The 288,358-nt window shown below is 42.1% G+C and overlaps 2 protein-coding genes across 11 annotated transcripts; one reads left to right on the forward strand and one right to left on the reverse strand.

Annotated features, from left to right (window-relative positions):
• Nucleotides 1–1,820: 1,820 nt before the first annotated feature.
• WRNIP1 (WRN helicase interacting protein 1) lies at nt 1,821–95,784 on the reverse strand. Its single transcript, XM_056521037.1, has 7 exons — nt 94,891–95,784; nt 70,820–71,011; nt 53,006–53,238; nt 44,593–44,798; nt 25,877–26,032; nt 22,836–22,915; nt 1,821–6,884 (listed from the first exon to the last, which is right to left on the reverse strand). The coding sequence occupies exons 1-7, from the start codon at nt 95,491–95,493 to the stop codon at nt 6,624–6,626; spliced, it is 1,731 nt and encodes a 576-aa protein (XP_056377012.1). The 5' UTR covers nt 95,494–95,784; the 3' UTR covers nt 1,821–6,623.
• On the forward strand, nt 53,105–240,086 carry MYLK4 (myosin light chain kinase family member 4). Of its 10 annotated transcripts, none has more exons than XM_056521032.1 (16): nt 53,149–53,282; nt 70,045–70,178; nt 113,431–113,677; nt 191,769–191,865; nt 193,843–194,422; nt 196,056–196,453; nt 199,361–199,466; nt 199,652–199,745; nt 215,230–215,339; nt 216,124–216,265; nt 216,498–216,568; nt 217,651–217,779; nt 220,252–220,404; nt 220,510–220,588; nt 232,432–232,504; nt 238,710–240,086. In XM_056521032.1, exons 3-15 carry the CDS (start codon nt 113,480–113,482, stop codon nt 232,477–232,479), a joined length of 2,205 nt encoding a protein of 734 aa, XP_056377007.1. In that variant the 5' UTR covers nt 53,149–53,282; nt 70,045–70,178; nt 113,431–113,479; the 3' UTR covers nt 232,480–232,504; nt 238,710–240,086. The 10 variants fall into 10 exon arrangements, with proteins under 10 accessions (XP_056377003.1, XP_056377007.1, XP_056377010.1 ...); XM_056521035.1 differs by having other exon boundaries at nt 70,045–70,164; XM_056521028.1 differs by lacking the exon at nt 70,045–70,178 and having other exon boundaries at nt 53,105–53,282.
• The last annotated feature ends 48,272 nt before the right edge of the window (nt 240,087–288,358 follow it).

Consider the following 288,358-nt stretch of genomic DNA (forward strand, 5'->3'; position numbering starts at 1 on the left):
AATTTGAAAATTCATTTTGCACCACTTTTTTTTTTGTGACAAAATTGTCGATTTTTGCGCCAACTTTTAAACCCAAGAAAATTCTGGTGGAAAAATCTCACAAAATATTCCATGGTTACTAGTGCCCAGACAAGCGATAACTGTATCAATAAAACATTTCTGAGCTTAAATGTGAGTATAGGTGCAGTGAGCAACAAAAAAAAAGTATATTTTATAACATTTTTCAATAATAATTCTATTTTTTTTTTTTTTTATAATTACTTACATAACAACTTTTCCCCCCCAAAAAACAGAAGAAAAAACAAAACAATAAAACTACAACCATTTCTGTAAGTTCTACACTTTCAAAAAGCTGGTGTGAAATTTTTGATGTAAACTGGACTCTCACCACACGTATAAATATCATATAAAGCAGAAAATGTATGTGAACACGCCCACTTTTACAAAACTGATGTAAACAGTGTAAACCGCGGCACAAAGCTTTTTGAAAATGTGGTCGATACTTTTCGCGCAGAAAATTTATTTTTGGGAGCAAAATTCTTTGAGAATCTGCCCCTCTGTGTACTTTATACAGATTCATGATTTTACTATTATGCAGAGTTTTGTTCGTCGCACACTGCTGCTCCAACACTTCTAGCTATGAGCAGTGTACCGTGTGAGGTAGAGGAGTGCACGGTAGAGCGAGGGGGGTGTTTCTATATTTGCACAAAACTTATCAAAGGACGTGCACAACTTTAGTAAATCTTGAGCAAGGGTGTAAATTAGACAAGCAGTGTAAAGGGGTAGATCGGTGTCTACATTAGACACATAATGATACATGTCCCCCTGTGTGTGGAGAAAAAGAGGCACAGCACACCAAAATCAAAACCTCATCCCAACTGTGAAGTATGGTGGTGGGGGCATCATGGTTTGGGGCTGCTTTGCTGCGTCAGGGCCTGGACGGATTGCTATCGTTGAAGGAAAAATGAATTCCCAAGTTTATCAAGATATTTTGCAGAAGAACTTAAGGCCATCTGTCCACCAGCTGAAGCTCAACAGAAGATGGGTGTTGCAACAGGACAATGACCCAAAGCATAGAAGTAAATCAACAACAGAATGGCTTAAACAGAAGAAAATATGCCTTCTGGATTGGCCCAGTCCTGACCTCAACCCGATTGAGATGCTGAGGCATGACCTCAAGAAAGCGATTCACACCAGCCATCCCAAGAATATTGCTGAACTGAAACTGTTCTGTATAGAGGAATGGTCAAGAATTACTCTTGACCGTCTGATCTGCAATAGTGTTGAGCGGCATAGCCATATTCGAATTCGCGAATATATGGATGAATATTCGTCATATATTCGCGAATATTCGCATATTCGTAATATTCTCGATTTATTTTCGTGTATGCAAAAATTAGCATATACGGAAATTAACATAAGCGAAAGTTCGCATATGCGAAAATGTGCATATGCAAATTTTCACATATGCGAAAATTCCCACAACGGTCTGACACAGTAGTATTAGAGCCTTCTTTACACCACTCAAGCTGGAAGCAGAAAGGGATGATCACTGTGATGTGTAAGAAAAAAAAAAAACAATATTCGTAATTACGAATACATAGTGCTATATTCGCGAATATGCGATATTCGCGAATAAAATTCCCATTGCGAATATTCGCGAGCAACACTAATCTGCAACTACAGGAAACGTTTGGTTGAAGTTATTGCTGCCAAAGGAGGTTCAACCAGTTATTAAATCCAAAGGGTCACATTTTTTTTCCACCTGCACTGTGAATGTTTACATGGTGTGTTCAATAAAAACCATGGCAATATTTAATTCTTTGTGTGTTTATTAGTTTAAGCAGACTGTGATTGTCTATTGTTGTGACTTTGATGAAGATCAGATCACATTTTATGACCAATTCATATAATTCTTGCAACTGTAACTCCAAAGAAGCAGTGGCACTCCAAATTGTGAACAAAAAAATTATCTTTATTCACTCCCAAGCAGTGCTTGTGAGTGAATATAGAGTATTTTTCTGTTCACAATTTGGAGTGCCACTGCTTCTTCTTTGGATATACTACAGAATCCCTGACCCGGATCAACAGCAGCACCCAGTTACATCTCTTTCTGGTGTGCTGCTTTCCTCGATTCACAATACAGTATACATATACATACACATAAACAGGGAAAACATTTTAATGTAATAACTATATAGATTCTTCTCCATTTCAGCACAGTTTCTAAGACAGGAGATGACTCAATAGTGCAAATGACATACCACACACAAAAAGGAAGCAGGTAGTAAAAGTTGGTGGTGCATGAACATGGTACTTGACTTTTTACAACAAATATACTACAATGTTTTTCCTATTTTGGTGCCAGAAGAAAAGTACACAGATTAGACCTGAAGGTGCTAGGTGTTAGTTTGTCTGCATATACAGATTAAGACAACATCATTCTATACAAAGAAATCATAACTTAGATACCGGACATTACCACAACAAGATTCCTGTCTATTAAGTATCCAATGCACTTTTAAATTCCTGGCATTATTTATTTCATTTTCTGTGCTAAAATGACCTGCTGGTTGGTAATTGTAATGTCCTCAGTGCTAAGGCAGAGGCAAAGAAAACATTTCCTATGATGCTACCTTTCACAGATATGGTCGAGATTCTGAAACTTTCTAAACAACAGCCCTACAAGCAAAATCAGCAGTTTTAATGTAATAAATATCAGGTCAGTAAAATGGATGTTCTATTTGTAATGGTGATTTTACAATCTTCTGTAATTTAGTGTGCATGCTCTACCAAGAGGGAAAAGGTTTCTTTATAAGCATTAACAGAGGCAATAAATTGGTTAAATTGGCAGGGTCATAAAATTTTTTTTGCTATTGCACTCCTTATGGTAAATAAAAAATCTTTCTAATGTACCGGTACTTTGTTTTAAAAAAAATTAGTTTTCTATGTTTTATTTCTGTTTAAAGCTGTCACTAGGTGACCGCTGGGACCCAGTAATCTCCTGTACGAGGCCCCAGCTCTCCCCGGGAGTGGCGCGCCACAGCTCCTGCACGAACCCCCAGTACAAGAGATTTCGGGGGGTCCCAGCAATCAGACCCCCTACGATTCAAAATGTTTACCCCTATCCTTTGTATCTCTCAAATAATGTGTATAGGGGATAACTTTTCCCCCATGATACTTCTCCTTTAGCTCTATGGAAAATTTGTAATTGGTACCAAACCTCACAAAAGATCAGCCCAAAAATAAGAAAAGAAAAATGAAGATTAAAGAAAAATAACCAGATAACTAATACAGATAAAGCCAATCCTTACAAATAAAAGAAAGCTGCTGAATGCTACAAAACTCTTAGGCTAGGTTCACATCACGATTGTGCCTCTGAGTCATGGATACATCGGGAAAATGTCAAAATGACATGTCAACAGGCATAGGCCCTATTCATTTCAATAGCCAGATCGTAGTCAGCTGCATTTGGTTAATTTCAAATTTTGACTCAGACTGAGAAACGCAGCTTGCAGCGGTTTTCAGTCAGAGACAAAACTCGGCAATATGACCCGAACAGTCACTAGCCAACACAGGCCATTGAAATAAATGGGGCCTGTATCTCTTCGGGCACTGATACGTTCGCATGTCATTTTGACATTTTCCCAATGTATCTGTTTATCGGAGGCATTAAATATGATGTGAATGAGGCCTTATACATATATTTCAGGGTTATGTACAGAACAGAAAGTATCCAAGAAAAATACAATGAAGCATCCCTTACCCAGTGTCGAAAGCACAGCTAGTCCTGACACAGGAAAAAAGCAGTACATAACATGAAATGCTACACTGTACTGTAGAGAGGCGCTAGTAGACACCTAATCAGCATAAGCAATAATATAAGTAATATAGGTGTTTTACTAGTTAGAGACTTACTTGTTTGGATCATCTAGCTATTATATGTGCAGTGGATCCGGACTGACTGTTGCAATTTACAATGATTTAGAAGAGACCACTATACGTTTAAAATGTTGTTATTTTCTCTGCTTTTATACTGTATACAATTACCTAATACAATATACATATGTCTTTTTAACATTCTTTATTTATCCTTTAGAATAGTAAGAAAACACAAATCACAGATTAACACATATTGAGATGCAAAGCAGGCCATTTTCTAATGACAAGAGTACAAATGTGAAAGCCGCCATTTCTGTGGACATTGTTAAAGAAACATTAATAACATTTGTATTCTGTTGATATTAAGTGCAAGTGAGTTGACACCATATAAACCATATTATTTATTTTTCACAAGGGAGATCTTATAGTTGTTAGAATCACTACATGTAATATTTGTATATAATGGAGTTAGTAAGTAACTAATTGGAAATACTCAGCATGCTGGAAGCACAAAATAACCACACATTTTCTGTGATAAAATGAAGCATTACCATTTGCTTTATTGGGCTCTGTCCTTTGGATCAACAACTATAATACTTGAGGAAACTCATGCTGTTACCGCAACCCTACTAACAGGACATTGTGCAAATGGCTCACAACTCAATATTGCATTTCATTTTTTTACTACAGCTGTGCAAGAAAATTTGAGCCATAAAATGGAGGTGAATGATACAACATATAGAAAGTATGTTGAATATATTTAATGACAGTTTAGGAATTAAAAATGAGGAAGATCTAATAGAAGTTCCAAGCATGCTTGTCATCACATTCACAAACAAATCTGGAGCAGGAACACACTCATCTGAATTATGTGTGGAATGTTAGAAAAACAAGCAGTGTATACAGTATCACTAACCAAACAAAGCCTAAAAGAAGCAGGCAATTTGAAAAAATATCAGCATTCAGGGGACAGACAGTACAAATCAGTTATACCTTTTCTATGTCACTGAAGAATCAAAATAACAATAAAAATAGGTATCAGCATTCTGTTCACTTCAGTGGAAGCTGAGCTGTAGAAGCCTGGCACAGCCACTACACATTGTACAGAGCCATGTGCTCCAGACTCTGTTCAATGTGTGCATCAAGGAGCAGCTGATCACAAGGGATGCCGGAGTTGGCCCCACTTATCAGATATTGATGGCCTATCATGAGGGTAGGCAGCAATCACAATAATAGTCACTCCATTTTAAAAACAAATTAAGAAAACAGAACACACAGAACTGAAATTGGGTCTGAAATTCTGACTTGAACACAGATTTGCCAGTCTACTAAATAATGAATAAAGAAATAGAACATTACGACTAATAATTACAGAGTTTATATGGCCATGAAGACGAATGTATAGAGTTGCATACATTGAGGGGGAGATTTATCAAAACCTGTCCAGAGGAAAAATTGCCCAGTTGTCCATAGCAACCAATCAGCTTGCTTCTTTCATTTTGCAGAGGCCTTGTTAGAAATGAAAGCAGCGAGCTGATTGGTTGCTATGGGCAACTGTTCCTCTGGACAGGTTTTAATTAATCACCCCAATAGTTTTTGAAGAGTACTTTTATACACAAAAACCCTTTTTACGGAAATATCTAAGATTCCCTTTCCTTTGAATGGGCTATACTACGATCCACTTCACTCAAGCTAAGATGTATTAAAATTTATGATTTCTGGGCGACCTGCTGATTACTAGAATAGAGGTTGAGAGGCTTCTATTTCAAAAGAGTTTAAATGGAGCAGTGGCCAAGCTTGTGGCCTGGTGCATCATCTAATGTCCACAAAACCGACAGGTCCCAGCAATCAGACACTTATTGACTATCTTGAATATGTGATAAATGTTTTTGTGAAATAATCTAATAAAATAAAACTGATTTATGTTACTACAGTGACCCCCCCCCCCCCCGACCTACGATAATTTCAACATGCCATGGCCTCTCAGAGGCCATCACATGTTGAAGGCAGCATCAACATATGATCCTTTTGTATGTCAGGGCCATCGCATAAACGGCTATCCGGCACCCCGTGTGCTCCGGTGATGGTCTCCTACCTGTCCTCGGGGCTCCGGAGCGTCCTCTTCGGGATCCCCTCCATCGCCGGTGCTCTTCATCGTCGTCATCACGTCGCCACGCGCGCCGTCCCGTCATGCAACAGGAGCGTGCGTAGTGACGTGATGACTGCGACGTGAGAGCGACATTCCCGGCCAGCAGAGACGTTCCGGAGCGGCGAGGACATCACCGGGACGCGACGACAGCGATGGAGGGCGATATCCAGGGCAGCGGTGACGGGTCCGGAGCAGCGGGGACAGGTGAGTACAACTTCCTATACTTTACATTGCACGGATCCCTCAACATACGATGGTTCATTTGGAACGGATTACCATCGTATGTTGACGGACCACTGTATATTAATATATATTTTTTTTAGGTTTTCAGTCTTTTTGAAGTTATATACATCTTTGCAATTAAGGCCAAATATGTGTGTAAATGTACAGTATGAAATTGACATTACAACATCTGTTTTTATAAAGAAACTTTCATTAAAACAACATAAGGCGCACTGACTCTGAACTGGTTGTCTTATAACCAGAGTCTTTTTCTTAGTTAGAAAATGTATGGCACAAGTATAGGTCTGACAAACAAAATAAAAAGCACTTGTTCACAGAACAAATATACAGTAGAATTGAGAGATTTATCTCAAACAAATTTAATTCCTTTTAATTCTGGAGGCAGATAGTCTTGATTGACAGGCTCCCTGTACATGGGGTTATACTTGTAGTCTTTTCCATAACCCAAATTCTTCATTAGCTTTGTTGGTGCATTCCGCAAGTGGAGGGGAACTGGTGGTAAAGGCCCCTTATAGTTTTTTAGGTGCTCCTTTACCTTGTTGTATGCACTATATGCTGCAATTGATTTTGGGGCACGTGCCAAATACATGACACATTGAGCCAGTATTACCTATAAGTTAAACACATAAAACAGAATTATTTAGGTACACAGTACGGTAAAGAAATATTTTACTATACGCTAAAAACTTTATTTTTTATTCTATCCTATAACCTTAGTTTTAAGTACAAAAACATATGCTGCAGTACGTACAATAAAACTTTAAGGGCAGGGGCACAACGGGCGCATCTGCAATGTATTTCACATTGCAGATGTGCCGACGGCAGTCACAGAGGAACTGGAGAGCAAGCTCTTGGCTGCGGCCGGGTAGCTCAGTGTGTCTGCTCGGAGTGGTGGATTTCCCGCTGTAGAATTCCACTGCTACGAGCGGACACACAGAGCTACCCAGCCGCAACCAGAAGCTCGCTAAGTAGTCCCTCTTCGACTGCAGTCGGCGCGTACGCTGCAGATGCCCCCCTGTTTCACCCTGTCCTAAATGGGTTTTCTGGGCTAATAGAATTGATGGCTCATCTAAATAAAAGCCATCAGTCATTGATCAGAACAATAGTAGAAGACGACAGGTGATTCAGCATATGGATAAATCTTCAGCATTTATTTCAATGTCTTAGAAACACAGAATCACACCAAAGTGCATACAGATAACGGCACCTGAACACCTTTTGAGTAAAATCCTCCTCTTTATCACAGATAACTACACCGGTGACGTCACTTCCTTAAGTACATACACACTGGTCAAGAGTTAGTATGTCATCAGAAACATGTGTGAATTAAATTAGTAATTAAAAGCAAAACATTACTAACATGCAGTTGCTGCAGGGATACCAGCAGTTTAAACTGCACTAGTTAGGTTTCATTATTAATCTTAACAATGCAAGATGATGTTCACTTAAAGCTAAGCTGCAGGCCACCACTACACAGTGAACTGAGCCATCTGCTCCAGATCACCAATGACACTAGCATCAGCAACAGCATAGCATTACTCAAGGTAAGCAATTTGACTAATGCATGTAAAAGTTCCTATGGGGATTTAAAAAGTTAGTGATATATATGTTTTTAACCCCTTAAGGACGCAGCCCATTTTGACCTTAAGGACGCAGCCGTTTTTTGCAAATCTGACCACTGTCACCTTAAGCATTAATAACTCTGGGATGCTTTAACTTATGAATTTGAATCGGAGATAGTTTTTTCGTGACATATCCTATTTTATGTTAGTGGTAAATTTTTGTCGACACTTGCATAATTTCTTGGTGAAAAAATCTAAAATTTCATGAAAAATTTGAAAATTTTGCATTTTTCGAATTATGAAGCTCTGCTTGTAAGGAAAGTGGACATTCCAAATAAATGATATGTTGATTCACATACACAATATGTCTAGTTTGTGTTTGCATCATAAAGTTGACATGTTTTTACTTTTTGAAGACATCATAGGGCTTTTTAGTTTAGCAGCAATTTTTCATGAAAATTTCAAAATCTGAATTTTTCAGGGACCAGTTCTGTTTCGAAGTGAATTTGAGGATCTTTATGTTAGAAATACTTTATAATGGACCCCATTATGAAAACTGCACCCCTTAACCCCTTAAGGACTCAGCCCATTTTGGCCTTAAGGACTCAGACAATTTAATTTTTACGTTTTCATTTTTTCCTCCTCGCCTTCTAAAAATCATAACTCTTTTATATTTTCATCCACAGACTAGTATGAGGGCTTGTTTTTTGCGCGACCAGTTGTCCTTTGTAATGACATCACTCATTATATCATAAAATGTATGGCGCAACCAAAAAACACTATTTTTGTGGGGAAATTAAAACGAAAAACGCAATTTTGCTAATTTTGGAAGGTTTTGTTTTCACGCCGTACAATTTCTGGTAAAAATGACGTGTGTTCTTTATTCTGAGGGTCAATACGATTAAAATGATACCCATTATTATATACTTTTATATTATTGTTGCGCTTAAAAAAAATCACAAACTTTTTAACCAAATTAGTACGTTTATAATCCCTTTATTTTGATGACCTATAACTTTTTTATTTTTCCGTATAAGCGGCGGTATGGGGGCTCATTTTTTGCGCCATGATCTGTACTTTTTTTTGATACCACATTTGTATATAAAAAACTTTTAATACATTTTTTATAATTTTTTTTTTATAATTTTTTTTAGGAATTTTGGACTTTTTAAATTTTTTTTCGTTCACGCCGTTCACCGTACGGGATCATTAACATTTTATTTTAATAGTTCGGACATTTACGCACGCGGCGATACCAAATATGTCTATAAAAAATGTTTTTTACGCTTTTTGGGGGTAAAATAGGAAAAAACGGACGTTTTACTTTTTTATTGGGGGAGGGGATTTTTCACTTTTTTTTTACTTTTACATTTTTTTTTACACTTGAATAGTCCCCATAGGGGACTATTCATAGCAATACCATGATTGCTAATACTGATCTGTTCTATGTATAGGACATAGAACAGATCAGTATTATCGGTCATCTTCTGCTCTGGTCTGCTCGATCACAGACCAGAGCAGGAGACGCCGGGAGCCGCATGGAGGAAGGTGAGGGGACCTCCGTGCGGCGTTATGAATGATCGGATCCCCGCAGCAGCGCTGCGGGCGATCCGATCGTTCATTTTAATCGCGAACTGCCGCAGATGCCGGGATCTGTATTGATCCCGGCACCTGAGGGGTTAATGGCGGACGCCCGCGAGATCGCGGGCGTCGGCCATTGCCGGCGGGTCCCTGGCTGCGATCAGCAGCCGGGATCAGCCGCGCATGACACGGGCATCGCTCCGATGCCCGCGGTTATGCTTAGGACGTAAATGTACGTCCTGGTGCGTTAAGTACCACCTCACCAGGACGTACATTTACGTCCTGCGTCCTTAAGGGGTTAAAGTATTCAAAATGACATTCAGAAAGTTTGTTAACCCTTTAGGGGTTTCACAGGAATAGCAGCAAAGTGGAGGAGAAAATTCAAAATCTTTATTTTTTACACTAACATGTTCTTTTTTTTCATTTTACAAAGGGTAATAGGTAAAAATGTCCCCCAAAATTTTTAACCCTATTTCTCTCGAGTAAGGAAATACCTCATATGTGGATGTAAAGTGTTCTGTGGGCGCAGTAGAGGGCTCAGAAGGGAAGGAGCGACAATGGGATTTTGGAGAGCGAATTTTGCTGAAATGGTTTTTGGGGGGCATGTCTCATTTAGGAAGCTCCCATGGTGCCAGAACAGAAAAAAAAAAAAACACATGGCACACTATTTGGGAAACTACACTCCTCAAGGAACGTAACAAGGAGTATGGTGAGCCGTAACATCCCACAGGCGTCTGATGAATTTTCACTATAGCTGGAAGTTTTTTCACTAAAATGCTGGTGCAACCCCAAATTTTTCTTTTTTACAAGAGGGGAAAGGAGAAAAAGACCCCCAAAATTTGTAACACAATTTCTTCTGAGTATGGAAATACCCCATATGTGGATGTAAAGTGCTCTGCAGGCGAACTACAATGCTCAGAAGAGAAGGAGCGCCATTGAGCTTTTGGAAAGAGAATTTGGTTGGAATGGAAGCCAGGGGCCATGTGCGTTTACAAAGCCCCTGTGCTACCAGAACAATGGACCCATGTGACCCCATTTTGGAAACTACACCCCTCACAATTTAATAAGGGGTGCAGTTGGCATTTACACCCCACTGGCGTTTGACAGATTTTTTGAACAGTGGGCTGTGCAAATGAATAATTACATTTGTCATTTTCAAGGACCACTGTTCCAAAAATCTGTCAGACACCTGTGGGGCGTAAATGTCACTGCACCCCTCATTACATTACATGAGGGGTTTAGTTTCCAAAATGAGGTCACATGTGGGGGGGGTCCATTGTAAACACACGTGGCCTGCAATTCCGGACAAATTTTCTCTTCAAAAGCCCAATGGCGCTCCCTCTCTTCTGAGCATTGTAGTGCGTCCGCAGAGCACTTTACATCCACATATGGGGTATGTTCTCACTCAGAAGAAATGGGGTTACAAATTTTGGGGGGCTCTTTCCTATTTTCCCTTGTGAAAATGAAAAATTTAGGGTAACAGTTAAATGTTTTTTTTTTTTCATTTTCCAATCCAACTTTAATGAAAATTCTTCAAACATCTGTGGGGTGTTAAGGCTCACTATACCCCTTGTTACATTCCGTGAGGGGTGTAGTTTCCAAAATGGGGTCACACGTGGGTATTTTTTTGCGTTTATTTAAGAACCGCTGTAAAATCAGCCACCCCTGTGCAAATCACCAATTTAGGCCTCAAATGTACACATATGGCGCTCTCACTCCTGAGCCTTGTTGTGCATCCGCAGAGCATTTTACGCCCACATAGTGGACAGAGCTGTCAGCAGAGAGCACTGTACTCGGGATGTCAGCAGAGAGCTCTGTGTTCCAAAAAAGAAAATAATTTCCTCTGTAGTATTCAGCAGCTAATAAGTACTGGAAGGATTAAGATTTTTTAATAGAAGTAATTTACAAATCTGTTTTACTTTCTGGCACCAGTTGATTAAAAAAAAAAAAAAAGTTTCTCACCGGAGTACCCTTTAACGACCACGGACATAAATGTACGTCCTGGTTTGGCGGTACTTCACGCACCAGGACAAGGCAGGGACCCGCCGGTAATGGCTGACATCCGTGATCGCGCGGATTTCTGCCATTAACCCCTCAGATGCCATGATCAGTACAGATCACGGCATCTGCGGCAATGCGCAAGTTAAAATAGATGATCGGATCGTCCCGCAGCGCTGCCGCGGCGATCCGGTCATCTGTAATGGCGGACGGAGGTCCCCTTACCTGCCTCCGTCCGTCTCCCGGCGTCTTCTGCTCTGGTCTGAGATCAAGCAGACTAGAGCAGAAGATCACCGATAATACTGATCAGTGCTATGACCTATGCATAGCACTGAACAGTATTAGCAATAAAATGATTGCTATAGATAGTCCCGTATGGGGACATAAAAAGTGTAAAAAAAAAAAAGTTGAAAAATGTAAAAAGAAAAAAAGTCAGTTTTCCCATTTTACCCCCAAAAAGCATACATTTTTTTTTATAAACATATTTGGTATCGCCGCGTGCGTAAATGTCCAAACTATCAAACTGAAATGTTAATGATCCTGTACAGTGAACGACGTAACAAATAAAAAAAAAAGTCCAAAAATGTAAAAAAGCTTTTTTTGTCCCATTTTATAAAAAAAAAAATAATTTATAAAAATGATCTAAAAGTTTTATATATGCAAATGTGGTATTGTTAAAAAAGTACAGATGACGGGGCAAAAAATGAGCCCTCATACCGCCCTATATACGTAAAAATTCAAAAGTTATAGGTGGTCAAAATAGGGCGATTTTAGATTACTGATTTTGTACAAAAAGATTTAGAATTTTTTTAAGTGGTCCAAAAATATAAAAAGTTTCTAGCCATGGGTATCATTTTAATTGTAAAATCAAAAGGGACGAAGAGGCGTCATGCACTCACCGCATAGAACCTGGTTAATCAGCTCCCATCTCGGGCTGCTCTTCCAGCAGGGACTTCAAAACGTTGTGGGGCGCTCAGAGGCGACTGCCGGCGGTTTCACGCATATGGATGCGCTTCATTCGGCCTAGTTTTACGTCATAGCGCTTGTGCGAATGAAATAGTGCAGCTGAAAGTCATGTGACCAACAGGTGAGCTCGCACCGGAACAAGTGATAGACAGAAAACATGGAAATTAAAAGTAGTGAGACATATAGAACATGAGAAATACTCTTTGAGGCTCATATCTGGTAAATATATCTATACTATAAACTACCTTAACAAGACCCACTTGTTTTATCTTTATAAGAAGGGGGATAGATCTAGCCGGTAATTTAACCCTAACGGGCCCTGTGCGTCTAAGCACAATATCCAGCGGACCTCCGCTTGTAATAGCGCCCGACGTCTATCACCACCATCCAGGTTACTAGGGGTTAAATCCAAACCTCCAAACTTGATACAAGAACAGTCACCATTATGAATCGTTTGCATATGAAGAAAAAACCTTGGAGAACATCCTCCTTTTCGTACCGAGTATAGACGTTCCCTTATTCTGAGCCTTAACTGTCTTTCCATCTTCCCTATATAAAATAGTTGACAGCTACATAACATGAAGCACACTACAAAAGTGCTGCGACAGGTAATCACATTTTTTATCATGTAGTTAAACCCTCCTATCCTACCTGATGCAGTATTAATATTAAGGGGACACTGAGGGCAGAACCCACTTTTCTTATTTCCTTTAGGACTAGCGGAACTGAGCCAAGTCTCTCTAGAATTATTCATCTTTAGATTTTTTCGTTTTTTCAAGTAGTCAGCTATGGTGTTATTCTTCTTGAAAGTCACTATCGGTCTAATTATCGCAATAGATGTAATATCGGGGTCAGCCATTAATAGCAACTGTTCCTTTCTTCTTGTATAGAAGACTTTCTTTATTCTTGACAGAAGCACGTGAATAGGCTTTAGGGAGGACCTGCTTCGGATATTGTCGTTGTCTAAACCTGTCTAATAATTCATCAGCTTGTCTAACATAGTCGGACTCTTTGCTGTTATTCCTCTTAAGACGAAGCAGTTGACTATAAGGAATTGCATTCTTTACATTCACAGGATGGGAACTCCTATAGTGTAGCAAAGCATTCTTAGCCACTGTCTTTCTAAATCCTTGGGCTTTTAATTGATTATTTTCCATGAACAATCGTAAATCTAGAAATTCTAAACTCTCTCCTCCAAAAACACTTGTGAATGCCATGTTCATAGTGTTCACATTTAAATAGGACACAAAGTCATTGAACCTCTCTTGTGCTCCATCCCAGACGATCAAAATGTCGACCATATACCTCCAAAACACTCTGGACTTGTGTGCCTTAGGTGACAAATACCAATTGGGGCCTTTGGGAGATGATGTATCAACCGCTCAGCCAATTTTAGATTTAATGTACCTAATTCCACATAGTATCTAAGGAATGATCTCAATTTATCTTTGATGCGTGCAGTGGGATTCATCTTTTTTATTTATTTATTTATTTATTTAAGTTTTACTATCTGCAAGATGTCGTTCTGCCTCCAGATCATACTGTAATTTTGACCACACTATAACACCCCACCCTTATCTGCTCTAGACACTACAAGATCTTCCCTGAAACGCAACCATTCTAACCCTTTAATATCCTCACTGGTTGAATTTCTAGACACTTGGGGGTAAATGAGAGCCTTCATATCCTTTTTAACAGCTTTAACAAATAAATTGGTGGGGCCCCCTGATGCTAGAGGGGGATTAAATGTAGATGGAGCTCCACCTGTGAAGCGTTCAGCACCCGGGACATTGGAACTCTCTTGGGGTAATTCACCAGCAGCTAATTCTGCTAAATGTCTGGCGAAACCCATGTCCTCGGTGCTTAAGCCTCCACCAGGAATAAAGCCCATAGGGCCAATAAGACAGGGACTCTCACTTTCATTTAAAGCTACAGGGTTCTTATTCGTACTGTGAGCAAATAATTTTGTTAAATTGATCTTACATACTGCCTTAAACAAATCTACCTCAAAAGACACAAGATCAAAACTATTCATAATGCCAAAATTGAGACCTTTCGCAAGCACGTTGATGGAGCTCTGGAGAACCACATTGGTCAGATTCTCCACCAGAGCCACACCTTCTACTCTCTACAGGTGACCCCTTTCTGTTTCGGAGGCCACCTTCCTCGAGGGGTATCTCTTTCTCCCCCCTCCTCGTCGTCCTTCTAAAGGAGGTGCCTAGATGTTACTACTACTAGGAGATGCCTCTTTGTTACCCCCATGAGGCACTTGTGTCGGACTCAGTCGTCCAAAAGTCCTGACTCCTCCTTCCTTTATTATTTCTTCTCCTAAAATTCCTGCCAGAATTTCTGTGTTTCGGTGTTTCTGTGTGTACTCCCATGCAAATACATTGGGGGAGATTTATCATTGCTTTTAGAGCATTTTTTTAGGTCAATGTTTAGGTGCAGTTCAGGAGCAAGCAGCATATTTTGAGACTTTTATGCGCCTTTTGATATATACAGTTTTACTCTGTCTGCCTACCCGTAGAACTTTTTCTTTCTGACCATGCAGTGGTCCCGTATTTATCATTTGCGACTTTTGTCAAAAATCGCTATTTTGTGCACAACGGTAAATTTTTAGGCGCAAAGCTACACATCTACCAGTAGGCGTGAGAATAATTTCTACCTTTCGCAATTCAACCTTTAACCCCTTCCCGCAGAATCCCCTCTATAGACGGCAAATTCTTTAGCGCATTCCACCATCTATAGACGGCATTCAGTTAACACTGGCGATGCGCGGCATGGCACGGGTTAACTGGCAGAAGTCCCGCTGTTACCAGCCCGATAGCCGATAATTGATACCGATATTCTGGTATAAAAGTTATTGTCTATTTCTCCCCCCCTCCGAAGCCGCTGCAGATCAAAGCGGGCGCTTTAAATCAATGAACTGCAGGGGCTTTAGCGGGGCCAGAGACCACCGCCGCCCGCTTCTCTCCCCCTGCCTGTCCTGGGGTCCTCCCAGTCCAACCACCACCGCCGCCGCCCCATTGCCTCCCCCATCCCCGGTTTTATAATTACCTGTTCCTGAGGCCCGGGGTTCCGCACTACTTCGCGCTCCGGTGGCGTCCTGAGGTGTCACTGTGCGCACTGACGGTGACGTCGCATTGAGGACGTCACTCGTCATTGCACTGCGCAGCGCGCAGGATGTCACAGGAGCCAAAAGTAGCGCGGACCCCGGGAACAGGTAATTATAAAACCGGGGATGGGGAGGTAATGGGGCAGCGGCAGCGGCATCAGGGGCAGTCACTAATCTTCGCTGCTGCTTCTAGGAGTTTCAAAACTACAAATTCCAGCATGCCCAGACAGCCTTTGGTGGTCTGGTCATGCTGGGAGTTGTAGTCTTGCAACATCTGGAGGGCCACAGTTTGGAGACCACTGTGCAGTGGTTTCCAATCTGTGCTCTTCCAGATGTTGCAAAATTAGAACTCTCAGCATACCCAGACAGTCCAGGCATGCTTGGAGTTGTAGTTCTGTAACATCTGGCCCTGCAGATGTTGCCAAACTACAACTTTCAGTATGCCTAGGCAGTCTGGGCATGCTTGGAGTTGAAGTTTTGCAACATCTGGAGGGCCACAGTTTGGAGACCACTACACAGTGTTCCCCAATCTGTTCCCCTCCAATTGTTGCAAAACTACAACTCCCAGCATGCCCTTCGGCTGTCTGGGCATGCTGGGAGTTGTAGTTTTGCAACAACTGGAGGCACACTGTCTGGGAAACATCTGTTTTCTAACTCAGTGTTTTCCAACCCGTGTGCCTCCAGCTGTTGTAAAACTATAACTCCCAGGATGCACTGACAGACCATGCATGCTGGGAGTTTTAGTTTTGCAACAGCTGGAGGCACAGGGGTTGGGAAACACTGAGTCATGTAACAAACTCTTTGTTTTGCAACCAGTGTGTCTCCAGCTGTTGCATAACTACAAGTCCCAGCATGCCCTTCTGTCACTGCATGCTGAGAATTGTAGTTTTGCAACAGCTGTAGGTTTGCCCGGCTATGCGCTGAGAAGTACTTGCTAGTGCATGGCCAGTATTTGTTGCCGCTTTTGCATACCAATGCTCAACCCATGGCGTACCCCTATGGGTACGTGTACCACGGGTTGAGAACCCAGGCCTCTGGCTGTTGGTCTGGCTCTTTTTTAGAAAAGGTTTAAGTTAGACAACTTCTCACACTAAAGGAGAGCTGCAACTTATTCATCATTACGCTGCGCATTATTTATGAATAAGGCGCACGCTAGTCAAAGTATAGACAAAAAAAATAAAAGGTGGAAATTTGATCTAACAGACATTTCTTGATAAAGCTCCTCCATTATCCGTATCATATTCACGTTTGTCTCTGACAAACTTGTCGCGTTTAATTTCTTTGATCTCAATTTGTAATAGAGCAATTTTTCTCCAGATTTTTGAGAAACTGGGAAGATCTTGTAGTGTCTAGAGCAGATAAGGGTGGGGGTGTTATAGTGTGGTCGAAATTACAGTACGATCTGGAGGCAGAACGACAACTTGCAGATAGTAAAACTTATGAAAAAATCAAGATGAATCCCACCACAGGCATCAAAGATAAACTGAGATCATTCCTAAGACATTATGTGGAATAAGGTACATTAAATCTAAAATTGGCTGAGTGGTTGATACCGTCATCTCCCAAAGACCCCAACTGGTATTTGTTACCTAAGGTACACAAGTCCCGAGCCCACCCCCCCTGGAAGACCTATAGTGGCGGGGGTGGGATCGGTGACCGAGTACTTGTCTGAATATGTCGATTGGGCACTGAGACCACTGCTGGTGTCCATCCCGACTTATTAAAAGGATACGGGTGACGTTCTTAGATTTGTGGAGGAGATTCAGTGGAAAGAGTCATGTTCTTGCCTCCGTTGATGTGGAGGCGCTGTACACCCGCATCCCACACGATGCGGGTGTACAGGCCATCCGCTGGGTACTCTCTCTGACAGATAAATCATTATGTTTTATTGAATTTATATGTGAAGCACTACACTTCATCCTCAACAATAATACCTTCAAGTTTAATAATCAATGGTTTCGACAATGTGAGGGTACAGCAATGGGGAGCCCCACTTCCTGTTCGTATGCAAATTTATTTCTCGCTGTTTTCAAACAGGAATATGTGTTCAGTACCTCCAATATGTTTGTGAGTCACATCCGAGCATTTTGGAGGTATATGGACGACATTTTGATCGTCTGGGAAGGAGCACAAGAGAGGTTCAATGACTTTGTGTCCTATTTAAATGTGAACACTATGAACATGGCATTCACGAGTGTTTTTGGAGGAGAGAGTTTAGAATTTCTAGATTTACGATTGTTTGTGGAAAATAATTAATTAAAAGCCCAAGGATTTAGAAAGACAGTGGCTAAAAATGCTTTGCTACACTATAGGAGTTCCCATCCAGTGAATGTAAAGAATGCATTTCCTTATAGTCAACTGCTTTGTTTTAAGAGGAATAACGGCAAAGAGTCCGACTATGTTAGACAAGCGGATTCATTATTAGACAGGTTAAGACAACGACAATATCCGAAGCAGGTCCTCTCTAAAGCCTATTCACGTGCTTCTGTAAAGAATAGAGAAAGTCTTCTATACAAGAAGAAAGGAACAGTTGCTAAGGACAATGAGTCAGAGAAGATTTGTTTTTGCTTTCAAAAACAGTCCCTTAAATGACACCATCAAGGCATCCATTATAAACAACTGGCATCTATTAATGGCTGACCCCGATATTACATCTATTGCGATAAATAGACCAATAGTGACTTTCAAGAAGAATAACACCATAGCCGACTACTTGAAAAAACGAAAAAATCTAAAGATGAATAATTCTAAAGAGACTTGGCTCAGTTCCTCTAGTCCTAAAGGAAATAAGGAATGTGGGTTCTGCCCTCTTGCCCCCTTAATATTTATACTGCATCAGATAGGATAGGAGGGTTTAACTACATGATAAAAAATTTGATTTCCTGTCGCATCACTTTTGTAGTGTACTTCATGTTATGTAGCTGTCAACTATTTTATATATGGAAGACGGAAAGACAGTTAAAGGGGTACTCCGCCCCTAGACATCTTATCCCCTATCCAAAGGATAGGGGATAAGATGTTAGATCACCGCGGTCCCGCTGATGGGGACCCCGGGGATCGCCGCTGCAGCACCCCACTATCATTACTGCTCAGAGCGAGATCGCTCTGCACGTAATGACGGGCAATACAGGGGCCGGAGCATCGTTACGTCACGGCTCCGCCCCCTCGTGATGTCACAGCCCGCCCCGTCAATACAAGTCTATAGGAGGGGGCGTGGCGGTCATCACGCCCCCTGTCATAGACTTGCATTAAAGGGACGGGTTGTGATGTCATGAGGGGCGGAGCCATGACGTCACACTGCTCCGGCCCCTGTATTGCCCGTCATTACGCACAGAGCGAACTCGCTCTGCGCAGTAATGATGGCGGGTGCCGCAGCGGCGATCCCCGGGGTCCCCAGCAGCGGGACCGCGGTGATCTAACATCTTATCCCCTATCCTTTGGATAGGGGATAAGATGCCAGGGGCGGAGTACCCCTTTAAGGCTCAGAATAAGGGAACGTCTATACTCCGTATGAACAGGAGGAGGTTCTCCAAGATTTGTTCTTCATATGCAAACGATTCATAATGGTGACTGTTCTTGTATCAAGTTTGGAGGTTTGGAATTAACCCCTCGTAACCTGGATGGTAGTGATAGACGTCGGGCGATATTACAAGCGGAGGCCCGCTGGATATTGCGCTTAGACGCACAGGGCCCGTTAGGGTTAAATGACCGTCTAGATCTATCCCCCTTCTTATAAAGACAAAACAAGTGGATCTTGTTAAGGTAGTTTATAATATATATATATATATATATATATATATATATATATATATATATATATATATATATATTTACCAGATATGAGCCTCGAAGAGTATTTCTCATGTTCTATGTCTCACTACTTTTAATTTCCATGTTTTCGGTCTATCACTTGCTCCGGTGTGAGCTCACCTGTTGGTCACATGACTTTCAGCTGCACTTTCATTCGCACAAGTGCCATGACGTAAAAAGAGGCTGGATGAAGCGCATCCATATGCGTGAAACCGCCGGCAGTCGCCTCTGAGCGCCGCACATAGTTTTGAAGTCCCTGCTGGAGGAGCAGCGCGAGATGGGAGCTGATTAACCAGGTTCTATGCGGTGAGTGCAGGACGCCTCTTCTTTTGTTTGGTTTTTCTATTATTGATTGCTGTTTACATTGTCCTAGCAACACCGCTACTGGAAACGGCTGGTTATCCTACCTGGATTGTTCGTGTCCATCTCGAGTAGCTGTGGGCTGAAGGTATCAGTGCCACTTAGTTTCTTTTTGATTGTATTGACCCACAGAATAAAGAACACGTCATTTTTACTGTAAAATGTACAGTGTGAAAACGAAACCCTCCAAAAATGTGCAAAATTGTGGTTTTCATTTACATTTCCTCCCTAAAAAAAAATTTGGGGGTTCGTCGTACATTTTATGGTAAAATGAGAGGTTTCATGACAAAGTACAATTGGTCACGCAAAAAACAAGCCCTTATATGGGTCTGTAGATGGAAATATAAAAGAGTTATGGATTTTAGAAGGCAAGGAGGAAAAAACGAAAACGCAAAAATAAAATTGGCCTTGTCCATAAGGTTAAAATGGGCTTGGTCCTTATGGGGTTAAGGCCAAAATGGGCTTGGCCCTTAAGGGGTTAAACAAAAAACCCGTCCCTCACAAATGGGGGTAGGTTAGGGTTAAATTAACTATCCTATATTTTTAGTGGACATATAAGTAACATGTGTACCAAGTTTCATGTTAATGTCTTTAGCCGTTTGGAAGTGATGCTGGAACATATATATATATATATATATATATATATATATATATATATATATATTTGTGAATAGTAAGACCGCACCGGGGACCACCCTACGTGCAAGTGGTTACCCAGGCTGCCAGCCCAGGATCAATGAACAGAAATTCCAACAATTCACCGCACAAGTAGGTCTAGGATCAGAATAAGCTGGTGGTTTTATTCCCCAAAAAATACAACGTTTCGGCAATAGCCTTTCTCAAGCATAGTGAATACAAAAACAATGCACCTTTATATATACATAGATCATTTTCTATTGGTTACAGCATAGGTGTTGCATATGTGCAAATTAGAGAGGAGTAAGGAAAATACCGGGTTGTTCCAGGTGCATACCGCAATGATGTGATGTAGTCAGGATGAAGTAAAATTTTCTTTATTTGGAGCCAACATCAGACGCGTTTCGAGGCTGCTGCCTCTTTTTCAATGAACAAAAGCTTCAATTGAAAAAGAGGCAGCAGCCTCGAAACGCGTCTGATGTTGGCTCCAAATAAAGAAAAGTTTACTTCATCCTGACTACATCACATCATTGCGGTATGCGCCTGGAACAACCCGGTATTTTCCTCACTCCTCTCTGAAGTTCCCGAGCTTGATTCCCGGGAGGCTGCTCCGCTGATCTGCTTTAACAAGCGCTGCATGGTGGTTGTGTCTGGCACACAACCCAGCCAGGTGAGCTCACATCTATACATGTGTACCTGCCATATGCTGAAATACCTAGTACAAACAAACTACCCTTAGAGGAAGCTCTGCTCTCCCCCTTTTTTCTACCCTCTACAGCCCATATGTGCAAATTAGTAATAAACCTCTAAAAACCATTCATTGGTGAGAAAACAGGTCAATTCATAAGGCATCCAGTTGGCATGACAACCAACCATGCATAATAAAATTGTTTTGTAAGATGTTTTTGTACACAGAACACTTTTTATATCATTATTTTATTATGCATGGTTGGTTGTAATGCCAACTGGATGCCTTATGGATTGACATGTTTTCTCACCAATGAATGGTTTTTAGAGGTGTGTTTATTACTAATTGCACATATGCAACACCTATGCTGTAACCAATAGAAAATAATCTGTGTATATATAAAGATGCATTGTTTTTGTATTCACTATGCTTGATAAAGGCTATGGCCGAAACGTTGCATTTTTTTGGGAATAAAACTAGAGATGAGCGAACTTACAGTAAATTCGATTCGTCACGAAATTCTCGGCTCGGCAGTTGATGAGGTATCCTGCATAAATTAGTTCAGCTTTCAGGTGCTCCGGTGGGCTGGAAAAGGTGGATACAGTCCTAGGAGACTCTTTCATAGGACTGTATCCACCTTTTCCAGCCCACCGGAGCATCTGAAAGCTGAACTAATTTATGCAGGATACGTCATCCACTGCCGAGCCGAGAAGTTCGTGACGAATCGAATTTACTGTAAGTTCGCTCATCTCTAAATAACACCACCAGCTTATTCTGATCCAAGACCTACTTGTGCGGTGATTTGCTGGAATTGCTATATATGTCCTCAAATATAAGTCCTCATAAATACCCTATACGGAAAAATAAAAAGTTATAAGGGGGTCAGAAGGAGACAATTTTATGCCTACTTTATCAAAAATAATTTTGACTAAAAAAAGCAGTACAATAATAGTAAAGCATGTAAACAATGGTATCGTTTTAAATTTGTATTGACCCACAGAATAAAGAGAATGTAACTTTTACAGCAAAGTATACTGCATAGAAACGAAAACCCACCAGAAGTTGCAAAATCCTGGTTCTATTTTAAATTCCCTCCCTGAAATTTTTTTTCTCTTTTTGCCATACATTTTACTGTAAAATGAAAGGTGTCAATATAAAGTACAACAGGTCGTTAAAAAAACAACCCTTCCTGTAAACTAATCCCGTGGCGTCAACAAGTTAATTTATGACTGTTACTGGCGTATTTTGAAATCTAGAATAATACTCTGACATATTTGATAACTATGCATAAAACTGACATTTTTATAACAGGGTCCAAGCAGGCTAGAGGGAATCTTTATAACTAACTACTGCATAATATGTGACTATGTAGATTGGTATTTTATAATCCATAGTTGCACAAGTACCTATTTATACAAACATAATTATAGCACAAAGGTTTGTAGACACCATGAAATGCACTTTTACTGCTGTGGTATTATTTAATCCTTATTACATCAATGTTCGACACACTTTAAAAATATCTGAAATTATGCCAGAGGAAAGTGGCCAGAGCTTCGTGAAGAGTCATTCGACTTTACCAAGTTATTAGAACATGGACAAAAACAAAAGCATACAATGGTGAGCTAGTTATACTTTTTTTTTTTTTTTTTTTTGAACATTTCTCTTAGGGAGTCTAATTTTGCTAAAAATATGTATTTGTCACTTTTTCTCCTAAGTTCTTATGTTTAAAGAGCTGTCCCCCACATGGAAATGAAAGCACATTCTGTCACTTGGCATTACTTTAACACTTGTGGCCAAAGATAATGAAGAAAGCTCTTGATATGCAAAGGGAAAGGGACTTACATTACATTCCGGCATTCCAATAAAATGGCAGGCTTGGTAAGCAGATACTGCCTGAGGTAAAGCCAGAGGATCTGCAAGTCCTAGACAAAAGCAATATAACATTCAAACAAAAAGTTACACATTAAAACATGTAATTTTTTTTAAAATAAAATACTTTTATTTATTCTTTCTTTTTACAGTTTGCATTAACATGAAAATATTTCCAACTTAAAATATTTGGACAAAGTTATTGGGACACACCTCCTAATGGAATGATCTTTATATATATATATATGATTTTATACAGTCTCATGCCACAGGTGTATAAAGGCAAGCACCTTCCCGTCCAATCTGATTTTACATACATTTGAAAAAGAATGAGTGATTCTAAAGAGTTCACTGAATTTAAGCATGAAGAATGCCCATGCTGCAACAAGTCAGGTAATAAAAATTCTAACATTTACAACTGTGACTGGTGTTTCTAATAAAGTGGAAGTTTTAGACCACGGAAAGTTGCAGAGTTAAGTTGCCGAAAGCTGGGAGTCAAATGTATAAAAGTCATAAAACACTTTGCTAACTCAATACCTGCCGAGTTACAAACCTCATCTAGCATTTAAATTAACACACAAACAGCACCAGAAGGTTTATGGCATGGGCTTCCATGATGTATGTGAGCCTTACATAATCAAGCACATTGTCAAACATCAGATGGAGAAGTGCAAAGCAGGCTGCCATTAAAGGGGTACTCCTGGGAACTAAAACCATAGCCCATCATTTCCCTCTCAACAACCTAGTTATTTGTCTAAATATGATTCATTAGCTATACAGAGCAGTTTCCCTCTTTCAGCTGTCTCTTTCAGCAGTCTCGTCTCTTTGCAAACCCCTCAATGAGACTAGCCCCCACCCTATTGCAAGACAAACACCACATGATTTCTGGCTTCACATCCACACCTTCCCTCCCTGTGTGAGGATTTTGCTGGCAGAGAAGTGTTCTCAGCACATAACGGTGCTCTTTGCCTGCTGTAGATCTTATCACCGACTGCTTAGCATGCATGCAGAGCATAGCATGATTTAATGCTGGGGGGGGAGGATAGTTTGAATGAAAAGACTTCTAAACAGACAGCAGCACACACTGTACAACAACACAGCATACACACAGATAATAAGAGCAATTGGCTGGCAGCTTTCACACAGAGCTGCAATGACTGCTGAGAGTTGTAGTCTGGGCTGCAAACAAGGAAAAAAATATTAACCGGCTGCCGTCTAAGGACGAGCTGGCTCCTGACTCGAGCCCGTGCCATACTGGCCGGCCCCCAGCTGATTCCTGTAGCTGGGGGCCGCAGTTAGTAGCCGCAAACACCACGACCAGCTATTAACCCTTTACATCAAATTTGATAGCAGCATCTAGCGTCTCCCCCACCCCGTAGCACGATTCGAGGGAGCGATCCACTTCTGGAGGTAGCCGGCTCTGTGTCATGGTCATGGCTCTGTGATTGATAGAGCCTGACTGGACCAGGCTTTATTAATCGTTAATAAAATCTTTAAAAAACACCCATTAACCCCTTCCATATAAAAAGTTTGAATCACACCCCCCCCCCACCCTTTTTCCATATTTTATATAAAAAATATGTAAACATAATAAAAATAAACATAAGTGGTATCGCTGCGTGCGCAAATGTCTGAACTATAAAAGTATGTTAATTAAACCATACGGTCAATGGAGTTTGGCATTATTTTTTTTTTTTACATAAAGTCCAAAATTGCATATTTTTGGTCACTTTGTGTACCCAAAATTTTTTTTTTTTATAAAAAGCGATCACAAAAGTCCCATCAAAACAAATATCGTACTGATAAAAAGTTCAGATCACAATGCAAAAATTGAGCCCTCATATAGTCCTATATATGGAAAAATTAAAAAGTTATAGGGGTCAGATGATGACAATTTTAAACATACATATTTTGGTGAATGTAGTTATAAACTTTTTTTAGGTAGTAAAATAAAACCAATCCTATATAAATTAGGTATCCTTGTAACCATATGGACCCACAGAATAAAAATAAAGTGTCATTTTTACCGAAATATTTATTTTCTGGTTTTGCCGTAGATTTTGTGGTGAAATGATTGATGTCATTACAGAGTAAAATTGGTGCCGCGAAAAACAAGCCCTCATATGGGTTTGTAGGAGGAAAGTTAAAAGTGTTATGATTTTTAGAAGGTGAGGAGGAAGAAACAAAAGTGCAAAAATGAAAAATGGCCCAGCCCTGAAGGGGTTAAGGAGACAACAGGGGCCACAAGAGCTGGCAAAATGAAAAGGATAACAACAGTAGACACAGAACAAGTATTGTGGAAGCTTTGGGGCCTTTTTATTTTTCTTAACTTCCCCGGAGCACCCCTTTAAACTCTGGATTACGTGTTTTGTGGAGTAACAAATCACTTTTCTCTATCTGGTCGGATTTGATTTTGTTGGTTGGATGTGGTGAAACCCAGGGGAAGGGAAAAAAATTATATATATATATATATGTATGTATACACACACACACACACACACACTTATGTTGCACATTGTTTGCACAACTGCAACTTTTTAAGTAGAAAAGTTGCTGAGGAAAGAAGGAATCATGTAAAGTGGTGTTCTGAAGGGATTTATTGTTTATTGCTTATGTTCACCAAATTTTTCAACCCCCCCCCCCCCCCCCCTGCGATATGGTGATAAATATGTTGCACATAAGCAAAAAATAAATAAATAAATAAAATAAAAAATATTATATATATATATATATATATATATATATATATATATATATATATATATATATCCTAGCTGATAGGCGAGAACATCTTTTTGAGATGGGGGACTCTGGATAATGCTGCGTGAAATTAATTTTACAAGAGAGATTTGGCCTGCTGATTTATTTAGATTAGAGAAGAACAATTCTATCTTACTGCAGCACAGCTTCCAGGTAAAGAAGGTTTCATTCACTGAGGGCAAACAAATGCTATTTTTTTGTTTCAGTTCCTTACTAGTTTCTATGAACAGAAATATGGTCACACAGTACTGTACCTATATCTTCACTTGCGAACCGGACAAGGCGCCTAGCCACATAAAGCGGGTCCTCTCCACCTTCAAGCATTCGCCCAAGCCAATATAGTGAGGCATTCTGATCTGATCCACGCATTGACTTGTGTAAAGCAGATATACAGTTATAGTGTTCTTCTCCTAAAATGCGAAAAGAGAGAAGAACATGTAAAAATAGGTCACAAACTGACAAAATCAAACAAATAAAATATATATCCTCCACACATATAACCACAACAGCTTAAAGAGGCATTGGAAACTCTGGTTGGCAATCTGCATTTACTATTAACGTAGGTCTGTTGGCACAAAATAGGGACGTCCCAATACTAATACTGACATTTGAACGAGTACTTGTACTCATGCAAATGTCCCCGATACCTAATCTGGTACCTGCTGGCGGGACCCTCGTTGGCAGGTATCTAGGAGGTGCTCTGTGCACGCTACCTATGCAGCCCGCTCAGCAGCTGAGCGTGCATTAAAGCCGGGACCTGAGGCTAATGCCGAACATCACCGATTGGGGTGATGTCTGGCATTAACCTTTTAGATGACTCGATCAAAGGTGATTGTGGCATCTAAAAGCCCTGAAATGAACTTCTGGTTAGCTCAGGAATGCCGGTGAAATCGCACTGTCCTGATCAGCTAAGAGGACGGCCAGAGGTCCCTTACCGTGCTCCGTGCCGTCTGATCACCACTCCTATAATGCAGCCAGCCATAGCGGGTAGTAGTATATGAGCGCCGATAACACTGATGGCATAGCATTGATCAGTGTGTAATAGTCCCCTATCGGAACAAAAAAAATTGTGAAAAAAAAAAAAGTTTAAAAAAAATGAATAATAATAATAAAGTGAATTAATCCCTTCCCTAATGAAAGTTTAAATCACATTCCTTTTCAAAAAGTTTAAAAAATATATAAAACCCTTTTCCCATTAAAAAAACAAACAAAAAAAAACAAACAAACAACAACTTCAAATAATGGTATCGGGACATCCCTAGCACAAAACAAGCAGTTCTGCACCAGAGAAAAATGTGCAAGTACACAGAATCAAAAACTTAAAAGGAGCACTCTGAAAGAAAAAAATTATTTTAAATCAACTGGTGCCAGTAAGTTATACCGATTTGTAAATTACTTTTTATTCCATTTTTATTCCATAAATATAAAGTCTTTCAGTACTTATCACAGATTTGTAGTTTTGTCAGTTACTTCTATTTTAAAATCTTAAAGGGGTATTCCGCCCCTAGACATTTTATCCCCTATCCAAAGGATAGGGGATAAGATGTCAGATCGCCACGGTCCCGCTGCTGGGGACCCCTGGGATCCCCGCTGCGGCACCGCGCTATCATTACAGCACAGAGCGAGTTCGCTCTGCACGTAATGATGGGCGGTACAGGGGCCGGAGCATCGTTACGTCACGGCTCCGCCCCTCGTGATGTCACGGCCCACCCCTTTCAATACAAGTCTATGGGAGGGGGCGTGGTGGTCGTCACGCCCCCTCCCATAGACTTGCATTAAGGGGACGGGCCGTGATGTCACGAGGGGCGGCGCCATGACGTCACGCGGCTCAGTCCCCTGTATCGCCCGTCATTACGCACAGAGCGAACTCTCTCTGTGCTGTAATGATAGCACGGTGCCGCAGCGGGGATCCCAGGGGTTCCCAGCAGCGGGACCGCGGCGATCTGACATCTTATCCCCTATCCTTTGGATAGGGGATAAGATGTCTAGGGGCGGAATACCCCTTTAAGCCTTTCTTTCAGCTGCTGTATTATCCAGAGAAAGTTGCGTAGTTCTTTCTAGTCTGACCACAGTGCTCTCTACAGCTACCTCTGTCCATGTCAGAAACTGCTCGGAGAAGAGATTTGCTATGGGCATTTGCTCCTGCTCTGGACAGTTCTTTACAGGGACAGAGGTGTCAGCAGAGAGCACTGTGGTCAGACTGGAAAGAGCTACACAACTTCCTTTGGATAACACAGCAGCTGATAAGTACTGAAAGGCTTAACATTTTTAAATAGAAGTAAATTACAAATCTGTATAACTTTCTGGCACCAGTTGATTTTTTATTTTAGTCTAGTGTACCCCTTTAAGAACTCCGATATCTAAATACCTATTTACCCAATTAACAGAGAAGGAAAAATCTGTGTTTTATTCAGGGACTAGGTAGTACTCTAGAAAGTATCTAAAAAGTTTTGATCTGTATGGGTCGACATGCTGAGATCCCAACAGACTGCTAAAATTAAAAAGGGCAGAAGCCCTTAGGTGAGCACTGTGCCTATTTATTTCTGCTCAGCTCTTCTCAGAAGTGAGTGATGTATGGATTCAATACAAAAAAAAAATGTGCGACAAAATTTATGAAAAAACACTATTTTGTAAGTTTTAATACATGCAGGAAAATGTATACGTTTAAAATGGCCATCTTCTGACCCCTATAACTTTTTTATTTTTCTGTGTTCAGGGTCCTATGAGGCTGATTTTTTGCGCCGTGATCTGAAGTTTTTAGCGCTATTTTGGACTTTGGAATTTTTTTCCGCGTACGCCATTGAACGTGTGGCTTAAAAAGTGGTATATTTTTATAATTCGGACATTTCCGCACACGGCGATACCACATATGTTTAATTTTATTTACACTGTTTTTTTTATTCTTGGAAATGCCGGGTGATTCAAACTTTATTAGGGGAGGGGATAATTGAAAGGGTTAATGATTTTTTACACTTTTTTTAATGCAATATTATAGCTCCTATAGGGGGCTATAACATTGCATTAACTGATCTTTTACACCGATTGATCCATTCCTATGGAGATGGATCAATCAGTGTTTTCGGCGATTGAATGCTCAAGCCTGGATCTCAGGCTTGAAGCATTCAATCGGCGATCGGGCTGCAGGAAGGAAGGTAAGAGACCTTCCTCCTGTGCTACAGCTGTCCGGGATGCCGCGATTATACCGCAGCGATCCCGAACTGCTCCCTGAGCTAACCGGCAACTTTCACTTTCGTTTTTAGCCGCGCTATGACGCCGGGCCCGCCGCGATATGATGCGGGGTCACCGTGTGACCCCGCGTTATATCGCAGGACCGGGACCCAGGACGTAGCCATACGTCCTGGGTCCTTAAGGGGTTAAGTCAAAAACTTTTCTTTCCCATATTAATCTAACTAATATTATTTCAATTCACACACACCATGCATCCCAAATTCAGATTGGAGATGAATTAAAATAAAAAACAATAACTGAGGCAAAAAGACCATTTAACAAAAGCCAATCTATGTGCCATAGTGATGGGTAATTTGGTCTATATATTCACCTTCTTGTTCAGACGTTGCACAAAGCATCTCAAATTATTCCTAATATATATATCTATTTATATCATTTTTTTAATCTGTTGCAATTTTTATATCTAAATAGTTCAATGTTTCTGTTCCAGAGATATTTTTTGATCTAAAAGGAGCAAACATGACTTCCCCAAATTTATGTCTAATCCAGATATTGTTTAAAATTAACCCCTTAAGGACCGGAGGTTTTTCCGTTTTTGCATTTTCGTTTTTTGCTCCTTGCCTTTAAAAAATCATAACTCTTTCAAATTTACACCTAAAAATCCATATGATGGCTTATTTTTTGCGCCACCAATTCTACTTTGTAATGACGTCAGTTATTTTGCCCAAATATCTATGGTGAAGCGGGAAAAAAAATCATTGTGCGACAAAATTGAAAAAAAAACGCTGTTTTGTAACTTTTGGGGGCTTCCGTTTCTACGTAGTACATTTTTCGGTACAAATGACACCGGATATGTATTCTGTAGGTCCATACGATTAAAATGATACCCTACTTATATAGGTTTGATTTTGTCGGACTTTTGGAAAAAATCATAACTACATGCAGGAAAATTAATACGTTTAAAATTGTCATCTTCTGACCCCTATAACTTTTTTATTTTTCCGTGTATGGGGCGGTATGAGGGCTCATTTTTTGCGCCGTGATCTGAAGTTTTTAACGGTACCATTTTTGCATTGATAGGACTTATTGATCACTTTTTATTCATTTTTAAATGATATAAAAAGTGACCAAAAATGCACTATTTTGGACTTTGGAATTTTTTTGCGCGCACGCCATTGACCGAGCGGTTTAATTAATGATATATTTTTATAATTCGGACATTTCCGCACGCGGTGATACCACATATGTTTATTTTTATTTACACTGTGTTTTTTTTTTTATTGGAAAAGGGGGGTGATTCAAACTTTTAATAGGGGAGGAGTTAAATGATCTTTATTCACTTTTTTTTTTCACTTTTTTTTTGCAGTGTTATAGGTCCCATAGGGACCTATAACACTGCACACACTGATCTTCATCATTGATCACTGGTTTCTCATAAGAAACCAGTGATCAACGATTCTGCCGCATGACTGCTCAGGCCTGGATCTCAGGCACTGAGCAGTCATTCGGCGATCGGACAGCGAGGAGGCAGGAAGGGGCCCTCCCGCTGTCCTGTCAGCTGTTCAGGATGCCGCGATTAGCCGCGGCTATCCCGAACAGCCCGACTGAGCTAGCCGGGAACTTTCACTTTCACTTTTAGCCGCGCGGCTCAGCTTTGAGCGCGCGGCTAAAGGGTTAATAGCGCGCGGCGCCGCGATCGGCGCTGCGCGCTATTAGAGGCGGGTCCCGGCTTCACTATGACGCCGGGCCCGCCATGATATGACGCGGGGTTACTGTGTAACCCCGCGTTATATCAGAAGAGCAGGACCAATGACGTACCGGTACGTCATTGGTCCTTAAGGGGTTAAATCAGTGCCTCCATAATTATGGCAATGGCATGCACTGGATCCTTCAAGAACATTAAAGGGGTATTTCTGGGCAAAAACATTCTATCCCCTATCCAAAGGATAGGGGATAAAATGTCTGATCGCGGGGGGCCCGCTGCTGGGACCCCCGTAATCTCCCTGCTGCTGGGAGATCGCGGGGGGGGGGGGGGGGGGATGGGGGGGGGGCAAATAATAATGGGGATAAGGGACAGCCTTGAAGAGTGCCCCTACTCATAGAGAAGGCTGCTGAAGTGGCACCATTAACATTTACCCTAGTTTCTACAGAGTTATACAGCACCTTGATACAGTTTACAAATCTTTGGCAACCCTGTAGGCTTTTGAGTTTGGTTATTCTGCCCCATAAGAAGGCTTAAGTGGCCCTCAGTGCCAAAATCGCCCTGGGTCCACTTTCTTTAGACAGCATGCTAGGAAAAACTCTATGAATATTGGTATGAAGAGTTCTCCCTTGCATAAAGCCACATTGTTCTCTAACAACAAGGTGCTGCATAACTCTCTTTATTTGATTGGCTAAGACTTGTAATATCAGATCTACCATGGCAAGCACAGAGGCCTGCGGCTGCCATGGTAACAGCTCAGCACTATGCGACTGTATTGCAGGGATGCCAGCTAAAGGTCTGACTGAATGGCACCAGTCAGATAACCTCCTAAAAGTTGCAATCACTTGTAATTGGTATTTAGGGGGTTAAATGATCAGCATCAGCATGATCCCTAATGTCTGTCATTCTGCTACTGAACCCTGTCAGGCATCCTTTCAGGATGTCACCAAGGGGATAACTTAAAATATCTCCAGTTAAAGGGAATGTGTGACTATTTTATTTCTTTAATAAATAAAATTATTCTATCAAGATAAAAGCATTTCATTTATGTATTTAGTTTTAGGACAATGTCGTTTTAATGTTATTTATTAATAAAGCGTGTACTAGGGCGGTCATTACTGTAGCCTCTTTGTGGTGTGTCACTTCACAACACCTACACAGATGCTTTATGGCAGGCACAGAGCATAAGAGAGTTAAGACTGAGAGTGTCTCATGGATAATCAATGACGGCTTACTGCACATGTGCATAGCACAGGCTAGGTGAAATGAAAGGGGAAGCCAGCACCATTTTCTTGAAGTCCCTGAGAAGCAGTGACCTATCAAACATCTAGTCTGTTTTTACTACTCTTCAGACACCAGCAAAATGGTGAATGGAATTGAAAAAAACTACAAAACCCCCTCCCCCCTCTGCTTTTGAACAAAGACAGAGGAGGAAGGTAGACAGGTGAGGTCTAATTTGCAGCAGCCAGACAAGTTGCTTGCTTTCACCAGATTCCTTATGTTAGCTCCCTCTGCTGGTCAACAGTGGGAGATATGACAAGTTATTATTTAATGTTTCATGTTTTGTGACAAGTAAAGGTCCTCTGGCCTTGCATTCATGTTTTCAACTTGTAAATTAAGACTGCAACAATATACCCAGGCAGCTGCATGCATCATACGATCTATTTACTGGATATGCAGAGCTTCTCCAGATGTGGAAAAAAAACTTAAACTTAAAATGGCTTGCTACTACAGTACAAAATGTAAAAAATGAAATTCACATTCATTGGCTACATAAGCAAAACCTCCAATCCTCAAATTACCTAAACAGGTCCTTTAAAAGTCCCACAACAGAAGACATGTTTTTGCTGTTTAAGTTAGTACTATGAGCAGAAAAGTGCTGCAGAAAATCTGCTCCAACTTGGGATAACTCTAAAGGATCAAGTACTTAAAAAGTACCTGTCACCAAATAAACTTTTCTAAACTTACTCAGGAACTTATGTTCCCTAACTACTCCAAAACACCCCTCCAACCCTTAAAAAATAAAAAAATGAAAATAAAAAGTAGGCAGTTCCCAGCAGGCATGACGTCACTGAAGCCTGCTGGGGGACCACTTCTGCCGTCACATGGTTGAAGCACTGTAATGAAAAGCAGAACTTAGGCTCTGTGCAGCTTTCAGTGAGGCTCTGTGCAGCTGTCAATCAAGTTCAGTTAGGAGAAACACTTCCTGAGTTTGGTCTGCCTGGTCGGGAGGAGACCAAACTCACAGTATTAATTGTAGCAGGGAACAGAACAGAGCCCGATAGTGGCCGTTTTCTCTATTACATTTTAAACATATTTATTTTGATAATTTTAAAAGCAAGTGAATGGGAAAGTGTCTGCTAATTAAACAAGGAACACTATATTAAAAGTTTTATTTGGTGACCGGCACGCTAAGTGTATGATTGAGTGGGGAAAATAATAAAAAATCTCCAAGGTGACCATGGGGCAAATATGGAATTACAAGAATCCCACATTTGGGCAAATCATTTATCATCAAATAAATGGAACAAAACATCTTACACATTAGAAATACAGTCAAGCATGTGTTTCTGGAAATGTATGACCGCAAATAAAAGCATATGATTTTAAAATCAAATATTGCAAATCAAATAAATCGTAGTCAGGGGTGAAAAGAGTCATACAATATACTTGGACAAGTAACTCCTATGAAGCAAGTCATCATGAATATATTGTAAATATGGCTATATATAAAACAGTCCAAGAGTTTGTAAAGGCCAGACGCAACATTACAGTCATCAGATGATGAGGGATGTTTTAGTTGGAGACAGTCAATGCAGTCAAGGCAACATCATGAGGATTAACAGGCGATGAGATTGTTGGAGCGAGTATGGACATTAGATCCCAAAGTATAACATTTCTGCAGAGTAGTAATAAACAGAAGCGATGAGAGTCTCACTTATAGGGACATAGTATTTCCAAGGCAATAATATCACTCCTTGGAAAGAGATCATTGTAAAGGAGACCCATATGTAAAACAATGATGGACGACAAAGGAAGGTCACCCATACCAGTTACTATTTAGCAAAGACCACCTGAAGACCCCAAGCCAGTGATATAGACCTAGAAAATAGAAACAACCAGCACATGAAGTTTAAGTTAACACTTGGATACTTTATTTTTACACCATTAAAGAACACAGGAGACAAAAAATGCAGAAGCTAGTGCTCATTTTTTTTTTATGTGTGAAAATTTAAATTCCTAAGCTTAAAAAATAATTTTGGACCAGTACTCAAAAATATGGATTGTTCATTGGGGGGGGGGGGATCATTCTCAGAAAGTAATCAGAATAGAGTAAATCAGAACAGGAAGAGTAACAGGATAATTCTTTTTCACACACTGACATGAAAAAAAGTACGGTAAATAAATAAGAATCATTACCAAAGATTTTTCTTTTTAAATATGTCTAATACCTGGTCTAAAACCTGGTTTAAACAATTGGTCACATTACTTTTAAGCATTTTGAATTGTTCATACATTATAAAATATTACCTCGATATTATTCATCCATTAAATTAAGATCAGAAAACAACTTAATACTATTGGTCAGTCACACTGGGTGGGGGAGGGGGGGGGGCATGGGTCATATCACCAATGACAGAGTAAGCAGTTTCACCACTTTTAGATCATATATCATCCAAGAAGAACAGTGACGGCAATTTCCAGTATAAGTAAAATGGTTTCCATAATGCCAGTACACTCAACTGTTGTATAGTATAGGGAAATTCTTTAAAGGCAGATTTATAGCTAACTCTGCACAGAAAAAGAATCTGTCACTTTTGCAATGTTCATAAGAATTTATAGAAGGTGGTTATAGGAACATAATGAAGACCAGTTTCCAGTAAAAGTGCATCTGTCCTTAGTAGTCCTATGTTCTTTCCAGAATAATATTAACTAGCCCAGGTTAATACTACAAACAAAACAAATGTGCCTGTTGACATTTTTGTCATCTGAATGTCTATATTCTAAGGCTCCTTTCACACTATATGTTGCTCCGTTCTAAAGACCAGTTACAATGTCCCGTTAAGAAAACCCTTAAAAACGTCCGTTAAAAAAATCCCATTCAAGTCTATGGGATTTTTTGATTATCTGTTATCACCTGTTATAGCCCGTTATGAATAACGGACATTAATTGTGATGGGAGAAAAAACGTTACATGCACAAATTTTTCTCCCGTCACATAAAACGTCCGTTATTCATAACAGGTGATAACGGATAATAAAAAAAATCCCATAGACTTGAATGGGATTTTTTAACAGCCGTTTTTAAGGGTTTTCTTAATGGGACATTGTAAAAGGTCTTGAAAACGGAGCAACATATAGTGTGAAAGGAGCCTTACATGTAGTCACCTTTGTTTTTGGCATTGAATGAATGCACATTTGTGTGTCAAGTTACTATAACAGTTATTGTTAAACAAAAATGTGTCCTTTTTGGCTGTTTTTCCTTTATTTTTCTGCCTAAAATAATTTATAATGTGTATGTTTGGCTTTATTAACCCCTAAAGGACTCAGGGTTTTTCCATTTTTGCACTTTCATTTGTTCCTCCTTACCATTTAAAAATCATAACCCTTTCAATTTTGCACCTAAGATTACATATTATGGCTTATTGTTTGCACAACCAATTCTACTTTGCAGTGACATTAGTAATTTTACAAAAAAAATCCACGGCGAAACCAAAAAATTTTTTTTTATTGTGCGACAAAATAGAAGAAAAAATGCCATTTTGTAACTTTTGGGGGCTTTCGTTTCTACGCAGTGCAAAAATAACACCTTTTCTTTTTTCTGTAGGTCCATATGATTAAAATGATAGCCTACTTATGTAGATTTGATTTTGTCTTACGTCTGGAAAAAATCATAACCACATGCAGAAAAATGTATACGTTTAACCCCTTAAGGACCCAGCCAATTTTCAGTGTAGGACCCGGCCATTTTTTGCACATCTGACCACTGTCACTTTAAGCATTAATAACTCTGGGATGGTTTTATCTTTCATTCTGATTCCGAGACTGTTTTTTCGTGACATTGTACTTTATGTTAGTGGTAAAATTTTGTCGATACTTGCATCTTTTCTTGGTGAAAAATTCTAAAATTTTATGAAAAAATTTAGAATTTAGCATTTTCTAACTCTCTGCTTGTAAGGTAAATAGACATCCCAAATAAATTATATATTGATTCACATATACAATATGTCTACTTTATGATAGCATCATAAAGTTGACATGTTTTTATTTTTGAAAGACATCAGAGGGCTTCAAAGTTCAGCAGCAATTTTTAAATTTTTCAAAAAATTTCTAAATTGGAAGTTTTCACAGACCAGTTCAGTTTTGAAGTGGATTTGAAGGGCCTTCTTTTTATAAATACCCCACAAATGACCTAATTATAAAAACTGCAGTCCTCAAAGTAATCAAAATGAAATTCAGTAAGTGTGTTAACCCTTTAGGTGTTTCTCAGGAATAGCAGCAAAGTGAAGGAGAAAATTCAAAATCTTCATTTTTTACACTCGCATGTTCTTGTAGACCCAGTTTTTGAATGAATTTTTACAAGGGGTAATAGGAGAAAAAATCCCCCAAAATTTGTAACACAATTTCTCTCGAGTAAGGAAATACCTCATATGTGTATGTCAAGTGTTTGGCGGAAGCAGTAGAGGGCTCTGAAGAGAAGGAGCAACAATGGGATATTGGAAAGCAAATTTTGCTGAAATGGTTTTTGGGGGGCATGTCGCATTTAGGAAGCCCCTATGGTGCCAGAACAGCAAAGAAAAACCCACATGGCATACTATTTTTGAAACTACACCCCTCAAGGAACGTAACAAGGGATACAGTGAGCCTTAACACCCCACAGGGGTTTCACGACTTTTTGTTAAAGTTGGAAGTGTAAATGAAAAAAAATTATTTTTTCACAAAAATGCAGTTTATAGGGGTAATAGGAGAAAATGACCCCCAACATTTGTAACCCTATTTCTTCTGAGTATGGAAATACCCCATGTGTGGACATCAAGTGCTCTACTGGCGCACTACAATGCTCAGAAGAGGAGGAGCGCCATTGAGCTTCTGGAGAGAGAATTTGTTTGGAATAGAAGCCGGGGGCCATGTGTGTTTACAAAGCCCCCCCATGGTGCCAGAACAGTGGACCCCCCCCCCCACATGTGACCCCATTTTAGAAACTACACCCTTCACATAATGTAATAAGGGGTGAAGTGAGTATTTACTCCCCACTGGCGTTTGATAGATCTTTGGAACAGTGGGCTGTGCAAATGAAAAATTTAATTTTTCATTTTCACGGGCCACTGTACCAAAAATCTGTCAGACACCTGTGGGGCGTAAATGTCACTGCACCCCTCATTACATTACATGAGGGGTGTAGTTTCCAAAATGGGGTCACATGTGGGGGGGGGTCCATTGTTCTGGCACTATTGTGGCTTTGTAAACACACGTGGCCTTCAATTCCAGACAAATTTTCTCTTCAAAAGCCCAATGACGCTCCTCCTCTTCTGAGCATAGTAGTTTGCCCGCAGAGAACTTTACATCCACATATGGGGTATAATCTTACTCAGAAGAAATGGGGTAACAAAATTTTTTTTTTTGGCATATTTTCCCTTGTGAAAGTGAAAAATTTAGAGTAACCCCAGCATTTTAGTGAAATTATTATTATTTTTTTTCATTTTCCCATCCAACGTTAACGGAAATTTACGCAGACATATGGGGTATCTCCGTACTCAGGAGAAATTGCGTTACAAATTTTATTTATTTTTTTTTTTCCTTTTACCGCTTGTAAAAATAACTAACACTAACAGGCTGGTGTAGCCCCCAACTTTTCCTTTTTATAAAGGGTAAAAGGAGAAAAAGCCCCCCAAAATTTGTAGTGCAATTTCTCCCGAGTACGGAAATACCCCATATGTGGCAGTAAACTGTTTCCTTGAAATAGGACAGGGCTCTGAAGTGGGAGAGTGCCATGCGCATTTGAGGACTAAATTAGGCATTGCATAGGGGTGGACATAGGGCTATTCTATGCCAGTGATTCCGAAACAGGGTGCCTCCAGCTGTTGCTAAACTTCCAGCATGCCTGGACAGTCAGTGGCTGTCCGGAAATGCTGGGAGTTGTTGTTTTGCAACAGCTGGAGGCTCCGTTTTGGAAACACTGCCGTAAGATACGTTTTTAATTTTTTTTTTTTTTTGGGGGGGGGGGCAGTGTAAGGGGGTGTATATGTAGTGTTTTACCCTTTATTATGTGTTCGTGTAGTGTAGTGTACATTCGCACTGGCGGGTTACGGCGAATTTCCCGCAGCTCAAACTTGAAGCAGGAAACTCACTATAAACCTACCCGTGTGAATGTACCCTGTACATTCACATGGGGAGGGCAAACCTCCAGCTGTTTCAAAACTATAACTCCCAGCATGTACTGACAGACCGTGCATGCTGGGAGTTGTACTTTTGCAACAGCTGGAGGCACACTGGTTGGAAAACCTTCAGGTTAGGATCTGTTACCTAACAGTATTTTCCAACCAGTGTGCCTCCAGCTGTTGCAAAACTACAACTCCCAGCATGTACTGATCGTCAAAGGGCATGCTGGGAGATGTAGTTATGCAACAGCTGGAGGTACGCAACTACAACTCCCAGCATGCAGACAGCTGTTTGCGCATGCTGGGAGTTGTAGTTTTGCAACATCTGGAGGACTCAAACTGTAACTCAAACTGTAACCCTCCAGATGTTGCTAGGCAACTCACCGGCTTCCGTAGTACCCAGGGAGCTGCTTCGCCATGCTCTGCTGCCGCCACCAATTGGTAGGTGGACTTCGGCGTCTGTCCCTGTCGGTTTCCCCGTTCTGCCCCGCCTATTGTGGGTGGGCAGAACGGGGAAACCGAAAGTTAACCCCCCCCCCCCCGTCCCCGATCTCCTATTGGTCGCTGCTTCTAGATGACCAATAGCAGGGATAGGAGGGGTGGCACCCCTGCCACCTCAGTCCAATCCCGTCAGGGGGATCATGGGTGTCTTTGACAACCCTGATCCCCCTTATTTTCTGGGTCACCATAGACCCGTATGACCCGGAATCTCGGCAAATCGCCAGTGTGAATGGGGGGGTCTAATGACCCCCCCCCTGGGCATTTGCGCAGGGTGCCTACTGATCGATATCAGCTGTCACCACAGTCCGATTCCCGCCTGGCACGCGGCAGGGACCGAAATTCCCACACGCATACCGGTACGTCATGGGTCCTTAACAGGTTAAAATAGTCATTTTCTCACCCCTATAACTTAATTTTTCCGCGTACGGGGCGGTATGAGGGCCCATTTTTTGTGTCCTGATCTAAAGTTTTTAGCGGTACAAAATTGTATTGATCAGATTTTTTGATCGCTTTTTATTTTTTTTTTATGATATAACAAGTGACCAAAAATACGCTATTTTGGACTTTGGAATTTTTTTGCGTGTACACCATTCATAGTACGGTTTAATTAATTTAATTATATTTTTATAGTTCGGACATTTCCGCATGCGGCGATACCACATATGTTTATTTTTATTTAGAGTTTTTTTTTTTATGGGAAAAGGGGGGGGGGTGATTCTTTTATTATGGAAGGGGTTAAATAATCTTTATTAACTTTTTTTTTCACACTTTGTTTGCAGTGTTATAGTCCCCTCTATTGGCTATAACATTGCACACACTGATCTTCTACACAGATCACTGCCATGCATTAAGATGGCAATGATCAGTGTTCTCGGCGGTCGATTGCACAAGCCTGGATTTCAGGCTTAGAGCAATCAATCACCGACCGGATGCACCGGAGGCCGGTAACGGACCCTCCTCTCGCATTCTAGCTGATGAGGACATCGTGATTTCACCGTGATGGTGCCGATCAGCCCATCTGAGCTGCCGGAAGTGTATTTTTGCTACGCCGCCTCTACAGTAGCATGGCACAACGATCGGTGCTGCACGCTATTAGCTGCTGGGACCAACCCGCTATGACCGGGATCGGGCTCAGGGCGTACAGATACGCCCAGCGTCCTTAAGAGGTTAAAGGCTTTATTTTTCATTCATTTATCCTTTGGATGTGCAGTGCATTTTTTACTTTTTAAAAACACAGAAACATGGTTGTTTATTGACAAATGGGGGTAAGGGCTACACACACTGTTTCTCACAACTGGGTAGTGCCTGTTTGGTTCTTGAATAGTACTGCCCAAAGCATATGACATTATGAGTAGTCTACCTAAGTAGTAATTGTGCATATGTAGTACATAGCAAACATCTACTTAAAAGGGCAGTATACACACTTGGGGGAGATTTATCAAAACCTCTCCAGAGGAAAAGTTGCTGAGTTGCCCATAGCAACAAATCAGATCGCTTCTTTCATTCGGAAAAGGGCCTCTGAAAAATAAAAGAAGCAATCTGATTGGTTCCTATAAGCAACTCATCAACTATTTGTCTGGACAGGTTTTGATAAATCTCCCCCTTGGTTTCTCTATATTTAATTTTGGACCATATGGCTTCTGACATTGTACAGTAGCTTAGCAGTTAGAAAGAAATGTTAGTAAAATGGTGTATACATTCTACTTACCACTTTCCAAAACACATTTATTAACTATTAGGAGCTCGGTCAGATTTCATTCATGACCAGAAAAAAACTGAGCTGCCTAACACTAAAACACTATGCTTTATGGAAGCCACACAGACTATCAGAACCTGTATTCAAGAGATGACTTATTGATTTCTATGGGAGAGTGCTCTGTGACTTGTGCAAAGGTTATTGTGCTAGGAAAAGGAGGAGGCCGAGTTCTATCACCTATTGTAAATGGCCTAATCCCATCTTTATAATATCACCTTTCACTGTAATGCTGCCTGTGATCATAATGAGGAGTCTGCTGAAAACTTCTCCCTACAGAACATAAAATGTACTATAAAGGTTTGGTGGCCAGAGTGAAAGCTGCAGGATTTTTTTAGAATAGGTAGTGACATGAGAAACTAAACATATATATATGTCAAAAACAAATTGTCAAAATATAGGATTTACATAAAACTTGATTTAAACAACTGGTAATTCTCTTTAAGATGTAAAGCTAAAGGACATGCTACAGCACATAATGGAGGCTATAAACCATTCCGACATGTTATGATAAATATGAGTTTTAGTTCCAAGAGATTTTGTTGTATGATCAAGGAATTTTGTTGTATATTGTGATATGATCATACGGCAGTGAGTGGCAAAGTGTCAAGTTCTTCAAATAGATCATCACCAAAAAAAAATCCTGTAATGCAATCCATTTTGCAAATAAGCCAGTTACTGCCTCTAAGGTCTTGACTTATCTGTCTACAACGGCCTAACAAAAAGCATCTCAATGTTGAATTGAGTCCAGGATGGAAAAAAAATACAATTATTTTGCTTTAAGAAAAACTAATCTAGTCTAACTTTCTCTCTTGTAATTGCACAAAATTTACACATCTGAGCTAGACATATAATAATACTTGTTTCAAACATTTGTTGTACAAATTAGGATTTAAGGACATGTAGGCACATTAACCCCTTAATGACCACGGACGTAAATGTATATCTTGGTTTGGCTGGACTTCGCGCACCAGGACGTACAATTACGTCCTGTGTATGACCGCGAGCATCGGAACGGTGCTCGCATCATACACGGCAGGTTTCGGCTGCTAGCAGCAGCCGGGGACAGGCCGGTAATGGCTGACATCCGCGATCGCACGGATGTCTGCCATTAACCCCTCAGATGCCGTGATCAATACAGATCATGGCATCTGCGGCAGTGCGGTACTTTGAATGGATGATCGGATCGCCCGCAGCACTGCCGCGGCGATCCGGTCATCCAACATGGCGACCGGAGGTCCCCTCACCTGCCTCCGGCCGTCTCCCGGAGTCTTCTGCTCTGGTCTGAGATTGAGCAGACCAGAGCAGAAGATCATGAGCCCTCATACCACCCTATATACGGAAAAATGGAAAAGTTATAGGTGGTCAAAATAGGGCGATTTTAGATTACTTATTTTGTACAGAAAGTTTTAGATTTTTTTTCTAGCCATGGATATCATTTTAATCGTATTGACCCACAGAATAAAGAACACGTCATTTTTAACGTAAAGTGTACAAACCCTCCAAAATGTGCAAAATTGTGGTTTTCATTTAAATTTCATTAAATTTCCTTGGGTTCGCCGTACATTTTATGGTAAAATGAGAAGTTTCATTACAAAGTACAATTGGTCACGCAAAAAACAAGCCCTTATATGGGTCTGTAGATGGAAATATAAAAGAGTTATGGATTTTAGAAGGCGAGGAGGAAAAAACAAAAATGCAAAAATAAAATTGGCCCGGTCCTTAACCTCTTAAGGACTTAGGGCGAACCTGTACGCCCTAAGCCCGATCCAGGTGTGAAAAACGGGCGCCGTGACCCCGCATCACACCGGGTGGGTCCCAGCTGCTAACGATAGCCGGAACCCTGGGCTAACAGCGTGCGTCACCGATCGTTGTGCCACGCGCTGTTAACCCTTCAGACGCGGTGATCAAAGTTGACCGCCGCGTCTGAAAATGAAAGTAAACGGTTCCCAGCAGCTCAGTTGGGCTGATCGGGACATCGTGATAAAATCACGATGTTCCGATCAGCTGGGGCGCAGGCGGAGGTCTCCGTACCTCTCTCTGCGGTGTCCGATCGGGGATTGATTGCTCCAAGCCTGAGCTACAGGCTTGAGCAATCGAGCCCCTATCTGACTGATCCCTGCAAAGCTATGGCTTTGCAGGGATCAGCATAGGAGATCAGTGTGTGCAGTGTTATAGGTCCCTATGGGAGCTATAACACTGCAAAAAAAAGTGGGAAAAAAAAGTTAACAAAGGTTATTTAACCCCTTTAAAAGTTATTCCTTTTCTTTCTACTCACATTCACAGGATCGGGTGGGCGATATCATCTTACTATACTATGAACTGTAAGACTTGTTACTGATTATATGCATACAAGGAGAACTATATCATCTTATAACTTTATCATTTAGCCATCAATCTTGACTTTGCGTTAGATCTTATGATTTTATTTTTTACTGTGGAAGTTCGGATTTTATTTCATTTTACACATGGACATTTTTTGAATATTTGATCACTGCATTTTTATTTCACTCTCTGACAAGGGCCCTGTCAGTTGAGATAGCATATGCTGTGTCAGTTTTGTTTTGTTAGTCTGTCTGTTCCCTACTGTTCCTTGACCGGAGTCTGAATTATTGTATTTTATTATTTTGACATTTTACGTCCCTCACTTGTCTAGGGAGGGACTGTCACCGTGTTTATGGACCTGTCATCTAGGGCAGTTACGTAAATAGTCAGGGACAGGTGAGAGGTCGAAAATAGTGTGCACTCCTTTCCAGCCCATACGTGAAAGTAGTGAAATCATATGTGATTACTGCTAAAGGAAGATCACTCTTATTCAGTTACCACATTACAGGACTGTTGTTGAAAATAAGGTATTGAATACATTGATACACGTTACCATTGAAATAGCAATTATTTTGTTACCGTATATATCTGACCAGTTTGTGGTGTTTTTTTTATTTTCCCTTCATATTAGTATTACTATCTTTTCTTTCCCCAACAGTTACCTGAAGAAGGTAAATAACCAAGCTGGTTATTCCCTTACCAGCAGATTTATGTTCATGATAGGAGCCCAGTCGGTCTGGCTGTAACATCATGAAACCACACATCAGACTTGCTGAATTTCTCAGCATCAAAACTCACATCAGTCTGATGTGAGGTCATATCGTGCAACATCTGGACCAATAGCTCCTTAAAGCGTATTCAAACTATACTGAAAATCGAACATAACTTGCTTGGCCGATTTTGTTTAGAAACAGATTTGTGGACCATCTGCTGTCTATGCTGCAGCTGCAGGCTGCCCAGAACAATGGTTTAGGAAATCCAAATCTCCAATATTCAGTACGAGATCCAGTGGTAGAGAATGAAATTACATTTTATAGTAGTGGATCCCACACTTGAGACTGGAGCCTAGGAGACAGAACTCTCTCCTAATGCATAGTTATAAGCCCAGGTATTTACCCATATGCACACTCAAATTTATCAATACTGCAAGTAAAAAAAAAAACTGTCTTATTTGCCCATATTGACTAATCAGAGCTTAGCTTTCATTTTTACAAGGCTAATATGAGAAATGAAAGTTGTGTTGTGATTGATTGCTATGGGCAAATCAGACAGTTTTTGTCTCAGGCAGTTTGGATAAAGCGGACATAGTGACTGTCTTCTGATTTTGTGTCTGATTTGGTTTCATGATAAACTACAATCTTTTGGTAGTCTGATCCTGCAGTTATTTATTTCCATCTGTCTTGTACTTAAAAATAACATACAAAATAAATTAGTGTAAATTAGAGAAAAGATGGAAGACTACATTACAGTACCTTACTACACAAAGTTCATTTTAAGTCTCTTACCATGGAGACATATAGGTCTGTAAAATAACTGGAGATACAGTACAACGAAAAATAAGAAAAAAAAAAGTTGCAAGTGAAGTATTTTCTCGTCTCAAGAATTAGCAAAATGCTGTCAATGCTAATTTTATATCCTTACCTATTCTCTCATGTTTGTGCCCGAAAGCTGATCCAGGTAATTTAGTCCACCACCATATAACTACTAGATATCCCTCTTCCTGGCAATTCACTGAACTGTAGAACATCACACACAAGCTATGCTAAGTAGCTGTAATTTCAATAATTAGTTCCACACATGGCTCAAAGTATTATGGTAATACTTAAGCAATGTAATTGCTATAAAAAAAACTACCAATAAATAACTTTCCCCATATTGGTGCATTAGAGATGATACACTTAAACCCAGTGACAAGTAATATGAAAAGCTGAAAAGCATTTTCTATGAAGGTGAAGCTATAACACAGATGCGCCTTTTCATAAACTAGATAAGGACATGTTCAGCTCTTCTTACTTGCTAAGCTTGGTGTCATATCTAAGTTGCTGACATGAACATCAGTAAGAGCAGAACATGCCTAATCACTAACACAACCTTATTAAGAAAAGTAGTTATGAATGCTCACCAGCTCGATCATAGAGAATATGGGAGCGCTGTAAACCTTCTTTAACGTGTTCTTCCTTTATAATCATTCCTTGTATTGGGGAATGTGGTCCTGCAGCAAGTCTAGACTGAACAGACAGCTGCAAACCATTCAGTCCTGTTCTGGCATCGCCGTCACAAAGATGCGCTAAAGTTGTTAAAGCTTTTGCCTCTATGTACATTTGACATCTAAAAGAAAATCACAAAAAATCAAAGTCACATTTGGAATACAAACCCTTAATATCAGCAAAAAACGTCAGTGCAAATTAGATACTGATGAATTGCATAAACAGAAAATCATATGATTTTTCAGTCAAAACAATGGAGGCAAAAAATAACTACAGAATAAATAACCACATTGTAACAATTCTGACATCAATTGCCTTATTGTCCAAATAGTCACACTACTAAATACTGAACCTATAAATGTATATGACACAGCAGAAAATTACAAGGCAGACGCGTACAGAAGACCATGTTTCAGGTCAATGATGCAATCTCTTTATCTCCACAAGAGCAAGTACTCTGTAAACTACCGTAAACTATTGCTTATCAACATGTAGTTTTTACTTAAAGCATACCCGTCAGATCCAACAAACAAAAAATATTTATATATTACTCAGTACCTAATCCTGACCATGTAAATCTACTTTTTAAGTGTCTAGCACCTTAAATTTTTCAATTACACTTTTATTGTAGCTCACTAGCTTAAATTCCTCTCTAAGGGAGGGGGTGTGGCCTCATTGTGCAGGTCTCCACCCCCTCCCTCAGTATGCTGTCTGCTCACATCTCCCCTAGCATTAGCAAAACTACAACTCCCAGCATGTCCTCAATGTCAGGGCATTCTGGGAGTTGTAGTTCTACTAATGCTAGGGGAGATGTGAGCAGGCCCCTGCCCTAGCATTCGCAAAACTACAACTCCCAGAATGTCCAGTCAGGGCATGCTGGGAGTTGTAGTATTGCTAACCCTTGTTAGTATCAGTGCCACACAGGATGAGTAACATGAAGGAGACCTGCACCAGGAAGATGGGGCATATGGGAAGATTGGAAGTATTTGATACGCGGCGGCAGGGGAACATGTGAGTGCAGCAGTGGGTGGCTCTGTGAGCGGCGGCGACGGCGGGCATGTGAGCAACTCAGCGGGCGGCTCTGTGAGTGGCAGCAGGGGGCATGTGAGCAACTGGCGGGCGGACATGTGAGTGGCGGCGGCTGGGGGCAACATGAGCAGTGGCTGGCAGAGAGTGCTGAATAATGTGCGGTGCGAACCCTGGAGCTGCACCAGCCGACATCAGCTTTTCCCCCATGGTGAAAACTCCTGCGTCCCTCATAGCTGACAGAATCTGGAGGGAAGCAGGAGTTTTCACCACACAGGCAGTGCAGGTCTTTACTTACCCTGTCCTCACTCCCGGCTACGCGCTTACACAGGCTGAGTGAGGGGGGAGCGAACATACCTGCAGCCCTGTCAATCAAAACCTGCGCCCATGACGTAGGTGATGACAGCTGGACACGGCCAGACTGGTATGTTTCCAAGCAGGCAGGGGGGGGCAGTTTTTTGACTGGCTTTTTTGGCATGAATTAGTGAAAATTTTCTGATGAAAGCAATTGCAAAACTTATTGTTTTGAAATGCTTTAAAACATATAAAAAGTTTTTGTATCTGACAGTGCCCATTTGAAGGAGAAATGCGGCGCTAAACTTTTGACTCAAATAGTGCCTGGGCTGCAAAAACTAGAAAAATAAACTTTAACTCACCTTCCTAATTTCCTTACTGTTTAAAAAGGAGCTTTTTGGGAATTTTACAATGATAACTTATCTTTAGCTTAGGCTACTGATGTCTGATCAATGGGGACACCTGGCAAATCTACAGATCAGCTGTTTGACATAGCCGTGGCTCTGGCATACACACAATAAATGGGGCCAGAAGCAACTGGCTCTGTTGACTCTGTAGTGATGGGTGCATGGGAGCTAAGCTGCAATAAACTGGTGCCTACAATATACAATAAACGGAGCCAGGACTTCTGCCTCATTCATTGTGTATATGCCTGAGCCGTGACTCTCCCGAATAGCTGATCGGCGGGTTGCCGGTACATTAGCACCCCTTCACTAAGACATTGATAGTCTAAATGGAGGATAGGCCATTAAAGAAAGATGATCTGAAAACTCATTTAACTCCTTAAGGACCACTTCCTTTACTTTAAAGGGCTACTCTGCCCATATACATCTTATCTCCTATCCAAAGGATAGGGAATAAGATGTCTGATCGCAGGGGTCCCACCGCTGGGGACCCCCGTGATCTCTCCTGCTGCACCCCAGTACATCAGCAGCCTGGAGCTATGTTTGCTCTGTGGCCGATGACGGGCGATACAGGGAATGGGGTATCGTGATGTCACGCCCCACCCCCTCAATGCACAGACTTGCATTGAGGGGGCGGGACCGTGACGTCACGGTACCCCGTCCCCTGTATCGCCCGTCAGCCACGGAGCAAGTGGTGGGACCCCCGTGATCAAACATATTATCCTCTATCCTTTGGATAGGGGATAAGATGTCTAGGGGAAGAGTACCCCTTTAAAGGCATGCAGTCCTGGTCCTTACACCTGTGCCAATGTATTTATATAAAGTAGGTTAAGTGACTAAATATGGTTTAAAGTGTCCCGGTCATTTACCAAAACTTTTGACATTTCAATGTCAAAAGTGAAAAGTTCAGATCCCTACAGATCTCTAGAACAATTGGGAACAAGCGTGCATTCAAATCCCCGGGTCATAGTGATCTCTGTTCAGTTGCTCTGGGCAGGCTCCACAGACATACAGTTTTTCACATAAGTAAGTCCACCCCCACATTTTTGTAAATATTTTATTATATGTTTTCATGTGACAACACTGAAGAAATGACATTCTGCTACAATGTAAAGTAGTGAGTACACAGCCTGTATAACAGTTTTTAATATTATGTCCCCTCAATATAACCCAACACACAGCCATTAATGTCTAAACCTTGGCAACAAAAGTGATTACAACTCTAAGTGGAAATGTCCAAATTGGGCCTAAATAGCCATTTTGTCTCCCCGGGGGTTATGTGACTTGTTAGTGTTACAAGTTGTCACACTCAAAACATTTGTGAAGGTGGTGGTTGGGTGTAGTCTTAGAGTCCCCAAAAAAGGTAATTAACACAGTGTAATTCACATGGCATAATAGTAGGTAAAATGAGGGTGATGCCTTGACTGACACCGTGTAAGCTGGTTTGTAGGTTTTGAATGTTTTCATGTTAGCGTTACAAATTTTTCATTCAATTCAACAGAATTTGTTGGGATCTTTAAAAACGGATTAACTCGTAACCTTATTATTAATGGAAGCCATGACACCAGTGCGACCAGAGCTTAACACTCTGGTTTGCAGTGGCTGTAATTCATACTCCCAATAGATGTGCAAGCTAAGCTTGTACTCTAAGGGACTTGAAAAAAAGCTAATTCTGGCTCACTACAATTACATTGTGAAATAGTTTAGTGTTCCAATCTGTAAGATTCCGTATATTTAGGGAAATGTGTCACATAGACAGACTCTTAAAACATAACCACATCTAGACAACTTGTTCATCTTCATGAACCCATTTAATGATGGAAAACAATGAGACTACAAGGTGAGATCAGGATTCACTGATAACATGTCAACTATCAATAAATGCATCTAGTTCTTTTCATAAACACTCTACAAAGTCACAAGAGATTCTTCATTTAAAGGGTTTGATCTTGTATGAGTACTAATGCCAGGTGGCAATCTGCTTTTATGTACATACAATCCCACTATTGGGAAACTGACACAAGTTAAGAGAGGAAACATACTGAAGCAACGTCCTTTCTTAACCGCAACATGAAAAGCATCTAGTGGATGGAAAGTCTCATGTGCGTCACTAGAAAGATTGAAATACCTAATATAACCACAGTCTGTCTTGTTACAGACAGGAGAATCTAAAAGCTTTAGTCAGTAGATGAATTAGGACAAGCCTTAAAGGGGCAGCTAGAAATGGTTCATTATGTGACCTGACTACAACAAACTAAGTGATAGCTTACTCCCCATTCCACATTCCCAAGTAGTTTTTTTAGCCATGATGTAATCAAAGACTGGAGTCGCAGATTAAATAGGGTATGTTCACAATACATTTATTATGCCTATTTTGGTGCACAAGACAAAAACTGCACCCCCTGATGTAAATGGAACATCTAGCATATATTTTTCACTGCTGATTGAAATCTACTTTGTGTAAAAAACTAAAATATATAGGTGTATGGATATGCTTTATCTGTATAAGCTATCTAAGTGCTTCTAGAAGCTGTGAACAAATTTCTACATAGATCACAGCATAATAAGGTAATCTCACCCTGACAAAAGGCAAAGAGCAGAACAGCACATGTAGTACTGTACTGCCAAAAAGCACTATTAGCCAGCAGTACATGTACCTCAGTAATACTAGGCTTTAACAATACAAAGCCCACTGTGACTCGTGGGATATCCCATTGATTAGCAATCCTACGTAATGAACTAAATGACATTTCCAACTGGATTTTCCTCAGATTTTTGGGATTGCTCTGAAGAATGAACATTACTGTCCATAATGTATGAAGGATAAGCAACCTATAGTATAGTGCACTCCAAAGTAACTATAGGTTGCATATCCTATATACATTATGTACAGAATAACAGCTGGGCTCCTGTGATCCTGGTACAGCAAACCCATGCCAGGCAACTAGATTGCCACTACAAAGAAGCAGCAGCCTAGTCAAAAGCCTTAGCCTCCGTGGCTGCCAATTTCCTACTATTGATAGAGTAGTGCACTGACTGACATACATAGGGACTGCATTGATCTGTATGACCCATCTTATGATGGCTCATACAAGTACCCTATGGGGACTAATAAAGTGTTAAAAAAAAAAAAAAAAAAAAACACACACACACAAACTACAGTTAACCACTATATAAATAAACTCTTTCCACAATAAAATTACCAAAAAAGTTGGTATTGCCACATGCAGGAATGTCGAAACTATAAAAAAATTATTAAAGAAATCACATGGTATATGACCTAAACGTGGAAAATAAAATACTAGACACCAGAATTGCAGTTTTTTGATTACACACATCCCAGAGAATATTTGATAAAAAAAAGTGATTAAAAAAAGTCTGATCAAAACCAAAATGGTACTGGTAAAAACTACAGATCACTGTGTAAAAATATATGAGCCAAACAGACCACTATATGAAAAAATGTAAAAGTTATAGGGGTCAGAAAATGTCAATTCTAAAAAGCATAGTATTTTAGTACTTCTGCAAAGCAGTAAAACATGACCGAAACTATACAAATTGGGTATTGTTTTAATTGTACTGAGCTGAAAAAAAAAAAAAACATTCATTTTTTCCCCCCAATTGTACCTCACAATTTTATTTATTTATTTTTTTCATACCATACTCTTGGAAAAAAAAGGCATTACAATGTATAATTGGTCCTGCAAAAAAACAAGCCATCATATGGGTATGTAAATGAATAATTAGTTATGGCTATTAAAAGGCAAGGAGGAAAAAACAAAAGTTCACTGAACTGAAGTGGTAAGGCTACAGATAAAACCTACAGATACACAGACATTATAAAGTAATCTGCCAAAGTTTTCACCTCTTACAGGTGCATAATTAGTCCAAGAATAAAAAAAGCCCGAAGCCTTGAGCCAGATGGTCTCACAGACATAACGCTGGGGTCAGCTGGACTACCAAGATAAGCAGAAGGTCAGACACTTAAACAAGTGTTAAAAATCTTTACAGCACCGCTTACAAGTCACCAACTCACATCACCATATAGATGTGACTGGCAGCTGTCATGATACACTAATAATGTGAACAGGTCTTTAGATTGCATTAGCCAAAAATATTCCACGTTAAAGGGGTTTTACAGGACTTTAAAATCAACAGTCCTCCGGTCTGCACACTATTTTAGAGAGAGAAAAAAACAGAAAAATAAACAAAACAAAAAAACAAAGCCCTAAGATGTATTTAAATGATATGTGTTTTTGATTTTTTTGCATCATGGTGTCTAACATGCAGATTTTGACATGGGTTTGCCACAGATTTTACTCTATGTACTGCAAAGGGAAAAGAAAAAAAACTGCAGCAATCCTGCAACACAATGAAAATTCAGCAACATTTTCGATACGTGTATTTTACGGTTATTGGTTATGAAGTTTAGAATCTGTACCAAAAATCTACTGGAATTCGGTCACATCTGAACATGCCTTTAAGGTTTGAGAGATATGTACATAGAAAATAGGTGCATTAACATATAGAAGTCTGTCTTTGTCACAAAGTGAAACTGTTTTATATCGAACGATTTTTATTAAATGAATTAGGAATGTATCTGTATATTGTGTACTGCAGGTGGCAATTGTTACCAAGGTCACAGTAGCTGCACTATAAACAATCATTGTTGCTTGTGTATCACATTTTGTGCCGTGCAGTTAAAAGGATAGTCTCTTAACAGGCTAAAATGATTGATACGCTAAGCACTAACTTGGGCAACGTGACGGGAATGAAATTCAAAGGGCTGAGGGAATCCCTTCTTGTACACACAGTAATGTGATACTTTTGCATTCAATAACATTCTGTGCTTCCCAAAGTTTCCACAGACACAGGCACAATATTTCTGTTTGCACATACTGTACACGGTCATATATTATACAGAAACTGCTATAGCTACAGAAAAAAACTATTCTTGCAAAAAATCTGTAGCATGAATTGATGAAACCATTTCATAAATAATAATTCTCTAAGGTCACATTCACATGAAACAGCCGTGTTGGGATTTTTACAGCAATGTTATGTTGTAGTAAATAGAACTTCATGGATCTTGGTCACAAGGTTCTGTTGAGCACTGAAGGTTTTTTCAAGTCATTAGGTTTGATTTTCCTTTGCAGTTTTGTTGAAATATTAATTGCAACAGAAAACCATAGTACTGAATACTAGAATTGTTCAGTTTTTTTACACATTTGGGGGAGGGATTTATTAATGTTTTTTGTTAGAAATGGTTGCAAACTTTTGCGCAAACATTGATAGCGCTGAGCTAAATGTGCACTTTTTTGTGTTTTCTGGTGAAAGCAATGATAAATTCCGTCCATTGTATTTTGGTCAGTGTTTGGTCCTCACTTTGGACCTATATATATAGCCCATAGATTTAAGACCTCAGCGATTCCCAATTAACTCATTCCTGAATGTCCTTAAAGAGTCTACAGTGGACTGTCGGCTATCAGCCTTCCCGATTGCTGTATACACAACACTAAAAGAGTCATAAAGGCTTCCTTCTCTTAGTACTGGCAATTATGTGATCAATGGAAATAGGGTAGCTACAGCAGCTACTGGGTCTTAGGGTATGTACAAGCTACTGAATGTCTGCTCAGAGACATTTTGTGTGTAACAGGCACTGCTGTAACGAGTTAGCGCTGTGATCACATAGCCATGTGCTGTCCCCATTAATGGCAATACAGTTCCGCATGGTATTCTGCCATAAGAATGAACATGTTTATTCAGCAGAGTCCAGAACTTGAATTTCTGCAGTGAAATTCAGCAGTATGCACAGTGCAGCAGAATAAAATCCTGTTGAAGACAATGGGACGCTGCTGCACTGGAAATCAGCAATGGAAAAATGTTGTGTAATCGTAAAATGCCCTTCAAAGTTCTTTTTGACCTTATAGGGGGGGGCACAATATGTAAAATAAAAACAAATGAATCTGTGCTTGTGGCAATAAAATAATAAATAAATTAATTAATTAATTAATACAGCACAAACAGCTTCTGGCCCTGCTCCCTATATACATCTTCTTTATAAACAACTGTAATGGAAAAGGGGGCACAATTTAAAAAGGCTATTTAACTGAACTTTATGCTATAAATAAAAAAATAAATACATTGAAAAAAATATGTTTTTTTACATTTTGCCCAATATCACATAAAATAAAAAATGTAATGATAAAAAAAAATCACAAAAAAATATGCTCTATGTGCAATAGAAAACATTTAACAAAATGACAGAAAACTTCATAGATTTCAATTTAGAAAGTACCAAGTTAAAAAAAAAATCTCTGTGTTCCTTCGATAACAGGTAAATTTTGTTTGTGAAACACATTTAAATTATAGAAAGTAAAAATTGCACATATCGCAAAACTTCAGAAAACCTAATAAACTAGTCTGATGTATTAATAAATTACAGTAGCACAAGGGACTCTAATGTGTGTACACTTTTAGTTTGCTGCCACAAGTCACTGCTCGACATCTACCCCCCCTTGCATCCTCCCCTTTCTTGGCCACTTGACAAACTAGACCCTTCTTTTTTTGTGTACCAATGGGCATCTGTTGCTCTATCACTTACTCGGAGGTATCACTGCTACTGAACTCAGCCTGTTCATTCTCTTGCAGAACCTGGATTCCCAAAGAGTGCACAGCTCTCCCCAAGATAGCCTCCATTGCTTCAACAGAAAGCTTCTCCAGAACAATAACTCTGCAACGGCTTAACAGCGCTGTGTTCACCTGGAAAGAGGGATTCTCTGTTGTTGCTCCAATAAGAGTGATTGTTCCACACTCAACGTGTGGTAGAAAAGTGTCCTGGACATGGGAGGAAAGCAGAAAGAACATCTTAAGTATCCTGAGTAAGTATTTACATCTTAACATATGTACTGCACAGAATGTCAGGATTATAAAACATTGGGCTAATGACATGCATTTGTGAAGTGGTAGATTGGTTACATTTGGAATTCTTTTAGTCAATGGGAATGTACATGGGTTTAGGTAAATAGTTAAGGAGCAATGAGATGCTGCACACTGCACCCAATCTATGAGGGATTTAAAACATGCTAAAAATGTCTTCCCCTTCAGAATGCAGTAACAATCCTAAGTGCTTGTGCGATAGTCACTATCCTTATCGTCTAATGTGCCATAACAGCTTGTGTATCCAAACAGCATACAGGCACTTCTTTAACCCTATGATAATCTTCCAGTCTATTTCAGTAAATTTGATAGTGTGTCACAATTATGTTCTTCTTGTTTGGAGTAGACCACAGCCTAGGTTATCATTCCTTTTATTTATTTGCTTCCACATCTGTTAAATTGTTGCACATAACCAAGAAAAAGATCGAGATACTAAATGTTTGGAATAGATTTCCATATGAACTTGGTAATAATTTGTATTGGACTTTTAAAGAAAAAAAACTGAGCATTTACTTGTATTTTAACACAAGAAAAGGGAAATGGTGGAAGAAAGTCACATTTTTAAATATTTCCTTAGGGAAAAAAAAGGGACTGTTACATAACCAGAAAAAAAAAAAGACAGTAAAAAGTACAATTTAAGTGTGTTAAAGTCTCTCTCATCTGGGATTAATGAGAATATTTGGTGAGGGTTAGGCTCCTTTCACACTATGAGCATTCATCCATTATTAAACGTTCGTTTTCTGTGTGAAAACTGATGTATAATCATGGCTGAAATAACGGATGCTAACGGCTAAATAAATATTCATCCGTTAAGACCCGTTATAACATCCCTCATGTATGGCCTTTTAAAACCTCTGCTACAGACTCCCACAGCCGGGACCACTACTACTCCCATCATGGAACAGACTTGTTTCCATGATGGCAGTAGTAATTCCCTGGCTGCGGGAGTCTGCAGACAGCTGGGGAGGCTACATTAGTGTTTGTACTACTACCCCCATCATAAAACAGAGTCTGTTCCATGATGGGGGTTGTAGTACAGGGGCTGAGGGATTGATCGCAGTGGGTTTCACTTCTGAGACCTGAAGCGATCAGAAGTTATTAAGCGAGGGAGCGGGCGGCAAGCTCCGCAACCCTGCAATGTATAGCGTGTTTTAACTTTCATTTTTAAATCCCCCGCCGGGAGCCCTGAATGGCCGGTACTGAGGAGCCAATCAAAGCTCTCAGCGGGAGATTTAAATATGAACATTGTGAGTAGCAGGGGGGCCATATCTATATTAAAAGCACTGTGGGGGAAAGATATATAGCACTGCAAGGGGGGGCGCAGACATATAGCCTATATATCTAGCCCCCCAGCACATTTATAATATGCCCCCTGCAGCGCATTTATATATCTCCCCCGCCGGCACACTAATAAACATATACCCCCCACCGGCACACTAATAAATGTATACCCCCCCCCCCCCCCCATCGACACATTAATAAATGTATACCCCCGTCGGCACATTAATAAATATATACCCCCCGCCGACGCATTAATAAATATATACCCTCCGCCACGCATGTACAATGTGCCCTCGCAGCACAGCCATCTATATTTATATGTCACATACGAAAAGTATTTCTATTAGCAGTGCTAAGTGCCAGCAGACGTCTGCCGCGGCTGGCTGGGTTCAGTCAGCAGTCAGAGCTGCCGGAGGAAGCCAGGGGACCAACCCCCCCCCCCCCCCCCCCCCCCTGCCGAGATCAGAGCCCCCTCAGGAGATAAGAAGCCCCCATAGAACAGGGAAAGAATACAGCCCAGGGAAAGGTAGGGTAAAAAAAAAAAAAAAATTTCTCCCTCCCTGGCCCCTAATAGGTCCCCAAAGGTCCTCTGCAGTTTTTTCAGTATGACCTGGGCCCTATTATGGGTTCTGGGCGCTGCAATTTGCCCCCCCCCCCCCCACCCTTTTTTTTTGGGCCGCAGCGTTTTTTTTTACCCCATATAACGGTGTGTGATTTTTAATCACACACCGTTATATAATAGTCACACCAAACACACACTACATACTTAAGGGGAGTCTCATCTTCCGCCAGTATATTCCCTCGAAGCGGACGCGGTATGGCGTGAAGCTCTATAAACTTTGTGAGAGTACCTCCGGGTACACTTACAAGTTTAGAGTGTATGAGGGACGAGATTCCCGTATTGAACCCCAAGATTGTTCCTCCACTCTGGGTGTTAGCGGGAAAATAGTTTGGGACCTTGTGCACCCATTGCTGGAAAAGGGTTACCATGTGTACTTGGACTTCCTTTATACCAGCATCCCTCTGTTCACATCCCTTGCCGCCAGATCCACGTCCGCTTGTGGGACCGTATGGAAAAACCAGAGAGGCCTCCCTCTAAATTTTCTGCAGACACCTATGCCCAAGGGTGAGTCCCGTGCCCTTACCCATGAAAACCTGTTGCTGTTCAGGTATAAGGATAAGAGGGATGTCCTTATGTTGACCACTATTCATGGTAACGGCAGCTCACCTGTCCCAGTGCGAGGTACCACAACAACGGTCCTCAAGCCCGATTGTATTCTGGACTGCAATCGGTATATGGGGGGGGGGGGGAGTTGATCTTTCTGATCAAGTCCTCAAGCCATACATGGCCATGCGGAAAACACGGGTATGGTACAAAAAAGTTGTGGTCTACTTGGTACAGGTTGCCATGTACAACTCTTTTGTACTTACCAGAACGCTGGCAACACAGGGACATACCTTCAGTTCCAAGAATAAGTCCTAAAGGTCCTGATCTTTGGCGACCGGGAAACAGCAGGCCGGAGTTCCCATGGAACTGAAGTAATAGGTGCCAGGATTGTCCCAGGCCAACACTTTCCAGGTGAAGTCCCCCACACTGGAAAGAAGGGACGAACCCAGAAAAGATGCAGAGTGTGTTACAAGAGGGGGATTCGGAAGGATACCACCACTCAATGTGACACTTGCCCCGATCATCCGGGCCTCTGCATTAAGGATTGCTTCAGGGAGTATCACACTTCCATGGAGTACTAAATTTTCCCTTTTCATTTAAATTTCTCCACTAAATTAGTTATTTAGTGTAGGGCTGGGCGGTATGACCAAATACGTGTATCACAGTATTTTTTTTTTTACTTACGGCGGTTCCACGGTATATAACAGTATTTTCACCTCCCCCAAATCATGTGACCCGCCAGCGCTGTTCTGCCCCCCCCCCCCCCCCAAATGATGTTTCCCGCCAGCACTGTTCTGCTCCCCCAAAATGAATGATCAGCCCAGCGGGGTACTAGTCACATATGTCACCTTCAAGCACTGCCCTCCTCCTCTTTGTTGGGGGCCGTCGGCGATGGAACTCACTGTACGCCAGTGGTCTCCAACCTGGAGGTTGGAGACCACTACTGTACGCTGTATACCTATGCCCGGGCTGCAAAAGATGAAGCAAATAAACTGTAACTCACCTACGTTGGCCACACGCTGGGGACGGGAATGTCGGACAGCCGTCAGCCTATCACTGGCCGCAGCGATGTCCCGCCCCAGCCAGTGATAGGCTGAGCACACTGTCATGTAAGAAGCCGGCCAGAGCTCCTTACATGACAGTGGGCTCAGCCTATCACTGGCCAGGGCGGGACATTGCTACGGCCAGTGATAGGCTGACGGCTGTCCGACATTCCCGTCCTCAGCGTGTGGCCGACGTAGGTAAGGTAGAGTTACAGTTTAATTTCTTTATCTTTTGCAGCCCGGGCATACAGCGCACAGCAGTGGTCACAAACCTGCGGACCTCCAGCTGTTGCAACATCTGGAGGTCTGCAGGTTGGAGACCACTGGTGTACAGTATAGAGTTCCAGCGCCCGGCGGCCCCCAACAAAGAGGAGGAGGGCAGTGATTGCGGGTGACATATGTGAGTAGTACCCCGCTGGGCTGATAATTAATTGGGGGGGGGCAAGAACAGTGCTGGCGGGTAACATAGGATTAGTTCCCCGATGTACCGGTATACATCGTATACAAACGGTATACCGCCCAGCCCTAATTTAGTGTACCCATGTAATGCCCCTTGAGGGGGGGTTCCGCTGTTCTGGCTCCATAGGCAGCAATACAAAAGCTCAAGGACCCTGACTGCCCTCCTGCTCCTCCAAAACCTGGTGTGCACCCTCAGAGCTGCTTACATCAAGATATGAGGTATGTCCTTGCTCCAAATAAATGTATCTACAAATTTACGATGACATTTTCTCCTTTACCACTTGGGGTAACACCAGTATTTTAGTGTAAAAAAAAATCTAATTTTGCCTTTTCACATCCCACTTAATGAACCTTTATCAAACACCTGTGGGGTGTTAAGACTCACTGTACCCCTTGTTATATTCCTTGAGGGGTGTAGTTTCCAAAATAGTAGGCCATGTTTTTTTTTTTTGCTGTTCTGGCACTATAGGGGCTTCGTAAATGCGACATGCCCCCTCCCCCCATTTCAGCAAAATTTGCAAATGTGACTCCTTCTCTTCTGAGCATTGTAGTGCGCCCGCAGTGCACTTGACGTCCACACATGGGGTATTTCCATACTCAGAAGAGATGGGGTTACAAATTTTGAAGGGCATTTTCTCCTATTACCCCTTGTAAAAAAAAAAGTAACATTTGGGGGAAAACCAGCATTTTAGTGGAAAAAAAATTTCATTTACACATCCAACTCTAACGAAAAGTCGTCAAACACCTGTGGGGCGTTAAAGCTCACTGTACCCCTTGTTACGTTCCTTAAGGGGTGTAGTTTCCAAAATAGTATGCCATGGTTTTTTTTTTGCGTCCTGCACCATAGGGGCTTTTTAAATGTGACATGCCCCCCAAAAACCATTTCAGCTAAATTTGCTTTCCAAAATCCAAATGTGACTTTTTCTCTTCTGAGCCCTGTAGTGGGCCCGCAGTGCACTTGACGTCCACACATGGGGCATTTCCATACTCCGAAGAGATGGGGTTACACATTTTGGGGTGCATTTTCTCCTATTATCCCTTGTAAAAAAGAAAAATTTGGGGGAACACCAGCATTTTAGTGAAAAAAAAAATTCATTTACACATCAAACTTTAACGTAACGTCGTCAAACACCTGTGGAGTGTTAGGGCTCACTGTACCAAAAGCTTCCAAAATAGCATGCCATGAGGGTTTTTTTTTTTTTGCTGTCCTGGCACCATAGGGGCTTCCTAAATGTGACATGCCCCCCCAAAAACCATTTCAGAAAAACTCACTCTTCAAAATCCTATTGTTGCTCCTTCCCTTCTGAGCCCTCTACTGTGCCCGCCAAGCACTTGACATACACATATGAGGTATTTCCTTACTCGAGAGAAATTGGGTTACAAATTGAGACAATTTTTTTCCTTTTACTCCTTGTAAAAATTCAAAAACTGGGTCTACAAGAATATGCGAGTGTAAAAAATTAAGATTTAGAATTTTCTCCTTCACTTTGCTGTGAAGGGTTAACACACTTACTGAATGTCATTTTGAATACTTTGAGGGGTGCAGTTTTATAAAGGGGTCATTTATGAGGTATTTCTAATAGGAAAGCCCTTCAAATCCACTTCAAACCTGAACTGGTTCCTGAAAAATTCGGATTTTGAAAATTTTGTGAAAAATTTGAAAATTGCTGCTATACTTTGAAGCCCTCTGATGTCTTCCAAAAGTAAAAACATGGCAATTTTAAGATGCAAACATAAAGTAGACATATTGTATTTGTGAATCAAAATATAATTTATTTGGAATGTCTATTTTCCTTACAAGTAGAGAGCTTCGAAGTTAGAAAAATGCAAAATTTTAAATTTTTTCATCAAATTTTGGAATTTTTCACCAAGAAATGATAAAAGTATCGACAAAATTTTACCACTAACATAAAGTAGAATAGGTCACGAAAAAACAATCACGGAATCAGAATGAATGGTCAAAGCATCCCAGAATTATTAATGCTTAAAGTGAAAGTGGTCAGATGTGCAAAAAACGCTCTGGTCCTACAGTGAAAATTGGCTGGATCCTTAAGGGGTTAAAGAGAACATGTGGTCAACCCCCAAAAATTAAGATTTTACCATCATTATAGCTTAGAGTGCCTTGATCAAACACAGTTTTACTGTTTTTTGATAAGCTCTTCTGTTCCTGAGATACAAGGGTTTACTGTATATTTTGACAACTGAGGGAATCTGTTTAAAATGCATTTTACCTGGAAAAAAAACCTGTCTGTGGATTGCTAACCTCCTCCTCCCACCAGTGAAGCCCAGAGTGGTTTTGTATTTTGCCCCGTTTTTGTAAATTACAGCGTTTTTGCCACAATTCTGCACAAATCCTAGCAAAAAGAGTAAAAAGAGTCCTTAAGCAGCTAGAACAGCGATTCCCAGCCGGGTGCCATGGCAACCCCACATTAAAGATATCAACAGAAAAAAATGTGTACCTGCATCTCTCTAGCAGACATGTAACATGCTCGGGAACTTTGCTAGAAGCGCCTCCTATTTCGCAGGACACTTCCTGCCTGGATGGAGCCTGTGGAATTAGCCTTGGTAGGACAAAAAGTTATTTGTTTGCTGCTGCTTGAGCTGATACATATACACAAGAGGATTACTGCTTGGGAGACTCTTGTGACCGAAACGTATTAATGCTGTGGTGTATATACGATGCCTAAGAGTAATTACTGCTTAAAAATGTGGGAAATATTATATTGCTGAAAGCGATCACTGCTGCGGTATAGGAGATACCTGAAAATGTCTACCTATTGTGCAGGGGGGAGTGTGTGTGTGGTTGTTGGGGGTGGATGCGAGATATCTGATTATTGCCTCTGGGAGGGGTGAGGGAAGAAAAAGGTTTCATGAGAAAGTGATAACTGCTATGGGCAGAATGAGATGGTGGCACTGAAAGTGATTACTGCTGGTGGGATGACATGATAACTGATAAGATAGGAGGAGGTGCTCCATATCTGAAACACAGTATCTGGAGGCATCAGGCAGCGCTGTATCTCAAGAAAGGAGGGTACACGGAGCAGTAGTATTAACCTAGCAGGAGGAAAGCGGAATTTAAGGATGGGCAGTTGTGTTGCTGTGGAGGGTAGGAATTGTGAGAGAAGTTGAGGCGGTTGCCTTGTCCAGATGGTAAAAAAAATAAAAAACAAATGAAGAGAAGGTTTACAGAGAAGACCTGCGAGTTACCAGATGTAATTGTTCTATATTCTGGAACTGCATCTGATCAGTACAACATATGGACACTAGAGTGCACACACACACACACACACACAAAAGGGAGGACAATAAATAATTGAAGGCAGGCAAAGAAGGGAGGACAGTGGACACTAAAGGCACCCACAGAATAGGGGTCAGTGGACACTAGAAGGCAGGATAGAGGAAACTAGAGAACATGAACAGAATGAAGATAGTGGACTCTAGAGGGTACATACAGAAAAGAGGGCAGTGGCCACTATGGCATGCATAGAAGGAAGAACAGCAGATAGAGGACTTGAATACTATTTCCTGCTCAGATGAGGATACTGGACTCCTGTCCATACTTACTTTATTATTCTCTACATAACAGTGGGTTTTCCCCATCATTCTACACTTAAAATGAGAACAGAATTTTAGAAATGTTTGCTAATTTATTAGAAGAAAAAGCTAAATTCCCTGAGTATTCAGACATTTGCTTTGACACCTGAAATTTAGCTCTGGGGGCTTTCTATTTCTCGATTATATATGAATCGTTTTAACACCTTGATTGAAGATAATTCAGTTGATTGGGTAGGATTTGGAAAGTCACAGCCCTTTCTATATCTATTTTTATAAGGTCCCAAAACTGACAATGCATATCAGTGCAAAAACAAAGCCATGGGGTGAAAAGGACTGCCTGTAGAGCTCAGAGACAAGCTTGTGTGGAGGTACAAATCTAAAAGAAGGGTATAGAAAATGTCTGCAGCACTGAAAGTTCCCCCAAAGCATCTGACAGAGCTTAAATAGGTACTCCGATGGAAAACAATTTTTTTTAAATCAACTGGTGGCAGAAAGTTAAAGGGGTACTCCGCCCCTAGACATCTTATCCCCTATCCAAAGGATAGGGGATAAGATGTCAAATCGCCGCGGTCCCGCTGCTGGGGAGCCCTGGAATCCCCGCTGCGGTACCCCGCTCTCATTATAGCACAGAGCGAGTTCGCTCTGTGCGTAATGATGGGCGATACGGGGGACGGAGAGGCATGACGTCATGGCTCCGCCCCTCGTGACATCACGGCCAGTCCCCTTAATGCAAGTCTATGGGAGGGGGCGTGAATACCGCCGCGCCCCCTCCCATAGACTTGTATTGAAAGGGGCGGGCCGTGACGTCACGAGGGGCGGAGCCGTGATGTAACGATGCTCCGGCCCAAGTACTGCCCGTCATTACGTGCAGAGCGAACTCAGCGGGACCGCGGCGATCTGACATCTTATCCCCTATCCTTTGGATAGGGGATAAGATGTCTAGGGGCGGAGTACCCCTTTAAACCGATTTGTACATGACTTTTATTTAAAAATCATAATCCTTCCAGTACTTATCAGCTGCTGTATGCTCCAGAGGAAGTTCTTTTCTATTTGAATTTCTTTTCTGTCAGATTACAGTGCTCTCTGCTGACCCCTCTGTCCATGTCAGGAACTGTACAGAGCAGGATAGGTTTGCTATGGGGATTTGCTCCTGCTCTAGACAGTTTCTGAAATGGACAGAGAGTACTTTGGTCAGACTGGAAATAACTGTATACTACAATTTCCTCTGTAGTATACAGCAGCTGAAAAGTACTGGAAGGATTAAGATTTTTTAATAGAAGTAATTTACAAATCTGTTTAACTTTCTTGCACCAGTTGATTTAAAAAAAATTGTTTTCCACCAGAGTACCCCTTCAACACCTTAAGGTTTTTTCACTTTAGTTTTTTCCACCTCACTTCAAAAAAAATTTCCACCTACAGACCTATAAGAGGGTTTGTTTTTTGCAACCATCAATTGTACTTTATAATGCCATCAATCATTTTACCATAAAATCTATGGCGAAACAAACATTTTTTTTAAAAAGTTAGTTATTTGTGGGGTGAAATTGAAAAAAAAACAAAACACTTTTGTAACTTTTTGGGGCACCCAATTCTACACAGTGCACTTTTCGGTAAAATTGACACCTTATCTTTATTCTGTAGGTCCAAACGGTTACAATGATACCTAAATTATATACGTTATATTTTGTTTTACATCTTTTAAAAAATTATAACTTTTTGTACGAAAATTAGCATGTTTAAAAATGTCCTCTTCTGACCCCTATAACTTTTTTATTTTATTGTATACAGTGATGTATAAGGGACATTTTTTGCACCGTGATCTGTAGTTTTTATTGGTACCATTTTTGTTTTGACGGGACTTTTTGATTGCTTTTTGTAAATTTTATTAGGGTATACAAAGTGACCAAAAATACACAATTCTGGACTTTCGTATATATATTTTTTTTACATGGACGCCATTGATTTTGCGGTTTAATTATATTTAATTATATATATTATATTTTTAAAGTTTGGATATTTACGCACGCAGTGATACCATGTTAATTTTTATTTACATTTTTTTTATGGGAAAAGGGGGGTGATTAAAACTTTTATTAGGAAATGGGTTAAATCACGAAAGCAACAAATGGCACTCCAGCAATCCAAATTTAAAAATGTGAGTTTATTCACCCATCCGATCAGTACAAATATGCAACTTTCAACCTGCACAATGAGGTCTTTTTCAAGCAACTTACATAGTGAAAATAATCCATTATATATACCGCCTAAAGTCTACCTGCATGTTATACGCCGATAAGCCGCTGCAGTTCAATGATTTAAAGCGGGCACTTTAAATGAATGAACTGCAGCGGCTTTGCAGGTGCAGAGACAGCCAGCGCTGCCGGCTTCTCTGCCCCTGCCTGTCCTGGAGTCTAGAGCCCTGCTGCCAGCCCTTCTCTCCCCCTGGCTATCGGCACCGCTGCCCGTTCTCTCCCCCTGACTATCGGTGCCGGCGCCCCATTGCCGATAGCCAGTGGGAGAGAAGCGGCATCGGCAATGGGGCAGCGGCGCCGACAGACAGGGGGAGAGAAGGGGCAGCGGCACCCATTGCTGGCTCCACTGCCCCGTTGCCTCTCCCCATCCCCGGTTGCATAATTACCTGTTGCCGGGTCGGGTCCGCGCTGCTTCAGGCCTCCGGCGTGCGTCCCCTGCGTCGTTGCTATGCGCTGCACGGCATGACGTCAGCGCGCCGCGCCGTGCATAGCAACGACGCAGGGGATGCACGCCGGAGGCTTGAAGCAGCGTGGACCCGACCCGGCAACAGGTAATTATGCAACCGGGGATGGGGGGAGGCAACGGGGCAGCAGCGCCGGCAATGGGTGCCGCTGCCCCTTCTCTCCCCCTGTCTGTCGGCGCCGCTGCCCCATTGCCGGCACGATAGTCAGGGGGAGAGAATGGGCAGCGGCGCAGATAGCCAGCAGGAGAGAAACGGCGGCAGCAGGGCTCTAGACCCCAGGAAAGGCAGGGGAGAGAAGCGGGCAGCGACGGCCTCTCTCCCCCTGCCTTTCCTGGGGGTGTATCGGGGTATACACGCGCACACACACGCACCCTCATTTTACCATGGATATTTGTGTAAAAAACTTTTTTTACCCAAATATCCTTGGTAAAATGAGGGTGCGTGTTATAGGCCGGTGTGTGGTATACCCCGATAAATACGGTACATAGAAATCAAGTGTTAAAGGGGTTATCCACCATAAGGTGAGTTTAGTACGTACCTGACAGACAGTAATGGACATGGTCATGAGATTACAATAACACTGTGGATAGCTTTTTGTGAACTGGTATTTCGTGTTTGACTTTTCTTTTTTTGACTACAAATCCCATAATTCCATTTTTCTCCCTCCCACACATCAGCCACCGCACCCATTGAAACATAAATGAGCTGCATCCATTCAAAAGACCTGTGGTTTTCAATCAGGGTGCCTACAGCTGTTGCATTAGTTGCAGATTGATCTCTCTCCCACCAAGCGATCGCTCCACCCATTGAAGCAGACAGGCTCCCTGTCATCAGCTGACTAGTGAGTCAGGTCTCGGCCGCATTGCAACCTGGGAAAAATCTGAGACAACAGTAATTTTGTATGCTGGTAAAAATAAATATTGGGGTTAAAATCACATAAGAATTGTGACAAAACCGTCACACACAGTGTAGTTCATAATATAATGTCTGTACCTAACTTTACAGCCCCTGTAGCATAGTCAAATAAAAAAAAATCCTGGAATACATCTTTAAGTGGTGAACACCTCCCACAAATGGGTGGTTACATCATGACATCACATAGATAAACAATGTCATAAAGTGCATAAAATAGTGCAATCAAAGATAAACAAGCAATCTCAAGTGTCACAATCCACAGTGCAACATTATACAGAATAAATTTCTTACAATACAGATGCATTACAAAAACATACTTCCTCTCAACTAGGTGTATATTCATAATTGATAGGCGTTACCTCCCTCTTAGATGGGCGGACATTCCCCGCAACATGCAGTCCTTCATACCGTTTGTATATAACACCAGTGCGCAGGACCGGAACGATGCAGGTCACATGATGCGTCGTGATGTAGGACATCATCCAACAAGCCGGTCACGGGCGCTACTGCGCTCTGAGGTTATCCAAGCGCAAGGTGGCCATGTTAGCTGTGGGAAACGTCACTTAGGTGAATTAGACAGACGCACCTGCGCAGATCGGCCATGTCAGTCGTGGGAACATGTAAGGTATACAACTACGCATAGAAAAAAGCAGCATATAATATAAGTAATAAGAGATATCCGAGGTGCATTTCATACTGATCATAAGATGACCATAATGAAGTGCCTACAAAGATAATCAATTATACATTAAATTCTTAATGTACAGTGGCTATTAATGTGGGGAATATCTTAGGGTAGTGGTATTATATTATATGCAGCTTTTTTCTATGAGTAGTTGTATACCTTACATGTTCCCACAACTGACGTGGCCGATCTGCGATTATGTGCAGGTGCGTCTATGTTTAATTCACCTAGGTGACATTTCCCACAGCTAACATGGCCGCCTTGCGCTTGGATAACCTCAGAGCGCAGTCGCACCCATGACTGGCGTGTTGGATGATGTCCTGCATTACGTGACGCATCACGTAACCTGCGCCCTTCCCGTCCTGCGCACTGGTGTTATTTACAAACAGTGTGAAGGACAGCATGTTGCGGAGAATGTCTGCCCATCTGAGATGGAGGTATCGCCTATCAACTATGAATATATACCAAGTTGAGAGGAAGTATGTTTTTGTTATGCATCTGTATTGTAAGAAATGTATTATGTATAATGTTGCACTGTGGATTGTGACACTTGAGATTGCTTGTATATCTTTGATTGCACAATTTTATGCACTTTATGACACTTTATAACACTTGATTTCTATGTATATATAATGGATCATTTTCACTATGTAAGTTGCTTGAAAAAGACAGAATTGTGTAGGTTGAAACGTTGAACATTTGTATTGACCGGATGGGTGAATAAACTCACATTTTAACATTTGGATCGCTGGAGTGCCACTTGTTGCTTTCATTGGACATTGGAAATTGGGGGACCAATGGTCAGGTCCTAGACTGGCTGAGCACCTTCACTGGATCCTAAGGTCTGGAACCCGCCACTGTGCCGCTTTCTAAATTTTTTGTGTATGTATGTATATACATTTTTCCTTCTTTTGATTGCATACACTGTAGCATAGCATTGATCAGTGTTATCGGTACTCCATTGCTCCAGCCTGCTGAGGCTGACTGGAGCCTTGGAGAACCGATCGGACAGCGAGGAGGCAGGTAAGCGCCCTCCCGCCATTCTCTCAGCTGATTGGGACATTGCTATTTCCCCACGATGATCCAGATCAGTTCCGCAGTGTATTTTCAGCATTTTAGATGCTGCAATCAACTTTCATCAGAGTGTCTAAAAGGTTAATACCAGCATTGGCCGTTTGCGATGTCCAGCATTAGCCACGGGTCCTCGCTGCTGATAGCAAGAAATATGAAGTGAGCTCACTTCATAGACTTGCCGCATGGCCGCGCTGTATATATATATGTTAGGGATCGACCGATATCGTTTTTTTAGGGCCGATACCGATAATCGGTGAAGGTTAGGGCCGATAGCCGATAACTTATACCGATATTCCAGTATAAGTTATCGGCTATTTATCCCCCCACGACACTGCTGCAGATCATTGATTTAAAGTGGGCGCTTTAAATCAATGCACTGCAGTGGCTTTTGCGGTGCCATAGGCTGCCGTAGCCACCAGATTCTCTCCCCCTGCCTGTCCGGGGGGTCCTAAGACCTATCCGATACCGATAATGCCCAAAATCGTGATTATCGGCTAATAATATCGGCCATTCCCTAATATATATATATATATATATATATATATATATATATATATATATATATATATATAGCGCTTGTCATTAAGGGGTTAAAGGGGAACTCAGGTACAGAACATCTTATCCCCTATGAGCACAATATGGGACAAGCGTCCAACATGCCCCTCCATGTATGTCTATTCCACTGCTTTGTGAAGAAAGTCAGGGTGCCAGGCAGGAGAAGCTAAAGGCTTGTGCACAGATATGGCAAATTAAGTTAATGTGGATAAATGTAAGGTTATGCACTTGTGTCATAAAAACGAAACATACAATTAAGTGCTAAATAATAAAACATTAGGTAAAACTTCTACCGAAAAGGACTTGGGGGTATTGGTGGACAGTAAACTCAACTTTAGTGAACAGTGCCAGGCAGCTGCTGAAAAGGCTAATAAAGTCATGGGATGAGGATGTATTAAGAGAGATAGAGGCTCGTGACAAGGACATCGTTTTGCCTCTGTAAATCTCTAGCCAGACCACAAATGAAGTATTAGGTCCAATTGTGGCAACTGTATATTAGAAGGACATGGCTGAACTGGAGCGGGTACAGAGAAGGGCAATCAAGTTAATAGGGTAGGAGAGGATGATAGTACCAAGACAGGCTATCAAGTTTGAGATGATTTTGTTTGGAAAAAAGTTGTCTTGGGGGAGATTTGATCACAATGTACAAATATATGAATGGACAGTACAGAGATCTTTCTAGTGTTTTTTTTTAGTTTTTGTTTTTTTACACCTAGGATGGTAACCATGACAATGGGCAAGGGGCATTCTCTAGACAAATAAGGTTTCATCGTCATCACAGATGGGATTATTTACTTTAAAGGGGTACTCCGCTGCTCAGCGCGTAGAACAAAATGTTCCAAATGCTTACAGCCGGCACTGGGAGCTCGTGACGTCTTAGCCCCCTATGACGTCACGCCCCGCCCCCACAATGCAAGTCTATGGGAGGGGGCGTGATGGCTGTCACGCTCCCTCCCATAGACTTGCATTGAGGGGTTGGGGTGTGATGTCATGAGGGTGCGGGGCTATGACGTCACAAGCTCCCGGAGGCAGCTCTAAGTGTTCGGAACATTTTATTCCAAACACTGAGCAGCGGAGTACCCCTTTAATAGCAGTGAGACTAAGGAACTGTTTGTCAGATGATGTTGTGATGACTCAATAAACAAGTTCAAGGGGACTTGGATGTTTTTTCTGGAAAAATATAGTATTACAAGTTATGGATACTAGATTTATGGCGACAAAACGTTGATTCAGCGATTTATTCTGATCAACACTGGAGTCAGGAAGGGCTTTTCCTCTGTTATGGGGCAATTGTCATCAGCCTCATCAGGTTTTTTTTTGCCTTCATCTGGATCAACACAGCCGGTTTAAGGTTGCACTTGATGGACTCTTGTCTTTTTCAACCTTATAAACTATGGAAGTATTGAGTAAATGGTTTGAATACTTATATCAATGCAATGTATAGTTTTTCCTTTTTAATAAATTAGCAAAAATTTCGGAAATTCAATGTTCACATTCTCATTAGGAGGTATTGAGTGCAGAATTACGGGGGAAAACTTGAATTTTGTTGGTTTTAGCTCAAGGCTATGACATGTAAAAAAAGTGTAAGGGTCTGAAGACTTTCTGAATGCACTGTATACACAGATACGATTGTCATAGCCTGTCACACAACATATACAAAGATATATATGCTGTGTGCCCATTGCCCATCCTATATCAATATGAATGTCAGCCTATGCTACTTCTGTGAGCCATATGTTAGTAATATCTTTGTATATACAGTTCTTGTCAGGTTTCTAACAAATTTGAAGGGAACACATTGATATATTGAAGGCAAAGTTTAGCACATAGTGAACCATTGGCAAAGGATAGAACACTGCATATGCAAACATAATACGGGCTTGCAGAAGTGCATGGGTACAGTCAACACTGATGTCTGGCACGCAGAATATACAAAGATGCTATTGTTACAGACTGGCACACAATATTTCTAAAAATAATAATAAATGTATTCACTTAATGACCAGGCCTCCTAATTATTTCCATAGTTTATATATTGTAGGGTGTGGTGAGCAGTGTGACCACTGCAAAAGTCAACATAGTGCACTGTTTTTATGGAATTGGTGGTGGGGAGTGGGAGGGGGATACTTTATATTGGCTGGTTTGCGTGCCAGGTCTGCTTTTATTCTCTTCAGCCTAGATGTCTCTCATGATGCATAAACATGAAGCGTAAGTAATCTTTTGGCCTCACTGCACCACGTATTGGTTTAACTATGTTCCCTTTAGCACGATATCTTCTAGATGCCTATAAATAAAGAGCTGTCTATTGACAGACACTTCTTAAAATGGACACCTTCAGATAGAAGGGATTTTGAAGGTTGGAAGGAATCGGATATGCAAAATCCTTATTTGAAAGGTTAAACACAAAAGCTTTTTTTTTTTAAAAGTAAAAAAACAAAAACAAATGTATGATATGATATGAAAATATTTCACTTCTTACCAACAGTTATTACCCTTCAGAAACAGGTCCAAAATACAACTTTTTCTTAGATTCAAGCTACCTTACCCAGGGGCACTATGAAATACCAGCAGTTTCCCTCACTCATTACAAAGAACCAAGTTTTAAAGGGATATTACTATTTGGACAATTATACAAGAGCCCACCTCTGGGACACACCTGTTGCAAGATCGAGGGCTCCCTTGTCTGGTTGCAGGCACCAGAGGTGGTTATGAAGCTAAAACTAGCAAACCAGCTGTTTGACACATTTTAATTAAGTAATTCTTCTTGAAGTTAATAAGAGTTGCAAAAACAGCATTGCATTACAATTCGTGCTAACCTCTCTGGGAAAGACAACCTATCCAACAGTTTTCAGCTTCCTGACACCTTTCACAGTCTCAAGCAGGCCTGAGTGCCCTTGAGATAGATGCAGGTTACTGTGAGATCTTTCAGATATTTATGCCATATTCTGTGAATATACCATAAATGTGTAGATGGGAATAGTTCTTTAAAAGTAACCCGCCTTAAACTTTTATGCTGCCTGAACCACAAGTCATCAAGGCAGCCCCCAGTGTAATCTCCCTGTCCCACCAGCCTTGATTGAGAGTTCCTTTTGCCTCCATTGGATTGCATTATTGGTTAGCACAGATTTAATACGCTATTCAATAGTTAGTAAATGCACTATACTTTTTCTTGCTATTAACCTATTAGAAATTTATCCTTGAGTCAGTGAAGTATGTTAGGAGAACATCTTGATGTATATCTCTGTCACAATAGGTAAATTATATGTGAACAGAGCCTTACTCTCAAGTACTGCAGGGTTCTAAGACAAAACAATCTCAAAGAAAGTCAGACAAGAATTGACCAGTGGGTGGCTCCCCTTCAGCTCAGCTTAGAGTACCTGTCATCAAGTAAAACTTTTACTATGTTATTCCTTATGTAATGTTATGCCTATTTGCCATATATCTCCATAAAAAAAATCTTTCCATCAGTTTATTTTCCTTTGAAAAAAGTGGCCACTGGGGGTCTCTGTTCTGTAGCGTTCAGCAGGCCCTACATAGCCCTTGGACTTGTCTCTCTGTAATTGCATAAAAAGGAGAGACCTGTCAATGATGTTAAACATGAAAGGAGAAGCTAGATTAAGTCACTTGTGTCAGTCTTTTTTATACCACTGGGGAGGAAACTTATTAAAGTCTATTTTTTAACAGGCCGGTCTTAAGAGATAATGGGGGAGATTTATAAAAGCCTGTGCAGAGGAAAAGTTGACCAGCTGCCCACAGAAACAAAGCAGATTGCTTCTTTTACTTTTTGGAGGACTTTAAAAATAAAAGAAGCAATGGGGTTGGTTGCTATGGGCAACTGGTCAACTTTTCCTCTGCACAGGTTTTGATAAATCTCTCCCACTGTGCTGTTGCAGGATTCACCAATTTTATTAAAAAGTGCAGGCATTTGGCTTTGGGTCATTAGGGCTGCATAAATCTGCTTGCAGACTCCTTTTAACATGTGAAATAAATCACTTACAATTAAAGGTCAGATTAACAGAGTGATTTACCTGCTGGGATTTATTGAAGCGATGAATTTCATCCACAAAAAGGATAGTTTTTCTCTTGAAAAGTTTACGCTCATTTTGGGCTTGCTTGATGACTTCACGCACATCGTTTGTGTTGGCGCTTGTTGCAGACAGTGTTACAAAACGTGTGTTGTTCTTGTTGGCATTCTTGGCAATTATGTGGGCCAATGTTGTCTGAAAAGGGCAAAAATAGCTTCATTAAATAAGTTAAAACATGCTTACAAATTAAAATTATTCTATTATCCTATTTTGGTAGTAAAAGTGTCCCAGATGACCCACTTGCCACCTGTTTACAATCAACTGGTAAACTGAGACTGACAGGTTTCCACTTGCTACTTAAAAGTAACACAACTGGCAAGATATCAGATGAGGACTGTCTGTATAATCCTTTATCATGTTTATGGCTCTAACAATCCCTGGTGGGGGCAACTAAAATTAACATTGCTATCAATGTTATTTCCTGGGCTTTATACACAAAATCAACAGTACATAACTTAGGCACCCTACAGTGGGGCTCCAATAGTACTGCTGCCAAGATGAAAGTAATGAAATCTTCACACCTCTGAAGCGGACAGACTTTTCTGTCATTAAAGGTTCAATCTCTCAGTAGTCTGTCCCCTTGACATACTATCTCTCTTCCACAAACGTTTTTTAAAGCAGCAGGCAGGTAACAAAGACAAGGGCTACCAGTTATTTTAAAGCAAAAATAGGTTATCCCACAATCAAGTGTTATCCTCTATTCATAGCTGAGCCTGGCAATAGGAAATGAGTAGAGGATGGTGGCACATGCGCAATGAGCTATGTTCTGGGGGGGAGCATTTGCTTCTTCATCTGCTGATCACTGGCACTATTACAGAAGATGTTATGAACTCGTTCAACTGATAATCGCCCTTAGGGCCCATAGCCTAAAACTAGCCCTGAGGCCAGTGATATGTTGAGTAGGCATTTTCTGTGTGATAAGACATGACCAGGATACTGATCAGCAGGGAGAGCAGACATCATCAGGGCTCACTCGCGGGGGATTCAAAAATGAAAGTTAAAACACACTGATACATTGCAGGGTTGCGGAGCTTGCCGCCTTCCCCCTCTGCTTAATAACTTTTGATCGCATCAGGTCTCAGAAGTGAAACCCGGTGTGATCAATCCCTCAGCCCCTGTACTACAACCCTCATCATGGAACAGAGTCTGTTTCATGATGGGGGTAGTAGTACAAGCACTAATGTAGCCTCCCCAGCTGCCTGCAGACTCCCACAGCCAGGGAATTTCTACTCCCATCATGGAAACAAGTCTGTTCCATGATGGGAGTAGTAGTAGTCCCGGCTGTGGGAGTCTGTAGGCAGAGGCATTTGGCCATGCATGAGGGATAACGGGTCTTAACGGATGAATATTTATAGCACTGTTTTTACACAGAAAACGGACATTTAACAACGGATGAATGCTCATAGTGTGAAAGAAGCCTAAGCCAACTTCAGTATTAAAAGGGGGGTCTGAGTGTTTATATCCTTTTCTTTTCCCTTTTTTTTTACTTTGTTCTTTTTTATTCAAAGATGTTGTTAGTGGGGATTTGCTGAAGCTGGTTTATGGTTTCTGACTTATGTACGCTGAGGGTTGTGGGACATTGGTGGGGAGGGGCTGAGACGGAATGGTTCTGTGTGTGTGGGGGGGGTTGTTGGGGACTGTATGTTATTGTTAAACTGTGTTTAAAAAACTTAATAAAAACTATCTGATTTAAAAAAAAAAAAAAAAAAAAAAAAGGGGGTACTCCGGTGGAAAACATTTTTTGTTTTTTTAAATCAACTGGTGCCAGAGAGTTAAACAGAATTGTAAATCACTTCTATTTAAAAATACCAATCCTTCCAGTACTTATCAGCTGCTGTATAATACACAGGAAGTTTTTTTCTTTTTGAATTTTTTTTTTGTCTGACCACACTGCTCTTTACTGACAACTCTGTCCATGTCAGGAACTGTCCTTGACATGGACAGAGGTGTCAGCAGAGAGCACTGTGGTCAGACAGAAAGGAAATTCAAAAACAAAAGAACTTCCTCTGGAGAACACAGCAGCTGATAAGTACTGGAAGGATTAAGATTTTTAAATAGAAGTGATTTACAAATCTGTTTAATTTTCTGGCACCAGTTGATTTAAAAAAAAATGTTTTCCAGCGGAGTACCCAAAGGATAGGGGATAAGATTTCTGATTGCGGGGGGTCCCGCTGTTGGGATCCTCGTGATTTTCCTACAGCACAAAACACCGGCTGCGGCACCAGAGGATCGAGATGTCACAGCAACGCCTCCTCAATGAAAGTCCATGGGAGGGTGCGTGGCAGCTATCCCATAGACTTGCATTCAGAGGGAGGGATTGACATCATGAGGGGGCATGGCTGTGATGTCAGCGCTGCATCGCTAGTCATCAGGCACGAAGCGAAGTTCGCTCCGTGCACCGAATGACTGCGGTGCTGCAGCAGAGATCGCGGGGGTCCCAGCGGCAGCCCCCCCCCCCCATCAGAGATCTTATCACCTATTCTTTGGATAAGGGATAAGATGTCTAGGGGCAGAGTACTCCTTTAAGGTTAGTATTTAGCATCAGTAAAATGGCTTGTGGAGTTAAAAAGAGGAGTTGTTTGAGTCTGAATCTGTGACTTGGAGTTGCTGAATATAATTTCACCTTTTTCTTGGCAAGCCTTCTAGGCCTTAAAGAGTACCTGTACCTGATGTTATAGCATAAGAGAGGATTTTAGTTCACAACACAGGAGTGCTGGAGGGGGCGTTCCACGGCAGGCGCCACCTTATATGAAGCCCTGCCAGAGAAAACTACCGCCCTCCCTGTTCTATGCTGTACTCGCTCTTGTGTGCATGCATAGAACAGGAAGCCAACCACAGCAGGCTGCTCCTGAATACCCTCCTCAATGTTTTGCAATGAACGAGCAACACAGAGAGGAGGGAGATTAGAACCAACCTGCCGAGCACAGCGCTCACTCTCGCCTGCTTGATTGACAGACAGAAAACAAGTGCTGTGCAGAGCCGCGGTCCCTCCTCTGCCTTCTGTCTCCGCCAGGCCATGCAGCGTCAAGGACACAACAGTCAGAAGGCTCTTTAGTGCTGATTTTAAAACGTAAAACATAATGAAGTACATTAGGAATGTATTATACATTAGTTACCTATAATATATAAAATTTCATTGATGATGACAGGTATTATTTTTTTTGTTTTTTTAATTGTTACCTTCATTTTCCCCCAACAAAGCCATTAGAGGGCTTGTTTTTGGTGGGACAAGTTGTGCATTTTAATGCCACCATTAAGGTTGAGAGTATGATTATGGCATTGTTTTTTGCTATTTAAACTTATGCTGTTCACCATACAGTAAAAATAACATTACAGCTTTAGTTTGTGGGTCAGTACAATTATTGCAATATTGAACTTTGAAGTTTTGTTTTATTTATTTTATATTTTACTACACTGGCACAAAGAAATGTTTATTATTCGTCGAAGGGCGCTAACTTAGTAATCATTTTTTATGGGAAAACGTGTATTTTTAGAATACATATGACTTTTTGGTCATTTTCTTTTCCGCTTTTCGTAAGAAGGTTTAACAAAATATACAATCATGGTGTTTTTTGTATAGTTTTTTTTTTTTACAAAGTTCAACATGAGGGATAAATAAGAAAATACTTTCATTGTTTGGGTCATTACAGACATGAAGATTCCAACTATGTGTAAGGAGGAAATGTAAAAGGAAAATATACACTGCTCAAAAAAATTAAGGGAACACTAAGATAACACATCCTAGATCTGAAAGAATGAACTATTCGTATGAAATACTTTGGTCTTCACAACAATTTTGACAACGAAATCAAACAAAATTATCAACAGAAATCAAATTTATCAACCGATGGAGGTCTGGATATGGAGTCACACTCAAAATCAAAGTGGAAAACCCACTACAGGCTGATCCAACTTTGATGTAATGTCCTTAAAACAAGTCAAAATGAGGCTCAGTAGTGTGTGTGGCCTCCACGTGCCCAAACGACCTCCCTACAATGCCTGGGAATGCTCCTGATGAGGTGGCAGATGGTCTCCTGAAGGATGTCCTTCAAGATCTGGACTAAAGCATCCGCCAACTCCTGGACAGTCCGTGGTGCAATGTGGCGTTGGTGGATGGAGCGAGACATGATGTCCCAGATGAGCTCAATCGGATTCAGGTCTGGGGAATGGGCGGGCCAGTCCATAGCATCAATGCCTTCCTCTTGCATGAACTGCTGACACACTCCAACCACATGAGGTCTAGCGTTGTATTGCATAAGGAGGAAACCGCACCAGCATATGGTCTCACAAGTGGTCTGAGGATCTCATCTCGGTACCTAATGGCAGTCAGGCTACCTCTGGCAAGCACATGGAGGGCTGTGCGGCCCCCCGAAAGAAATGCCACCACACACCATTACTGACCCACCGCCAAACCGGTCATGCTGGAGGATGTTGCAGGCAGCAGAACATTCTCCATGGCGTCTCCAGACTGTCACACATCTGTCACATGTGCTCAGTGTAAACCTGCTTCCATCTGTGAAGAGCACAGGGTGCCACTGGCGAATTTGCTGATCTTGGTGTTCTCTGGCAAATGCCAAACTTTCTGCATGGTGTTGGGCTGTAAGCACAACCCCCACCTGTAGACGTCAGGCCCTCATACCACCCTCATGAAGTCTGTTTTTGACCGTTTGAGTAGACACATGCACATTTCTGGCCTGCTTGAGGTCATTTTGCAGGGCTCTGGCAGTGCTCCTCCTTGCACAAAGGTGGAGGTAGCGCTCCTGCTGCTGGGTTGTTGCCCTCCTACAGCCTCCTCCATGTCTCCTGATGTACTGGCCTGTCTCCTGGTAGAGCATCCATGCTCTGGACACTACGCTGACAGACACAGCAAACCTTCTTGCCACAGATCACATTGATGTGCCATCCTGGATGAGCTGCACGACCTGAGCCACTTGTGTGGGTTGTAGACTCCGTTTCATGCTACCACTAGAGTGAAAAAAACGCCAGCATTCAAAAGTGAGAAAAACATCAGCCAGGAAGCATAGGAACTGGGAAGTGGTCTGAGGTCACCACCTGCAGAACCACTCCTTTATTGAGGGGTGTCTAGCTTATTGCCTATAATTTCCACCTGTTGTCTGCTCCATTTGCACAACAGCATGTGAAATTGATTGTCAATCAGTGTTGCCTCCTGAGTGGACAGTGTGATTTCACAGAAGTGTGATTGACTTGGAGTTACATTGTGTTGTTTAAGTGTTCCCTTTATTTTTTTTTTGAGCAGTGTATTTGTTCTTTTTTGGATCATGTTGCTGGAAAGCAATGAAGAGAGTGGCCGACGGAGACTCTTCACATGTAGTGGACATGGTTTGATTAAAGCAAGTAAAGGGTTAATCTACTAGGAGTGAAGGTTCCTGGTAGTTACAACGGGAGCTTGGCTGTCATGCTGATAGCTGAGCTCCCGCAATCCCTTCATGGAAGGTGCAATGGAATTTCCATTCAGAACTCCACATTATAATTCCGCATTAGATTTCCACAGCAGCAGAGTCCAATTAATATTACTGTGATTCTGCTGCGCTGTGCACATGGCGGAATTTCCACAGCAGGAAATCCTGATTCTCTGGTCCGCAGAAAGAATAGACATGCCTATTCTTTCTGCGGAGCCCGCACGGAAATGCATTGCCATCTAAGAGACAGCACATTTCCAAGCGGTCCTAGCGCTGGCATGTTCTGCCGGCGCTCCACTGTCAGGTGAATGTCCGCACGGAAATTTTCTGTGCGGACATTCGCCCATGTGAACATAGCCTTATAATGCTACAACTGACACAATTTTAGGGTATGGTCCCACGTACCACTTATGCAGCGTATTTCATGCTGCGCAAAATTGTCTGCAGCAGCGGGAAATACGCTGCGTATGCTCAGATGATCATACACACAGGGCTAGCCTGCGGCAGCCCTGAGTTTTCAGTGAGGATTGGAGGCCGTACCCTAAAGTACATTATTTTGCTCTAGTCTGCTCTGCGTCTTAGGAAGTGGTTAATCTCATGTGCTATAAATGAAACTGCAAGACCAAAGCTTGTGTATAGTATGAGTTTGCTCCACTCCTGGTTTTAGCTTACAAACACACTGACCCAATTCTGCGTTTGAAGGTGGCCTTAGCAGAATAATAAATCCATACCAGGTTACAAACAACAGCTACACTGCTTATGTGTGATCATGGTTACAATATGTATGTGTTGAGTGGAATATCTAATGTGAACTCCACCAGTCTGTCTTATTAATATGATCTCTTCCCTGCCCTCAAAACAGACTTTACCACCTGTTTTTATTTATTCTGGGTTACGCGGGGACCCTCTGTTCCTCGTCATCAGAATCCTCTCAACCTTAAAAATTATTTGTTGAACCACAGGAACGTCAGACATTAAAGCAGCAGCTGAGGGTGGACACATTGCAGAGAAAGTGCCAACTAAATAATCATGCTTATCTGCTAAATGGCAAGTGACACTTCTCTCTCACCATGAAAGGCTATCCAGAGAGTCACTTTTCATTTTACATATCAAAAAAGCAACTAACATACTTCACACGTCTAGAGAGCTGCATATATGCAATTTACAGTATACAACAAATCACCTCTCAGCAATCGATACTGGTATTTGTAGATTTTCCACAATAAATGTCTCCACTTTATGAATTAGACTAGAAAATACATTTCTCAGTCGAATTCATAAAGGGGTATTCACATTTAAGTAGGCTATACCCACAGGATTAGGGTTAACAAGTAGATGCAGGGGGGGGGGGGGGATCTGACTGCTGGGACCATATTGATCCCGAAAATGCAGGTAAAATGTGCACCTGGACAAACAGAATGCATCACGCATGCACAGCTGCTAGACCATTCATTTTTTGGGGACTTTTAAACATTGCCAAGCTCGGCGGTCAGATGCCCAACAAACTGCTAGCTATCCCCTATCATTAGAATACCCCTTTAAAGGGATACTCAGGTGGAAAACAATTTTTTTCATATCAACTGGTTCCAGAAAGTTAAACAGATATGTAAATTACTTCTATTAAAAAAAAGTTTAATCCTGCCAGTACTGATCAGCTGCTGTATGCTCCACAGGAAGTTGTATTTCTTTCTGGTATTCTTTTTAGTCTGACCAAAGTGCTCTCTGCTGACACCTTTGTCCGTATCAGGAACTGTCCAGTGTAGGAGGTTTGCTATGGGGATTTGCTTGTACTATGGAAAGTTCCTGACATGGACAGAGATGTCAGCAGAGAGCACTGTGGTCAGACTGGAAAGAAATCCAGAAAGAAATACAACTTCCTGTGGAGAACACAGCAGCTGATAAGTACTGGAAGGCTGAAGATTTTTAAATAGAAGTAATTTACAAATCTTTTTAACCTTCTGGAACCAGTTTTTTTCCACCAGAGTACCCCCTTTAAGATCCCTATAGAAGGTCAACTGTCCCCACTAATTTGACAGGGCGGGCTGATTGTCTAATGTGTATGTGAGAGGAGAGAAGGGTCGGGCATGTTGGATTTCGACTGTCCGGCCCTTCCCTTTGTTTTTCAGGAGATAAGCTGCTGCCAGAGCTGTCGACAATGGCTTACCTCTTCTCACTTCAATGAGAACACATGAACATTTGGCTGAGCCAAACATTCATGTGAGATAAACAAAAGAAAGTGAATAAGCATTAGACAGAGTAAACAGACTAGACAGTATAAAATGTGCCAGCTTTATCGTAGTGGCGAATACTGTTTTATAGACTTCACACATTCTTATGCTGTCTAGCATAGGTTTGGACCATCTATTTGTTGGCTTACCTTATGTCATAACTTTGGCGCACACAAGTCATGTCTCCTTGTGAAACAAGGGCAAAAGTATCTAAACTGAGTCATGTACTACTACTCATAAATATGGTACATTTGCAACTGTAATTCTCAGGTTTAATAGGTGAAATGCACAAGGCTTACTTTGTTACCCAAAAAAATAATGTTCGTGTTTTACACCAGAATATGTGTTGAGCTTTAAAAGAAGTTTTGAAGAGTATTCAATGAGGGGGTGTATCTTAGCGGATTCAGGGATCTGGCATGTGACAAAAGTCTTGGGCTGCAATTATCAATTATTTCCATAACTGATTAGTTGGACGATTTTTGGGGGGCCATTAATCGTATTTCTAAAAAACCTGGACGAGGGAACCAGGGAAGAGTTAATGGGAGAAAGGGAGAGAAGTGGGGACTGCACCGTAAATAGTTGATGGGTTGGGGAGGAGAAAGGACAGTATCAAAAAAATTAAAGGGGTACTCCACCCCTGGACATCTTATCCCCTATCCAAAGGATAAGGGATAAGATGTCTGATCATGGGGGGGTCCAGCTGCTGGAACCCCCCCCCCCCCCCCCGGATCATGGGGGTCCCAGAGCCAGACCACCTACGATCAAACATCTTATCCCCTATCTTTTGTATAAGGGATAAGATGTCCAGGGGCTGAGTACCCCTTTAACCTATGAGCAGGAGCAATTTCCCAGACCTCGAAGAAGACACGGAAGATCTGTCATTGCAGGGGGATGAGAACGGAGCTTCTGGCAGGCAACAAGACTGGGTGGCTCCAGGGAGATCAGGACGGAAGGCTTCTTGTAACTGGGGATGGTGCCGAAGGCAAGCAGGCAGCGCCCACTGATGGCGCTGGCATCGGCTTCTGGACTGCACTTCAAGTCAAGGTCTCTTTGCTGGAGGTACACTGCACGTCACTGGCCAGCAGCACCTTCAAAAAGGTAGTGTGAGAGGGAGGGTGATATGCAGGGGCACACTGAGGGACTAAGTGGCAGGGAAAGAGGAATTGATAAATATATTCTTGGTAGGCTATAACTATTATTTATAATATTAATATTGATTAACCCCTTAAGGACACATCCCGTTTTATTTTTGTATTTTCGTTTTTCCCCCTCAGCTAACAGTCATTATTCTTTTGTATTTCCATCCACAGACCCTATTGAGGGCTTTTTTTGCAAACAATTATATCAGTGCCATCGCTGATGTCCACCATTACCAGTGGGTCCATTACTGATAGGACCTGCCGTGCATAAAGTAAGCGCAGCTCCTGTGCTCTCTACATGTATGGGACATAAATGTACGTCCTGGTGCGCTAAGTACCAGCCCATCAGGACGTACATTTACAGCCAATGTCCTTAAGGGGTTGATCTTTGCAGCCCTACAAGAGTCTCAAATGTAAATAAAGATGTTTCAAACATAGCACGAGCTAATGTGAGAAATTTAGCACATCTTCTGTCTGCATGGTCACTTTTCTCCCTCCCACACATCAGCCACCCACCCATTGAAACACAGGTTTGCGGCTTTCCATGCTTTGCTGTGAACAACAGACCAGTGTTTTCTAACCAGGGTGCCTCCAGCTGTTGCAAAACTACAATTAAATGCAGAATGATCTCCTTCCCACCCAGCAGTTGCTTCACCTATTGAAGCAGAAAGGCTCCTTTGAACACCTGACTAGTAACGTAATGTCTCGGGCTGCACTGCAACCTTTATATGCTGTTAAAAATAAATATTGGGGCAAAGATCACAAAAATTGAGAGACCACCATCAACCAAAAGGTACAGACACTGTATTATGAACTATACTAACTTTATAGCCACTGTAGCATAATCAAATAAAACAAAAAATTCTGGAATTTAACATTGAAGTCAATGGGAAACGGATGAGCCTTTAATGTCATCCGTTTGCATCCATTTTTTCCAATCCATTTTTGATCCGTTATTACTTCTGAGCATGCTCAGAAGAGGTGTGAGCAACCAGGAAGTAGCAAGACAAAAATAATAACATACAATGAAGGATACAAACTAGGGATCGATCGATTATCGGTATGGCCGATAATCACGATTTTGGGCATTATCGGTATCGGCAATTACCTTGCCGATAAGCCGATAATGCACCGCCCCACACACCGCCCCCACCGCACCGCGACCGCCACCCCCCCGACCCGCCGCACCGCGACCGCCCCCATGACCCACCGCGTCGTACCCCCCCGACCGACCGCGTCGCACCCCCACCGTAGTGCTGGGCGGTATACTGGTATGGATTTTTGCCCATACCGCTATACCGGTCGGGCCCCTCCCCCACCCTCCGAGTCAATAAAAAAAAATTATAATAAACTTACCCGTATTGGGGGTGGTCCGGGCCATCCATCCATCCTTCCTTCCTGTAGTGTCCGGGGGCATTCCGGGTGGAGGGTGCACCGGTACGGGCTGTCCTTCTCCGGGGGTCCTCTTCTCCACTTCGGGCAGGCTCCGGCCTAGTACGCTGCATAGACGCCGCTACGCCGTGACGTCAGGTGCGTCGCTGCGCACGGGCGTCACTGCGCAGCGGCGTCTATGCAGCGTACTAGGCCAGAGCCTGCCCGGAGTGGAGAAGAGGACCCCCGGAGAAGGACAGCCCGTACCGGTGCACCCTCCACCCGGAATGCCGCCGGACACTACAGGAAGGAAGGATGGATGGCCCAGACCACCCTGACAGTTAGGGGGAGAGAAGCGGGTGGCGGCGGCGGCCTATGGCACCGCAGAAGACACTGCAGTGCATTGATTTAAAGCACCCGCTTTAAATCAATGACCTACAGCGGTGTCGAGGGGGGATAAATAGCTGATAACTTATACCGGAATATCGGTATAAGTTATCGGCTATCGGCCCTAACCTCCACCGATTATCAGTATCGGTCGATCCCTAATACAAACTAATTAAAAACTGATAGAAAAGGATGCCACTTAAATGGTATGGTCCGTTTAGCAGGAATGATGGGAGAATAGCGTGATAGAAGAGAACAACCATGTGAACATAGCCTTATTCCCCACTACAGTGATCTATATAAAATTTACATATAGCAGATTATTTAGTATACACTGGCACACAATAAAAATCTACTTGTTTGCATATTAGTCCAAGATTAATTTCTGATTTACCAGTATTTGGCACGTTACCCTAAGCAATTCATTAAGTACAATGGGGCAGACCTAAAGAACCATTCTGGTGATCAATTGTGTCATTTTTATATACAGTGATCCCTCAACTTACAATGGCCTCAACATACAATAGTTTCAACATACAATGGTCTTTTCTGGACAATTGTAACTTGAAACCAGACTCAACAAACAATGTTACGGACAGTCCAGATCTGTGAAATGTGTCAATGGCTTGAAGAACCGACTAATCAGAATAGGCATTCACTAGTAAAACCCCTGTATTACTGAAGTGCATGCACTGACTAATGTCTGGTAGCGCCCCCTACAGTACAGGGAGGTATTACATGTTCTGTACTCTTTACCTGTACCAGGGTTAGCTGCTCCTTTGGACACCAGGTGAGGGCGGCACCATGTTACTTTTTTTTTTAGGACACTGTGTACTGTACAGGACCCTGAAGAAGCTCCTGTCCTCCACATAGACCAGTGTTAGTAGATAACTAATATAGATAAAGCAAATCCTTACATATAAAAGTAATAAAGATCTGCTGGGAGCTGTAAATCACTGTCTATGTCAGTGTTTCCCAAGCAGGGTGCCCCCAGCGGTGGCAAAACTACAACTCCCAGCATGCCCGGACAGCCAAAGGCTGTCCGGGCATGATGGGAGTTGTAGTTTTGCAATAGCTGGAGGCTCCCTGCTTGGGAAACACTATATCTATATTCTACCTGCGGCCCACCCTGTTTTAAATATTAAGATTCTTTAGTCTCACTTCACAAGGACGTGAAAGCCGCCGGGAGGTGGTGAGCAGGGGCTGCTGCCTGGCTACACCCAGAAGTGGAGACTCCGCAACATGATTAAAAGGAGTACTGCAGTCTTAGACATTTATCCCCAGCATTGCCCGCAGCTCTGCACGGCTAATGCGCGTGTCTTCGACCTCACTGAGGTCAACGACACGCCCCCTCCATGCAGCTCTATGGGAGAGGCGGGGATGCATGAACGCTGCATCTCAGCCTCTCCCATATAGATACATGGAGGGGGCATGTCATGCTTTGGCCGATACGTTTCCTGAACGGAAGAGCCACGGCCCCCAGCGATCTGACACTTATTCCCTATCCTGCGGATAGGAGATAAGTGTCTATGGCTGCAGATCTCCTTTAAATGCATAAATGTCCCTAACCCTGCACAGAAGCCACAAAAAAAAAAAAAAAACGTAAGTGCCCCATTATTTTACAGCTCTTCACCCATACTATAACCCAAAAGTTTTGAATGGTCGAGGTCTGTTTAGATTGCCAACCAATCACTAGAATAAGTGGAGAGGTAAGCTCACACTGACCAAGACAATTTCGTAGACTTAGTGGTAGGTAGAAGAAATCCCGGCACTCACTAGGTATGCTGAATCATAATGGTTTTATTAATCCATATGCAAGATAATGTAGCGACTCGCAGGACGCGTTTCGGCCAGGTGGCCTTTGTCAACTGATCAGTTGACAAAGGCCACCTGGCCGAAACGCGTCCTGCGAGCACCACCTGCGTGCACCACCACCTAGACGAGTGCCGACTCTCTACTACTTTTGTTTAATTTCATAGACTTACACTGTAAAGGTACTTCACACTGCGGAATGGAATTCCGTGCAGTGAACATTACCATCAGTGTGAATAGGTCTTCCGTGCGACCCGTTCACACTGAAGAATTTCAGCGGCGGAAAATTCCACTGCTGAAATTGTTCCGCACAGAGAATGAACATCTTAATTCTTTGTGGGGAATTCCGCGAGCACTGTATAGCCATCAATGGTGACAGCCCTGTGCGGTCATACCGTTGAAGTATTTTCGTCGGCGGCTGCCAGCTGGAATCTCCACTCGCGGAATTCTACAAGCAGAGATTCCGCAGTTTGACTGTACCCTTAGATAGTCTCACTTAGGCTATATTCACACGGCAGTATTTCCGCATGCGGATTCCGCATCGAATTAAAGCCCAATAGACTTCAATGGGATTCCACACTCCCATTCACACTTCAGAATATCCGCATGTGGATTGCGCACAAGCCAGAAACCACCCAAATGAATGCGGATGTGTGGAAATCAATATAGCCTTTGGGTGCTCTTCTCTTGGCGCATTCTAGCAATTCCCCAGGGTCTGAACACTCAGACCACAACCAATTAAAACTTTTGACATGTCTGTACAAGTCAAAGTTTTTTTAAAGTGTCAGTGCTTATTTGAAAAAAAAAAAAAAAAAGTATGTGCACATTTACTCGTATGTAACAGTATGTTAAAAATGCATCAGATGGTTGCAAGGAGAAAAAAGAAAGAAACCATACTCACAGTGGACATGTATAAATAGCAGGTGTAGCAACAAGTACTTACATCACTGTGTGACCCCCAGAAATAAAGTGCTTATGCTTCTAAAGTGCATAAGGGCATCCAAATTGCAAATGCTAAGTTACAACAACCACCATTCAAAAGGTGGACGATAGATTCCAAATGAGGAGGAATGGTGGGGTACTGGGTATGTCAGGTTACTCTGAATGCACCTTTTTCATTTTGAATATATCTTGCACCTTTTGGATAGTGGTCGTAGCAACTCAGCATTTGCAATTTGTATGCCCTTAATGTACTTTATAAGCAAAGGCTTTTTATTTCTGGGGGTCAGTCAGTGATGTTAGCACACCGGCTATTCAATCATGTCCTGCCATAAATTTGGTTTATTTGCTTTCCTCTGTTTAATGTATTTGGGCATAGAAAGTTTTATACGTGCATATGTAATTGGTATCTCAACCAATTTTTCAAGATTTTTTGTTGTATGGCTTTTTACTTTTATTTTAATGAAAGTATGTATGTATGTATGTATGTATGTGTGTGTATGTACAATAAAGATATATATTTTTCATGTTTGTATCCAGTGGGTTATTTTTGAAGAATAACAATGTTCCAACTCATGCCACATTACTCGATATACATCCATAGAACATTCTTTAACCACTTAAGGTCCAAGGCCGTACAGGTACGCCTTTGCTCCCTGGTAATTAAAGGGGTACTCTGCCCCTTGACATCTTATCCCCTATCCAAAGGATAGGGGATAAGATGTCAGATCGCCGCAGTCCCGCTGCTGGGGACCCCTGGGATTGCCGCTGCGGCATCCCGCTAACATTACTGCACAGAGCGAGTTCAGAGCAGCGTGATGCCATGGCTCCGCCCCTCGTGACATCACGGCCCGTCCCCTCAATGCAAGTCTATGGCAGGGGCGTGACGACCACCACGACCCCTCCCATAGACTCGTATTGGGGGGGGGTGACGTCACGAGGGGCGGAGCCATGACGTAACGATGCTCCGGCCCCTGTATTGCCGGTCATTACGTGCAGAGCGAACTCGCTCTGTGCAGTAATGACAGCGGGGTGCCGCAGCGGTAATCCCGGGGGTCCCCAGCAGCGGGACCGCATCGATCTGACATCTTATCCCCTATCCTTTGGATAGGGGATAAGATGTCTAGGGGCGGAGTACCCCTTTAAGGACCAAGGGCGTACCTGTACGCCCGTGGGAATTTCGGTCCCCGCCGCGCGCCTGGCGGGCATCGGACTGGGTCACTGCTGATATCAATCAGCAGGCACCCCACGCAAATGCCACCCCTCCTATTGGTCGTATATACGCGACGACCAATAGCTGATCGGGGGCGGGGGGGGTTAACTTTCGGTTTACCCGTTCTGCCCACCCACAATAGGCGGGGCAGAACGGCGAAACTGAAGAGGACCGGCGACGAAGTCCACTTACCCTTGGGGCGAGGCTGCAGGCGACGATCGCTGTCTGAGATCGGCGGGCAGCGATGTCGAGCGGCCGGCTCCCTGGATCCTACGGAAGCCGGTGAGTTGCCTAGCAACATCTTGAGGGCTACAGTTTGAGACCACTATACAGTGGTCTCAACTGTAACCCTCCAGATGTTGCAAAACTACAACTCCCAGCATGCCCAGTTATTTGCTGTGTGGGCATGCTGGGATTTGTAGTTTTGCAACATCTGGAGGGCCACAGTTTGGAGATCACTGTGCAGCAAACAGCTGCTGGGAGTTGTAGTTGCGTACCTCCAGCTGTTGCATAACTACATCTCCCAGCATGCACTTTGGCAATCAGTTCATGCTGGGAGTAGGAGTTTTGCAACAGCTGGAGGCACACTTGTTGGAAAATACTGAGTTAGGTAACAGAACCTAACTGAAGGTTTTCCAACCAGTGTGCCTCCAGCTGTTGCAAAAGTACAACTCCCAGCATGCACGGTGTGTCAGTACATGCTGGGAGTTGTAGTTTTGAAACAGCTGGAGGTTTGCTCCTCCCCCCCATGTGAATGTACAGGGTACATTCACAAGGGCCGGTTTACAGTAAGTTTCCTGCTTCAAGTATGAGCTACGGCAAATTTTTCGCCGCAGCGTAAGCTCCTAACGATAAACTCGCTGTAAACCGCCGCCAGTGCGAATGTACCCTAAAAACACTACACAACACTAACACATAATAAAGGGTAAAACACTACATATACATCCCCTTACACAGTCCCTCTCAATAAAAATGAAAAACGTATTGTACGGCAGTGTTTCCAAAACTGAGCCTCCAGCTGTTGCCAAACAACAACTCCCAGCATTTCCGGACAGCCACTGACTGTCCAGGCATGCTGGGAGTTTAGCAACAGCTGAAGGCACCCTGTTTGTGAATCACTGGCGTAGAATACCCCTATGTCCACCCCTATGCAATCCCTAATTTAGTTCTCAAATGCACATGGTGCTCTCTCACTTCGGAGCCCTGTCGTATTTCAAGGAAACCGTTTAGGGCCACATATGGGGTATTTCTGTACTCGGGAGAAATTGCACTACAAATTTTGGGGGGCTTTTTCTCCTTTTACCCCTTATGAAAAGGAAAAGTTGGGGGCTACACCAGCATGTTAGTGTAAAAAAAAAAAAAATTGCACTAACAATTGCACAAATTTTTTTTTACACTAACATGCTGGTGTTGCCCCATACTTTTTTATTTTTACAAGCGGTAAAAGGAAAAAAAAAAGACCCCCAAAATTTGTAACGCAATTGTTCCTGAGTATGGAAATACCCCATATGTGGGCGTAAAAAATGCTCTGCGGGCGCACAACAAGGCACAGGAGTGAGAGCGCACCATGTACATTTGATGCCTAAATTGGTGATTTGCACAGGGGTGGTTGATTTTACAGCGGTTCTGAAAAACACAAAAAAATAAATACCCACATGTGACCCCATTTTGGAAACTACACCCCTCACGGAACATAATGGGTAGAGTGAGACTTAACACCCCACAGGTGTTTGACGAATTTTCATTAAAGTTGGATGGGAAAATAAAAAATGAAAAACATTTTTACTAAAATGCTGGTGTTACCCTAAATTTTTCATTTTCACAAGGGAAAATAGCAAAAAAGCCCCCAATTTGTAGCCCCATTGTGGAGAACATACCCCATATGTGGATGTGAATTGCTCTGTGGGCGAACTACAATGCTACAAGAGAAAATTTGTCCGGAATTGAAGGCCACGTGTGTTTACAAAGCCCCCATAGTGCAAGAACAATGGACCCCTCCCACTCACTGCACCCCTTATTACATTCCGTGAGGGGTAACATCAAAGAAAAACCAAGGTATTCTGGGACACAAATTTCAATCTTTATTGTTTAGAAAAAAAGGGGACATACATTTAAAAACATTTTAAAAAAAGGCACAAAATACCAAGATGGTCCTACAAATACACAAATGGAGGTCCATAGAGCAAGGGGTTAATCCCCAAAAATACCTGTATATGCAAATAGCTAAAAGAGCCTACTTTGTAATAACAAAAGTGTCCCAACTAGTGGCTGCACCCAGTAAGGTAAAAGCCCTATACATTTATACACATAGCAAGAGGTTGTTAACTTCACCTTCTAAGGACACACCAGGACCTCCGTCACCCAACGTTTCGCAATTAAATGCTTCTTCCGGGGCGTGAGGGGTGTAGTTTCCAAAATGGGTGTTACATGTGGGGGGGAGGGGGGTCCACTGTTCTGGCACCACGGGGGGGCTTTTTAAACGCACATCGCCCCTGACTTCCATTCCAAACAAATTCCCTTTCCAAAAGCTCAATGGCACTCCTCCTCTTCTAAGCATTGTAGTGCGCCAGCAGAGCACTTGACGTCCACAGATGGGGTATTTCCATACTCAGAAGAAATGGGGTTACAAATTTTGGTGGTAATTTCCTCCTATGACCCCTTGTAAAAATGAAAAATTTGGGGAAAAACCAGTATTTTAGTGAAAAAAATATTTTTTCATTTACACATCCAAATTTAACAAAAAGTTGTGAAATACTTGTGAGGTGTTAAGGCTCACTATACCTCTTGTTACGTTCCTTGAGGGGTGTAGTTTCCAAAATAGTATGCCATATGGTTACTTTTTTTGCTGTTTTGGCACCATAGGGGCTTCCTAAATGCGACATGCCCCCCAAAAACCATTTCAGCAAAATTTAATTTCCAAAAGCCAAATGTGCCTCCTCTTCTGAGCATTGTACTTCGCCCGCAGAGCATTTTTACGACCTAACATGGGGTATTCCCATACTCCCATAATTTTGGGGGGCATTTTCTCTCATTACCCTTTATAAAAATAGTAAATTTGGGGGGAAAACTGCACTTTAGTGAAAACATTTTTTTTTTATTTACCCATCCAACTTTAACAAAAAGTAATCAAACACCTGTGGGGTGTTAAGGCTCACTATAGGGATGCAAGAAAAAAAAAATCGATTCGCCCGATTATCGCGATTTTTCACTTGCCGATACTGAATCGATTCAAAATATTTTTGAATCGATTCTTTTAGTGATGTGGAATTTGTATCTCCTGACTCCTGCCCGCTCCATACTCTGCAGCCCCCAGCTGTTCTCAGTAACCGATCGGCTGGCTATTAACCCTTTAGATCGCCGCTGTCAAAGCTGACAGCGGCGTCTAAAAGGATCTGTGAATGCTCCCTGGTGGGCTAGTGGGGTGGATCCACTGTGGAGGTAGCGGAGGGCTTACCTCTGCTTCCCTGCTCTCCGTGGCTGTCATTGATAGAGCCTGGCTGGACCAGGCTCTATCAATGGATCGCAGATCAATGGAGTTCAATAGAACTCTATTCATCTGTCTGAGGAATCTAATGATTCCTAAAAGACTAATAAAGTGTATAAAAAAAATAAAAATAAAGTTTTAATAAAAGTGTAAAAGACATTGTTTTTTAGACAGAATCGGGATATATCGCGATGTATCGTCACCTAGACGGTATCGCGATATATCGAGATATATCGAATCGCCCCACTGGTATCGCGAATCGAATCGCCAAATTATTGGCGATTCACACCCCTAGCTCACTGGACCCCTTGCACGTAGCCTTGAGGGATGTAGTTTCCAAAACAGTATGCCATGTGGGTTTTTTTCTGCTGTTCTGGCACCATAAGGGCTTCCTAAATGTGACATGCCCCCCAAAAACCATTTCAGAAAAATTCACTCTCCAAAATTCCATTGTCGCTCCTTCCCTTCTGAGCCCTTTACTACGCCCGCCGAACACTTGACATACACATATCAGGTATTTCCTTACTCAAGAGAAATTGGGTTACAAATTTTGAGAGGCTTTTCTCCTTTTACCTCTTGTAAAAATTCAAAAGCTAGGTCTACAAGAACACGTGAGTGTAAAAAAAGATTTTTAATTTTCTCCTTTATTTTACTGTTATTCCTGTGAAACACCTAAAGGGTTAACACACTTACTGAATGTCATTTTGAATACTTTGAGAGGTGCAGTTTTTATAATTGTGTAATTTATGGGGTATTTCTAATATGAAGGCCCTTCAAATACACTTCAAACCTGAACTAGTCCATGAAAAATTCCGATTTTGAAAATTTTGGGAAAAATTGGAAAATTGCTGCTGAACTTTGAAGCCCTCTGATGTCTTCCAAAAGTAAAAACATGTCAACTTTATGATGCAAACATTTGAGAATCAAAATATAATTTTTTTGGGATGTCTATTTTCCTTACAAGCAGAGAGCTTCAAAGTTAGAAAAATGCTAAATTTTCAATTTTTTCATCAAATTTTGTAATTTTTCACCAAGAAATGATGCAAGTATCGACAAACTTTTACCACTAACATAAAGTAGAATATGTCACGAAAAAACAATCTCAGAATCAGAATGAAAGGTAAAAGCATCCCAGAGTTATTAATGCTTACAGTGAAAGTGGTCAGATGTACAAAAAACGCTCTGGTCCTACAGTGAAAATTGGCCTTAAGGGGTTAAAGGGGTACTTCGCTGGAAAACATTTTCTTTTAAATCAACTGGTGCCAGAAAGTTAAACAGATTTGTAAATTACTTCTAGTAAAAAATCCCAATCCTTCCAGTACTTATTAGCTGTTGAATACTACAGAGGATATTATTTTCTTTTTGGAACACAGTGCTCTCTGCTGACATCACGAGCACACCATTCCTGACTTGGACAGAGGTGTCAGTAGAGAGTACTATGGTCAGACAAAAAAAAAATTCAAAAAGAAAAGAACTTCCTGTGTATTATACAGCATCTGAGAAGTACTGGAAGGATTGGTATTTTTTAATAGAAGTAATTTGCAAATTAACTTCTATTAACTTTCTGGCACCAGTTGATTTAAAAGAAAATGTTTGCCAGTGGAACACCCCTTTAAGTGTCTATTCATACGTATAATATCCTGCAAAGATTTGATGTACAGGATTTGTAAACTGCAGATTAAAAGCGGTGTTCAGTCATTTAGTTTACATTGAGATCTGTGGAAGAAAATTGTGCGCATCAAATCTGCACAGGATACAGTACTGTATGTGTCAATTCACCCTTGCCTGTTGGAGGGAACAGTGCAGATAAGTTAACATCCCCTCGTTCATGGTTGCAGATAGAGATGAGCGAACTTACAGTAAATTCGATTCGTCACGAACTTCTCGGCTCGGCAGTTGATGACTTATCCTGCGTAAATTAGTTCAGCCTTCAGGTGCTCCGGTGGGCTGGAAAAGGTGGATACATTCCTAGGAAAGAGTCTCCTAGGACTGTATCCACCTTTTCCAGCCCATCGGAGCACCTGAAAGCTGAACTAATTTATGCAGGAAAAGTCATCAACTGCCGAGCCGAGAAGTTTGTGACAAATCGAATTTACTGTAAGTTCGCTCATCTCTAGTTGCAGAGTCCACTCATACAGAGTAGATATGTACAAAGACCTTTACAGAATGGCCCATTTCAGTCACCTATAATAAAAATACATAATAGTTGTCACATTACAAATGCAATACAGGTTATAAAAAAAAAATAATAATCAGTAAAATCCATTTGTGATCCAGGTGTTATGTCCTTAATACAAACACTTATACTGCATTCACAAAACAGTTTGAACAGCCCGTGTTAGTCATATGGTTTATGCCAATAATGCAACTGGATCCCCTGCCAGAAACCTGGTGAATAAAGGTCCTGAAATGCATTAAATGGGTTAAGAACAATTTTAATTAAAGGGTTAGAGCGCCCTCTGCTGTCTACACCAAGTATTCCATTTAACAGATCCCAGATTTCGTATATATGCAAAAAACCTGCCACTGTCTATAGAATGACATATCCTGTGTATCTAAACTTAAAAGACACAATAAAATAAAAAATTATCTACAACACTTTCCTTTTCCTTTAGCGTATCTTGCATTCTGGAGGTAAAATAAAGAATGCAGCTAGAGGCAGCTGGCTGACAGGTCTATAACAGTTTCCATTTAAAACTTGAATAGCCAATTAAGTTTTGCATACATACAGGGTCTAAAAAAGCAGAATGTTAGCAAGATCAGATACAGCACGGAAATGACCATAACATATAAGCCACACTAGGAAATACACTACCACGTAATGAAAGGCACACTCCGGCAATGAATGCTTCCTATATTCCTATATTACAGTAGTAAATCTGGGCAATCGTGTATGTGCCAGAGGCTGCTTGAGGTAACACAAAATGTCAGAATTGTATCACTGTCAGGCTGGGTTCACACAGCTTAAAATTTGGCGCATATTTTATTTTACATGCTGATCTTGCTTGGAAAACTAGGGAAAACTAGGCCGTAGTCTGTAAAGATTTGGCTGCAAAATAAAAAATAACATTTTCTCACAGGCAATCTACAAAACCCTCACATGGCATGGCAACCCACTGTTGATGTGCAATTATTTGGTGCCAACTGGGAGCACTCTTCTTTCCTGTCTAGCCACCTTGACATTGTGGTCACTATTGACCACAGCATATGAAGGGTTAACAACCAGGATTGTATTTGACTCTGATTCTTACTTTTGCAACTTAGTTGTCTATTACAACCCCAGTCGTAGATTTACATTTACAGTAGGGATCGACCGATTATCGGTTTGGCCAATATTGTCGGCCGATATTCACGATTTTGGATGTTATCGGTATCAGCAATTACCTTGCCGATAATGCCCCCCGCCCTGCCAACACCCCCCACTGCACCCCACCACCGCCCGGACCAGAGACCACCGCTGTCCCATTGCCTCCCCCATCCCCGGTTTTATAATTACCTGTTCCCGGGGTCTGCGCTACTTCTGGTTCCTGCGGCGTCCTGTGTTACACTGTGCAACGCTCAGCGCGACGTCACCATCAGAGCGCACAGTGATAGCTCAGGACGCCGCCGGAGCCAGAAGTAGCGCGGACCCCAGGAACAGGTAATTATAAAACCGGGAATGGGGGAGGCAATGGGGCAGCAGCGGTGGTTGGACTAAGGACCGGCTGCGATCTCTGGGCAGAGGATAGGTGGGGGGGGGGGGGGGGGGGGGGGTGGGCAGCGGCGGTGGTAGGACTCAGGAGGACCCCAGGACAGGCAGGGGAAGAGAAGTGGCGGCGGTCTCTGGCACCACAAAAGCCACTGCCATTCATTGATTTAAAGCGCCCGCTTTAACCCCTTAAGGACGCAGGACGTAAATGTATGTCCTGGTGAGGTGGTACTTAATGCACCAGGACGTACATTTACGTCCTAAGCATAACCGCGGGCATCGGAGCGATGCCCGTGTCATGCGCGGCTGATCCCGGCTGCTGATCGCAGCCAGGGACCCGCCGGCAATGGCCGACGCCCGCGATCTCGCGGGCGTCCGCCATTAACCCTTCAGGTGCCGGGATCAATACAGATCCCGGCATCTGCGGCAGTTCGCGATTTAAATGAACGATCGGATCGCCCGCAGCGCTGCTGCGGGGATCCGATCATTCATAACGCCGCACGGAGGTCCCTTCTCCTTCCTCCGTGCAGCTCCCAGCGTCTCCTGCTCTGGTCTGTGATCGAGCAGACCAGAGCAGGAGATGACCGATAATACTGATCTGTTCTATGTCCTATACATAGAACAGATCAGTATTAGCAATCATGGTATTGCTATGAATAGTCCCCTATGGGGACTATTCAAGTGTAAAAAAAAAAAAGTAAAAGTAAAAGTAAAAAAAAAGTGAAAAATCCCCTCCCCCAATAAAAAAGTAAAACGTCCATTTTTTCCTATTTTACCCCCAAAAAGCGTAAAAAACATTTTTTATAGACATATTTGGTATCGCCGGGTGCGTAAATGTCCGAACTATTAAAATAAAATGTTAATGATCCCGTACGGTGAACGGCGTGAACGAAAAAAAAAAAAAAAAAAAAGTCCAAAATTCCTACTTTTTTAATACATTTTATTTTTAAAAAAATTATAAAAAATGTATTAAAAGTTTTTTATATGCAAATGTGGTATCAAAAAAAAGTACAGATCATGGCGCAAAAAATGAGCCCCCATACCACCGCTTATACGGAAAAATAAAAAAGTTAGAGGTCATCAAAATAAAGGGATTATAAACGTACTAATTTGGTTAAAAAGTTTGTGATTTTTTTTAAGCCCAACAATAATATAAAAGTATGTAATAATGGGTATCATTTTAATCGTATTGACCCTCAGAATAAAGAACACATGTCATTTTTACCATAAATTGTACGGCGTGAAAACAAAACCTTCCAAAATTAGCAAAATTGCGTTTTTCGTTTTAATTTCCCCACAAAAATAGTGTTTTTTGGTTGCGCCATACATTTTATGATATAATGAGTGATGTCATTACAAAGGACAACTGGTCGCGCAAAAAACAAGCCCTCAAACTAGTCTGTGGATGAAAATATAAAAGAGTTATGATTTTTAGAAGGCGAGGAGGAAAAAATGAAAACGTAAAAATTAAATTGTCTGAGTCCTTAAGGCCAAAATGGGCTGAGTCCTTAAGGGGTTAAATCAGTGATCTGCAGCGGCATCGCGGGGGGGGGGGGGAACGTTGGGGTGTGGCTCTAATAAATAGCCGATAAATTATACCGGAATTTCTGTAAAAGTTATCGGCTATCGGCCTTAACCTCCACAGATTATCGTTATCGGCCCTAAAAAGAAATCGATATCAGTCGATCCCTAATGTAAAGTAATATGGAATTATCTGACTCACAAGACCTTGTCAATATTGCTGGTGACAACTGCACACAGGGTGTCACAGGTGCCTAGTCAGCCTAGACACCCAGTGAGTATTGTGCTTGGGTCATTCTTATTAGTAAGATCCATGTATGATTCTTGCTCATCACTGAAGGGTTGCACCGACAACTGTGTCTCACCGCATGACACTGCATCACTGGATGAGTAAAAGTGAATACACCTTTTTTTTATTTATTCTATCTATAATAAATTAGGCCAAGGGCAGAAAATGGCAGCAAAGGAAAAACAAAGCATGCTCGCTCTAGGCAGTCCATAGTGGTGGCAGTGCTGTATAGGGAATAAGCGGAGGACGAATATGGAGTTTGTCTTCTATAACAGACACAGGCAACCTTCGGCACTGCGGATGTTTTGGACTACATTTCCCATGATGCTTTTACAGCCAAAATGCTGGCAAAGCATCATGGGAGATGTAGTCCAAAACATCTGCAGTGCCGGAGGTTGCCTATTCTATAATATCTACTGCTATTGCCTGCACCTGGCCAAATTGTGGAGGGGGTCGGAAAACCCTTTAACATTTGGTATTTCATAAAGATTACCCCATTTCTACCAGTAGCAAACATACAAACCTTTCCACAGCCGGGAGGCCCCCACAGTATGATGGACGGGATGTCATTGGCTTGGAGTAGGTTTCTGAGCATGGTGTTCTCTCCTAGGACTTTGTCCTGACCCATGTAGTCGTGTAACGTGCACGGTCTCATTTTGTCCGCCAGAGGTTTCCCATCTAGTGCTCCCGCCAGGTTCTGATCTTTGTTGTTGACCCCGGATTGCATCTGATGATTTTGGAAATGTTCTTGCTTTTGGGTCTCACAAGAAGAGGCGCTATTTACATTTTGCTTTGCCTCTGAACTCTTGGATGGTGTTCCAGAAAAAAATGGAGCCTTAGAGGGCGTATCTTGTGATACCCGCTCACCGACCTTGTGTTTATGGAACAAAGAAAAGCTGGACGCTCCCAATCCCGCAAGGGAACCCCCACTACGTGTGCTGCCAGATGTGTCCACCTCCGGAGAGGAAAGACGCCTTTTCTTGGCGGCAGCACCCCCACTTTGCTCTTGTAGGCAGGAGTCAAGATGGGCATTGATGTCAAGAACTGGCACCTCCAGGTTACAAACTGGGCACCGTGCTGTGCTGCCATGCTGGGGTACCCCTAAAGCCTCTGCCACATGCTCCATACTGCAAACACCTATAGTATAAGGGGGCACAGCGAGATAAAGAGGGTCCTTGACAAAATTAAATAACCAGTAAAGTCACCTCAAAAATAATGGACAAAGCCCCCTAGACCCGCCCTTAGCAATAACACACCCCTGGTGTTACCACATATGAGGAGAACGTACAACACACCAGTCCCCACGAGATAACGTGTTTGGACAATGCCCGCAGAAATGCCCGCCTATACCCGTGACAGGACGACACTGGGGCAGCTAGAGGACGATTCCCGCGCCCACACTGTGCCCTGCAGCCGCTCTCCTTCCTCTTCCTCCTCACTGTAGCACTATGGGAGAGGAAGTCCCGGCTCCGCCGCTTGTCTTGGCTTCTCGCCCGTCCTGTGTCTATACACTTTACTGGTATACGCCTCACTAGCGGTTCTGTGAGGTAACATGGAGGAGGTGCAGCTATGGCGGGAGACTGTACCTGTGTACTGTATGTTACGGCTCTTGTTTTACTAGTATCCTGTAACACTTCGGGACAGACTCCACGACACACCCTGTGACTCTCAAGCTGTTGGAGATGTACAGCTCCCATCAGCCGAAGGCATTTGAAGCATGATGGGAGTTGTAGTTTTGCAACGCCACAGGTTGGGGAACAATGCTCTACATATTTGCCCCTTTTGAGGCAGTGTATTCCAACCAGAGTGCCCCCAGCTGTTGCAAAACTACAACTCCCAGCATGCCCGGACAGCCTTTGGCTGTCCGGGCATGCTGGGAGTTGTAGTTTTGTAACAGCTGGAAGAACACTGTGAAACATTTCACCCCCACAAATAATTTTTGTTTCCCTGCAAATTTCGGTATAAAAAAAAAAAAGTGATGTCATTCCAAAGTACAATTGGTGATGCGAAGAAACAAGCCCTTATATGGGTCTGTAGGTGCAAAAGTGAAAGTGTTATATGATTTTTAGGAGGGAAAAAAAACGAATGTGCAAAAACAATTGGCTTGGTCCTTAACCCCTTAAGAACTCGGGGGGACATGTATCAAATATTTTACCCCTGTTTTGTGTGTATTTTTTTGTGCTAAATTTTGCGCACGCCCTTTTTTTGCGCACGTTTTAGTAGAGCGTGTCCTCCAGATGTGGCCGAATCGGGGTACCTTGGAGTGACATCTATAGTACACATGGATTTATTAACTGCGTACCTTTCCTTTACACCAAAAATGTGGCCGCAAGAGCTGTTTTTTTTGCGCAAATATGCGCCATCTTGGACTTAACGTAGCAAGATGCTCTAAATCATTGAGTCTATTTTCCAAAGAGTGGATTGAGGAGATTACTATATTTACCCGCAATTTATGAAACTCATTGCACTTGATTGATAAATTTAGCGCTTCTGCGCATAATTTGGAATTCGGGAAAAGGGGTAAAATGCTTCTACCATACACAAATAATGATACATGTCCCCCTCTGTGTTTTTCTTTTTTTGCACTTTCATTTTCCTCCTTACCTTTTAAGGGTGAGTTCACACTGAGGAATTCACAAGGAATAATTTGGGTCAGGAAATTGTTGCCTTCTCCATCAAGCGGAATTTCCATGCGGAAATGAAGAGGAATGAAGGAAGAGGCTATTTAATCTACTTTTCTGAATTCTGCTTGAATTCCGCTCCAATTCTGCTCGAATTCCGCTCAAATTCCACTTGAATTTCGCTTGAAAACGATGTTGGGCAGATTTTTTATTTTTACCATTGACTTCTATTGGATTCTGCTCACTGATCCCGCTAGAAGAATGAACATGCTCTTTTTTCAAGCCGAAAGGAATTCAGTGTCGGAATTCTGCTAGCAGAATTTCCGCAGTGTGAACAGGACAGCAGAAATAACATTAAAGTCAATGGGCAGAGGAGATGTGCATTAATTTGGAGCAGAGAATTCAAGAGGAATTACTCGAGTAAATTCCTCTTGAATTACTCAGTGTGAACGCACGCTAAAAATCATAACCCTTTCAATTTTGCACCTACAGACCCAATTCTACTCTGTAATGATATCAGTCCTTTTACCAAAAAATCTACGGCGAAACAAACAAATTTTTTGGAAAAAACCACACCATTTTTTAACTTTTGGGGCTTCCGTTTCTACGCAGTGCATTTTATGGTAAAAATGACACCTAATCTTTATTCTGTATTTCCAAACGATTAAAATGATACCCTACTTATATAGGTTTGATTTTGTTTTTCTTCTGGAAAAATCATAACTACCTGCCCAAAAATTAATACGTTTAAAAATGTCCTCTTCTGATCCATATACATTTGTTATTTTTCCGCATACGGTGCGATATGAGGGCTCATTTTTTGCGCCGTGATCTGACGTTTTTATGGGTACCATTTGATTTGATTGGACTTTTTGATCGCTTTTTATTCATTTTTTTTTTATGGTATAAAAAGTGACCAAAAAGTTTTTTGGACTTTGGAATTTTTTTTTTACGTGTACGCCATTAACCGTGCGGTTTAATTAATGATATATTTTTATAGTTCAGACATTTATGGATGCGGCGATACCACATATGTTTATATTTTTTTCATGGGAAAAGGGGGGGTGACTCGAACTTTTATTAGGGAAGGGGTTAAATCACATTTAGTAACCATTTTGTACACTTTTTTTTTTTTGCGCTGTTATAGCCCCCATATGGGACTATAATATGCAATAGTCTGATTGCAGATACTGATCAATGCTATGCCATAGCATTGCATTGATCAGTGTTATCAACGCTCCACTGCTCCTGCCTGGATCTCAGGCACGGAGCAGTGAATCGGCGATCGGACAAAGAGGAGGCAGGTAGGGACCCTCCTTGTGTCCTAACAGATGAACAGGACACCGCGGTTTCACCATGGTGGTCCCGATCAGCCCGACTCAGCTGCCGGGAATGCTTTTTTCTTACTTTCATCGCCGTGTCCAAAGGATTAATTCTGAGCATCACCGTGCCATGGGTCCTGGCTTTCGTTAGCCGCTGGGACCGACCCGCTATGACGTGGGGTCACCACGTGACCCCGCGTTATATCGCAGGCGCAGGGCATACAGGTACGTCCTGCATCCTTAAGAGGGTAAGGGGTTAAGCTTAACTTAAACTGACCTAAGGCCCATGTCAATATCAGATGCAGTAAAGTACCGTATTTATCGGCGTATAACACACACTTTTTAGGCTAAAATGTTTAGCCTAAAGTCTACCTGCGTGCTATACGCCGATAAGCCGCTGCAGTTCAATGATTTAAAGCGGGCGGCTTTGCAGGTGCAGAGACCGCCACCGCTGCCGGCTTCTCTGCCCCTGCCTGCCCTGGGGTCTAGAGCCCTGCTGCCGGCCCTTCTCTCCCCCTGGCTATCGGTGCCGCTGCCCGTTCTCTCCCCCTGACTATTGGTGCCGGCGCCCCATTGCTTTCAATTTTCCACCTAAAAATCCATATGATGGCTTATTTTTTGCGTCACCAATTCTACTTTGCAGTGACATTAGTCATTTTACCCAAAAATTCACGGCGAAACGGAAAAAAAAATCATTGTGCGACAAAATCTAAGAAAAAACGCCATTTTGTAACGTTTGGGGGCTTCCGTTTCCATGCAGTGCATATTTCTGTAAAAATGACACATTACTCTGTAGGTCAATACGGTTAAAATGATACCCTACTTATATAGGTTTGATTTTGTCGTACTTTGGAAAAAAATCATAACTACATGCAGGAAAATGTATACGTTTAAAAATTTCATCTTTTAACCCCTATAACTTTTTTATTTTTCCACGTGCAGGGCGGTATGAGGACTCATTTTTTGCGGCGTGATCGGAAGTTTTTATCGGTACCATTTTTGTTTTGATCAGACTTTTGATCACTTTCTATAAATTTTTTAATGGTATAAAAAGTGAACAAAAATACGCTGTTTTGGACTTTGGAATTTTTTTTACGTGTACGCCATTGACCGTGCGGTTTAATTAACGATATATCTTTATAGTTCGGACATTTACGCACGCGGCAATACCACATATGTTTATTTTTATTTACACTGTTTTATTTTTTTTATGGGAAAAGGGGGTGATTCAAACTTTTATTAGGGAAGGGGTTAAATGACCTTTATTAACACTTTTTTGTTTTTAACTTTTTTTTTTTGCAGTGTTATAGCTCCCAAAGTAGATGAGGGGACCTTCGCTCGCATTCTAGCTGATTCTAGATGGTCCCGATCAGCCCGACTGAGCTGCCGGGAAGCGTTTACTTTCATTTTAGATGCGGCGATCAACATTGAATGCCGTGTCTAAAGGGTTAATAGGGCATGGCACAATGATCAGTGCCGCACGCTATTAGCCCAGGGTCCCGGCTGTCATTAGCCACCAGGACCGACCCAGCATGTCACGGCATGACCCCGCGTTTTATACCGGGACCGGGCGCAGAGCATACAGGTACTCCCTGCGTCCTTAAAGGAGATATCCAGTGGTGAACCCAGTGGTGAACAACTTATCCCCTATCCTAAGGATAGGGGATAAGTTGCAGATCGTGGGGGGTCCGACCGCTGGGGCCCCCCGCGATCTCCTGTATGGAGCCCCGACAGCCCGTGGAAAGGGGGTGTGTCTTTACCCCCGCACGAAGCGACGGCCAACACTGCCCCTCAATACAACTCTATGGCAGAGCCGGAGCGCTGCCTTCGGCAATCTCCTGCTCTGCCATAGAGATGTATTGAGGGGGCGTGTCGGTCGCCGCTTCGTGCGGTGGTCGACACCCGCTATATGGCCGGAGAGCCTGGCCCCCGTACAGAGAGATCGCAGGGGGCCCCAACGGTCGAACCCCCCGTGATCTCAAACTTATCCCCTATCCTTAGGATAGGGGACACATTTTTCACCACCGGACTACCCCTTTAAGAGGTTAAAGTATTTCTCTTTCTATTCTTTAATGTTTATAATTTTTTTAAAGCATTCTAAGTTAGCCCTCAACTCTGTTAGTCTAAGATTAAAAGGATGTGGTAATCGGCCAGAACCGTAGGCTAGGTTCACGATGGAAATTCAGAGAAGGAGTGGTGCAGTGACCATAGCAACCAATCAGATTTCTTTTTCAGTTTTTCGCAATGTCTCAACAAAATTTTAAAAAATTAAAGAAGGAATCGGATTGGTTGCCATGGGAAACTGCACCATGCTTCCACTACACATGATTTCAGAATACTCCAGAGGCTAAATGGCACCAAGCGCATGGTGTAAAATCATATGCTTTCTTTGAATCAGCTGCAAAAGTGAAATTGGAGCACTAAAATATAGAAAACCCCAAAAAAATTAAAATTAGCATCAGACATTTACATGGATAACAAAAATGACCCCAAAAAATAAAAAATGAGGGATCATTGGGATTGACCTGTATTATTTTAGAATTTTATATATTATTAGATTATATTACCCTTCAGATTTAAGATAAAATTTCATTTAATAAGTAAACTGCACTGTGACACATTGACCCTTATTTACTAAGAGTGGAGTGTAGGTTTCTTTGTGGGTTTTAATTCCCCACAATTTTTTTTTTTTTTAAACACATGCTCTGATCTGTGGGTTTTTCCTGAGCTGAAATCCACCACATTTTCTGTGAAAACCTTAGTAAATATGTAGTTTTTTTGTGAAAATGTTGGGAACATGCCACTTTTCTGTGACCATGCCCCCTTTCAACGATGGCCATGCCCCTTTTTCGGATTTTCTTAGCAAAATGGAGAGTTGGTCGGGGGGTTTTTCAATTCTGGTGCAAATTCTGGCGCAGACAGAAATTCTGGCGCAATGCCCAAGAATGTGGCGCAATGCGCAATAATCTGGTGCAAAACCCGACAAAACATTTTGGGTTTGCAATAGGAAATGCAGGCCATTGTATGTCCCAAAAACATTCTCAAACTAAACAGTTTCAACTAAACAGATTGAGACTTTCTGAGAGACAAATATAGACTGTCTAAATTGGTATAAACAGTTTGATAAATCTCCGCCATAATCGTAACAGAATGGACTGCTGAGTTCAGACGTATGTTGTGTGTTAATATTGTCTGTCCCTGATCGTGATATACTTTATCATGTCCCAAAGTGCATCTAGAAAGAACATCAGATCAAGAGATGTTCTTTAGATGTTTCTAGGATTGAATTTCCACGGCCTAGCATCTTTGCACAAGCCTTAGTTCACCATATTAAGTGCCAAGTGTTGGCTGGAGTGGTGTAAAGCACACCATTGGACTCTGAAGCAATGCATTAGCTTTCTTTGAAATGATGAATTATGGTTGACCATATGATCAGACAAATTTAAGGAGAATGTCATTTTATAAGGCTGTATGCTTTAAAGGACAACTGTAGTGGAGCACTTTTATATATGCCCGGGCCTAAAAAATAAACAAAATAAACTCATACATACCTTCCTACGAGCCCCTGTTGGTCCGGCACAGGCCTCATGGTCCGGCATTGCTGACGTCATTCCACTTCCTGGGGACGGGGATGCCGCAGAGCCGTCGGCGTATCACCGGCCATAGCGATGTCTCTCCCCGGCCTGTGATAGGCTGAGCCCACTGTCATGTAAGAAGCCGGCCAGAGCTTCTATAGGAGGAGGCGTGATGGTTGTTTACTAGCCATCATGTCCCCTCCCATAGACATGAATAGAGGGGAGAGGGGGTGTGGTGTGATGTCACGAACATGGAAGCTTCCATGTTCAGAACGTTGCGGTGCCAGCCTGGAGATCATGGGGGGTCCCAGTGGCTGGAACCCACACCATCAGACATCTTATCCCCTAGAAAATAAGATGTCTAGGGCCATAGTATCCCTTTAACCCCTTCAGGACCAAGCCCATTTTGGCCTTAAGAACGGGAGTGGTTTTTGCACATCTGACCACTGTCACTTTAAACATTAATAACTCTGGAATGCTTTTAGTTATCATTCTGATTCCGAGATTTTTTTTTCGTGACATATTGTACTTTAACATAGGGGTAAATTTTTGTCGATACTTGCATCCTTTCTTGGGGAAAAATCCGTAAATTTGATGAAAAATGTGAAAATTTTGCATTTTTCCAACTTTGAAGCTTTCTGCTTGTAAGGAAAATGGATATTACGAATACATTTTTTTTTTGGTTCACATATACAATATGTCTACTTTATGTTTGCATCATAAAATTGACGTGTTTACTTTTGGAAGACACCAGAGGGCTTCAAAGTTCAGCAGCAATTTTCCGATTTTTCACAAAATTTTCAAACTCGGTATTTTTCAGGGACCAGTTCAGGTTTGAAGTAGATTTGAAGGGTCTTCATATTAGAAATACCCCATAAATTACCCCATTATAAATACTACACCCCCCAAAGTAATCAAAATGACACTCAGTCAGCGTTTTAACCCTTTAGGTGTTTCACACGAATAGCAGCAAAGTGAAGGATAAAATTCACAATCTTCATTTTTTACACTCACATGTTCTTGTAGACCCAATTTTTTAATTTTTACAAGGGGTAAAAGGAGAAAATTTTTACTTGTATTTGTAGCCCAATTTCTCTCGAGTAAGGACATACCTCATATGTCTATGTAAAGTGTTCGGCGGGCGCAGTAGAGGGAATGGAAGGAGCGACAAGGGAATTTTGCAGAGTACGTTTTTCTGAAACGGTTTTTGGGGGGCATGTTGCATTTAGGAAGCCCTTATGGTGCCAGAACAGCAAAAAAAAAACACATGGCATACCATTTTGGAAACTAGACCCCTCGGGGAACGTAACAAGGGGTAAAGTGAGCCTTTATACCCCACAGGTGTTTCACGGCTTTTGCAAATGTAAAAAAAAAATTATCATTTTTACCTAAAATGCTTGTTTTCCCAAAAATTTTACATTTTTAAAAAGGGTAATAGCAGAAAATACCCCTAAAAATTTGAAGCCCAATTTCTCCCGATTCAGAAAACACCCCATATGGGGGTGAAAAGTGCTCTGCTGGTGCACTACAGGTCTCGGAAGAGAAGGAGTCACATTTGGCTTTTTGAAAGCAAATTTTGCTCTGGGGGCATGCCGCATTTAGGAAGCCCCTATGGTGCCAGGACAGCAAAAAAAAAAATCACATGGCATACTATTTTGGAAACTAGACCCCTCGGGGAACGTAACAAGGGGTTAAGTGTACCTTTATACCCCACAGGTGTTTCACGACTTTTGCATATGTAAAAAAAAAAAAAAATGTTTTTACCTAAAATGCTTGTTTTCCCAAAAATTTTAAATTTTTAAAAAGGGTAAAAGCAGAAAATACCCCCCAAAATTTGTAACACAATTTCTCCCGAATACGGCGATACCCCATATGTGACCCTAAACTGTTGCCTTGAAATACGACAGGGCTCCAAAGTGAGAGCGCCATGCCCATTTGAGGCCTAAATTAGGGACTTGCATAGGGGTGGACATAGGGGTATTCTACGCCAGTGATTCCCAAACAGGGTGCCTCCAGCTGTTGCAAAACTTCCAGCATGCCTGGACAGTCAACGGCTGTCCGACAATACCGGGAGTTGTTGTTTTGCAACAGCTGGAGGCTCCGTTTTGGAAACAGTGGCGTACCAGACGCTTTCATTTTTATTGGGGAGGGGGGCTGTGTAGGGGTATGTGTATATGTAGTGTTTTTTACTTTTTATTTTATTGTGTGTTAGTGTAGTGTAGTGTTTTTAGGGTACAGTCGCACCGGCTGGGGTTCACAGTAGTTTCTCGCTGGCAGTTTGAGCTGCGACAGAAAATTTGCCGCAGCTCAAACTTGCAGCCAGATACTTGCTTTAAACCTCCGCCCATGTGAGTGTACCCTGTACATTCACATTGGGGGGGGGGGGGGGGGGACATCCAGCTGTTGCAAAACGACAACTCCCAGCATGCGCTGACAGACTGTACATGCTGAGAGTTTTAGTTTTGCAACAGCTGTAGGCACACTGGTTATGTATCACTGAGTTTGTGACCTAACTCGGTGTTTCACAACCAGTGTGCCTCCAGCTGTTGCAAAACTACAACTCCCAGCATGTACGGTGCATGGTGTACATTGACTGCTGAGAGTTGGAGTTTGCAACAGCTGGAGGCACACCGGTCGTGAAACACTGAGTTAGGTAAAAAAAAAAAATAAACTCTAAGTTTCACAACCAGTGTGCCTTCAGCTGTTGCAAAACTACAACTCTCAGCAGTCACCGACAGCCAACGGGCATTATAGGAGTTGTAGTTATGCAACCAGCAGATGCACCACTACAACTCCCAGCATGCACTTTAGCTGTTTGTGCAAGCTGGGAGTTGTAGTTATACAACAGCTGAAGGTACACTTTTCCATAGAAAAAATGTGCCTCCAGCTGTTGCAAAACCATAAGTCCCAGCATGCCCATAAGGGAATGCTGGGAGTTGTGGTGGTCTGCCTCCTGCTGTTGCATAACTACAGCTCCCAGCATGCCCTTTTTGCATGCTGGGAGCTGTTGCTAAGCAACAGCAGGAGTCTGTCACTCACCTCCAACGTTCCACGCCGGAAAGTCAGTCCCTCGTCGCCGCCGCCGCTGCTCCTGGGGCCCCGATCCCAATATTGACGCCGGGGATCAGGGTCCCCAGCTCCCGGGGTGCATGTCCCGCACCCGCTCACGTCCTCCGGAAGAGGGGCGGAGCGGGTTGCGGGAGTGACACCCGCAGCAGGCGCCCTGATTGGTCGGCCGGTAATCCGGCCGACGAATCAGGGCGATCGTGAGGTGGCACCAGTGCCACCTCACCCCTGCAGGCTCTGGCTGTTCGGGGCCGTCAGAGACGGCCCCGAACAGCCAGTAATTCCAGGTCACCGGGTCACTGGAGACCCGATTGACCCGGAATCGCCGCAGATCGCTGGACTGAATTGTCCAGCGATCTGCGGCGATCGCCGACATGGGGGGACATAGTGACCCCCCTGGGCGATATGCCGGGATGCCTGCTGAACGATTTCAGCAGGCATCCGGCTCCGGTCCCCAACCGGCTAGCGGTGGGGGCTGGAATTCCCACGGGCGTATGGATACGCCCTCGGTCCTTAAGGACTCGGTATGCAGGGCGTATTTATACGCCCTATGTCCTGAAGAGGTTAAGGACTGTTGTCATTATTATTATTATTAGGTTATGTCTCATCATAACAATGCTTTTGCACAAAGAATTGCAGCATGGATCTCAGCCCACAAAACACCTATAGGGTAGGGTCACACACAGCACATCCACAGCGTATTTGAGACTGCAAATGCGCTGCCAGCAGTCACAGAGCAACGGCAGAGCGAGCTCCCGGTAGCTCTGTGTGTCCATCTGCATCCTAAAATACGCTGTGGATGTGCTGTGTGTGACCCTAGCCATACAGTATATTACGAGTAGAGTCAATCAACATCAATCAACACAAGTGCCCATCCTTAATAATTCTTTTGTGTATAAATTAAAGTATTCCTAACAGACATTATTTCAAATCTATTAAAGATGGAGAAAATGCTATGTGGATCAGACAATTTATTTTTGTAAGTAGTAAGATGCTCGGTGCTGTATAGGGTGAAACTTATACTTTCAAAGATATTTGCGCTTCCTGTGCTAAATAAAAAAATGTGGACGGGTCTTACGGTGCTGCCAGATTTACTAAAACTAACACAGGCATAAGTTGAAATTTAGAACAGTGCTGAGCTGGTATAGATTTAATGCATAGGGCAGCTAAAGGCAGCTAAAGATGCACCTGGATTTATCAGGGTACTCCGGTGAAAAAACTTTTTTTTCTTAAATCAACTGGTGCCAGAAAGTTAAACAAATTTGTAAATTACTTCTATTAAAAAATCTTAATCCTTCCTGTACTTATTAGCTGCTGAATACTACAGCGGAAATTATTTTCTTTTTGAAACACAGAACTGTCTGCTGACATCATGACCACAGTGCTCTCTGCTGACATCTCTGTCCATTTTAAGAACTGTCCAGAACAGCATATGTTTGCTATGGGGATTTCCTTTTACCCTGGACAGTTCCTAAAATGGACAGAGATGTCAGCAGAGAGCACTGTGCTCATGATGTCAGCAGACAGCTCTGTGTTTCAAACGGAAAATAATTTCCACTGTAGTATTCAGCAGCTAATAAGTACAGGAAGGATTAAGATTTTTTAGTAGAAGTAATTTAAAAATGTGTTTAACTTTCTGGCACCAGTTGATTTAAAAAGAAAAAGTTTTTCACCGGAGTACACCTTTAAGTGGGGCGAAAGACTTATAAGTAGTAGCAGCTGTGTCTCCTTACAGGTTTTCCTGTCAACATAGACTAATAATAAAGTGTACTCTATTCTTTTCGTTGCCCCTTTTAATAAAGGGGCCCCTTGCAGTGCCTCCGGTGGTTTTCAGTGTTCCACTGACCCTCTGTTTATCTGCGCTACCTTCTCTATTCCTGTTTTTCATGTACAAAGGAGTCAACCCTTACCTTCCCAACTGCAGGCTGGTTGCTGTGTTTTCTGTTCTGTGCATAAAGGGAGATAAGGGTTAACAGGGTTTTCCAGGGAGATAAAATATTTTATATTGTCTGGGAGTGGGGTAAAAATATAAAGTCATACACACCTTTCCCCCAAACCTCTGCAGCTCCTAGTCTGATGTAATTCGGTCTCTACTTGTCACTGCTTCTTTCTGCTTCAAACTCCATATTAGCACCTAATATTGCGACACGTTGCACCTATAAATATTATATTGTTACATACTTTACATACTGTGCTCTGAATAATACTGCCACATGCTGTGCCCCCTAAATATAATATGATCTGAATAATAATGCCACTGCACTTCATTCTACAATTAATCATGACACTGAGCTTCTGTCCCGCAATGAACTGTGCCAGGAACACTACAGTGCCATACAAAAGTATTCACCTCCTTGATTTTTTTCGTATTTTGGTGCCTCACAAACTGGAATGAACATGGATTGTTTGAGGATTTAGATAATTTAATTTACAGAACATACCCACAACTTTGAAGATGTTTTTTTTTTATTTATTGTGAAGCAAACACCAAATAGGACAAAATAACAGAAAAAGTTAATGTGCATAACTATTCACCCCCTAAAGTCAATACTTCGTAGAGCCACCTTTTGTGGCAATCACAGCTCCAAGTTGCTTTGGATAAGTCTCTATGAGCTTGCCACATCTTACCACTGGGATTTTTGCCCATTAATCCTTGCAAAACTGCTCCAGCTCCTTCAATTTGGATGGTTTGCGCTTGTGAACAGCGATCTTTAAGTCATGACTAAGAGCAACTGCTTGAAACGCATCGGCGTTTCATCCCCCTTTTGTTTTTAAGTGACATGTCACTTGCCACCTAGTGGCGATTTTCCATGTTTTAATAGTTGCTATTAAAGGCTAAGTTTTATTGGATACTTCTACCCAGGAGCTGGATCCTTTCCACTGATCTTTAAGTCTGACCACAGATTTTCGATTGGATTGAGATCTGGGCTTTGACTAGGCCATTCCAACACATTTACATGTTTCCCCTTAAACCACTCAAGTGTTGCTTTAGCAGTGTGTTTGGGTTCATTGTCCTGCTGAAAGGTGAACCTCCGTCCTAGACTCTAATCATGCACGGAGTGGTACAGGTTTCGCTCAACAATATCCCTGTATTTATCACCATCCATCTTTCCCTCAACTCTGATCAGTTTCCCTGTCCTGGCTGCTGAAAAACTTCCCTACAGTATGATGTTGCCACCACCATGTTTCACTGTAGGGATGATGTTTTTTGGATCATGTGACATGTTGGGTTTGCGCCAGACATAGCGTTTTCTTTGATGGACGAAAAGATTAACTTTAGTCTCATCAGACCAGAGCACCTTCCTCCACTCATTTTGGGAGTCTCCCAAATGCCTTTTCGTAAACTCACAACATGCCTTTTTTTTTTCAGCTGAAAGTAATGGCTTTCTTCTGGCCACTCCGCCATAAAGCCCAATTCTATGGAGCGTACTACTTATTGTCGTCCTATGTACAGATACTCCAGTCTCTGCTGTGGAACTCTGCAGCTCCTCCAAGGTTACCTTAGGTCTCTGTGCTGCCTCTCCGATTAATCCCCTCCTTGCCCGGTCTGTAAGTTTTGGTGGGCGGCCGTCTCTTGGCAGGTTTGCTGTTGTGCCATGTTCTTCCATTTGATTATGATAGATTTGATGGTGCTCCTGGGGATCATCAAAGATTTGGATATTTTTTTATAACCTAACCCTTACTTGTATTTGTCAACAACATTGTCCCTTACTTGTTTGGAGAGTTCCTTGGTCTTTATGGCAGTATTTGGTTACTGATGCCTCTTGCTTAGGTGTTGCAGCCTCTGGGGCCTTTTAAAAAAAAGGTGTGTATATGTAATGACAGATCATGTGACACTTAAATTGCACACAGGTGGACATCATTTCAATAATTATGTGATTTCTGAAGGTAATTATTTGCATCAGACCTTTTTATGGGCTTCCTAAGAAAGGGGTGAATAGGTACGCACATGCCAAATTTCTATTTCTAATCAATAGTTTTATTTATATATTTTTCTCATTTCACTTCACCAACTAAGACTATTGTGCCCATCACATAAAATTCAGATTAACAAAATATTAAACTTAAGTTTGTAATGTACCAAAATACAGAAAAAGGTAAAGGGAGTGAATACTTTTGCAAGACACTGTATATATGTGTGTATATATATATATATATATATTTGCCTGCATATGCTGTTTCTCCACGTATAGGAGACCGCACGGACACTTGATCAGGTAAACAACATTTCTTGATTGACATGTGAAGAAATTTTTAATGAGGAACAACTTGCCTGTGTGAGAATGTGAACATTTGTCACCTTTGATTATGTTGTTGCATTCAGCACAGTTTAAACAGGGAAAGGTGCCACATTTTTTTTTATACCCAAGAATGTTTGGGGCCCAGTCCCACATCAGCACGTACTAGCCTGAGCCATGAGCACCATTTACTACAGTGCAATTACCTTGCAGATTCTTTTGTAGGGCTGGTTAGAGTTAGTCTAAGTTAGTGTGTAAAAAAATGTCATGTGCAACAAATTTGCAACTTTTTCCAAAAAGTCGCACTTGGTAGATCACTAACCACTGCAAAATCTCTTCTAAAGTAGTCCACAATGTGGGTATTATTGTAAAATGCTCTAAATGAATAGATGCAAAATCAAGGAAACTGACTGTGACAATTCATGAGACAAATTTAGACAAAAAAACAGGTTAACAGTTTGATTAATGCCCGCAACCCCCCCCCCCACCACCACCACCACCACCCCCACTGTTGTTTCTTTGTCTGTTTAAATACAAAATACATGCGGCCAGTACAACATTTATTTCTCTTTTACAAAAAAACACTTAAATGGATGGGTTGTCTTCCTTCTAGAGGAGATCCATACTTGTCTGAAAAATGTAAGTAATGTTTTAAGGCTTTTTCATGGTGGTACTAGAGAGACAGATTTGCATATCTTTTTTCCCCAGGATGCATTGTTTGCCCTATATGATTCCCTGTGTCACATCAGGCATAGGGATCAGTGAAGACTAGTACTCTCCCCAACCACTGTCCCTACCTACTTGGACGATCCATCCTAAACGGCAGCCTACAACTGAGCGACTGTCCCTACACTGAACTACATGCAGGGGTGTCAAAGTAGCAACACATGGTCAAACAGTACAAAATCAATAGGTACAGGGTAACCCAGGGACAGGAAAGAAGTCAGTAGCCAAAAGAACTGCAGAGTACAAAATTACAAACCAGAGGCAGAGTCAGGACAAGCAATGGGTCAAACTTAGATAGTGGCAAAGTACAAAATCAGCAAGCAAAGAGTAGTAACATCATAGGCAAAAGTCAAGATACAAAGGTCTGGTCACAGAATCACAGGGAACGAGGACCACTAGAGAGAGGGTAAGAACCTCTAATACAGGTGGGGCACCAGTACAGCTGCTGAGCTTAAATATCCCACTTTGAGGAGATGTCAGCACCAGTGCCGCAGCTGATTGGCTCAGCACTGTCACCTTCTCATTGGCCGGGCACGTCACTTATTGATGAATGGCCCTGCAATTTTCAATGCAGTTGTCAGGACAACAGGAGAAGCTGCTCATGTTCTGAACAGAGGACAGAGACGTTGCTGGAGCCTGGGTGAGGTACGTATGTAATACCCTATGTGAGTTTGGTGACCCCCCTCAGGCAGACACACATCCCTGAAAAACACGTCAAAAAATTTTCATCTACCAACCCATGACCCTGTTCTGTATTTACAAAGGGTAATAAATCGAAAACAGCAGTCTACAGATGGGTCCTCTACCTTTTGGAGGAGATTCAGTGTTTAGTAATACAGTAATCTCTAATTGTTTCAAGGCTCTTTAATTAAAGGGGTTATCCACCATTAGGTGATTTTAGTACGTACCTGGCAGACAGCAATCGACATGCTTAGGAAGGATCTGCGCTTTTCTTGGGTATAAATGGCTATGTTGTGAGATTACCATAACACTGTGGCTAGCTTTTTCTGAACTTGTATTTCCTGTTAGATTTTTCTTTTTTTTTTACTACAAATCCCACAATTCTATTTTCCTCCCTCCCACACATCAGCTACCCACCCATTGAAACATAAATGAGCTGCAGACCTGTGGTTTTCAATCAGGGTGCCTCCAGCTGTTGCATTAGTTGCAGATTGATCCTTCCACCCATTGAAGCAGACAGGCTCCCTGTCATCAGCTGACTAGTGAGTCAGGTCTCGGCCGCATTGCAAGCTGGGAAAAATCCAAGACAACAGTAATTTTGAATGCTGGTAAAAATAAATATTGGGGTGAAAATCACAGAAGAATTGTGATAAAACCGTCACACACAGGTACAGACACTATATTATAAACTACACTAACTTTACAGCCCCTGTAGCATAGTCAAATAAAAAAAATTCCTGGAATAACCCTTTAAGTTAAAACTTGAATGGAGCTAATGCTAAGTTTTTTTCCTTCAGATCAGAAGAAAATAAGTTGCATGCTGCTTATTTCCATGGCACATTTATGACAAACATCTATGCAAGATTTTCTGCTGCACAAAAAATGGGGTTAGGGAAACTCTATTCACATGTATGTGATGCAGATTGTCATGCAGACATCTATGTGGAATATGCACCAAAATTCATGTCTAATTAAACATGTGAATTGTTGGGCCCTACTGTATTTCCTACCACAAGAAGGCTTATCCCTAGCACTTTTTTGTGAGCATGGTATATAAAATGTTAATTTAGATATATATATATATATATATATACAGTATACCGTGTATATATATATATATATATATATATATATATATGTTTTTTTTTGTTTTGTTTTTATTATTATAAAAATGTAGCTTTTGCATCAGTTGGCATCCCATAGAAACAAGTGGCATCAGTTGAAAGATGCCTTCCTTTACATTTACTTGACAAAACATATGTAAAATGAAACCTACTGAAAACACTGGTGTGAAATCGACCTAACAGCATGAACGCTGTATGCCTTTCATATAATTTTATTGCCTTTACATTGCCACTCAGGCATATATATCTATGTTCAGAACATGTTATGTTAGTGTATATTACATTTAAGTTACTGACAGTCATCAGTAAAATAAACCTTGTACAGATGGCTCATATTTGAAAGTTTTTAAGACCTGGATGCTTATTTGTTAGTCTGGCTGTAACACAGAATCTCTCTTTCCTATCTCTGGGCTGACATTCTGTAAGAAAGAAGAGAATGCCAAATCCTAATATCTGAACTTGATGGACCCTGTGTCATCTTTCAGTCTAACTTTCCATGTAACTAAATTCCACTCCTGTCTAAAGATCTTACTGATATCTAGCTGCCAGTATTAGTAAATGTGATGATGTTTAGTTAACAGCTTCAAGGGAAATACATGAATGTTTACCTAATATTTTCAGTCATTACATTAATAACTGACAGCTCTGAAGTATTCGACTGGACTCTAAACTCCAGATAAAAAATATTTGCACATTAAATTTCTGTTTAATTTAAGTTAATGGGGAAAAAAAATCTTACATTTTAAAAGAGGTATAGGTAAATTACACTGCAATTTTCTGACTTACTTATATACATATAAATTTGCACTTTTATGAGATCTCTGCTTGTAGCTAGTGAATGGAAACATTACTTACTATCAGAAGTTTATACCTGCCTTGATCGTGTGATGCTCATACAGGTTCCTGCTCAATAGAAAACAGAGCTGTGATATACTGTAAAGAGCCATGTGCCTATGTTAACAGCACATCAGTTGAACAGGTTGTCAATTGTTAAATGTTAACAGTGAAAATTGCCATTTAATCATAGGTTAGGATGCATTCACAATACGTTTTCTTTAGATGGTCACCGGATCTGGCGGGGTAGTGTCAAAACCAGCCATTAACGTATCCCCGCAGAACTCAGCCCACATCTCACACATCTCAGATAGTGACTTAGGTTGGCTCATTTTTGCACCGTATCCTGGTTTGTTACCGGACTGAAAACTGCAGCATACCATGGTTTTCAGTCCAGCTACAAAACCGGATACCAGGGACATGCACACATAGACTCATAAGGGGCTTGTGCCCCTGCCCTTTTATTGTACCTGCCCTATAATGCCTTCACTGATTGGAACCTCCATGGGGTGATGCAGGTCTCATTCAGCTGACATGATTGCCGGAGGTCCCTCACCTCAGGGATTGTGTTGTGTTAACATTTGTAAGGTTTTTACAAAAAAATTTAATTAGAAGTGCCTTTTTTTTTTCTACTTGAGCCCCTATCCCCCAAAATGTCTGTGCTTGTCCCTGCTGGATACGATGCAAAAGAGCCGACCTGAGTGATTATCTGACTCTGGTTGGCTCATTCAAATGAACGAGATGTGGCCGGGTCTGGCAGGGATGCGGTAGCGGCTGGTTTTGACATTACCCCGCCGAATCCATTAGCCATATGAAGAAAACGTGGTGTGAATGCACTCTTATATTGATCCTATAGTATTCATTTGTTCTTCTTAGGCAAAGTAACCGAGACCAAGGAAATGGGAAAGGTGAACTAACTGAAAGAATGGATAAGAAACTTAACCATGAGGACAACTGTGATCTAAGTAGCGGTATCTGTATGTCACTGAAACTTCTCAGTATGGACATGTGCTGTACCAACAAGAAAACTGAGGAAATTCCCCGCTTCCAAAAAGTCCAGTTTATGAGATGTGTTTGGAAAGAAGAAGCCGAAGAACTTGAAGATGACACAGACAGTGAAGAGGTAGACTATTATATGATTTTATGTTATATTTAACAATATACCGTAATACACAACTTCAGATTATTCCAGGGAGGAAGAAGATGTTATGTTTGTGGCATTATCATTTCACCCTTTATTTAAAAATATATACATTAACTAATATAGTATGCCCTTGTATAAGGATATTATGTAGAAGTTTCTGTTAAAAACATTAAAAACTACTATTAACTGTACTAAGAATCCATATGGCCTCAATGCAATCTTGTACATGCTCCATGGAGTCTTTCCATAATGTGTTTGCACAATTTATAACAGTAATATATATAACAAAGATAATAATGCCCCTCTATATTACATTGGAAGTATACAAAGGTATAGTAATGACCCATATACTTGTATTGCCCTTTATTAGAGCTCAAAAACAGAGGTTATGCAGAGTAGTAATACAGCTGTCCATATGACTGAATGGTTTATCTAAATAAGTCCAAAGTTCTATTCTGATTCATTTCATACCATATCTAAATTAAGGTCAGAGCACCATTTTTCAACAACATAGATGAAAGTGTGGGCCAATGGAACAAAGTCCTGGCATGAAAGCTACACACTGTCATGGCATGTTGGGATGTGCAGTTTCAACTCAGAGACAAAGCCACAGAAAAAAATACACCAATGTGAGGCCTGGGCTATTTTGGAACACTTCTAATTGATGTTAACTATCGAGCCACAGCTGCAGTCCAAAGCAATGCATAATCTTTTGGACTATAGGTGTCACAAACTAGTTACAATTAATTAGTAGCGCTACAAAAAGTCTCAGTGTAGCCCTAGCCTAAATATACAAAATTAAACCATAAACAAATGTATAAAACTGCAAGAACGATACATGTCAGCTTGGAATACTGGGCATATTGTGATATTGATGAGAAATGTTATATGTAATTAACTACCTCACTACCCAGAAAGGAGCTGCCATCTATTGAACCTAGCATCAATGCAGGTCAATGCTTGGCTTCTTTAAGAAGCCTTAGGCCATGACCAGGGATTAATATTCAGAATCTCTCCTAAAAGTGTGAGTAACCAATCTGTTGACAGCTAGCCAGCACTCTACTACTGGCTAATGAATGTCAGCAATCCTGAAATGGCTGCCTACAGTTGGATAATCCACCTTTTTTGGGAAAATAATCTGTGTTTTTTACTTTACTCTGGTCATTTTCTTTTAAAAGGAGTCAAGGCTTTTTAAAGGGGTACTTCAGTGGAAAACTTTTTTTTTTTTTTTTTTTTTTTTAAATCAACTGGTGCCAGAAAGTTAAACATATTTGTAAATGACTTCTATTAAAAAAATCTTGGTCCTTTCAGTACTTATTAGCTGCTGAATACTACATAGGAAATTATTTTCTTTTTGGAACACAGTGCTCTCTGCTGACATCAGGACCACAGTGCTCTCTGCTGACATCTCTGTCCATTTTAGGAACTGTCCAGAGCAGCATATGTTTGCTATGGGGATTCTTAAAATGGACAGAGATGTCAGCAGAGAGCACTGTGGTCATGATGTCAGCAGAGAGCACTGTGTTCCAAAAAGAAAATAATTTCCTCTGTAGTATTCATCAGCTAATAAGTACTTGAAGGATTAGGATTTATTAATAGAAGCCATTTACAAATCTGTTTAACTTTCTGGCACCAGTTGATTTAAAAAAAAAAAAGTTTTCCACCGAAGTACCCCTTTAAAGAAGTCAAGCTTTGACTTGCAGGGAAGCTAGCTCCAATAGATGGCACAAGAGAGCAAGCTCCTTTTTTTCTGGAAGCAAAAATCTTTGCATATGCCTCTTAATGGTGTATTCACACGTACAGTATTTTGTGCAGATTTGATGCGCAGGATTTTCTGCTGCAGATTTCAATGTAAACTGAACACAGCTTGAAATCCTGCACATCAAATCTGTGGAACATGAATGGCTAATAGGTCTCCATATGTCTTTTGGTACTTTTCTCAAGAAGAAGTATTACTCCCCAAGTCCCTAACAAGACACAGTTCAATAGAGGTAGCTTGTCGGCACTCATATCCATGGCGTGGTGCTCGCGGACAGGTAATCGTCAGCAATAGGTAAAAGAATCCCGGCACTGACGATAGATGCTAGATCACCTCATAGGCGTGCACACGGGGTGTGCCGAGTGTGCCCAGGCACACCCTAATCAAGCCCAGGAAGGCATCCGAGGCCACCACTGAGCAGCCCGCAGAGGACCCCCCCGTCACATTCGGGACATCCCTGTGTCCCGAAAGATCTTTTCGGGACACAAGGATGTCCCAGTAACCTTTCTACAGCGGCCCCCGTGTTAACTTTCAAAACACAGGGGCCGCCGGGAAGTAGCGCACGCAGGGACGTCATTGACGTCCCGTGCGTGCGCCCATAGCAACAGAGGAGCGGAGATTCCAGGAAGAGGATGCGCGCGCCGGCCGGAATAGTAAGTGACCAACACGAGCTGGTGTGGGGGAAACTATGTGGGGGAAACTATACTGCACCTAATGTGGGGGAAACTATACTGCACCTAATGTGGGGGAAACTATACTGCACCTAATGTGGGGGAAACTATACTGCACCTAATGTGGGGGAAACTATACTGCACCTAATGTGGGGGAAACTATACTGCACCTAATGTGGGGGAAACTATACTGCACCTAATGTGGGGAAAACTATACTGCACCTAATGTGGGGGAAACTATACTGCACCTAATGTGGGGGAAACTATACTGCACCTAATGTGGGGGAAACTATACTGCACCTAATGTGGGGGAAACTATACTGCACCTAATGTGGGGGAAACTATACTGCACCTAATGTGGGGGAACTATACTGCACCTAATGTAGGGGAAACTATACTGCACCTAATGTGGGGGAAACTATACTGCACCTAATGTGGGGGAAACTATACTGCACCTAATGTGGGGGAACTATACTGCACCTAATGTAGGGGAAACTATACTGCACCTAATGTGGGGGAAACTATACTGCACCTAATGTGGGGGAAACTATACTGCACCTAATGTGGGGGAAACTATACTGCACCTAATGTGGGGGAACTATACTGCACCTAATGTGGGGGAAACTATACTGCACCTAATGTGGGGGAAACTATACTGCACCTAATGTGGGGGAAACTATACTGCACCTAATGTGGGGGAAACTATACTGCACCTAATGTGGGGGAAACTATACTGCACCTAATGTGGGGGAAACTATACTGCACCTAATGTGGGGGAAACTATACTGCACCTAATGTGGGGGAAACTATACTGCACCTAATGTGGGGAGCTATACTGTACCAAATGTGGGGGAACTATACTGCACCAAATGTGGGGGAACTATACTGCACCAAATGTGGGGGAACTATACTGCACCTAATGTGGGGGAACTATACTGCACCTAATGTGGGGGAACTATCTGCACCTAATGTGGGGGAACTGTACTGCACCTAATGTGGAAAGATATACTGTACCTAATGTGGGGAACTATACTGCACCTAATGTGGGGGAACTATACTGCACCTAATGTAGGGGAACTGTACAGCACCTAATGTGGAAAGATATACTGCACCTAATGTGGGGAACTATACTGCACCTATTGTGGGGAGCTATACTGCACCTAATGTGGGGGAACTATACTGCACTTAATGTGGGGGAACTATACTGCACCTAATGTGGGGGAACTATACTGCACCTAATGTGGGGGAACTATACTGCACCTAAAGTGGGGGAACTATACTGCACCAAATGTGGGGGAACTATACTGCACCTAATGTGGGGGAACTATACTGCACCTAATGTGGGGGAACTATCTGCACCTAATGTGGGGGAACTGTACTGCACCTAATGTGGAAAGATATACTGTACCTAATGTGGGGAACTATACTGCACCTAATGTGGGGGAACTATACTGCACCTAATGTGGGGGAACTGTACAGCACCTAATGTGGAAAGATATACTGCACCTAATGTGGGGAACTATACTGCACCTATTGTGGGGAGCTATACTGCACCTAATGTGGGGGAACTATACTGCACTTAATGTGGGGGAACTATACTGCACCTAATGTGGGGGAACTATACTGCACCTAATGTGGGGGAACTATACTGCACCTAAAGTGGGGGAACTATACTGCACCTAATGTGGGGGAACTATACTGCACCTAATGTGGGGGAACTATACTGCACCTAATGTGGGGGAACTATACTGCACCAAATGTGGGGGAACTATACTGCACCTAATGTGGGGGAACTATACTGCACCTAATGTGGGGGAACTATCTGCACCTAATGTGGGGGAACTGTACTGCACCTAATGTGGAAAGATATACTGTACCTAATGTGGGGAACTATACTGCACCTAATGTGGGGGAACTATACTGCACCTAATGTAGGGGAACTGTACAGCACCTAATGTGGAAAGATATACTGCACCTAATGTGGGGAACTATACTGCACCTATTGTGGGGAGCTATACTGCACCTAATGTGGGGGAACTATACTGCACTTAATGTGGGGGAACTATACTGCACCTAATGTGGGGGAACTATACTGCACCTAATGTGGGGGAACTATACTGCACCAAATGTGGGGGAACTATACTGCACCTAATGTGGGGGAACTATACTGCACCTAATGTGGGGGAACTATCTGCACCTAATGTGGGGGAACTGTACTGCACCTAATGTGGAAAGATATACTGTACCTAATGTGGGGAACTATACTGCACCTAATGTGGGGGAACTATACTGCACCTAATGTGGGGGAACTGTACAGCACCTAATGTGGAAAGATATACTGCACCTAATGTGGGGAACTATACTGCACCTATTGTGGGGAGCTATACTGCACCTAATGTGGGGGAACTATACTGCACTTAATGTGGGGGAACTATACTGCACCTAATGTGGGGGAACTATACTGCACCTAATGTGGGGGAACTATACTGCACCTAAAGTGGGGGAACTATACTGCACCTAATGTGGGGGAACTATACTGCACCTAATGTGGGGGAACTATACTGCACCTAATGTGGGGGAACTATACTGCACCTAATGTGGGGGAACTATACTGCACCTAATGTGGGGGAACTATACTGCACCTAATGTGGGGGAACTATACTGCACCTAATGTGGGGGAACTATACTTGACCTAATGTGGGGAAACTATACTGCACCTAATGTGGGGAAACTATACTGCACCTAATGTGGGGAAACTATACTGCACCTAATGTGGGGGAACTGTACTGCACCTAATGTGGGGGAACTGTACTGCACCTAATGTGGGGGAACTGTACTGCACTTAATGTAGGGGAACTGTACTGCACTTAATGTAGGGGAACTGTACTGGTGCAGTACAGTTCCCCCACATTAGGTGCAGTACAGTTCCCCCGCATTAGGTGCAGTACAGTTCCCTCGCATTAGGTGCAGTACAGTTCCCCTTCATTAGGTGTAGTACAGTTCCCCCACATTAGGTGCAGTACAGTTCCCCCACATTAGGTGCAGTACAGTTCCCCCACATTAGGTGGCACCTAATGTGGGGAAACTGAACTGCACCTAATGTGGGGGAACTGTACTGCCAACCTAATGTGGGGGAACTGTACTGCCAACCTAATGTGGGGGAACTGTACTGCCAACCTAATGTGGGGGAACTGTACTGCCAACCTAATGTGGTGGGACTTATACTGCACCTAATGTGGGGGAACTATACTGCACCTAATGTGGCAGGACTTATACTGCACCTAATGTGGGGGGACTTATACTGCACCTAATGTGGGGGGACTTATACTGCACCTAATGTGGGGGAACTATACTGCACCTAATGTGGGGGAACTATACTAATTGTGTGTATGTGTGCGTATATATATATATATATATATATATATATATATATATACAAACAACAAAAAACGTGGTCTCAAATGGCAGGAGGTGCTCAACCCCAAATGCAGTTGTGCATTTATACTGGGGGAGCAGATCCTGCCCTTGTAGTCCGTTGCTAGGGGCGATCCCCAGCATAAAAATGCATACAATGGAGGATGCCTGCAGCGGACTACAAGTGCCACAATAGAATCCTACACCAGATAAACGGTGTGGATGTGTAACAATTAGAATACAATACAGGAATATGGGTGCACTACTGTGGTAGATGTATACAATACATTGGCTATCCCTCAACACTGATGTTAAAATTGAGACATTCGCCAGTGTATCCTTATATGAAGGACACACCAGAGCCCGCACACCAACACCAAGGTTTCTCAAATTGGTGCGAGACCTAACGCTAATCCTACCTGTGCTTGATAAGCAGAACAGGGGCCAGTGGGCAATTACGGCAGCTAATGTGGCAGGACTTATACTGCACCTAATGTGGGGGGACTTATACTGCACCTAATGTGGGGGGACTTATACTGCACCTAATGTGGGGGAACTATACTGCACCTAATGTGGGGGAACTATACTAATTGTGTGTATGTGTGCGTATATATATATATATATATATATATATATATATATATATACACACATATATGCACGCGCGCGGCGTGAGTTTGTGCTTTAGGGTGCACACCCTAATGCAATAGGCGGCGCACGCCTATGGATCACCTCGAGTGTTTATTCACACATTAGGCAGAGATGTAGCAAGTCGCTATTTTGTTACATCTCTGCCTAATGTGTGAATAAACACTCAAGGTGATTTAGCATCTATCGTGAGTGCCGGGATTCTTTTACCTATTCCAAACAAGACACATACCTATAATGTTTCTTTGGAAAGGCACTTTACACATTAAAGCAAAACTGACAGTCAGTTAATTTGCACTAAAGCCAATACACAGGGTTATAGTGTGGGTGAACTGAATTAAAATTAGGAAAAAGGAGCCATGTTCCAGTTGTGGAGCTAGACCTGTTATTTAGCCTCCATGGCTAATATGTTAATTGACGGCTTGGTGCAATAGAGGTGGGACCAAGCATTCCCATCTTCCCTGTCTCCATCCCCTCTGCTCCAATATGCCCCCTCACCCAATGAATATTCATGGAGGACCCTTTACGAGCCCACTGTGGGCAGGCATATCTGAGCAGAGGGGAGGGAGGCAGGGATGCCACATATGCCAGGTCTCACCTTTATTGCACAAAGCTGGCAATTAACATATTAGCTAATAATGGGCTAATCTCCATAACTAGACCATGGATTAAGGTAAATTATACCTTATTTTAATCGGGTTCACCCCCATTATAACCCTATTTAATTGGTTTAGTGCAGGTGAACCAGCTATCAGTTTTCCTTTAAGTTTCCCTTTAAATGTAATAATTCTCACTATAGAAGGAGTATATTTTCACCATAAATTACTATGTTCAGATATCAACTCATTTCATCTGGTTACGACTTATTCTTTTCGTATTTTATTCTTAAGGTCTTCCTTTCAGCTATTTCTTATAAGTTCTCTAGGATTGTGTAACATATGACTGAAGAGGAGTTACATGTATGATATTTGAAGATATTTATCCCACCTAATTGGCAATGGGTATAATAATCAAGCCTCAATAGGTGACAGTGTATGTCTGAAATTTCACTTCCATCTCTGATGAAGGAATAGAAAGTTTTTTAAGAGACCTCAGTTATTGGAGAAATTGTCATTTCCAAATATGACAGCATCTGGATCTGATAGGTTAGAAGCCTTGTAAGAGGGAGTACTCTTTACCTCCTAAAGACAATGAATTAGCACATTTACATCAAACTTAAATGTATAAAATGTAAACCAACAAATACAAAAATCTTACCAAAGTGCCACAAAACTTAAAGGGGTACTCCGCTGGAAAACTTTTTATTTATTTTTTTAAATCAACTGGTGTCAGAAAGTTAAACAGATTTGTAAATTACTTCTATTTAAAAATCTTAATCCTTCCAGTACTTATCAACTGCTATATGCTCCACAGGAAGTTATTTTATTTTTTAATTTATTTTCTGTCTTACTACAGTGCTCTCTGGTGACACCTCTGTGCATTTTAGAAACTGTCCAGAGTAGAAACAAATCCCCATAGCAGACATATCCTGCTCTTGACAGTTCCTGACATGGACAGAGGTATCAGAAGAGAGCATTGTGGTCAGACAGAAAGGAAATTCAAAAAGAAAAGAACTTGTGGATCATACTGCAGCTGATAAGTACTGGAAGGGTTAAGATTTTTAAATAGAAGTAATTTACAAATCTATTTCTGGCACCAGTTGATTTAAAAAAAAATGTTTTCCAGTGGAGTATCCCGTTGTGTTTTAAATGTCTTCACCAGAGAGTACTCTGGTTTCTTGTAGGACACCATTTTCATTGCACTTACATTCAAATGTAAAGGAATATCATAAAACACATAAAATCGTTGTTTTGTGAAAAACTGTAGTGCTGCAGTATTTCAACATGGAGGCTTTCTTGTCTTCATTTTTTCTGATACAAAGATTTTGAATTATAGATGGACTGTCATTTTCTGTAAAAACAATGTTTCATAATTGTAGCTTGTTTCATACAGCATGGTACTGCAGGTTGAACTACATTTTTGAAATGATGTTACAACCCTTATGTGAATTTATAGCTCCTGTTTTGCTCATTGCTTTTCTTATTTTATGTAGCATAATCTTTTTCGTTTGCTATTGCTGCATTCCATAAATTTGTGATGATTTAGCAGTCAACAAATTTTCCATAATCATTGCCACAATTTCTGTAGTAATCAAATACACTGCACCTGCATTTAGGCATCAAACAGTGACATTTAGTATATGTGTCCTTTGCAGTTATTATATACCATTTCATGCAAATATTTACTCTTATTTGATATAAAATTATATATGCATATATATATATATATATATATATATATATATATATATATATATATATGTGTGTATATTGTTTGCTTAATATGTCTTTAGATTCAAGCAAAAAAAAATGTTTGCAATAAAATATATCACTAGATGGCGATATAGCCCTTAAGCTATTTGTGGCCTTAGTTTTTCTACAACAGTGCAATGGAGTTTGAGACTGTTTTATCCACAATACAATACCTCACAAGGTAAAACGAGCGACTGAACTGTGTAAATCTACTGTACTCTGTATGACCTGAATACTGCCACACACTGTGCCCTTGTATATAATACTTCCACACACTTTGCTCAAAATATAAAACTGCCACATGCTGTGACCCCCAAATATAATATTGCAAAAAAAACTGTGCGCTGAAGTAAATAATTATACCTGTATATAATATGACCAATCTGCCATCCTTTTCCACCCAGCCCTACCCCACATTTCTGCCAGTTTATCATCCGTTTTTCGCCATATTAGATATATCTTCCAATCACATTCCAACAATTCCCATACCTCCGCTCTACATCACTAACTAACCTCTCTGCTAGTCTACCTTTTATACATATTATTTAAATAATTTTTGCCAGCACCCATATATCTGCCAAACATTTTCCACTAATTCCATACCTCGGTTCTATTTCCCCATCCAGCCATAACATTATACCACTATACCACACTTCCCATCTCTCCCCTGCTATTATACTACAACTACAACTTCATTCAACATATTCTATCCACACCCACCAGCGCTAACAAGCGCTACACATACACATTTCACGCACGCCCACAGCGTCCTCTGTTACTGTGGCAACCCAGGCCGGAAGTGACCAATCGGCACTTGCACTGCCAAATATGCACGCTCCCGACACGCTACCATAGACCGCGGCAGCACAGAGACAGGACATCCACCACCAGGTATTTGTTCTCTCCTAGAAACAGGCAAACCCACTCTGCAAACTCAATCTTTAACCACTACCAGTCCCACCAGCACTGCAGCCTTGCTTTTTAACCTTTTACCTGTCCTATGCATTTGCTCTGCCCTTGCAACCTCAATCTCTAACCACTACCTGTCCCTTCTGCACTACCACCTTGCTCTTTAACCATTAACCTGACATATGCATTTACTCTCCCCTAGGAAACTAGCCTTTCCCCCTCTTTATTTCAATATATTCCAACCATCCCCCGGTCTTCACCAATACCTGCCCCTCCAATAGCACCCCTTATACTCTGCAACCTAAATATTAACCATTATCATACCTTAACCATTACCTGTCCCTCCAACAGCGACCCAGAACTGAGCATAATCAACTCCAAGGGTAAGTTCATCCATACTTTTTCCATGATTGCACTGCCGCATGACCATTACCTTAACTGATCTCAACCATATTTCCATACTTTAACTATATAATGCATACTACCCTAAGTTTTCACTACATTACCTGCACATTGTTCCATACTTTTACTGAGTCTAAAATACAATGTCGGCAGTTTTTATTCTATAGCTTGTATACTATCTGCATGTTTCTATCACATCATACAAGAAAACGTTCCACGTTACATGTTACTATCCCAACGCAAACAATGTTTCTTTTACCTATTTGTATATTCACAGGTCTGTTTTATATATAGGTATATATTTTTTTTATACGCACTTATCCAATAGACGTCCACCCATACCCCTTGAACCAACCATACCCCTTGAACCAACTCCCTGGCATATAAAGGATATTTACCTTTTATGCCCCCAATACCTAATTCCCCATATTTATATATATATATATATATATATATATATATATATACACACATGTGTGTATATATATATAAACAATCCTCCCTTCAAGGAAACAGCACCAGTCACTATGAGCAAAAGATGCTTCTTTTGCTTGTATGCAATAAAGAATTTGCATAAAGGTCTACATGCTGCTGATTAGTTGCTTCACTATGTGGGTGAAGAAAGCTACTCATCAGCGACTGTATTACCTCTCAGGCTGCTCCTGGCTTAGGCTGGGTTCACACCACGTTTTGTTAAATACGGTTCCCGTATACGGCTGGGAGAAGGGGGGGCGGGGCTTAATCGCAGCGCCCGCACTCGGCCGTATTCGGGAACCGTATTTAATGTATGTCTATGAGCCGACCGGAGTGAACCGCAGCCTCCAGTCGGCTTCGTTTTCGGCCGTATGCGGTTTCCCGACCGCAGGCAAAAACGTGGTCGACCGCGTTTTTGCCTACGGTCGGGAAACCGCATACGGCCGAAAACTAAGCCAACCGGAGGCTGCGGTTCACTCCGGTCGGCTCATAGACATACATTAAATACGGTTCCCGAATACGGCTGAGTGCGGGCGCCGCGATTAAGTCCCAGCCGTATACGGGAACCGTATTTAACAAAACGTGGTGTGAACCGAGCCTTATCAGTAAGGTTTGTTTATTCCTGCAAGTTTAACCCTTGCGTGACAGGAGCAGCCTGAGAGGTAAAATGAAAAGGGCTATTTATATCACAGGCAGTATGTCTCTTCTAAACCATTTTGTTAGTCTCCCCAAGCCCCCTTGTGCCATCCAAGCCCCTCTGTACTCCTCCAGACCCCTCTGTACTCCCCAGACCCATCTGTCCATCCCTGACCCCGCTGTTCTCCTCCAGACCCATCTGTCCATCCCTGACCCCGCTGTTCTCCTCCAGATCCATCTGTCCATCAGTGATCTCTTAGTTCTCCTCAGGACCCCTCTCCCCATCTCTGTCCCCTTTGTACGCCTCCAGATCCCTCTGTCCATCTATGACCCCTTTATTTTCCTCAGGACCTCTCTGTTCTCTTATAAACCACTCTGTTCTCCATCATATCTCCTTTCCATCTCTGACCCCTTTGTACTCTTCCAGACCCCTCTATCCATCCCTGACCCCTCTGTTCTTCTCCGGGTGAGGTCACTGTGTACATACATTACATTACTTATCCTGTACTGATCCTGATTATATCCTGCATTATACTCCAGAGCTGCACTCACTATTCTGCTGGTGAGGTCACTGTGTACATACATTACATTACTTATACTGTACTGCTCCTGAGTTATATCCTGTATTATACTCCAGAGCTGCACTCACTATTCTGCTGGTGAGGTCACTGTGTGTATACATTACATTACTTATCCTGTACTGCTCCTGAGTTATATCCTGTATTATACTCCAGAGCTGTACTCACTATTCTGCTGGTGAGATCACTGTGTACATACATTACATTACTTATCCTGTACTGATCCTGATTATATCCTGTATTATACTCCATAGCTGTACTGTACTCACTATTCTGTTGGTGAGGTCACTGTGTACATACATTACATTACTTATCCTGTACTGATCCTGAGTTATATCCTGTATTATACTCCAGAGCTGTACTGTACTCACTATTCTGCTGGTGAGGTCACTGTGTACATACATTGTGTATCCTGTACTGATCCTGAGTTACCGTATTGATCGGCGTATAACACTGGTTTTGATGAATCTCCCCCCAATATTCCTACCTGTTTTCTGGTATTATTGGTCTCAGAATACAGGATTTGGTCAGTAACAGTATGATTGTAATATGTATGGTGAGATTTGGTAACTATGGGGGAGATTTATCAAAACCTGCATAGAGGAAAAGTTGACCAGTTGCCCATAGCATCAGATTGCTTCTTTCATTTTACAGAGGCCCTTTTAAAAACAAGAAAAGCAATCTGGTTGGTTGCTATGGGCAACTGGGCAACTTTTCCTCTATGCAGGTTTTGATAAATCTCCCCCTACATAATTTATTTAGAGGTTCCTGTTTCTATCAAGGGAAATTGTCTTACTTATGTTAATGTTTGACAGGTAAGTGCACAGAAAATAAGTGACATTTCACTTCTTTTCCACGTGGGCACATGCTGAAGCTGCCTTTTAAGTCAATGGGAGCTTTAAGGTCAAGCTCCAACCATGCAACTCGCAGCTCAGAGATAATTTTCTCCCACAGGATATAAATGTAGCTTTATTATAATTGCCCGAACCCCCCCCCCCCCCCCCCCCCGCCACACACACACACATCCACTTTTTGTCCTGGACCCCAGTGTGCTCACCCAAAATTTTAAAGCTGGAGATGCCACTGGACAGTGTGCAGTGATGGCGCTCCTCAGCATTTATGTCTGTCTGCTTCGGAGGAGTACTGCTTTAAGCTGCGGTGCTCCTTTGAGGCAGACAAGCATGATCGCTCAGGTCCTGTGACTCCTGCCTCATGACATCAGAACTGCGTCACCGCCCCTCCATCACCAGTGTGTGCCCCCAGTAGTTAGCTAATTACATGAAAACGAGGCTTGTTACAGTGTGTCACCCCAGTAGTAAGGTGGGGCGTGTCAATGGGAGGAGTTTATGGGCAGAGTCAAGGGAGCGGCAAAACTAGCTTTTGCCTAGGGCGGCAAAAATCCTTGCACCAGCCCCGGCCTGATGCATCAGAGTAGATTGACCATGGTGCCACACCAACACTTCACAAATATGGAAAATGCTAAAAATATTTAAGGTGCTGCTCCCCAGTTACAGAAATTCCTCCGCATCAGACCACAAGTAAGTATTGAGGATGTGCATTTGCTAACACTTAACTTTTCTTAGAATATAATATATTTCATTTAAAGTAAACATGAGATCCCGATTTTTTTTTTTATAACTAAGAAAAGGAAAGGTTTGCAAAAAACACCATGTGCCACCTACACCACCAAGTATTAATGTGATACAAAGACCTCTAAAAGGTAACTGATGGGGGTAAAAACTTCCCCTGTAAGGGTACGCTCACACGTGCTGATTTTTTAGCGGGTTTTCCGCTGCATATTTGAAAGTGGGCAGGCTCTTCTCGGCTGTCCGCAGCAGATTTTCCGCGGCGGAATTTACGCTGCGGAAAATCCGCCACAGTCCCTACTGAGTTCAGTGGGGCTTGGGGCGGATTTTCCTCAGTGTACATAACACAGCGGAAAATCTGTTGCGGACAGCCGAGAAGAGCCCGCCCACTTTCAAATATGCAGCGGAAAACCCGCTAAAAAATCAGCGCGTGTGAACGTACCCTAAGGCCCTACTCTCGCACTATTAATTCCCTTCTTGGCAAGTGTTACTCACCCTAAAAAGGGTGGCCCTACACAGGAACCAATCCCTATTTCCACCTAAAAACACTGCCATTTCCCAGGGTTTTAGTTGGAAATCGGGAAAGGTTCCTGTGTGGGGCCGCCCTTTTTAAGGCGAGTAACACTTGCCAAGAAGGAAATTAATAGGGTGAGAGTAGGGCCACACAGGGGAATTTTTACCCCCCACTTGCTACAATGGACAATACGTTGTTCCCTTCCACTTTTTAGAGGTCTTTGCATCACATTAATACTATGGTGAATACATTAGTACTTTGCATCACATTAATACTACCCTTATTACCATTGTAAGGGTAGATGAGACTGACCACTATAAAAAATAATTTCTGGGAAGTTATGTGGCCAAAAAAAGTTGTAGTTTTTTAATTTTATTTATGGCACTGTGCAGAATCAATAAAATTTTATTATAATAGTTCAGGCAATTCCACACGCAGCAATACCAACTATTCTTTATGAAACCCTCTACCCGCCTTGTCCTGATTGGGGCTGAGACCCCTATATAGAGATTTATACTCCCCAGAGGACATCATATATTGTGACAAAAACTTGTGACGTAATAATTCAGTACAGGAAAGTATGTTGTCTGATATGCATCTATTAGGTTACACAATTCAGAATAATGTATTGTACCCTTTATTTGTTAGTAGGTTCACAGATTTTGGTGAATTTTAAATTAATAGAATAAAAGTTATATTTTAAGTAGTTCACACGGGTCAATACTTGTCTCAGTTCCTGCCTTGTTCCTGATCTGTCAATCTCTTCTCTCTGACAGATCCTGCTTTTAAGAGTGTTGATCTCCAAGTAGTTTCCATACATAATTAATGGGGTATTCAAGGATTTCTTTATTTGACTAGGCTACAGGGGCTGTAAAGTTGGTGTAGTTCATAATTTTGTGTCTGTACCTGTGTGTGACGGTGGTCTCACAAAATTACTCGGGTCTTGGGATTTCCCAGGTTGCCGTGCATAGAGACCTGACATCACTAGTCAGGTGATCAGAGGGAGTCTGTTCTGCTTCAATGGGTGGATCGACTGCTGGGTGGGAGAGAGATCATTTTGTATAACAGTTGTATGCACCCTGGTTAGAAAACACTGGTTTATTGCTTTGAATGGATCACAGGTGTGTTTCAATGGGTGAGGTGGCTGATGTGTGGGAGGGAGGAAAGTTACCTCGTACTTACAAACTATGGAACTATGGGATATGTAGTTTAGAAAACGAAATTCTATAGGAAATACCCAGTTCTGGTAAGTACGTACTACTAAAATCACCTTATGGTGAATAACTCCTTTAATGCCATGTTCTTACCTGTGCTTTCTACTATGGTTGGAAGCCCAAGACACCTTCATTCCTATTGCCAGCCACAGCAAACCTATATTAAAGGAAAATGGACACCCGTTCAACCGATACTGTTGGTTGTAGTGCAGGTGAATAGGAGACCGATGCGGGGTCTCGGATTGCTATACCTACCTGCAGTCCAGAACCCAAATCCTCTGTAGGTCCCCCTCTTTCAACGCTGACTTGCGCTCTTGAGGCAGGCCCACCGACTGGATTTAAATATTCCCAAGCGCTGGTCACGTGAGCGCTTGTGCCTATTGAGCGCTCATGTGACCAATGCTTATGAATATTTAAATCCAGCCAGCGTGCCTGCCTCCAGAGCACAAGTTAGCGCTGAAAGAAGGGGACCTTTGGAGGATCTGGGTTCTGGACTGCAGGTAGCTATAGCAGTCCGAGACCCCGCATCGGTCTCCTGTTCACCCCCACTAGTGTGAGTGAACGGGTGACCGCTTTCCTTTAAGCTGCTGCTAGTCACTTCAGCCTGCAACCAGCTTAACCTTATTCCCTTTCCCAAGTAAGTGATCCCTCCTGTGGGATTGAATCAAACAGAACAACCTTCATTCCCCATACACACTACCTGTTACCTTTCCTTGGACCATACTGTGAACACCCTGAAAGACCTGCCATTATGGAGATGCTCTGATGCAGCCAACATAGCTTGACCAATGTCATAGTTGCTTAGATCTGTACATTGTTTCCATTTTTCTAATACAGCAATTTCAAGATCTGACTTAACCTGTCTGTGGTATTAATGTTGTGGCTGATCAGTGTAAATGTAATTGATATAAAAATAGTAGTAGTAAATAGTGACACTTGGCGAGCTTTCCTAAATTTTGATCATAGTTGAATGAAAAATATGGAAAAGATTTATTGTCACTGTTACATCTCCATAAACATTTTCCTCCCTCCGGAATGTAGCCTTGTCTTTTAGGAGAAAGCCTGTACTGTTGATTGGGAACATGTGCCTAATACATTCTGCTACTGCTGATGGTGCTTGGCGTTCCTGCATAGTCGACAAGTGCTAGAGTATCACAGTAAATATCTGTCAAGCATTGCCTCCTGAAGCTTTCTCCTTTCCCTAGCATCTGCTTCAGACTTGTCATCTACTTGTCATATTATACCATTTTAGGTACATTGAATTTGTTGATCCCTGTTACTGGATACAACCTGTGCGTTTCCATGTCTCTTCTTGGAGTGTAGTTTTCTTTCAGCTTGGCTACAGAGTAGAGCTGTAGAAAAGTGTAAAATATAGCAAAAACTGCAAATATGGACCTGGTATTAAGGGGTAAATTTCTGTGGATTGCAGACAACCTGTGCATTTTTGCATCATTACTCTGGCAGCTATTGTGGAATGTTCTGCATATCAAGAGGGACAAGAGGACAGCTGAGCCCGGAAATACACAGGTAGCCCAACTATCTAGCACAATAGTCAGGAGATAATTTTGTCATAAAATACATTATTTTATGTTAAAATACAATATTACACTTTGGTATTGATTTCTACTACTACTACTAATAATAATAATTACTGATGATTGTTATAAAATCTATAATTGATTAATGACTATATCGGAATATGTTACAAAAATTATATTTCAAATAAAAATGCATTGCCTTTTAGCATCTTTTATTTTTCCAGCTTTATAACATATTAGGCCAAGTCAAAAAAATTTTTATCAATAAACTAACAGTGTAACAATATTGTTACAGGATCCACAATAGTTTTGTAAAGTATAGAAATAGTTACACAGTGTAAATTTCTCTTACATGTTTATGTATTTTTACCTAAGGGTGATTTTTTGGGGGGGTTATGTTATGTGCTGTACACATTGCGTACCTAGACTTTGATATAAGCAGTGCATCCTCCGTTTTTTTTTGTACAAATAATTAGAGAATACATTTCTTATTATCTTTATGTGACATTCAATGTTGGTTTTCTATATGTATATAAATGTGTTACTTTGTTTTACTTATACAGTCTAGGTTGTGTACATCTATTTATCTATTTATTTATGTAACTATTCAGTACAATATAAACATTTATAGATATATTTATATATGGTACAATCTAGATTACTCTATTCCTTATCACTATATACTTAAATATTATTTAATAGATTTAATATTATTTAATACATTTTAATTTAATAAATATCTATCTTAATAGATAATGATATCTAGACATCTGTCTTTTACTTTGATTGTTCTGTTCATACTAAATGTTCTTAGCCATCTAAATTATTTTTGCAATTAAATATATTCATTGCCCTATGAATACAGTAATTAACAAATTATCCAATATTTTCTGTAGTTATAATACCAACTACAAAAAATGCTACTAGTTTTAAACCTGTCTCACTTCTAGTAGTTGTAGTCTGCACACCATGGGCACTTGCAATATCCAGAATTTGCAGCTAGGGGTTATAATTATGATATTTTTATTATTGGTTTGTCTGATTTCTCTCCAGTCTTCATTAGCACAGTACAGGTGCTGTATGCTCTAAACACTGTTCACAGTGTTTGGAGTATCTGAATATAGCCCAGTCTGATGACTGGCAATATTGGCACCCACCTGCAGTTCCGTTCACATAATACGTATCCTGTTAATGGTGTTGGTAGTGAAGCTTAGAGGAATTTGATTTCCCTTATGACTGTCGTCAGCTCCTCCCTAATGAGTATATTCACTCATACCACCATACTCTATGAACAAAACAGACTCAGAATCTTAAAGGGGTACTCCGGTGGAAAACTTTGTTGTTTTTTTTATTAACTGGTGCCAGAAAGTTGAACAGATTTGTAAATTACTTCTATTTAAAAATATTAATCCTTACTGTACTTATCAGCTGCTGTATGCTCAAGAGGAAGTTCTTTTCTTTTTAATGTATTTTCTGTCTGACCACAGTGCTCTCTGCTGACACCTCTGTCCATGTAAGGAACTGTCCAGAGCAGGAACAAATCCACACAGCAAACCTATCCTGCTCTGGACAGTTCCTGACATGGACAGAGGTGTCAGCAGAGATCACTGTGGTCAGACAGAAAATAAATTCAAAAAGAAAAGAACCTCTGTAGCATACAGCAGTTGGTAAGTACTGGAAGGATTACGATTTTTAAACAGAAATAATTTACAAATCAGTTTAACTTTATGGCACCAGTTGATTTGAAAAAAACTGTTTTCCACCAGAGTACCCCTTTGAGTTGAATCTGCTTGTATCTAACAAAAGTTTGCAGTCAAATGCACTGAAAATTATGCAACAGATGGATGGAGCATGTTGTTGTTTTTTTTTTTTTTTTACCATGTTCCATTATTTTATTATACTGTGAATCTTGTGACTAGTTTCCCCCTAAAGATAGGCTACATATAGGCAGTTTTTACGCTTATGTGTGTATTAAAGTACCTTCCAAAAGTTACAAAACTACAGTAGTACAGTTGAAAGAAACATGACCATAAAGTTTAGCCAAGGAGAAAGTGACAACTTACTTTTAACCTACAGCTTTAAACCTTAACTGCTTGTGCAACATGAGAATCTATACCCTCTGCAGTGTTTTTGCAGTTTATGCTGCGCGCATTGAGCATATGTGCCAAGATATGCTCTAGGACCTTATGCTATGCTAATGTATACATAGAACACTGTTGGCCCAACAAATGCCAAGAGAGTGTTTTTATCATGTGCCGGGATACTTTTCTGTGTCGCTGCAGTATATAGGAAAGCATATTCTGCTTGGTGTTTCTATACAGTCAGCCAATACTTTTTTACACAGTCAAAGAAATGCATTTTTTGACAGGATACTTATATAACATTATATATAAACTAGCATATATTGGGGGCACGCATATCTATGTGGAATACATTTCTTATATGCAATGTAAATACTGTTTAACTCCTTAACGATGCAGGACATATATTTACAGTGGGGATCAAAAGTTTGGGCACCCCAGGTAAAAATTTGTATTAATGTGCATAAAGAAGCCAAGGAAAGATGGAAAAATCTCCAAAAGGCATCCAATTACAGATTAGACATTCTTATTATCCACCAATCATATTAATTGTTTACATCAACACGCTACTATTTAGCCAATCCATCACCACACTTACCTTTGATGTCAACCACAGGGGCTCCGATATCCCTATCAACACCCGCTAAGTCATCCTTCACATCTCCGTCATATCTGCCCACAGCCGATCATGTGACTGATCAGCTGACGGCCATACAGACGGGTTACGTATGGCTGTCAGCTGATCAGCCACATGATCGGCTGTGGGCAGATATGACGGAGATGTGAAGGATGACGTAGCGGGCGTTGATAGGGATATCGGAGCCCCTGTGGTTGACATCACAGGTAAGTGTGGTGATGGATTGGCTAAATAGTAGCGTGTTGATGTAAACAATGAATATGATTGGTGGATAACAGCGCATTGTTATGATGTGGAACCGAGTGGTGCAAGCGCACAGGAAATGATGTGCACAGGAAATGATGTGCACAGGAAATGATGTGCACAGGAGTTAATTAGCCAGCATATAAAAGGATGATAGATGCATGGTATGCCTGTCCTCACTTCTTTGAAAAAGCCAGGGTACGCTGGCGAAACGTTAGCAGGAGGGGCTATAATGTTTTTATAAAACGGCATCCTAGTGACACAAGAGTAATACTGTAATTGGGTGACAGTTCTTTCTAGTCAGTGGTGGTAGCACTGTCTGTAAGAACTATATTTTCCCACAGTGACACTGGTCACAAAGCACATTGGAAGTATTGATCTATTTGTAGTCACAGAGTGGATGACCGGACTTTTTAACATTTTTTCACTATGGTACCAAAAAGCACAATTTATAATTAAGTAGTTGAAATAAAAGTTAAGTTTTAATAATTTAGTTAAGTGGTCTCTAGTTTAGGGCAGTCCTTGGGGACTTGTCCCTAAAATTGTAATTTTCATTGTTTGGCCCTGAGACACTTAGGAGTATTTGATTGGTTTGTTTAGGATCATTATCCATTTGTAGAAGCCATCCTCTCTTTAACTTCAACTTTTTCACAGATGGCATCAAGTTAGCATCCAAAATTTACTGAAATGTTATTGAATCCTTTTTTTCCTTCTACTCATGAGATGTTCCCTTTGCCACTGGCTGCAATACAACCCCTGGAGGGATTGTGCAGTCAAACGTGGGTTTTGAATTGTTTTTCTCACAATCCTGCGAGCTGTCTTATATTTTTCTTGGTCTTCCAGATCTTGCTTTATCTTCCACTGTTCCTGATGACTGCCATTTCTTAATTACATTCCGAACAGAGGATATTGACATCTGAAAACGTTTTGCGATCTTCTTATAGCCTTCTCCAGCTTTGTGAGCGTAAACTATTTTCAGTTTCAGATTTCTAGACAACTGCTTAGAAGAACCCATGGTGCTGATTGTGGGGGCAAGGTCAGATGAGTCTGGGCATTTAAAACCTTTGAGATTGACATCACCTGGTCTTCCCAGATGATGATTGAGAACAATCCATGACACTGACAGGTCTCAGCTTTGCAAAGGGGGCAGCGCATGCTATAAATTCTGCAGGGTGTGCAAACTTTTGCAGATGCCATTTTTTTGTTTTCTGTTATTTTTGAAAGTGTGAATGATGGAAATAAAATCTAACTTTGATGTGGTGAGTGCCATCTCTGTTCTTTCCTTCAAAAATCTAACTTTTGTTGACTTATTATTAGAATGTCTAATCTGTAATTTGATGCCTTTTGGAGATTTTTCCCTCTTTCCTTGGCTTCTTTATGCACATTAAGGATTTTGCTGCAGATCCACTGGTGAAGGCCTGCTCTATGCTGTCTTTACATGTGCCTGCTCGTATTGGCAATACGTCGCTACGAGCAGACACACTGCGATGTGCGAGTCACAGTATGTGCGAGTACGCCGCGCACATCACTGCAGGGTTTCTGCTCGTCGTGGCATATTGCCGCTACGAGCAGGCACCTGTAAAGACAGCATAGAGTGGGCCTTCAGCGGATCCGCAGCATAAAATACGCTGTAAATCCGCTCGTGTGAATGTACCCTAATACAAATTTTTACCTGGGGTGCCCAAACTTTTGATCCCCACTGTACGTTCTGCGCTGTCTCCCGCGATATAATGCGGGGTCACGCTGTGACCCCGTGTCATATCGGGTCAGTCCAGGCGCCCATCAACGGCCAGGACCCGCGGCTAATACAGGACATCACCGATTAAATTGCGGCATCCCTACCTGCCTCCTTGGTGTCCGATCGGCGAATAACTGCTCCGTGCCTGAGATCCAGGCAGGAGCAGTCAAGCACCGATAACACTGATCAATGGCATGTTAATACATGCCAGTGATCAGTGTAAAAAGATCAGTGTGTGCAGTGTTATAGCCCCCTATGGGGGCTATAACATTGCAAAAAAAAAAAAGTGTTAATAAATGTGATTTAACTCCTTCCCTAATAAAAGTTTGAATCACCCCGCTTTTCCCATAAAAAAAACTGTGTAAATAAAAGTAAACATATGTAGTATCGCCGCGTGCGTAAATGTCCAAACTATAAAAAATATATCGTTAATTAAACCACACGGTCAATGGCGTACATGTAAAATTATTCCAAAATCCAAAATAGCTTAGTTTTGGTCACTTTTTATATCATTAAAAAATGAATAAAAAGCGATCAAAAAGTCCGATCAAAACAAAACAAAACTTCAGATCATGGTGCAAAAAAATTAGCCCTCAAACCGCCCCGTACGCGGAAAAATAAAAAAGTTATAGTGGTTAGAAGAGGACATTTTTAAACATATACATTTTCCTGCATGTAGTTATGATTTTTTCCAGAAGTACGACAAAATCAAACCTATATAAGTAGGGTATCATTTTAACTGTATTGACCTACAGAATAAAGGTGTAATTTTTACCGAAAAATGCACTGTGTAGAAACGGAAGCCCCCAAAAGTTACAAAATGGCGTTTTTTCTTCAGTTTTGTCGTACATTGATTTTTTTTCTATTTCGCCGTGGATTTCTGGGTAAAATGACTAATGTCACTGCAAAGTAGAATTGGTGGCGCAAAAAATAAGCCATAATATGGATTTTTAGGGGAAAATTGGAAGGGTTATGATTTTTAAAAGGTAAGGAGGAAAAAAAAACTGAAAAACGCTGAGTCCTTAAGGGGTTAATGAAACTGCAAAAACTTATCTCACCAATGTTGACAGAAATGCTAAATTTTGTGAATTATCACTTCAAGAAAAGACCTTAAAGGACAAAGAATAGGGGATAAGTTTTAGCGATCTCCTGTTTGGAGCCCCAGTGCACTAGCACAGGAACATAATGCTAGAAGTTGTTATGTCTATCAATTAAATAAATGGAATAGCAACAATTAACTGTTTAAAGGGGTACTCCATGGCAGAACATCATATCCCCTATCCATAGATTACTGTTGACCACGGCACTAACGCTGTATTTCCGGCTCTCCCATAGAGATACATGGAGGGGCATGTTGGCCACCGCTTCGTGCTGAGGTCGACAGTAATCTGTGCACTGTGTGGAGGCCGCTCCATGGATGGATAGAGCCGGGGTGTCGGGCAGAAGATCGCAGAGGGTCTCGGCGATCGGACCCCCACAATCAGACACTTATCCCCTATTCTCTGGATAAGGGATAATATGTTCTACACCGGAACACCCCTTTAAGTCATGTTTCACTTCACAAAAAGAGGATACAAATAAAAAATAGCTTTTTCTATTTTTGGAAAGGTCTCTGAGAAATGAAAGAAGTGATTTGATTGGTTGCTTTTCCTCTGGACAGGTTTTGATAAATCTCTCCCACTGTGTTATTTATTGCTACTGATCTATAGATTATAAATCAGTGAAATGAGCAGTAAGTTGCTAACCACAACCACTGGAATTTAAAACTGTAGTAAAGAATCATTCCTGAAAGTGAAGTATATTTTTATTTTTAGAATTTAGACTTATGGGTTTACAGAATTTTCCTTTTACATAAAGCTCTGTGTATGACTTAGATGCATTAGCATCATGTTTCTGCTATGAAGTACCCAAGGAAAAAGCACAGGTCAACAACATACGTCACATTTTCACTTCTCCATTTACTCTACTCTTTCTCCAACAAGTGGGCACTTGATGCCTCACTGACAATCTGAGTATGTTTTCCATGATGCACATATCATGTTATCATTTCAAAGTTCTTTTATCTTTATATAGTCATGAAACTAGTAGCCATAGTACCCTGGCACTGTCTGCACTGAAGCCTAGCACATATCTGGAGGACAATATTTATTGTACAGGTTTACTTATTATTTCTGTTTAACACTGTCCTATAAAACTACTTTTTGATTATCTGAGGATGGTGAAGCAATGTTTACTTGTTATAAAACTGTTCATACAGCAAATGTACTTCTGTTACCACAAATGCTCCTTTTACGAGCAGGATGAACCTGATAACAGAACAGACAAGAATGAAAGTAGGTACCACCATTTAGATCTGTCATGAGAATAGAGGATACTATTTACAGCTTCCGACAATCTGAAAAGGAAATTAAAATTGAAATAAAATGTAAAAACATTTATTTTTAACCCCGTAAGGACTCATGACGTTCTCATACGTCTTCATTTCAGAGTCCTTAAGGACTCATGACGTATGAGAACGTCATGAGCTTTCCCGCCCCCCCCTCCCCCCCACCGCAGCCAGCTGGAGCGGAGCCAGTGCCCGATGCCTGCTGAAATCTCTCAGCAGGCATCGCGGCATATCGGCCAGGTGGGGTCTTGATGACCCCCCATGTCGGCGATGGCCGCAGATCGCTGTACAATTCAGCCCAGCAATCTGCAGCGGATTCCGGGTCAATCGGATCTCCAGTGACCTGGAATTACTGGCTGATCGGAGCCGTCTCTGATGGCCCCGAATAGCCATAGCCAGCAGGGGTGAGGTGGCACCGGTGCCATCTCACGATCGCCCTGATTCGGCGGCCGGTTTACCGGCCGACCAATCAGGGCACCTGCTGCGGGTGTCACTCCCGCAACCTGTTCAGCCTCTCTTCCGGAGGACGTGAGCGGGTTCGGGAAATGGACCCCGGCAGCTGGGGACCCCGATCCCCGGCATCCATGTTGGGATCGGGGCCCCAGGAGCGGCGGCGACGAGGGACTGACCTGTGTGTAGGAGCAGCAGTTGGAGGTGAGTGACAGCATCCTGCTGTTGCTTAGCAACAGCTCCCAGCATGCAAAAAGGGCATGCTGGGAGCTGTAGTTATGCAACAGCAGGAGGCAGACCACCACAATTCCCAGCATTCCCTTATGGGCATGCTGGGACTTATAGTTTTGCAACAGCTGGAGGCACATTTTTTCTATGGAAAAGTGTACCTTCAGCTGTTGTATAACTACAACTCCCAGTTTGCACAATCAGCTAAAGTGCATGCTGGGAGTTGTAGTGGTGCATCTGCTGGTTGCATAACTACAACTCGCAGCATGCCCGTTGGCTGTCGGTGACTGCTGAGAGTTGTAGTTTTGCAACAGCTGAAGGCACACTGGTTGTGAAACACAGAGTTTTTTTTTTTACTTAACTCAGTGTTTCACGACCGGTGTGCCTCCAGCTGTTGCAAACTACAACTCCCAGCATGCACCGTACATGCTGGGAGTTGTAGTTTTGCAACAGCTGGAGGCACACTGGTTGTGAAACACTGAGTTAAGTAGCAAACCAGTGTGTCTCCAGCTGTTGCATAACTACAATCCCCAGCATCCCCAGCCAAAGTAGTATGCCTCCAGCTGTTGCAAAACTACAACTCCCAGCATGCACTGATAGACCGTACATGCTGGGAGTTGTAGTTTTGCAACAGATGGATGTTTCTCCCCCCCCCCCCCCCCCCAATGTGAACGCACAGGGTACACTCACATGGGCGGAGGTTTACAGTAAGGCTGCAAGTTTGAGCTGTGGCAAATTTTCTGCCGCAGCTCAAACTGCCAGCGAGAAACTACTGTGAACCCCCGCCCGTGTGACTGTACCCTAAAAACACTACACTACACTACACTAACACACAATAAAAGAAAAAGTAAAAAACACTACATATACACATACCCCTACAAAGCCCCCCCCCCTCCCCAATGAAAATGAAAAACGTCTGGTACGCCACTGTTTCCAAAACGGAGCCTCCAGCTGTTGCAAAACAACTACTCCCAGTATTGCCAGTTGCTATGGGGATTTTCTCCTACTCTGGACAGTTCCTGACATGGACAGAGGTGTCAGTAGAGAGCACTGTGATCAGACAGAAAATAAATTTAAAAAGAAAATAACTTCCTCTGTAGCATACAGCAGCTGATAAGTACTGGAATGTTTTCCAGCGGAGTACCCCTTTAACCCCTTGGGGACGGAGCCCATTATGACCCTAAGGAAGGGAGCATTTTTTGCAAATCTTACCACTGTCACTTTAAGCATTAATAATTCTGGGATGCTTTTACTTATAAATTTGATTCCGAGATAGTTTTTTCGTGACATATTCTACTTTATGTTAGTGGTAAATTTTCGTCGATACTTGCATCCTTTCTTGGTGAAAAATTCAAAAATTTCATGAAAAATTTGAAAATTTTGCATTTTTCTAACTTCGAAGCTCTCTGCTTATAAAGAATATGAATATTCCAAATAAATTATATATTGATTCACATATACAATATGTCTACTTTATGTTTGCATCATAAAATTGATGAGTTTTTACTTTTGGAAAACATCAGAGGGCTTCAAAGTTCAGCAGCAATTTTCCAATTTTTCGCAAAATTTTCAAAATCAGAATTTTTCAGGGACCAGTTCAGGTTTGAAGTGGATTTGAAGGGTCTTCTGGTTAGAAATACCCCCTAAATGACCCCAGTATAAAAACTGCACCCCTAAAAGTATTCAAAATGACATTCAGTAAGTGTGTTAACCATTTAGGTGTTTAACAGGAATAGCAGCAAAGGGAAGGAGAAAATTCAAAATCTTAATTTTTTACACTCGCATGTTCTTGTAGACCCAGTTTTTGAATTTTTACAAGGGGTAAAAGGAAAAAAATCCTCTAAAAATTTGTAACCCAATTTCTCTCGAGTAAGAAAATACCTCATATGTGTATGTCAAGTGTTCGGCGGGTGCACTAGAGGGCTCAGAAGCGAAGGACCAACAATGGGATTTTGGAGAGTGAGTTTTTCTGAAATGGTTTTTGGGGGGCATGTCCCATTTAGGAAGCCCCTTTGGTGCCAGGACAGCAAAACCCCCCACATCGCACACGATTATGGAAACAACACCCCTCAAGGAACGTAACAAGGGGTATGGTGAGCCTTAACACCCCACAGGTGTTTGACAACTTTTTGTTAGTCGGATGTGTAAATGAAAAAAAAAATGTTCCACTAAAATGCTGGTTTTTCCTCAAATTTTACTTTTTTACAAAGGGTAATAGGAGAAAATGCCCCCCAAAATTTGCAACCCAATTTCTTCTGTGTCTGGAAATACCCCATGTTTGGACGTCAAGTGCTCTGCGAGCGAACTACAATGCTCAGAAGAGAAGGAGCGCCATTGAGCTTTTGGAGAGATAATTTGTTTGGAATGGAAGTTGGGGACCATGTGCATTTACAAAGCCCCCCGTGGTGCCAGAACATTGGACCCCCCCCCACATGTGACCCCATTTTGGAAACTACACCCCTCAGGGAATGTAATAAGGGGTACAGTGAGAATTTACACCCTACTGGCGTTTAACAGATCTTTGGAACAGTGGGCTGTGCAAACAAAAAAAATTACATTTTTCATTTTCACGGACCGCTGTTCCAAAAATCTGTCAGACACTTGTGGGGCATAAATGCTCACTATACCCCTTATTACATTCCGTGAGGGGTGTAGTTTCCAAAATGGGATCACATGTGGGTATTTATTTTTTTGGGTTTATGTCAGAACCGCTGTAAAATCAGCCACCCCTGTGCAAATCACCAATTTAGGCCTCAAATGCACATGGTGCGCTCTCACTCCTGAGCCTTGCTGTGCGTCCGCAGAACATTTTACGGCCACATGTGGGGTATTTCCGTACTCAGGAGAAATTGCGTTACAAATTTTGGGGGTCTTTTTTTCCTTTTACCTCTTGTGAAAATAAAAAGTAAAGGGCAACACCAGCATGTTAGTGTAAAAAAAAATTTTTTTACACTAACAGGCTGGTGTAGACCCCAACTTTTCCTTTTCATAAGGGGTAAAAGGAGAACAAGCCCCCCAAAATTTGTAGTGCAATTTCTCCCGAGTACGGCGATACCCCATATGTGTCCCTAAACTGTTTCCTTGAAATACGACAGGGCTCCGAAGTGAGAGAGCACCATGCGCATTTGAGGACTAAATTAGGGATTGCATAGGGGTGGACATAGGGGTATTCTACGCCAGTGATTCCTAAACAGGGTGCCCCCAGCTTTTGCTAAACTCCCAGCATGCCTGGACAGTCAGTGGCTGTCCGGAAATGCTGGGAGTTGTTGTTTTGCAACAACTGGAGGCTTCGTTTTGGAAACATTGCCGTACAATACGTTTTTCATTTTTATTGGGGGGGGGGCAGTGTAAGGGGGTGTATATGTAGTGTTTTACTCTTTATTATGTGTTAGTGTAGTGTAGTGTTTTTAGGGTACATTCACACTGGCGGGTTATGTTGAGTTTCCCGCTAGGAATTTGCGCTGCGGCGAAAAAGTTTTGCAACTGCTGGAGGCACACTGGTTGGAAGACCTTCAGTTAGGTTCTGTTACCTAATTCAGTATTTTCCAACCAGTGTGCCTCCAGCTGTTGCAAAACTACAATTCCCAGCATGTACTGATCACAGAAGGGCATGCTGGGAGATGTAGTTATGCAACAGCTGGAGGTACACAACTACAACTCCCAGCATGCCGAGACAGCTGTTTTCTGTGTGGGCATGCTGGAATTTGTAGTTTTGCAACAGCTGGAGTGCTACGATTTAGAGACCACTGAACAGTGATCTCCAAACTGTGGACCTCCAGATGTTTCAAAACTACAACTCCCAGCATGCCCACAGAAAACAGCTGTGTGGGCATGCTGGGAGTTGTAGTTTTGCAAGATCTAGAGGTCAGTATAGAAATGACTGTGCAGTGGTCTCTAAACTGTAGACCTCCAGCTGTTGCAAAACTACACATTCCAGCATGTCCACACAGCAAACAGCTGTCTGAGCATGCTGGGAGTTGTAGTTTTGCAACATCTGGAGGGCTACAGTCTAAAGACCACTATAGTGGTCTCAGACTGTAGCCCTCTAGATGTTGCTAGGCAACTACTCACCGGCTTCCGTCGCATCCAGGGAGCCGTCCTCTTCTGCCGCACGCCGCCGCAGATCTCCGTCGCCGCCCGCCGATCACCGTCGCTCCGCAGCCTCCGGAGGGGTAAGTGGACTCTGGCGCCGCTCCTCTTCATTTTCCCCGTTCTGCCCCGCCTATTGTGGGAGGGCAGGACGGGGAAAACTAAAGTAAAACCCCCCGCCCCAGATCTGCTATTGGTGGTCACGTCTAGACCACCAATAGCAGAAATAGGAGGGGTGGCACCCGTGCCACCTCACTCCTATCGCTTTAGGGGGATCGTGGGTGTCTTAGACACCCGCGATCCCCCTTCTATTCCGGGTCACCATAGACCCGTAATGACCCGGAATCGGTGCAAATCGCAAGTGTGAATTCATTTGCGATTTGCGCCGATCGCCGACATGGGGGGTCTAATGACCCCCCTGGGCATTTGCACGGGGTGCATGCTGATAGATATCAGCAGTCACCCCGGCCCGGTCCCCGCCCAGCGCGCAGCGGGGACCGAAATTCCCACGGGCGTATGGATACGCCCTTCGTCCTTAAGTACCAGGACGCAAGGGCGTATGCATACGCCCTTCGTCCCCAACAGGTTAAATAGGGTTATAATCATGGTCATGTGCAGGAAAGTCAATTTCTTCCACATCAAACTCACAAAACAAAACTTGGATGCAGTCATACTGGAACAGAAAATGGCCTTCCACAAACTGTTCCCATGACTTAGAAGCCTCCAAAATGTATTGGTTTGCTTAAGCATTAAAGAGGTTATCCAGCATAAGGTGATTTTATTACGTACCTGGCAGACAGAAATGGACATGCTTAGGAAGGATCTAATCAGTGGTGTGCGCACTGATTAGCGCTTGTGGCGGCAGGGGGCGCCGAAGTCAGAGGGGGGTCCGGCCACTCAGCCCAGAACAGTGGCTGGTGGCTTGTACACAGACCCCCACACAAAAAACCCGAAAAATAAAATAAAAAAACGCTTAACCCCGAAAAAATGCACCCGCCTGAACCCAAAAAATAACGCTGATTAGTGATAAATCACTGACAGCGGTGGGACAGGCTGCACACACAGGTACGGTCCGTCCACACAGTACACACCTGCTACTGGTGGCACGGGCCGCCTATGGGTGCAAAAAAAAAATACGCGTTAACCGAAAAAAGTGCCTTTACCACAACAAAAAAAACGCTGATCAGTGATAAATCACTGACAGCGGTGAGGCACGCCGCACACACAGGTACGGTCCGGCCACACAGTACACGCCTGCTACTGGTGGCACGGACCGCCTATGGGTGCAAAAAAACGCTAGAAAACGCGAAAAAGAGCGCCGGCACCACAAAAAAAAACGCTGATCAGTACTACGGGACTGATCAGCGGCGGGTGGGCTTTAACAAACGGTGGCCGACCGCACACACACTTAGGGAAAAAAATTAAAATAAATCTGCGCCAAAAAAAAAGGCTGGCGGCAGACCGCAGCGACCCAGCAGGGCCGGGGTCACGCAGCTAAAGGTGCTACGGACCCACGGACGCCCACTGAGGTACGCCGGAAAAAAAAAGAAAATAAAAAACTTTTTTTTTTTTTTTAACCCTAACCTGTCCCTACCTAAATCTAAAGCTATCCCTGGGGATTTCTGTGCCAAGGGGCCACAGAAAGGGGGCAAGGGGCGCTTTTTTTTTTACTGAGGGTATGGTGGGAAGCACGGGGCTCCGTCCTGCACACCAGATCTGAGTGAAATGGCGGGCAGAACGGAGCAACGTGCTCCTAGCCCCCACCATCCCCTCCCATTACATTGTGATTGGTGTGGCCACTTTGGCCACCCAATCACAACTGTACTGAGGGGGGTGGCCGCAATGCCAGCCCCCAGTACAGCAAGGATGGTGATTGGTGGTGTATACTACACCACCAGTCACCATCTACACCCTGAGGACCCGGAACCGCTGCAGAACGCCGGTAAGTAGTTACCGGCGTCCTGCAGCGATCGCCGGTATAGGAGGTCCTCCGGACCTCCTCCGGCACACTGTCGGGATGTCTGCTGATTGAAATCAGCAGACATCCGGCTCCGATCCCCGCCCGGCGAGCGGCGGGGAATGGAATCGCAGCACATCGCTCATCTGAATTGATGAGCGATGTGCTGCGATCGCTGACATGGGGGGGGGCCATGATGACCCCCCCTGGGCGATATGCCGAGATGCCTGCTGAACGATTTCAGCAGGCATCCGGCTCCGGTCCCCAACCGGCTAGCGGTGGGGACCGGATTTCCCACGGGCGTATGGATACGCTCTCGGTCCTTAAGGACTCTGAATGCAGGGCGTATCCATACTCCCTATGTCCTGAAGAGGTTAATTACATACCGTACCCCCCCTTAATGAACTATATACTGTGCCACCATTCATCTATTAATTCCCTATATACTGTGACACTATTATTTAACTATACCATGCCACCATTCATCTATTAATTACCTATATACTGTGCCACCATTTATTAACTATATACTGTGCCACTATTATTTAACTATATACTGTGCCACCATTCATCTATTAATTCCCTATATACTGTGCCACTATTATTTAACTATATACTGTGCCACCATTCATCTATTAATTCCCTATATATTGTGCCACCATTAATGAACTATATACTGTGCCACTATTATTTAACTATACTGTGCTACCATTAAAGATCTATACACAGTGCCAGAATACATAAAAATATAATGTTCCAATATAAATAAATTATATACTGTGCTTCCATAAATTCCCTATATACTGTGCTTACATTCCTCTATTAATTCCCTAATAATGTGCTTCATACAATATACACAAGCACATAACATAAAGATACATACAGTACATAAGAAATATGCACACATACAAAGAGACACTTTGACACATACATACAACATGGAATATATACTAAAAGATATAACCAACAGGCACATCATACATACAGGTATACTCATACATTCACTCACAGATATAAACACACACATATACATAGATTCACTTGCTCACATTATATATTCACACACACAGATTCACTTGCTCACATATACATAGATTTACTTGCTCACATATATAGGCACATACATAGAGATACACACACACACACATATACACATCATACAGACACACAGACATACAATCACTCACATATATACACACACATATACATAGATTCACTTGCTCACATATATACACACACAGATATACATAGATTCACTTGCTCACATATCTATATATATGCACATACATAGAGATACACACACGCACACACATATATATATATATATATATATATATATATATATATACACTTCATACAGACACACTGACATACAATCACTCATATATACACACTCACAGTCACTTACAGTAAGGCCCCAGCCATCCCTCTCTGCACAGGCACATACATAAAGATACACACACACATACAATCACTCTCTTATATTTTCAGTTACTTACAGTAAGTAAGGGCACCATCCCCCTCTGCACAGGCTGGAGTTTCTGGCCGGGCAGACTGTGGGCAGGGCTTCTCTCTGCCCCCTCTGCTTCTGTCTCCTCCGTGTGGAGAGGAGCAGAGAAATAGCTGATAATGACAGGGTGAGTGGCGCCCCCTTCCTGCAGGGAGGGCACAGCACCCTCCATTAAACCACATACAAATCTCCCCAGCAACGGATCCTTTTTTACTGCACCTATCACCCTGAGTCTGCACCTCCTTTTGTGAGGGCACTATAGGGGCAGGTGAGGAAAAGGGCAGGGGCTCCACGTCCCTGCGGGTGCTGCTAGGATCACCTCTACAGCATGCGTCCTGATTTGTCGGCCGGTAACGGCCGACAAATCAGGACGATCGTGACATGGTATAAATGGGTTTCCTCCTAGCATTCTCCTAGCCCTCCGGCAGGGAGCACATGGTAGGTGTTCACACTGGTGTGGTGCTCGGTGGCAGCCATTGTTGCTATGATGCTTGGTCTGTGAGCTGGTATGGCCCGAAGCCGGGGGCTTGGTCGGGCAACAGTGGGGCTGCCTGCCCACTAAGCCGTTCCCCTGTGGGCATGATGTCACAGAGGCAGTGGTCGCTGCCCGGCATTACGCCAGTGTTAGGTTAGGGACCCACTCTGACTATGTGGCCTTGACATGACGAGTGGGCTTGTACTTTTTGATCAAAAATGTATACTAACAACCTGTTAGTTTTTGAATTTATGACGAGAAGCAAGAGTACTAAGAGTACAATTCAAATTTTATTGAACAAACCTCCTAATGATAACAGTATTTTTTTTTAAACATAAAAAACTTACAATCCACTTTCAAATTATTACGCACAGTAAGTTTCAAAACACTTTATAGGTTGTAAAGAATTGAAAATTGTCATTTGTTGTGTTTGCAGCACATTTACTGAAATCAAAAGCTATTTCAATCAAACTTTTAACAACAGTTTAACTTTTTAAACATTTTAACAGGTCACGTTACATTTTAACATAGGACCCCTTATTTGATAGCAGCTTCACAAGTCTTGCATCCTTTGAACTTGTGAGTTTTGGACAGTTTCTGCTTGAATTTGTTTGCAAGATGTTAGAATAGCCTCCCAGATCTGCTGTTTATATGTAAACTGCCTCCCACCCTCATAGATCTTTTGCTTGAGGATGCTCCAAAGGTTCTCAATAGGATTGAGGTCAGGGGAGGATGGAGGCCACACCATGACTTTCTCTCCTTTTATCCCCATAGCATCCATTGATGCAGAGGTATTCTTTGCAGCATGAGATGGTGCATTGTCATGCATGAAGATGATTTTATTACAGAAAGCATAGTTCTTCCTTCTATACCAGGGAAGAAAGTGGTCTCTCTGAAACTCCACATACTTTGCAGAGGTCATCTTTACACCTTCGGGGACCCTAAAGGGGCCTCTTCCCATGATTCTGGCCCAAAACATGACTCCACCACCGCGTTGCTTACATCGCAGCCTTGTTGGAACAGGGTGGCCGTCCACCAACCATCCACTACTCCATCCATCTGGACCATCCAGGGTTGAACGGCACTCATCAGTGAACAGAACTGTTTGAAAATTAATCTTCATGTATTTTTCTTCCCAATGCAGCTGTTTCTGCTTATGAGCATTGGATAGTGGTGGCCGAATAGAAGGTTTATGCACAGTTGCAAGACTCTGGGGGACTCTACACCTTGATGTCTCTGGGACTCCAGAGGCACCAGCAGCTTCAAATATATGTTTGCTGCTATGTAATGGTATTTTATCAGCTGCTCTCTTGATCCGATGCATGGATCTGGCAGAAATCTTCCTCAATGTTACTTTATCTGCACAAACCTGTCTGTGCTCTGAATCAGCCACAAATCCCTTAATAGTGCGATGATCACTCTTACGTTTTCATGAAATATCTAATGTTTTCATACCTTGTCCAAGGCATTGAGCTATTTCACTCTTTTTGGCAGCAGAGAGATCCCTTTTCTTCCCCATATTGCTTAAAAATTGTGCTCTGATTAATATTGTGGAACACCCAACTTTAGCTGTTTGTCCTTCACTTGTTGGGGATGGACGGCGTATTGATACGCCCCCACCTCTTCTTATCACTTAAGGACCGCAGCTCGCCGGGCAGTGATCGGAACGGGATGCCTGCTGAAATCATTCATCAGGCATCCTGTGCGAATGCCCAGGGGGGGGGTCATGAGACCCCCCCATGTCGGCGATTGCCGCAAATCGCCGGTGAATTCACACCGGAGGTTTGCGGCTATTCCTGGTCACACCGGTCTCTGGTGACCCGGAAAATAAGGGGGATCGGGGGTGTCCAAGACACCCCTGGTCCCCCTGAAGCGATCGGAGTTAGGTTTCAAGGGTGCCACCCTTCCTATCCCTGCTATTGGTAGGTCAGACGCGACCAACCAATAGCAGATCGGGGGCAGGGGGGGTTAAACTTTGGTTCCCCCGCTCTGCCCACCCACGGTAATCTGGGCTGAGCAGGGTAACCGTAGGTGACACCGGTGCCGGAGGTCACTTACCATCGGCGGCGGCAGCGGGCGAAGATCAGTGGCGGCAGCAGGCGGCGATGACGCGCGGCTTGCTCCCTGGTGCAGACTACGAAAGACAGTAAGTTGCCTAGCAACATCTGGAGGGCTACAGTTTTAGACCACTATACACTATGGCAAAACGACAACTCCCAGCATGCCCAGACAGCTGTTTGCTGTTTGGGCATCCTGGGATTTGTAGTTTTGCAACATCTGGAGGGCCACAGTTATGAGATCACTGCACAGTGATCTCCAAACTGCAGACCTCCAGCTGTTGCAAAACTACAAATCCCAGCATTCCCAAACAGCTGTCTCAGCATGCTGGGAGTTGTGGTTGCATACCTCCAGTTGTTGCATAACTACATCTCCCAGCATGCCCTTCGGCGATCAATACATGCTAGGAGTTGTAGTTTTGCAACAGCTGGAGGCACACTGGTTGGAAAATACTGAGTTAGGTAACAGAACTTAACTGAAGGTTTTCCAACCAGTGTGCCTCCAGCTGTTGCAAAAGTACAACTCCCAGCATGCACCGTCTTTCAGTACATGCTGGGATTTGTCATTTTGCAACATCTGGTGGGTCACAATTTGGAGATCACTGTGCAGTGGTTTCTATACTGTGGCCCTCCAGCTGTTGCAAAACTACAAATCCCAGCATGCCCAAACAACAAACAGCTGTCTCAGCATGCTAGGAGTTGTAGTTGCATACCTCCAGCTGTTGCATAACTACATCTCCCAGCATGCCCTTCTGCAATCAGTACATGCTGGGAGTTGTAGTTTTGCAACAGCTGGGGGCACATTGGTTGGAAAATACTGAGTTAAGTAACAACCTAACTGAAGGTTTTCCAACCAGTGTGCCTCCAGCTGTTGCAAAAGTACAACTCCCAGCATCCACGGTCTGTCAGTACATGCTGGGAATTGTAGTTTTGAAACAGCTAGAGGTTTGTTCCCCCCCATGTGAATGTACAGGGAACATTACCACGGGCAGGCTTACAGTGAGTTTCCTGCTTCAAGTTTGAGCTGCGGCAAATTTTCTTCCGCAGCGCAAACTCCGAGCGGAAGACTCACCGTAAACCGCCGCCAGTGCGAATGTATCCTAAAAACACAACACTACACTAACATATAATAAAGAGTAAAACACTACATATACACACCCTTAAACTGTCCCCCCCCCCCCACCAATAAGAATGAAAAATGTATCGTAGGGCAGTGTTTCCAAAATGGAGCCTCCAGCTGTTGCAAAACGACAACTCCCAGCATTTCCGGACAGCCACTGACTGTCCAAGCATGCTGTGAGTTTAGCAACAGCTAGAGGCACCCTGTTTGGGAATCACTGGCGTAGAATACCCCTATGTCCAACCCTATGCAATCCCTAATTTAGTCCTCAAATACGCATGGCGCTCTCTCACTTTGGGGCCACATATGGGGTATTTCTGTACTCTGGAGCAATTGGGTTAGAAATTTTGGGGGGCTTTTTCCCCTGATGAAAAGGAAAAGTTGGGTGCTACACCAGCCTGTTAGTGTAAAAAAATGTAATATTTTACATTAACGTGATGGTGTTGCCCCATTCTTTTTATTTTCACAAGAGGTAAAAGGAAAAAAATACCCCCAAAATTGGTAACGCAATTTCTTCTGAGTACAGAAATACCCCATATGTGGAGGTAAAATGCTCTGTGGGCGCACAACAAGGCTCAGGAGGGAGAGCGCACTATGTACATTTGAGGCCTAAATTGGTGATTTGCACAGGGGTGGCTGATTTACAGCGATTCTGACATAAATGCAAAAAAATACATACCCATGTGTGACCCCATTTTGTAAACTACACCCCTCACCGAACGTAAAAAGGGGTATAGTGAGCCTTAACACCCCACAGGTGTTTGACGAATTTTCGTTAAATTTGGATGAGAAAATGAAGAAAACGTTTTTTTTTCACTAAAATGCTGGTGTTACCCCAAATTTTTCATTTTCCCAAGGGAAAATAGGAAAAAAAAGCCCCCCAAAATTTGTAACCCCATTTCTTCTGAGCAAGAACATATCCCATATGTGGATGCAAAGTGCTCTATGGGCGCACTACAATGCTCAGAAGAGTAGGAGCTCCATTGGAATTTTGGAGAGAAAATTTGTCCGGAATTGAAGGCCATGTGTGTTTACAAAGCCTCCATAGGGCCAGAACAATGGACCCCCCCCCCCCACATGTGACCCCATTTTGGAAACTGTACCCCTCATGTTATGTAATAAGGGGTACAGTGAGCATTTACGCCCCACAGGTGCCTGACAGATTTTGCAACAGTGGTCCATGAAAATGGTAATTTTTCATTTGCACAGCCCACTGTTGCAAAAATCTGTCAAACGCCAGTGGGGTGTAAATGCTCACTGCACCCCTTATTAAATTCTGTGAGGTGTGTAGTTTCTAAAATGGGGTCACATGGGGGGGGTCCACTGTTCTGACACCATGGGGGGCTTTGTAAACGCACATGGCCCCTGACTTCCATTCCAAACAAATTCTCTCTCTAAAAGCCCAATGGTGCTCCTCCGCTTCTGAGCATTGTAGTGCGCCAGCAGAGCACTTGACATCCACACATGGGGTATTTCCATACTCACAAGAAATGGGGTTACAAATTTTTCTCCTATTACCTCTTGTAAAACTGTAAAATTTTGGGAAAAAACTGCATTTTAGTGTCATTTTTTTTTTTTCCCATTTACACATCCAACTTTAACAAAAAGTCATCAAACACCTATTAAGGATCACTGTACCCCTTGTTACGTTCCTTGAGGGGTGTAGTTTCCAAAATAGTAGGCCATGTGTTTTTTTTTTTTTTTTGCTGTTCTGGCACCATAGGGGCTTCCTAAATGCAACATGCCCCCCAAAAACCATTTCAGCAAAATTAGCTTTCCAAAAGCCAAATGTGACTCCTCTCCTGAGCATTGTAGTGCTCCAGCAGAGCACTTGACATCCACACATGGGGTATTTTCATACTCAGAAGAAATGGGATTACAAATTTTGGGGGGCATTTTCTTTTATTACCCCTTGTAAAAATGTAAAATTTGGGTGACAACCAGCATTTTAGTGAAAAAAATTAATAAAATCATTTACACATCCAACTTTAACGAAAAGTCATCAAACACCTCTGGGGTGTTAAGGCTCACTGGACCCCTTGTTACCTGCCTTGAGGGGTGTATTTTCCATTATAGTATGCCGTGCTTTTTTTTTTTTTTTTTGCTGTTCTGGCACTATAGGGGCTTCCTAAATGTGACACGCCCCCAAATTTCAGAAAAACTCACTCTCCAAAATCCCATTGTCGGTCCTTCCTTCTGAGTTCTCTACTGCGCTCGCCGAGCACTTCACATACACATATGACGTATTTCCTTACCTGAGAGAAATTGTGTTACAAATTTTGGGGGGCTTTTTCTCCTATTACCCCTTGTAAAAATTCAAAAACTGGGTTTACAAGAACATGCGAGTGTAAAAAATGAAGATTTTGAATTTTCTCCTTCACTTTGCTGCTATTCCTGTGAAACACCTAAAGGGTTAACACACTTTCTGAATGTCATTTTGAATACTTTGAGGGGTGAAGTTTCTATAATGGGGTCATTTATGGGGTATTGCTAATATAAAGGCCCTTCGAATCCACTCAACCAGTCCCTGAAAAATTCAGATTTGGAAAATTTTGTGAAAAATTTGAAAATTGCTCCTGAGCTTTGAAGGCCCTCTGATGTCTTCCAAAAGTAAAAACATGTCCACTTTATGATGAAAACATAAAGTAGACATATTGTATATGTGAATCAATATATAATTTATTTGAAATGTCTATTTTCCTTACAAGCAGAGAGCTTCAAAGTTATAAAAATACATTTAAAATTTTTTCATCAAATTTTGAAATTTTTCACCTAGAAATGATGCAAGTATCGATGAAAATTTACCACTAACATAAAGTAGAATAGGTCACAGAAAAACAATCTCTGAATCAAATTTATAAGTAAAAGCATCCCAGAGTTATTAATGTTTAAAGTGACAGTGAAGACAAAAAAACTGAAGGATGCACTCCGTAGTGTATTATCATCAGATGAAGGGCATAACCGCACAATGTTAACTGTGCTTACCAGATGTAGTAACTTTTCGCAGGTCCCCAAATTTAAGAAACCTTATAGCACCTAGTAGATTTAAGTCTATTAATTTGCCCACCATCGCAGCTATTCGAACTGCTGCCCCTGGTGCTTTTCCTTGTAATCGGACTCGGTGCATGTGTTGCGAGATGATGGGCGATCCAGTTTTTTCTTTTATGTCACACATAACTAAGTTTTTTCATTAAAGATCACCTTACCTGTGATAGCTCTTTTGCTGTTTATCTCCTTTCTTGTACCTGTGGGCTTCAATACGTGCGGCGCACGGTTCAGACCGTGCGCTCATGTATGAATAAACACAGGTCCAATATAATATAAAAGACGGGTTTATGCTCCATAGCGTTTCCCGACATTTGAAGCTTAAACATAATAGCTGCATAGATAGTATAAAACTTACTATTTTGGAAACCATTCCAGTACAGACACCCAATCGTATGCAGAGATTAAATAATAGGGAGGCTTTTTGGATTTTTTCCTTCCAGATCGTTTGAATGAAACCCTGGAAAATGCACGCTAATTACTAAATTTTATATTTATAAGTTTATTTATGCTTTTTATTTATATAGAAAGACATTTTTTTTATTTTTTCATATAATTTATTTATTTTTACTTTTATTTATATTTTTCCAATGTAATATATGTTTTAATTTTATATATATATATATATATATATATATATATATATATATATATATATTCTTTACATGTATGTATGTGTATCTATTATTGATTCTGTATTTATGAGTACATTTTGTATTTTTAAACATAAAATATTATTTTTAGTATGTAAGGGGTTAATTCCTTTCCCTGAATGGGTTAAGAACTTTCCCTGTCTGTACTGCCTTCCTACATGCTTGAAGAAGCGGAACTCCCGCGAAACGCATTGCATTGTGGGTAATTAAACACCCTGAATTTTATCTTGGTCTCAGTGCTTGATTTTACCTTGCTTTCGTTTGGAGGAGAATTTTATCTAAAGTGACAGTAGTCAGATGTGCAAAAAATGCTCCAGTCCTTAGGGTAAAAATGGGCTCCATCTCCAAGGGGTTAAATTGGGCTCACCTGGCATCTAATTATCACAGATATCCGAGATTGTTTTCAGTGATCAAAAGAGCCCTGAGACCAAATGCCATCCATGAGTTGAACAATAAAACAGGAAAGCAATTATTTTCCAACAACTAAATCTTCTCTCAATTAAACAGTATGTAAAACATTTAGTGTCTTTACCCAAATAGTAGAGGTACAACCTTTAAAGAATCCCATATTCCCACAGTATTCCTACAGTTCCACCTGTTCCATCCCAGCTCTGCTGCATCTTTACATTTCACAAGTACTCACACCACCAAAAAATTGTCTCAGGACGTTATCTGTCCTTGGTCACATGACTTTATATAAACTAAAGGACTACTTCTTCATCATCTTTCAGATCCCTCTTTGAAATTCAGGCCCCTCCCCTTCTCACCCAGCTCTTTCCATGCTGCCACTGCTAAGATACGAATCAGAGCAAGTGCAGTGATGAAACTCCTCTCTCTGCAAAGAGGTACCATTGGAAATGTAGTTATCATTAGAAAACCATATCAATGGGCAAATAGAAACCAAGATGGCTGAAACGCTATACATACCACTCAGCTATGACAGCCATACAGGAGAACCTCTATATTATTCTCTAATAATAGCCTATACCGCACTATTTAAGCAAAAAACAAATATGAGAGGGGTACATTTTTTTTTAAATCAACTGGTGCCAGAAAGTTAAACAGGTAAGTATCCTTCCAGTACATGTCAGCTTCTATATGCACCACAGGAAGTTATTTTCTTTTTAAATTTCCTTTCTGTCTGACCACAGTGCTCTCTGCTGACACCTCTGTCCATTTTAGGAATTTTCTGAAACAGGATAGGTTTGCTATGGGTATTTGCTCCTACTCTGGACAGTTCCTGAAATGGACAGAGTTGTCATCAGAGAGCACTGTGGTCAGACAGAAAGGAAATTCAAAAAGAAGAGAAGTTCCTGTGGAACATATAGCAGCTGATAAGTACTGAAAGAATTAAGATTTTTAAATAGAAGTAATTTACAAATCTGTTTAACTTTCTGCCACCAGTTGATAAAAACATTTTTTTTTCTAGGGGAGTACCCCTTTAAAGGGGTACTCCACCCCTGGCATCTTATCCCCGTCCCCTTAATGCAAGTGTTACGCCGAGCGCTCCGGGTCCCTGCTCCTCCCCGGAGCGCTTGTGGCGTTCTCCTCTCTGCAGCGCCCCGGTCAGACCCGCTGACCGGGAGCGCTGCACTGACACGGCCGGCGGGGATGCGATCCGCATAGCGAGACGCGCCCGCTCGCGGTTCGCATCCCAATCTCCTTACCTGTCCCGGTCCCCGGCTGTCACGTCCTGGCGCGCGCGGCTCCGCTCTCTAGGGCGCGCGCGTGCCAGCTCTCTAAGATTTAAAAGGCCAGTGCACCGCTAATTGGTGCCTGGCCCAATCAGTGTAATTAGCTCACCTGCTCCAGGCCTCACTTCCCCTTCCCTGTATTGCCGGATCTTGTTGCCTTGTGCCAGTGAAAGCGTTTCATGTATGTCCCAAGCCTGTGTTCCAGACCTTCTGCGGTTGCCCCTGACTACGACTCTTGCTGCCTGGCCTGACCTTCTGCTACGTCCGACCTTGCTCTTGCCTTGTCCTTCTGTACCACGCCAGTCTCAGCAGTCAGAGAGGTTGAGCCGTTACCGGTGGATACGACCTGGTTGCTACCGCCGCAGCAAGACCATCCCGCTTTGCGGCGGGCTCTGGTGAATACCAGTAGCAACTTAGAACCGGTCCACCGGTACGGTCCATGCCAATCCCTCTCTGACACAGAGGATCCACCTCCAGCCTGCCGAATCATAACAGCAAGTCTATGGCAGGGGGCGTGATGACCGCCATGCCTCCTTCCCATAGACTTGTATTGACGGGGCGGACCGTGACGTAACGATGCTCTGGCCCCTGTATTGCCCGTCATTACGTGCAGAGCGATCTCGCTCTGCGCAGTAATGATAGCGGGGTGCTGCACCAGCGATCCACGGGGTCCCCAGCAGCGGGACCCCGGCGATCTGACATCTTATCCCCTATCCTTTGGATAGGGGATAGGATGTCTAGGGGCGGAGTACCCCTGTAAGAGTACATCTTCAAGTCTCTTACAGATCATTTCTAAAGGTTTTTCCATTTTCTTTGTATCTGTTAATTACATATATCCAACATATTTTGCTGTGCAGTACTATAATGTTTTGGATATTGTTTATGTAATTACATAATAGATGGGTTTACAGCTTTGTATAATAGATACAGTGTGCACTTTTTCACTGCTATGTTCTATGTAACTACCATAGATTAAAGCTACACAAGCTATTTCTGTTAATAGCTATGTGTTTAAATAGAGATATTGAAGCAGCACTTCCACTATGAGATTTGGTGTAGGATCCTGCAATCCACATAGTCTGGGTCAAGGCTCAATAGTAGACATATGAAGAAAGTTTGCAGCACTAAGGTTCAGGTAAAAATTAGGATTATTTTATTCCATCCAAAATGTGATGTTTCGGTCGCCACATGCTTGAAAATGGTTGCACTTTGGACGGAATAAAAAAGTCCTAATTTTCACCTGAACCTGAGTGCTGCAACCTTCCTTCATATGTGTTTAAATAGACATAACTGCAAACACACAGGCCATGAAAATTGCACAAAAATCTATATTTTCCCACAAACCCATAGAAATCACTACCTTACAAATAATTACTGTATTATAACAGGTGAATTTTGTATTTTAAAAGACCTTTAATTTTCTGTAAGGTAGACAAAAAGGCAACTGCCTTCAATGCACATGCTGCTTGTCCGCTTAATTGATTTGATATATAAGGTGTTATTTTTCCTTGTAAACCTTTCATCTACATCAGTTTTAGACACTCTTCACAGGCTTTTATTCTTTGAGCACTAATATCAAGTTGCATGAAACAAGCATAAATCTGACATGCAAGAACAGAGCTGCAGAGACCCTGTACAAAATAAGGCTTCTCAAATGTCCTGCAGGCCCCTGGCTGTCAGATTACATTGAAGTTAGAATAGAGACCCTTCCCTGTTGTACATCTTACGTCAGAGAGCTTACTGCATTTAGGACATACATTTGTCAGTCCTCTTCTCTAATTATACTTAAACTGGGTGAAAAGGGGACCACTTGTTCTTTGGAAGCCAGCTTTCGATCGTGTGAAGTTTTTTGCCATCACCAGTTTTTTGCCATCATGAATGGGAAAACAACATAAAGGAAGCCTTGTCTGGAGTTTATACTGGTCAGTAAACAGCTGTGATCTACACAGAGGAAACAGAGAACTTCTTGCAGCTCCATCTTTTGAAATCTCAGCAGAATATAGATTTCCACTGAGTAAGCATTCACTATGAGTACAGCCAATAAGATTTCCAAGACTTCCCTAGTGAACTCTCTGGCCAAAAGGTATGATCCGAAAGATATACAAAATCAAGGGCCCACTAATGTGCAGAAGGCATTACAGACTCCTTTAGCCTCAAAGACTCCAACAAGCAAGAACATTATGGATACAAAGCTGGACTTTTTAAGCCATAAAATTGACACTCTTTTGTTGGGACATGACAATGTTTTTGAAAAGCTTGAAAATATTTCACAGGATATTGTGGACATTGAAAAAGACCTGCAAGTGCTAAAAATAGAGAACCCAACCACCGAAAAAGTACATCAGGAAAAAGAAACATCAGAAGTTAAAAATATGATTTATGAAATGAAAGGACATTTTCTGGAAATGATCAGCCACCTATCATCAATAAATAAATATTCCGAAGAGCAGGCAAAAAGACTAGATGGAGTTGAAAAGATACTACTTGGTACACAAGGAGTGATCCATTACCTAATGGAGCAGATAAAGTTATCTACATTGTTTGAGTTTCTACAGAGAAGACAATATTCAGCACAACCCCCAAGAGCTGACAATAAAATAAACACAAATGAAAAGAAAGGTAATAATAGAAATAAGGGAAAAAAGTGTATAAAAGTTATTGAGACCAAGAAGAAGAAAAATGGTTGTTTGAAAAAAAGACACCGCAAGGTGAGCTAGATCGATAACAGTTGCATATCATGCTTATAAATCCAAATAAATAGAAGTATAGTTTTCTGTACTACAGCTAATAATATTTATAGTACATTATGCATGTTGACAGTTGCTAGGATGTTTTATACATTTTGTAGTTTATAGGACGGTATACTTAAATTTCTTTAGAATTGTGTTTATATGTGTGATTTGGTTTGCATGTGTTTGATTTGTACGATTTGTGTTTAATCTACATGGCATATCAATCAATATAGATTTCTGTATTTTTTATTTTTTTTGAGGGGGGTATCCTCATGTCTATAGGGCCCATAGGCATACAGTAGGCTCACATGTATGTAGCTATGTGTGTCACTTTAGTTGTTATTCGGGCTAGCCAAATGGATGTGAAGTTACTTTTTTAGCCATGTAAGTATAAAAGGCAACTTTTAAAAAGAAAATAAAAAAAGGCTACTCTGCAAGCTGCCAGCAGAGTGGATTAAAATATAAATCACATAACTAAGCCAAAAGAAATACACTTTCTCTACATACAATGTGACAAATTGAACAAATGATTTACAGTTGTTACAAAACATTTCACAAAATATTTGAATTGACATAGAATTGACAGACATGGGGCTTAGTCTGCTGCCTTTATTATCGCAATTCAAAATTATGCAAACTGATACATTTTAATATCACTTTGAATTCCTAAAAAATTTATGACACAAACTGCAGTGGCAGTTAAAAAATAAAAATAAAAAAATGCCAGAAAAAAAACTGTGTGGAAAACCTAGCCTGAGCATTGCAATTTTCACAATAACAAAAAAACAAAAATGAATGTAAACTCAACCTCCTTTTGTTCTTGGAAGTAGCCAAACTCAGAAACCCAGAATATTGACATATACCCAATTTGTTTTAAATCATCCATATAATATTTTATTATATCTGTTTTCTTAATATTTGATCTATATCTTATTACCTATATTGACAGTTGACAGATAGCGAGTTAAAGTTAATTAAAAAATGTTTTTAACAAATTATCGTGCACACATGTTCATGTATGTAAATGGGCTTTTACTTTAAAGGGGTACTCCGGCGCTAAGACATCTAATGCCCTATCCAAAGGATAGGGGATAAGATGCCTGATTGCGGGGGTCCCACCGCTGGGGACCCCCGTGATCTTGCACGCAGCACCCCGGTTACAATCAGTCCCCGGAGCATGTTTTCTTCGAGTCTGATTACTGGCGATTACGGGGGCCAGATCATTGTGATGTCACTGCCCCACCCCCGTGTGACATCAAGCTCCGCCCCCTCAATGCAAGCCTATGGGAGGGGGCGTGACAGTGATCGCCAGTAATCAGACCCGGAGCGAACATGCTCCGGGGACTGATTGTAACCAGGGTGCTGCGTGCAAGATCACGGGGGTCCCCAGTAGGGATCGATCGATATCGTTTTTTTAGGGACGATACCGATACTCGGTGTAGGTTAGGGCCGATAGCCCATAACTTATACCGATATTCCGGTATAAGTTATCGGCTATTTATCCCCCCGCGACACCGCTGCAGATCATTGATTTAAAGTGGGCGCTTTAAATCAATGCACTGCAGTGGCTTTTGCGGTGCCATAGACCACCGCCGCCACCCGCTTCTCTCCCCCTGCCTGTCTGGGGGTCCTGAGACCTATCACAGTCATCGCCCCCCCTGACCCGCCGCACCGCGACCACCCCCCCCCCCCGACCCACCGCACCGCCCGGCCCCATTGCCTCCCGCCTCCCCGGTTTTATAATTACCTGTTCCCGGGGTCCACTCTACATCTGGCTCCGGTGGCGTCCTCCTGAACTGTCACTGTGCGCACTGACGGTGACGTCACATCGCGCACGTCACTGCGCACAGCGTAACGCAGGTCGCAGCAGGAGCAAGAAGCGTGGGCCCCGGGAACAGGTAATTATAAAACTGGGGATGGGGGAGGCAATGGGGCCGGGGCGGTGCGGTGGGGGGTGCGACGCGGTGCGGTGGGTCAGGTCGGCTTATCGGCAAGGTAATTGCCGACACCGATAATGCCCAAAATCGTGATTATCGGCCGATAATATCGGCCATCTCGATAATCGGTCGATCCCTAGTCCCCAGTGGCGGGACCCCCACGATCAGGCATCTTAAGAGTCCTGATTTTAATGGGATTCTCCCACACGGAAGAATTCCCGCAGCAGATGTTTCAGCTGTGGAAATCCTAATACCGGAGTCCGCAGATATGTCAATTTTTTCTGCCGAGTCCTCGCGGAAATGCATAGCTTTTTATAAGATGGCACATTTTAGAGCAGTCCTACCGCAGGCATGTTTTGCCGATGCTCTGTTGTTGGTAAAATGTCTTAAGACTGTGGAATTTCCATGCAGAATTCCGCAGAAGAATAATGCACTGACATTTCGCTGCAGCAGAGCACCATTGATTTCAATAGGATTCTCCTGCACTGTGCACATGGCGGAATTTCAGCGGCAGATGTTTCTGCCTTGGAAATCCTGATACCAGAGTTCAAGAAAAAATAGATATGTCTATTCTTTCTGTAGAGTCTGCATGGAAATACATTGCCGTCTATGAGATGGTGCATTTCAGAGCCATCCTAGCCGCGACATGTTCTGCTCCGTGCAGACATTCCACCATCTAAACAAAGCCTTAAAAAGTACCTGTCACCAAATAAACTTTTCTAAACTAACTCAGGCTATTTTCTGTAACTACTCCTAACACTCCTCCCACCCTTAAAAAAAATTCACAGCTTTAAAAAGCTCTGTATCATACCTTTTATTATTGATCACATAGTGCAATCTCCCAGCAGAAGAAAGTGGGCGTTTCCCAGCAGGCATGACATCACTGAAGCCTGGTAGGGGACCACTTCCACCCTCACATGGCTGCAGTGCTGTGGTAAATAGAAGACCTCAGGCTCTGTGCATCTTTCAGTGAGGCGCTATGCATCTTTCAGTGAGGCTATTTGCAGCTTTCAATGAGGCTCTTTGCAACTTTCAGTGAGGCTTTATGCAGCTGTAAATCAAGCTCAGTGCAGAGAAACACTTCCTAAGTTTGGTCTCCTGCCAGGCCGGGAAGAGACCAAACTCACTTTATTAATTGTGTCAGAGAACAGAACAGAGCCACCTAGTGTCCATTTTTTCTATTACATTTTAAACATATTTATGTTGATAATTTTAAAAGCAAGTGAATAGGAAAGTGTCTGCTAAATACACAAGGTACACTATATTAAAAGTTTTATTTGGTGACAGGTACTCTTTAAAGGGGTGTTCCAGGATTTTTATTTGACTATGCTACAGGGGCTGTAAAGTTAATGTAGTTCATAATATAGTGTCTATACCTGCGTGTGACAGTTTTCTCACAATTCGTATGTGATTTTCACCCCAATATTTATTTACAACAGCATACAAAATGACTGTTGTCTCGGATTTTTCCCAGGTTTCAATGCGGCCGAGACCTGACTCACTAGTCAGCTGATGACAGGGAGCCTGTCTGCCTCAATGGGTGGAGGGATCAATCTGCAACTAATGCAACAGCTGTAGGCACCCTGATTGAAAACCACAGGTCTTTTGAATGGATGCAGCTCATTTATGTTTCAATGGGTGGGGTGGCTGATGTATGGGAGGGAAGAAAATGGAATTATGGGATTTGAAGGCAAAAGAAGAAAACTCAAACAGGAAATACCAGTTCACAAAAAGCGAGCCACAGTGTTATGGTAATCTCACAACATAGCTATTTAGCCCCAAGACAAGCGTAGAACCTTCCTAAGCATGTCCATTACTGTCTGCCAGGTACGTACTAAAATCACCTTATGGTGGATAACCGCTTTAAGGTGGCCTCACACATGCCTAGTATGTAGTACAACTAACATGACAAAACTGCATTCATTTTACAGCGAATTGCAGCAATTTTGCCATGCTTTTTTTTCCCCCTGCAAATTTCAAATGTAAGAGTAATCAAGAGGCACACACAGAAATCTATATAGCTCCTAGCTGTGGTATTCTAGCAGGCCTAAATTATAGTAAATTTGGTGCATGGCAATCACACCCCCTTCACGCAGAACTATGCCCCCTCTGGGCCAAATGTTGCTCGCTTCGTGAGTGCTGCAAGAGATTTGCACAAAACCTGTGCCATGCCTAGACTGTAATATGTTCCCCTCCTTATTTTAACATGTTTCACATGTAAAAGATTGCATGGCCAATAACCACATTTCTCAATAAAACACTGCTGCATGTGTAAACCCAACCTAATGGTAATAAAAAGGCAGCATCATATTATTGGATTGATACATATTCTGACAACTACCACCTATGACAGAGATACTTATCCAAATTAAGTTTTCATATTGCATTAAGGAAGTTACATGACTTATTTTCTGTTACCAGATCAGTACAGTCTATTCTACTTTCTTTTAAAGGCAGTGCTAATTCCCTGTTTATTTTATTTAAATCTCCTGCTAGCAGATGTTTTTTGAATTCAACATATGCTGCTTTACAGAGCATGGCACCTGTTAAAGATACAATTCCACATGGCTGTGTAAACACACACTGATGGCCTGGCTAATAAGTTACTGTTCTGTACCAGAATGATATTTAGGGTATCTGAACATGGACTTTTAAAAGTATTTAACCTTTTTTTTTATAGTTAGGTTATGTGCACACTTAATCTGTGATTCTATTACATTTGACTGCAAGAAAAGCACACTATGACTTTTTTTTTTTTACCACAGATCTGCAGCATTTTTCAGTATACTAAATGTGGATTGGGCTTTCAAGATCTCAACCACACAAATTCTGTGCTAAAGTGCAAGCTTCAGATTTTGTGATGGGGACTATAGCAGAATTCTGTTTTAAATTTTGATTAATTTTTGTAGCAGAATTCTAACTCTGCATCTGAGTTTTACCTAAGGTTGTGATATATTGTATTTCAAATTATAATTTTATTATAATAAAATAAAAATTGAGAATGATGGAAATTGTCCATCATTGACATGCAAGGCTATGAGCAGAATACAGGCCACTTACTAAAATACAGTGGGGATCAAAAGTTTGGGCACCTCAGGTAAAAATTTGTATTAATGTGCATAAAGAAGCCAAGGAAAGATGGAAAAATCTCCAAAAGGCATCACATTACAGATTAGACATTCTTATAATATATCAACAAAAGTTAGATTTTATTTCCATCATTTACACTTTCAAAATAACAGAAAACAAAAAAATGGCGTCTGCAAAGGTTTGGGCACCCTGCAGAATTTATAGCATGCACTGCCCCCTTTGCAAAGCTGAGACCTGCCAGTGTCATGGATTGTTCTTAATCATCATCTGGGAAGACCAGGTGATGTTAATCTCAAAGGTTTTAAATGCCTAGACTCATCTGACCTTGCCCCAACAATCAGCACCATGGGTTCTTCTAAGCAGTTGTCTAGAAATCTAAAACTGAAAATAGTTGACACTCACAAAGCTGGAGAAGGCTATAAGAAGATGGCAAAACGTTTTCAGATGTCAATATCCTCTGTTCGGAATGTAATTAAGAAATGGCAGTTATCAGGAACAGTGGAAGATAAAGCAAGATCTGGAAGACCAAGAAAAATATCAGACAGAACAGCTCGCAGGATTGTGAGAAAAACAATTCAAAACCCACGTTTGACTGCACAATCCCTCCAGAAAGATCTGGCAGACACTGGAGTTGTGATACACTATTGCACTATAAAGAGATACTTGTACAAATATGGTCTTCATGGAAGAGTCATCAGAAGAAAACCTCTTCTATGACCTCACCACAAAAATCAGGGTTTGAACTTTGTAAATGAACATATAGACAAGCCTGATGCATTTTGGAAACAAGTTCTGTGGACCGATGAGGTTAAAATTGATCTTTTTGGCCAGAATGAGCAAAGGTACATTTGGAAAAGAAGGGGAACAGAATTTAATGAAAAGAACCTCTGCCCAACTGTTAAGCATGGGGGTGGATCAATCATGCTTTGGGGTTGTATTGCAGACAGTGGCACAGGGAACATCTCGCGAGTAGAAGGAAAAATGGATTCAATAAAATTTCAGCCAATTTTGGATGCTAACTTGATGCCATCTGTGAAAAAGCTGAAGTTAAAGAGAGCATGGCTTCTACAAATGGATAATGATCCAAAACACACCTCGAAATCCACGGGGGATTACATCAAGAGGCATAAACTGAAGGTTTTGACATGGCCTTCACAATCTCCTGACCTCAACATAATTGAAAATCTATGGATAGACCTTTAAAGAGCAGTGCATGACAGACAGCCCAGAAATCTCAAAGAACTGGAAGACTTTTGTAAGGAAGAATGGGCAAAGATACCTCAAACAAGAATTGAAAGACTCTTGGCTTCTACAAAAAGCATTTACAAGCTGTGATACTTGCCAAAGGGGGCAGTACAAGATATTAACTCTGCAGGGTGCCCAAACTTTTGCAGACACCATTTTTTTGTTTTCTGTTATTTTGAAAGTGTAAATGATGGAAATAAAATCTAACTTTTGTTGACATGTTATAAGAATGTTTAATCTGTAATTTGATGCATTTTGGAGATTTTTCCATCTTTCCTTGGCTTCTTTATGCACATGAATACAAATTTTTACCTGGGGTGCCCAAACTTTTGATCCCCACTGTAGCTCATATTCTTTGTGTGTGACAACATAGCCGATAGCCCAGGCAGCAAGAAAGCAGTAGGGAATTAGAAAACCCCACTGCCCCTGTCCTATTTTAAGATCACTTAGGGTTTTATCTCACACATACGCTATTTTTCAATGTTATAAATGATTGTAAAAATAACACCATGAATTTTAGATTTTGTATTACTGTCATGTTTGGGCAGGGAAGAGTGAAGCCCTAAACTCACCAGCTTTGCCCTGCCTACTTTACGTACCTGCCCTAGGCAACGGGTCCACAACCACGGTGACAGTCCCTGACAGTCCCACATGCAGGTAGTCAAACATCAACAAAATAAACTATAATACAGACGGAAGTCGGGACACTGTATGGAATCGCACACACTAACAGAAATAATAACTAAACATAGACACACAATACATCTCCCTCAATATCTGTATATGGAAGTGCACACATATACAAATGAGAGAGTGACTGCTTTATATAATACTAAAAAAGTTAAAACATGACCAAGAGGGGACTCTAGATATCTGTGCCAATCTCTACCACGTGATAGTCCTCCAGAATTAAGTATGTGTATTCACAATCCTGTAAACAGAAGTATAACTTTATGTCAAACAACAATGATAGATCACATTGGAAAAAGTTTCCATATACACTGCAAAACACTGTGTATGAATAAAGCATTAAACATACATTTTGAGACATTTCTGACATATGAGGTACATGTACAGCATAACTGGCAGGTGCTGGCTGGCTATTTGATACATCTGTGTTGAGATGTAAATCAATGCACAGGTGGGTTTACCTTAATAAAGGGGGTGTTCTGGTGGAAAACAAATGTTTTCAAATGAACTAGTGCCAGAAATGTATGTAGATTAGCAAATGACTTCTATTTAAAAATCTTAATCCTTCCAGTACTTATCAGCTGCTGTATGCTCCAGAGAAAGTTGTGTGGTTATTTCCAGTCTGACCACAATGCTCTCTGCTGACACCTCTGGCCATGTCAGAAACTGTTCAGAGTAGGAGCAAATGCCCATAGCGAATGTCTCCTACTTTGGACAGTTCCTGACATTGACATAGGTGTCAGCTGAGAGCATTGTGGTCAGACTGGAAAGAACATTGTGTAGCCATTGACTACAGCATGAGTGCATGGTTTGCCCCTCATGCAGCCATTACAATACAAGACAAGCCATGGCGACAGAGAGTACATCTTTGTAAGTGAAGAGAAAAATAGCAGGCTGTGCCTTTATGTTCCCCTAAAGTGAGCCACCGGGGAGCAAGAATAGAAAGTGTTTTTGTCATCATTCGATGACCCCGTTAACAAAGTAGGTTTGCCTTATGGGACCCTCAACTATTAACCAAAGTAAAGAATCCTTCCAAAGAGTGTCTTTTTTTTTCATCTTGACTATGCATTACAACATGTATCCTCTATCCACTGCTGTACTCCTTTCAGACATTAAATGTACAGTGCATTGATGTCAGTAAGATATAAAATGGTATAATGTGGTTTATTCTATGTTGATGCTTTAGGGAAACTGAGGACTCACTGCCAGGTTCCATCACAGATTATAACTGAATTCAGGGGATCCAAATTGTTATTTTATGGTTGAGGATTTATATTAACAAGTGACCAAAGCAAATAATCCCTTTATAATAAAAAAAATTTAACATTTTTTAACCCCTTAACCTGTTCAGGACCCATGACGTATGCATACGTCTTCACACCCTGGGTCTTAAGGACCCATGACGTATGCATACGTCATGGCGTTTTCCGGTCTCTGCCGCTCGCCGGGCAGAGATCGGAACTGGATGCCTGCTGAAATCCTTCAGCAGGCATCCAGGGCAAACGCCGAGGGGGGCCATGTAGGCCCCCCATGTCGGCGATCGCCGCAAATCGCAAGGGAAATCGCCCTTGCGATCTGCGGCGATACCGGGCTGATCGGGTCTCTGGGACCCGACCGCCCGGTAATTTCGCATGATCCCGGCTGTCACAGACAGCCAGGACCATGCTGGAGTATCGGAGCGAGGTGGCAAGCCTGCCACCTCCTCCGATCCCCTGCGATCCATCGGTTAGTTAACCGACCAATCGCAGGAGGGGGGGCGGTTACTTCCTCCCGTCCTGCCCGGCCCCTGAAAGTCCGGAGAGGACGGGAGGAAGACCGGAGGACGCGGCGGGGGACGGGGGAGTGCTGGGGACCGGCCCCGGTACTTACCTCGTCCCTGAAGACCCGGATCCAGACGATGAAGACGGCGGCAGCGGCGACAGGTGAGTCGATCTTCAGCCGCGGTCGGGCCCTTTACAGCAATGCACGTCGCCGTAAAGCGACATGCATTGCTGTAATAGGACCCTGTAAACTACAACTCCCAGCATGCCCAGACAGCCCTTGGCGTCTGGGCATGCTGGGAGTTGCAGTTTTGCAACATCTGGAGGTCCACAGTTTGGAGACCACTGTGCCCTTCCAGATGTTGCAAAACTACACATCCTCAGCATGCCCTTACTGTCCAGGCATGCTGGGAGTTGTAGTGCTGTAACATCTGGCCCTTCAGATGTTGCAGAACTACAACTCCCAGCATGCCTGGACAGTTTTGGCATACTGGGAGTTGTAGTTTTGCAACATCTGGAAGGGCACAGATTGGGAACCACTGTATCAGTGGTCTGCAAACTAGTCCTCCAGATGTTGCAAAACTACAACTCCAAGCATGCTGGGAGTTGTAGTTCGGCAACATCTGGCTCTAAAGATGTTGCCGAACTACTACTCCCAGCATGCCTGAGAATGTTTGGGAGTTGTGGTTTTGCAACAGCTGGAGGCACACTGGTTGGGAAACATTGTTTCCTAACTCAGTGTTTCCCAACCCGTGTGCCTCCAGCTGTTGCAAAACCACAACTCCCAAACATTCTCAGGCATGCTGGGAGTAGTAGTTTTGCAACAGCTGGAGGCCCCCCCCTGTGAATGTACAGGGTACACTCACATGGGCAGGGGGCTTACAGTGAGTATCAGGCTGCAAGTTTGCGATGCAGCAAATTTTGCGCGGCAGCTCAAACTCGCTGTAATCCCCCGCCCGTGTGACTGTACCCTAAAAACACTACACTACACTAACACGAAATAAAATAAAAAGTAAAAAACACTACATATACACATACCCCTACACAGCCCCCCGCCCCTCCCCAATAAAAATGAAAAACGCCTGGTACGCCACGGTTTCCAAAATGGAGCCTCCAGCTGTTGCAAAACAACAACTCCCAGTATTGCCAGACAGCCGTTGACTGTCCAGGCATGCTGGGAGTTTTGCAACAGCTGGAGGCACCCTGTTTGGGAATCACTGGCGTAGAATACCCCTATGTCCACCCCTATGCAAATCCCTAATTCAGGCCTCAAATGCACATGGCGCTCTCACTTTGGAGCCCTGTGGTATTTCAAGGCAACACAGTAGGGCCACATATGGGGTATCGCCGTACTCGGGAGAAATTGACTAACAAATCTTGGGGGTCTTTTTCTCCTTTCACCCCTTATGAAAAGGTGAAGTTGGGGTCTACACCAGCATGTTAGTGTAAAAAAATAAACTTTTTACACTAACATGCTGGTGTTGCCCTATACTTTTCATTTTGACAAGAGGTAAAGGGGAAAAAAGCGCCACAAAATTTGTAACACAATTTCTCCCGAGTACGGAGATACCCCATATGTAGGCGTAAAGTGTTCTGGGGGCGCACAACAAGGCCCAGAAGGGAGAGTGCGCCATGTACATTTGAGGTGATTTGCACAGGGGTGGCTGATTGTTACAGCGGTTTTGACAAACGCAAAAAAAACAAAACCCCACATGTGACCCCATTTCGGAAACTACACCCCTCACGGAATGTAATGAGGGGTGCAGTGAGAATTTACCCCCCACTGGTGTCTGACAGATCTTTGGAACAGTGGGCTGTGCAAATTAAAAATGTTGTACAGCCCACTGTTCCAAAGATATGACAGACACCAGTGGGGGGTAAATGCTCATTTTATGCCTTGTTACGTTCCTCAAGGGGTCTAGTTTCCAAAATGGTATGCCATGTGGGGGTTATTTTGCTGTCCTGGCACCATATGGGCTTCCTAAATGCGACATGCCCCCCGAGCAAAATTTGCTCTCAAAAAGCCAAATATGACTCCTTCTCTTCTGAGCATTGTAGTTCGCCCGTAGTGCACTTCAGGTCAACTTATGGGGTACCTCCATAATCAGAAGAGATGTGGTTACAAATTTTGGGGGGTATTTTCTGCTATTAACCCTTGCAAAAATGTGAAATTTGGGGGGAAACACACATTTTAGTGATTTTTTTAAATTTTTTTTTTACGTATGCAAAAGTCGTGAAACCCCTGTGGGGTATTAAGGCTCACTTTATTTCTTGTTACGTTCCACAAGGGGTCTAGTTTCCAAAATGGTATGCCATGTGTTTTTTTTTTGCTGTCCTGGCACCATAGGGGCTTCCTAAATGCGACATGCCCCCGAGCAAAATTTGCTCTCAAAAAGCCAAATATGACTCCTTCTCTTCTGAGCATTGTAGTTCACCCATAGTACACCTCAGGTCAACTTATGGGGTACCTTCATACTCAGAAGAGATGGGGTTACAATGTTTGGGGGGTATTTTCTGCTATTAACCCTTGCAAAAATGTGAAATTTGGGGGGAAACACACATTTTAGTGAAATTTTATTTTTATTTTTTTACATATGCAAAAGTCGTGAAACCCCTGTGGGGTATTAAGGCTCACTTTATTCCTTGTTACGTACCTCAAGGGGTCTAGTTTCCAAAATGGTATGCCATGTGGGGGATTTTTGCTGTTCTGGCACCATAGGGGCTTCCTAAATGCAACATGCCTCCCAAAAACCATTTCAAAAAAACGTACTCTCCAAAATCCCCTTGTCGCTCCTTCGCTTCTGAGCCCTCTACTGCGCCCACCGAACACTTTACATAGACATATGAGGTATGTGCTTACTCGAGAGAAATTGGGCTACAAATATAAGTATACATTTTCTCCTTTTTCCCCTTGTAAAAATTCAAAAATTCGGTCTACAAGAACATGCGAGTGTAAAAAATGGAGATTGTGAATTTTCTCCTTCACTTTGCTGTTATTCCTGTGAAACACCTAAAGGGTTAAAACGCGGACTGAATGTCATTTTGAATACTCTGGGTGGTGCAGTTTTTATAATGGGGTCATTTGTGGGGTATTTCTAATATGAAGACCCTTCAAATCCACTTCAAACCTGAACTGGTCCATGAAAAATTGTGAGTTTGGAAATTTTGTGAAAAATTGGAAAATTGCTGCTGAACTTTGAAGCCCTCTGGTGACTTCCAAAAGTAAAAACACGTAAATTTTATGATGCAAACATAAAATAGACATATTGTATATGTGAATAAAAAAAAAAATTATTTGGAATATCCATTTTCCTTACAAGCAGAGAGCTTCAAAGTTAAAAAAATGCAAAATTTTCAAATTTTTCATAAAATGTTGGGATTTTTCACCAAGAAAGGATGCAAGATACCACAAAATTTTACCACTATGTTAAAGTAGAATATGTCACGAAAAAACAATCTCGGAATCAGAATGATAACTAAAAGCATTCCAGAGTTATTAATGTTTAAAGTGACAGTGGTCAGAATTGCAAAAAATGGCCGGGTCCTGAGGTGTAAAATGGCTGGGTCCTTAAAGGGTTAAGGACCAAGCCCATTTTCACCTTAACCCCTTAAGGACACATGACGTTCTCATACGTCTCCATTTCCGAGTCCTTAAGGACACATGACGTATGAGAACGTCATGTGTTTTACCGGCCCCCCGCAACCATCTGCAGCGGAGCCGGTGCCCGATGCCTGCTGAAATCGTTCAGCAGGCATCGGGGCATATCGCCCAGGGGGGTCATTATGACCCCCCATGTCGGCGATGGCCACAGATCGCTGGACAATTCAGTCCAGCGATCTGCAGCGGATTCCGGGTCAATCGGGTCTCCAGTGACCCGATGACCCGGAATTACTGGCTGATCGGGGCCGTCTCTGAACAGCCAGACCCAGCAGGGGTGAGGTGGCACTGGTGCCACCTCACGATCGCCTTGATTCGTCGGCCGGATTACCGGCCGACCAATCAGGGCGCCTGCTGCGGGTGTCACTCCCGCAACCCGCTCCGCCCCTCTTCCGGAGGACGTGAGCGGGTGCGGGACGTGCACCCCGGGTGCTGGGGACCCCGATCCCCGGCGTCAATGTTGGGATCGGGGCCCCAGGAGCAGCGGCGGCGGCGGCGACGACGAGGGACTGACCTGTGCGGCGAGGATCGTTGGAGGTGAGTGACAGCCTCCTGCTGTTGCTTAGCAACAGCTCCCAGCATGCAAAAAGGGCATGCTGGGAGCTGTAGTTATGCAACAGCAGGAGGCAGACCACCACAACTCCCAGCATTCCCTTATGGGCATGCTGGGACTTGTAGTTTTGCAACAGCTGTAGGCACATTCTTTCTATGGAAAAGTGTACCTTCAGCTGTTGTATAACTACAACTCCCAGCTTGCACAATCAGCTAAAGTGCATGCTGGGAGTTGTAGTGGTGCATCTGGTGGTTGCATAACTACAACTCCCAGCATGCCCGTTGGCTGTCGGTGACTGCTGAGAGTTGTAGTTTTGCAACAGCTGAAGGCACACTGAGTTAAGTAGCAAACCAGTGTGTCTCCAGCTGTTGCATAACTACAATCCCCAGCATCCCCAGCCAAAGTAGTATGCCTCCAGCTGTTGCATAACTACAAGACCCAGCATGCCCTTCCGCTGTCCGTACTTGCTGGGAGTTGTAGCTTTTGCAACAGCTGAAGGCACACTGGTTGCAAAACAGTGTTTCACAACCTGTGTGCCTCCAGCTGTTGCAAAACTACAACTCCCAGCATGCACTGATAGACCGTACATGCTGGGAGTTGTAGTTTTGCAACAGCTGGATGTTCCCCCCCAATGTGAATGTACAGGGTACACTCACATGGGCGGAGGATTACAGTAAGTATCCGGCTGCAAGTTTGAGGTGCGGCAAAATTTCTGCCGCAGCTCAAACTGCCAGCAAGAAACTACTGTGAACCCCCCGCCCGTGCGACTGTACCCTAAAAACACTACACTAACACACAATAAAATAAAAAGTAAAAAACACTACATATACACATACCCCTACACAGCCCCCCTCCCCAATAAAAATGAAAAACGTCTGGTACGCCACTGTTTCCAAAACGGAGCCTCCAGCTGTTGCAAAACAACTACTCCCAGTATTGCCAGATAGCCATTGACTGTCTAGGCATGCTGGGAGTTTTACAACAGCTGGAGGCACCCTGTTTGGGAATCACTGGCGTAGAATACCCCTATGTCCACCCCTATGCAAGTCCCTAATTTAGGCCTCAAATGCGCATGGCGCTCTCACTTTGGAGCCCTGTCGTATTTCAAGGCAACAGTTTAGGGCCACATATGGGGTATCGCCGTACTCGGGAGAAATTGCCTAACAAATTTTGGGGGGTATTTTCTGCTATTACCCTTTTAAAAAATGTTAAATTTTTGGGGAAACAAGCATTTTTGGTAAAAAAAATATATATTTTTTTACATATGCAAAAGTCGTGAAACACCTGTAGGGTATTAAGGTTCAAATTACCCCTTGTTACATTCCCTGAGGGGTCTAGTTTCCAAAATGGTATGCCATGTGTTTTTTTTTGCTGTCCTGGCACCATAGGGGCTTCCTAAATGCGGCATGCCCCCAGAGCAAAATTTGCTTTCAAAAAGCCAAATGTGACTCCTTCTCTTCTGAGACCTGTAGTGCGCCAGCAGAGCACTTTTCACCCCCATATGGGGTGTTTTCTGAATCGGGAGAAATTGGGCTTCAAATTTTGGGGGGTATTTTCTGCTATTACCCTTTTTAAAATTGTAAAAATTTTGGGAAACCAAGCATTTTAGGTAAAAAAAATATATATTTTTTTACATATGCAAAAGTCGTGAAACACCTGTAGGGTATTAAGGTTCACATTACCCCTTGTTACGTTCCCCGAGGGGTCTAGTTTCCAAAATGGTATGCCATGTGTTTTTTTTTAGCTGTTCTGGCACCATAGGGGCTTCCTAAATGCGGCATGCCCCCCAAAAACCATTTGTCGCTCCTTCCCTTCTGAGCCCTCTACTGCGCCCGCCGAACAATTAACATAGACATATGAGGTATGTGCTTACTCGAGAGAAATTGGGTTTCAAATACAAGTAAAAATTTTCTCCTTTTTACCCCTTGCAAAAATTCAAAAATTGGGTCTACAAGAACATGCGAGTGTAAAAAATTAAGATTTTGAATTTTCTCCTTCACTTTGCTGCTATTCCTGTGAAACACCTAAAGGGTTAATACACTTACTGAATGTCATTTTGAATACTTTGGGGGGTGTAGTTTTTATAATGGGGTCATTTGTGGGGTATTTCTAATATGAAGACCCTTCAAATCCACTTCAAAACTGAACTGGTCCCTGAAAAATAGTGAGTTTGAAAATTTTGTGAAAAATTGGAAAATTGCTGCTGAACTTTGAAGCCTTCTGGTGTCTTCCAAAAGTAAAAACTCATACATTTTATGATGCAAACATAAAGTAGACATATTGTATATGTGAACCCCAAAAAAATATATTTTGAATATCCATTTTCCTTACAAGCAGAGAGCTTCAAAGTTAGAAAAATGCAAAATTTTCATTTTTTTCATCAAATTTTGGGATTTTTCACCAAGAAAGGATGCAAGTTACCATAAAATTTTACCACTAAGTTAAAGTAGAATATGTCACGAAAAAACAATCTCGGAATCAGAATGATAACTAAAAGCATTCCAGAGTTATTAATGTTTAAAGTGACAGTGGTCAGAATTGCAAAAAACGCTCCGGTCCTTAAGGTATAAAATGGCCTGGTCCTTAAGGGGTTAAAGGGGTATTCCAGGCCAAAACTTTTTTTTTATATATCAACTGGCTCCGGAAAGTTAAACAGATTTGTTAATTACTTCTATTAAAAAATCGTAATCCTTCCAATAGTTATTAGCTTCTGAAGTTGAGTTGTTTTCTGTCTAACTGCTCTCTGATGACTCACGTCCCGGGAGCTGTGCAGTTCCTATGGGGATATTCTCCCATCATGCACAGCTCCCGGGACGTGACATCATCATTGAGCAGTTAGATAGAAAACTTCAGAAGCTAATAACTATTGAAAGGATTAAGATTTTTTAATAGAAATAATTTACAAATCTGTTTAACTTTCCAGAGCCAGTTGATATATATATAAAAAAGGTTTTGCCTGGAATACCCCTGGACCAGGCCAATTTTATTTTTGCATTTAGTTTTTTCCTCCTCGCCTTCTAAAATCCGTAACTCTTTCATATTTCCATCTACAGACCCATATAAGGGCTTGTTTTTTGACCAATTGTACTTTGTAATGAAACATTTTGGAGGGTTTCGTTTTCACACTGTACAATTTACGGTAAAAATAACATGTGTTCTTTATTCTGTGGATCAATATGATTAAAATGATACCCATGGATAGATACTTTTATATTTTTGTACCGCTTAAAAAAAATCTAAAACTTTTTGTACAAAATCAGTCATCTAAAATCGCCCTATTTTGACCACCTATAACTTTTTCATTTTTCCGTATATAGGGCGGTATGAGGGCTAATTTTTTGCGCCGTCATCTGAACTTTTTATCGATACCACATTTGCATATATAAAACTTTTATATAATTTTTATTACTTTTTTTTTATAAAATGTGGCAAAAAAGCTGCATTTTTGGACTTTTTTAAAATTATTTACGTTTACGCCGTTCACTGTACGGGATCATTAACATTAGGCTAAATTACGCTTTTTGAGAGTAAAATGGGAAAAACGGACAATTTTTATTTTTATTGGGGAAGGGGATTTTTACTTTTTTTTACTTTTTATTTTTACATTTTTCAACTTTTTTTTTACACTTATGTCCCCATAATGGACTATCTATAGCAATCCTTTGATTGCTAATTCTGTTCAGTGCTATGGATAGGACATAGCACTGATCAGTATTATCGGCTATCTCCTGCTCTGGTCTGTTCGATCTCAGACCAGAGCAGGAGACGACCGGAGCAAGGTGAGGGGACCTCCGGCCGCCATTACAGATGATCAGATCGCCGTGGCAGCGTTGCAGGCGATCCGATCATCTATTTTATTATGTGCATTGCCGCAGATGCCGTGATCTGTACAGATCACGGCATCTGAGGGGTTAATGGCGGACATCCGCGCGATCGCGGATGTCGGCCATTACCGGTGGGTCCCCGGCTGCTCCGATGCTCGCTGTCATACACAGGACGTAAATGTACGTCCTGGTGCGGGAAGTCCTGCCAAACCAGGACGTACATTTAGGTCTGTGGTCGTTAAGGGGTTAAAGTCCCTTAGTTTGGGGTTTGGTGACATCACATATTCAAACCTGGAGGCACCAGACAGCTGGGAGATGAGCTTTGTTATAGCATTGACGTGAGAATGAGGGAGGTAGGAAGGTTTTTTTTTTTGCCTAGTTTTTAAAAAGAAGTTAAAGCTACCCCTTTAAGTCACACTCCTCCAATGCTTCACACAAATAATAAGTAAAGACCCTTTAAAGACAGATTGATTTGTTATTGTCATACCAGCTAGTTTGTCATAAAGTTTGTAAAATTAGAGTAGTGAGTGTCTTAAATTAAATATCCCTTTTCCCTAATCCACAGTTTAGTATGAAATACAGCATTTAGTCTCCATATAGTGTGGTAAAATCACTATATTGATTTTAGCTCAGTATAATTTGGTCGCTGTATTTTATTCTACATATTCTACAGTGTGCCAAATGAAATCCACACCAAGTTTATTTGCAATGTTCTGTATTTTGTTCCTGTATGTTGAGTAATAGTATATTTTACAATTAGATGACTCCCTCAGAGTTACAGTTGTAGATCAGTTTATAACTTATCAAAATAAAGACCCATTCTAAAAACTCCATAATCTACCAAATTATTTGGAAAGAAATTACAATGTTGTTTTCTTTCTTACCTTTTAGAAACGCAGAGAAACCAGGGCACTGTAAATACTGTTTTATAGCTGTGTTAATCTATACTGAAAGACACTGAACATAAAATAAAGCCATGTATCATCCACTCTGGACATTCACAGCCTCAGAAAAGCCATGATGGCTTAAAGGGGTATTCCAGGAAAAAACTTTTTTTTATATATCAACTGGTTCCAGAAAGTTAAACAGATTTGTAAATGACTTCTATTAAAAAATCTTAATCCTTTCAATACTTATGAGCTTCTGAAGTTAAGGTTGTTCTTTTCTGTCTAAATCCTCTCTGATGACACCTGACTCGGGAAACGCCCAGTTTAGAAGCAAATCCCCATAGCAAACCTCTTCTAAACTGGGCGTTTTCTGAGACAGGTATCATCAGAGAGGATTTAGACAGAAAAGAACAACCTTAACTTCAGAAGCTCCTAAGTACTGAAAGGATTAAGATTTTTTAATTGAAGTAATTTACAAATCTGTTTAACTTTCTGGAGCCAGTTGATTTATATATATATATATATATATATATATATATATATATATATATATATATATATAAAAAGTTTTTTCCTGGAATACCCCTTTAAAGAGGACAAAAAAAAATAAAGCTTTTATATCATTATGAAGCCTTATTCCAACACGATTTCGATTTTTACACTCCCATCGCTAAAAAAAATATAGGGATTTTCAAATTTTATATATAACTATCTTTTTCCCTCAATAGTCAGGTGGTCGTGAACTTTATTTCAAAAACAGTTGAAAATGCTTGGTCCGGGGAGGACTGTGATCCTAATTGTCATCCTCTCAGCCTCATACTTATACGTGATTCACAATAGGGACCATAGCAACAAAGTAGAAACAGCGTTGAAATCACCAGAGGCTACAAAATAATACAACATTTTTTTTTTTTTTCTGTAAACAGATCACAGGTACTCTTGATGTGTTGAATTTTAGTTCTTCCACTTTTAAGCTAAACACTATACATCTCTGGTGGGACTTTTTACCTAAGGTTGTAGGTTTCATTGGCATTATAGTGTGTTCAATCAATAAGCTATCATAATCATCGTTTGTATCTGGAGACTAGTTTGCTAATTCTAAAGCCAAAATCTTTTTTAGTATGGGAGTAAGAAAAGATGATTTTAGGTTGTTCATATTTGTTCATATTTATATCTGTAGGGATTATAACGTAAACTATTAATCGATTCTTAGTAGTTCCTAAAAGAAGATGTATCACCAAACTGATGTCTTTAATTTAGGCATATGTAACATTGAAAGGTAAGCATACATTGGGTTCTGTGTTGGTTAGCCTCTCTGATCCCACTAAGTCAGTCTGCAGAGCCATGAGGGATCCCCTTTCCTACACTGTTTAAAAGTAATCATTGTAATGAGTTAGACATTTCTGAGTCATCAGCCTCATATAATTACACTTGAAATTGGATCTCTTACATACAATTATTGTAATGTAAATGTCAGTCTTGTGCAATGATTGTAAGGGGGGCGGTCAACCACTTCAAGACTAAACACTGTAAACTTATGGCAGCATTTGCTGTCCAATCCTTGTCTTTAAAACTCCTGTACAGGGTACTTATTTATAACTAAAACAAAGATTTAGCTGTGGTATAGTTATGGCAGTGTTAAACATTAGACAATGTCCACATATGGTATTTGGCATTGCTATACAAAAAAATTATCAAATGGGTTGCCCCATTCTGCATAACTAGGAGGCTCTGCCCGTTTGATTCCTTGTCTTGCTATGCCAGACAGTTTTTAGGTACATTTTCATTATACAATTGATGAACCACAAAATTTATAATGTAAAATATATATTTTATAAACATTACAAAGACAGTGAATTTGTATCCTGGATAGACGTAGCTCTCTCAACAACAGCTCTCTCAACATACAGTGGTCATGGACCTCCGTGAAAGCCCTATTATGTCTCTATACAAATATAGTTGTAATCCTTTGCTGAAAGTAAATGGGGTCAAGTAGCACTTCCTTACACTGCCAGGAGTGGGCCACTGTGCATGGGGAAAATGTTAAAAGGGGCATTGCAGTGATAGAAACATATCCCCTATCCACAGGATAGGATTCTGGGGGGGCCTGACCTTTGGGAGCCTCCTCGATCATCAGAATGGGGACCAACTCTCCCTGCTTAAAGACCTTCAGAGATGTACTCCTCTTGGGCTGGACAACACTACGGTCAGTGATTGAGCTGAGGAGGCTGTCACTGCCGAGATGATAACATCTCTGTCATGTGGGGCTCGAGCTTTCTGCAGGGAAAGATAGAGATATGGAATACATTTTTAATAACCATTTTAAGGGGCCACAACTAAGAATCACGGAAGTTACAGGGATCAGATCCTCACCGATCATAAAGTATTGGCATATGATACCAACATGGTACGAATTTATGAGATGGAAATATTCATCAAATTCTACACTGATTTTTGTGAGATATCTTGTCATTTACTTAGCGTTTAAGTGAGTTGTGATATAATCATATGTGGAATATATGAAAGGACAAAGTCTAACAAGTTCATATACAACTTGAGAGGCATGTGTAACCTTGGAAATGGGATCTCATTTGTGACCCTATATGTTGCTCAGTACCTGGGATTATGCTGTGACAAACTGCATTTGTTTTATTTTAAGCTGCCAAGAACATTTAATATAATTCCTGACAGCTGTAATATAATTAGATAAATGTCCCTGCATCTAGTCTTCATGAAAAAGCAGCAATGGTGCTAAACATTAAAAAAAAACTTTAAAACTACTTTTATAAGCAATGTTCTGCTTCATTGCTAAACAAAGCTCTCCTGGTCACTCCACTTGGATTGTACTGATGCAGTGTCAGTCAGTTCAATTTTCCAGTGGAAATTTTTTTTTTTCAAATCAACTGGTGCCAGAAAGTTAATGTCAGGTATGGGCAGGGAAAGAGTGCAGCCCTGACCTCACCCACTCCCTCTGACCCTGCCTACTTGCCTATCTGCCCTAAACAGTGGAATTAACAACCACGGTGACAGTCCCTCCCTAAACAAGTGATGAGAGTCATCGTTAACAAAACAAACTACAAAAAACAGACACAGGTCAAGAGAACGTCAGGAAGCATTCAAACTAACAGAAATATAACTACACAAACACACACAATTGGTCAAAGTCCACTCGCCAAGTCAGTAACAGGATATCTTGAAGTACAAGTACTTTAGTACCAGAGAAGAGTCAGGAAGTCAAGCCAAAAAAGCAAGTCACAAAAAACGGGTAAACAGAAAAAACAGGGTAAATACGCTAGCTACTGGTGGAACTCTTTCGCAGGCAAAGCCTAATACCACACTGCAGGTTTATATAGCCAGCCAGATGTAATCAGCAAGGTCAGCTGACCCACCCAGAAAGCTAGGTGTAGCCCAGCAACCAAAACAAACAAAAGAAGCTCAGAACAGATTAAACAGATTTGTATATTACTTTTATTTAAAAATCTTAATCCTTCCAGTCCTTAGCTGCTGTATGCTCCACAGGAAGTTGAGTAGTTTTTTCCAGTCTGACCACAGTGCTCTTTGCAGACACCTCTGTCCATGTCAGGAACTGTACAGAGGTGTCAGCAAAAATCTTTCCTGCTCTGGACAGTTCCTGACATGGAAAGAGGTGTCAGCAGAGAGCATTGTGGTCAGACTGAATAGACCTACTCAACTTCCTGTGGAGCATGCAGCAGCTGATAAGTACTGGAAGGATTAAGATTTTTTTTATAGAAGTAATTTACAAATCTGTTAACTTTCTGGCACAAGTTTATTTTAAATTTTTTTTTTTCCACCGGAGTACCCCTTTAAGGGTAGGGTCACAAGTGCAGAATGTTGCTGCCTATTTGCTGCTGCATATTTTTCTACCCATTGAAGTACATGGGTAGCAAAACCAGCTGCAAAATATATGCAGCAGCAAAATACGGCACGTGTGACCCTACCTTAACCCCTTAAGGACCGGGGTTTTTTCCGTTTTTGCATTTTCGTTTTTTGCTCCTTGCCTTTAAAAAATCATAACTCTTTCAATTTTGCACCTAAAAATACATATGATAGCTTATTTTTTGCGCCACCAATTCTACTTTGTAATGACGTCAGTCATTTTTCCCAAAAATCTACGGTGAAACGGGAAAAAAAAATCATTGTGCGACAAAATTGAAAAAAAAAACGCTGTTTTGTAACTTTTGGGGGCTTCCGTTTCTACATAGTACATTTTTCGGTAAAAATGACACCTTATCTTTATTCTGTAGGTCTATACGATTAAAATGATACCCTACTTATATAGGTTTAATTTTGTCGTACTTCTGGAAAAAATTATAACTACATGGAGGAAAATTTATACGTTTAAAATTGTCATCTTCTGACCTCTATAACTTTTTTATTTTTCCATGTATGGGGCGGTATGAGGGCTCATTTTTTGCGCCGTGATCTGAAGTTTTTAACGGTACCATTTTTGCATTGATAGGACATATTGACCATTTTTAAATGATATAAAAAGTGACCAAAAATGCACTATTTTGGACTATTTTGGAAAATGATATATTTTTCTGATTTGGACATTTCCGCACGCGGTGATACCATATATGTTTATTTTTATTTTTATTTACACAGTTTTTTTTTTTTTTAAGGGAAAAGGGGGGTGATTCAAACTTTTAATAGGGGAGGGGTTAAATGATATTCATTCACTTTTTTTTCCCCTTTTTTTTTGCAGTGTTATAGCTCCCATAGGGACCTATAACACTGCACACACTGATCTTTATCATTGATCACTGGTTTCTCATAGGAAACCAGTGATCGATGATTCTGGATCTCAGGCACTGAGCAGTCATTCAGCGATCGGACAGCGAGGAGGCAGGTAGGGGCCCTCCCGCTGTCCTGTAAGCTGTTCGGGATGCCGCGATTTCGCCGCGGCTATCCCGAACAGCCCACTGAGTTAACCGGCATGGTTTCACTTTTCGCTTTTAGCCGCACGGCTCAGCTCTGAGCGTGCGGCTAAAGGGCTAATAGCGCGCGGCGCCGCAATCGGCGCTGCGCGCTATTAGCGGCGGGTTCCGGCTTCACTATGACGCCGAGCCCGCCTTGATATGATGCGGGGTTACCATGCGTTATACCAAGGACGTACCAGTACGTCCTTGGTCCTTAAGGGGTTAATAGTGCTAAATGCTTTTACAATTTTTAAATATATTCATGTCCAGGCAGCATGCAGCATTCTGTCCTTGGCCATAGATATACATATGGTTAAAGGGGTACTCCGGTTTTAGACATCTTATCCCCTATCCAAAGCATAGGGGATAAGATGCCTGATCGCTGGAGTCCCGCCGCTGGGGACCCCCGGGATCTTGCACGCGGCACCCCGTTTGTAATCAGTCCCCGGAGCGTGTTCGCTCCGGGTCTGATTACCGGCGACCATGCGGCCAGCGGCGTGTGACGTCACGCCTCCGCCCCGTGTGACATCAAGCTCCGCCCCTCAATGCAAGCCTACAGGAGGGGGTGTGACAGCTATCATGCCCCCTCCCGTGTGCTTGCATTGAGGAGCGGAGCGTGACATCACACGGGGGCGGAGGCGTGACGTCACACACCGCCGGCCGTGTGGTCGCCGGTAATCAGACCCGGAGCGAAGACGCTCCGGGGTCTGATTACAAATGGGGTGCAGCGTGCAAGATCCCGGGGTTCCCCAGCGATGGGACTCCCGCGATCAGGCATCTTATCCCTTATCCCTTTAAAGGAAGTTAGAATTAGCGGTTACAGGGATATAACGTAGCACAGTATGAAAGTAGACAGTGTTAGAGAAGGAGATTTATCATTATTTTCAAACGTATGGCTTACCTTACTTTTGCTTACGTGCGACCTATTGATCAAATAGTCGCATGACCTTGATTATCCACCCCGAGATGTTTGGGGTGGGGGTCTTATCAGCACGTAGGGGGGTAGGTGGGACTTATGTTAGCCGACTGTTTTGTGGCGTTTGGATCCGGTTTATTGGTAGGTTCTTCTTTCATGTGGAATAGTAATGTATAGGGGAGGGTGGGCATAATGCACAGTAATGGTGGGGACAGTGGTGGATCAAGGGGGGAAAGGGGCAATTTCTCCCCCCCCCCTCGAGATTGCTGCCCCCACCTCCGTACTCTAACATGGTGGAGCGGGAGCTGTCAGCTTCCGCTCCACCATTAACCCACCTTTCTCACGCTGCTTGCTCTTTGTTTGCAGAATTTGAGCTGCAGGGATGCGATCCACAGCAGAGGCTCGCACAGTGCCCAAACAGTAAGCTGATTGCTGGGCTAGCTAATTTTAGTTTTTGTAAGATCCTGAAGTAGAGTGTGAGTGTGTGTGTGTGTGTGTTTGTGTGTGAGTGTTTGTGTGAATGTGTGTCTTAATTTGTGTGTGAATGTGTGTGTCTGTGTGTGTACATTAGCAGAAAAAGAATTGCATTAAACACCCATGCACAGTGCAAGTAAGAAAGCTGTAGAAAACACCACAGGGGCACTGTATGGGACACAGTGCCTTATGAAAACTTAGTGACAGAGTCTCATATAATGTCCCATGTGCTGTGCCCCTCACATATATTTCCCCCGTCATGTGCCCCTCAATATAATGCCCCATGTACGCCAGCATGTACATGTCCTAAAATAAACAAGGTGTGCAGTGTGTATTTCAACCTTAAAATTAATAGAGTTATATAGTTATATAATAAATTTTTTCTATAATTAACATTAATGTAGTAGCTGTGTTTTATGATGCAGAACAAAAACAGTTGTTAAAGTGGGTGTTAATTTCCTTTTCTGTAATACATATGGGACTTTTAAACAGACATGCAACTTTTTTTCTTCATGAATGGCAACTATCACATTTGATAAATTCATGACCACTGCAAAGTAAAAAAAAAAAAAATTACTACGTGAGCAGATTTCAGAAATGTGCATTGGAATAAGCAAAAATTGAAAAGTCGCAGCATGTATAGAAAAGTCACACGTGCTCAAGTACATGCGACTCCTTTAAAGGAGTAGTCCAGTGGTGACTCAGTGGTTTACAACTTATCCCCTATCTTAAGGATAGGGGATAAGTTTGAGATCGCGGGGGGTCCGACCGCTGGGGCCCCCCGCGATCTCCTGTATTGAGCCCCGACAGCCCGCGGGAAGGGGGCGTGTCGATCTCCGCACGAAGCAGCGGCCGACACGCCCTCTCCATACAACTCTATGGCAGAGCCGAAGCGCTGCCTTCGGCAATCTCCGGCTCTGCCATTGAGATGTATTGAGGGGGCGTGTCGGCCGCCGCCTCGTGCGGGGGTCGACACCCGCTATCTCGGCGGAGAGCCGGGGCCCCGTACAGAGAGATCGCGGGGGCCCCCAGCGGTCGGACCCCCCGCAATCTCAAACTTATCCCCTATCCTTAGTATAGGGGATAAATTTTTCACCACTGGACTACCCCTTTAAGCAAAAAAAAATCTACGATGGAGCTTGATAAATCTCCTTGAGTGTGGTTTTGTAGCTTGTTCCAATTTGTTATTTAGCAGTTTTCATAAATGCTGTTATGTAACACTTTAAAATATAATTCCTTTGGAACAGAGTGAAACTATGTGAGGCACTTTGAAGTTTGATGTGAGTGTGTAGGCAGCACATTCCCCAAGTGCATCATGAGAGAACATGATAGGCTACCTAGTAAACTGACGTCTATTCAGGCATACTTTGTCCTCTGCAAAGTGTGCTGTTGCACTCATCACCTCTCAGAAAATGGGAATCAAACTAGAGAATAATTTAATGCTCTTTCTCTGGTGGATGTAAAAGGAACAGACAACTATTGTTCCCACTGGAATTGCATGAATCCAAATGTCATGTGTTAGGGTTATTCCAGAAGAGCTGAACTGCAGCTGTACTGCCCAGACATTATTGGAAATATGATTTCTTGTATAAATAAAAATTACAGATGGAGAGAATGTATTACATTTTGTGGTATTCAAGCAAATCTTTGCCAGTGATTTACATATTATACAGTGCGTGGGTGATACAGAGGGGCTGTTACGGAGTCATGCTGTTCACTGCAAAGTATTAAATAAGCTTGTCTGCTGCAATCAAGCATATGCTATAAAAGCAAACATAAATAGAAAATGCATGCAACACTGTGTTACTTACAAACTACTAATAAATATTTTATGCACAAACAATATTCATGAGCAAGCTGTGATCACCTTTCTGTTATTCCTATACATTTCAGTAACAGTGGTCAGTGGACTTACATTATTCCCATAAATAAACTACATTATTGCCAATGCGTGGGTGCCCAGGTGATTCATAGGGGAGCTATTAATGCCTGTTTATGGGAAGGTCCAACCACTGGGACGACCCGCAATCTCCCGAATGGGCCCCAGCTCTCTGAGAGGAGTGCGTGCTGGGGATGGCACACACTCCATAAATTTTTATGGAAGCCTTGGAAATGCCAAGTACAGCAATCGGGTCTCTTCGACGCTCCCATAGAGAACAAATGGAGCACGCGCCGACCCCATCACACGCTCCTCTCAGAGAGCTGGAGGGCGGGGCATCCAATTGGTTGGACCCCCCCCCCCAATCTGACATGTATCCTGTGGATAGGGGATACATTACTTTTCGCTGCAGTACCGCTTTAAAGCACTAGCGCTGACTCCTTAGAATCTCCTTAATGTTTATAATATTCTAATTTTAATACCTACAAGAAGAGATAAGCAAATTGAATCTGAACAAATTAAATTCACTTTGTTTTGCACCAAAAATTTGGATTCATGGCAAACTGAATTAGATGGACCAGGTGCCCTGCGTCTGTAGGCGGCACCTCACTCACTATTAGATTTACTGAACCAGGTGCTCTGCACTCAGTCTGGCAAAGTTCAACTGAATCCGAATTTGTCATCAAATATTAACTGAATTCAATAATTAATTTGAAAAAAGTACCTAAAACAGATTTCAGGAGATTCAGTTATCACTGCATCCAGCCCAGCAAATGTGTATGACTATAACAAAAACAGCTGTCAAATCTGAATCAAATTTGATGGCCAATTAGAGCAAATGGACGCAAAACAAATTTCAAGCAGTTTTTCTAATCTCTACCTAAAAGTGATCTATAGAGCTATGAGAAGGATTTGTTGTGTTTGGGTTGTATTTTCCTAACAGAGCCAATGTGTCCATGCTTATAGTAAGGCAATATCTGAGAACCTACAGAGCAGTATCTGTGGTTCAATATTTATGTTGAAGGATTACTACATTTGTGAAGAGACAGTCTGTGGGCTACTATGAATTCTGTTACTGTGAATTAGTGTCATCAATAAAGTGTGAAATATGTTGTCATTTTCAGTGACTGACTAGTAGAAGCATTTGGAGCCAAGTTTTCTTAAGGTTACTGTATACTTACTACATACATCTTAAGCTCACACTCACTATTTCTAACATATGTCCTACTTTAGATTAGGGATCGACCGATATCGATTTTTTAGGGCCGATACGATAATCTGTGGAAGTTAGGGCCGATAGCCGATAACTTATACCGATATTCCGGTATAAGTTATCGGCTATTTATTACCGATAACGCCGAAAAATCGTGAATATCGGCCGATAATATCGGCCAAACCGATAATTGGTCGATCCCTACTTTAGATCTACAATTTTTATGGCACTTAATACAAACTTTTGCAGAATGAAATTAATTACTGTTTGTGTTCTTTCACATTTAAGAAGATTCTCTGTGTCAGTCAAATATTTTCACAGTTTTGAAACAAATTTTTTTTAGGGTTTTTATTGGTAATAGTTGTGCTGTTAAAATCATTCTCATATCATGTCAGTGTCAGATACAGGGCTTGAGTGTAATGTCCGTTGATTTGTTATTGTATTTTTCTGTTTAGGTGTGTATTCACACACTTGTTTGTTCTGAGCAGTTTGCTATTCTTCCTGGATTGGGAATTGTTAATGCTCAGAACCAATAAGATCTCGGGTGTGTCTATTTTAACCAGAGTTCTCCTGCATTCTCTGGTGGTTATTTTGTGCAATAATGCTACTTTGATGTCTGCTTGAGCATTTACCTTGTATTTATCTTGTGATAATTATCTGAGTTTTAGCCATGGTTAAATAGTCTTGTTTATTGTAGATTTTAGTCTGTTAAATTTGTCGGTTTTAGGATTAGTATGTCCGTTCTGCTTAGTCTGTGTTCACACCGTGTTAGTCTTGCTTGTTACCTGTGTTCTGTATGTAATAATTACTGTTTGGTATCCTGGAGTCTATATGGACTCATCTGGTTCTGGTCTAGACTTGCATGTATTATATTTCTGTTTCCTACTGGGTCTGCATCCTGATCACATGGTGGAGTATGCCCTGCTGGCCAGTAGTCTATTTGGCTTTATTATATATTGGCTACTCCTTTTGTGTAGTGGGGTGTCCAGTTTGTTAGTTCTGTGTCCCAGTGTGAACAGTGTCCTATGTTCCTGATCAGTTTAGTGTCTAGCTCTCAGTTCTTTCGTTCATCCCCTGCATTTCTTGGATTCTGCTGTATACCTGTTCCATACCTAGTCTTGTTCATTTTATCATGTCTGCCGTTTATCTGGATTCTGGTTTGTGAACTGTTTGTTTATACACTATATTCTGCCCTGTTAGTATTTGTATCCTGTCTGCTTTATCTGTTCTGATTTTTGTATTCCCGTTTTGTTTCTGGCCTGTGACCGACTATGTATATTACAGTCATGGCCGTAAATGTTGGCACCCCTGAAATTTTTCAAGAAAATGAAGTATTTCTCACAGAAAAGGATTGCAGTAACATATGTTTTGCTATACACATGTTTATTCCCTTTGTGTGTATTGTAACTAAACCAAAAAATGGAGGAAAAAAAGCTAATTGGACATAATGTCGCATCAAACTCCAAAAATGGGCTGGACAAAATGATTGGCACCCTTTCAAAATTATGGAAAAATAAGATTGTTTCAAGCATGTGATGCTCCTTTAAAGTCACCTGGGGCAAGTAACAGGTGTGGGCAATATAAAAATCACACCTGAAAGCAGATAAAAAGGAGAGCAGTTCACTTAGTCTTTGCATTGTGTGTCTTTGTGTGCTACACTAAGCATGGACAACAGAAAGAGGAGAAGAGAACTTGAGGAGGACTTGAGAACCAAAATTGTGAAAAAATATCAACAATCTCAAGGTTACAAGTCCATCTCCAGAGATCTACATTTGCCTTTGTCCACAATGCGCAATATTATCAAGAAGTTTGCAACCCATGGCACTGTAGCTAATCTCCCTGGGTGTGAACAGAAGAGAAAAATTGATGAAAGGTGTCAATGCAGGATAGTTCGGATGGTGAATAAGCAACCCCAAACAAGTTCCAAAGATATTCAAGCTGTCCTGCAGGCTCAGGGAGCATCAGTGTCAGTGCGAACTATCCATCAAAATTTAAATGAAATGAAACGCTATGGCTTGAGACCCAGGAGAACCCCATTGCTGACACAGAGACATAAAAAAAAAGCAAGACTACATTTTGCAAAAATGAACTTGCGTAAGCCAAAATCCTTCTGGGAAAAATGTCTTGTGGACAGATTAGATCAAGCGTTTTGGTAAAGCACATCATTCTACTGTTTACCGAAAACGGAATGAGGCCTGCAAAGAAAGAACACAGTACCTACAGTGAAATATGTTGGAGGGTCAATTATGTTTTGGAGTTGTTTTGCTGTCTCTGGGTGCCTTGAATGTGTGCAAGGTATCATGAAATCTGAGGATGACCAACGGATTTTGGGTCGTACTGTACAGCCCAGTGTCAAAAAGCTGGATTTGCAGCAGGACAATGACCCCAAACATACGTTAAATGCACCCAGAAATGGATGGCAACAAAGTGCTGGAGAGTTCTGTAGTGGCCAGCAATGAGTCTAGATCTAAATCCCATTGAACACCTGTGGAGAGATCTTAAAATTGCTGTTGGGAATAGGCGCCCTTCCAATAAGAGAGACCTGGAGCAGTCTGATGGTTATAGGAAGCGACTGATTTCAGTTATTTTTTTCCAAAGGGTGTGCAACCAAATATTAAGTTAAGGGCGCCAATAATTTTTTCCATCCCATATTCCGAGTTTGGTGTGACATTATGTCCCATTTGCTTTTTTCCTCCCTTTTTTGGTTTAGTTCCAATGCACACAAAGGGAATAACCATGTGTATAGGAAAAAAATATGTTGCTGCAATCCTTTCCTGTGACAAATACTTAATTTTCTTGAAAAGTTTCAAAGATGTCAACATTTACAGCTATGACTGTATTTGTTTTTACACCACTGCACTTTAACGCAGGCAGGGACGTGCTCCAAGTTGTCAATTCAACGCTTAGGGTGTATGGGCAAGTAGGCAGGGAGTCAGCACCCTGCTGGGGCCCCTACTGTTCCCTGTTTTGTCTGTACATGCTCTGTATAGTTTCTCTAAAGCTGGCCATAAATGTTACTGTCAGCCAATGGGATCAGCACTCAGATAAGGTGACAAAATATTTGTAGCTTTATTTTATTCAAAAAATTTGCAACGTTTCTGCTGCCAAGAAAATATGCAACATTTCAGCTGCCCAAAACATATGTAATGGTTTAGCTGCCCAAAATAATATGCAGTGTATCATCTGCCCAAAAGATATACCATGTTTCAGCTGCCCAAAACAGACAGATATTAGTTTCATAATCACAATTTTTTAAGGCTGTGTTCACACATGACGTTTAACTATCATAGTACCATGACAATTTTACCACGATTTGCTGAAATTTTGTAATTTTACTACAGTTTTGCATTGCAGTTGTACAATTATGCAAACCATGGTTTTTACCATGTTTTCGGAAACTAGCTGTAAAATTATGCAGGTATCGCAACAACAACAAAAATGCCAAGTGTGAACACAGCCTACATGTAAGGGTGTGTTCACACATTTAGGTTTTTAATTGTAATTATAAAAATAAAAAAACAGGAACAGAACATAAGTAGGGGGGACAGATAAAGAATACTGAGATGTCTCTACTTTTCAGATCTATTCCTGGTTATATATTCAATAATTGCAATTGAAAACCTGAAGGTGTAAACACAGCCTATGTTTTGCCTTTAGCCTCTGAGTAAACAACACACTGTCCACTGCAGCCTGAGCCTGTAGGAAAGTCAATGGACATATGCATGAGGGTGACTTAGTAATGAGACACTCCAGTTATTCCATCTCTGTGTCACTTGTAACCCTTGGTTCTTTTTATAGCTGTAGCTAATGTCTGACTCCCACATCTGTCTTTCTGTCTGAGAATATACAAGGTGGGAGTTTTTTGGGAAGGTCACATAACCCAGTTAGATTTTTATAGTGCTACCTCTTTCTTTTCAATAATTTTAAGTAAACTTACTACAAAAAAATAAGTAAAACTGGGATATAACAATGTGCAATCTTGCAGTTAGCACATATTTGGCTACTTGTAAATGCTGTACATCTAGCATGGTATGGCTGTTTAGTATTTACAATAAAATGTAATACAGGATAATAATTAATTATATTTGTACATATATTAGGCTTGTTTCACACTACAAAATTACTCCGTTTTAAAGATCCATACGAAGTTCCGTCTGAAAATCAGCTGAAAACGGCAGTTACAAAATCCTATATGGGCGTTAGAAAATCCCACTATAGTCTATGGGATTTTTCTAATAGCCGTTTGAACCCTTTATAGCCCGTTATTAATAACGGACGTTATTTTGTGATGGAAGATAGTAACGGGAGAAATAGCGCGAATATTTTGTATATGCGAATATGTAAATATTCGTGAATATCGGCACTTCCAGAGGACACTGATCCCTCCCTTCTTTTAGCTTTAGATAGGGTAGGTTAGTTTAGCAGATAGGTTCTAGTGTAGGGTATAGTGTTAGTTAGTTGAAAGATATAATCGCGAATTTGAATATTGCCTCTGCCGCTCATCACTAGTCTGGCTAGTAAAGACTAAGGGGCAATATTTATTTTTGAACCAAACTGGAAAATCTGTTTCGAGCATTAACTTGCCGCGATGCTACTTGCAATAGATGGCACCAGAAAAAAAAAGCTCTCTTCCTTCTGGAGGAGCACTTCTTTGTATAAAATCATGTTTTCCAGATTGGACCAACATATATTCTACATTAATGGCATATCATTTGGATGTATAAGTTGGATATAACCTTAAATATACTTTCTTTAGATTACAGTGATAATAGAGAAGCAATGGTTTTATACTGTATATGTATCTGTCACATCTGCGCTCCGGCCAGACACACTGGCCCTGAGAGCTCTCTTGTCTTGTCCCTGCTGCCGGCAGGGCTGGGATTTACATTGCGGGATCATCCCTGGGAATACCAGCCTGTCACTCACCCCCTGGTCTTCCTGTCCTTGATGCGCGCGCCGGAGCTGTTACCTTTAAAGGGCCAGTACTCATTTAATAAAGTGTTCACACCTGCACCCTGTCTTTAAGTATCAGCTCCTCCCTTTGTTCCCTGCCGGATCCTTGTTACCTTTGTGCCCTAGAGTAAGCTACTGTGTTTCTGTGTTACTGATTTCTGTGTACCAGATCCTTCTTCCGTTATCTTACCCTGCACCTGTGCCCCCTGCCCTGCCCTACCGCTACCTTGACCATGTCTTGCCAGTTTCCTTCTGTGCCACCCACATCCCAGCGACCTGTGTGGACGAGTTGTGCCAGGGGTAGCAACCTGGGTGCCATCCCAGACCATCCCGCTTTGCGGCAGGCCCTGGTGAAAACCAGCGGCACCATAGACTCTGCTCCCTGACACGGCTCACGTCATCATCCACACAGGCCCAGAGGATCCACCGCCTGCCATGACCCGTTACAGTATCATTCATCACTCATACAGTACTACTTTAGTGTGAGAATATTTTTATGTAAGCCACATACATCCTTATTACTTATGTGTATATTCTTTAGTGAATCTATTTTACTAGGACAGCTGGAAGATAACATTTTAGTGAGAGAATTCTGGGAAATCATGTTGTAACTGATGTTTTAAAGGAAAACGGTCAATACACTGGGTTATAGTTTACCCACACTGTAACCCAGTGTATTGGGTTTAGTGTGGGTGAACAGAATGATCAGTTTCCTTTAGAGCTTACGATTAAAGGAATGCATTTAAAAAAAAATGTATTTTACTATTTTATACAGTATAATAAAAGGGGTCTCTGAGATAAAAAGAAGGACACTATGGATACAATGACGAATACACTATAATCACCTGTCTTCTGCTTTCTATGTCCAGTGCCACAACACTGATCTGCCCCACTGTTTCTGTTTACTTACCATGAATAACCCCACACTCCTGCACTGCTCATGATCATAAAACAGAAGGGTGGACCAGAGTGGTGGCACTGGACTCAGAAAGCATAAGACAAGGGAATATAATGTATTTCGTTATTTTATAACTATTGCATTTTGTAGTTATTTAAGTAAAAAAAAATTCTCATCTGTTTTCTCTACAAAATTAAGGGGGGCAGCTATCTGGCCTAAGCTGCTCAGACAGAATTGCAAGATATTTGTTTCAAAGCAGACACCTGTAACAAATTATGAAAAACTTAGTGACTTCTATGCTGTGAGTGAATTCTGCAACATATGTTGAGATCACTGTGCAGGGAGGAGGACCTGATTCTCCCCATACCTATTGTCAAGTGACCTGGTGTGACCCTGTGTTATCTGTCACAAGCTTTATAATTGTGATTGTTGCATGGAAAATAGAAAAAGTAAAAAAAAAAAAAAATCTATGTCTCATTATAAAATTGTCTTTTTGCTGATATGCTAAATTAACAAATAGAGCAGACATAAATGGACATCATGAATAGGAGTATTGGGGTGCGTTCACATGGAGTAAATGAAGAGTAATTGACGCGGAAAGATTTACGAGTGGAAAAATTTTTATTTCCGCGGGAAATTTGCGCGCAATTTTCGTGGAATTGCGCGCGGAATTGTGCGCCGACATGGGGAAGAAAGAAGTGAAGGGTTTTTCTGCCATTTCCGCGCAAATTGCGCATGAATTCCGTGCAAATTGCGTGTGAATTCCGCGCAAAAATGATGTTGGGCAGAATTTTTTTTTACCATTGACTTCAATTGATTTCTGCTAGCAGATTCCACTTGAAGACTGAACCTGTTCATTCTTCAAGCGGAACGGAATTCAGCGTCGGTATTCTGCTAGCAGAATTTCCGCAGTGAGAACAGGCCAGCAGAAATAACATTAAAGTCAATGGGCAGAGGAGATGTGCATTAGTTTGTAGCGGAGAATTCAAGAGGAATTACTCGAGTAAATTCCTCTTGAATTACTCTGTGTGAACGCACCCTTAGAGACAGATTTGAGGGGCCCAGTGACTACAAGAACATTGCTGATTTGTAAAATGCTCAAATTCAAATAAGTCTGTGCTGGGAACCGATTCAGTTTAATGACAATAGCATTAAAGGTAAAAAATAAACAAAAATAAAAATAAACAAAATAAATATATATATGTGTGTGTGTGTGTAGGTATTTTGCTTTCTATCATTCTTGCTATAACATTACAAGGTTCAGAGTTCATTTGTTACAGTTAAATGACAAATATGTTCATGAAGAAATAAAAAAAAAAAACTATCTTGTAGTAAATAAACATAATTTGATGTGTTACCCACAGAACATCAATGATGAAATCACAAGTGAAAAGAACAAAAGTGTGTCCTTGAGCTTGAAGAGAACAAAGTCTCTAAAGAAAAAGAAGCCACCTGATACAGGTATTTTCCAGTATGATAGATAGATAGATAGATAGATAGATACATAGATAGAAACTATGAAATGATGAATTTAGTCAAAAGTCCCAGGTCACTTTATTTCACCATATACAATAGGAAATCATTTTTTCTATAGATGGGAATATTAATCTGCATGATTTTGCTTTCCTCTTTATACAATATTTTCATAGCAATGCATTTAAAGTGATACCAACTTGTGACAACTTGTTTTAAATTTACCATTACTTGTTTAAATTTACCATTACAGGGACAAACTAAAATCTGAAGAATTTTTTTTTAATGTTATTTGTTATCACAGCCCAGTAGGTGTCAGTCTTTTTGCATTTTCTGATTTACCAACTGTTTTATCACATGCTGCCAAGCAAATAAATGTCTGTCCTAATATATTGAAAATAACTATCATGTTTAAGTGCTGCATTGGCTTTTTAAGTTTGGTGATAAATGATGCTTTGAGTGTTGTTTTGTACAGCTAATGCGACTGAGTACATCTAAACAAGCCTTTGCAAATATGCTTTAAAGAGGACCTGTCAAATAAAAAAAAATAAAAAATAAAATATATATATATATATATATATATATATATATATATATATATATTATTCCTCCTTGAAAAGTATGAATAAATAGACAGCTGGTGTAAAGGAAGTCCCCTATCCACTTCTGTGACATATATATGAGTTTAAGGGTAAACAATATGCCACAGCTTAATATTATTCTTTCCCCTCATTTTTAAATGGAGTACAAAACATACCCCAAGCAGTCCACACCAATACTGTCAACATGTATCGAATATGGGAGAGAAGTCTCATGATTACACACACTATGTACTCACTTGTACCAACTACAGTAAAGAGGTAAAGATGCATCCAATACTTCTAAGATAAGCAGTATACTTGGACATCAGCCAAAAGGTTTTCCAATGTATACCGTGTTGTTGACAGGCCATTTGAGTTTAAATTAATAAATGTAGTAAACTATTGATCATGCTCAGTCAATTTCTTGACTGTATCTTTTTTTTCTGTATGACTCAATAGTACAGTAAACTACGCTTATCGGTCCAGCACAAAAATATACATTCAGGAAATGGTCTGCACCTAGTCACTAGTAAATTACATTATAATTTTTTTTATTTGACTATGCTACAGGGGCTGTAAAGTTAGTGTAATTCACTAGTACATTAACCAGTTCTGGCTATAGGATAAATGAGTACTTCCTTGCAGCATGTACAATCCCACAAAAGGACATACCCATACGCCCTGTATATTCCCTGCACTGCAGGACAGATGTACTGTAGTATAATATAGCAGGTAAAAAGTATAACAATAAAATGTTTTTTAATAAAGAAAAAATATATAATATGCCCTACTCCCAATAATATTGTCCTGAAAAAAAAAAATTTAAATCCTATACATAATAGCTATTCCCAGGGTCATAATGACTTGGACTAAAAAACAATATTGTTATTTATCGTGCATGTTAAATGCCGTAAGAAAAAAGTATTAGCACATTAAGAAACACATCAGATTGCAAATATGGGGCTTTGTCATTATGATCAAAACAAGCAGCATCATTAATGGGTTAATCACATTGTTTCCAGTGTACTATTTTTATGAGACTACAATCATAAAAAACATACATTCCAAAAGACTTGTGTTTTTTTTACATCTGATGTCACCAGTTTCTTGAAAATTAAGTTTTCCCTTATACTATCTGATACTGTTCAGTCACTGTTATCAGTGTCAAACCATTAAAATGTGGAAGGGAAATACAGAGTTGCCAATATATTCATACACTTCCAAGAGGAATGATAAAGAATATGCACAAATTTAAGAAAAAGATTTCTAGAATAATTATTTTAAAGAAAATCTAGATATTTACTAAGAGCTGACAGATCCTATTTAAATACATACTAATAAGACATGCCATATTATACGCTTGCTGTCTTGTCATTGCTTTTAGAGCATTCTATCCAAAAGACACAGTCCTGCAGCTATAAAGAAAAGGTCCAAAAACTCAATAGAGAAAATGCTGAAAAAGCATCTGTTATATTGGTTGAGAAAAAGCCTTCTGAAATAAAGAAAGAAGAGAACTTTATATCCATAGATATTCCAAGCTCATATACTGGGGCTATTGCTCAAGGCAGCCCCCCTATTATTTACTGTGTAAAAGAAGATGAGATACCTGTGTGTGTGGACGATGAAACTGTTCAAGCATTACCTGAGGCCAGTAGCAAAACCGAGGCAGCAGAAGAAGTTTTGGACAGTACTGAAGAGAACAGGGGAAAAGAAAAAACTGTCATTTATGTATCTGAAGATGCAAAAAGTGCACAGATTGAAGAGAAATATGAAGAGCATAAAATGAAAAAAGAGATTATTCCTGAACAAGAAGAATATGACAAAATAACAAATGCTGTTCAAGATATTGCAGGATCACAAGGGCCAGATGATTTACAACTAACAGTAAACGGTAATGACACATCTTGTCCTTCTCCATGCTCGACTTGCGAGGATACTGACCAAGAAACAGCTATAGTAGAGAGGTAAGGAATAGCTATTTGTGCAGATGTAATGTAGATATTGAAAAATTTCCTTCTCGCTTATTTAGGGGTAATATACACATTGCTGGCTGCTGATCAGGTTATAGATGAGGGCAGGCTGTAATGCTGGAATATGTAAAAGCCATCATATGACTGCTGGAAGACTTTTCAACAAAATAGTATCTCTCTGAGAAATATTGTTTCAGGTATATACATGGAACAATTATTAGTCCTATGTCACTTAGTGCAAAACACTGCACTAAATTTAGCAAATTTTCCATAAATCAGCTATAGATCTCATCTAAAATAAAACCATACTTGCCCTTTTTCTGTTTTCGTAGTTATTCATATCACCCACAATGCAATTGTTTGTAGTTAACATTTTTGAAATAACTGAACAGAGTAATAAGCTAAGTCACAATAGAGTTCTTAATACTCTGTAGTATAGGGTTTTAACACTACATGTGTATTATGCTAAGATATTTTCTACTAGCAGCAATGTAGGGGAGAATATCTCTGTGATATGGCATCTAATGCATCATGCCACAATTGTTTCTCTTGAATAGATAGATATTAAGAGACTTGCAGAGGTATGACTGGCCCTTTTGTGAGTGATCCTACCTCAGCGATAACAGCTGGAGGGAGAGAAAGCAGTAGGGCAGAAATCAACTGATAGCTATGTGTTAAGTTAGTGGCATTTATATGAATTATGGCATTTATATGAATTATTTATGCCATGATAGGATACAAATACCAATTTGTACCAATTCAATTATATTATAGAATGTGTACCTGTCAGAGGCCAAAAAAAGAAAATAAGAGTTACAGTACAGAATCCTGACCATGTACAATTTTTGAACCTCTATCACCTACATTTGTTATAAAAATTCCTCTTTTCCTTAGCTCAGAGTGTTAGAAATCCTCTCAGGGGAAGGGGACGTGTCCCTCTTTGTGGTGATGGGAGGTGATTGATGTGTCTCCTCATGCAGCCTTGTCAATGAGACATCTCTTGTTGGGATTTTCAGGGTCCGTTTTCTTTATTAAATATTTAAAAAAATTAAACATCCTTATTACAAAAGATCTTTAATTTTCACCAGTAACAGCATATAAAAAGTTTTTGGATCTGACAGTGCTCATTTAATTTAATGGTCCTTAAAGAAGTTCTGCAGTGTAGGTAAATGTATCCTGTGATACCCCAGTTGGACCCCCCGCGTTCTCCTGCACGGCACAACAATTTATTCCAATCACAAAAGCACAATCTTTTATTTTTTATTTTTTTTATAAAGACCCTCCCTTTATCACCCCTTATTCCCCTAATTTACAAAAATGTAGCTTGAATCTGGACTCTCATCTTTTATAGGCACCGAGTTGTTTCATAAATAAATTGCTTCCTTCCCCTTCCCTCCCACCCTAAAAAAAAAAAAAAAAAAAAAAAAAATATTTCTATAAATTAAAATATAACCCAAAAGTTCAGTGAATTGAATCGGATTAAATTGTCAGATTCAGTTCAGTCTGGTGATAAATATTTATATGTAGTAAAGAGTTTCAGTAATGTCTGACACAATACAGACATTCAAGTTTTAGTAAATATACAGAAGTGCTAAATGAAAACCTGTTATTAAATATTATATTTTAGTGTGGGAAATAAAGAGGATATACAACTACTGGTCACAGAAAAAACAGTTGAAGAACATGAGGAGGAGGACACAGAAGAAGAAGAAGGAGTAGAAGAAGAAGAAACAAAAGACCGAAAAGATGATAAAGAGGAATCATTAAAAGAGTCCTTACATATTGATGAAAGCTGCCACAATGATCAGAGCTGTAATAGTAAAAGACGGATAACTGATGATGATCATATACAAGATGACAACAAGAAAAGTAGAATACACACAGAAGATACGGTGGAGAGTGTGTTACCAGATGATAATGAAGATACAGCAGCCAATTTGATTTCTAACAAGGAGGAAGAAATAAGTGAATGCATTGAAAATAAGGAATCCTCTATAAAAGAAGAAGATAAAATGTTAATTCTTGGTAAGAAACCATTTTCAAATGCGAAGATGTTTATAATGCTCTCTTTTTCCTAATCCTCAAACCAGTGCAGGCCTGCTGCTTGCTAGACTTGCAAGTGTTGCTCATGCGCAGCTTTTGGTGCTTAGGCATCTTAGGCCAGTACCCACCTAGCAGGCTTTTACAATTTGCACAAACAGCTGCAAATGATTGGCATAAACTAATGGATTGAAAATTATCCAATGCAGCAACTAAATGTAAAATGCTGTTTACAGAGTCTGTGCAAAAAGGCAGCCCTGCTATGTTCTAACTTGTACAAGACGGCCATGGCTTATACAGTATAGCAGCTTTAATAAACTGAGAACACATGTATGTCATGTTAGGCTATCAGAGAATGATTATAATGGGCTAATGGGTATGTACTGCATTGGGTATTAATGTAATTATGTAACAAACCTCGGTGAAAATAACTGTTTGTCTTAGACTGTAGCTGCTAAAATTTTTTTTAAAAAAAGCATAGAAAAGAAAAAACTTTTTAAGACTATGTTCACACATCATTTTTTTTCAGCTCTCTTCAATGCCAAAAAATGTAGTTATTTTTTTTGCCATTTTGGAGGTACTGACTGAAAAGCTGCTGCCTTTTTCTAGCTATTTAGTTTAATGGAACTCAGTAGCAAAACTGCTGGTAATGCACATATTGTATTATGCAACAAATATGGTCATCTTTTTTGCAGGAAAAAGATGGCACCAAAAAAAATTGTGTGAAAATGGCCTGAGAGTTCGGCCACATACTCTGGAAATACTGCAGATCTAGCCTTAGAAAGGTGTCAGAGATTTTTTTTGTTACTGATTAACCCCTTAACGACCACAGACCTAAATGTACGTCCTTGTTTGGAGGTACTTCCCAAACCAGGACGTACATTTATGCCCGCGAGCATCGGAGTGGTGGATCGCGTGGATGTCCGCCATTAACCCCCCAGATGCTGTGATCTGTACAATGCCCATAATAAAATAGATGATCGGATCGCCCGCAGCGCTGCCGTGGCGATCCGATCATCTGTAGTGGCGGCCGGAGGTCCCCTCACCTGGCTCCGGCCGTCTCCCTGAGATCGAGCATACCAGGGCAGGAGATAACCGATAATACTGATAAGTGCTATGTCCTATGCATAGCACTGAACAGTATTAGTAATCAAAGGATTGCTATAGATAGTCCCCTATGGGGACATAAAAAGTGTAAAAAAAAAAAAAGTTGAAAATTGTCAAAATAAAAAGTAAAAAAAGTGAAAAATCCCCTCCCCCCCCCAAAATAGGGCCACTTTAGATTACTGATTTTGTACAAAAAGTTTTAGATTTTTTTAAAGCGGTACAAAAATATAAAAGTATCTAGCGATGGGTATCCTTTTAATCGTACTGACCCACCGAATAATGAACACATGTCAGTTTTACCGTAAATTGTACAGTGTGAAAATGAAACCCTCTCAAAATGCGCAAAGTTGTGGTTTTCATTAAAATTTCCTCCCTAAAAAAATATGTTTTTGGGTTCACGGTACATTTTATGGTAAAAGCAGAGGTTTCATTACAAAGTACAATTGGTCACGCAAAAAACAAGCCCTTATATGGGTCTGTAGATGGAAATATGAAAGAGTTAAAGATTTTAGAAGGTGAGGAGGAAAAAACGAAAATGCTAAAATAAAATTGGCCTGGTCCTTAAGGTGAAAATGGGCTTGGTCCTTAAGTGGTTAAAGCTAGATAGTGAAACATTTTCCTTATTTCTAATCTTTTTAATTGTAATTTTAAATTAAATTTTTGTAAATTTTTTGGGGAGTAGACTTGAGCTTTCTACTCAGCAAGTAGAGATGTGTTACAGCAGCCCAATGCACATAGAAACAAATAGACTGGTGCTGATACATGGACTTTTATGAGAGAATTTCCTAGGCATGTGTTGTGACCTATGCAGATTTCATTGTGCAGGGAGGGGGAGCTCTGCCCATTACCTAATTTGAATCTATATACCAATGACACATTTCCATATAAGGCTATGTTTACACGGATAATGTCCTCACAGATTTTCCCTTGCCCTGACTGCTTGGAAACATGCCGTCATAGACGGCAATGCCTTTCCATGCGGACTCCGCAGAAAGAATAGACATGTTTACTCTTTCTCTGGACTCCAAAATAAAGATTTCTGCAGCAGAAACATCTGAATTCTGTCATGTGAACATACCCTAATCCTGACTGTGATGATAATTTGAGGACTGCTGAAAAGTTCTCTACAGAAAGAGAAGAGCTAGCTTATTACTAGGCTTAGTGGCCAGAATGAAAACTGCAAGCTTTCAGGCTTATTTTCAAATCTAGATAGTAAAACTGAAAATAAGAACAAACATCATAATAATTTTTTTTAATATGTTAAATATAAAAACTTTATTTAAATTATAGGTCATTTTCTGATAAGATTTCCTTTTAGTAGGCAAGATGACGTTTAAATGGGCACTGTCACTTTAAAAAACTTTTGGCATCTTGTAGAGACATGTCAAAAGTTTTGTTCAGTCGGGGTAACTAAAACAAAATAAGCTGTTGTATATACATGAGGTATAGCAGTATCTCTGCATAGATTCTATTTGCAACCTTAATCTATAAGTGAGGGTTATTAAGTATAGATAGAGAGGGAAAGATGACTCTTATAAGTGGAGAAAAAGGGCAATTTACTGTAATAAAAAAAAAAAAACTGAAATGATAGTTACTATTTAAGTGACAAGTACCCAAATTAGTGTCACCACACTATTTAAAACAGAGTGTTGTAATTTTTACTTGGATAATAAAAATTAACTATGGGCAGAAGACATAAATATGTTTATGAAACTATGCAATCTGTACATGGACATTTGTTAATCATCTCTGTTCACCTCCCATTTGCTTTTAAATCCCTTATAGATGTTACACCTCCACCTCCAGCCCCTTTTGATCACAGAATTGTCTCAGCTAAACATGCTCAGATTAATAACTTTTACAACGTGGAAAAGACGCAGGTGCTTGGTGGGTAAGTCCTTAACCTGCTGTTTGTACATTTCTAAAATAAACAATACTTTTTGCAAGAAACAGTTCTTAATAAGTATCAGCTCACACAGCATCTGTAATAATTCATTTACAGTAGTATTTAGGCAGTTTTGTTTATTGTTTTGTCTTTTATCAAATGTTAACATAAAGTATTGCTTTTATTTAAAGTGGGAGGTTTGGTCAAGTACACAGATGTGTAGAGAAAGCCTCGGGACTTACCTTGGCAGCTAAAATCATCAAAGTCAAAGGACATAAGGAAAAGGTTTGTGAAATTTATGACTTTGTCATTCTGTATTCTATAATGTGTTCTATAAAAAGCACACTAAAGAAAGTTATCCAACTTTAAGCATCTTATGACATGTACAGTAATTTTTACAAGTCAGGTGAATATCCATGAGAATAAGTAGGCCGCAACTCTTTACTAAGTAACATGCTTCTTTACAATGATATTTACTCCTCAACATTGAAATTGCAACACCAAAAAGAAAAATTCATGGAATTTTAGAAATCACAGGATTGATAAACATGTTATTGATATGCCATGATAAAAAATATACTTATAACATCTTGATTTATTCATTATTGAGTATGAGCACCACATGCAGAAATACAAGCACCTACATGCCTTGCTTGGCATGTTATCAGTGAAATTATTAAACTTGGGTACACAAATCATCAAGATCCCTTTGCAATTGCTGACCAATTATATCCCAGATGTGTTTAGTGGAAGACAAGCCCAAAGAATTTGCAGGTCATGGTAGCATCTTTATACCCTTCAGGATGTTTACAGTAGTATGAACAACATCTGGACTGGTGTTGGTTTGTTGAAAATGGCTCCTGGGACACCAGAGAAATTGCCATACCACTGGTTCCACAACCAAATCAATGTAACACCCAGCTGTTGGTGTAACTGGAATCAAGGTGTAACTGGTGCCACTACACATTATAATCCCAGGAGTAGGACCAGAGTGACATTCCCTCATGAAGGCCTCTTCATGATGCTGCTCACATAGAGGGACATTTATCAATGTTTGCTTATGTATTCTTTTTTTTAGTAATTTTTTCCTTACTTTTTTTTGCTTATGTGTGACTTATTTATCAACTGGTTTCAGCCTGTTGATAATTTTCTTTCACGTAAGCAATTTTTCCTTTTTTACTTTGGTAGTAGCTTTTTCTGCTCAATGTTTGAGCTGGAGTAAATTTAGTACATTTTTAACCCTGTTGCGACTTTTTTTTTGCGCAGTTGCGACTGTCGCAGTTAATAAATACCTGACTACCCGTAGTCCATTTTAAAATTATTACCAGGTAGTTAATTTTTTGAAAACTTTCTTTTCTAGCTTTCCATTAAAAATGTCGCACGAAAAATCGCGTAGTCGCAGTTGCGACAATTTTACGACAGTTATAGTAAAGAAAACCTGACTAAACCTGTTGATAACCCGGGCTTGCTGGGAGTTGTAGTTTTGAAACCTCTGGAGGTCCGCAGGTTGAAAACCACTGCGGGTGGAGAGTTCACTCGAGTATAAGCCGAGGGGGGTGTTTTCAGCACGAAAAATCGTGCTGAAAAACTCGGCTTATACTCGAGTATATACGGTATATATTTTTAGGAAAATTATATAAAAATTATATCCCATTTTTTATATTATAAAAATGTTCAGCTATCCTCTTTTTGTACGTGATGTGAGACCTATGTATTGTTTATTGCAGGGGCATTTGAGTATATAAATTATACTTGTGTTGCAAGTTAGAACTTCTTTAATTGAATGTGTTTTGTGGTTCGTGGTGGATGTTATTGTGTCTTTTGTTTTTTTGGGAACTCTGTAACTTCTGTTGCACTGATTGCATCTGTAAAATCCTGTTAGTCCTGAAAGGTTAGGTTGTGTTGTTTTATGTAATAGAGATCTGGTCGGTTTTGTGGTGGGTGCAATTTTTAATCCTAAATTTGGTGCTATCGTAAATATGACTGGGGCTTTTGACGGTAGTGATGGGCCAATGGTTTTAACTAACTGTAATAGGTGCCAGTGTTTGTTGACAATCTTTTTAATCTGTTGATGTGATGTATTGAATGGTATCATTACACAAAGCGAGAAACAACCTAACCTTTCAGGACTAACAGGATTTTACAGATGCAATCAGTGCAACAATTGCAAAGTTACAAAGTTCCCCAAAAAAAACAGACACAATAACAGACACAATAACATCCACCACTTCTAACTTGCAACAATAAAAATATCATTGATATCATCAAATGCCCCTGCAATAAACACTATATAGGTCGCACATCACATACACTCAAAAGGAGAATAGCTGAACATTTTTATAATATAAAATGGAGATATGAGAAACACACACTCTCCGCCCATTACAAGGAAACACATAACTGTCTCATTAGGGGTACACAGCTTGAAAAAGACTGCAAGATGCAGTTGAAACGTTGTATCTGATATGGGTAAATAAAAATCCCACTGCTTCACTGGAATACACGGGTGTGCTGCTCAAATTTCTTGGATTGCATTATCTGAGCAGTCTGCGACTGGGACTGCAAGTGTCTGCCTGCACCCCGGGACTTTGTCACTACTTTTGCGGTTGTGCTGCCTACCTCTTGGATTGAGATATATATATATATATATATATATATATATATATATATTTTTTTTTTTTTTTTTTTTTTACCCATCTTTATATATTATAATCCCTGAACACATCCATGATATGCCATCTTTCTATATGCATTTAAAAAAAAAACACCAATGTTTTACACTTAAGAAGTAGCTATCTATTAACCCCTTAACAACTGAGCCCTTTTTCACCTGAAGGACTGAGCTCTTTTTTGCAATTCTGACCACTGTCACTTAATGCATTAATAACTCTGGGATGCTTTTACCGATTATTCTTATTCCGAGATTTTTTTTCGTGACTACTTAAACAGTGGTAAATTTTCGTCGTTACTTGCATCCTTTCTTTGTGAAAAATCCCCAAATTTCATGCAAATTTTCAAAATTTAGCATTTTTCTAACTTTGAAACTCTCTGTTTGTAAGGAAAACGATATTCCAAATAAATTATATATTGATTCACATATACAATATGTCTACTTTATATTTGCATTATAAAGTTTACATGTTTATACTTTTGGAAGACATCAGAGGGCTTCAAAGTTCAGCAGCAATTTTTCACAAAATTTTCAAAATCGGAAATTTTCAGGGATCAGTTCAGTTTTGAAGTGGATTTGAGGGGTCTTCATATTAGAAATACCCCCTTAATTATAAAAACTGCACCCCAAAGTATTCAAAATGACATTCAGAAAGTGTGTTAAAGGGGTTATCCAGGAAATAACTTTTTATATATATATCAACTGGCTTCAGAAAGTTAAACAGATTTGTAAATTACTTCAATTAAAAAATCTTAATCCTTTCAGTACTTATGAGCTGCTGAAGTTGAGTTGTTCTTTTCTATCTAAGTGCTCTCTGATGACACGTCTCGGGAACCGCCCAGTTTAGAAGCAAATCCTTCTACTCTGTGCAGTTCCCGAGACAAGCAGAGATGTCAGCAGAGAGCACTGTTGTCAGAAGGAAAACTCAGCAGCTGAAATTATTGAAAGGATTAAGATTTTTTAATAGAAGTAATTTACAAATCTGTTTAACTTTCTGGAGCCAGTTGATTTAACCCCTTCAGGACCAAGCCCATTTTGGCCTTAAGGACCAGAGCGTTTTTTGCACATCTGACCACTGTCACTTTAAACATTAATAACTCTGGAATGCTTTTAGTTATCATTCTGATTCCGAGATTGTTTTTTCGTGACATATTCTACTTTAACATGGTAGTAAATTTTTGTGGTAACTTGCATCCTTTCCTTGTGAAAAATCCTAAAATTTGATGAAAAATTTGAAAATTTTGCATTTTTCTAACTTTGAAGCTCTCTGCTTGTAAGGAAAATGTATATTACAAATAAAAAAAAAATTTTATTCACATATACAATATGTCTACTTTATGTTTGCATCATAAAAGTGACGAGTTTTTACTTTTGGAAGACACCAGAGGGCTTCAAAGTTCAGCAGCAATTTTCCAATTTTTCACAAAATTTTCAAACTCACTATTTTTCAGGGACCAGTTCAGGTTTGAAGTGGATTTGAAGGGTCTTCTTATTAGAAATACCCCACAAAAGACCCCATTATAAAAACTGCACCCCCCAAAGTATTCAAAATGACATTCAGTCATCATTTTAACCCTTTAGGTGTTTCACAGGAATAGAAGCAAAGTGAAGGAGAAAATTCACAATCTTCATTTTTTACACTCGCATGTTCTTGTAGACCCAATTTTTAAATTTTTACAAGGGGTAAAAGGAGAAAATGTATACTTATATTTGTAGCCCAATTTCTCTCGAGTAAGCACATACCTCATATGTCTATGTAAAGTGTTCGGCGGGCGCAGTAGAGGGCTCAGAAGGGAAAGAGCGACAAGGGGATTTTGGAGAGTACGTTTTTCTGAAATGGTTTTTGGGGGCATGTTGCATTTAGGAAGCCCTTATGGTGCCAGAACAGTAAAAAACCCTCACATGGCATACCATTTTGGAAACTAGACCCCTTGAGGTACGTAACAAGGAATAAAGTGAGCCTTAATACCCCACAGGTGTTTCACGACTTTTGCATATGTAAAAAAAAATATTTTTTTTTCACTAAAATGTGTGTTTCCCCCCAAATTTCACATTTTTCCAAGGGTTAATAGCAGGAAATACCCCCCAATATTTGTAACCCCTTCTCTTCTGAGTATGGAGGTACCCCATAAGTTGACCTGAAGTGCACTATGGGTGAACTACAATGCTCAGAAGAGAAGGAGTCATATTTGGCTTTTTGAGAGCAAATTTTGCTCGGGGGGCATGTCGCATTTAGGAAGCCCCTATGGTGCCAGAACAGCAAAAAATACCCACATGGCATACCATTTTGGAAACTAGACCCCTTGAGGAATGTAATAAGGAATAAAGTGAGCCTTATTACCCCACAGGTGTTTCATGACTTTTGCATATGTAAAAAAAAAAATAATAATTTCCACTAAAATGTGTGTTTCCCCCCTAATTTCACCTTTTTGCAAGGGTTAATAGCAGAAAATACTCCCCAAAATTTGTAACCCCATCTCTTCTGAGTATGTAGGTACCCCATAAGTTGACCTGAAGTGCACTATGGGCGAACTACAATGCTCAGAAGAGAAGGAGTCATATTTGGCTTTTTGAGAGCAAATTTTGCTCGGGGAGCATGTCGCATTTAGGAAGCCCCTAAGGTGCCAGAACAGCAAAAAAAAAAAAACACATGGCATACCATTTTGGAAACTAGACCCCTTGAGGAACGTAACAAGGGGTACAGTCAGCATTTACCCCCCACTGGTGTCTGACAGATCTTTGGAACAGTGGGCTGTACAAGTTTTCATTTTCATGGACCACTGTTCCAAAGATCCGTCAGACACCTGTGGGGTGTAAATTCTCACTGCACCCCTCATTACATTCCGTGAGAGGTGTCGTTTCCGAAATGGGGTCACATGTGGGGTTTTGTTTTTTTTGCGTTTGTCAAAACCGCTGTAACAATCAGCCACCCCTGTGCAAATCACCTCAAATGTACATGGTGCACTCTCCCTTCTGGGCCGTGTTGTGCGCCCCCAGAGCACTTTGCGCTCACATATGGGGTATCTCTGTAGTCGGGAGAAATTGCGTTACAAATTTTGGGGGGCTTTTTTCCCTTTTACCTCTTGTGAAAATTTAAAGTATAGGGCAACATCAGCATGTTAGTGTAAAAAATAAAAAATGTTTACACTAACATTCTGGTGTAGACCCCAACATTTCCTTTTCATGAAGGGTTAAAGAAGAAAAAGCCCCCCACACCTTGTAACGCAATTTCTCCCGAGTACAGCGATACCCCATATGTCGCCCTAAACTGTTGCCCTGAAATACGACAGGGCTCCAAAGTGAGAGCGCCATGTGCATTTGAGGCCTAAATTAGGGATTTGCATAGGGGTGGACATAGGGGTATTCTACGCCAGTGATTCCCAAACAGGGGGCCTCCAGCTGTTGCAAAACTCCCAGCATGCCTGGACAGTCAACGGCTGTCCGACAATACTGGGAGTTGTTGTTTTTCAACAGCTGGAGGCTCTGCTTTGGAAACAGTGGCGTACCGGACGTTCTTATTGGGGGAGGGGGGCTGTGTAGGGGTATGTGTATATGTAGTGTTTTTAACTTTTTATTTTATTTTGTGTTAGTGTAGTGTAGTGTTTTTAGGGTACAGTCACATGGGCGGGGGATTACAGCGAGTTTCCCAGCGCAAAATTTGCTGCATCTCAAGATGCGAGAAACCCACTGTAAAAGCCTCGCCCATGTGAATGTACCCTGTACATTCACGGGGGTGGCGGGGCGGGGGGGGCTTGCATCAGCTGTTGCAAAACCACAACTCCCAGCATGCATGGTCTGTTAGTGCATGCTGGGAGTCATAGTTTTGCAACAGCTGGAGGCACACAGGTTAGGAAACACTGAGTTAGAAACAGACAATGTTTCCCAACCAGTGTGTCTCCAGTTGTTGCAAAACTACAACTCCCAGCATGCCCAGACAGCTGAAGGGCATGCTGGGAGTTGTAGTACGGCAACATCTGAAGGGCCAGATGTTGCTGAACTAAAACTCCCAGCATGCCTGGACAGTCAGTGCATACTGGGAGTTGTAGTTTTGCAACAGCTGGAAGAGCACAGATTGGAGACCATTATACAATGGTCTCCAAACTGGGGCCCTCCAGATGTTGCAAAACTACAACTCCCAGCATGCATGGTCTTTAGTGCATGCTGGGAGTTATAGTTTTGCAACAGCTGGAGGCACACAGGTTAGGAAACACTGAGTTAGAAACAATGTTTCCCAACCAGTGTGTCTCCAGCTGTTGCAAAACTACAACTCCCAGCATGCCCAGACAGCTGAAGGGCATGCTGGGAGTTGTAGTTCGGCAACATCTGAAGGGCCAGATGTTGCTTAACTAAAACTCCCAGCATGCCTGGACAGTCAGTGCATGCTGGGAGTTGTAGTTTTGCAACAGCTGGAAGAGCACAGATTGGAGACCATTATACAATGGTCTCCAAACTGAGGCCCTCCAGATGTTGCAAAACTACAACTCCCAGCATGCCCAGACAGCCAAAGGCTGTCTAGGCATGCTGGGAGTTGTAGTTTTCAGACTCCTAGAAGCAGCAGTGAAGATCTTCACTGCTGCTTCTGAGGACCATATACTCACCCGTCGCTGCTCCTCCACGTGGCCGGTCCCGCGCTGCTCCTCGGTCCCGCCGCTGGATCAGGTAAGTCCGCCGGTCCCCTCCTGTTCCCCCCCGTGTGCCGCAGGTCCCCGCGAGCCCCCGCAGCCTTCGTCCCCCGTTCTGCCCGACTTCCAGGGGCGGGCAGTGCGGGGGATCTGAACTTTCACCCCAGATCACTGTGATTGGTCCACAGGGACCAATCACAGTGATCGCTGACCAGGACCATCAATTGATGGTCCTGGGGGTGAAGCAGAAGTTGTCCCCTGCTGGAAACAGCGGGACTTCTGCCAGTTAACCCGTGCGATGCTGCGCATCGCCGGGTTAACTGCATGTCATTTATAAACGCCGGGATGCGCGAACGCACTGCACAACCCGGCGTTTATATATGACATTCTGCGGGAAGGGGTTAAGAAAAAAAGTTTTTTCCTGGAATACCCCTTTAACCCTTTAGGTGTTTCACATGAATTGCAGCAAGGTGAAGGAGAAAATTCAAAATCTTCATTTCTTACACTCGCATGTTCTTGGAAACCCAGTTTTTGAAATTTTACAAGGGATAAAAGGAGAAAAAGCCCCACAAAATTTGTAACCAAATTTCTCTTGAGTAAGGAAATACATCATCGCTGTGATCTCCGTTCCGATCACTTCCCAGCAGGGTCGTGATAGGTCGGTCGTTCCGATCAATCATGTGATCGTGAGGCGGCACCCGTGCCACCTCACTCCTGCTGGGTAAGGGTGAATGGGGCTGTCTCGGACAGCCCCATTCACCCTTTTGTTTCGGGTCACTGGAGACCCGATTGACCCGGAATTGCCTCAGGACCACCCTGGGCGATATGCCGGGATGCCTTTTGAACGATATCAGCAGGCATCCCGATCCATGCCCGGCGAGCTGCTAAGGCCGGGAGAACGCATGGCGTACCCATACGCCCTGAGTCCTTAAAGAGGTACTCCGGTGGTCAACGTGTTTTTCCGTTTTTGACTTACCTTATTTATTTTGTTTCATTTCTATTCTTGTTGTTCAGGCAACTATATTTCCGGTCTTTGTTGTATTTTTATCCCCCACTTTATTTTCCTATCTTTGCTTCCATTTCCTGTTTCTTGCTGTGGTGAAGACTACAAATCCCAGCATGCCACATGCCTTGCTGGTTTGGGGCAGCTCCTTTTTTTTTTTTTTTGCCCTTTACCCATCCTACTATTTTTCTGGGTCAGCCCCCTTATACACAGCACACTAATATAAATCAGCCCTGGTTGGCATACACTGAAATACACACACAAAAGGGACTACAACTACAACTTCCAGCATGTGTCATTTAGGAGTCTTCAGTCTGTGGTATAACACCAGCATGCTGCCTCTGTAGTCTCCTGGGGGTTGTAGTTCACCACACCTCTGTAGGGCATACACCTGTGTTTCCCAACCAGGGTGCCTCCAGGTGTTGCAAAACTACTACTACCAGCATGCCCAGACAGCCAAAAGCTGTCTGGGCATGCTGGGAGTTGTAGTTTTGATACAGCTGAAGACACCCTGGTTGGGAAACAATGCACTTTGTTTGTAATATACTGAATAGGCTAGGCCAGTGTTTCCCAATCAGTGTGCCTCCAGCTGTTGCAAAACTACAACTCCCAGCATGCTCAAAGGCTGTCAGGGAATGCTGGGAGTTGTAGTTTTACAACAGCTGGAGACAAACTGGTTTGGAAACACTGGTGTAACATGATGTGTATGCTGAATAGGCTAGGACAGTGTTTCCCAACCAGTGTGCCTCCAGCTGTTGCTAAACTACAACTCCCAGCATGGCCAATGTCTGTCCAGGCATGCTGGGAGTTGTAGTTTTGATACAGCTGGAGGCAGACTGGTTTGTAAACACTAGCATACACACACATAACAGGGACTACAACTCCCAGCATGTGTCATTCAGGAGTCGCCCCCCCCCCCTTCACAAATAGAAATCATCCCCAGTCCGAGATCTATTCCCCTGCAGTCTATACATCCCCAGCCCGTGCTCCTTGTTATCCCTTCACATACATCTTCTCTGTCTTCTTTCAGTGCAGACCTGCGTCCTCAAAAGACAAAGCAGGGGAGGGGGAGATGAGGAGCTGTGTAGGAGCTTCTTGCTCTCATGCACACATGTGACCACCTGGAGGGGGAGATGAGGGGGCGTGGCCTATTTCTCATGCAGTTTTGAAAGAACAGAGAAAAAAAAAAAACATGACATCTTGTCCACAGCCTAATCTTAACTGTGGACAACAGTCAGAGATCCAACACAGAACTACAGAACTTCTTGGCCCACAAACAGGTAAGAAAAAAAGACACATGCTACACAAACATATAATACATGTAAATTGTAAAAAACATGAACATTAAAAGAAGATGCAATATAGCCAAAAATCTTAACCACCGGAGTACCCCTTTAAGGACTCGGAACCGGGGCGTATGGATATGCCCTGCGTCCTTAAGGGGTTAATGGATTTTCCACATCCATGTTTTACCTCACAACACTAGATTATTAGTATCACCTGCACAACAATCCAGTCCACAATTTATACATAACAAACGACAACCATCCAAGGCTGCCGCAGGTATAAATATTACCTTCCCACTAACAGGCAGCCATTGCTATTGAAAAAGAGGTAGATGAGTACCTCAAAACGTGTCTAGCCTCCACCACCTATACCCCAGTATTGGCAAAGTTGATCATCCATCGGACTGCAAAAACTATATCAGAGCATGCTCCCGGGATTGCACGTATCTCGCCTGCCAGCGGACGTCTCCCCGGGGAAAACCTATGCCCGGTAACCTCGCACCAGGACATTTCTGGTAAGAGGCACAGTGTGCCAAACCCCTAAACCCTCTCAAAATTTCCCCATGCCACCGGGGTAGAGTGGTACACATTTGAGGTGTCTCCAGCGCTGCAGAGCGCAGCTTCATTCACCCACAGGATTAGAAATAACAGACTATCTATATCCCACTCACTAATCTCTATCCCTGTGCTGTCAGGATAGAGTGGGACACATATAAGGAATCTCCAGCGCCGAAGAGCACACTGAATTCACTCACTTACCGGCACACTGCCACGTGCAATATCTCTATCAGATACGAGCCACACAGAGACATCGCTGCTCAGATCATAAGACATTGTATTCCACCCGGCATAGCACGATCCCCGTGCATGCACCTATTGAGCTGACTGTTATTTGCCTAACTAGGATACCAGCACCTTATACATTTTATGCCTATTTTATTTTTATTTTCTATTTTAAGTACATCTACTACCAGTTTTATCGTGGTAAGTCCAATGTAAGGGCCCTACAAAGGACACCACAAGAAATATCACTATTGTTTTATTAATAATTTTTTTTATTTTAATTTAATCTAACTCACTGGATTTACATTATTCTTTATATATATATATATATATATATATATATATATATATATATATATTTATATATATATATATATATATATATATTTATATTTATATAATCATATATATTTTTCTAATAAAGATTTTGCATGACTTTGCATTTGTACTATCGAGTTTTTTAATACCCTATTTTATTTGGTGTTCTATATTATATTTGGGTATTAGTGTAATACTTACCTTGTAGAGGATATTCCCTACAGGAGGGTCTTTCGAGTATACAGTTCATTAGGGTCACAATTTATTACAGAGCAGTGGCACAGATTAGAAGATGGTGGCACCGTTTATTTGGGGCATAATGGCACATATTATTAGGACATAGTGGCACAGATGAATAGGGGAATAGTGGCACAAATCATTAAAGTCATGGTGGCATAGTTCATTAGCACCTGGTGCCACAGTTCATTAGAGTCACAGAATATTAGGGGATGCCACTCACCATGAAACGGGGTCACTTTGTTCTTCAGCTGGGAAGAGATACATGTATGTGTCTCTGCACAACTGAAAAATAAATGACCCCATTTCATGGTGAGTGCCATCTTCTCGTTCTTTACGCTGTTTGGAATTCTACACTGGTTCAGATTGAGCACCATCTACACGGGATTGTTGTTTGTTAGTGACGCGGTGTATGCCACTTGGGACAGAGCATATCTCCCATGCGCGAGACTATCCAGCATACAGTGCCGGCTTTCCTTGCCTTGGTTGCCATTTATAGTACCCGGCGTTGCCCGGTTTTTCCTTCCTAATCCTTGTTGGGGAGGAAAATCAACAAAGGAGGAAGCTTTTGACTTCATATCCCATCCCCATATATTGTTGTCATATCCCAACCCCATATCCCGTCCTCATACCCCGTCCTCATACCCTGTCCTCATACCCCGACCTCCTATCCTGTCCTCCTATCCTAACCTCCTATCCCATCCTCCTATCCCGTCCTCCTATCTCATCCTCCTATCTCGACCTCCTATCCCATCCTCCTATCTCGACCTCCTATCCCTTCCTCCTATCTCAACCTCCTATCCCATCCTCCTATCCCGACCTCCTATCTCGACCTCCTATCCTGTCCTCCTATCCTGTCCTCCTATCCTGTCCTCCTATCTCGACCTCCTATCCTGTCCTCCTATCTCGACCTCCTATCTCGTCCTCCTATCCCGTCCTCCTATCTCGACCTCCTATCCTGTCTTCCTATCTCGACCTCCTATCCCGTCCTCCTATCCCGCCCTCCTATCCGTCCTCCTATCTCGACCTCCTATCCCGTCCTCATATCCCGACCTCCTATTCTGACCTCCTATCTCGACCCCCTAGCCCGTCCTCATATCCCGACCTCCTATCCTCTCCTCCTATCCTGTCCTCCTATCCCGGTCTTCCTATCCCGGTCTTCCTATCCCGGTCTTCCTATCCCGACCTCATATCCCGACCTCATAACTCGACCTCCTATCCTGACCTCCTATCCTGACCATCCCGTCCTCCTATCTTGACCTCCTATCTCAACCTCCCATCCCGTCCTCATATTCCGACCTGTAATATGTGTACCAGGTATTGAAATATCTCCAGCCGTACAGAAGTTATGTGGGCACATACATTTCCCATTGATTTGCATGGGACTTTAAACAAAAACCCTGAGCCTCACAAATGGGGGTAGTTAAGGGTTAAATTAACTATCCTATATTTTAAGTGGACATAAGTAACATGTGACCAAGTATTATCGAAATACCTCTAGCCGTTTGGAAGTTATGCAGTAACATATATTTCCCATAGACTTGTATGGGACTTTAAACAAAAACCCTGACCCTGGCAAATGGGGATGATTAAGGGTTAAATTACCTATCCTATGTTTGTTGTTGACATATAAGTAACATGTGTGCCAAGTTTCATGTTAATATCTTTAGCCGTTTGGACGTTTTTGTGGAACATACATACATACATAAACACACACATTGAGTTCTATATATATAGATTAGAGTAAAGTGGTACAGATCATTAGAGGACAGTGGCACAATCCCATGATGGGAGTAATTGTAGTACTGCAGCGCTGAGGGATGGCACTTGCACATCCCCCAGCTGCGGGACTTTTAGGACTACTACTCCCATCATGGACAGACTCCGTCCATGATGGGAGTTATAGCCCAGGTGCTGAGAAGCAGATCACAGCAGGTCATTCTTCAGAGACCCGCTGTGATCCGCATTTATTAAGTTAACAAGCTGGCGGCACATGCGGCTACACTGCGCTCCCCGCCAGCTCCAGGTGGGGAATACTGTATACATGGTCATAATTCATAATCCCCGCTGCCGGGAGACAGGAACTCTGATTGGTGGATGTGCAAGTGCCATCCCTCAGCGCTGCGGTACTACAACGACCCCCATCATGGGACATGCTCTGTCCCATGATGAGAGTAGTAGTCCAAGGACAGAGGGACGGACCAAAAGGGGGTCTCACTCCTAAGACCCCCTGCGATCTTTACTGCCCCTCCCCCTAGTGATGATGTCATTACGGGGCAGAGCTACACAGTCCAGGCCTGACTCTGTTCTCATTATACGTTTTGCATAATGGGAACAGAGCCTTTCTGGCAGTGTCTTCCCAAACAGGGAGACTCCAGCTGTTGCTTGACTACAGACCATGATAGGAGTTGTAGTTTAGCAACAATTGGAGGCTCCCTGTTTAGGAACACGCTGCATTATGTGCGCTCTCCCTAGGGGAGAGCACAAAAAATGTACTAACCCATATTTTTTGTTTTTCTTTTCTTCTCATTTCAGATACGTGAATGCGGAGGACTACGTCAGATTTGGTGGAATGCGAGGATGACCAGCGTTTTTTTTTATCATTTCAATAAAATTTTTAACAAATTTTTTTTAATGTCTCCTGTTTTTTATAATTGAATTTTCAGGCTTAGTAGTAGAAGCTGTCTTATAGGCGGAATCCATTACTAAGCCGGGGCTTAGCGTCAGCCCCAAAATCAGCTAGCGCTCACCTCCAATTATTACCCCCATACCCATTGCCACAGGGGTGCCGCGAAGAGCTGGTACCAACAGGCCTGGAGTGTTAAAAATTGTTCTTCTGGGCCTAGGTGGTAACAGGCAGGCATTATTTAGGCTGGGGAGGGCCAGTAGCAATGGACCTCGCCCACCCTGGTAACGTCAGGTTGTTGCTGCTTGCTTGGTATCTGGCTGATACTGAAAATAGGGGAAACCCTATGCTTTTTTTTATTTTTTAAATAAATGAAAAAAGTGTGTGGTTCCCCCATTTTTTCAGTATCAGCCAGATACCAGCCAAGCAGCAACAGCCTGATGTTACCTAGCCTGTTACCGCCCAGGCCCAGGCGTGCCATTTTTGATGCTTCGGGACTGTTGGGACCTGGGTAATAATTGGAGGTTAGCGCCAGCTGATTTTTGGGCTAACGCTAATCCCCGACTTAGTAATGGATTCCGTCTATAAGACAGCTTCCACTACTAAGCCTGAAAATTCAATTATGAAAAACACAACACATTGAAAAAAAAATGTATTTAAAAAAACACGCTGTTCATCGTAGCAAACCACCGAATATGACATAGTCCTCCGCATTCACACATCTAAATGAGAAGAGAAAAAAACTAAAAAAAAGGTTAGTACATTTTTGGCGCTCTCCCCTGGGGTGTTCCTAAACAGGGAGCCTCCAATTGTTGATGTCTGTGTACTGTATCCTGTATATACAGTCATCTATAGACAACTGTATATACAGGATAGCGGACAAAGACTTAACCCAGAACTGCTCAGCAGTAGCGTGGGTTAACTCTTTCCTGTATGGTATACATGGGTACACTATTCACCCCTGTATACTATAAAGCCGGCGGAGGTAAGTAGTGATGCGCTGCACCCTGTATATGCTAAACATCACTTCTCACCTCCTTACACTCTGTGGATCGGGCGCTGTGCAGCCTACCCATGGAATGGTACCCTGAAGGCAGTAAACAATATTAAAACAGGGTACAAAAATGACTGTTTCCACACAAGAGCAAAACCACAAAAAAAAAAAAACACAAGAAAAACTGACAAAATGCAGGAAAAAGCTGTGCCAGTTTTTCAGGCGTTTTTGCTGGTGGACAAAAAACCTCAATGGGATCCTGGCCTCAAAGCAATAGAACAAAATCCCTGTGTTCACTTGTCCTGTGAGGTGCAGCTCAGGTGTATAAATAGAACTGTGTGGAGATTTAGAACTTTGCACCAAATTTATCATCTACAAAAAACTTCTACCTACACCAACATTGATAAATTTCCCCCTATGTGTACAAGTGTAAATATTTTTGCAAATTCCTATAATCATTGATGAAACCTGATCTGGTTTATCAAAACTTGTAAGTGCTGATGCACAGGACTATATTATGGCTAGTACATCATACAAGTTGCATAGAGCCATGTTATGCTACATTCACACGGGTGAAAAATGTGCAGAATGTCTGCACATTTGACTAACCGGCAAGCACAAGGACCACTCGGAAATTCGCCTTCTCATAGGGAGCAATGAATTTCATAGGGAGAAAGAAAAGACTTGACAGAATTTTTTTTTCCATAAAATATGCCTGAAAATACAGTGTGAACATAGCCTACGATTTAAGAACCATTATGATAAAAGTCCAAAGTGCCAGTTTATTGGACTTTAGATGGCTTATCTGTCTTCAAGTGATGCATCCCAGCAATCTGCTTAGTACAGAAAAACTGTTAGAATCAGAAACAGTTCTTTTATGTGGATATTCAATATCATGTCATGTTTCCTGTTTTTCTTTTTTTAAACTGGCGTGACAGAGAAATAAAATCCTTCATTAAAATGGCAACCAGCCTACTTCTTGCAAAGTTTTTTTTACTGCCAAGGCATAGACAATGTGACAGTGTACATAATGTATGTCTCCAATTTGTATGCTTTAGAAACTTATATGATGAAATTGGCAACATGATATGGAAAAGATTGCTGCATGTATCCAGTGACCTAGATGTTGTTGAACAAGAAATCACTTCATGCATGCCTTTTTGCTTTATACATGACCATAACTTTTAAGATGACAGCAGAAGTTTTCATTATTTAACCTTTATTTACAGGAAGAATTTAAAAACGAGATACAAGTCATGAACCAGCTGAATCACAATAACCTCATCCAGTTATATGATGCTTTTGAGTCCCGAAATGACATCATTCTTGTGATGGAGTAGTATGTGTTATTTATTTTTAAATATATTTCTGCATGCAATATACAGTTCTCCTTGTCATCAGCATAACAGCTTTCAATTGCCATTGGTACCCTAATACTTTGGGTAAATGAGTTACAACAAATATGTTTTAATGTTTTATAAAATACAAAAAACTAAAAAGCAAACATACTCCAACACATATTAGAAACAAGTACCAAAAAGTGCAAAAATGTATACATAAAAAGTACATCCAGTCAAAAATATTATTAAAACTACTTGCACATCAAATCCCAACAAGGTATAGAGACAGCAAAATGTATTTTATTTGTAAAGAAGAGTCAATAGAAATATTCTTATTGCAAGACCAGAGACAGGAGAGCAGCAGCAAGGCTTTATACAGGGAAAACTCCCCAGAAAACCCCCTCTTTGAGAAGACCACTTCATTATCCAGACCAGATTTCATGTGGCAGAATTTCAGTCCATCATACAGTTTGCATTATGGACTTTTTCTTTGAAAAGACCCACCCCCAGAGAAGACCACCTTTCAATGCAATTTTGGATGGTCTTCTGAAAGAGGTTTTACTGTGCCATCTCTGTTGTAGTCTTTTATTATTTAAACACTCCTGCATGTAAAGGGAATGTTTGCAGTTATATATTTTTTTTTATTGCCTATGATTCAATTTCCTATTACGGTAACTATACATATACCCCTACTTGAAAATGAACTAATATAAAATGTATTATTTAGTTTATATAAAATGCCTGGGGCCCTTTATTAACATGGTTTCTTTTCTGTTTTAACAGTGTAGATGGTGGAGAATTATTTGACAGGATTATTGATGAGAACTGCAATCTCTCGGAATTAGACACCATTTTATTTATAAAGCAAATCTGTGAAGGAATTCAATATATGCATCAGATGTACATTATACACTTGGATCTTAAGGTATGATACATTTAAACATACATATCTTGTCTTTGTATTAAACAAAAACATTTTTCTATGTTATGCCGAACAACATAGCACAATACTATTATTATTAGTGTTGTCATCACGTTATAATGTGTCAATACAATATATAAGTTCATTCTGTAAATAGGATCTGCAATATAATCCAAACCCTTTCATTGCATATTCACACCACTTGTAACAAATGTTCTTTCTCATTTCATTTCAGCCAGAAAATATTATGTGTGTGAGTCGAGCAGATTATCAAATCAAAATTATTGATTTTGGCTTGGCTAGAAGGTAAATAAATTTATAAATATATAGCAGATCACCATTCTACTTTTAATTATGCTCTAGAAATATTAAAGTTAGCGTCTGTTGACTACAATCAATGAGCTACAATTATTTATTTACGGTATTTATTATAAACAACTTTAAACAGGTCTATCTGTACAGTAAATGCAGTCTTGAGAAATGGTCATCATCCTTATAGTTGTCTATTGCTTATTTACAACATAGATGAACCTTTTGTGCCATTGGCCTCATTATTAAGTTTCTGTAATTACATTCGCTTTGGAAACTTGGTCACAGATTCTTTTAAGAATGGCAAATATATATATATATATATATATATATATATATATATGTGTATATATATATTGCAGCATGCATCAATATTTTTCTTGTATGACAGACACATAACAGAGGAATAAGTGCAGGAAACCCCATTAAATCAAAGGGGCCCGTTGGGTGCCATTGGTGTCTGCCAAGTGATGGATCTGGCACTTCTATCATTTTCATTGTTATGCTCCTATGACAGTACAGAACAATAGAAAATTAATAACACAGGTGTGAACCTTTGTCTGTAATTAGGATTATATGACAAACACCATAAAAGAGGATGAAAATGAAGCAAAACTATTTGTATTCATTCCACCAACAGTGGATTTTAACATGGTTAATATTTTGTAAAAAGAAGACCAAATGATTACAATGTATTATTTAATTTCACACATAAAACTGACTTAGCTTGTTTATTTTTCCCTATGAAGACGTAATTATTTAGCCATAGATCAAAAACATTTAGATTGGTACACATAGGCTGTCATATTGTTTACAGGATCTGCTTAGATGTGATTTATGTGGACTAGCCCCCTAAGCAGTTCTCCTGTAACGTTGCCTGCCAGTTTGTTCCATTCCTGTTATTAGTCACTGAATCTATGAGCCGTGTTTATGTTCTGTTTTAGACTTTATTCTTTCTGCAGAGTAGGTTGTGTGGAATGTAATTACCAAGCAGCCAAAACCTGATCCTCTGTTAGGAGGTTTTATGCTATATCATTCCTTTAAAATTATATTTTATCTTTCTTTTATTCATGGTCTAGGTATAAGCCAAGGGAAAAATTGAAAGTGCACTTTGGTACTCAAGAGTTCCTTGCCCCTGAAGTTGTGAACTACGACTTTGTCTCTTTTCCCACAGACATGTGGAGTGTGGGAGTCATTGCCTACATGCTGTGAGTTGGCCAAAAACCTAAGTCTGTTTTGTGTGAAATATGCTTTATCTCATTTTTTCTTTCATTTATATTGGGTTTCTAACATACGCAGGCTCCTTTTGCTGAACTAGATTTTGTACTGGTTTTTGAGGAAAAACATGGGTGGTGCATTTGAAACAGCGAGGGCAGCAAAAGATAAATATTTTTATCTTTTCATATACCAGACTAGAGTGAGCCAACAGCAAATTTCATTATCATCCATTAAATGGAGAGACTGCAATCACATTACACGCAGTGTACAATATGTGGAATTAGAATAATACGAGACCTGTGGTGTTCATATAAGTTCAGGCTATTCGCTAATAATAAACATATTATAAGATATATACTCAATAGAAAAATTATGTATTGTATTTAATTTGCACAGTACATCATTTTACTCATTCAAACAATAATGCATTTTATTGTACCATTCCACCATACGAAAACACTTTTCAGTGGTTTCACCCATAAAAACAATGGGGGAAACATATTTAGTGTTGAGTGCAAATATACGCAATTCGAATATATCGCAAATTTTGCATATTCACTATATTCGCGAATATGGCAAATATAGCACTATATATTCGCAATTACGAATATTCGTAATTTTTTTTCCCACAGAACACATTACAGTGATCTAATCCCTCCCTGCTTCCAGCTTGTGGTCTAAAGAATGCTCCAATACTATTTGCTGTATTAGACTGGAGAGTGAAGATTCGCGAATATGAGAATATGCAAATATTCTCATATTCGCGAATATCCTCATATTCGCGAATATCATCACTAAAATTAGGTAGATAGATAGTGACGATATTCACGAATATGACAAGACAATATTCAAAATGAAAAAATGTCATAGACCTATTATTACTTCTGTATATGAGATAGATAGATAATATAGATAGGTAAATAGTTATAGTTGCATTTAAATACGAATGTCACGTGACGCAGTTACGCATACGCATATGCACATTTACGCAAAGCAAAAATAACCGCAAATATATCAAAGATGCAAATTTCGCAAATATAGGACGAATATTCGTCCATATATTCGCAAAATATCGCAAACTCGAATATGGCATATGCCACTCATCACTAAACATATTGAAGTGTAACTATAATTTCAAGAAATTTCTGACATGACAGTTTAGAAGTTTAAATCAGTGGGGTCCAGGTCCGAGTCTGGGTGCTGAGACTACTAAACTCTAAAACAAGCAGGTAAAAGTGCTCAGCTAAGCACAGTGCCCATTTGTTTCCGCTTGGAAACAAATGGGCACATGGTAATTGGATCCTCATGGTACTGCTTGGATCTCCTCAGAAAGCCCACCAAGCCATGTACAAATTTATAAAACTACAGGCCCTCAGCAATCTAAACCTCTCATACCTCATTATAACATGTCAGAAGTTTCTCAAAATGAGCGTGACCCTTTAAAAGTTTTGTACCATTTTTGTGGTGCAGAAAAGTCAAACATTGTAGTGCAACAGTTTTCAAGAAGAGAGAATAACTGAGAGGGAGCAGCGGACCCACAGAATTATTATGCATTATATTTTAGTAGAAATTTTAAGGACTTCTGTTATTAGTGCATTCCAAGACCTCTTAATGAATTTGGTATGTCTTATTCTATTTTCACACTACATTTAAAGTGTACAGTACATTTCTTTATGAAATCTCCTGACATATATGTAAAATGTATCTATGGACACCCCCCCCAAACATGCAGCATGAGGCCATGTTCACAGGGCATAATGTCTGTGTGGAATTCTGCGTAAATAATCTGCATGGACATTCTGCTGCAGCAGAGGCCCATTGATTTTAATGGGATTCTGCTGCACTGCACACATCTGCAACAAAATTCTTGATTCCGGAGTCCGCAGGAATAATAGACATGTCTATTCTTTCTGTGGAGTCCACACGGAAATACGGACATTTTCACATGATGGAGGAGAGTTATTAGTGTGTTTCTCTTAGGGAGAGCTGCCAAAAGTCTTCATTGCAGTTTCTGTTTTTTCTCAACGAAAAGCATTATTCCAGTGAGGAAGCTATGCAAAATACTGTAATAGTAGGGGCTTTGTGCTGTAATTGAAATGTACCTAAATCTAGCAGCCCAGGCACTGTGGTTCATGTTGCAAAGTCTACAAGGGTGGCCAAGAAAAAATAGTCTTAATTCATGTAAATCAATGAATGTAGAAATATATATATATATATATATATATATATATATATATATACCTCATGGCTTCTGTATAGGTATTTTTTTGGTGCAATTGTAAATTTTACATTCATTTCATCAGGGTTTTAAAAATATAAATGGTGGCCTATTTTATTCACACAGTAATACAGAACAACAGCATGAAACACAAATTGCAAATATTTTGCATTATTACTTCATATTTAATAATTACAATTTTATGAATGTTATTATATCACACTTTATCATTTTTAACTACTAGGTTGAGTGGTCTCTCGCCATTTTTAGGGGAAGATGACAATGAAACATTAAACAACATCATAGTATCTCAGTTTGACTTTGAAGGAGACGAGTTCCAGAATATCTCTGAATATGCTAAAGATTTCATCACCAAGTTGCTGGTAAAGGAAAAATGGTAAGCAAGAACTTTACAGAAAGTGTTCTCATAACTGACTTATACATTAGTAATGTGTATGTATTCATCAGATGTTTTTATCATCATTATCATTTTTTTTTCTAGCTGGAGAATGAGTGCAAGTGAAGCTCTAAAACATCCATGGTTGACAGATTCCAAACTACACTATCTAATTAACCTGCAGGTATTTTTATTTTTTGCCTTTAAACAGAGAGAAAAATATAGCATAATATGATATTTGTCCTTTCCACAACACAGATAAAGTGAAGGATATTTGAGGTATTAGTGGGCAAATCAGAGGATACATGAAATGTTTGCGCCCAATAAAATGTACACTGATCAGACAGAACAAAATAATATTATGTGCCTGTCAATGAGGTATGATATATTGTGTTGAATGCAGTAAAAATGGGCATAAGGATTTGTAAGGATCAGAACGATTTCAACAAGGTATAAATTGTGATGGTTGAATTCCTGTTTAAGAGGCTTATTCAGAATGAAAGGTCTTGTGGGTGTTCCTGGTATGTAATAGTTAGTACCTACCAAAAGTGGTTCAAGGAAGCCTCCAAGTGAACTGGCAAATAATTACGCCTTCTAGTCCAATACCACAGAAAATTTAATGTAGCATACATTGCTTAAAAAATTAATGAGGGCTTTGAAAGAAAGGAGTCAGAACACAGTGTTTTAAAGCTTGTTGCACATTGGGCCATGTAACTGCAGACCAGTCAGAATGCCCGTGCTGATGCAAAAACACCTAAAATGGGCACAAGCAAATCTTGACTATGGGGAAATGAAAGAAGAGGACCTAGCTGTTTGAAGAGACCACAACATTTGCATGATCTCTACAGCCTCTTCAATGTTCACATTAGCTTGCACTTGCCATTACTTTATTTATTGCAGAAGCTTTACAAACTACTCCAGAACTGTCCTGTGGCTAGCCCCATAAAATAACAATAAATGTCCACGCAAAAGAAACCTACACTTAGGTATCCAAATGAATGTAATAAAAAATATGTAACAGATTATTAAAGGGGTATTCCAGGCAAAAACTTTTTTTATATATCAACTGGCTCCGGAAAGTTAAACAGATTTGTAAATTACTTCTATTAAAAAAATCTTAATCCTTCTAATAGTTATTAGCTTCTGAAGTTTTCTGTCTAACTGCTCAATGATGATGTCACGTCCCGGGAGCTGTGCATGATGGGAGAATATCCCTTGCGTGATGGGAAAATATCCCCATAGGAGCTGGACAGTTCCCAGGACATGAGTCATCAGAAAGCAGTTAGACAGAAAACAGCAACTCAACTTCAGAAGCTAATAACTATTGGAAGGATTAAGATTTTTTAATAGAAGTAATTTACAAATCTGTTTAACTTTCAAGAGCCAGTTGATATATATAAAAAAAAGTTTTTGCCTGGAATACCCCTTTAAATGTGAAACATAAAGAAATGTAAAAAAATTATGAAAATCACTGGTCCTGGCATCACGGTGGCAGTGGTTGCCGCCCAACGCTGCACCAGTGTTAGTTTAGGGAACCACTCTTATCATGTGGCCTTGACGTAACAAGTGGGCTTGCAAGTTTTGATCTAAAGGTACACTAACAACCTGTAACTTTTTGAAATTATGCTGAGAAGCAAAAACATCATTGTACAAGTGGATGTGCGGCTATGTTTATGTTTTTCTATTTGTGATTTGTAGTCTGTCCCCTCTTTCATAGCAAACACTTCACTCCACCCATTAGGCCCAGGCCTTTTTAATTAGCAGGAGACTGCATCAGGGGCGGATCCAGAGTCTAGTCTCGGGAGAGGCACTATCAGTGTATTGTGCGGTGGTCGACACACCCCCTCCATTAGACTTGCATTGAGGGGGCATGGTGTGACATCACAAGGGGTGTGGCTGTGACGTCATAACCCCCGCAGCCCTCACCCAGAGTTTGGAACAAAATGTTCCGAATGCTGGGGCAGTGGAGTACCCCTTTAAGTACGCAGCAAAGTTCCACCACATTAGGTAGTCAGCATCGTTCCCCCACAGTAGGTAGGCAGCATAGTTCCCCCTCGGTTGGTAGGCAGCATAGTTCCCCCACAGTGGGTAGGCAGCATAGTTCCCCCACATTAGGTTGTCAGCATAGTTCCCACATTAGGTTGTCAGCATAGTACCACCAGATTAGGTTGTCAGCATAGTTTCCCCACATTAGGTTGTCACGATAGTCCCCCCCCCCCCCCCCACATTAGGTTGTCAGCATAGTTCCACCACATTAGGTTGTCAGCATAGTTCCCCCCACATTAGGTTGTCAGCATAGTTCCACCACATTAGGTTGGCAGCATAGTTCTACCACATTAGGTTGTTAGCATAGTTCCCCCACAAATTAGTTGGCAGTATAGTTCCCCACATTAGATTGGCAGTATAGTCTCTCCCCCCCCCCCCACATTAGGTCGGCAATATAGTTCTCCCCACATTAGGTTGGCAGTATAGTTCCCCCACATTAGGTTGGCAGTATAGTTCCCCCCACATTAGTTTGGAAGTATAGTTCTCCCTCATTAGGTTGGCAGTATAGTTCCCCCACATTAGGTTGGCAGTATAGTTCCCCCACATTTGGTTGGGAGTATAGTTCCCCCCACATTAGGTTGGCAGTATAGTTCCCCCCACATTAGGTTGGCAGTATAGTTCCCACCACATTAGATTGGTAGTATAGTTCCCCCACATTAGGTTGGCAGTATAGTTCCCCCCACATTAGGTTGGCAGTAGAGTTCCCCCACATTAGGTTGGCAGTATAGTTCTCCCACATTAGGTTTACAGTATAGTTCTCCCACATTAGGTTGGCAGTATAATCCCCTCCACATTAGGTTGGCAGTATAGTTCCCCCACATTAGGTTTGCAGTATAGTTCCCCCAAATTAGGTTGGCAGTATAGTTCCCCCACATTAGGTTGGCAGTATAGTTCCCCCCACATTAGATTGGTAGTATAGTTCCCCCACATTAGGTTGGGAGTATAGTTCCCCCCACATTAGGTTGGCAGTAGAGTTCCCCCACATTAGGTTGGCAGTATAGTTCTCCCACATTAGGTTTACAGTATAGTTCTCCCACATTAGGTTGGCAGTATAATCCCCTCCACATTAGGTTGGCAGTATAGTTCCCCACATTAGGTTTGCAGTACAGTTCCCCCACATTAGGTTGGCAGTATAGTTCCCCCACATTAGGTTGGCAGTATAGTTTCCAATACATTAGCAAGAACCCGAAGGGAATAAGGGTCCCTCTCAACTATTAACTGGTTAACGACCATGGATGTGAATACTCGTCCATGTGCCGTCATACTGGCTGCGTCATACCGGCCGGCCCTCAGCTGATTCTTGTAGCTGAGGGCAGGCGTTAATAGCCGACATGCGGTGATCACCGCGAGAGGCTATTAACCCTTTAGATTGCCACTGTCAAAGTTGACAGCAGCGTCTAAAGAAAGCTTTGAACACTCCCTGATGGTTCAGTGGAGTTCATCACCCCCCCCCCCCCCCCCGCAGCGCGATCGGGGGGGGGGGGGGATGTATCCACTGTGGAGGTAGCCGGAGGGCTTACTGCTACTGCTGCGCCTGTCCCGGCTCTCCCATTCATAAAGCCTGGAGGGATTTCTCCTAAAAGTCCCCTAAGGGGACTAATAGGGTGTAAAAAAAAAAGTTTAATAAAAGTAAAAAAAAAAAACACATTAACCCCTTCCTTATTAACCCCTTAAGGACCAGGTTTTTTTTCCGTTTTTGCACTTTCATTTTCTCCTCCTTACCTTTAAAAAATCATAACTCTTCCAATTCTGCACCTAAAAATCCATATGATGGCTTATTTTTTGCGCCACCAATTCTACTTTGTAATGATGTCAGTCATTTTACCAAAAAATCTACGGCAAAACGGAAAAAAAATCAATGTGAGACAAAATTGGAAAAAAAAACCCATTTTCTAAATTTTGGGGGCTTCCGTTTCTACACAGTAAATTTTTTGGTAAAAATTACATCTTCTCTTTATTCTGTAGGTCCATACGGTTAAAATGATACCCTACTTATGTATTTTTGATTTTGTCGTACTTCTGGAATAAATCTAAACTACATGCAGGAAAATTTATACGTTTAAAATTGTCCTCTTCTGACCCCTATAACTTTTTAGTTTTTCTGCGTATGGGGCGGTATGAGGGCTTATTCTTTGCGCCGTGATCTGAAATTTTTAGAGGTACCATTTTTGCACTGATAGGATTTATTGATTCATTTTTTCATGATATAAAAAGTGACCAAAAATGCACTATTTTGGACTTTGGAATTTTTTAGCGCGTACGCTATTGACCGTGTGGTTTGATTAACAATATATTTTTATAATTCGTACATTTCCACATGCGGCGATACCACATATGTATATTTTTATTTTTATTTACACAGTTTTTTTTTTATGGGAAAAGGGGGGTGATTCAAACTTTTAATAGGGGAGGGGTTAAATGATCTTTATTCCCTTTTTTTTTTCCACTTTTTTTTTGCAGTGTTATAGCTCCCATAGGGACCTATAACACTGCACACACTGATCTTTTACATCGATCACTGGTTTCTCATAGGAAACCAGTGATCAATGGTTCTGCCCCTTGACTGCTCATGCCTGGATCTCAGGCACTGAGCAGTCATTCGGCGATCGGACAGCAAGGAGGCAGGTTAAGGGACCCTTCTGCTGCTGCTTTCATTTTAGACGCGGCGTTCAACTTTGAACGCCGCGTCTAAAGGTTTAATAGCGGACGGCACCGCATTCAATGCCGTGCGCTAATAGCCACGGGTCCCGGCCTCTAACAAGGCCGGGCCCGACACGCTATGCCGTGGCCCCGCGTTATAGATCGGGAGCAGACTCGGGACGTACAGGTACGCTCAGGGTCCTCAACAGGTTAATTAATTATATATTTTCGGACATTTCCACACACGGCAATACCACATATTATTTTCATTTACACTATGTTTTTTTTGTATGGGAAAAGGGGGATGATTCAAACTTTTGTTAGGGAAGGGGTTAAATGATCTTTATTCACTTTTTTTCCCACTTTTTTATTGCAATATTATAGCTCCTATAGGGGGCTATAACACTGCACACACTGATCTTTTACATTGTTCAATGGTTTCTCATAGGAAACCATTGATCAATGATTCTGCCTCTTGACTGCTCATGCCTGGATCTCAGGCACTGAGCAGTCATTCGGGGATCGGACACCAGGAGGCAAGGTAAGGGACCCTCCTGCTGTGTCTCAGCTGTTCGGGATGCTGCGATTTCGCTGCGGCGATCCCGAACAGCCCACTGAACTAGCCGGCAATGTTTTAGTTTCACTTTAGTCTAAAGGGTTAATAGCCTCCAGTAGAAAACAGCTGATCACTATATTCAAATGCACAACCAAATGATGATGAATAATATATAATCTTTATTAGGAAACACAGCACACAGTTAAAAACACTTAAAAAGATGCAATCCTAAGTGGAGGTAAGATAAACCTCAACCTTTTTTCTTTTTGGCCCGGGCTATTTATTATTATTATTTAATAATTTTTGTATTTTTTGTACTTTGTCACATTACACCTTATGTCCTCTGTGTGGGCGGGGTTGTGGTGTCGGCTCTCGTCCCGCCCCTCTCCTCTCCTCCTCGGTTTGTGGGGGGGAGGGGGGCGGGACGAGACCTGATGCCCGACTATAACTGTTAGGTATGGTGGGATGTGTGCATTATACACGCTTCCTGTGGGCCCCTTATATAGGATTTCCATATATAGTTGTTGTATATATATATTTGATATATCCAAATATTTTGCCCCACTTCCGGCCTCTCTTTATGTAGTGTGATTGCCCCGCTTCCGGTCATGTGGATGGCCGACATGCCGCACGTCAGGATGGGTGGATGTGCGTGTCCGGATGTGCGGCTGAATATTCTGACCGCACACCCTGATATGATATTGTGCGAGTATAGCCCCACTTACGGTTACCTCACACGCCACCTGAGCGTGTTTCCGGTAACGTGATGCACGAGAATATAGATTATGGGGAGACGGAGATAGCGCGGAACACAGGGCCACAGGTGAGTATGATTTATTTACTAATATTCCTATATATAAGGGATTGCAATACAGCACACAGTCACTCCTGAGGAAGCTACCAATAGGTAGCGGAACGCGTGGAGCTGCTGTGTCCTCCTAGGGTGCTGAGGGGTCCTGTCCTATGTTTTGCATTTAGCTACTATATTCCCCTGGTCGCATAGGTGGTCTTAGCGGCGTTATCATTTGGGCATCTATTCCCTGTAATTGTGTATTGTTTACATTACAGTTGCTGCTATTTTTTGCACCTTATATTTTGTATTATATTACTGTGCAATATTGTGAATAGGTTTTGTGCATCAGGGGATTGATTTGTACACAGGACAGGTTTTTCCTTCAGGTCATTACCACCATTTTTCCCCCTGGGGGGGCTTGGTGTTTTGAGGTTTATCTTACCTCCACCTAGGATTGTATCTTTTTAAGTGTTTTTAACTGTGTGCTGTGTTTCCTAATAAAGGTTATATATTATTCATCATCATTTGGTTGTGCATTTGAATATAGTGATCAGCTGTTTTCTACTGGAGGCTTAGTTGTATATTTTGGTCACTGTTTGCACCCAACCCAATACACTACTATTATTATTTTTGTGGTGCCCATCCACTCATCTTTTTCTCCTAAAGGGTTAATAGCACACGGCACCGCGATCAGTGCCGCACGCTATTAGTCCTGCCGTGGCCCCGCGTTATAGTACGGGAGAGGACTCAGGACCTGCCGGTACGTCCTTGCTCCTTAAGAGGTTAAACGCTTAAAACACCCCCCTTTTCCCAAATTCTATATAAAAAAATATGAAAACATAATATGTGGTATCGCCACGTGCGTAAATGTCCGAACTATAAAAATATATAATTAATTAAACCGCTTGGTCAATGGTGTACACGTAAAAAATTCCAAAGTCCAAAATTGCGTATTTTTGGTCACTTTGTATACCGTATATACTCGAGTATAAGCCGACCCGAGTATAAACCGAGACCCCTAATTTCAACCCAAAATCCCAGGAAAAGTTATTGACTCGAGTATAAGCCTAGGGTGGGAAATACATCATCCCCCCCTGTCATCATCCAGACCCCCGTCATTAACATCCTCATCATCATCCCCTTGTCATCATCCCACACATCCCCCCTTCATCATCCCCTTATCATCCTACACATCCCCCCTTCATCATCCCCTTATCATCCCCTTATCATCCCACACATCCCCCCTTCATCATCCCCTTATCATCCCACACATCCCCCCTTCATCATCCCCTTATCATCCCGCACATCCCCCCTTCATCATCCCCTTATCATCCCACACATCCCCCCTTCATCATCCCCTTATCATCCCACACATCCCCCCTTCATCATCCCCTTGTCATCATTCGCCCTCAGTGGTCTTCAACCTGCGGACCTCCAGAGGTTTCAAAACTACAACTCCCAGCAAGCCCGGGCAGCCATCGGCTGTCCGGGCTTGCTGGGAGTTGTAGTTTTGAAACCTCCGGAGGTCCGCAGGTTGAAGACCACTGCGGCCTTCGACATCATCCAGCCCCCTCTCACCCCCTTTAGTTCTGAGTACTCACCTCCGCTCGGCGCTGGTCCGGTCCTGCAGGGCTGTCCGGTGAGGAGGTGGTCCGGGCTGCTATCTTCACCGGGGGCGCCTCTTTTCCGCGCTTCCGGCCCGGAATAGAGGCGTTGCCTTGACAACGACGCAGAAGTACGTTGGCAATGAACGCACCTCTGCGTCGTTGTCAAGGCAACGTGACTATTCTGAGGCCGGGCCCAAAGCGCTTAGAAGAGGCCTCCCCGGTGAAGATAGCAGCCCGGAACCACTATCCCACCGGACCACCTCCTCACCGGACAGCCCTGCAGCACCGGACCAGCGCCGAGCGGAGGTGAGTAGTCAGAACTAAAGGGGGGTGAGAGGGGGCTGGATGATGTCGAAGGCCGCAGTGGTCTTCAACCTGCGGACCTCCGGAGGTTTCAAAACTACAACTCCCAGCAAGCCCGGACAGCCGATGGCTGGCCGGGCTTGCTGGGAGTTGTAGTTTTGAAACCTCTGGAGGTCCGCAGGTTGAAGACCACTGCGGGTGGGGGAGTTCACTCGAGTATAAGCCGAGGGGGGTGTTTTCAGCACGAAAAATCGTGCTGAAAAACTCGGCTTATATTCGAGTATATACGGTACTCTAAAATTATAAAAAGTGATCAAAATGTCCCATCAAAACAAAAATGGAATGGATAAAAACTACAGATCACGGTGCAAGAAATGAGCCCCATACTACCCCGCATACGGAAAAATAAAAAAGTTATAGGGGTCAGAAGAGGACAATTTTAACCCCTTAAGGACATAGGGCGTATCCATACGCCCCCGTTTCCAAGTCCTTAAGGACCGAGGGCGTATGGATACGCCCTGAGCATTTCCGGCCCCCACCGCTAGCCGGAGGGGAGCTGGGGCCGGATGCCTGCTGAAATCGTTCAGCAGGCATCCCGGCATATCGCCCAGGGGGGTCATTATGTCCCCCCATGTCGGCGATTGCCACAGATCGCTGGACAATTCAGTCCAGCGATCTGCGGCGGATTCCGGGTCAATCGGGTCTCCAGTGACCCGATGACCCGGAATTACTGGCTGATCGGGGCCGTCAGAGACGGCCCCGAACAGCCAGAGCCTGCAGGAGTGAGGTGGCACTGGTGCCACCTCACGATCGCCCTGATTCGTCGGCCGGATTACCGGCCGACCAATCAGGGCGCCTGCTGCGGGTGTCACTCCCGCAACCCGCTCCACCCCTCTTCCGGAGGACGTGAGCGGGTGCGGGAAGACGACCCCGGGTGCTGGGGACCCCGATCCCCGGCGTCCCTGTTGGGATCGGGGCCCCAGGAGCGACGGCGGCGGCGGCGAGGGACAGTCCTGCAGTGTGGATCGTTGGAGGTGAGTGACACCCTCCTGCTGTTGCTTAGCTGTTATGCAACAAGGGCATGCTGGGAGCTGTAGTTATGCAACAGCAGGAGGCAGACCACCACAACTCCCAGCATGCCCTTATGGGCATGCTGGGACTTGTAGTTTTGCAGCAGCTGGAGGCACATTCTTTCTATGGAAAAGTGTACCTTCAGCTGTTGTGTAACTACAACTCCCAGCTTGCACAATCAGCTAAAGTGCATGCTGGGAGTTGTAGTGGTGCATCTGGTGGTTGCATAACTACAACTCCCAGCATGCCCGTTGGCTGTCGGTGACTGCTGAGAGTTGTAGTTTTGCAACAGCTGAAGGCACACTGAGTTAAGTAGTAAACCAGTGTGTCTCCAGCTGTTGCATAACTACAATCCCCAGCATCCCCAGCCAATGTAGTATGCCTCCGGCTGTTGCATAACTACAAGACCCAGCATGCCCTTCTGCTGTCCGTACATGCTGGGGGTTGTAGCTTTTGCAACAGCTGAAGGCACACTGGTTGCAAAACACTGAGTTTGTTACCAAACTCGGTGTTTCACAACCTGTGTGTCTCCAGCTGTTTCAAAACTACAACTCCCAGCATGCACTGATAGACCGTACATGCTGGGAGTTGTAGTTTTGCAACAGCTGGATGTTTCCCCCCCCCCAATGTGAACGTACAGGGTACACTCACATGGGCGGAGGATTACAGTAAGTATCCGGCTGCAAGTTTGAGCTGCAGCAAATTTTCTGCCGCAGCTCAAACTGTCAGCGAGAAACTACTGTGAACCCCCCGCCCGTGTGACTGTACCCTAAAAACACTACACTACACTAACACACAATAAAATAAAAAGTAAAAAACACTACATATACACATACCCCTACACAGCCCTTCTCCCCAATAAAAATGAAAAACGTCTGGTACGCCACTGTTTCCAGAACGGAGCCTCCAGCTGTTGCAAAACAACTACTCCCAGTATTGCCAGATAGCCCCTGACTGTCCAGGCATGCTGGGAGTTTTACAACAGCTGGAGGCACCCTGTTTGGGAATCACTGGCGTAGAATTCCCCTATGTCCACCCCTATGCAATCCCTAATTTAGGCCTCAAATGCGCATGGCGCTCTCACTTTGGAGCCCTGTCATATTTCAAGGCAACAGTTTAGGGTCACATATGGGGTATCGCCGTACTCGGGAGAAATTGGGCTTCAAATTTTGGGGGGTATTTTCTGCTCTTACACTTTTTAAAAATGTAAAATTTTTGGGAAATCAAGCATTTTAGGTAAAAAAAAAATATTTTTTTTACATATGCAAAAGTCGTGAAACACCTGTGGGGTATTAAGGTTCACTTTACACCTTGTTACGTTCCCTGAGGGGTCTAGTTTCCAAAATGGTATGCCATGTGTTTTTTTGCTGTCCTGGCACCATAGGGGCTTCCTAAAGGTGACATGCCCCCCAAAAACCATTTGTCGCTCCTTCCCTTCTGAGCCCTCTACTGCGCCCACTGAACAATTAACATAGACATATGAGGTATGTGCTTACTCGAGAGAAATTGGGTTTCAAATACAAGTAAAAATTTTCTCCTTTTTACCCCTTGCAAAAATTCAAAAATTGGGTCTACAAGAACATGCGAGTGTAAAAAATGAAGATTTAGAATTTTCTCCTTCACTTTGCTGCTATTCCTGTGAAACACCTAAAGGGTTAATACACTTACTGAATGTCATTTTGAATACTTTGGGGGGTGTAGTTTTTATAATGGGGTCTTTTATGGGGTCTTTCTAATATGAAGACTCTTCAAATCCACTTCAAACCTGAACTGGTCCATGAAAAATAGCGAGTTTGAAAATTTTGTGAAGAATTTCAAAATTGCTGCTGAACTTTGAAGCCCTCTGGTGTCTTCCAAAAGTAAAAACTCATACATTTTATGATGCAAACATAAAGTAGACATATTTTATATGTGAACCCAAAAAAAAATTATTTTGAATATCTATTTTCCTTACAAGCAGAGAGCTTCAAAGTTAGAAAAATGCTAAATTTTCATTTTTTTCATCAAATTTGGGGATTTTTCACCAAGAAAGGATGCAAGTTACCATAAAATTTTACCACTAAGTTAAAGTAGAATATGTCACGAAAAAACAATCTCGGAATCAGAATGATAAGTAAAAGCATCCCAGAGTTATTAATGTTTAAAGTGACAGTGGTCAGAATAGCAAAAAACGCTCCGGTCCTTAAGGTGAAAAAGGGCTCGGTCCTTAAGGGGTTAAACATACAAATTTTGGTGCATGTAGTTATAGTTTTTTTTTTATTTCACTACATAAAAAAAATGATAAGTATTGGATATTATTGTAACCGTATGGATGGGGGAAATTAATCTGGGGGAGATTGCCCCGTTGCCCAACCCCCCCGGATCCACCACTGGACTACATATGGGTTTCCTCCTAGCATTCTCCAAGCCCTATGGCAGGGAGCACATGGTAGGTGTTAACACTGGTGTGGTGCTCCATTGGCAGCTATTGTTGCTGTGATGCTTTGTCTGTGAGGTGGTGTGGCCTAGAGCTGGGAGCTTTGTCGGGCAGCAGTGGGGCTGCCAGGCCATTGGGTCATTTCCCCTGTGGGCCTGGCATCACGGCGGCAGTAGTCGCCGCCCGGCGCTACGCCAGTGTTAATTTAGGGACCCACTTTTATCAGGTGGCCTTGACATGGTGAGTGGGCTTGCATATTTTTATCAAAAGGTACATGTTAGTTTTTGAAATTATGCTGAGAAGCAAATAGATCATAGTACAAGTTGTTGATGTACAGCTATATTTCTGTTTTACTAATTAAGATTTACAATTAATTAATAATAATTAATAATTTAGTAATTAAAAAATGTTCTCCCAAAGCACACTGAAAAAATGTATTGTTTTCCACATATAACAAGGCTTCATATGTGAAAGAAAAAAATTAAAAAGACATGGCTACTAAAATGTAGAGAGGAAAACACTAAATAATGTGTGTTGTATTTACCACCACAAATATGTTCTAAAACTAATTTATTCATTACTATTTTCATTTCAGAAAAATACAAAAGCCTGTACTGTGTCTGAGGCACCTGAGGACCAGTGACATATTCCAGACTAATAATAAGCAGGTTTGTTAAAATTTGGTGGTGGAGATAAAATGCACAGGAAGGACTGCACAGATTTTATGTTTTATAGTATTTGTTCAATAAAGACCTTTTGTGGGTAGTGTCAGTGGATATAAGTAACTTAACTTATATCTGCAAATGTGGTTTATTTGGGTGAATGTTTTCTGTTTATTTCAGAAAATGGTCAATGCAGAGGAGCCTCAAAGAGGCTGTCTATATATACTTTTAAAGAGCAGAAACAATCCTTGCCTAGATAGGTGACATATTTTTATAGAAACCCTGAGATCACACTTTCTCCATCTAAGCGCAACAACAAAGAGGGACATTTATCAATGTTTGCTTATGTATTCCTTTTTTTTTAGTAATTTTTTCCTTACTTTTTTTATTGCTTATGTGTGACTTATTTATCAACTGGTTTCAGCCTGTTGATAATTTTCTTTCACAAAAGCAATTTTTCCTTTTTTACTTTGGTAGTAGCTTTTTCTGCTCCATGTTTGAGCTGGAGTAAATTTAGTCAATTTTTAACCCTGTTGCGACTTTCTTTTGCGCAGTTGCGACTGTCGCAGTTAATAAATACCTGACTACCCTTAGTCCATTTTAAAATTATTACTACGTAGTTAATTTTTGGAAAACTTGCTTTTCTTGCTTTCCAGTCAAAATGTCACACGAAAAATCGCGTAGTCGCAGTTGCGACAATTTTGCGACAATTATAGTAAAGAAACCTGACTAAACCCGTTGATAAATGTCCATAATAAAGTGTACACTAGACTGTGGTTCATCACCAGCTCTCTTCAAACGAGAAGGACCTCTTAACCCCTTAACGACCACGGACGTAAATGTGCCTGATAGGGACCCGCCCGTAATGGCCGACATCCGCGATTGCACGGATGTCCGCCATTAACCCCTCCGATGTCGTGATCAATACAGATCACGGCATCGCGGCACTTTGATTGGATGATCAGACGATCCGATCATCCAGCATGACAGCCAGAGGTCCCCGTACCTAGCTCCGGCCGTCTCCCGGGGTCTTCTGCTCTGGTCTGCGATCCAGCATACCAAAGCAGAAGATCACCGATAATACTGAGCAGTGCCGTGTCCTATGCATAGCACTGCACATTATTAGCAATCAAAGGATTGCTATAGATAGTCCCCTATGGGTACATAAAAAGTGTAAAAAAAAAAGTTGAAAAATGTAAAAATAAAAAGCAAAAAAAAAGTGAAAAATCCCCTCCCCCAATAAAAATGAAAATTGTCAGTTTTTCCCATTTTACCCCTAAAAAGCGTAATAAAAAAAAAAAAAACATATTTGGTATCGCTGCATGCGTAAATGTCCGAACTATCAAAATATAATGTTAATGATCCCGTACGGTGAATGGCGTAAATGTAAAAATTTTAAAAAAGTCCACAAATGCTGCTTTTTTGTCACATTATATTCAAAAACAATTAATAAAAAATGATCTAAAAGTTTTATATACGCAAATGTGGTATCTAAAAAAAGTGCAGATGACGGTGCAAAAAATGAGCCCTCATACCGCCCTATATACGGAAAAATGAAAAAGTTAGAGGTGGTCAAAATAGGGCGATTTTATATTACTGATTTTGTACAAAAAGTGTTACATTTTTTTTAAGCGGTACAAAAATATAAAAGTATCTAGCCATGGGTATCATTTTAATCGTATTGACCCACAGAATAAAGAACACATGTCATTTTTACCGTAAAGTGTACAGTGTGAAAACAAAACCCTCCAAAATGTGCAAAATTTTGGTTTTCATTTAAATTTCCTCCCTAAAATTTTTTTGGGGGGTTCGCCGTACATTTTATGGTAAAATGAGAGGTTTCATTGCAAAGTACAATTGGTCACGCAAAAAAACAAGCCCTTATATGGGTCTTTAGATGGAAATATAAAAGAGTTATGGATTTTAGAAGGCAAGGAGGAAAAAACGAAAACGCAAAAATAAAATTGGCCTGGTCCTTAAGGTGAAAATGGGCTTGGTCATTAAGGGGTTAAACCTGTTCCCAAATCTGTAGGCCAAAAAGCCCCACAAGGACTTCCCTCGATAAAGATTAAATGGGCACTGTCATTAAAAGTAATTATTGCTATAGCACTCCTTGTGGTAAATAAAAAAAATCTTTCTATTGTACTTTGTTTAAAAAAAAAAATGAAGTTTTATTTGTGTTTAAAAAATCTGTGACTGTATCCCTACTTGTCCAGAGCACATATCCCCCTATCTCTTGCTGGCCTGGCAGGAGTTCAAAATCAGGAAATGCAGTGCTGAGGGGTGTGCGTGCAGCCTTAGCCAATCATAGATCATCTCACACACTGAACTGCTCTGGGCTTTGTGTAGCAGAGTGAGGGAGGAAGTTCTCCCCTGTATGGCTTCAGATGATGTCACACCTACTGGGGAACGCCCCAGGATTATACAATTTAACAAGATCATGAAAGTACTCCTTAAGGAATCTCTTTCTCTGGTTTTGCCTAATAGTTTATGGTATTTTGGGTATTTTTTTTTATTGTTGTTCAGCATTGCTGAATTTGACATACTTGATATACAGCACATTCAGAAAGTCTTTTCACAGTTTGTTATGTTGTTATGTTGCAGACTAAATTAAAACTTTTTTCCCTATCATCCTGACATAAGTATTCAGACCCTTTGCTCATTACTTTTTTGAAGCATTTTTGGCAGCCTCCTATCTTCTTGGGTTTGATGCCACATGGTTTGCACACCTGAATTTATAGGTTTTCTGCCATTTTTCTAGATCATCTTAGGCTCAGTCAAGTTGGATGGGACCATTTGTGAAAATCAATTTTCAGGTCTCTCCAGGCTGGGCTACTCAAGGGTACAGTTGTCCATAAGCTACTCCTGTATTGTCTTGGCTGTGTGCTTAGGGTCATTGTCTTGTTGAAAGGTTACCTTTACTCCAGTCTAAGATCTAGATCACTCTGAATTAGGTTTTTCTGAAATAAACTGGTGCCAGAAAGTTAAACAGATTTGTAAATTACTTGTATTAAAAACACTTGACACTTCTGTCCATGTCAGAAACTGTCCAGAGCAGGAGAGGTTTGCTATGCGGATTTTCTCCTACTCTGGACAGTTCCTGACACGCACTGAGGTGGCAGCAGAGAGCACTGTGGTAAGACTGCATAGAACAACTCAACTTCCTCTGGAACATACAGCAGCTGATAAGTACTGGAAGGATTAAGATTTTCTAATATAAGTAATACACAAATCTGTTTAACTTTCTGGAACCAGTTGATTTGAAAAAAAATATTGCTATCTGTACTTTGATCCATTTAACTTTTTCTCAACCCTGACCAGTCTTCCTGTTCCAGCTGCAAAAAAAAACACCCCCACAATATGATGCTTCCGTCACCACCATGCTTCACTATAGGAATAGTATTGTGCAGGTCTGAGAGTTGCTTAGGTGCTGGGCAAGCTGAACCCAGAGAACCTTATCACACTCAGAACTTTGTCTAAAATTAGGTTTGTCAAACATTAGAACTTTGCCAGGCGCATGAGCCATGGCAATGGGGCTATTGTAAGAGAAGTGATGAGGCACATATGGCATTTTGACAACATTTCAGCATATGATGAGGAGGGATGAATGACCCCAGAATACTTTGCAGCTAGCAGCAAGATCATATAACTGGAGTTTAGCCAATCAATGCTAGCATACAACTCCCAAGCCAATCACGAGACAGCATAGGAGTCGGTCTAAGAGACTGATAAAACCCTGTGCACTGCGTTGCAGCCACCACCTTGAAGAGAAAGCTGAGCAGTACATAGACCTACAGTGCCAAAATGGTCTTTCTTAAAGGAAATCTACCATTAGTTCAGGTGACACTGATGACAAAGACAGATAGTGCAGGTGACACTGATGACAACGGTACTTACCTTGTCCCATTCCGTGCTGTGGTTCTCCGGCAATCCTCTTCGGTATCTTGAGCTCCGGGCCAGACTTGGAGCATGGACGGAGCTTAGTGACGTCACCGCTGCTATTCTCTGCTGGGCCTTGTTGCTAGCAAACAGCTACAGTGATGTCACTAAGCTCCACCCATGCTCCCATCGGACCCGGAGCTGAAGATACCGAAGAGGATTGCCGGAGAACCACAGCACAGAACGGGACAAGGTAAGTACCATTGTCATCAGTGTCACCTGCACTACCTGCCTGTACTGACAGTTTAGTGCAGGTGACCCTGATGACAGATTTCCTTTAACACAGTCTCATTCTCCATGTTATATTAGGGTGGAACCCAACATCCACGTTTGGAACACCTGCACCAACAGTGCAAAGTAGTGACAGGTTACCTAATGCATCAGAAACACAGCTTTTGAAGCAAGTGTGACTTTCAGCTCAGGCTTTGGTATCTAGTCAGAGATACCTGGCTTTCGAAGAGGCAACAAGATTTGTCAGCAAGGACAACAGTGGAATTAGTGAAAATTTGCTGATGCTGATATTTCTTCTGGAGCCTTCTAGCGCTGATGATTGAGCAAGGGATGGAGGAAGGGTCAAATCTGGCTAGCAGCAGTATGGATATTCTTCTTGAGAAGGAGTTGGATGAGGAGAATGAGGAAGTGGGACCAGAGGGGGATTTGGGGATTGAATCTGTCAAAAGGATTGGGAATGAAGAGCCTACACAAGGTGACCGTGATGATGATGTCAGCGACCATGACGACCAACCATGGCAGTATAGAGACACAATTAGAAGAAATTATAAATACAGGGAGTGCTACTATCTGAGATACACAATAAGGTGCAAAAATAAGTAGTAGACTCATTTGGTGTAGGTGGTGAACCCACCACAAACACCCCAGGGCCATTATAGCCGCAAATAATCAAGGATCCTTCTCCTCTACTGAGACAGTATCCAATGGCAACCATATAGAGAGCGCTGGAACAGCAAGTCCAACTTTACTCCAAGTTGATCTGTAATAAATCAAAAGTTGTATACAAAAGAGGAAAGCATATAGAACAGCGTTCATAGGAATAGATACATAGCAAGCATATTTAGGGAATAAAGTATGTGTCTCCACTGTGGAAAGATGAGTACTGGATAGCTACATTCTTGGACCCTCGGTATAAAGCCAGAATTGGGGAATTTTTAACAGCTTCTTAAAAAGAAGGCAAAATTTTATTTTTATAGGGATAAACTATGCAGCCAGCTTGCCATGGCTTCCCACATTAAACAACTGCCAATCATGGGTCCTACCAGCCAGGCCTACACATGCAAAACCCATGACCCCCAAAAAAGGGATAACTTGGGGGGCTTCTCATACAAGAGCTTTTTTGGGACACCAATCCTGTTGCAACCCTTAAAAGAGATACTTTTTTTGTCTTTTCTAGCAAAAGTTATTTCTTCTTACCTATTTTGGGACACCAATCCTGTTGCTACTTCTAAAAAGGGGGAATTTTGGAATGTTTGGGAAATATATCTGTGTGCATTTTAACACAGGCAGGGATCTGCCAAAATAGGCATACGTTGTACACCTTTGTTTTGATGTTAAAAAGCATACAAAAGAGTCACTATGCCATAAAGTGCAGATTGGTCCTGAGTCCTGAGCTTAACAGTCAATTATTTCTACCCCTCTGCTTGGTTTTTGCTCTGATATGTATTGTTAACTGTAAGATCTTATATAGACAGGCATGAGTCTTTCCAAGTCATATCCAGTTAACTGAATTTGCCACAGGTAATTCCAATCAAGGCGTAGAAACATCTCAGAGATGATCACGTGAAATGGGAGGAGCCAGAGCTACATTTTACGTGTCAAAGCAAAAGGTCTGAATACTTATGTCAATGTGAAATTTTATTTTTAATATATTAGCAAAAATTGTGAAAAATAGAGAAAGTGTCTTAAAACTTTAAGAATGCACTGCATATATATATATATATATATATATATATATATATTTTTTTTTTTTTACTTTAAATTATGTGAGAGGTTACTCATTGCAACACATGTCAAGCTTATCTTATCATATCTTATCATGATATATTGTTACTGTAAAAAAAATGTAATTTGTTGTAAAGAAGCAGATGGCAAAAGAACGTCAACAAAAGGAAAGTTTAACCTGAAGTTCTGGCTAACTTTCCTTGCAAGTAATAGAGGTCTGAAGAGTAGTATAGCCTAAAGTAATAAAAATAATGAATTAGGAGAAAAATAACAAAATGAACTGTTGAACTAACAAGTATTGTATTTTGTTATTCAGAAACACTGCTGTGTGGCGTCTGCTGTGAGATATTTGAGTAGTTCTTGTGCTGTGACCTTCCATGAGATGACTTGGGCATTTATCAGCTGGAATATTGCCATTTCAACTAAGGGCGTGTCCTGGCATGACTGGGCTAACTTCACTCTCAAATGCTAAAACTTCCTTGTTCAAGAATCTCTGAGTCTTACCAACTATTACCGAAGGATTTGAGAAGCTCAGGTGTATATGCTTATAATGCCATTTTAACTGCATTGGTTTCTGGTTGTTACATAGTACTTTGAAACATTTCATAACATTCACAACTGTACTACATGCCCAAATCTTTGCTCAGTCCTATCACTCGTCCTATCACTCTACTTACACGTATTTGTGCTAAATAAGTGTATGTGACTTTGGACACCAAGCAGTTACACCCTTTTAGCCTGGAATACTATCAGTGTTTCTGTGTCTGGGTGGTCTGTTTTCAGTAAAAGTAGTAGTTTGTAATCTAATAAAAGGATGAATCACAGCCATAAGCAATAAGTCATGTGTAGTGCACATTCTTGTAGTCATTACATTGGAGGAACCATGTTTCTCTGCACTTGGTGACACTTTTGAGTAGACCAACTTGATATTTATAGTATAAAACATTGGCTTTGTTCGACTTAAGATATTTTTATGCTGCTGTCTGAAACAATTGCCTATAAAAGTCAATATCATATTGCCTATAAAAATCAATATCTTATTGCTTTAGCTCATAATGTTTCTAGTTGGTCCACCAAAACATGTCCAAAATGAGCTCAATATGTGAATATTGGCAGCAGGAACATAAGTGAGTACATTCTTGCCAAAAGGAAAGTGCCAAAAATAATTAGCTGACCTGACTTTTACAAAGATTGATGCTGATCTTAGCTATATGTGGTGATAAGGGGGAGATTTATCAATATGTGCCCATATGCAGCCACTTTTTTTTTTTTTTCTGTGTTATTGGCATATGTACGCCAAATTTATCAAAACAGCACACACACTTTGATACATTTTGCACAAATGAAAAATCACCTCAGAACATGCCATACAATGTGACTTTTCTTTTTGAACATTTGTGTATTATTTTTGAGCATTTTAAAAAAGATGCAGTGAATACATTGTATAGTCAAGATGTAGCACTGCATTTTTGTGCAAAAACTTACTGCACATAATTACAGCCAAAAAAAATTCAGGATAGCAATGATAAATCTTCCCCTAAATGTGTTTACATATAACATGGCTGCTTTAAGGAGTACCTGTCACCAAATAAAACTTTTAATATAGTGTTCCTTGTGTATTAAGCAGACACTTATTATTTTTCTTTAAAAATTATCAACATAAATATTTAGAGATGAGCAAACTTACAGTAAATTAGATAAGTCACAAACTTCTCGGCTCGGCAGTTGATTACTTATCCTGCGTAAATGAGTTCGGCTTTCAGGTGCTCCGGTGGGCTGGAAAAGGTGGATACATTCCTAAGAAAGAGTGTCCTAGGACTGTATCCACCCTTTCCAGCCCACCGGAGCACCTGAAAGCTGAACGCATTTATGCAGGAAAAGTCATCAACTGCCGAGCCGAGAAGTTTGTGACGAATCGAATTTACTGTGAGTTCACTCATCTCTAATAAATATGTTTAAAATATAACAGAGGTGGCTCTGTTCTGTTCCCTGACACAATTAATACAGTGAGTTTGGTCTCCTCCCAGCCTGGCAGGACATCAAACTCGGGAAGTGCTTCTCTATGCACTGAGCTTGATTGACAGCTGCAAAGAGTCTTACTGAAAGCTGCAAAGAGCCTCGTTGAAAGCTGCAAAGAGCCTCACTGAAACATGCATAGAGCCTCACTGAAAGATGCACAGAGCTTGAGGTCTTCTATTCATTACAGCACTGCAACACCGTGAGGGCAGAAGTGGTCCCCCAGCAGGCTTCAGTGATGTCATGCCTGCTGGGAAACACCCACTTTTTCCTGTGAGGAAGAATAAAGGTATTATACAGAGCTTTTTTAAAGCTCTGAAATTTTTTTAAGGATGAGAGGGGTGTTAGGAGTAGTTAGGGAACATAGCCTGAGTTAGTTTAGAAAGGTTTATTTGAGGTGCAGTTAACACTCCTTACAGGTTCAAAAAAGAGCCCTAATAACACATCTTTGAATAATCCCCCCCAATGTCTTTAACCCCTTGCCGCAGAACGCCGGGTTTATACTGCGCTGCAGCACGGGAGGGTTTTGAAGCGAGCTCAGCAGCTGAGCTCGCATCATACCCACACGGTCCCAGCTGCTATCAGCTAGGACGCAGCAAGAGTGCCTTACCTGCCTCCTGCGCGTCTGAACGGCGATTGATTGCTGCAAGCCTGAAATCCAGGCTTGAGCAATCAACCGCCTATAACACTGATCAATGTGTAAAAGATCAGTGTGTGCAGTGTTATAGCCCCCTATGGGAGCTATAACACTGCAAAAAAAAGTGAACAAAAAAAGTTAATAAAGATCAATTAACCCCTTCCCTAATAAAAGTTTGAATCACCCCCTTTTCCCATAAAAAAAAAACTGTGTAAATAAAAATAAACATATGTGGTATCGCCGTGTGCATAAATGTCCGAACTATAAAAATATATTGTTAACTAAACTGCACGGTCAATGACTTATGTGCAAAAAAATTCAAAAGTCCAAAATAGCGTATTTTTGTTCACTTTTTATAACAAAAAAATTTATAGAAAGCGATCAAAAAGTCAGATCAAAACAAAAATGGTACAATAAAAAGTTATAGGGATCACAAGAGGACAGTTTTAAACGTATACATTTTCCTGCATGTAGTTATGATTTTTTTCCGAAGTAATAAAAAAATCAAACCTATATAAGTAGGGTATCATTTTAATCGTACGGACCTAAAGAATGAAGATAAGGTGTAATTTTTAATGAAAAATGTACTGCTTAGAAACAGAAGACCCCAAAATTTACAAAATGGCGTTTTCTCTTCCATTTTGTTGCACAATGATTTTTTTTTTCCGTTTCGCCGTAAATTTTGGGGTAAAATTGATGGGGCAAAAAATAAGCCATCATATGGATTTTAAGGTGCAAAATTTAAAGAGTTATGATTTTTAAAAGGTGAGGAGGAAAAAACGTAAGTGCAAAAACTGAGAAATGCTATGTCCTTAAGGGGTTAGATACAAAATTGTAATTTCCCTTCCATGAATATAATGCGTATCGTAATGGCACATGGCTATTATATTTATGCTTTCTAACCAAACATATGTTTTTTTCTAAATATCTAAATTCCCCATTTGTATCTAACATCACATGAACAATTTCCTGCTCATTATAAACAGTAATGGAAATAAATGGCAGGTAATATGAACCAAAACTGCTTGTGTATTGTTGGGCTGAGTTGTAGAGATAATAGACTGGACTTTTCTAGTTCAATAGTAGTCCAAGACTATTTACTTATAGAATGGCTCCATAGGTATTAGACAAAATTGCACAAGGGAAAATGAGCATGTCACATAATGTATGCATCAAAAGGGAGCATTGGTGGGGTCCTCTGTATCTTTAATGAAGACTAGTGATCATTAGAAAGAAGAGATTAGATCAGCCTTTATTTTGTCCCACCATTTTAGCTTATAGTGCAAAGATTTATAGAACTACCAGTTATGGTGCTTGGCTCTCTATTGATGTCAATCATACTATCATGCTTATGACTGATGTGAGATTACATAATAGATACAATAGTTAAAAACATTAGTTTCTCATAAATATAAAAGTAGATAAATATGAGGCTAGGTTTCTACACAGGTTTTTTTTTCTGGTGTTTTTTGGAAAACTGCCATGGCAATTTTTGAGCCAAAGCCAGAAATGTGTTCAAACGGAATGGGAAATATAAATAAATAACTTATACTTCTCCTTCCTGCTGATCCACTTCTGGCTGTAGCTCAAAAACTGCAGTGGCAGTTTTCCAATAAACACCAGAAAAAAAAACTGTAATATGCTTGCAAAATTACATACCAGCAGGGTCCTTTAAGTTAGAAAAGAAGGAAAATTTTGTGTTTAAAGAGTAACCTCATTAAAAAACGGAGAGTTCTAATCTACCAACCTGTCTGATCCATAATCTGGCAGATTATCAAGCATAAAGTTGTTGCCATTTTAATAACTTCAACAGACTATCCTTGTTGGCCTGCTTTTCTCTCTCTCTCTCTCTCTCTCTCTCTCTCTCTCTCTCTCTCTCTCTCTCTCTCATATATATATATGATTCTGCCATTTAAAGCAATTTGTAAGAAAAACATAGATGTAGCTGCTATTAGGATATTTTTAAGAATTAAGCTATTTTGAGAGATTAACTTTATAGAAAATATTTTTCATCATTGGACACAATTTATCCATTTAACATATTTCTACCTTTTAACACAATGTTACAACTTATTTCTAAAAATAAAAGGTTAAATAATATTGCCAAAGTACAGTTTGTATTATCTTTACAAGGACACTTTTTTATCAGTTTAGCCCTATAATTTTATGTGCATTGTTTCTATAATTTAATAAGGATTATTTCTAGATATAAAGCATAAAATGCTGTCCAAACGGTAAACATAAGCTATAAATCTGATATCCATCCTCTTCCATCCCCATCCTCTTCCATTAATGAGTAAACGTAATGCAGTGAACTAATAGTAAAAATCTTTCTTTAGATGTTTTTTCTTGTGTTTATACAGGGAGTTTGGGATATGAAAACAGCAATATGAACCATATTTAAAAAAAGAAAAACATCTAAAACGCTCAATAATAATTATAGCTGTAGCCTAGTGAAGAAGGGCAACACTGATTAACATACCGTATATAGCAAGAAGACATTTCTAAGAGACAACTATTTACACTGAATTTTTGAATCCCCAACTGGACATCCTTTTCTTACCAGGAAGGGGTGTGTCCTACACTGTCAAATCTTTTAGTACTAGACAATGTAGGGACATGGCCCATACTATTAACAACCATTTGTTGATTTATGTACAAATGGATGACTAGCACTACACAGAGATATAAAAACAGATGTTGTAGAACAGTTTTTTTTTATGGGAAATACATGTATTTTCTATTTCGGAGAATTATTCTCTGATATTTCTTATTTTACTATTGTGCCCAGACTGCCTAATAAAACAGCAAAAACTTTAACACTTCCTCATAGCCTCCGGTATCAGGATGCCCTGTCTTCAGCCGGTCTCTACTGACAGTCTGCTTCCCAGAGCCACGCCAGAACTGTAGATGTGACTTGACAGCTCTGCTCAGCTAGTCAATGGCCTCAATGGTGTCCCGCCTCAGCTAGTGATTGGCGAGTGGCAATGTCAGTTTTCCCAGCTACAGATACTAAAAAGGGGAGCTACCAAACGCAGGCAGCGCACCCTGTTATCGGAGCTACGAGGGAACGAGGAAGATGATTTAAAGTTTTTTTTTTAGGTAGGCTGGGGATGATAGTAACATAAAAAATGTCACTAGACAACTTTAATAAATGCTTCAAGGAAAAGTGGAGGTTATCATGCAATTTGGTTCAGTTCACAATATTGTAATTAGGCACCAATGACAAATGATGTAACTTATGGCACATGTAACTGTAATTAACACTAATTTGCGATATGTTCAGTGGAATGACTCACTACTCATAGTAAGTGTCTCTGATGCTGCAATAAAATAGATGTGAGCACTTTGGAGGCTTTATTATAAATGTTTTCCATCAGCTGACTACCAAGCCACTCCCCTACAAAAAAATATATAAAGACGGAAGCGCCATAAATGCCATGAATGGTGCGAAAAAAAATGTTTCAGTTCATTCGTAAATATAGAGCACTTGTATTTACTTGGACAAATTCATAAACATGTGGCAATTGTGTAATAATGTAAAAAAATATCTATTAATGTTTTTTATGTGTGTATTTTGATAGTTAGAAATTGTAGGCTAATGTGGTTCTTTCTCCCTTACATTCTATTTATCACCCCATGAAATGATTGAGTATTATTCTTAGAATCCTGCATTGTGCCATTATTGCTCCTTGAAATATATAACTAAAATGGCAACTGAGTGTTCCCACTTTGCCATTAGGGTAATTTAACACACTTTGAGCATTGATTGGCTATACCCAGTTTTTTTTTATATATTTTAAAGAATACCAGAACTTCAAAAGAGTCTAAGAAAAGACACTGAAAAATTATAATTTAAAAGGAGAATACAAATATTTACTAAATGGTCTTTGGAGAGTTTCTAAAAGCCTGCAATTTTAATTTTTGTGGTTAGAAGTTAAAAGTTACAAGCTTCTGGAAATAAAAAAAAAAAAAAAAAAAAGGTCAGGAGAAAGGGCTACAATATTTCTGGGCCTTATTTAAAATTGTTATTGTTTAAACACTTTATAAAAAAAAAATCATTCTGTATATTTCTATACACAATTGTAAATTGTTGTTACTGTTATTGCAGATTGCACATATTATTTCACTGTTGCAGTGCAGTAAATATTCCCTATATTTCCTTGCTTTTTATGTTTACATTATATTTCTTGTATTTATTAGAAAGAGATTGAATGTATTTTACACAATTAAGTCTTTACAAATTTTACATAAATTCTTCATATGTAACGTTGGAAAAAGAAAGCAGGTAAACCATCAATTCTGTACTCTTTACATAAGCAACTAAATATAATATACATCTATCAATTTTCATGAGTAGCTTGCTATTAGCAACCCTTTCTTAATTTAACTGTCATTGTTTATTATAAAGCCATATCATTATGCTTCTACAGATCCTTTTTTTAACCATCAACACAAAGTACGGTTACTACAGTTCTCTAAGATTTATTATATGGAGCCTTACTTGAAGGCAATTGTAGAATGTATTGATTTGCTTAATAGCTGAATCATATCATGTTATGTTACTTAACACTGTCTTGCAGCCACATACTGTATACTCTTCTGCTTGATAAAATGGAATTGTAGAATGTTTCACAACAATGTAATGTAAATTGTTCTTTCTTCTTGTTTTGATGTCATGTTAAAAAACTGTAGATGCAATAAAAAATACATTTTATTAAAATATATTATGTTACAGTGTTTTGTGATCTGTAACATGAACTACTGAAATAAAACGTGATTTTGTTTCTGCTAAAAAGAGTTCTCCCAAGTAGACAAATATCCTCTATTTGATGCAAAAAGCATGCATTTGACTAAATTACTAAACACAGCTTTAAATCCTGCGCATCAAAATTCTTTTAATGCTTAAAAAGCATGTACCCCCATAAACTATTCCCAGGATGACAAAGTTGTTAACATTTACAATTCAAGCATACCTTTCTAGCAGCTGTGATCAGGTTAAAAAAGGCTTTGGCCCGCGGCTGCCACGCCTATCCCCTGTATGTCAGCCCTGGGACCACTGTGTGATTGACACACAGGTCACAGCGCATAGGCCCCTTATTCTTCTTACATGTGGGCGGCGAGTTTTCTACTGTAGAAGAAAAAACTGTACCCATTCTCCTGACTTCATAGAGTGCACACCGGTGATGTGATGTGGGCGGCCAGTTTTCCCATGCTTGAATGCTCTCTCTGCAAGCGCTCTCTCCCGATGGCTCCATATGTGGTGTAATGCTAGCAGCAGCAGAGAGAGCGAGTGCTTGCTGTGAAAACTGACCACCTGCATCGCGTCAGGGTGTGCATTCTAGAAAGTCAGGAGAACGGGCATTGTTTTTTCCTCAAAAAATCCAGAAAGAAAGTACAGTCGGCACTGCTTTATTTCCCAAAGACGCAGTCCTAGGTCTGGACTCTGACTGGCCAATACTAATCGACTTCGATCCTTCCGGTGCTCAGTGATATAGACACAGCTTAGAGTTGTATACCTTTCATAGAGGAAAAGAGGCTCACGGCACTCGATCAGGATGCAATTAAAAGTCTTTAATCCCGCTTGAGGTACATAAGAACGTCAGGAGGGGGAGAAGAGACGCGCCACTTCCACAGGTCCCTACGTCACTTCTCCTTCCTTCACACATTTAATACATCTCTGGCATACACCTGATCAGTTAGGGCATTAACCCTTCCATTGCTGAGCGGTGTTGATATAAAAAAGCAAGAGCTTGTTCACATTCTGCGTTTACAATAATCCACAATGAACTTACATATCAGGTGATCAAAAATTTTGCCATCAAGTTATCGGTTTAAAATTTCAAAACATGATCTTTTGATCGCTACCTCAAAATGAACATGCTTTTAGCCCGATTACTGTTCAACACAATTGTCTACCACTCTCCAATGACCTATATGTGATGGGTGATTAAAAATCATCATCCTAAAAAAAGAAAAATGAACAAGATAGTCATAGTTCAAGGATAGTGTTTGGCAGCAGGGGTTCTGAACAGAACACATGCAAACTTAAAGCGCAACTGTCACTAATTTGTACCCTCATAAACTATTCCTAGGATGACAAAGTTGTTAACAATAAAAATTTAGGCATACCTTTTGCTGCTATCTAACAGCTTTGACCAGGCTAAAAAATGCTTTATAAGACGGTCAGCAACAGTCAGATAGGCGTGGCTATGGCCCGCAGCCGCCACGCTTATCCCCTGTATGTCAGCGCTAGGACCCTGTGTGATTGACACTAAGGTCCCAGCGCATAGGCCCCTTATTCTTCTTACATGCGGGCGGTGAGTTTTCTACTGTAGAAGAAAAAACAGTTACATACCTTTCATAGAGGAAAAGAAACTCACAGTACTCGATCAGGATGCAATTAAAAGTCTTTAATCCTGCTCACGCCGCTTCCACAGGTCCCTACGTCACTTCTCCTTCCTTCACACATTTAATACATCTCTGGCATACACCTGATCAGTTAGGGCATTAACCCTTCCATTGCTGAGCGGTGTTGATATAAAAAAGCAAGAGCTTGTTCACATTCTGCGTTTACAATAATCCACAATGAACTTACATATCAGGTGATCAAAAAAAATCATAAATCAATCTATACAACAATACAAGTGCTTTAAGCTAAAAGAGCTCAAAAGAGACTATACATTTCTTCCTTTTACATACTGAACACATTAATATCTTTCCAATCATTTAAACCTAGTTGTCCTAGGGCTCTCATTTTTAATATGATAGAGGTTTCTTTTTTCAATAATACCATATTTATATCTCCCCCTCCCGGGGTATCATCTATTCGTTCGAGGCCCATAAAAGACATAGCCGCAATGTCCCCTACATGAATTTCTCGGATGTGTTTTATCAATTTTGGAGCCCCTTTTCCCATAATTATAGACCTATCATGTTCTGAAAATCTTATATTCAATGGCCTGATGGTCTTTCCGACATAAAACATGCCGCACTCACATTTGATCGCATACACAACCGATTTAGTGCGGCATGTGATATGATGCTCAATTCTGAACCATTCACCTCCCAATTGTACCACTTTGCTGGGACACATATATTGACACCAATTGCAAGACCCGCATCGAAAGTTACCTACAGGGATACTCTGCGTTAACCAATTACTTTGGGCTGAGTTCACACGACCCCTTATTAACTTATCAAGCAGGTTGGCCGTCCTGCGGAATGTGATAAGTGTTTTTTTCCTTACCACATCCCGGAGAATCCCATCCTGTTCCAGCAGGAACCAATTTTTGTGAATCACATTTTTTAGTACCCTTTCCATTGGACTATATTCAAACGAAAATATAAAACATTTATCCTGAGAAGTTGTGCTGCCTTGCTTTTTCTTCTTTTTCACTAGAAGTTTTTTTTTTATCTAAAGCTCTCGCCTTCTCAAAAGCTTGCTGCAGCATGGCTTCTGGATATTTTCTTTGCCGTAGCATTTGCATCAGTTCCTCTGCCTGAAAATTAAAGATAGCGATATCAGAATTAATACTTCTCAAGTGGACCATCTGTTCAAAAGGTAAAACATTTTTTATATACATAGGATGATAGCTGTTGTAACTTAACAAAGAATTGATCGCTGTTTGTTTACGGAAACCTTTTGTGAGCAGTTGACCAGTGGACACATCCAATTCAACATCTAGGAAGTTCAATTTTTGATCCCCAAAAACGCTAGCAAACCGCATATTGTGATCATTGACATTTAAATAGTTTACAAATTTGTCAAATAGTTCTTGTGATCCATCCCACACTATAATCACGTCATCGATATACCTGTAATACAGTTTAACCCCTTAACGACGAAGGACGTATATTTACATCCTCTGCCTCCCATTGGGTCGGACTCGGCGGCTATCAATGGCTGGGACCCACGGCTAATACAGGGCATCACCGATCAAGGTGATGACCTGTATTAACCCTTCAGATGCGGCGATCAAAGCTGACCGCCGCGTCTGAAGTGAAAGTGAAAGTAACCCGGCTGCTCAGTCGGGCTGTTCGGGACCGCCACGGTGAAATCCCGGCATCCCGAACAGCTTACAGGACACCGGGAGGGCCCTTACCTGCCTCCTCTGTGTCCGATCGACGAATGACTGCTCCGTGTCTGAGATCCAGGCAGGAGCAGTCAAGTGCCGATAACACTGATCACAGGCGTGTTAATACACCCCAGTGATCAGCATGAGAGATCAGTGTGTGCAGTGTTATAGGTCCCTATGGGAGCTATAACACTGTAAAAAAAAAAAAAAAAGTAAAAAAAAAGTGTTAATAAAGGTCATTTAACCCCTTCCCTAATAAAAGTTTGAATCACCCCCCTTTTCCCATAAAAAAATAAAACTGTGTAAATAAAAATAAACATATGTGGTATCGCTGCATGCGTAAATGTCCGAACTATAAAAATATATCGTTAATTAAACCGCAAGGTCAATGGCGTACACGTAAATAAAATGCCAAAGTCCAAAAAATCTTGTTTTTGGTCACTTTTTATACCATTAAAAAATGAATAAAAAGTGATCAAAAAGTCAGATCAAAACAATAGTACCGATAAAAATTTCAGATCACGGCGCAAAAAATGAGTCCTCATACCGCCCTGTACATGGAAAAATAAAAAAGTTATAGGGGTCAGAAGAGGACATTTTTAAACGTATAAATTTTCCTGCATGTAGTTATGATTTTTTCCAGAAGTACGACAAAATGAAACCTATATAAGTAGGGTATCATTTTAACCATATGGACCTAAAGAATAATGATAAGGTGTCATTTTTACCAAAATATGCACTATGTAGAAACGGAAGCCCACAAAAGTTACAAAATGGCGTTTTTTCTTCGATTTTGTCGCACAATGATTTTTTTTCGGTTTCGCCATGTATTTTTATGTAAAATGACTAATGTCACTATAAAGTAGAATTGGTGATGCAAAAAATAAGCCATAATATGGATTTTTAGGTGGAAAATTGAAAGGGTTATGATTTTTAAAAGGTAAGGAGGAAAAAACGAAAGTGCAAAAACTGAAAAACCCTGTGTCCTTAAGGGGTTAATATTGTGGATGAATGGGCTTTTGTTGATATAGATTTTATTTTCCTCCAGATCGGCCAAGTATAAATTTGCAAAAGTCGGAGCGACCGGAGTCCCCATCGCCATCCCCGACGATTGCCTGTACCCCCTTCGATCAAATTGGAAAGAATTGCACTTCAATACTAAGGAGAGAAGTTCACATAAAAAATCAATCATGCCAGTACCCATCCCTGGGACATAACTCAATTGCTTGCGGATCGCATGTACACCCGCATCCTGCGGGATGCGGGTGTGCAGGCTCTCCACATCAATACTGGCCAAATGGAACGTCTGGGATCTTCCTATGTATATAAAAAATTCTTTACCTTTTGGACAGATGGTCCTCTTGAGACGTATTAACTCTGATATCGCTGTCTTTGATTCTCAGGCAGAGGAACTGATGCAAATGCTACAGCAAAGAAAATATCCAGAAGCCATGCTGCAGCAAGCTTTTGAGAAGGCGAGAGCTTTAGATAAAAAAAAAAACTTCTAGTGAAGAAAAAGCAAGGCAGCACAACTTCTCAGGATAAACATTTTATATTTTCGTTTGAGTATAGTCCAATGGAAAGGGTACTAAAAAATGTGATTCACAAAAATTGGTTCCTGCTGGCACAGAATGGGATTCTCCGGGATGTTGTAAGGAAAAAAACACTTATCACATTCCGCAGGACGGCCAACCTGAGAGATAAGTTAATAAGGGGTCGTGTGAACTCAGCCCAAAGTAATTGGTTAACGCAGAGTATCCCTGTAGGTAACTTTCAATGCGGGTCTTGCAATTGGTATCAATATATGTGTTCCAGCAAAGGGGTACAATTGGGAGGTGAATGGTTCAGAATTGAACAACATATCACATGCCGCACTAAATTGGTCGTGTATGCGATTTAACTTTTGGACAGATGGTCCGCTTGAGACGTATTAACTCTGATATTGCTGTCTTTGATTCTCAAGCAGAGGAACTGATGCAAAGGCTAAGGCAAAGAAATTATCCAGAAGCCATGTAGCAGCAAGCTTTTGAGAAGGCAAGAGCTTTAGATTAAAAAAATACTTCTAGTGAAAAAGAAGAAAAAGCAAGGCAGCACAGCTTCTCAGGATAAACGTTTTATATTTTCGTTTGAGTATAGTCCAATGGAAAGGGTACTAAAAAATGGCAAGAGATGGGATCCTCCGGGATGTGGTAAGGAAAAAAACACTTATCACATTCCGCAGGACGGCCAACCTGCTTGATAAGTTAATAAGGGGTCGTGTGAACTCAGACCAAAGTAATTGGTTAACACAGAGTATCCCTGTAGGTAACTTTCAAGGTGGGTCTTGCAATTGGTGTCGATATATGTGTTCCAGCAAAGTGGTACAATTGGGAGGTGAATGGTTCAGAATTGAACAACATATCACATGCCGCACTAAATCGGTCGTGTATGCGAACAAATGTGAGTGCGGCATGTTTTATGTCGGAAAGACCATCAGGCCATTGAATATAAGATTTTCAGAACATGCTAGGTCTATAATTACGGGAAAAGGGGCTCCGAAATTGATAAAACACATCCGATAAATTCATGGAGGGGACATTGCAGCTATGTCTTTTATGGGCCTCGTACGAATAGATGATACCCAGGGAGGGGGAGATATAAATATGGTATTATTGAAAAAAGAAACCTCTATCATATTAAAAATTAGAGCCCTAGGACAACTAGGTTTAAATGATTGGAAAGATATTAATGTGTTCAGTATGTAAAAGGAAGAAATTTATAGTCTCTTTTGAGCTCTTTTAGCTTCCAGCACTTGCATTGTTGTATATATTGATTTTTGCTTTTGATTTTTTATATCAACACCACTCAGCAATGGAAGGGTTAATGCCCTAACTGATCAGGTGTATGCCAGAGATGTATTAAATGTGTGAAGGAAGGAGAAGTGACGTAGGGACCTGTGGAAGCGGCGTGAGCAGGATTAAAGACTTTTAATTGCATCCTGATTGAGTACTGTGAGTTTCTTTTCCTCTATGAAAGGTATGTAACTGTTTTTTCTTCTACAGTAGAAAACTCACCGCCCGCATGTAAGAAGAATAAGGGGCCTATGCGCTGGGACCTTAGTGTCAATCACACAGGGTCCTAGCGCTGACATACAGGGGATAAGCGTGGCGGCTGCGGGCCATAGCCACGCCTATCTGACTGTTGCTGACCGTCTTATAAAGCATTTTTTAGCCTGGTCAAAGCTGTTAGATAGCAGCAAAAGGTATGCCTACATTTTTATTGTTAACAACTTTGTCATCCTAGGAATAGTTTATGAGGGTACAAATTAGTGACAGTTGCGCTTTAAGTTTGCATGTGTTCTGTTCAGAACCCCTGCTGCCAAACACTATCCTTGAACTATGACTATCTTGTTCATTTTTCTTTTTTTAGGATGATGATTTTTAATCACCCATCACATATAGGTCATTGGAGAGTGGTAGACAATTGTGTTGAACAGTAATCGGGCTAAAAGCATGTTCATTTTGAGGTAGCGATCAAAAGATCATGTTTTGAAATTTTAAACCGATAACTTGATGGCAAAATTTTTAGTAAAGTATAGCATAAAGTCTGGATATGGTAGATTATGAGAAATGTACATGCTATGTTTCTTGTGGAAATCCTTATATACATGTTCCATCAATTTATCATTTTTCTTACTGTCCCGTTGTTTAACTTTGTTTGTTTTCCACTCTGGCTAAACTCTTCCTCACTCTCTCTAATGTATAACTTTGTGGCCAAACATAACATTTCCCATAGAGTGCTTCCCTGAAATGGCTTCAGCAGGGCGGAGATGTGGGTAAGGCAAACGTCATTGCATCTGCAGGAAAAACACTGTTGAACTGCAGCTTATTCATACCTCTAGGGTCATGAAAGTCTGATGCTGCTTTACCGAAAAATACTGTGGGACACGCCAGCAGAGCTCAGACCCCGCTTCCATTAGCATGTTCACTCTTGGGTCAGGATAAAATGTAAAGACACTGATGATCAATATTATTGAAAATGTGAACTAAAAAGAGGACATAACAAAATGAACAGCAATGCATGCCTTGAAACATCTCATAAATATTAGATCAATAATTGATACTAACATAAATGTCGATATCCATATCTATAGCTGTAAGGTATCTTGTGTGCCCTGTTCTATGAATTCATTGTTGACAGCATCACATAAAGAGCAATTATAGTAAAACACACTCACTTTGGGGGGGGGGGGGCGTGGGTAATGCCACAAAAACTGCATTATGGTGTAGGAAAAGAGAGGGCAGTGTTTGTGGCATTTGTTTTACGGCAAAAAAATACAATAATAATAATTTGCATGTATGGGTCAAATGGTGCATCAGAAGGCCCCAAAACACTCCCAACTTAATAACTGAGTATAATAGTACCAAGGGATAAACCAAGATAGAACAGTGGGGAGGTGCTATAAAATATAACTTTTAATAACATATTTAAGTTAAAAACACCATATATGAATGTGACAGACCCATAGCCAAGAAAAGTTTAAAACATTTTAATAAAAAAAGCTACAAATTGCAATATCATAAACAGAAGGCTACAATGTCCTATCAAACAACAGGCTTCCAACTTGTTTCTGCCAAGATAGACTGGCTTCCTCAGGGGTGACCTAAGAAAGCTCCAGTTATTAGCAATAGGTGCTCCCAAAGTCGAAACAACCACTGTGGTGGAAGCAAACAATTAGTATTGAAGCCAGCTCACTCCCTCCTTCTGCGTACACCTGTGCAGCGGACCCGCCGGCACCGCCCCGGCTTCACTGGTAAGATGCAGGTAAAGGATAATGTCCGGCACCAGGGTTTCAGGTATAAAACTTGTGTTTATTGAAGACAAGACATATGGTCGCGGTAGTCACCCTGACGCATTTCGCACTGTGTAGCGCTTTGTCAAAGAGTCTTTGACAAAGCGCTACACAGCGCGAAACGCGTCAGGGTGACTACCGCGACCATATGTCTTGTCTTCAATAAACACAAGTTTTATACCTGAAACCCTGGTGCCGGACATTATCCTTTAACTGTGGTGGAAGCCACTCACTGTGCATAAAACTCTCTATATAGCAAAAAATATATTATACTCAATAAATGCATAGAGCATATTGCATAAGTGTTAAATTGGTAGAGACTGTGGTTTTCCAGATGAAAGCCAACCAATGTTCCAGAAGGATACAGTCTCTTGTCTGGTCACTAGGAATGTAAAACAGGAAGTGGGAGGCCGACTTTAACTATGACCCCGCGTTTCGCTGTGTCAGATGCTCACCCGGTGTCCCAAATGTTATTGTTACATCGGGTGTACCGCACCCCAGCATTTCTACATAGAATTGGGGTGCGCCTAGACTCATGTTGTCCTAGATGCTCTAGGTCTGATGCCCATTTGCTTCCTATGATATGGGATTGCATTTCTCTTACACAGTTCTGGGCTGATGTGTGACAGCTGCTCAGGAGATTATTTGGGTGTCCATTTACTTTGTCCGCCAAGTCATGTATTTTGGGATATACCGATGGTTTAGATGACGATAGAGGCTTATATATTGGTGTCAATAGAATTCTATACCAAGCCCGCAAGTTGATTGCCCAACTCTTGTTGAGAGCCTCTCCGCCTACTGTGTCCGAACTGATGACGAAACTGAACCATGTTATTAGATTGGAAAAGGGTGTGTATCTCAAGCGGAAGGCCGTGCATAAATTTGAGCTTATATGGTGACCCTGGATTGACACTCCAGGTCTGCCGAAGGTATACTTACGGAGGACCCCTATGGAAGTGTTGTTGGGGGGAGTGAGTTAGTCTGTCTTTCCTTTCTACTGTGTTGCTCTTGTCTTGATATCCTATGTCACTCCTATTTTGCTTCCTTTAAGCTACTGCATGGAACCCCACCTATACTTTTTCTGCAATTTCCTGTGGATGTCCTCACCCACACCCTTTACTGATTGTCTAGAGTGGTGACCCTCCTTTTTCTACCTGTGTAGATAATATGTTCTTGCTAAGCATGCCGTAGTTGTATTTTATCTATGCAATGTATGTAAGGTTCATGCATTTTTTTTCTTTGCACTATTTTCCTATGCTGTGGTTTTTTCCTAAGGGAGGGAATGACACGGGAACCAGGGGGGGGGGGGGGGGGGGAGGTTCTGTGGGTGGGGGGGAGGTTCTGTTTTGGTTATGGCTTTGTTTTGTTTTGGTGTTTGTTTGTAATAAAACTAAATGTTCAATAAAAAATTTCTGATTTAAAAAAAAGGAATGTAAGACAGGGCACAACCCACAGTGGCGGAGAGCTGCAAACTCCAGCTTCTGTGCGTTGTTGCCACCTCCCAAAATTATAATAATAATAATCCACAACTTAATGTTGGCGCTTTTTGAGGGCAATGTATCACACGTTATGTCATGCATGCCCCTGTCATCACAAACCACTCCCCTGGTAAGCTCAAGTGTGTTGCAGAGTGCTAAACCACATAATAAGAGTGTTTTAGATGAAGATACAATACACTAGGGGAGATTAAAAAACTGATGTAAAGTACATTGGTTTTTATTGCCCATAGCAACCAATGAATGCTTTCATTTCACCAGAGCTTTTAGGGTACAGTCACATATAAATTATCCTCTGCGAGTTGTCTACAGCTAATATTACACTTGCCGATTTGCCACTGGAGATAAACCGCAAGCGGATTAGTTTGCTACCCATTGTATTGGTAACAACATAATCCGCTTGCCTAAAGTTCGCAAGTAGAATTTCAGCTGCAGGAGACCTGCAGTGGATAAGTTATGTGTGACCATACTCGTATTGTGTGTAAGCTGAGCTGTAATTGTTCGCTGTAGGCAAAAAAGACAGCTTTACTATTAGACAAGTTTTAATCATTTCCCTTACTGTGCCAAGATGTACCAAAGTTTGAGAAAGTTACACCAAAGTCAAGCAAAATTCAGTTTGTTAAATCCACCCATTGGGGGACATTTATCAAAACCTGTGTAGAGGAAGAGTGGTGCAGTTCCCCGTAGCAACCAATCAGATTGCTTCTTTCATTGTTCAGGAGCCTTTTTAAAAATTAATGAAGAAATCTGATTGGTTGCTGTGGGCAACTGCACCCTTCTTTCTCTACACATTTGATAAAGCTCATCTATTGTGTTTACTTTTTTCACACATTACCCCTGGGTGAAGCATATAAAATATAATTATTCCTTCACTTTTCTTCTTGTTTCTTTATCCTCTCCCATTCTCCTTTCAGTTTCTAACCTGTAAGGTCTCAATGAGGGATAAGCGAATTTAATCTGACGAATCCGAATTCGTTACGAATTTCAGGAAAAATTTGATTTGCAACGAATCGAATATTGCCGCGAGTCAATCGTGCAAATTGTTTCATTAACTGCGGTCCAGGCTCCAGGGCATCTAAAATGGCAGACCCTCATTTGATGACATGGGGCAAGGAATCCTAGGAAGGCAGGAACAAGGGTAGGCAGGATGACCCTGAATCACATGCAGGATGCAGCCTATCAGCAGCCAGCCACCCCTGTGAGGTCACAGCCCTATATAATCGGCAGCCATCTTGCGGCCAGTCACATCAGCGTTCTATTGCAGAGAGAGATGGACAGAGAGCAGTGTATGTTGCACAGAAAAGCATCTTTAGCACCAACATAGAAATGGGGATACATGCAATGTAGACCTAATAATGAGGTCCTGTGATACTTAAACCACTATTATATAACCTATTATCCTGAAAGACCACTCAAAAGAAGACCAAATGTAAAAATAGATATAATTTATTAGACAATGAAGTAAAAGAAAAAGTTAAAAAGAAAAAAGGCATGGACACAGAAAAATGGGGACCATGGAAGGGAGAGGTATAGGTCCAAGTGCAACATAGACTATATAGCAGTAGCAAAACAGATTTTTTATATGGAGAAAACCTCACTAGAGGTGTATAATGAAATAAATAAAGCACAAGTGTGTCAGCAACAAACTAAAATAAAGGTATATGAAACACAAGTGTGCAGAGAAATGCACGGTGAGATAATGCAAATATATAATACTATAGAATTTTAGGAGAGTACAAATAGGCTGAGAACCAAAGGAAACCGTGAAAGGGAGCAGGTAATAATCAAAGTGAAGTTCCCCAGTCACCCACCACACCTTCGACGCATTTCACCCAGGGGGCTTTGTCCAGGAGTGATAGCATACGACATACGTACATCTAAGTGGTGTACCATTTTGTTCCTGTTAAAGTCTTAAGGGCCTAGATACTGTTAAAGGCCAGACAAAAGTACACACCTGCTGGTGTTGTAGACAAATACTGTTTTAAGCGTACTGGAGCGCATTGTCCTCCCCTCATAATTGCATACCTCATATGCACATGTAAGTGGTGTACTATTTTGTTCCGGTTAAAGTCATAAGGGCCTAGTTACTGTGAAAGGCCAGGCAAAAGTACACACCTGCTGGTGTTGTAGAAAAATACTGTTTTACAAGTACTGGAGTGCATTGTCCCCCTCTTATAAGTGCATACCACATGCGTACATCTAAGTGGTGTACCATTTTGTTCCTGTTCAAGTCTTAAGGGCCTAGTTACTGTGAAAGGCAAGGCAAAAGTACAGACCTGCTGGTGTTGTAGACAAATACTGTTTTACGAGTACTGGAGCGCATTGTCCTCCCCTCATAAGTGCATACCACATACCTGAGACACCCCTAGTCAACAGTCGGTGGGTTCCTAGACACAACCCTCAGTTGGCATGGCCCAGGAGCAGTCCCTGTCCTCCCATTGCCTCTGTCCTATGCTGTTCCCTCCCTCACAGAAGTATCTTATGCTGTCGGTTCAGCTCCACTATTTAGTGAGGACGATATACTAGAAGAAAGTCAGCAGCTACTGCCCAGCCAAGAAGTGGAGGAGACATCCGCCACTTCCTCCACTAGGCGGGCAAGTAGTGAAGAGGAGAGTGGTGTGGGAGGTGGAGTTGCGATCGCTCAGGCTCATGAAGCAGACACTGTTGAGGAACCTGAGGGGAACATCAGTGACGTGCAGACACAACTAGATGATGATGAAGCTGATCACACTTGGGAGCTGGGTGCAGAAGGGGCTTCATCATCATCAGGAGAAGAGGGTTGCAGGTTGCCCGTGAGGCAGTTGCTGAGCCAGCAAGGTGGTAGCATGGTTGGCAGTCAGCATGGTGGCAGAAGTGGAAAGTCTGGAGCCAAACGTTCCCAGGGTAGACCACCTGCTTCGCGGCAGCCTACCTTCCCGGGAAGTAGTGGAGCAGGGGTTCCTGGAGTCGGCGGCAGTAGCAGTCAATCAGTGCTGACTGTTGGTGGGAAAATCAGCTACTCAACAGTGTGGCAGTTTTTCATCAAGCATCCGGAGGATGTTAACCTGGCCACATGCAAGATGTGTCGGCAGAAGGTGAAGCAAGGCCGGGGTCCCAATGTTGGCACCACAGCCCTGCGTCAACATATGCTGTGTCACCATAAAGTGGCCTGGGGGAACCATGGCTTTGATGTCGTGGTCCAGCCTGCTGCATCACCTAGTTGCACGCTGCTCCTTGTTTCAGCCAAAGCTCCACCACCTCAGCTGAAGGGAGCTGTGTGTCATACCCATCTTCTGTCGCTACAGATGCTTCTGCTCCTCCTACTTTGAGTCAGTCAGTCCGCCAGCAATCCACCGGCGAATCTATGTCCAAGAGACAAAAGTATGTGCCCCCTCATCCAACGGCGCAGAAGCTGAATGTGCTCCTGTCCAAGTTGCTGGTGCTGCAGTCTCTCCCTTTTCAAGTGGTGGACTCTGCACCTTTCAGAGAACTGATGACTTATGCCAAGCCGAGGTGGAGAGTCCCAAGCCGTCATTTCTTTGCGAAAAAGGTGGAAGAGAAGGTGGGCCAGTCCTTGAGCCTGTCGGTGTGTACCAAAGTGCAAAGCAGCGCCGATGTGTGGAGCTGTAACTACAGTCAGGGACAATACATGTCCTTTACAGTCCACTGGGACAATGTGGTTCCTGCACAGCCACAACAGCAACTTGGACAGGTCACTCTGCTTCCGCCTCCACACTCTCAGGCCATTGGTCATGTGACAGTGTGCAACTCTGCCTCCTCATCCTCCACCGTGTCCTCAGCATCCGCTGCACGGACAAGTCTCAGTGCCCCTCCAGCATACCATGTGTACAGGGCACGGCGGTGTCATGCTGTTCTTCACATGGTTTGCCTTGGCGAACAGAGTCACACAGGGGAGGAACTGCTAAAATTCATTCATCAAGAAATCAAATCATAGCTTACTCCACGATAACTGGAAATGCGAACCATGGTGACCGACAGCAGGAAGAACATCTTGTCTGTGCTGCGACAAGGATGACTGAGACATGTGCCCTGCATGGCACACGTGTTCAATCTGGTTGTCAAGCGGTTCCTGAAGTGTTCCCCCCATCTGCAAGACATCCTAACAATAGGAAGGAAACTTTGCATGCACTTCAGCCATTCGTACACCGCAAAGCACACCCTCCTTGAGCTGCAGCGTCAGAATGGTATCCCCAACATAGCCTGATTTCCATAGTTTCCACACGTTGGAATTCCACCCTCCATATGTTAGACCGACTATACAAACAGAAAAGCCATCACCAATTTCTTGATAATCCAGGCAGATAGGGGACTCCCCTGTGTATCTTCATTGTCAACCAGTGGCAGCTCATACGTAACACCTGCCATTTTCTCAGGCCCTTTGAGGATGCCACTTAATTAGTCAGTCACCAGGATTACGGGATGAACAACATCATTCCACTGCTTCATCTACTACAACACGTGTTGGAAACAATGGCTGGTCAGGCCACTAGAGAAGTGGCGCTTACATCTCACGACCACATGAGCCCTGTGGGGGCTGAACTGGAGAAGAAGGAGGAGGAGGGGCACAGTGGAGCACAGTTTAGGTTTTGTGAGATGGGTGGTTTTTCTAGTCATCTTACAGGAGAGGAGGAGCAGGAGCAGCTAGAGGAGCTATTGGGTTATGAGGAAGACACACCGTGGCAGTATGCAGTAGAGATGGAAGAAGGGAGTCCCTCCGAGTCACCTGCACAAATTGCATCATGCATGCTCACTTCCTTGTGTAGTGACTGATGTATTGTCACCATTCGGCAGCGGTATGACTTCTGACTCTCCACCTTATTGGACCCTTGCTACCGGCACAAAATGGGGGCCTTTTTTAAACCGACTGAGAGGGAGGACAAATTGACCTACTACAGTGACATCCTACGTAGTCAGTTGGCCGATGCCTATCGGCGCCATTGTCCATCCCCTCGCAGGTCTGACTCGGGGGGGGGGGCCCTCTGCACTCACCTTCCACTGCCATGGCTTCTGGGGAGGGCGGGGTGGCAGGAGCAGCACCAGCATCAGCAGCAGCCTGAGTCTACAGTCGCTGATGAATAGCTTACTTCACCCGCATAGTGAAGAAACTCATCAGCAGCAGGTAAAGCTGGAGCAGGACCTGAACCAGCAGGTGGTGGCATACCTTGACATGACCATGCCAACACACCTTGAAGATCCGCTGGACTTTCGGGCAGCCAAACTTGATTTGTGGCTGCAACTAGCAGAGTTTTCCCTGGAAAAGCTGTCCGACTCGGCCAGTAGTGTGCCATCAGAGTGGGTGATTAGTGTGGCTGGGGCCATAGCAACCCCAAGGAGAACTCGTCTGTCCACGAAAAATGAGGAGAGACTGACCTTTGTGAATCAGGTGAATGGATTAACCAGGATTTCCACCCACCAATGCCTGATGCATCAGAGTAGATAGACCATGGTGCAACACCAACACTTCACAAATATGGATAGTGTTAAACATATTTAAGGTGCTGCTCCCCAGTTACAGACAGTCCTTGGCATGTTACCCCATCACCCTTGTGTTTTAGTGCTCCTCAGAATTCTCCCCCCTATTTCCCTTTTTTTCTCCCCCTTTTTCCCTTTACCTATCCTGATGATAGATGAGCGAATCGAAGTTGACGAACCCGAATTCGCTACGAATTTCATGAAAAATTCGATTTTCAACGAATACGAATATTGCCGCGATTCTATCGCACAAATCGCTTCATTAAACTCCATTCATTAAACTCCATTTTACAGCGTTCCAGGCTATTGGAGACCTAAGATGGCGGATCCACATGTGAGTACATGGGGCAGGGGATTATGGGAGGGCGTGAAACAGTGGTGGGAATGAAGGTAGGCGGGCTGACCCTGAACCACATGTGAGATGCAGCCTATCAGTGTTCACTGACCCCTGTGATGTCACAGCCCCTATATAATCGGCGGCAATCTTGCCTCTCTTCATTTCATCTATTCACTCAGATGGAGAGGACGGGACTGCGTGTGTGTGAATAGTTCATACCACAGCGTTACACTGCAACTGCTTGTCACATCAGCATTAGGGAAAGACAGGAGTGCAGAGTACTTTGCTGTAACACTGAGAAGGATCATTGATAGCTAAACCTCCTATTCACGTTTGTTGAGCATTGCAGCAGAGAGGGGAAGATAGCTGTCAGCTGCCTCATACAGATCTCCAAGCTGCCTGAACTTTCTGAAGCATCTTTTCTCCTCATTTTTCAGCCCTATTGAGTTTTTTTTTTTTTTGCTCCACAAATCTTCTGCTGCTCAGAATTGTGTGACAGAGTGCAATTTAGGGTTTAATCCCTGGATTTTTTTTTTTTTTTTTTTGTGGTGCGGCACTGTTGGGTCCTGCTGCTGTTCAGAAATAAGTCATATTAGTGTGGACTTTAGTGCCTTTTTACCATTTTTCACCTGTTACTCTGTCTCTGTGCTAAATTCAGTGTTATACCACACGTTATACACCTGCCGATGTATTAAAGAAAATAAAAAAATTTCCTGCGTACAAATACGCTCATCATTGCAAAGGGCATACATACAACCAAGTAGTGTACTATTTAGTACCTGTATTTCTGTCTCAGTGCTAAATTCAGTGCTATTCCACACATTAGTATACACCGGCTGGTGTATACAACAAAAAATAGTTTTTTTCTGCGTATAAATACGCTTAACAGTTCGCTCATCATTGCAAAGGGCATACATACAACCAAGTAGTGTACTATTTAGTACCTGTATTTCTGTCTCAGTGCTAAATTCAGTGCTATTCCACACATTAGTATACACCGCCTGGTGTATACAACAAAAAAAAGAGTTTTTTTCTGCGTATAAATACGCTTAACAGTGTGCTCATCATTGCAAAGGGCATACATAGAACCAAGTAGTGTACTATTTACTACCTGTTATTCTGTCTCTGAGCTAAATTCAGTGCTATTCCACACATTAGTATACACCTGCTGGTGTATTAAAAAAAAAAAAAAGTGTTTTTTTCTGCGTAGAAATACGCATACCAGTGCGCTCATCATTGCAAAGGGCATACATACAACAAAGGAGTGTACTATTTAGTAACTGTTATTCTGTCTAGGGCCTATATACTTTGAAAGGACAGTCGTAAGTAATCGCCTGCTGCTGTTCTATACCCTCATAAACGCACTAAGTATGTCAGGCAGGGAAGTGCCAGGACGTGCACAAAGAAGGGGCAGAGGCCTACATACGGCAGGCAGAGTTGGCAGCAGACTTGGGGCTAGTGGCAGCAGAAGTCGCAGCAATAGGCCTGAGCTCCCGTTAACACCCAGCGGTCGTGTCGTCGACCCATCTCTCCTCGTCAATTGGTTTGCACACTCATCCCCATCATCACAAGCGACATCTCACAACCCCAGTCAAGAGTCTGTGGGTTCCTCAGACACAACCCTTAGTTGGCATGGCCCGGGAGCAGTCCCCGTAATCCCATTTCCTTTGTCCTATTTTGTTCCCTATACCAAAGAAGTATCTCATGCTTTTGGTTCAGCTCCACTATTTACTGAGGACGATCCAATAGAGGACAGTCAGCAGCTAATGGGCAGCCAAGAATGTGAGGAGACATGCGTCGCTTGCTCCGCAAGGTGGGCAATTAGTGATGCGGAGAGTGACGTGGGAGGCGGTGTTTCAATCGTTCAGGGTTCTGAGGCAGACACTGTTGTGGAACACGAGGAGGACATCAGTGACGTGCACACTTCTTTTGATGATGATGAAGTCTATCGCAATTGGGAGCCGGGTGCAGAAGCCGGGGCTTCATCATCATCAGGAGAAGAGATTTGCTCTTTGTCTATGAGGCAGCAAGGCGGTAGCACGGTTGGCAATCAGCGTGGTGGTGGCAGTAGTGGAAATTCAGGAGCCAAATGGGCCAGGGGGAGACCACCTGCTTCGCGGCAAGCTACCATTCAGGGAGGTAGTGGAACAGGGGTTCCTGGAGACGGCGCCAATAGCAGTGAAATAGTGCGGACTGCGGGTGGGAAAATCAGCTACTCTGCGATGTGGTTGTTCTTCATAAAGAATCCGGGGGACCTTAGCGTAGTCACATGCAAAATCTGTCGGCAGAAAGTGAAGCGTGGCTCCGAGGTAGTGGTCCAGCCTGCCGCATCACCCAGTGGCCATCCGCTCCCTCCGTCATCCAGCCAAGGCTCCACCACCTCAGCCGAAGGGAGCATTGTGTCAAACCCTCCTTCTTGCGCTCCTGCTTCTTCCGCTCGTAGTCAGCCATTCCGTCAACAATCGATCAGCGAAGACATGTCCAAGAGACAACAGTATGCGCCCACTCATCCAACGGCGCAGAAGTTGAATGTGCTCCTGTCCAAGTTGCTGGTGTTGCAGTCCCTCCCTTTCCAACTGGTGGACTCTGCAGCTTTCAGGGAATTGATGGCTTGTGCCGAGCCGAGGTGGAGAGTCCCAAGCCGTCATTTCTTTGCGAAGAAGGCAGTACCAGCCCTGCATAAGTTTGTACAAGAGAAGGTGGGCCAGTCCTTGAGCCTGTCGGTGTGTTGAAAAGTGCACGGCAGCGCCGACGTGTGGAGCTGTAACTACGGGCAGGGACAATACATGTCTTTTATGGCCCACTGGGTAAATGTTGTACCTGCACAGCCACAACAGCAACTTGGACAGGTCACAACGCTTCCTCCTCCACGCTCTGGCTCCCAGGCAGTTGGTCCTTTTACAGTGTGCGCCTCCTCCTCCTCCTCCCCCGTGTCCTCGGCCTCCACTGCACGTCCAAATCTCTGTGGCCCTTCATTGTACCACGTGTGTAGGGCACAGCGGTGTCAAGCCGTCCTTCCCATGGTTTGCCATGGCGAACGGAGTCACACAGGGGAGGAACTGCTAAAGTTCATTAGGGAAGAAATCCAAGTATGGCTTACTCCACGAAATCTGGAAATGGGAACAATGGTGACCGACAATGGGAAGAACATTTTGGCCGCGCTGCGACAAGGAGTTGCACACGTGTTGAATCTGGTTGTCAAGAAGTTCATCAAGTCTTCACCCCATTTGCAAGACGTCCTGACAATGGCAAGGAAACTGTGCATGCACTTCAGCCACTCTTACACCGCCAAGCACACTTTGCTTGAGCTGCAGCGTCAGAACGGTATCCCACAACATAGTCTCATTTGTGACGTTGCCACACATTGTAATTCCACCCTCCATATGTTGGACAAACTATACGAACAAAGAAAAGCCATCACGGATTTTTTGATGATACAAGCAGATAGGAGTACTCCCCTGTGTAACTTCAATGTGAACGAGTGGCAGCTCATACGTGACACCCGCCGTTTGCTGAGGCCCTTTGAGGAAGCCACATTTTTTGTTAGTCACTCGAATTACGCCATGAACGACGTAATTGCACTCCTACATTTACTCCAAAAAATGATTGAAAACATGGCTGGTCACAGCAATGGAGATTTTGCGCCTACATCAGAAGGCTACATGAGTCCTGTGGGGGATGAACTGGAGGAGGATGATGAGGGGCAGAGCGGAGCACAGTTTACGGTGGATGAGATGGCCAGTGTTTCTGGTCATTGGACAGGAGAGGAGGAGCAGGAGCAGCCCGAGGAGCTGGAGGGTTATTACAAGGGTGGCGAGACAGAGGACCCAGACACACCGTGGCAGTATGCAGTGGAGATGGAGGCAGGTAGTCCCAGCGAGTCACTGTCACAAATGGCACGATGCATGCTGAGTTGCTTGCGTAGTGACCCCTGAATTGTCAAAATTCGTCAGCGCGATGACATCTGGATCTCCACCTTATTAGACCCTCGCTACCGGCCCAGAATGGGGGGCCTTTTTTACACCCACTGAGTGGGAGGACAAACTGACCTACTTCAGGGAGCTTCTACGTAGTCGGTTGGACGATGCCTATCGGCCACATGGTCCATTCACTCGCAGGTCTGACTCGGGGGGCCCTCTGCGCTCACCTTCCACTGCCACGGCTGCTGGGGAGGGGAGGGGTGGCAGGATCAGTACCGGCTCAATCAGCAGCAGCCTGAGTCTACAGTCGCTGATGAGTAGCTTCCTTCAGCCGCATAGTGAAGCTACTCATCAGCAGCAGGTGGACCTGGAGCAGGACCTGAACCAGCAGGTGGTGGCTTACCTCGACATGACCCTGCCAACAACCGTTGAAGATCCGCTGGACTTCTGGGCAGCCAAACTCGATTTATGGCTGCAACTAGCGGAGTTTGCCCTGGAAAAGCTGTCCTGCCCGGCCAGTAGTGTGCCATCAGAGCGGGTGTTTAGTGCGGCTGGGGCCATAGTCACCCCAAGGCGAACTCGTCTGTCCACTAAAAATGTGGAGAGACTGACGTTCGTCAAGATGAATCAGGGATGGATCAGCCAGGATTTCCAGCCACCAAAGACAGATGGGTCTGAGTAGATTGACCATGCTCCTACAACAAAATTTTCTCTATTATGGTTGGTTATGAAACCCTCTGGGGCAGACCTGGGCATTGTATGGTCCACTTGCCACATACGGCCCTTTGATTGGCTCTGACCGGCCCGCGCTGATTGGGGGACAACTATTCTGCCTAATCTGGGGGACAACTATGCTCCTAATCTGGGGGACATCTATGCTGCCCAATCTGTGTGACATCTATGCTGCTTAATCTGGGGGACAAGTATGCTCCTAATCTGGGGGACATCTATACTGCCTGCTCAGGGGGACAAGTATGCTCCTAATCTGGGTGACATCTATGCTCCTAATCTGGGGGACATCTATGCTGCCTACTCTGGGGGACAAATATGCTCCTAATCTGGGGGACATATATGCTGCCTAATCTGAGGGACAACTATGCTCCTAATCTGGGGGACAACTAAGATCCTAATCTGGTGGACATCTATGCTACCTAATCTGGGGGACTTCTATGCTGCCTAATCTGGGTGACATCTATGCTGCCTAATCTGGGGGACAACTATGCTCCTAATCTGGGGTACATCTATGCTTCCCAATCTGGGGGACAAGTATGCTCTTAATCTGGGGGACATCTATGCTGCCTACTCTGGGGGACAAGTATGCTCCTAATCTGGGGGACATCTATGCTGCCTAATCTGGGGGACAACTATGCTCCTAATCTGGGGGACAACTAAAATCCTAATCTGGTGGACATCTATGCTGCCTAATCTGGGGGACATCTATGCTGCCTAATCTGGGGGACATCTATGCTTCCTAATCTGGGGGACATCTATGCTGCCTAATATGGGGGACAAGTATGCTATTAATCTGGGGGACATCTATGCTGCCTACTCTGGGGGACAAGTATGCTCCTATTCTGGGGGACATCTATGCTGCCTAATTGGGGGGACAACTATGCTCCTAATGTGGGGGACAACTAAACTCCTAATCTGGTGGACATCTATGCTGCCTAATCTGGGTGACATCTATGCTGCCTAATCTTGGTGACATCTATGCTGCCTAATCTGGGGGATAACTATGCTCCTAATCTGGGGGACATCTATGCTGCCTAATCTGGGGGACAAGTATGCTCCTAATCTGGGGAACATCTATGCTGCCTACTCTGGGGGACAAGTATGCTCCTAATCTGGGGGACATCTATGCTGCCTAATCTGGGGGACAATTATGCTCCTAATCTGAGGGACAACTAAGCTCCTAATCTGGTGGACATCTATGCTGCCTAATCTGGGGGACATCTATGCTGCCTAATCTGGGGGACATCTATGCTGCCTAATCTGGGTGACATCTATGCTGCCTAATCTGGGGGACAACTATGCTCCTAATCTGGTGGACATCTATGCTGCCTAATCTGGGGGACATCTATGCTGCCTAATCTGGGGGACATCTATGCTTCCTAATCTGGGGGACATCTATGCTGCCTAATATGGGGGACAAGTATGCTATTAATCTGGGGGACATCTATGCTGCCTACTCTGGGGGACAAGTATGCTCCTATTCTGGGGGACATCTATGCTGCCTAATTGGGGGGACAACTATGCTCCTAATGTGGGGGACAACTAAACTCCTAATCTGGTGGACATCTATGCTGCCTAATCTGGGTGACATCTATGCTGCCTAATCTGGGTGACATCTATGCTGCCTAATCTGGGGGATAACTATGCTCCTAATCTGGGGGACATCTATGCTGCCTAATCTGGGGGACAAGTATGCTCCTAATCTGGGGAACATCTATGCTGCCTACTCTGGGGGACAAGTATGCTCCTAATCTGGGGGACATCTATGCTGCCTAATCTGGGGGACAATTATGCTCCTAATCTGAGGGACAACTAAGATCCTAATCTGGTGGACATCTATGCTGCCTAATCTGGGGGACATCTATGCTGCCTAATCTGGGGGACATCTATGCTGCCTAATCTGGGTGACATCTATGCTGCCTAATCTGGGGGACAACTATGCTCCTAATCTGGGGGACATCTATTCTGCCTAATCTGGGGGACAAGTATGCTCCTAATCTGGGGGACATCTATGCTGCCTAATCTGGGTGACAACTATGCTGCCTAATCTGGGGGACAACTATGGTCCTAATCTGGGGGACAACTAAACTCTTAATCTGGTGGACATCTATGCTGCCTAATCTGGGGGACATCTATGCTGCCTAATCTGGGTGACATCTATGCTGCCTAATCTGGGGGACAACTATGCTCCTAATCTGGGGGACATCTATGCTGCCTAATCTGGGGGACAACTATGCTGCTAATCTAGGGGACATCTATGCTGCCTAATCTGGGGGACAAGTATTCTCCTAATCTGGGGGACATCTATGCTGCCTACTCTGGGGGACAAGTATGCTCCTAATCTGGGGGACATCTATGCTGCCTAATCTGGGTGACATCTATGCTGCCTAATCTGGGGGACAACTATGCTGCCTAATCTGGGGGACAAGTATGCTCCTAATCTGGGGGACATCTATGCTGCCTAATCTGGGTGACATCTATGCTGCCTAATCTGGGGGACAACTATGCTGCCTAATCTGGGGGACAAGTATGCTCCTAATCTGGGTGACATCTATGCTGCCTAATCTGGGGGACAACTATGCTCCTAATATGGGGGACATCTATGCTGCCTAATCTGGGGGACAAGTATGCTCCTAATCTGGGGGTCATCTATGCTGCCTAATCTGGGTGACATCTATGCTGCCTAATATGGGGGACAACTATGCTCCTAATCTGGGGGACATCTATGCTGCCTAATCTGGGTGACATCTATACTGCCTAATCTGGGGGACAACTATGCTCCTAATCTGGGGGACATCTATGCTGCCTAATCTGGGGGACAAGTATTCTCCTAATCTGGGGGACATCTATGCTGCCTACTCTGGGGGCAAGTATGCTCCTAATCTGGGTGACATCTATGCTGCCTAATCTGGGGGACAACTATGCTCCTAATCTGGGGGACATCTATGCTGCCTAATCTGGGTGACATCTATGCTGCCTAATCTGGGGGACAACTATGCTCCTAATCTGGGGGACATCTATGCTGCCTAATCTGGGGGACAAGCATGCTGCCTAATCTGGGGGACATCTATGCTGCCTACTCTGGGGGACAAGTATGCTCCTAATCTGGGGGACATCTATGCTGCCTAATCTGGGGGACAACTATGCTCCTAATCTGGGGGACAACTAAGCTCCTACTCTGGTGGACATCTATGCTGCCTAATCTGGGGGACATCTATGCTGCCTAAACTGGGTGACATCTATGCTGCCTAATCTGAGGGACATCTATGCTGCCTAATCTGGGGGACCAGTATGCTCCTAATCTGGGGGACATCTATGCTGCCTACTCCGGGGGACAAGTATGCTCCTAATCTAGGGGACATCTATGCTGCCTAATCTGGGGGACAACTATGCTCCTAATCTGGGGGACAACTATGCTCCTAATCTGGGGGACATCTATGCTGCCTAATCTGGGTGACATCTATTCTGCCTAATCTGGGGGACATCTATGCTGCCTAATCTGGGGGACAAGTATGCTCCTTATCTGGGGGACATCTATGCTGCCTAATCTGGGGGACAACTATACGCCTAATACGGGGAAAACTGATGCTTCTGGCCTTGGGCCTATAATTTTTTGAAGTTTAGCAGTAGCTAAATACATGCTTAATGCAAATGTCTACATTGAACTTTAAATGTGAGGGGTTATGAAACCCTCTTGGGTACTGCGAATTACTGCTCCAGACTCATTCTGTGTCTTTCACACACTACTTGCCTTCCTGGTGCCTCAGGCCTTGGGCCTATAATTTTTTGAAGTTTAACAGTAGCTAAATACATGCTTAATGCAAATGTAAACATTGATCTTTAAATGTAAGGGGTTATGAAAACCTCTTGGGTACTGCAAATGCATGCTCCAGACTCATTCTGTGTCTTTCAGGAACTACTTGCCTCCCTGGTGCCTCTGGCCTTGGGCCTTAAATTTTTGTATGTTTAGCAGTAGCTAAATACATGCTTAATGCAAATTTCAACAATGATCGTTAAATTCTCGGCGCTCTGCCAGGGCCTTCTCCTACCCTGCCTGGGCTGATCCGAGGACCTCACTAACCAACTCACTAACTAAGCCAATCGCTTATAGCGACGGGCGGTGTTTACAAAGGGCAGGGACTTAATCAACGCCAGCTTATGACCCTCACTTACTGGTAATTCCTCATTTTAAGGTTAAATAATTGCAATCCCAGATCCCTATCACGAACTGGTTTCAGCGTGCAACACGCACCTGTCCTTGAAAGATAGAGACACACTAATCCGTTCAGTGGAGCGCTAATGCGGCCCAGGACATCTGAGGCCATAACACACCTGTTATTGCTCGATCTCGCAATTGATCGGGCAAGGTAAGGGTTTATTAAAGCCTCTTGGGTACTGCTGAGGCCTACTCCTGACTGCTCCTGGTGCAATGTATGGGGTATTTAAACACTCTTGGGTAGTGTTATTGTTAAATTTACTGATAATTTTATCAGTAATAAAATTGAATTTTGCAGAATGCTAACCGTTACACAACAGAACACTTGTTGCGTGTGATTTTTTAATGAAAAAAAAATAGATGGAGAGGGATAAACTCTGCTTAATCATTTTTTGCGATTAGAATCCTTTTGTCATCTGATTTTTTGGAGACAGATGCGCTTACACACATGTAATAATTTTTTTAACCAAATTTCAAACATTGTGTGGTTTATTATTTTTGAGAAGAATGTCTTTTGGTGGTCCACCATCCTGCATTATAGAGTCTTCTGAACTGCTGTATATGCGCTTGTTTTTAAAAAACAGGTGTTTTGTCAGACAATTTCAATAACATTTTGCGTTTTTTGGGGGTGGATTGTGAAGCCCGGGTGTGTATTCGTGCAACAGCCAACTCCAGGCTGTGTCTTTCAGGCAATCTATGAGTTCCTGATGTCGCAGAGGAGGGGCCTGGGTCTGGGAATTAAACATTTTTGGATTGCTACCAAAAAAAGATGGACACACTCTAATCCGTTCAGTGGAGCGCGCCTGTGGCCCCGGACATCTGAGGGCATAACACACCTGTTATTGCTCGATCTCAGGAGAAGGGGGGTTCATCATCGGGAGAAGACAGTTGCAGGTTGCCCTTGAGTCAGCAAGGCAGTAGCATGGTTGGCAGTCAGCGTGGTGTGGCAGAAGGGGAAATTCTGGAGCCAAACGTGCCCGGGGGAGACCACCTGCTTCGCGGCAGCTTACCTTTCCGGGAGTTAGCGGGTTACCAGCACCGGTCGATGAAAGATAGAGACACGCTAATCCGTTTAGTGGAGCGTGCCTGCGGCCCCGGAAATCTGAGGGCATAACACACCTGGTATTGCTCGATCTCGCAATTGATCGTGCAAAGGTAGGGGGTTATTAAAGCCCTCTTGGGATCTTGGTTAGTGTTTTTTTTTTTATTTACTGATAATTTTATTGGTAATAAAATTGAATTTTCCAGAATGCTAATTGTTACACAACGGAACGCTTGTTGCGTGTGATTTTTTTAATGAAAATAAAAAACAAAAAATGGACAGGGATTAACTCTGCTTCATCATTTTGGGCAAAAATAGTCCTTTGGTGATCTGATCTTTTGGAGACAGATGCGCTTACACATATATTAAATTAGTTTTTGTAAAAAAAATTCAAAGATTGTGTGGTTTATTATTTTTGAGAAGAATGTCTTTGGGTGGTCCACCGTTCTGCATTATAGAGTCTTGTGAACTGTTGGATATGCGCTTGTTCTTACACAAAGGCATTTCTTTAAAAAATTTCTAAAATGTTGTTGTTTTTTGGAGGGGATTGTGAAGCCCGGGTGTGTACTGGTGCATCAGCCAACTCCAGGCTGCGTCCTTCAGGCAATATATGGGTTCCTGATGCCGCAGAGGTGGGGCCTGGGTCTGGAAAATCCTAATTTTTGGATAGCGGGTGCTACCTATGAGAAATCTTTGTCATAAATTTCATATATTGTGTTTTTTTTTTTTTGGGGGGGGGGGGGGGGGATTGTGAAGCCCTGGTGTGTACTCTTGCATCAGCCAACTCCAGGCTGTGTCATGCAGGCAATATATGGGTTACTGATGCCACAGGGGTGGGGCCTGGTTCTGGAAATGTAAAATTTTTGGATAGCGGGTGCTACCAATGAGAAATCTTTGACAAAAATGTCTCATTGTGTTGTTTTTGGAGGGGGGATTGTGAAGCCCTGGTGTGTACTGGTGCATCAGCCAACTCCAGGCTGTGTCCTTCAAGCAATATATGGGTTACTGATGCCGCAGAGGTGGGGCCTGGGTCTGTTAATTTCTAATTTTTGGATAGCGGGTGCTACCAATGAGAAATCTTTGTCAAAAATGTCATATATTGTGTTGTTTTTGGGGGGAGGGGGGGATTGTGAAGCCCTGGTGTGTAGTGTACTAGTGCATCAGCCAACTCCACGCTGTGCCATTCAGCCACTAAATGGTCTCCTCTTGCCACGCTATGTCCACGCTATGTCATTCAGTCACTATATGGTCTCCTGACACTGATGCCACCACCAGGCTCTGTCATTGTGCTGCTGTGCGGCAGTGATTCTAAGAGCGATGCCGGTAATCTGCATGCTCTTCTGAATAACAGCATTATTTCACTACCCCAGCACACTCCATATGCATTTTAGGACACAGCAAAGTGTTCTATACCCCTATAGAGGCTGTATGTAGAAATAGCCTTTTTTAATATTGATTCGCCGCGAACAAATTCGAATTGAAACAAACTTTTCTGGAAAATTCGGCGAATCGGCCGAATCGGATTTTTGAACAGTTCGCTCATCTTTAATCCTGATACATTCTATTATCACACATTTTCTCTCACATATCTCACAATGAACATTTGGTCACACCTCGAATCCAAAAAGAGAATTATTGATGAATTCTGTTTTTCTGATTTCTTAATAACTTAATTTCCAATCCTTCTCAAAATCCTAATATTACTACACATAGCCCACCAATATCACAAATTTTCAGACAACTAGAAGACATTTCATGTAAAAGATTAAAACAACAGTGGGAGGTAAAGAGCCTACAACAATATCTTAATCTAGGCATAAACCCAAAAGGTCTCACAATCCACAAAAAGGCTGCAGGAGACCTCAATAGCCCTGGATTTAATCTCAAATGGGATACATTACTAAAAGAACAATCCACCAATATTGTCAAATTAGTGATTAAAAGAAGAGAAGAATTGGTCACAGCATTAGACATAAAAATTAATTTGATGAAAACCTCTCTAGAATCTTATACCATTAATGAGGAATAAAAAAAATATGAAGACCTCACTGTGAAATGCCTGGATGGGCTAGAAAAAGAAATCACCCATAAAAAAATCTAAAAAACTCTCTTGGCAAATCAAAAGCAGTACATCCATAGATAAACCTATAATATCAGAGGAGGCACAACCTAAAAAAGAACAAGCTGAATTCAGATACAACATTCCTACACACAATCGATTCACTCCCCAAACTGATACCAACAGATATCATTTTTTAGGGAGACCACGTTGGAGAAATCACAACCAATCACCGGACTATTATCACAGACCCAACCAATCACTGAACCATCATTACAGATCCAACCAACACTACAACCATTATCACCCATACAGACCCTCCCCACATTCACACAGACATCACTACCAACACCGACCCCACTATCCCTCACAACCCCACCACCCACCCAAAACATCTACCACATCCCATCACCCACCCACACAGAACACTACACATCACCAAATCAAGACACAATCTGTATGAGCAGATATCCATGCCATTCATTCCCTTAATCCCCCCACTTCTCACCCACACCCCCAAAAAAAGAAGTACAAAGAAGATAAAAATGAACCACAGCCCCCGCAAAAAATTGGGAAGATGAATTAGAACAATCAAATCTCATCTTTAATCTCAGTTCTACCACCCTAACTGACACACAGAAAAAGTTACTAAACAAACGTTTAAAACCTCTGAACAAAATTGACACTTATATCGGCATAGAAAAATATGTGAGGAGACTATGTCTCAAAAAATATTTCATCAAGCAACCAGCCACTTTATCTTCTGCACAACCAAATAAATACATTCACACTACATGCACTTCAAAATCCAAATTTTACCCTAAACAAGAGGCCGGACCTGACATCAGAAAACTTAAACCCAATCCGATTAAAAACAACATCACCTACAAAGAAAAGATAGCAATCTCTGAATTTCCAAAAAATCATGACATCACGATCTGCCCCGCAGACAAGGGAGGCGGTATCGTAATCTTATACACAGAGAAATACAATTTAGAATGCATGTGACAACTTTCAGATAACACTACATATACTAAACTCAGATAGGACCCCCACCAACACCTTCAGCAGTGAACTTAAAACACTATGTGATGATGCTCTTTCCTCCAACATCCTATCACCAAAAGAACAAAAATGTATTTTAGTAACGCAAGAAAAACTCCCTGTATTCTACTGCCTCCCCAAAATCCGTAAAGACCACACCCACCCACACCACCCCCCTGCCGGCCGCCCAATAGTATCAGGAATAAATTTGTTAACATCTAATCTCTCACAACTTATCGACCGCTTTCTTCAAACCTTTGTTCACAAAACAACCTCCTATCTAAAAGAAACCACCAAAGTCATACAACTACTTGAAATGATCAAATGGGAACCAGATTTTACACTTGTTTCCCTTGATGTCAGTTCCCTCTACTGGATCATCAAACACTTGGACGGCTTAAATGGAGTTAGACACTTTTTAACAAAAGGGGACATCTTGCCAGAACAAATTAATTTTATCTTACAAGCCATACATTTTATCTTAACCCACAATTATTAATTATGAAAACGCTACGCTAATTTATTCATGGCAGCCTGGGAGGAATCAACTATAACCCCCAGGATACATTGTACTCTGGCGCCGATACATAGACAATATTATTTTTATCTGGAAAGGGACCAGAGACCTTTTAGATAATTTTATCCAGGAAATTAATACTAAGGATCGTAATCTAAATTTTACACCTCATATCAGCACTGGCATTTTATAATTTTTAGATATTTTAATTACCTTAGATTTCCCTAATCTAATTTGCAGTACATATCACAAGCCAGTTGCGAAAAACAGTTTTATTCTTTTTAACAGTTGCCATCTACCCAGATGGCTTTTAAATGTCCCAATGGGCCTGTCACGATGCCGGCTGGCAGGAGGTGGATCCTCTGTGCCAGAGAGGGATTGGCGTGGACCGTGCTAGTGGACCGGTTCTAAGTCACTACTGGTTTTCACCAGAGCCCGCCGCAAAGCGGGATGGTCTTGCTGCGGCGGTAGTGACCAGGTTGTATCCACTAGCAACGGCTCAACCTCTCTGACTGCTGAAGATAGGCGCGGTACAAGGGAGTAGACAGAAGCAAGGTCGGACGTAGCAGAAGGTCGGGGCAGGCAGCAAGGATCGTAGTCAGGGGCAACGGCAGGAGGTCTGGAACACAGGCTAGGAACACACAAGGAAACGCTTTCACTGGCACAATGGCAACAAGATCCGGCGAGGGAGTGCAGGGGAAGTGAGGTATACATAGGGAGTGCACAGGTGAACACACTAATTAGAACCACTTGCGCCAATCAGCGGCGTAGTGGCCCTTTAAATCGCAGAGACCCGGCGCGCGCGCGCCCTAGGGAGCGGGGCCGCGCGCGCCGGGACAGGACCGACGGAGAGCGAGTCAGGTACGGGAGCCGGGGTGCGCATCGCGAGCGGGCGCCACCCGCATCGCGAATCGCATCCCGGCTGGAGGCGGTATCGCAGCGCACCGGGTCAGTGGATCTGACCGGAGCGCTGCAGTAGCGAGAGTGTAGCGAGCGCTCCGGGGAGGAGCGGGGACCCGGAGCGCTCGGCGTAACAGTACCCCCCCCTTGGGTCTCCCCCTCTTCTTAGAGCCTGAGAACCTGAGGAGCAAACTTTTGTCTAGGATATTGTCCTCAGGTTCCCAGGATCTCTCTTCAGGACCACAACCCTCCCAATCGACCAAAAAAAAAGTTTTCCCTCTGACCTTCTTGGAGGCCAGTATCTCCTTTACGGAGAAGATGTCCGAGGAGCCGGAAACAGGAGTGGGAGAAACAAGTTTGGGAGAGAAACGGTTGATGATGAGTGGTTTAAGAAGGGAAACGTGAATACGAAGAGAAGGAGGAAGAAGAAGTTTGTAAGAGACAGGATTAATCTGGCACAAAATTTTGAAAGGACCAAGATAGCGTGGTCCCAATTTGTAGCTAGGGACACGGAAGCGGACATATTTAGCGGAGAGCCATACCTTGTCTCCAGGAGAAAAAATGGGGGGAGCTCTTCTTTTCTTATCAGCAAACTTCTTCATGCGTGATGAAGCCTGTAAGAGAGAATTTTGGGTCTCTTTCCATATGGTGGAAAGATCACGAGATATTTCATCCACAGCGGGCAAACCAGAGGGCAAGGGAGTAGGGAGGGGGGGAAGAGGGTGACGGCCGTACACCACGAAAAATGGGGATTTGGAGGAAGATTCAGAGACTCTGAAGTTATACGAGAATTCGGCCCATGGTAGAAGATCTGCCCAGTCATCCTGACGGGAGGAAACAAAATGCCGTAAATAATCACCCAGGACCTGGTTAATTCTTTCTACTTGCCCATTGGATTGAGGATGATAGGCAGAAGAAAAGTTTAATTTAATCTTGAGTTGTTTACAGAGAGCCCTCCAGAATTTTGACACGAATTGGACGCCTCTGTCCGAGACGATCTGCGTGGGCAACCCGTGAAGACGAAAAATGTGTACAAAAAATTGTTTTGCCAACTGAGGCGCTGAAGGAAGACCAGGAAGAGGGATGAAATGTGCCATCTTGGAGAATCGATCAACGACCACCCAAACAACAGTGTTGCCACGGGATGGGGGTAAGTCTGTAATAAAGTCCATACCAATCAGAGACCAAGGCTGTTCGGGGACAGGCAGAGGATGAAGAAGACCAGCGGGCTTCTGGCGAGGAGTCTTATCCCGGGCACAGACAGTGCAGGCTCGCACAAAATCCACAACATCCGTCTCCAGAGTCGGCCACCAATAGAAACGAGAGATGAGTTGCACGGATTTCTTGATGCCCGCATGACCTGCGAGATGGGAGGAGTGACCCCATTTGAGGATTCCGAGGCGTTGGCGTGGAGAGACGAAGGTCTTCCCTGGAGGAGTTTGCCTGATGGAGGCTGGAGAAGTGGAGATCAGGCAGTCAGGAGGAATGATGTGTTGCGGAGAGAGCTCTACTTCCGAGGCATCCGAGGAACGAGAGAGAGCATCGGCCCTAATGTTCTTATCGGCAGGCCGAAAGTGAATTTCAAAATTAAATCGGGCAAAGAACAGAGACCACCTGGCCTGGCGAGGATTCAGCCGTTGGGCAGACTGGAGATAGGAGAGGTTCTTGTGATCGGTGTAAATAATAACTGGAAATCTTGATCCCTCCAGCAGATGCCTCCATTCCTCAAGTGCTAATTTAATGGCTAGTAGCTCTCGATCCCCGATGGAGTAGTTCCTCTCCGCCGGAGATAAGGTCCTAGAAAAAAAACCACAAGTAACAGCATGCCCGGAAGAATTTTTTTGTAGAAGGACCGCTCCAGCTCCTACTGAGGAGGCATCAACCTCCAATAGGAAGGGTTTAGATGGGTCAGGTCTGGAGAGCACGGGAGCCGAAGAAAAGGCAGACTTGAGCTGTTTAAAGGCGTCTTCCGCTTGAGGAGGCCATGACTTAGGATTGGCATTCTTTTTGGTTGAAGCCACGATAGGAGCCACAATGGTAGAAAAATGTGGAATAAATTGTCTGTAATAATTGGCGAACCCCAAAAAACGTTGGATAGCACGGAGTCCGGAGGGGCGTGGCCAATCTAAGACGGCAGAGAGTTTGTCTGGATCCATTTGTAGTCCCTGGCCAGAGACCAAGTATCCTAGGAAAGGAAGAGATTGACATTCAAACAGACATTTCTCCATTTTGGCATAAAGTTGATTGTCACGAAGTCTCTGAAGAACCATGCGGACATGCTGGCGGTGTTCTTCTAGGTTGGCAGAAAAAATCAGGATATCGTCCAGATACACAACAACACAGGAATATAAGAGATCACGAAAAATTTCATTAACAAAGTCTTGGAAGACGGCAGGGGCGTTGCACAGGCCAAAGGGCATGACCAGATACTCAAAGTGTCCATCTCTAGTGTTAAATGCCGTTTTCCATTCATCCCCCTCTCTGATGCGGATGAGATTATAAGCACCTCTTAAGTCCAGTTTGGTAAAGATGTGGGCACCTTGGAGGCGATCAAAGAGTTCAGAGATGAGAGGTAGGGGGTAGCGGTTCTTTACCGTGATTTTATTAAGACCGCGGTAGTCAATGCAAGGACGTAGGGAGCCATCTTTTTTGGACACAAAGAAAAATCCGGCTCCGGCAGGAGAGGAGGATTTGCGGATAAAGCCCTTTTTTAAATTTTCCTGGATGTACTCAGACATAGCAAGAGTCTCTGGGGCAGAGAGAGGATAAATTCTGCCCCGGGGTGGAGTAGTGCCCGGGAGGAGGTCAATAGGACAGTCATAAGGCCTGTGAGGAGGTAGAGTCTCAGCTTGTTTTTTGCAAAAAACATCCGCAAAGTCCATATAGGCCTTAGGGAGACCGGTTACAGGGGGGACCACAGGGTCATGGCAAGCAGAACTGGGAACCGGTTTAAGGCAGTCCTTGAAACAAGAGGAACCCCAACTCTTGATCTCCCCAGTGGACCAATCCAGGGTTGGGGAATGGTGTTGAAGCCAGGGTAGTCCGAGGAGAATTTCGGAAGTGCAATTGGGGAGGACCAAAAACTCAATTTTCTCGTGATGAGGTCCGATGCACATTAGGAGGGGCTCCGTGCGGAAACGTATGGTACAGTCCAATCTTTCATTGTTAACACAATTGATGTAGAGGGGTCTGGCGAGACTGGTCACCGGGATGTTGAACCTGTTGATGAGATAGGCCAAAATAAAATTTCCTGCAGATCCGGAATCCAAGAAGGCCATAGTAGAGAAGGAGAAGGTAGAGGCAGATATCCGCACAGGCACAGTAAGACGTGGAGAAGCAGAGTTGACATCAAGGACTGTCTCACCTTTGTGCGGAGTCAGCGTACGTCTTTCCAGGCGGGGAGGACGGATAGGACAATCCTTCAGGAAGTGTTCGGTACCGGCACAGTACATGCAGAGATTCTCCATGCGGCGTCGTGTCCTCTCTTGAGGTGTCAGGCGAGACCTGTCGACCTGCATAGCCTCCACGGCGGGAGGCACAGGAACGGATTGCAGGGGACCAGAGGAGAGAGGAGCCGGGGAGAAAAAACGCCTCGTGCGAACAAAGTCCATATCCTGGCGGAGCTCCTGACGCCTTTCGGAAAAACGCATGTCAATGCGAGTGGCTAGATGAATGAGTTCATGTAGGTTAGCAGGGATTTCTCGTGCGGCCAGAACATCTTTAATGTTGCTGGATAGGCCTTTTTTAAAGGTCGCGCAGAGGGCCTCATTATTCCAGGATAGTTCAGAAGCAAGAGTACGGAATTGTACGGCGTACTCGCCAACGGAAGAATTACCCTGGACCAGGTTCAACAGGGCAGTCTCAGCAGAAGAGGCTCGGGCAGGTTCCTCAAAGACACTTCGAATTTCCGAGAAGAAGGAGTGTACAGAGGCAGTGACGGGGTCATTGCGGTCCCAGAGCGGTGTGGCCCATGACAGAGCTTTTCCAGACAGAAGGCTGACTACGAAAGCCACCTTAGACCTTTCAGTAGGAAACTGGTCCGACATCATCTCCAAGTGCAGGGAACATTGAGAAAGAAAGCCACGGCAAAATTTAGAGTCCCCATCAAATTTATCCGGCAAGGATAGTCGTAGGCCTGAAGCGGCCACTCGCTGCGGAGGAGGTGCAGGAGCTGGCGGAGGAGATGATTGCTGAAGCTGTGGTAGTAGCTGCTGTAGCATCACGGTCAGTTGAGACAGCTGGTGGCCTTGTTGCGCTATCTGTTGTGACTGCTGGGCGACCACCGTGGTGAGGTCGGCGACAACTGGCAGAGGGACTTCAGCGGGATCCATGGCCGGATCTACTGTCACGATGCCGGCTGGCAGGAGGTGGATCCTCTGTGCCAGAGAGGGATTGGCGTGGACCGTGCTAGTGGACCGGTTCTAAGTCACTACTGGTTTTCACCAGAGCCCGCCGCAAAGCGGGATGGTCTTGCTGCGGCGGTAGTGACCAGGTTGTATCCACTAGCAACGGCTCAACCTCTCTGACTGCTGAAGATAGGCGCGGTACAAGGGAGTAGACAGAAGCAAGGTCGGACGTAGCAGAAGGTCGGGGCAGGCAGCAAGGATCGTAGTCAGGGGCAACGGCAGGAGGTCTGGAACACAGGCTAGGAACACACAAGGAAACGCTTTCACTGGCACAATGGCAACAAGATCCGGCGAGGGAGTGCAGGGGAAGTGAGGTATACATAGGGAGTGCACAGGTGAACACACTAATTAGAACCACTTGCGCCAATCAGCGGCGTAGTGGCCCTTTAAATCGCAGAGACCCGGCGCACGCGCGCCCTAGGGAGCGGGGCCGCGCGCGCCGGGACAGGACCGACGGAGAGCGAGTCAGGTACGGGAGCCGGGGTGCGCATCGCGAGCGGGCGCCACCCGCATCGCGAATCGCATCCCGGCTGGAGGCGGTATCGCAGCGCACCGGGTCAGTGGATCTGACCGGAGCGCTGCAGTAGCGAGAGTGTAGCGAGCGCTCCGGGGAGGAGCGGGGACCCGGAGCGCTCGGCGTAACAGTACCCCCCCCTTGGGTCTCCCCCTCTTCTTAGAGCCTGAGAACCTGAGGAGCAAACTTTTGTCTAGGATATTGTCCTCAGGTTCCCAGGATCTCTCTTCAGGACCACAACCCTCCCAATCGACCAAAAAAAAAGTTTTCCCTCTGACCTTCTTGGAGGCCAGTATCTCCTTTACGGAGAAGATGTCCGAGGAGCCGGAAACAGGAGTGGGAGAAACAAGTTTGGGAGAGAAACGGTTGATGATGAGTGGTTTAAGAAGGGAAACGTGAATACGAAGAGAAGGAGGAAGAAGAAGTTTGTAAGAGACAGGATTAATCTGGCACAAAATTTTGAAAGGACCAAGATAGCGTGGTCCCAATTTGTAGCTAGGGACACGGAAGCGGACATATTTAGCGGAGAGCCATACCTTGTCTCCAGGAGAAAAAATGGGGGGAGCTCTTCTTTTCTTATCAGCAAACTTCTTCATGCGTGATGAAGCCTGTAAGAGAGAATTTTGGGTCTCTTTCCATATGGTGGAAAGATCACGAGATATTTCATCCACAGCGGGCAAACCAGAGGGCAAGGGAGTAGGGAGGGGGGGAAGAGGGTGACGGCCGTACACCACGAAAAATGGGGATTTGGAGGAAGATTCAGAGACTCTGAAGTTATACGAGAATTCGGCCCATGGTAGAAGATCTGCCCAGTCATCCTGACGGGAGGAAACAAAATGCCGTAAATAATCACCCAGGACCTGGTTAATTCTTTCTACTTGCCCATTGGATTGAGGATGATAGGCAGAAGAAAAGTTTAATTTAATCTTGAGTTGTTTACAGAGAGCCCTCCAGAATTTTGACACGAATTGGACGCCTCTGTCCGAGACGATCTGCGTGGGCAACCCGTGAAGACGAAAAATGTGTACAAAAAATTGTTTTGCCAACTGAGGCGCTGAAGGAAGACCAGGAAGAGGGATGAAATGTGCCATCTTGGAGAATCGATCAACGACCACCCAAACAACAGTGTTGCCACGGGATGGGGGTAAGTCTGTAATAAAGTCCATACCAATCAGAGACCAAGGCTGTTCGGGGACAGGCAGAGGATGAAGAAGACCAGCGGGCTTCTGGCGAGGAGTCTTATCCCGGGCACAGACAGTGCAGGCTCGCACAAAATCCACAACATCCGTCTCCAGAGTCGGCCACCAATAGAAACGAGAGATGAGTTGCACGGATTTCTTGATGCCCGCATGACCTGCGAGATGGGAGGAGTGACCCCATTTGAGGATTCCGAGGCGTTGGCGTGGAGAGACGAAGGTCTTCCCTGGAGGAGTTTGCCTGATGGAGGCTGGAGAAGTGGAGATCAGGCAGTCAGGAGGAATGATGTGTTGCGGAGAGAGCTCTACTTCCGAGGCATCCGAGGAACGAGAGAGAGCATCGGCCCTAATGTTCTTATCGGCAGGCCGAAAGTGAATTTCAAAATTAAATCGGGCAAAGAACAGAGACCACCTGGCCTGGCGAGGATTCAGCCGTTGGGCAGACTGGAGATAGGAGAGGTTCTTGTGATCGGTGTAAATAATAACTGGAAATCTTGATCCCTCCAGCAGATGCCTCCATTCCTCAAGTGCTAATTTAATGGCTAGTAGCTCTCGATCCCCGATGGAGTAGTTCCTCTCCGCCGGAGATAAGGTCCTAGAAAAAAAACCACAAGTAACAGCATGCCCGGAAGAATTTTTTTGTAGAAGGACCGCTCCAGCTCCTACTGAGGAGGCATCAACCTCCAATAGGAAGGGTTTAGATGGGTCAGGTCTGGAGAGCACGGGAGCCGAAGAAAAGGCAGACTTGAGCTGTTTAAAGGCGTCTTCCGCTTGAGGAGGCCATGACTTAGGATTGGCATTCTTTTTGGTTGAAGCCACGATAGGAGCCACAATGGTAGAAAAATGTGGAATAAATTGTCTGTAATAATTGGCGAACCCCAAAAAACGTTGGATAGCACGGAGTCCGGAGGGGCGTGGCCAATCTAAGACGGCAGAGAGTTTGTCTGGATCCATTTGTAGTCCCTGGCCAGAGACCAAGTATCCTAGGAAAGGAAGAGATTGACATTCAAACAGACATTTCTCCATTTTGGCATAAAGTTGATTGTCACGAAGTCTCTGAAGAACCATGCGGACATGCTGGCGGTGTTCTTCTAGGTTGGCAGAAAAAATCAGGATATCGTCCAGATACACAACAACACAGGAATATAAGAGATCACGAAAAATTTCATTAACAAAGTCTTGGAAGACGGCAGGGGCGTTGCACAGGCCAAAGGGCATGACCAGATACTCAAAGTGTCCATCTCTAGTGTTAAATGCCGTTTTCCATTCATCCCCCTCTCTGATGCGGATGAGATTATAAGCACCTCTTAAGTCCAGTTTGGTAAAGATGTGGGCACCTTGGAGGCGATCAAAGAGTTCAGAGATGAGAGGTAGGGGGTAGCGGTTCTTTACCGTGATTTTATTAAGACCGCGGTAGTCAATGCAAGGACGTAGGGAGCCATCTTTTTTGGACACAAAGAAAAATCCGGCTCCGGCAGGAGAGGAGGATTTGCGGATAAAGCCCTTTTTTAAATTTTCCTGGATGTACTCAGACATAGCAAGAGTCTCTGGGGCAGAGAGAGGATAAATTCTGCCCCGGGGTGGAGTAGTGCCCGGGAGGAGGTCAATAGGACAGTCATAAGGCCTGTGAGGAGGTAGAGTCTCAGCTTGTTTTTTGCAAAAAACATCCGCAAAGTCCATATAGGCCTTAGGGAGACCGGTTACAGGGGGGACCACAGGGTCATGGCAAGCAGAACTGGGAACCGGTTTAAGGCAGTCCTTGAAACAAGAGGAACCCCAACTCTTGATCTCCCCAGTGGACCAATCCAGGGTTGGGGAATGGTGTTGAAGCCAGGGTAGTCCGAGGAGAATTTCGGAAGTGCAATTGGGGAGGACCAAAAACTCAATTTTCTCGTGATGAGGTCCGATGCACATTAGGAGGGGCTCCGTGCGGAAACGTATGGTACAGTCCAATCTTTCATTGTTAACACAATTGATGTAGAGGGGTCTGGCGAGACTGGTCACCGGGATGTTGAACCTGTTGATGAGAAAGGCCAAAATAAAATTTCCTGCAGATCCGGAATCCAAGAAGGCCATAGTAGAGAAGGAGAAGGTAGAGGCAGATATCCGCACAGGCACAGTAAGACGTGGAGAAGCAGAGTTGACATCAAGGACTGTCTCACCTTTGTGCGGAGTCAGCGTACGTCTTTCCAGGCGGGGAGGACGGATAGGACAATCCTTCAGGAAGTGTTCGGTACCGGCACAGTACAGGCAGAGATTCTCCATGCGGCGTCGTGTCCTCTCTTGAGGTGTCAGGCGAGACCTGTCGACCTGCATAGCCTCCACGGCGGGAGGCACAGGAACGGATTGCAGGGGACCAGAGGAGAGAGGAGCCGGGGAGAAAAAACGCCTCGTGCGAACAAAGTCCATATCCTGGCGGAGCTCCTGACGCCTTTCGGAAAAACGCATGTCAATGCGAGTGGCTAGATGAATGAGTTCATGTAGGTTAGCAGGGATTTCTCGTGCGGCCAGAACATCTTTAATGTTGCTGGATAGGCCTTTTTTAAAGGTCGCGCAGAGGGCCTCATTATTCCAGGATAGTTCAGAAGCAAGAGTACGGAATTGTACGGCGTACTCGCCAACGGAAGAATTACCCTGGACCAGGTTCAACAGGGCAGTCTCAGCAGAAGAGGCTCGGGCAGGTTCCTCAAAGACACTTCGAATTTCCGAGAAGAAGGAGTGTACAGAGGCAGTGACGGGGTCATTGCGGTCCCAGAGCGGTGTGGCCCATGACAGAGCTTTTCCAGACAGAAGGCTGACTACGAAAGCCACCTTAGACCTTTCAGTAGGAAACTGGTCCGACATCATCTCCAAGTGCAGGGAACATTGAGAAAGAAAGCCACGGCAAAATTTAGAGTCCCCATCAAATTTATCCGGCAAGGATAGTCGTAGGCCTGAAGCGGCCACTCGCTGCGGAGGAGGTGCAGGAGCTGGCGGAGGAGATGATTGCTGAAGCTGTGGTAGTAGCTGCTGTAGCATCACGGTCAGTTGAGACAGCTGGTGGCCTTGTTGCGCTATCTGTTGTGACTGCTGGGCGACCACCGTGGTGAGGTCGGCGACAACTGGCAGAGGGACTTCAGCGGGATCCATGGCCGGATCTACTGTCACGATGCCGGCTGGCAGGAGGTGGATCCTCTGTGCCAGAGAGGGATTGGCGTGGACCGTGCTAGTGGACCGGTTCTAAGTCACTACTGGTTTTCACCAGAGCCCGCCGCAAAGCGGGATGGTCTTGCTGCGGCGGTAGTGACCAGGTTGTATCCACTAGCAACGGCTCAACCTCTCTGACTGCTGAAGATAGGCGCGGTACAAGGGAGTAGACAGAAGCAAGGTCGGACGTAGCAGAAGGTCGGGGCAGGCAGCAAGGATCGTAGTCAGGGGCAACGGCAGGAGGTCTGGAACACAGGCTAGGAACACACAAGGAAACGCTTTCACTGGCACAATGGCAACAAGATCCGGCGAGGGAGTGCAGGGGAAGTGAGGTATACATAGGGAGTGCACAGGTGAACACACTAATTAGAACCACTTGCGCCAATCAGCGGCGTAGTGGCCCTTTAAATCGCAGAGACCCGGCGCGCGCGCGCCCTAGGGAGCGGGGCCGCGCGCGCCGGGACAGGACCGACGGAGAGCGAGTCAGAAACGGGAGCCGGGGTGCGCATCGCGAGCGGGCGCCACCCGCATCGCGAATCGCATCCCGGCTGGAGGCGGTATCGCAGCGCACCGGGTCAGTGGATCTGACCGGAGCGCTGCAGTAGCGAGAGTGTAGCGAGCGCTCCGGGGAGGAGCGGGGACCCGGAGCGCTCGGCGTAACAGGGCCAATACCGAAGACTTAAGAGAAATTGCACACTAAACACTATATTTGAAGAAGAAGCCCAAGCCCTAATGGAGAAATTCCTGGATAAAAATTACCCTAAAAACATTTTAGAAAAATCTTTTAACAAAATCTACACACTAGATAGATCTTCATTTTTTATTCCTAAACCAGTTGACCCAACTACCACTAATTATGATCCTAAAATAATTTTACCATACAACTCAGATCCTAAAAAAATTGAAATGATAATCAAAAAGAATTGGCATTTTCTGCGTGATAACAAAATCATCGGGCAAGACATCCCCTTACATCCACCCATCGTATATACAAAAGCCCCAAACGTAGGTATCCAGATCGCATCTACCATCAAACAACCACCCTTACATACATCAACCAAGTGGCTACAAACTAAAGGTTTTCACAGATGTGGGTCCTGTATGGTATGTAAAACCACAAATTCCCCCCAAAAAGTTACCGAAGTCTCATCCACTTCTAATGACTTCCCATACAAAATATCTGAATGCCTCACCTGCCATAGCAAAGGCATAATTTATTTGATTCAATGTACATGTGGCAAACAATATATAGGCCGCACGAAGAGACAACTTAAAACTCGTATATACGAACACATCTACAACATAAAAAAAGGATTAAAAACACACCCCTTATCTCTTCACTTCAGTGAACACCACAATCAAAATCCAGCAGATTTCTTTTTCGTGGCCATCTAGAGCGTGAAAAAGTGTTGGAGAGGGGGTGATTACATTACTCGCATGTCTAAGGCCGAATCAAGAAAGATCTTCGAGTTCGACTCAACGAGGACTCTACGCAGAACTCGAGATCTTCGGATTCCTCTAACAATTCCTCCTTGTGGTTTGGCTCTGTCTCATGGCCCGTCACTAGCTGGTCGCGTATCGACGTAGTGACGGTCCCTGGGACCTAGCCCACCCAAGTATATTCTACAGACAACTCAAGAATCTATTATTTAGAAGTCTAAGTTATCTACAGATACCCAATTCCACACTACCCATCCCTACCCTAACATTATTCTATTTATTTTTATATATATTTATATTTATTATCATTATTACTTTTATCTTTATTTTTATTTTTATCCTTATTTTTATTATGATTACTATTATTATTATTATCATTATGTATATTTATTTTTATCTTTATTTCTTTATTTGTATATGTATATATTTATTTTCATGACCATCATCATATTTAATTCAATTTTGATATCTACATCCATCTATTTTTATCAACCCAATTTTTTCTCATTTTTTCTTGTTCTCATGTCTCCCCACTCCATTACACACACCTTTTTTCCTTTCTTTTCATTCCTCTTTGGATCCAGTGACTATCAGTACTATGTGATATCCCATCCCCATGTTTCCTTCCATTTTTTCCAAATAACCATACAATGCATCATCACTTTGGGGCTATAAAAAGTATACTATCTCTACCTATCATTATCATTCCGTGGCCTTGAAACGCATCTAGCATCATTATCTATCTACCCCTACCCATATATATCAACTAGAGAACCCCTTTTTGCACACTTGGAACCTCTTTTGCATACTTGCAACAGCTGGGTGCCCCTTATTCTGGGACCAACGCTGCACGCGCACTTCTAACGCATCACCGACACGTGGATGCCGGTATCCACTCCCGTACCAGCTCAGGACTAATTTCTATCTCCACACTATCTATCACGCCGATTACCTACCTCAAGGCCGGATGCTGTCCCGTGCCAGCCGTGCACCGCTCAACACATTGGGAGATCAAGACCATACAGCACCACGCAGATGGGCATCATACAAAGCGACGGACGCCTCCGTACCAGCCCGGACTTCAGACTCTCCTACACCCTAACGGTCGGTGAGTGGTGCCAACCTTGCATCCTCCTTTACTACTAAGAACATAACTTGTGCGCTACCAATGTACTTTTAATATTGCTACCGTGCATTATACCACCAACAAAATATTACTACTGAACACTACTATAATAGCATTGCTATTGAAAAAGAGGTAGATGGGTACCTCGAAATGCGTCTAGCCTCTATCACCTGTACCCCAGTATTGGCAAACCCGGCTATCCTTACCATTCATTCACTGGATCGCAAGAAATTTCCAGAAGCACGCTTCCGGGGTTGTATGCAACGCGTCTGCCAGCGGACGTCGTATGCAGTATCCTGACCAGATACGAGCTATATAGAGACATTGCTACTCAGACTATTTGTAATCAACCATACAAGGCACGATCTCCGTGCATACATCTATAAGCACTACAGAACAGACTATTTGCCACACTGGGATACCAGCACTTTTTTACCCTGTATATTATATGTCTATTTTATTTTATTTCATTGTATGAATATTTTATACATTCACTACCTTGCTTATCGTGTGAGTCCAATGTAAGGGCCCTACAAAGGACACCACAAGCACTATCATTGTAATAATAAATGTTTAAAATTAATTCACTGGATCTACAAAATTTTTTACATATATTTTATGTACACCCATTTATTGGTGACAATTAAGCCCAGGAAAGTGCATCCCCACTTTATACATTGTTCGCAGGTTGTATGGGATACACAACCTTTTTCACATTAGTACTCGTCTGGCAGTAATACTATTGTCCCTATTGTCGGGTTGCAGCTACCTATACACGTTTTTTACTACTATCATATACC

Source organism: Hyla sarda, chromosome 5 (genome assembly GCF_029499605.1).
Source record: "Hyla sarda isolate aHylSar1 chromosome 5, aHylSar1.hap1, whole genome shotgun sequence".
NCBI lineage: Eukaryota > Metazoa > Chordata > Amphibia > Anura > Hylidae > Hyla > Hyla sarda.

Coding starts and splice junctions, on each gene's coding strand:
- WRNIP1 (XM_056521037.1), bottom strand. CDS start 95,493: ATGGAGCATGTGGCAGAGGCTTTAGGGGTACCCCAGCATGGCAGCACA. Junction 71,012..94,890: donor GGCCTCCCGGCTGTGGAAAG/GTTTGTATGTTT, acceptor TGCCCTTTTCAG/ACAACATTGGCCCACATAAT. Junction 22,916..25,876: donor GTTCGCAAGTGAAGATATAG/GTACAGTACTGT, acceptor GCTTTTGTCTAG/GACTTGCAGATCCTCTGGCT.
- MYLK4 (XM_056521026.1), top strand. CDS start 156,783: ATGAGTACAGCCAATAAGATTTCCAAGACTTCCCTAGTGAACTCTCTG. Junction 199,467..199,651: donor AAGACGCAGGTGCTTGGTGG/GTAAGTCCTTAA, acceptor TTTTATTTAAAG/TGGGAGGTTTGGTCAAGTAC. Junction 216,266..216,497: donor TTATACACTTGGATCTTAAG/GTATGATACATT, acceptor ATTTCATTTCAG/CCAGAAAATATTATGTGTGT.